The sequence below is a fragment of the Sander vitreus genome, chromosome 20, assembly GCF_031162955.1.
Source record: "Sander vitreus isolate 19-12246 chromosome 20, sanVit1, whole genome shotgun sequence".
Lineage (NCBI taxonomy): Eukaryota > Metazoa > Chordata > Actinopteri > Perciformes > Percidae > Sander > Sander vitreus.
Genome location: NC_135874.1, coordinates 23,454,520 through 23,708,665, shown reverse-complemented (window position 1 = coordinate 23,708,665; position 254,146 = coordinate 23,454,520). Strand labels below are relative to the sequence as shown.

The 254,146-nt window shown below is 40.4% G+C and overlaps 7 protein-coding genes across 10 annotated transcripts; 3 read left to right on the top strand and 4 right to left on the bottom strand.

The window, feature by feature from the left end:
* Nucleotides 1–5,337: 5,337 nt before the first annotated feature.
* Nucleotides 5,338–13,968, bottom strand: fosl2 (FOS like 2, AP-1 transcription factor subunit). Its single transcript, XM_078276829.1, has 4 exons — nucleotides 13,247–13,968; nucleotides 10,341–10,595; nucleotides 9,805–9,912; nucleotides 5,338–8,212 (listed from the first exon to the last, which is right to left on the bottom strand). Exons 1-4 carry the CDS (start codon nucleotides 13,373–13,375, stop codon nucleotides 7,634–7,636), a joined length of 1,071 nt encoding a protein of 356 aa, XP_078132955.1. The 5' UTR covers nucleotides 13,376–13,968; the 3' UTR covers nucleotides 5,338–7,633.
* Nucleotides 13,969–31,357: 17,389 nt separating this feature from the next.
* babam2 (BRISC and BRCA1 A complex member 2) lies at nucleotides 31,358–119,847 on the bottom strand. The gene is made up of 11 exons (XM_078278281.1): nucleotides 119,711–119,847; nucleotides 116,634–116,710; nucleotides 113,126–113,220; nucleotides 96,256–96,450; nucleotides 94,538–94,612; nucleotides 61,746–61,855; nucleotides 45,321–45,420; nucleotides 36,094–36,164; nucleotides 35,907–35,989; nucleotides 35,610–35,763; nucleotides 31,358–32,463 (listed from the first exon to the last, which is right to left on the bottom strand). The coding sequence occupies exons 1-11, from the start codon at nucleotides 119,845–119,847 to the stop codon at nucleotides 32,400–32,402; spliced, it is 1,161 nt and encodes a 386-aa protein (XP_078134407.1). The 3' UTR covers nucleotides 31,358–32,399.
* On the top strand, nucleotides 119,846–160,420 carry rbks (ribokinase). 3 transcript variants are annotated; one of them, XM_078278283.1, is made up of 9 exons: nucleotides 119,846–119,940; nucleotides 124,029–124,090; nucleotides 131,779–131,911; nucleotides 132,919–132,982; nucleotides 133,394–133,456; nucleotides 133,730–133,894; nucleotides 138,688–138,779; nucleotides 147,524–147,715; nucleotides 159,014–160,420. In XM_078278283.1, the coding sequence occupies exons 2-9, from the start codon at nucleotides 124,032–124,034 to the stop codon at nucleotides 159,185–159,187; spliced, it is 942 nt and encodes a 313-aa protein (XP_078134409.1). In that variant the 5' UTR covers nucleotides 119,846–119,940; nucleotides 124,029–124,031; the 3' UTR covers nucleotides 159,188–160,420. The 3 variants fall into 3 exon arrangements, with proteins under 3 accessions (XP_078134409.1, XP_078134408.1, XP_078134410.1); XM_078278282.1 differs by lacking the exon at nucleotides 119,846–119,940 and adding an exon at nucleotides 120,876–120,971; XM_078278284.1 differs by lacking the exons at nucleotides 119,846–119,940; nucleotides 124,029–124,090 and adding an exon at nucleotides 120,913–120,971.
* mrpl33 (mitochondrial ribosomal protein L33) lies at nucleotides 159,445–161,701 on the bottom strand. The gene is made up of 4 exons (XM_078278285.1): nucleotides 161,564–161,701; nucleotides 160,778–160,796; nucleotides 160,529–160,635; nucleotides 159,445–159,952 (listed from the first exon to the last, which is right to left on the bottom strand). Exons 1-4 carry the CDS (start codon nucleotides 161,583–161,585, stop codon nucleotides 159,903–159,905), a joined length of 198 nt encoding a protein of 65 aa, XP_078134411.1. The 5' UTR covers nucleotides 161,586–161,701; the 3' UTR covers nucleotides 159,445–159,902.
* A 20,065-nt stretch (nucleotides 161,702–181,766) lies between these two features.
* LOC144535174 (uncharacterized) lies at nucleotides 181,767–201,828 on the top strand. The gene is made up of 5 exons (XM_078277488.1): nucleotides 181,767–182,373; nucleotides 190,408–190,489; nucleotides 190,718–191,232; nucleotides 196,932–196,985; nucleotides 200,543–201,828. The coding sequence occupies exons 1-5, from the start codon at nucleotides 182,305–182,307 to the stop codon at nucleotides 200,666–200,668; spliced, it is 846 nt and encodes a 281-aa protein (XP_078133614.1). The 5' UTR covers nucleotides 181,767–182,304; the 3' UTR covers nucleotides 200,669–201,828.
* Nucleotides 201,829–202,529: 701 nt separating this feature from the next.
* Nucleotides 202,530–213,290, bottom strand: slc4a1ap (solute carrier family 4 member 1 adaptor protein). 2 transcript variants are annotated; one of them, XM_078277043.1, is made up of 14 exons: nucleotides 212,421–213,290; nucleotides 210,947–211,157; nucleotides 210,684–210,812; nucleotides 209,195–209,255; nucleotides 208,946–209,085; nucleotides 208,660–208,820; nucleotides 206,675–206,744; nucleotides 206,376–206,565; nucleotides 206,006–206,102; nucleotides 205,637–205,895; nucleotides 205,347–205,445; nucleotides 205,146–205,231; nucleotides 204,971–205,040; nucleotides 202,530–203,536 (listed from the first exon to the last, which is right to left on the bottom strand). In XM_078277043.1, the coding sequence occupies exons 1-14, from the start codon at nucleotides 213,267–213,269 to the stop codon at nucleotides 203,487–203,489; spliced, it is 2,472 nt and encodes an 823-aa protein (XP_078133169.1). In that variant the 5' UTR covers nucleotides 213,270–213,290; the 3' UTR covers nucleotides 202,530–203,486. The 2 variants fall into 2 exon arrangements, with proteins under 2 accessions (XP_078133169.1, XP_078133170.1); XM_078277044.1 differs by having other exon boundaries at nucleotides 213,174–213,284.
* A 179-nt stretch (nucleotides 213,291–213,469) lies between these two features.
* supt7l (SPT7 like, STAGA complex subunit gamma) lies at nucleotides 213,470–221,199 on the top strand. Its single transcript, XM_078277045.1, has 5 exons — nucleotides 213,470–213,579; nucleotides 214,326–214,809; nucleotides 215,055–215,379; nucleotides 216,511–216,748; nucleotides 219,434–221,199. The coding sequence occupies exons 2-5, from the start codon at nucleotides 214,379–214,381 to the stop codon at nucleotides 219,727–219,729; spliced, it is 1,290 nt and encodes a 429-aa protein (XP_078133171.1). The 5' UTR covers nucleotides 213,470–213,579; nucleotides 214,326–214,378; the 3' UTR covers nucleotides 219,730–221,199.
* Nucleotides 221,200–254,146: the final 32,947 nt, after the last annotated feature.

Below are 254,146 nucleotides of genomic sequence, written 5' to 3'. Positions count from 1 at the left end.
ATATGAAATGTATTAATGATTCTCTGTAATTGTGCACGTGGCAATAAAGAACTTCATTGTATCACTTAAATCATTGTATGAACTTTCTTGCGACATACTACACTATGACTTTTTTCGACATACAATACTATGGCTTTTTATCACTTTTTTCAATATACTATACTTTGGCTTTTTAATCACTTTTTTTCAACATACTATACTATGGCTTTTTTTTATCACTTTTTCTGACATACTATACTATGGCTTTGTATCATTTTTTTGACATTCTATACTATGTCTTTTTTATCACTTTTTTCGACAAACTGTACTATACAATTACTTTTTTCGACATTCTATGCTGTGGCTTTTTTATCACTTTTTTCAACATACTATACTATGGCATTTTTATCACTTTTTTCAACATACTATACTATGGCATTTTTATCACTTTTTTCCACATACTACTGTGACTTTTTTCGACATACTACAATATGGCTTTTTTCGACAAACTGTACTATACAATTACTTTTTTCAACATTCTATACTGTGGCTTTTTTCAAAATACTATACTATGGCTTTTTTTCAACATACTATACTATGGTTTTTTTATCACTTTTTTCGACATACTATACTATGACTTTTTTATGACTTTTTTGACATACTATACTATGGCTTTTTATCACTTTTTTTGACATACTATACTATGACTTTTTTTTCGATATACTATACTATGAATTTTTAATCACTTTTTTTATACATACTATATTATGACTTTTTTTCAACATACTACACTATGGCTTTTTTCGACATACTATACTATGGCTTTTTTTATGACTTTTTTCAACATACTATACTATGGCTTTTTTCATCACTTTTTTTGACATAGTATACTATGGCTTTTTTATGAAATGCTTTTTTATGAAATGTATTAATGATTCTCTGTAATTGTGCACGTGGCAATAAAGAACTTCATTGCATCACTTAAATCATTGTGATCTTGCGACATGCTATACTATGGCTTTTTTAGACATCCTATACTACGACTTTTTGTGACTTTGTTTTAGACATACAATGTTATGACAATTTTCGACGAACTATACTATGACTTTTTTATGATTTTTTTTAACATACTATACTATGGCTTTTTTTTATCACTTATTTCAACATACTATACTATGGCTTTTTTATCACTTTTTTTGTCATATTATACTATGACTTTTTTGACATACTATACCATGACTTTTTTTCGACATACTATACTATGTCTTTTTTCAACATACTATACTATGACTTTTTTTTGACATACTATACTATGGCATTTTTTTTGACATACTATACTATGGCTTTTTATCACTTTTTTCCACATACTACTGTGACTTTTTTCGACATACTACAATATGGCTTTTTTCGACAAACTGTACTATACAATTACTTTTTTCAACATTCTATACTGTGGCTTTTTTCAACATACTATACTATGGTTTTTTTTATCACTTTTTTCGACATACTATACTATGACTTTTTCGACATACTATACTATGACTTTTTTATGACTTTTTTGACATACTATACTATGACTTTTTTTTCAATATACTATACTATGAATTTTTAATCACTTTTTTATACATACCATATTATGACTTTTTTTCAACATACTACACTATGGCTTTTTTCGACATACTATACTATGGCTTTTTTCATCACTTTTTTTGACATAGTATACTATGGCTTTTTTATGAAATGCTTTTTTATGAAATGTATTAATGATTCTCTGTAATTGTGCACGTGGCAATAAAGAACTTCATTGCATCACTTAAATCATTGTGATCTTGCGACATGCTATACTATGGCTTTTTTAGACATCCTATACTACGACTTTTTGTGACTTTGTTTTAGACATACAATGTTATGACAATTTTCGACGAACTATACTATGACTTTTTTATGATTTTTTTTAACATACTATACTATGGCTTTTTTTTATCACTTATTTCAACATACTATACTATGGCTTTTTATCACTTATTTCAACATACTAAACTATGGCTTTTTTATCACTTTTTTTGTCATATTATACTATGACTTTTTTGACATACTATACCATGACTTTTTTTCGAAATACTATACTATGGCTTTTTTCAACATACTATACCATGACTTTTTTTTGACATACTATACTATGTCTTTTTATCACTTTCTTCGACATACTATACTATGGCTTTTTCCGACATTCTATACTATGGCTTTTTTCACTTCTTTTTGATATACTATACTATGACTTTTTCATGATTTTTACAACATACTATGACTTCACAACATAAGAGGTAAGGCTCTACAGAAGGTTATGAAATGTGATCAGCACAATCCCCAGGAGGGAGCTGCCATCGATGGAGGACCTACAGAAAGAAAGCCAACTATCAAAAGACACAAATCATAACAGCTTCATCATCTCTTCCACAAATATATTTTACTATTATTTTGGCTTTTACTTTTCATATTTCTGCATTTTCATAAATGTTTCTAACAGCTCTCTCTTATCTACTTATTCATACTTTCAGAAAGAAAATAAATTCTAACTGTACAATGTTCTACATCTTTTTTCATTATTGAACTTTTAAATACAAGAATTTAGTGTAGCGTTATCTTTTCACAAAACCTTTATATATTTCATATATGTTTTACATTAGTGGTGTCATTCAACTTTTCAATGAAATTCATACTAATTAAAAGCATTCCCACTTTCCCAACTCTTTTCACTACTTCACCTTTTTCTTACGAATTGAAGCCACCAATCCAGTTGAGCTTTAGCAACTTAGCTTTTCAGCATTCACACACATTTTGTGCAGGAAATGCATTTTCTAGTTTTTTCTGCTACTTTAAATTCAACTGGTTGTAGTTTTTTTTGTTTCCTGTATGTTAAACAGCTGTCCACTTAAAGAAACGACAGCATACTAAAACGAACCGTGACGCCTTTCAGAATAAAACAATCATACACGACATTAAATGGAAATACATTAACATTACTGCTAACATGGATATTACTACTATTGACACCGCTGAACATAAGAACCACCATGAATATAATTTCCACTTAAAGTGCTCATATTATGCTTTTTGACTTTTCCCCTTTCCTTTATGTGTTATATATCTTTTTTGTGCACGTTATAGGTTTACAAAGTGAAAAAGCCCAAAGGGACTTACCATCTCCAACAGAAAACACTGTTCACAAACTGCTCCAAACAGCTCTATTGTAGTCCAGCCTTTACTTCAGAGACAAACGTGCGTCACTTTGTAACACATTATAATGCTCACCTAGCTGCTAGCCCTCAAACTCTGCTTCTGACTGGCTAGTAGTCCTTACCTAGCTACTGCGCATGTGCGACTCCCAACAAAGCTGGAACAGAAGTGAGATGCCTCACTCTGTAGCTAAAACAGAGAGCTCAACACACAAGATGAAAAAAAGAACTGCAGCATTGTGCAGTACAACAAAAATATTGTGTTTTTTAAAAAGGAAACCCAGTAAACCTATTCAGGTACAACCTCTAAATACAATTATGAACCTGAAGATGAGCGTAATATGATCGCTTTAAAACCTACTGTTGTAGTTCTCTTCTTTGACCACTTGAAGGCAGCAAACACTCATGATTTTAAACACCATCCCATTCAAAAGCAACAATAGAAGAAAAAAAAATTGTTAAAAATACTGCATTTAACTGGATAAAATACCATGTGACTATAATTTAAAACAATGAATATACACCCAGTTGCCAGTGTATTAAGTACACTTTGTTAAAAATGATGCAGCCGAATATGACTCAATAAATCCTGCCTTGATGAACCATCATAAAAAAAGACCATTTATATTAATGAGGGTCAAATAACAGACACCTCTACTTCATTACTGTGAACTATGCACCCAAACTTCTTTTTCTCCTTCAACTTGTTTAGCTCCTGTCTTGCTGTAAATTAATAAATCATCTTTTTAAATCACTTCTTAAAACACCACAGTGTAGCTCTACTCAGTAGCCCACACCCAGCAAAAAGTGACTTTTGCTGGATGGCCTTCACACATCAATAGCTGAAATCCAACCATGGGCAATGGGCACTTTCCTAAAAATAAAAAAAATATTTTATATATATACACTTTTAAAGAAAGTAAAAAAAGAAAAGAAAAAAATAGGGTACTAAACAACAGTTGGTGGCATTAAAGAACGGCTTGTTTATTGCTAAAGCCATATGGTCAAAATGAAATGATTTAATAATAATGTATAACAATAACTAATTTCAGTAGTAAATTGCTGTTGAACCATCAGATGGGAAATGGACATTTACAATAACTTCAAATGCACCACGAGGCTGTAGTTTACCAGTTTCATTGAACGCACCGTCTGTGTTGTTTCTCCGACGGCAGCTGCAGATTGTTACATCCCGGTGTTGAATCCTCTACAGTAAAACACAGTCACACTTTACACCGTTTAGCGTTAGCTGTCAGCATTGTAACCGTGTTTAATCCAGCTACTAGCTAGCGGTAGGCTAACGTTAACTAGCGTCATGTGCAGCGGTGTTTGTGTTTCAGAGCATCAGAGAGAAGCGCAGACATATCAGTGGCACCAGATTTCGGTAGCCAGGGTTGGCAGGAAGAAGATTTTTACAAGTAAATGTTCCAATTAATAATCCAGGCAGAACATTCTCGTCTCCCTCCTTCATTTTACAGTCCAATGGTGGCTAGAATGGCTCCGGGTCAAACGTCAATATGGAATGGATTAATCTGCGTTATTCTTTTTTAACGCGTTATTTGTTCTCAGATTAATTAATCGAAATTAACGCGTTATTTTGACAGCCCTAATATATATATATAATGTGTGTTGGGTGTAGGCTATGTAGACACTGTCTATTACACGCTCAATGGTGTTTTAAGCCCCCAACGTCTCCTTCCAGGCAGTGTTGCGACCGTTGACTTCAAGGCACCTAACCATAACCATTGCTTAATCCGTTGCCTGGAAGGAGACGTTGGGGGCTTAAAACACAGATAAACCTATTACACCTTTCAGATAGTTGAATGATTGAACATGAAGCCTATACGGAACATATAAATAATCCTGGTAGTAGACAAACATTTACCATGTTCTGTCATTGCTTCGAGAGGTTCCAAAGAAGCAGTTTGGTTCTTGAATTCTGAAATAATAGTTGTTGTTTTGTCTTAGCTCTTTTTTGTCTTTCAATTTCATCAAGTAAGTCAAAAACAGTGTCTGTCTATCAATTGTTCGGATCATTCCAAAATAAGAAAAACAGGATGGTGCTATTTTGAACAGTAGACTGAATTACTGTAAGTGCATTCCCATGAAAGAAAAAGGACAATTGTAGGTTGAAAATTATTATTTTTTATTATTATTCATTTAAATTAACAAACACTGCTATATTATTTACATATTGCTGTTTTTTTTATTAATTTTGATTCATTTTAAACAGTTAAAGCATTTGGAAAAGAAGTAATAGTTGAAAACAGGCGACAGACAGTAGATGACATGTACAGAAGAAGATCTACAGTCAATGGCTTTCCTATGTGTGTCGAGGGGCTTCAGAATATTTCAACATACAGACATATCAGACTCGCCCACAATAATGTTTTTGGTTATCATTTCACCTCTTTGTGTTGTCAGACAGGATTAAAGATGTCCCGTTGCATCCACACGTTATCACAGCCAGTAATGTTAAACCCAACATCATTAAAAGATAAATAGCCGACATGTTCTTTCCAAAGTAGCAGCAGCTTGTATTGAATTGCAAAGTCCGTTTTCTGCATCCAGCACATCAAAAGTCTTCCAACCACAACTTTTATTCCCCTGATAACAAAAAGGGTTTGAGCAAAGATGACACCCCCTTTGACCCCTGACATTATTTTCATTAGGAATGTTTGAAGTAAACTAAAAAAGTCCCAAATATCGCTGTTGTCCTTCTCAGTGCACAGTATTGAAAACCCTTATCCCTTTAAGATACACACATGTAAAAATAGTTAAAAAGAAGTGCTTCATAGAACTTTAGAAATATTACATCTTCTCAAGGTGCCCCCTCTTTCATCTCAGGCCAGCTGTAAAAAAAAAAAAAAAGAGTCTTCTTATCCCTTCCTTATTGTCAAAAAGTGAACTGTCTGGCCCTCATTTAAAGCCAGCACAGCTTCCACTAAGTTTCTAAAGAGTACCTCGATGTTGGCATATGTTTATACACCCGTAAATCAGCACATCTGACTTAAATTTAAACATCATTTCGTTACTAAAAGTGACAGATTTACAAACACAGTATAAACAGGGTTGACATCATTGGCAGCTGGCGACAGTCTAGACCACAGTGGCTTTTTTCAAATTTGAGCAAAATCCCTCATTTTAGACAAAGACGGACGAATTACAGGATTGCATGTGTCAAACAAACCGTTTTGGCTTTTTGAAACCTGACCTGCAGTGTTGAAAAAGGTAAGACCTTTATTTAGAGAATGTAAGAAATGCACAAAGGAGGTCAGAATCCAGTGGAGGAGGGGTTTGTTCAAACTTTTATGTCGCCTGAGCGAAAACATAAACCTTTTTTGATGTGACACGATAAAAAAGCGATGAAGTTTATCATCCCTCCACATATTCTACCGCCTCTGCAACACTAGACTATACAACAGCCTGCAGTCGTGCAACGCTCTTCACGATGGGGTTCCACTACACATGAGAAATATCCCTGACATCAATGTAAATCACATACACTTTGTCATAAACAGGTTGTAAGTTCAGGTACAGAATCACTGAGGAAAAGCACATCAATACCACTGTAAAGTCAAGCCACTATGGCAAAATAGAAGGTATAGAGTATTGAGGAACTAGTCATAGATTGAAAGTTGGCTCGTATCCTTTGCAACACTGAGCAGTGCTTTGGTCACTATGTGGATGACCATTTTGCTTTTCTACAGGCAGATTAAGGAGAGGACAATGTCTCAACAAAAGACTGTAAAATGTAATCAGCACAGGCCATGAATGCAATGAAAGAGATGGAAATAGCATCAGAAATGTGTACACACTCTTATTAGCGATTCCTGAATCAAGGTCCAAGTTAGGAAAGGACAAATCTAAATGGAAAAAAAAGATGAGAGGAAGTCTTTGCTCATAGTCTCTTTCTCTCCTCAGAAAATCCAGCAGAAAGCTGACCTCGATTTATTGATTCGTCTTGGCGGAGTGCAAGTGTCGGCCACATGGCTTTTTAAAGATTTTCAAAAAAATATATTAAGAACACACACTCTAGTTGTAGTCACATCAACTCACAACTGCCAGATTTTGGCATGTTTTTCTTCTGAATTGTCTTCCCAGTAAACAAGTTGACGCGGGAGTTTAAGCGGGAGTTGAAATGGTGAAGGGATGACACTTTTTAGGACTTGTGCACACACACTCTTACAGATAATTATTTTTTTTTACACTGAAGCAGAACAAGAAGAAAAACGCGGCGTAGCCCTTGTGGGTCTCCCTGCGGAGGGGGAAACGGCTCACATGGTCAGCTTGGTCTGGACTTTTGAATGTGCTCTTAGGGTCTTTCAAAGACACTGGATGGGGGCTGCGCAGTTGATCCTCATGCTTGCCGTCAGCCACAGTGTTTGTTTCTCAGCTGTACCGAGCAGATCCCTCGCTCAGAGGGCCAGGAGGGTGGGCGAGTTGAGGGAGTCTGAGGACTGGTCCCCGCTGCTGCTGCTGCGCCGGTGAGCCTTGGAACAGGACTCGGATGAGGGCGAGGGGCTCTCGGGCTCCAGCATGCTCGGGTAGGTGAATATGAGGCTTGGCGCGTTGGGCGTGGCGGCCGGGGTGGACGCCCCCACCACCGGTGTGTTCAGGCTGTCTCCATCTGTGCAGTACATCCCCCCACTGACAATGCCACCACCCAGGCAGATGGGCTTGATGACGGAGCGCTGGGGCTTGCCCACATCCTCGTTGTCCTCCGGCTCTTGCTTCACTACCACGTGGTTCATCTGAGCCCGGGTGCCCATGTTGGAGCGTATGGTCAGGGAGAGAGGGGCGCACTGCTGCTGCTGCTGCTGCTGGTGGTGCTGCTGGTGCTGCTGGTGCCCTGATGACTGGTGGCGCTCGTCGATGGGGAGCTTGCACACAGGATTGTGGGCAACCAGCATGAATTCCAGCTTGTCTTTCTCCTTTTGCAGGCTCTCGATCTCCTTCTGCAAGTCTGCTTTCTCCTCCTCCAGCTTTTCAGTCTCCTGGTAAGAGAACAGGACATATGGTTGAGCACTTAAGCTAAAGTACCAGCAGGTTCATTTCTATTTAAGTTTTTTTTTAGAAATAGGGGACAGAGAGATGGGGAACAACATGCAACAGCCAGACGTGAACCAGCAACGTTATAGTTCATGGTGAGCATCAGAACCCTTAGACCCTAAGCAGGATAGTTTGAACTTATACTGCAACAGCCTTTTCATGAATATTCACTGACAAAATGCCAAGAAATTGAGAACATTGCTGCAAAAAATGTGATGTTGTAATGGCATAATTTCAAGTTTCTGCAACAATCCGGTAGTCAGACTGTATGATATTCCTCCAAAGCGCCAATGGAGGGCACTGTTAGTTTGCTACAGTTTTACTCACCACAGCATGTAGCACAAGCAATAATTCGTCATGAGCCATTTAGACTTACAACTTGTAATCTCGAGGCCTTCTGCTTGAATTTGACTTTCCAATAATGATGTGCATTGTTTGTGTCTTGGAGATATAAGATCTTTATCAAAAGTGTGTCATAATGTGTCACATAAAAGACAAAGATTACTTAAAAGCCACCCATCAGTTCTCAACTTCAGGCAGATAAAGATAAGCGGATATGCTGCCTGAGAACTTTGACTCATGGGCAAAAGGTATGAGGAAGTTGTCCACAAGGAGCCAGGGGAGTTGCCCAGCGAGACACTTAAATAAATTATATCAGTTTATCAAAGACTGTAAATGCTGATTCTGTTCTCTGGAAAGCGACACTTCCTTATTTGGAATTTTTAAAATCAACTGTGTAAAGACGGAAAGGCGTTTTTGTTTTTTTTTTCCCCCAGAAGCAATGGCTGTGGTGGGTGTGTGTCTGCATATGTGTGTGTGTGTGTGTGTGTGTGTGTGTGTGTGTGTGTGTGTGTGTGTGTGTGTGTGTGTGTGTGAACGCAGCATGTCTCTATGTGGGTTTGTGAGACAAGCAATTGGCCCCTTTTACAAAGTGTCCTTCATTCACGGAGACAGCTGCCTACAGCAAATTCCATTCCTGTTTTTTTTTTTTTTTAAAGGGCTGACAAGCTCAACCTCACTGTAATTCAGCTAATTAGTCCATTTAGATGCTGTTACTGTCTGCCAGGCAGGGCTCTGAGACAGCCCTACCTCTGTCTACAGCTGCCCGAGACAAAAAGCTTTTCATCGCCTGTCATCTCTTCACGCAGACCTTGCACTCAGAGACACAGCGATTGTCAAACCAGTAACACAAGGTTGTAAATTTAGGTGTGGAGTTCAATCACTCATCAAAAATCTGGACTCCTGCCAGACTTCTGAACAAATGTGACTTTTTTCCCCGTGCATGTATTCTCTGTGTGAAAATCATTTCTTTTGTTGCTTTCTTTTTGCCATTTTATTATTTTTGCATCACCTATAAGCATGGCAAATGTTTCCCCCAAACAGTAAGCATGGTTGTTTATTAGCTAGAGGTGGTGGCCACATAAGAGGAACAAGATGTTCCAACACTTAAACTAATTTGGGGTTGCTTTGTGTGAATAAAGTGGAACCCATTAACAGATTTTGATCTTGTGGCTCCAGTTTTCAGGTTTCAACTCACCCCTTGCAGCATGTCGGTGAGCTCTCGCCTGCGGTTGCGGCATTTGGCGGCAGCTAACTTATTTCTCTCACGCCTCACCCTCCTTTTCTCCTCTTCCTCTGGGGTGAGCTAAGAGCAAGTAAAGAAGGAACACGGCAGGTAAAACATGCTGTTTGACAGGCACACCCACACACACACACACACACACACACACACACACACACACACACACACACACACACAATCAATATGAAGCGAAGAGCAAGAGTATAAACAAGAGCTAAGTACTACTGGCTGGCTGTGAGGAGAATAATGATGCAACCATGTATAATTTACTAGCCTAAGAAAATAAACTGAATTTGCTTTTTCAAACATGTTTATTTAATCATTTCTAATGAACATATTAAGGTGTTTTGCTTTTTTTTCAGAACGAACACACATTCAAATTGCTTTGTATAAGACCTTCTGAAGCAAAATCTAGCTTTATAAAAAAAAAAAAAACATTTTTTTGTTGCAGTCTCTCTGTTACCCTCACATTGTCATCACATTTCCCTCACCTGTTCATCTCTCTTGCGCCGGCCCCTTGCGTCCCCGATGGAGCGAATGACCCCGGGCCGAGCCAGCGTGTTGTGCCCCAACATCCCAGAACCGTTGGGCAGGTGATGGCCGTACGGATGGGAACGTGAGTAAGGGTTGGACATGGAGGTGATGACAGTGGGCTGCACCATCCACTGTAGGTCTTGGCTGGTCGTGATTGCATTGATGGTGGGGATGAAGGCACTGTTGGAGCCGGGCATGTCAACCCTATACTTCTGGAAAGAGAAGGAATGAGAGAGCTATGACAAGAGGAGATGCATGATCACATTTTAAGAAATATTTCCAGAAAAGTGGGGTGGCATCTACTTGTAGAGGAGCATACTGGTATGGGTCAATGTATGCAACTTCATCCTATAAGCATCTTAGTTTCTATCCATTAGCCCTGCCTCATTTCGCTGCAATCGCAGAAACACACACCACCACCCACCATTATCAAATTCACACAATTTTCACATTACAAGCGTATAGTAATGATTCAATCCACACAAAACACTGTGTATGTAACCCCTGGAGTGGAACAGTGACACATGCTGTGAATCATGTGGGAAAGCCCAAGGTGTCCAGTGCTTCTCACTTAACTACAATAACCATGAGACAAAACACTGCACTGGGGGAATGTTACACATGGACTGGCAGGAGGGTAAATATACATATTACTTTTGACTGGATAGATACATAATTAAATGGGTCATATGGTGGCGTAGACCTTCTTCTATTATCCAGAAGAGGAACTGTTCCAGAAGGATTTTTTCTTTTGAAATCTGATGTGACAACAATTGAATTATTTAAATGATGGAATCAACCATTACTTCAACAAAAGGATACTATACTATAGCCTACTACGTTTCCGATCTAAAGAAAGAGTATGACTTCAAGCTACTCAACCTTTGGCACTAACCCCTCCAATTATGGATCAAGTCCTCCTATACGATTTTAAATGTAGAACTATCTAGAATCTACATGTATGTGTGAACTGACTGTCATAATCATCACCCGTATGAGAACCTGTGTAAGATCACTATTACTTTATGTCTTTAGACTCCACAAACGGGCTGCCTGCCTCTGTGCGTAAATTACGCACGTCCACATATTCCCGTTATTCCCGACTTTCCGTCGGATATCCCGGCAATCTATTGGAACTTTGTTTATCTGGTGAGTCATTGTGTATGGGATTTGTTAAGCACATGAGGAACGCAGTCAGTTCCAGTAAGGGGGGAAACAGCCAGTTGTAACAAGCCAGACAGTTGACCAGAATTATGTGAGCGGATTTCTATTGGCGAAATGGGCTTCAAAATAAGAGCATTACAATTCCCATAAAAAAGAAGAAATTTATAAGAACACATTATTCAGTAAAGGTATTAAACTTAATACAGAAAAGCCAAAGTTTAACTGAACTTCTGGTCTGATAAGAATGTTGGTCTAATAAAAACAGAATAGAAAATCCTTGTTTTGATATGCCTCAAAAAACCTAACAAAGAGGTAATGTTCCTGCCCGCTGTAATGGGAAACAGCCAGTGTGTGTGATTACAGGGAACAGAAGCAATGATACATACGGGCCAGAAGTCGTTTACCGTAATGTTGCGTGAGCCTGACGAAGCTTTTCCACAGAAGTGCACTATACGCAAGACTTGGCTCTCGAGTAAACAACATGCCTCTTCCCGGATTTATATCCTATTATTTGCGAATATATAGGCACGGCGTCCTCATGACGTACCACTGGCACATCTACAGGGCATATCTCACTGAGAAGGAATGAAATCATAACCTCTGATGAAATCAAGAAGATGGATTACAGGGATTGGCCTTTTTAATCAGTCTCTCAGAATGCAGGGTTTTCATTTTGGGTCAGTGCGCGCTTCTCGCTGGAAGGAATCTGCCATGTGCAGTGCGAGACCATCAAAAGAAAATCAGACTACAATCTGATCCATGATTATGTCATTTCTCATAGCGAAATGTCTGCCACAAAATACCAACTTTGACTGAACTTAAAAACACATTTCGCAACAGCACGTCTTTTGTGAACTTTAAAATTCCTTAACTGACGGCCATGGCATATATAGCCCTTGTGTTAATGCCCAAGCAGTACGCCTGTTGCATTATACGCTTTATCGCTACTCAGTGTAGCGCAATGGGTAAATAACTCAGTGTCTATGGCATGTATGTGTTCTAAAGGGAATGCCGTCCTAATACGCGCAAAATGCAGTATCTACTGGGGTGCTACATACACAAGGAACCCACAAATAATACAGTTTTATGCACGGATAGGAGCGATGAGACCGCTATAGAGAGAGGTAGTAGAAAGAGGTAGAAATTGACATCTGGAAATCACAGGCAAATTCAAATTAAATTCAAAGTGTCCCCTATCTCCTGCCAATCTGTACGATGAGAAGTTTTGTTTTACTATGAGGAACAACTGAAGAAGAAAAAAAAAACATTTTTTTTTTTTTTTTTTATGTATGTGCAAAATTACCACGTAGCCTATTTTCCATTTAATATGCGCACCAGCCAGTGCGCAACTTTGATATTTGATCAAAAGTAGTCTACATCCTCCGATGGTGTTTACACTGTATATCTTAGCACATAATTCAAATGGAATGAGTCCAAAATACTTGTGACTAGATAGAGAGACTCTTAAATCTGTTGAGTCACCGATGCAATCTGTGTCATCGGGTTCAACCGTTTTTTTTTCTCAAGCGACCTGGAGAATGTATTTTAAAATCTATTAACGGGTGGAAGCGCGGTACAGTGACAAAAAAAAGGAATCTATGTGACATACAAACTGTATTCAGGTGTTGCACACTTGACATCGAATTAAAGCTATTACTTATAGGCAATGTCGCGGAAGCCCGGTGTTCCCTTGTGTTACCTGGTAGCTTGAGGTAGAGATCGGACTTCCGATCGTGCTGCTGCCGCTTGTGAAGGACTCTGGCTGGGCCGGAGAGGTGCTGCTGCCGCGGGACGAGGTGTCGTAGTTCCCGGAGTAGTCCTGGTACATGGTCCAGGAAACAGGGAAGATTTCAGTAGACTTTTTGAGGTCTGAACCCCCCTTTTTTTTTTAATCCTCGCAGCAAAAAGGCACCAACAGAAAAAAATCCTCCTCTGACTCGAGACGTTGTTAATTTGGGATATCCAGAGAAGAGTTGGCACAGACTAAGTGCAAATACGCTCCTCTAAACTAACCTAAAACATCTTACAGATATTGCCAGGTAGAATAAATATGTTTTTGTGTGCTTCCTGCTTGCAAAGGCTATTTCTTATTGTGCTTTAATTATTCTTGAGCCGCAGGTAGACCTATACTACACTATTGTAGATCCTCTCAGGTGCGCAAACTTCAACCTAAAGTCAGTAGCGCAACCTCAGCAGTCAAATCCAGTTGAGACAAGTGAACCTGTAGATACAGAGTGACTCACGCAGGTTAACATTCGCTTTCAAGCCTATTGCCTGGCTAATCTTCTGAATATTTTCCGTCGCCTTGCCTACTACACACTCTATCGGCGCTCTCTGCTGTTCACGGAACAGTTCGAACTTTTTTTCTTTTCCTTTTCGCTACACTTCCTAGAGATGACTCACTTCAATGGCACTATGAAGAACTGCAACGGCTTTTCAACACCAACGAAGGAGCTCACGTCACAGCCTGGGCGTTGCGACTGTATCCAGGGAGGGGTCGTGTCTGGATAAGGCCGTGAAGTGGAAAAGATCCGCTGTGTCTACCCTTCGCCCAGCGGACACTGGACACATAACAGATAAGCAGGGATACAATAAAAGTAGCTAAAATATATCTGGAGGGATTGATTCTTTGATACGAGCGTCAGTGGCTGCTGTGGAGTTCACTGTTTGTCTGACTTGCTTCGGTCCATTGACGCATGTTTCCTAAAATGGACAGTTGCGTCAGAGAGCGCGTGTGGGTTTCCTTGGTAAAGGAAGCGTCAGACACTGGAGGGATTCCCTCCCCTCGCGCACTGCACTCCGGACTCGGAGCTCTCAGCGCGCGGGTCCCGGTCCGGTTAGTTATCAGCGCAGGAAAACGAAGATATTGAGGCTTAAAACGTCTAGGCTATAGATTAAGAGCGTATGGACGCACGTTGGTTTAAACTCGCGCGACACACGTGCGCTCACATAGTAGAGCTGAGTTTAGAGCATTCAAAGCAGCACTTGGAAGTTTCCTGTGCCGACATTGATTCGATATCTGCATCTGTGATCAGCCTAGCGTGCCTAACATGTATTGACATCAGAGAAGGCCACGAGTGTGTACCATGCCCGTTATGTCTACTGTTTGAAGACACGCGAGCTCAACATTCACCGGCTCTCATCTGCTTCTGTTCCTGTTAATAAAGACCACTCAAAATGATTGGACATGCAGCGTTTCTGCACAAATGAGTCTTTGTCTTATTTGGCGGCGGCGACGCATTGTGCGTGATTTGGAGAGCGTAAATTGGCAAATGGGTGGCACAAACACACAGCATGATCCCATGCAGTTGGTCAAATGAATGTGGCCCACTGGTTAGCGCACGGCTGCTTCAAAGGAATCTCAGTGAAATGTGGGCTAATTGTAACTCGGACGCACCTCATAAACAAGGGCACAGCGCCTAGAATATGACACGCTACAAGATCTGAAATGGCGTATTAAGTATAATCCAATCTGCTATGGTTCCTATTTTAATCTGTATCACCATAACTGGTTATGCTGAGCTCTGTTAAAGCTGTTTGCCGCGCATATCTTTGCCAGAAAGTCGCTCCCATCAAAAAAAGTTCCAGACGCAGTGTTCACTCGGGGAAGTTGTGTAGAGGAAAACTAATCGGCAGGGGTTTTCTGAGGGGACCAGTCGCAGCGGAGGGACTGGGTTTACGTGCTTGCTCATAACGTGAACACGTCAATTATAGCCTAGGCCTACTGGTACTCCAATCCTCCAATATGTCAGCCTTTCCAAAGTAAGTGGGTGTCATTTTCGCTGCATTACTTGTTGACCTATGCAGTGATCTGTAACTCCCTGTGTGGAGAGGCTTCTCTGAAGTCACCAGAGCTCTGCTGCGCCCCGAGCTTTTGGTTTCCTGAAACGGCGACAGAAAGCACGCAGATGTTCAATAAATCTTTATTTGAATGATATGAATTAATGATGAATGTTTATCATCTGCCAGCGACACAGCTTTTGAACTGTAACGGTGTTGCTAAGCGACAGAGTTTCTGCAAAATTGCTCGGGGGGGAAATCTAATCTGCCATATTCCCTATAATTAATGCTGTAATATAATTTGAGATGCACCCATCGGCGTTAATTTGGGCAAAGCAAGGTATGGCACTGTGACAGGTTCTGTTCTCATATGAGTCCAATTTTGATCTTTAAGTAGAGCCTACATAATGAGATATCACGCAGAAATTGGAACAAACAGTGTTATGTGATGCCTGTCAGTCAGACGTTATTGCTCCAATTTGTCATTAGTTTTACGGATGTTGCTGCTAAATGACAGATTTAGGGACTTATTAAAAACCCGAGTGCCTAAGCAAGCACTGCAGTGCAGAGTCAGGTGGGCTCATCGGTCTGTGTGCGCACTGAGCTCAGCTGATCCGCAGGTCTTGCGCCACCGATGCGTCGGTGTCCCTGCATCCCACATCATAAGGAATCAGCTCCCTATATACAGTAGAACATCTCATCCAGCATGCAGTCCACACAGGAATTATCAGTGGTAAAATGTAACTGAGTAGGCTACATTTACTCAAGTACTGTAGCCTACTTAAATACATATTTGAGGTGTACTTTTACTCTACTACATTTCACAGAGAAAGTACATTTTCCTGGTGCTACTTAGATACTTTTACATAAGTTACATTTCCAGTGCAGGACTTTTACTTGTAACAGAGTATTTTTACAGTGTGGTATTATTAATACTTTTACTATGTAGGCTTAAAGGATCTGAAGACTTCTTCCACCACTGGGAATTATGTAACAGACTGTAAGCAAGAGGCTTACATACTTACATACTTAAATAAATGCAACATATGCACAAAACGTTCTTGACATTTAAAAAATAAAATAATAACATAAAATAACAATAAATAATAATCATGCTATTCAAAATGCCAAACCCATTATATCATAAGAAAGGGCACTTTTTCAGTTGTTGCCGCTGCTAAACGTCTGTTATACCTCACTTTACCCTTTGTAAACTCAGAGAGAGGAGTTTTATTGTTTAATAGCTTTGCCTGCTCTATGTAATTTATTTTTATAGGCGTACATATCACACATTGTCCTTGGGCTACTATAGTGGTGGGAAATCTTAAAGTACTTTACTTAAGTACAATTTTGAGACACTTGTACTGTAGGCTACTTGAGTATTTCCATTTTATGCTACTTTATAATTTTACTCCACTACATTTCTAAAGTAATTATGATACCTTTTAGTCCACTACAACTATAGTTGCCTGCTAGTTACTTTGCAGATAAAAGATCACAGAATATATTTCTATTTAGAGGGTCTGCAAGCATAATAAATAATGGAGAGACGTACTTGGCAAATAACTATTCAAAAATTCAATCTATGTTTAAATTAATTCTGTTATTGCAGTGGAATAAGCTAAAGGCTGTTCATGTAGCACTTTACTCCTGCAGGGTGCCATTGCTTTTTATGTTGTGTAACCATGGTCAATAAAAAGTCCAAATCTACACCAAATCCACCAGCCACACTGTTAAAATACACATTTAGGCATCTGCATTGAATAATATACATTAAATAATACAATGTAGCCATTGTGCTGCATGAGTACTTTCATGTTTACTTTATATAAAGTACATTTTGCTGATGATACACTGAAATAGCATTCGGAATACAGGGCTTTTACATGTAATGGATCATTTTTATATTGAGGCATTGCTTTACATACTGCATTATCATCATTAAGATTTTGTGTGTAACTTGGTCTCAAACACCTTTCACGTAGTCATTTGTTGTTATTAGTTCCTTCCGATTAAATTTAGGCACGATTCAGGTACATTCTCTGATAGTGAGAACAGCCATTCTCCACTTTAATTTTTGTGAAGGATGAAATAGATTCAAATGAACCCGTAAACCTACTCAAAAGTGCCTTCATAGCATTTAGAGTAGTATTGAATGTATTGCTAAATAATTAGCAGGAAAACAGCTCAGCAGAACAAAGAGGAGGAGACTTTCTTAGTCAGCAAATTCAGAATTCACAATAATTTTGTTTGGTGTTACACTTTTTTTTCTGGCTTTTTTTAAAATCTTTTTTGCCCTTGCCTTCCTTTGCTCTGAAGAAGAGCTTGATGCTCGAAATGTCAGTTGGTGGTTAATTAGATGTTCATGGAAGCTTTATCTAGTATGCAGACTATTTTCCCGTCTTTTACATGTTCAACACACCTAGTACTTATCGTCTGGACGTGCGTGCTTTTGTAAGTCTTTTTCCCTTTGTTTTCTTCCCTTTAGCGTCACTCACCTGTCATGCTGTTAATACCTTAACCTGGATAATAGCTCAACATGATCAGCATGGCTAATCTCACAGCTCAGGTGCTGCTATACAGGACACACACAGGCACCAAAGTGCTGACTAGGGGCATAGAGAGTGGGTTAATGAACAATCAGTGTGACTGACAGTGGGATTCATTGTGGTGCTTGTGGCCTGCTAACACAGTTAATACTGTATTATGACGCAATGCAGCAAAGAAGCAGCAGTGCGTAAATTGACGACTTGATACAGATCTGCCAGTGAGCAACACTTGCCCTGTTCTATTTCTCACACTGTTGACAATGAAATCAAATCTATTGAGACTATCCCATACGACTTGGTTTGCTCTGACAATGCAGTGGCAAACATGCTCTCTTTTGTCAGTATCTTGCCCAAGTTGAACTCTTTAAATAGAAATCTAATCAGTAGTTTCATCAGGATGCACACTGTGCAAGAACATGGCTTTACAAAAAAACTGGATGCCAGACTGGCAGACAGCTCCTGTGAATTAAAGTAACCATCCTTCAGTGATTTTATTTACTGGTTGCCTTGGTGACACATGTAAAGCAGTCAAACACAACAACGTGTGGGATTGTGGAGAGAAGAATATGAATTCATTGGCTGTGTATCCTCCAATAAGGCCAATCACATTCAGGTATGCAAGAAGCGCTGCAGCTGCTCGACAGCATCTTCCTCTTATACATATCTGGACAAGCACATACAATTATCTCAAGTCTACATCCTTTGGTGTGGTTTCAGCTTGAATACCAGATCCCATATGCAAAAGCAATTCATTAAATATGCAAGCATTCAGTGAAAATTTCAACTGGAAGTGGATGAACATTAAAAATGTTAGCAGACTAATATTCTGTATATTGTTGGCATTTAGTGACAGTAATTAAAGAGGCACTCCACCAATTTTAGACACAGAGAACAATTTACTTGTCATGGAAAGTAATACTCAGCCTATGAAAACAGTTGAAAATGTCTTCTGTGGCTCTGAAGGGTGATTCTAAAGAAAAAGGAACCCTGATGGTGTCATTAGGGTTATCTTAGCTTGGGCTTGGAGTCAAATTTATAACTGGAACTGGGCTTGTGGAGTGTAAAAGATGTGGGTGCTTGCCATGCAGTGATGGTCAAACAAAAAAACACTACTGAACTGCATTGTGGGAATTGTTATTGAACATATCACCTTTAAAAGTATAATATGCAACATTTCCGCATTCAAATGTCTAAAAACTTACATTATCCCAAATGTTTCCAAGAATGTTCAAACCCAGAGAAATCTGTAATCTTATTCAAGGTATTCAAGGTCAAGGTCCGTTACATTCGGTCGCCATTTAATGGTGTCATACTGTATAACCTTTGACCTTTTCCCCCTCTAGTTACTCTAGTGCTGCATTCTGTGGTGTCGGTAATAATCGTAAAAATTACTTTCCGACTGGGAAACGTCACGTGAACGACATCAAGTCAGAACAACTCGGAAAGTCGCCAAATATTTTGCTCCACGACTTGCTGAGTTAAAGTCATATTACGCAGAAACATGGCAGAAATAAATACTGGAAACAGCTTTTGTTAACTGATGAATGTCAGTCCAGTATTCACGCGCTTTTAGCTCTGTTTTTGGTCTCTACCTCTATTGCTAATTCTCCACTATGTTCACCAGTTACTCGCTAACTGTTGTGTCTGCTGTTTGACACTGAGCAGGTAGTGTACAGTGGGTTATTAGAGCATTTTCACTGAAAACAGCTGCCTGCTGCCCAAAAAGACCAAAACCGTAAAGTTGCGGACTGGATAGCTAAACAATGAGCATCCCACTGCTTCCAGTCTTTATGCTAAGCTAAGCTAACCAGCTGCTGGCTGAAGCCTTCAATTTACTGGACAGATATGAGTGTTATCAATCTTCTCATAGTCCTCTAGGCACAATAGTGAATATGCATATTTGAACTGAACTATTTGAAAAATGCAGAACTGCTTCTATAATCATTGAAGTACCTTTAATGGGCAGCCCCCTCACTCTGACGTCTCTCCATTTGTGCATGTATAAGGTCCTGTTTGTGCATGTGTGTGTATTTTGGGCCTGTGTGTTATGTCTAACACCAACAGAGTGTAAAAATGTAATTTCCCCTTGAGGGATTAATAAAGGATGTCTTCTTCTTCTTCTTCTTCTTCTTCTTCTTCTTCTTCTTCTTCTTCTTCTTCTTCTTCTTCTTCTTCTGGAGGCTGATTGATTGATTTTCCAGATATCAACCTAAGGGATTTATGCTATTATGCTAAGAGGTTTCACTTTTATAAATATCAGTCACTATGTTTCAAAGAAAAAGTGTGAGTTGTGAGAACTACTTACTTTCCTACAGGGCTGAAGTGTGGTTTAGGTGCAACATGAAACCTGCCTACACATTAACACTGCTGGATGTGGAACTGAATCTCCTTTCACAGTAAAGAAATGCATTTCAGCCATTTCTTTTTTCTGAGACAAATTAGATCCTGACAAATCCTTTACTAGTATTGTTTGCTGGACCTCAGACGAGCAGCGCCGGAATCGCAGTGAGGTGGGAATTAGGGGGTGGGAGCATCTTATTAAATGCCATCACGTAGCAACCAAATATTTTCATGCTTGTTTGCTGCTGCGGTTGGGAAATAAACCAAGTGACCTCATCTGACTTCGGATACAACTTGTTTTCATGTCATTGTGCAGGTACTAGCAGGCAAACCAGGTAGCTCTGTTTAATCAAGTGACCACAGGAAAATAGCCAAGTGGAGGCACACATAATTACCTGTACTGAGCATACAGTACCTTCCAATCAACACACTTGAACGCACTCTTGACAGTAACTTCACAAGCATTAAGGTATCAGTTCCTGATACAATGGAAGGAAGTGCGTCACAGACGCTGTACCTCGAGACAAAGAAGAATGGAACGCTGCTCAGGCAAAAACAGCAGAGAGAGAAAGAGAAGGGGAAATGTTGGAGCATGTGGTGGAAGAAGTGAACAAATAACAAGGTCTGAGAGAAGAGTGGTCGGGGGACTTCTGAGTCCGGTCAAAGCAGCCACCTGCAGCTCTCAAACAAAAAGGACCACGGCATTCCTTCCACTTTTACTGGACTGCTTATTTTCAGCGGAAGAAAACTAAACTGCCCCCCCCTCCTCCTCCCCACCCGATACTCGAAAACCAAGGAAATGAAAATGTTGGCTGCCTGACAAAAATAGGCTTCATATCTGCGTATTATTCTGTTTTGGTCCTTCTGCGTGTTGTTTTCCTGGTCATTGGCACAAAACAGCCAAATCAAATAGCGTTTCTGAGTGACGCACCTCAGTGCAGCCACAGTGCACACACAATGGGCAAGTTTATCTCACTCCGTCAACAAGGTTGTCAGTGTAATTTATGAGTATGCTGGTCTGAGTGCGGGCTGAGGGCTGTGCAGCTTGGAATGTTAATGGGTTTTGGTTGAGGAACTGAGTTGTCTGGCTGTTGTTTGACCTCAGCTGAAAAACTGCCATCTACCTTTCTACAGCTGATGTAGAAAGATGTATTATGTGATGTTGCGGTTTTTTTTTAGTCTTGGAGCATCCTTGGTGCTTCATTGCTGTTGTGTTTTCTGCACTACCCTTCCCCCAAAACTAAGTAATGCGTTGTTATCAACTGGTATTGCTAACAATGGCTAACCTGGCTGGAGCTAACACCATGATGAAAATCAGTGTGATGTCCCAGGTCCAGTTTCCGAGTTCCGAGGTAAATTGAATACACTATATTACTGTAAAGGCAGAAAGAAAGTCACCTTTCTGGGAAAAAGACGTTGATTTACAGTGCCCATATTATGAAAAAATCACTGTTTTCTGGGATTTGGGGTGTTATTTTGTGTCTCTGGTGCTTCCACACGCATACAAACTTTGAAAAAAAAAACATCTGTGCTGTTCTGAGTGAGATACGGTTTCTGAATGTGTCCTGCCTTCAGTCTCCGGGTGAGCTGTTCAAAATCTGCACGGCTTTCTACTAGAGATGCACCGATAGACCGGCCGGTGACCGGAATGGCCGGTTTTCACGTGCTCGGTCATGAACGGCGACTGGCAGGTCCGTCTGATATATGCCTATTTCATGCCGGTCAATGTTACAATTAACTGACAACATAAGTTATACAAGTTACAGTTCTCAAGGACGCACGCACACACGGACGCGACAGCACAGTCTCTTTTTCCTTTCTCTCAACTTTTCCGCCGTGTGTTGTGCGTACCCTCTCGCAGTGTGAAGCGCGTGTCCGCGCTATTCTCGCACATGTAGGGAACCTCGTGAATTAACCTGCAACATGTCAGCTGTTTGGAAATTCTTCAGCGTGTGTGAAGAAGATAACAAGTTTGCAATATGCAACACCTGCAAGGAAAAAGTAGGGCGTGGAGGGACGACACCAAAATCAATATTTTTTAGTTGGATATTGGATGTGAAAAGAAGGAAATGGTTCTAACATTGCACTTTAGATGTGTGTGAATTTCCCATGTTCCAATGTTAGCGCTAGCATGCTAGCTCGTTCTCAATGGCAAAACACTGCTACAACACACACAAATTCACCCTAATCTACAAAATAAATTGTATTGAACTACTTACATGTCCCTGTGTAACACGCCCTCGTTTAGAAGAAGTCTCCCGCCTAATCCTGCCTTGTACAGGCCGAAATTGGAGAAACAGCTAGCTAGCTCATATAATCCTTAGCTAGCTACTGCGCATGTGCGACTGCCAACAAAAACGTTACAGAAGTTGAGAGGTCTCACTCTGTAGCTAAAACAGATACCAGAACACACAGGGTGAAAAGAGGAGCTGCAGCAATGTGCAGTACAACAAAAAGATGGTGTTTTTTGAAAATTAAACCATGTAAACCTATTCTGATACAATCTCAAATGACAATTATGAACCTGAAAATGAGCATAATATGGCCACTTTAAGATACAATTTTATTCATATTGCTACTCAGTCTCTTAAAGCTGCAGTGGGTAGAAACAAAAAAAGTCAGAGAGCCAAAATTTGAAGAAGAGTGAGACCTCTTCCTGCAGGTCTCCCCTCTTTTTATCCTTCTTATATTTGAATGTGTGACATGCACCAACAACACCATGACAAATTCCTTGTATGTGCAAAAACGTACTTGGCAATAAAGCCCTTTCTGATTCTGATTCAATGCATGTGCAGAACAGCCAATAGGAATGCTCTATCTTCTGAAATGACCTGTGATTGACCAAAATCTCCTGTGACGGCTAGATTTTCTAAAGCCTAAAAACAGAGCCGAGAGGAGGTGCAAAAGTCTAGTTTTCTCTCAGACCATTTGAATTACAATATGCTGAAAGATTATTATGAAAGTTTTGCCCAATTTAATCAAGCAGTGCTGTATTGGAAAACTTCACTTCACGCCATGTTAAAGCTTAGGGAAGATTAGCACTGTTGGCTCGTCTTTACATGCAATCTTGCATTTTTTGCTTGTGTTAACATACAGACGTCTTTGTGTTCTGCTTTGTGTGTGCCAATTTCTCGCTCAGTTCCTCCTATGCCACTCTGAGGCTTATCGTACCCGTAGAATAATACGCAGTTTAGCTCGATTATCTGGGTCCTCAAGTGGAAAATATATTGTGGAATCAGATGAGAGGATATCAGTGTTGTTACAGATTTCAGATTGGTCCCACTGCTGCCTCTGTGATGTCTTACTACTGTCATCGGTCTGATACCTTAATTACAATTTGAACTAGACGGATAGAAATATGGCAACTTTTAATACAATTTCAACCATTATCTTCTATCAAGTTTATCCATTCTGCGCACCCAGATAGCTCAGTTGGTAGAGCGGGCGCACATATATATAGAGGTTTAGTCCTTGACGCAGCGGTGCGGGGTTCGACGCCGACCTGCGGCCCTTTGCTACATGTCATTACCCCTCTCGCTCCCCTTTCATGTCTTCATCTGTCCTGTCAAATAAAGGCCTAAAATGTCCAAAAAGAAAGGTTTATCCATTCTTGCAGCTTACTTTTTTTTGGCTTCTTTTAAAAAAAAAATGTTTTCTTATTATTTTAATTTATATGACTTAACAGACATTGCCTTTATTCAAAACAAGGTAATCTACTACTAAACACTACTGAACACATAGGTGTAAACTAACATTACAGGGGGAGGGGGGGGGGGGGGAATAAAATACCCACTGTGCTCCTTGGTAATTTAACTCATTGGCATTTTAACCGTGGTAACATTACAGGCTGTGGTCTGTAATAGACATGGACATTGGTGACTGAAGAGAATACTAGTCCCTACATGTAGCTGACAACACAACAGGCCATTTGATAATCATACCTGACAACGACACTTGTAGAAAAGCTAAAGGATAAGCTAAATTATTACAATCCATCCTCTGGGGACCATGAATGTCTGTAGAGATTATTAGTGGCAATCCATTCAACATACCTATAGCCACGCTGCTTGTGTGTCGACCAACACACATTCATGAGGTCTCAAGATATTGCATAAGAGGTGGTCCAAGATTTTTCCCATGTAGACTCGATACCTTTCGAGGTATTAAAACAAAGTTTTTATAAATGTATGACAGAAATCAATTTGTGTAACCATGTTTGGAAACAAGGTGGAATTGTTTTCTTCAGTCTTTGTGAATCAGTATTTGGGCTAATACGGCACACATCATCATAGCTGAAAAGAAAATGATAAAGCTTCCTCAGAGTATCTAAAAATAACCTGCGGGGAAGTATAATTAAAATATTATAATATATTATAATTGGTCAAAAACATTGGACACTTTCCTTTCCTTGGACAGGGATTGGCTCACGTAAAAGGCGTCAGGGGTCTGCGGCGATGTCGGCAACCCCAACCCGTCTTGAAACACTGACGGTCACACAGACCTCTGTAGTGAATTTTCAGCCATAATACCGCAAAAGGCCAAAATAGCCAATTTGGCTCTCTTTCTCTTCATTCTTCTCCTCCTCAGCAACTGCTCATTAATGTTACGGCTGCCATTTTCACAAACATTTTGAAATAAAAGCAAAAATGTGCAACAGCGTGCTGCGTCTGATGTCATTGTTATTGTTCTTTTGCGCATGCGGGTCAGTTTGAAACCGCAAACAGTTCACACTGGAATCTGATATAGGCCACATTTTAAAAGGTAATGTGAACAGCCAAACAAAAAAAATCGGATCTGAGCAAAAAAAAATCAGAATGAAGGATTAAGACTTGCGGTGTGAACGTAGAGTCTGTGACATTACCAATGTGTTTCTGAAGTTTTTTTTTTAAGCTTGCTGCCATGTTGTCAGACATTTCGAGCCAAAAAAAAGACAAATTTGGGTGGCAGGGTGGAGCCTGAGTTGAGCTGAAGATGGACGAGTAAGCGGCAATCACCCCTGACCGACTGTGATACATGGAGACACCTGTCAATCAAGAACAACACATTGAAACATACCTCTCTTTAAGCCTCATTATCTTCGTAATGAAACAAAATGGCACAAATACATATTAAAACAAATAAAGGTATCAATTGAGACTCTGACGTGTCATTGATTAAACAGAAATGTGGAGTTGCAGGGAGGAATGTGAAGGATGGAGGAGAGGTGGGGTGGATGGGTCTTGCGGTTGATCTTCTTCCTGGGGTCGACTACTCTGGTGCGTCCATTCCTTCCGGCTCGATGGAGGCTTAATGTGAGTGTGGAAAAGTGGAAAATTTAATTAGGCTGCCAAGGGGGGTTTGTGTCACTTGGCATGAGCCATCCCACCCCCACCCACTACCACCATCAGCCCCCTCTTTCCCCTCTTCCACTCTCACTAACCCTTTGCTCTTATCTCATTTGCTGCAACAACCCCGGCGTTTGTGCCCCTTTTATTTTATATTTTTACCCATGGTCCTTCGGGACATGACCCACTGGTCCAAAGGAATAGAGAGAGGTCAACAGTTTACAGCTGCACCGAGGTTGTGAAGCGGGTGAGACCTGAAGCTGCCACTGAGCACTGATGTGTGCATACACTAACAGTGTGGCTGTTGCGTGGAGAGAGGGACAAACAGACCGATTGCCATTTTTATCTTGCTGCTTGTGTGACATAATAACACAAGGCTCCTGACACACTATTTTAGATTGTTGCTCACATGTAGGCTTTTAAATAACTGTTTATATCTGATCATAGTGGTAAACCCACAGCTGAAACTGACATGATGTGACATCAGTGCAGAAAAGATGTGAGCACATAGTTACAAGAGGACAAGATGTGGTTTTGTATCTGCTATTCTCTTACTTGTTTCAAGCACATTTGCGTGTAACTCAAGGCTCATATCCCAAATTCCAAAGATGGACATTTGGCTTTATTCTCTTTTTATTGTGCCTTGTTTGCTGGCTCAGTAAAGATGCCGAAGACCATAATTATAACAATTATCTAAGGCATGGCCAGTTTTACCTGTTAGATGGCCCATAGGCAAATATTTTCTGTTGGAGTCCCATCTCCACCTTCCAGTCTCTGTGCACTGTGTGTACACTGTCACTTTCAAATTTACATTAAGTACAATGCAGCAGTACTCCTAAAATGGAATAATACTACCTGACCCCAGTGTTTTACAGTCGCTCTCTGTTTTAGCTACAGAGACATTTCACTGCTGTACCATCTTTGTTGGGAGTTGCACATGTGCAGTAGCTAAGTAAGGACTACTAGCCAGTCAGAAGCAGAGTATGAGGGAGTGCCATGCTAGCAGCTAGGCGAGCATTATAACGTGTGTTACAAGGTGACCACGTTTGTCTCTGAAGTAAAGGCTGGACTACAATAGAGCTGTTTGGAGCAGTTTGTGAACAGTGTTTTCTGTTGAAGATGGTAAGTCCCTTTGGGGTGGACTTTGGGCTTTTTCACTTTGTAAACCTATAACGTGCACAAAAAGATATATAACACAATAAAGGAAAGGGGAAAACGCCAAAAAGCATAATATGAGCACTTTAAAGTTTGATTGGAATGAAGTATTTAATTAAATACATATACATATTGTAGCTCATGTCAATGACGTAATCTGAATGGAACATTTGCTGCTGTTTCCAGTCCCGCAAATTCAAAAACACAAGATCTGGTATTTAAATTTGACTGCAGACACTTTTCAGCTGCAGTGTGAAGTCTCTAGTACTGTGGAAGAAGATTATATTTAGCAGCACAGAAAGTGTCCCTTTGTCAAAATGTAATTAGAAGTAGCTTCTAAGGAGAACACAACACTTTTACCTTTAATTTCATGCAGACCATGTGCAGAAATAACATTCAAACTGGAAGTTAACATGATAACATGCTAAACTGACACCCGAGCAGTTCTTCATCACGTGGCTGCATCACATTCGCTCAGGCTCAAAAGAAAAGTTTCCCGCAACTCGTCAACTTCCAATGCATGGATATTTTTTTTTTTCGGAAGGAGTGGGGGGGGGGTGTACAGGGAAGCAGAAGTGGGCGGGGGGGATGAAGGAGTCTTGTCACATTACATGTACCTGTCTGTGCGCGTCTTCACTTGCAGCTGTCATCTCACCTGACAGGTCTATCAGTGTCCACGGCTGATCAGGACGCGTCCCTCAGCCTGACAGGCTGAACCGACAGCGCAGCAATCCAGACTGACAGCTCCTCAGGTAGCTGGTGGAGGGAAGGATGGGAAGGAGGAAAAGAGGAAGGAATCTGGGGGCGAGAGGCAAGACAAAGGCTGCTGAAGAGTAAAAGAACACACACACAACAAGGGGAGTAAATTAAAGTCAGTAAACACCCTGAAATAATCCACCCAGCGTGACTGATCTTAATGCCGCTTTCCTGAATTTCATGAAACCACCTGATAATGAAGTGATTCTGAGATAACGCTTTGTAACTCAACGATTGTTGCCAAACATTACCTTTAAAAGCTCCATTAAAGCCCAGAATCCTCTTTCTCGTGGAGAAACACAGGGTGCCAGTTTGAGTATTTTTAAGCAAATTGAGTCTCATATTCGACGACAATCAAGCACATTGAACCAAGGCCAAACTGCTCGCTTAACGCAGCGGAACCAAGAGCTGTATTCCAGAGAAAAAACACCTGCGGGATGTGCTTTAGTTTAACCCATGAAAGGTTTAAATCGAGTGTCTATGATCAGACCTAGGGGGAAATGAGGAGGGAGTCCCCCCTCCGCTCTTTCCCCTCTTTGACAAAAACCTTAAGTCTTTATCTTGTCAAAAGCCATCGAAAACAAGCCCATCCAGAACGCCTCAACAACATGAAGACGAGACAAAACAGGAAAAAACCTACGAGATCCAGAGCGAAGACTCATTTGATCAGCTTAGCTATGCTCTCCTGGCTTCCCATGTACGAGGAGTAATTAGCAATTAACATCAGGGTTTAACTAGATCCAGTTATTATCTGTAAGCAAGAGGGGGGAGAAAAATATCTGCCGCTTTGACTTGGGAGTGCATTAGAATTCCCGTGCTACTCGAGTTTGATAAAAAAAGAAGAGTGAGGGACCAAAGCAGTAATTCTCTCATTTTCACGACATCTTTGGGCCATTTTTTTTTTTTTTTTTTTAAATTCCCAGATCAAACAGGCTATAACAAAAGGCCCCAAATCCCCCCTCCTCCTCCTGCTCTCTCTTTCCAAAATTAGTTAAGCCTCTCAGCTTCATCATCCTCAACATGGCTTGCATCAACAACCCTACGCTGCACAGCCTCTGAAATCCACCCCTCACACACTCCTCTTCAAAACCCTCCCTCCAAACACGCTGAAGATGAGGGGGTGTGTGTGTGTGTGTGTGTGTGGGGGGGGGTGAAAATTCCTCATATGTCACTCTGAATTTGTACTTACAGACAAAACACAAAGTACCCCACAGTCACTACAGTTTGTGATTTCACCCCCTCCTTCCTCTTTCACTTGGCCAACTGCTCGTCTTTTGTCTTTTCCAGGGGGATATGTTAAGCCAAAAGGCTGCTGTACTAAAAAAATAAAGATGGGAAAAAAAAGAATCAGGCGAGGCTGACAGATTGGGTGATTCGGACACGGTGACAGGAGAGGAAAGTAAACAATCTGGAATAAGGCTGCTGTCCGACTTCATCTCTCACCGACATATTCAGGCCTTTTGGTTGCTCCTCGTTTCCTTCCGATTACCTCATCCTCGCTACTGCCCTGGCTGTTTACCATCTCGGTTCACAAGGTGATGATTCAGGATTTTCAATCACTTTCACACACTTTCGGTTGTCATCTTTCCATATTCACCGTCTGTGCCAGTACTTTGCCGCAGCAATTATGTCGCTCTTTCATGTTCTTTCCTACTCTGCAAAAGTTTTCGCCGACTAGCCCAACTTCTGAGGTGAAGTGGGGTGAGTGATGCCAAGAGCTAACTCTGGGTTATTGCCCAGGAAGGTGCTCGTTTCTAAAGCTTTAAGTGATCCTGTTTCACACACTTGTCAGTTCTCCAGGCTGGCAGGTCCTTGCTGCCTTCGAGCTAGCTGCTTATAGGGTTGTCACCAGAGCAGTTAATGTTAATCTAGTGCTAATATTCATGTTTGCCAGCTCCCTTGAGCTAAGGACACCTGTTTCTGGAGCAGACAGGCCTCTGTTAGCATCAAGGCTGTTAGAATCCATTGTATACTCATTACTTTGTGAGCTTGGGTCAGGTTAGCTGTCCTGCCATCAGCAAGGTTAGGGTGGAGATGAAGTTCTTCCCACCTCAAGCTACACAGTGGAGTAAAAAAAATGGTTAAAACAAAGCTGAACCACCACTCAATCGCTCATTCATCCTCCAAGGGAGAATGACCGTTGCATCTTCAATCACTCCTGAAATCGAGTCCCAGTCCTGCAAAGCGTGAACCCAGCCGGACCACAAAAAAAAAAAAAAAAAAACACTCATCAATTTAATCATCCCCCGTCCACAGATTCCAAGCTAATTATTCCAGCCTTTAATTATTCCATCCGACTGCCGTTGAGATCTCTTAAAGACGGCTGGATTAGTGGATTTGGGAGTATTAGCTTGGAGGGTTGGCAGACCTCTGCACTGTGATTCAGGGGGCTGAGAAACACATCTTCAAAAGGTACCTTGAGCAGCACCTTCACAGGATCATTACACTGGATAAATCCTTGTTAAGTTGCTTAAAAGCGTGTAAAGGTGAGCCATGTTTAGGCGCAGACACATTTTAGGGAGGAGGCTAACTGAATGTGACTTAAGCATTGAAACAGTGACACAGTTTAAGACACTTTGGAAGGAATTGTTTACAAGGTACTTAAAGGGATTATGTCAACTTGGGTCAACATCAAGGCCTGAGGAAAACTTCAGGAGTGAATACTTTACCAGATTGACAATCTAAATAAGCACACTTTACACACTGCTATGTCATGGTCTGTATTCAAAGGAATCATTTTAGATACACTTTTTAAATATAATGATTAAATCACTCTTGTTATTTCAACTAATGTACACCTTTGATTCAGATTTGGCAGGCTAAGGTTCACACACTTGGCTAAATCCACACTGATGTTCACCACTATTGAAAATCATTTGCAACATTTGGAGTGCATGCATCGTGACGTCTCGAGTTGACTGTCAAGTTAAACTATTCTTTGCTCATGCTCGTTAAAGATGCTATCCATCAGCCTGCTACTCCTCCTTTGAACTCCCTCCCTCTTGAGTCCAAAATGAGAGCAGCTCGTCCCGCGGCTGATAACAGAGATGTTTTGAAAGCAGGTCGGGAAAGGTTAGAGCAAGAAACATGGAGTGGGGCAGTGAAAAAGACAAAAAGAATCTTGCTTTTTAATTATTTTATTAGGAGCCTTGATGCTATTAAATGCCCCAGATACATTCACCCTATATTTCTCAATTAGACTTGACAGTTGCTGCATTACCAACAATAAATATAGCAATGGGCTTCGCCTTAGGCCAGGAAGGACCCCTAACTATGACCCTCATATTTAATGATGAAAACAAGCAAGTGCACACTCTGCCTTGCTCAAGCACATGCATGTGCACATCCATGCATGTGCGCCCCACACACACACACACACACACACACACACACACACACACACACACACACACACACACACACACCCTCTGAGTTCCTTATTACACAAGCACATTAGAGGCGTGTAAAACAGCATCTCTAGGGTTTACACTTGCATTACAGATACTAAGGTGTACACATAAAAGTACACCGTTACACATTTGAAGGGCAGTGAGTCATTTTAAATTTTACGAATAAGGCAGCACAAAAAAATTAAGATCATGTGTTGCCTTAAAAATGTATTTCACACAGCAGCGTCTTTGCCTTTAATTCAAAAATATATTTCAGTTTCTGTTTTTGGGATGTCCCCAGAGAATGAAGCTTGATTTGAAGCAGACATTGATGTTTGCATCGATGTTGTCCAAGTTGTTAACATGGGAATCTTTAAAATCCATCCCATGTGATGACAAACAGAGATCACACTTGTGGTTTGAGATGAGATCAAAACAACGGCCGCTAGCAAAGATGTGTTCAATGATAATTTTCCAGACCAACAATGCAGACCAATTACAAAACAATGACACGCTGTCAGGTGGAAAGAGACTTCTTTACTGGATAGAAATTTTGACATTCAGTTAATTTACAGTACTGTCAACCTGCCAGTAAAAGACTTGACCGGGCTTTAAATGGGCAAATGGATCATACAGACAATTAAAAGGCAAAACTAGTTGCAGATCATTTTAATATCGACCGTTGAGCCAAAATTTACGATTGTGAGCGACAAAAGACAAACAGTAAACAAAGGTCTTTTGCATTGTCCCTACAGCTCTTTGTGATTTACATATAGTTAATAGTTTACATATTGCTTGCATATCAACAAATATCTCTCACGGCACGGAAGCGTTGTGAACCCAACCCTCTGTGGTTTGACTGCTGTAAAGCCAGGAGTCGTCGGCTTGATAAAATTAACAATACTAGGTATTGGTAGGTTGGGCAGGCAGATTGTACGGTTTCTGTCAAAGTTCAGAGTTCCTCTTCAAAATAAAGGCCCTTTACTGTGAGCTGGCTAACAATCACAAACTTTTTAGCCTGATCCCACAAAAGTGTGTGACATGAGCACAATGTTCATGTGTCTGCTATTTTCACATAATCCTTTCGCGGTGGACAAACTGAATCGTCACATCCCTTGCTTGTATCTACACCATACATTCTGGGTTTTAAAGTCTGTGCTCATTTCAAAAATTGTGTGGGAGTTTTGCTTTTTTTTTTTTTTTGTTTATAGCATGTTGCCGTGTCTGGACATCTTCTTCTAAACTTCTACAACAAAAGTGGCTTCTCACTAAAACTAAAACAAAGAAGTGAACGGACTGAGAGGCAACCATATCAAAATCAAACAACGTGGAATTTACCGAGCCTGTAGTAGAGCACATTTCACAAATGTAAGTCTGTGCATACTCATATACAGGTACACAATGGCAGACACAAAAACACACATGCACGCACGCACGCACACACACACACACACACACACACACACACACACACACACACACACACACACACACACACACACACACACACACACACTCCCACGGGCAACTCTCCAGGCATGTCATTAAGCTAGAGAGTACTAGAGTTTCCCGTTGGCAAAGGCTCCCTCTTGGAACTGAGGGATGAAGCTCTTGAAGTACGCCCTGGGTGAGAGAGAGAGAGAGAGAGAGAGAGAGAGAGAGAGAGAGAGAGAGAGAGAGAGAGAGAGTGTGTGTGTGGAGGTGAAAGAGAGGGGGGTGAGGACGGGAGAGAGCGAGAGAGAGAGAGAGAGAGTACAGCTTATAAAACATCAAAATGTGACAATGATTATGTTTCAACTGCTTCAAAGCATCTAACAAATTCACTGGGTCAGTCCCAGAGCCAGCATGCAACACGGTGCAGATGAAAGGCAGAATGTGTTTACTTGTTAAATTACAACTGTGCATGAGATATCTACTCTCTATGTGTTAACGCTCTTGAGGGAAACACAGGAACACAAAAAAATCAAACGGCGTAAAAAAAACCCAGTAGTCCACAAGGTATTTAGCCACAGGTGGTGCGTTCAGGTTGGAATTCAAGCAAATAGCTCAACACTTTTGGAAATAAGCTTAGACTCTTTCTTGCAGAGAGTTAGATCACTCTCATATCTGTTGGTTCAATAGGTTAGTTAGCTTAGCATCAATACTGGCTGTAGTGGGAATCAGCTAGCCTGTTCTGTCCAAAGGTTACAAAATCTGCATCAGTTGTGGATCAGTTGTGGTTTTACGAGGAATTGTGTATGACTATTTCTTGGCCAGGCCAGTAAGATCCTGAAAAAGCGCAAGCTAGCGGTCTGCCTCCAAAATCAATTGGTAGAAAACTGAGGCCGACTGGACCAAATGGTCAGCTCTCTTTAGTTCAATAGTTGCAATATCAAGCCAAAAAAAGCTATCAAAGGCTTTTCAAGCCTTATATATTTGTTTACCTCTGTTGTTGAAATAGGATCATCCTATGTATAGTCTCGTGTTGTCAGACCTTCCTACACAGCGCTGCAGAGGAAGGTCTGGCTAGTCCACACAGCATTTCGGGATGGGAGAAAAACGTGCTCTGGTTAATTGGTATTTCTTTAAACCAATCACAATTGTCTTGGGCGGTGCTAAGCATCGGACGAAGCCACGGTGCCTCTGCCAAATAGCCTTGGGAAGGAACTTGTTTTGGCGGAACGTGTACATTCAAAAGTTGTTTTAGTCGTGCAACAGAAAACTCCGATTGGACAGATAGTCTAGCTAGCTGTCTGGATTTACCCTGCAGAGATCTGAGGAGCAGTTAACCACAGTCCTCAGAAATCCACCAGAGTTTAAATTTACAACACAAAGAAAGCAGAAGGTACTGGACATCCGGCCGAAAAGAGTGACATCCGGCGGAATTTCTGGCGGCACCGGAGCAATCCCGGAAGTGTAATGTCGTGGATATAGACTATGCTATGTATAAAACGATGAGTAATATATGTTTCTTATAACTGTAGAGGAATAGATAGTTTGCTAGTTGGGTAACCAAACAACTAGCTTTGCTAGCCGTCTGATTGCCCTGTAAATAAATCCCTGTACAATTAGCTAAATTAGCTAATCGAGGGGGCTAATTTCTCTGTTCAGAGACAAGTGTTTGAAATTATTTTGAGTTCTGACACAGAGACAAGCGTTTTGAAAGGGTTACTTTAATTTATTTGGAAAGCTTGAGAAGGCATGCGCTGCTTGCCTCGATACACACTGTTTTGCTGAAAACACGTTTCCTGAATCTCTCCAGCGTTGTTTGTGTGTGCAAAGTTAGCATGGCCCATAGTCAAAATGCTACCAAATACAAGAATAAGACCCAGGTTGAAAAATACTGAAATTTTCCTTTAAACAATACTTGCTGAGCCAAAGCTCTCGTGATTGAATCCAGAAGCTAACAGTTAGTAATCCAAATAGGTTTGCAGATCTTTTTGTGTGGAGACATTAAAGGTGCTCTAAGCGATGTCACGCGTTTTTTAGGCTGCAACATTTTTTTGTCACATACAGCAAACCTCTCCCCACTATCCGCTAGCTGCCTGTCCCCTGAACGCACTGTAAAAAACGGCGGTCTCTGTAGACAGCCCAGGCTCCACAAACGGCAACAAAAACAAGCTGCGCCAACCTGCACCACCAAACATAACATAACAAACAAACAGTGTTCGGGATGAGGAGGAGAGGGCGAGCTAGTCTCCGTTTTGTTTGACAATACTTTGAACGTCAACAAGAAGTGACGTCACCCAACATTGGTTAGAGCACCTTTAAGATGTATTAAAGTGGCCATATTATGGTCATTTTCAGGTTCATAATTGTAATTTGAGATTGTACCAGAATAGGTTTACATGGTTTAATTTTCAAAAAACACCATATTTTTGTTGTACTGCCCATTGCTGCAGCTCCTCTTTTCACCCTGTGTTCAGGTCTCTGTTTTAGCTACAGAGTGAGACCTCTCAACTTCTGTAACATCTTTGTTGTCAGTCGGACATGGGCAGTAGCTAGGTAAGGATTACATGAGCTAGCTAGCTGTTTCTCCAACTTCAGCCTGTACAAGGCAGGATTAGCCCGGAGACTTCTTCTAAACGAGGGTGCACTTCCAACTTTGCGTGGAATACCTGCAGAACAGGGACATGTAAGTAGTTCTATACAATTTATTTTGTAGATTAGGGTGAATTTGTGTGTGTTGTAGTAGTGTTTTGCCATTGAGAACGAGCTAGCATGCTAGCGCCAGCATGCTAACGGTTAGCCCCCTAGGCCCCTCGTTTCGGCTAGTGACGTAGAAAGCCCTGCAGATTTTGAACAGCTCAGCCGGAGACTGAAGGCAGGACACATTCAGAAACCCGTACCCCTCAAAACAGCATGGACGTTTTTTTTTTCAAAGTTTTTATGCGTGTGGAAGCACCAGAAACACAAAATAACACCCCAAATCCCAGAAAAAGTGATTTTTTTCATAATATGGGCACTTTAAGATAAACAAATGAGTAAAGAAAAAACTACATAGATAACCAGAGTAAAACTGATTATGTATTGTATTATTATTAACCTTTGACACTTCTCCGGCTGCAGCTGACGCCTGTAGATTTACTCTTACAGGGTCATAACCAGTTTATGTTTATTGAAGGCGGAAACAAATCTGTGAATATCAAGAAATGGCCTGTGTGTAGTGGTTTCTAGACAAAATGGTCTTATTGTATTATATCTAATGACTTCCATCATGATAAATGACTTTGTATGACTTGCCAGAAACTGGGCTTTCTAATGGATCTAATGAGGCAGGATCTACTCACTTCGCCCTCTTTGCCATCTCATTGCCGTCCCAGCGAGGGCTGTAGGGGTACGACACCTGCACCTGAGAATAGAGCTGGCCGCTGTTGGTGAAGTGGTACACAGACTGGAAGGTGAGGGTGGGCTGGTCCCTCGGGAAGTACAGCGGAAGATCCACTACGAGGAGCCGAGGGACACAGTGAGAGGAATGTGTTAGTAGAACGAGAAAAAGAGGATCATAAGGTGACTGCATCAGATGTGATCCAGGCGGATCAGAAACAGACCTCAGTATAAATGTGTGTGTTTTGTGATGATCCTACCATGTACTAGAAAGCAAAAGTCCTTCCACATTAGCAGGAGTGTGAGTTTTGTGAATCCCTCAGCATCATACTCCACTACGCCCCTGCAAAACACACATGCTCATTTACACCAAAAAAAAGACAAAACAGTGACAAATGAATGGCCGCTGATATCAGTGGAGGATGTGGTCCTCTCTAGTTGACTCACATTCCAAAGTGGCTGAGGAAGGCAGCGATGTACTCTCTCCTCTTGTGATAGCCTTGGATGACATACTGCACCTAAAGAGAACAAGTAAAAGGTTTAGTACACACAATGGAATTGGCAAAACAGCATTTGAATCAATCAATATAGATAACCCTCCGGAAAAAACCACAACAAAGAAACAAAATCTAAATGGTATTTGTGGCATTTATCTGACTCAACAGTAAAAGGGTATCTGCTGCACACAGAACATTTATATTTACATTTTACATATAAGATTAATAAAGAACAAAAACAAGAGATGCATATCTTTTGGACCGTCGAGACGCAGGGAATAGGCTGCAAATGAGCTACATCATATAAAGCAAAGTAGTTGTTTAAGGTTGTGACTTCTAAATAGGTTGTTCCAGTGGTGCCACAAGCCAAATAATTGTAAAAAGACTCCAGAATTATGATACTATTGTGAATTCAAATCTAAAGCGTGGCACACCAAGAAATGAGATTGCAACATATATCAATATGTGACAAAGGTCTGTGCTGTGAGTTCACTATACCTATATAATATACATAATATTAAATAGGACAAGCATTGCAGCTTGTAGGTGAAAAGGTAACAGATGACGCTCTTTATCAGACCACACCCATCTTCGCACCTGACCTTCATTACACCTGTTAAGTTTTGTGACTGCATCTTGCACAGTTGTGACGCTATTGCAGGGACAAAATTTGTCTGCAGACGTCTGTCTGCAGACAGTCACCAGGCAAATCACTCAAAACACACACACAGGTTTGTGGCACTATCTTTGTGGGGACCCGTCATTGATATAATGCATTCCATAGCCCCTTACCCTAACCTTAACCACCACACCTAAATGCCTAACCTTAACCCTTACCGTCACACTAACCATAACCTAATTCTAATCCTAATCCTAAAACCAAGTCTTAACCCTCAAACAGCCCTTTAAATTTGTGAGGTCCAGCATTTTGGTCCCACAAAGCTGTCGGGACCCCACAAGTATACTGGACTCCCGGTTTTTGGACCCCACGAATATAGTTAAACAAGCCACACACACACACACACACACACACACACACACACACACACACACACACACACACACACACACACACACACACACACAGAGTCACAGCTGGTAAACATCAACAGAAGGTGAGATCACATGAACTGGGGACGTTATTATTACATGATTATAAGTCTTAGACCTCTGGCCTAGAAGGATACCTTGCAGCAACAGAATGTATGTATACCCTGTTTAATGAACAGTATATTGTTTTGAATTTCATCAACTGCATTCCCCCCCCCTTCTCAGCACATGTCCTGTACACATGGTTTTAGGGTCTGTCTGGCCCTGAATTGAACCTTTACAGGCAGAAGTACCTCTCAGTCTGTGTACAGCGGACCTACCCAGAATGTAAACAATGACTTGGCCTGTAGAGAGATTAAGAGAGGTGGACTTTTTAATGGTTGCTTTCACTTTAAAACCAGACGGCTCGGAGCACAAAAGTGGCATTACATGCAATCTTTGTGCAGGCGAATTTAAATGTCACAGTACAAAGTACAACGTCTTTAGCTTACCACTTGACAGCCAAATAAGCTGGTGTTAAAAGCTCTACCATAGAGTTTGTCAAATGTAACAAGAAAAGACTGTCTCCTCAAGGTACTGTGTTCATTTTAATACTTTTTTTTTTCTTATATAATTCTTGATCAAATAGAGTAACGATTGAACTTAATACAGTTTGGGAGAGGAAAGGTGTACTGTGCAGGGTGTTTACATAAAACAAACGTTGGTAAGACCGGGGAGGACTTCAAAGAAACTTAAAACTTACAAATTGTATTATTAATAACATTATAGTCATTTTTCAGTGTCCTTTAAAAATTTTAACATTACTCATGTATTCGATATCTCAACGATGTCTGGCCGTTAAGTGCTTTACATATTTGACCCACTTAGTCTAGAGTTTAATGAAAACATTTTTCTGAAGACGAAGAGAGAAGGTTATCCTCTCCATAACATAGATGTCATTTACTATATCTATCCACTCCTGTATTGTGGGGGCTTCAGGAAGCACAATGCCTTGTCAGTGCTTTTTTACCAGCGGTTGTCAAAATACCAAACAAACACTCATCAGACCGTCTCGCAAGGAAATCAGCATTTCCTAAAAAATAATGTGGGAACCTGCACGGATAAATCCATGTTAAGTATGCTTTTCAATGTTTTGTGAAGCCTGGTCCAGTGGGATCTTATGACCGGGCACTCCCAAAATATATGCCAGTGGTTGGCCTACTGAAGCCCAACCATTCCATTTTTTATTCATCTCACATGCATGTTTAGGAACCTTGTGCATCACATTAGAAAATGAGAAAAAACGCTGCAGTGCTCGTTTCAAGGTAGGTTGTCTGTGTAGTGCACTGAGTGTCAAGCAACAGGGTCCAAAATTAGCACCATCTACCTGCCAAATGCTGGTAAAATATAATATAATATATATAAGTGGCTGGTAGATTTGCTTCACTCACCAGCTGAAAAACTATGGTAATATATTGAGTGGCTGGTAAAATTTGTAATATAAATAAATTTGGCTGGTGGACAAAAAGAGTTAATTTTGGACCCAGCGATGGTATTTTAGACATACTCAACACAGAAAGGCCACAGCTGGCCTTCTTGCTTAGAGGCGACAGGTTTTCCCAAATCTAGAGCAGCATATACAAAAAACACCAGTGAATGAGTGAGTTGGAATTTAAACCAAAATACAATCAATCACATGATTTATCCAACACATGAACAAAAGAACAGGTTCTCCACTTGTGAGCACATAAACAACATCTCTTTAGCGTGTGTCGACAGGTGTGACTAGATTCTATCTTTAAGTCCAAAGAGGAACAGCTCAGGGCTTGCTTGACTTGACTGAGCATCCTGGGCAGGTGAGAAAGCCTGCAGTCAGCAGTCAGCAGCCAGCCATGAAGGTGACCTGCTCCATTCACCTAGCAAGACGAAGGTTATATATCACTCCACCTGGGCAATGCTGGCGAAGCTCAGATTACTCAACAACACAGAAAAAAACTGCGGCAGAATTCCCTCAGTCTATAATTTAGACATGCACACTATTTCATCAAAGGGGCATGAAGAAAATCAGCAATGTTAAATCCATTTCACCACACCAGTGGGAATATTGTTAAGTTATACATAGAGTTCTGTTCCGATAGCCGATTACATTTTGAATCCAGTTCCCTGTTGGTGAAATATCTGGATTCACTGAGCTCCGAGGCTAAGTCTCCTATCAAACATTTTTTTTCTCTCCACATTCTTAGTAGCAAAGAGTAATGTACAATACATTCAGGTAGCAGGCCTGCACTGACCCTTACTATGGCACGTTAAATGACAGACATCATCAGTGTCAGATTATACTGTATTAGCTTCAGCTAATAAACGTTAATTCAGTAACAGCTATATGATACTTTTGGCTGTCTTTTGGTTAATGCGCCCTGCAAGCTGGTGTCTGCATTACGCCAAAGACTGTTTGTAAGGGGAAAGAAACAGTACTCTGTCACACTGGACGGCAGTAGATAATGTTTTTGTAGTTCAAGAAGATCTAGCGTGGCGAGCCTTCTCTGGAGAACGTTTTGAGCTGATCAACTCACATCAATTTCAGGAGAATTTCAAAGCTAAACTCTTATGAAAATGACATCAACATTTTAGGATTATCAACTTAAAATTCATAAATCAGGATCTCCAAACATATTTTTGGTAGCCACTAATAACTACTAATAATAATAACTAATAGCAAATGTTGAACAGTGAACCTATATAGATTCAATAAGGGATTCCAAAGGGTTTGGATTTGATAAGCAGGTTTCTGCACTGGTTTTGGATGAACTAAAACTTGATCAAGCCCCCACCCTAAGTTAAACATCAATTTGCACTGTATTTGACTTCAACTGGATTAAACGGTTTGCATCAGAGTTAAGGGTGAGACTCACAGGTAAACTCACCATACGATATTATAATGATTCCCATGATAGATTCTATCATGAGCGTGTGTGATATATGAGCTAGGGTTTTCCATAGTGTATCATATGCTACCAGAGGAATAATGAACTTCTGGAAAGAAGAGCAGTTTCAGTGTTCACATATCTGCAAGAAGAGATAAACTTCGACTCAAGTTGCTATTCTCTGGACTTGTGACTCGACTTTGACTTGCGCACTGATGACTTGGACTTGAGGAGTTAGGAAAATCGGACTTGAGCATTCATGAAATAGGACACAGAAGTTGGATGATGTTTCTGACTACTTTTATGTGTAATAGATCAGTAAAATATATATAAGATATTGATATATATTTAGTAACAGTAACAGTTTCATGCAGGGGCAGGGCGTGAGTCCTCCACCTGCGACTGTGGTTCATAATGCGCGCCTTCCCCTACTACATGTTCATATTTAAAAGATGCAGAGGGATGCGCCCGCTTGGACTTGGACTCGAACACTGGGGACTCGAGACTCGATAGCTGGTGACTCAACACTGGCTCCAGCAGTGCAAGAATAATGTGATAAGGTAAGGTGATATTAGTGCCAGTGCATCTATAATGCATAATAAAAGTCTGTATTGCGATATATTGCTGTTACTGATTATTTGTCCCAGCCCTAAAATCTACAGTCAAAAACATGTAGTGAAATTGTGAGGTTCATTTCAGGACAGGATACATCATAAATAAAGCTAAAGATGCTGCATGGTTGTGATTACTCATCAGTATACTGTATGAATGACTGCATTTTGTGAAAGAGGAAAGTAGTAATCTCTGATACACAGTTGTGTGTGTGTGATGGGTCTCATATCTGCAAGAGCTCTTAAACACAGACTGCCATTGTGACTCACCCTCCTGTTCAATTATGTTTACATGGGACAGTGGAGGCGGAAATTGAGCTTTCTTAAAAGCTGCAAGGCCACATACTCAATAAGCTGTGTGTCTAGTTACACTGTGTATGTGTGTGTGTGTGTGTGTGTGTGTGTGTGTGTGTAGGTGAGTGTGTGTGTATGCGTGTGTGTTTTGGTGTGTGTGTGTGTATGCGTGTGTGTTGTGGTGTGTGTGTGTGTGTGTTTTTCAAGGGAACTGTGGCTCACTGAACTTTCACACCCATACTGAGAAGGGATTTCCTGCCCCCACTGTCACGGTGACTTGTATCCATGTCTTTCTATTGGCTGCCTCGAGGTTTGAGTGATGCAAGACAGGTGATCTTGCTCTGCAGGTATTCAAACCTGCTTGCACCCATGACTCCCTCGCCCGCTCATCCATTTGTTGTGTTTGTGCATTTGTCTGTGGGGAGTGTGACGCAATTGAGCCGGAAGTGCTTCCTGTTGTGTGATTAAGAAATCTCTTCTCTCTCTGTCACATAAACATTTACACCACCCCCAGCTTTTATGTTATAAAGAGTGACTGAACTGATAACTGACTATATGATACTGATCAAATCCATGTGGGCATCAAAAATTCAAATACCATAGAAAAATCTAACAGGAAAAAAAGACTTACTAAAAGAAAATCTTTGGGATCTGAGAAAAACAGATCTCAGACCTTGCTGACTTGACATGTATGAATAATAAAATGCAGTGTTTATTATGATGATGAAAGGAGTAAGCAGACACAGTATAATTCAAATTGACTTGGCCACAGTAGAAACGTCACATGGAACACTACTACCACTGTTTACAGTATACGGCACATATCAGACCTCCAGCTGTTTATTACCAGCCCCAACTGCGTTATATTGCTTCCATGCTGAATTAGAATGCTTCTCAAAGGGACACGATCACAGTGGAGCTCATTGGGAAGCTATAACAGTAACAAAGCAAGGCAATATAAAGTAAGTCTCTAAACCGCAGCATTCCGGAGATAATCCAAAAATAGTAAATAGAGTACTTTGATGTCATTCATGGCCTCGCCGATAGTTAAAGGCAACCAGATCAACTGATAAACAAAACATCCAATGTGTGGGGCGTTTGAGGAAGGGAGACAAAGCGAGAACGGAAAGAAACGGAAATGATTTACAGAGGCGCTGGATTATTTTACACAATATTATCATATGTGCTAACATGATATCACTATTTTATTTTTTAATATCACAGTTATCGTCAATGCCGGTATATCGCCACACCCCTAATTTCAACATATCACAGGTTCTACAAGATCTTGTGGACTCGCAAAAGCAGTTGAAGAGTAAAAACATCAATTTACCACACTCGATCAGAGGCAAACACCACTGAGACCTTTAAATCAAGACTGAAAACCAATCTTTTTTCACTTGCTTACAGTTGAATAATTCAACCCTGAATGTAACACCTGCACTTTCCTAAGTATTGTTTCTTTTGTTTTAATGTGTTACAATCTATTTATTTGTAAGGTGTACTATGCACTTGTAAAGTGTGCTGTGACACTAAATAAGCGTACTTACTTAATTGCAGTGTTATTGTTCTGGTATACAAGTGAGATGCCACCACAGTATATGTATATGGGGCCTGTTTACTTAGTGATCACAGTGGCAGAAACAACCTGTTGTTCACTCTTGAGCTGTTGCTGTATACTAAAGGGTCCAATGGCCAGACAATGACTACGATTGTTTTGACTGACTGTGCTTCTCCTCCTACTGTCTACTTTGCATGTGTAAAAATGTAATGTAATGAGAATGCCAGCAATGGGAACACATACTGTGTGTACCAGCTATAAATTTAAATGTAAACGTTGGGATTGGATTGATCATTAGCTTGATAACACATCTGGATACAGACATAAGTTGTGAACTGGTCCCTTTAAAAAACACGTAAGGGAAGAGCAATAACCTAGAACACACACAATAAAACGAAACCCGAACATTTGTAAAAGTAGCTGAAGCAGACACTTGACACATTTAATTATACTGCTTTCATTATTAATTCCTCTCCGCTTCTCTCTCATAGGCCAATTTCCTACCTGACTATCACTACCAGGTCAAAAAACACTGCCGGCTAAGGATGATTTCATTGATTGAAAGCAACTAATTCCTTGTCTTGTGAGTTGATCACATCTGTATATACATAGGTGGTGACTGAAAACCCATCAGGGCCTATTAGCTTCTGGAACTGATTTTCATGAGTAATCTTTTTAATGATGCGATGCCAGGTGCTGCCACAACCCTAGTCACAGTCCCAGCTGTGTGCACAGTATGTGGCAATAAAGTTACAATACAAACACAGCATCTGGAATATGTGGGAGTAAATGACTGATGGTTTTAAGAGAACAAAACGACTGCACAGCCTGTCCTCACATAAGAATGATGTCTCTTTTCTTTGCCATTCTTGGGCCTCAGTCGATAAATCTTACAAACAATAACGGATATACAGAAGCCACATACTGCTTTGTGTTTCTGCTTACACTTTCAGCATCTACCTTCCTCTGATGAATCTACTTATAATATCTGCTTACTCTGGCAAAATCTAGGTTACTTCTTTTGACTGGAAGTGACTCCAAAGAATGACCAATGCCACTTCTGCCACACAACTGAGCCACATTTCCGCTATTGAACATGAGACATTGCTAATTACTACTTCATGCTGTCAAAGGGTCCATTTTTCTTTTAGTCCCTGTATGCTTGACCACCAAAAGGCCACAACAAATGATAAATAACATTTTGAGATCCAAGAACAAGGTACAAAAATAAAATTTCTTTTATGATGACCATTAACAACCTGATCAATATAGACCAAGAGGATTGCTACACTCAGATAAGAGTGTAAAAGTCTGTTTTAATGGTAATAGTAGTAATATTCTACAGTCAACACTACACCTAGCACTGTCTATTAGATGTATCTATGTTGAAGCCCAATTAAAACTGATTAGGATGACCAGAAAGCTGTCAAACTAGCGTCACTAAGATTAGCCATTGCCCTCTTTTCTGTGGAAGTTGCTTCAATAGCTCAAATATCATAAAGGCTGTCACTATCCAAAAAACCCACAAATGAGAAATATCAACCATATATAGTTTGAATGAATATGAACACAACCCACATAGCCTAATGAGAAACTACGTTATGGAATTGATGTTGTCTTGCCCATTCCGAGTGGCTCAGTAGGACCTCTGAATTCAGTCTAGTTATCAGGCTATGAAGAGGTGAATCCAGATTTGTTGTTGTGGTAACGTTACTGTTAAAAGGCTACAACCGTGTCTTTCCTCACACATTTTCCACCTACACTGTTGAATACAAAAAGCTTCCACACATTACTTCTCACTTTCAGATGGTTTTGCGTCATGATAATTCATTCACAGCTTGAATGTGAATGGGCATGAAATTGATCAGAGTCATAGCATTTTATGAATCTCCCCCACTGGAGTGCAAAGCCAGCTGTGACAACACCATGAAAATTTTTTAATTTGGACAGATCACTGCTAAGGCTAACACACTTAGGCTGTTTAGTCTATGTATTGTACATTTTAACAACAGCAGTTGGCCAGCATGCAGCACATAGTGCTGGTTAAACTTTGCATACTGCAATAAATCATTGGCTCTGAATTAAATCAATAAGAAGGATGTGTGTTAGAGGCAGTATACTTTATTAGAAATGTGTACTTGCTCTTTCAAGTAGTATTGGTGACATTATGAGCATGATTCCTCCTTCCTTGTGGAACACTGTCTTTATCTGCTATTGATAAAGCTGCCTTTCACATGTTGTTGACTAAAACACCCAGAGACATGGAGGTCAGTCAGGGACACAGGTGTTCCAGTCACCCTGAGTATGCTTTTCAGAGACCAGGAAGGTATCTGTGTGCAGTGTGTGTGTGTTTGTTGGTAGCGGGGGATGGGCATTTCTCCTGAGGGAAATGACATCACATCGTGTCTACACTACATATCTACCTGTCAACCTGCGGAGGCCAAGGAGTGCTCAGACATCCTATGGAGGTTGGCCAGTACGCCCACAGACACACGTGCATGAATGCCCATACACACATTAAAACACACACACACACACACACACACACACACACACACACACACACACACACACACACACACACACACACACACACACACAGTAACAAGTGTGAAATAATGCAGACCCCAAAACTAACAGACATTAGTTTTTAAAGACATTATTTCTTTGTGATGGACACATCGACATACACACAACACACAAAGCACACCTAAACATGCTGTATAAAAGTAAAATAAGTTTAACCAAACGCTGTTACCTTGTTGTTGAGTATCTGGCACACTTGAGGGACATAGTCAATTAGGCATCCGCCACTGGGGAATGCTGGGATTTGAAGTGCTAAGGAATCTCCCAGAGCACTGATTGAATAAAAAAAGACAACAGTTAGTCGGTAAATGTATGCACATATTTAGGTTACACTCAACATAAAGTTACTACCATGTTCTCTGTGCCACCACAACAATCTTTAGGACAATTCAAGATGTTGTGTGACCACCTGCCTTTATGGAAATGTGTGTAAAACAAAACAAATACTGAGCACATCAGTTGGCTGCCATCTACTGAAGTTGTGGAATAAAAAATAAATAAAGGAGTGACTCATGCCTGTGGCATCCTCCTTATTCTCCTTGACTTGTTCAGTTATTCTTTTGACATCCTCCTGATTCAATCCTGCCGCACAGCTCCATTAGTGATTAGTGCATGCTTGTTTAATCAGGAAATCTGCTGCTGCAGCTCCAGCTCCCTAATGACTAACCAACCGAAATAGTCACTCCCTCATTTTTTTTCTGATCTGGGGCAAAAACAGAGGGAATACCCTCAGGACAGGTTAAAGGTCTTAAGGAACTGCATATTGGCTTTTAATGCTCATTTAAAGACACATAGAGGAGGATGTCTTCCGCTGCTTTCTATTTTTTTCCATTCTTTATTATAATAAAGGACATTCGGAGGGCATTTAGAAATGCTGTTATGTTAATTTAAAATCAATGCGGTAGTGGATGCTTGAAGTTGACCAGGTTAAGCATGTATGATAAATGTAAATAGCCTACATCATGCTACATTATGTCAAATGTCAAAGATCACATATGTTGAGATGCGGCCCTAGGGCTTGTTCATTAGGTGATCAGAAAGGCTATAATGGTAATAATGTATCTCAGGGTAAAACACCACTACAGTGAATCACAGACCAAGACCCCACCGATTCCATCACATCATGCCAGAGCCAAGTCCAAGCCACGCCTTAACTCTTTGAGATGTGACTTGCAAGCCAAAAAACTAGTTTATCTGGTTTATCAATGCTTGGTATGAAAACACCGAACACTTCTTTTTTTGTAAATGGAAACAGGGCATTTAATGTCCAGCTGCAAGTAATCATCAATAATCAGTAATATGTCAAACAGTTCAGTGAGAACACTCAAATTGGAGGTGCAACTACAAAAAAAGTGTTTTTGAACGTCACATCACAATAAAACCAGGATCAGTGCTGATACTGAAAAAGACATTTCTGGGAAAACTATTAAAATTAGGCAGCATAGTGCAGGAGGGATCGGACCGAAAACAGCTCCAAAAGTCAAAAAATGAGTATTACTATTACATTACTGACTATAACTACAGTAGAAGCTCTTGTCAGTACAACAAAATTTGGGGTTTTCATTAGTTGTCAGTTCTAATCATCACAATTAAAAGAAATAAACACTTGAAATATATCAGTCTGTGTGGAATGAATGTATACATTATACAAGTTTCACTCTTTGAATGGAATTACTGAAATAAATCAACTTTTTCATGATATTCTAATTATATGACCAGCACCTGTATATCATTAAGCTTAAGGAGCATTTATACAAACCCTTTTATAAGATATTCAAACCCTCTGATGACTTATTTAAAACAGGGGAGGTGGCAAAAATTGTGTTACTATTATTTCTAATAATTAGTATCGTTGTCAAATACAAAAACATAAACAAATGAAAAGGAGCGCTTTAAAAAACTAAAAGCAGGAACCAGCATATATTTAAATTTGTGAGTTAGAATCATTTTCACGGCTGCAGGGAGGAAAACAGGCGGTACGCTGGAAACTATTCTGCTACTCATTTATATGTATGGAAAAGTACATTTTGTGAGTTAAGGATAATTTCTTTAATATGCATTTAGAGTTTTCTCCATTTAATTCTGGTGCCAGCAGCTGCAACTGAAGGTGTGCATTAGGTTATGGAGACGTTATATGTTATATGGTTATAAATGATTCATGACAGTTTGGTAGAGCCCCAAAAAGCACTACATTCACTAGAGAATTTTGCTGGTGTATGAATATTTTTTTTTAACAAGATTAAAGGCAGCGACTAAGACCAAAGTTCTGAGAATTGCACAATGTTGAAAATGGGAGAGAAAGGTTGTGGGAGTAGTGAGGTAAGGTGGAGCACAGCATCATGCGCTCCACCTGTCATAACCAAAACCACAAATGTTTATGGGAAAATTATGTCTCAACAGAGGTCAGGAAAGGTCCCCAACGACTGAAGTCATAGTCTTCACGTAGAACTGTATTTAGGATAAATGATGAAGTCGTTCTCGTGCTCTGTGTGGAAAACAGCTGGTTTCTTCTCAGCTGCTCATTCCTCACATACAGTTTTTACTGATAGCTAAAGATAAAAATCACACCCATCCACAAAGATTCATATGTTATAAATCTTTTACTTTAGATCAAGTTTTGTCTTTTTGCAAAATGATCCTCAACTGAATATTAATAAGGTCTTATTCACAGAGAAGCCATGCAAATTCTCATGAATCCATTTCCATTGTCAAAATCCTTTTCTCTAGAACTCCAAAGCCACCATTTACAGTAGACTTTGTGCACATAATTAACATTAGCCTGTGCATATTGCCGTGCACGAACAAATCGATTGAAAATGGCTTACAGCGACGAGGAGAGAAGCCTTTGAAAATGAAAAGCTAAATGATGCCCATCTATCCTCCCACTGATCTAAGAATAGCTCCATATCATTCAGATGGAAATGCGGACAGAGGCACAAAATAGATGTGTTCGTCACTCATGTGTGTCAATGGCAGGCATGTGAACAAATGTGATGCATTTTGAATTTCAATGGTTTTGCCTCTTGAACACTCTGACCTCTCCACCAACCTCTTGTGCTAGTATCAACAAAAGGTCTTCCAACATCCAAAACTTGACTATTTGAACAGTTGTTCCCTTAGACATCGGGCCATGTTCCATATACAGTATAGACCAACTTAACACCCATTTCTATCCATCCATTTACCTGTTGGTGGATTCAACCCCAAAAAAGACCATGCTTTTATTTCACACAAAATGAAGACTTAAATACATAAATAAGTTAACTCAAATATTTTAAGTAACTTACGTAAGTACTCAAGTAAGCTACAACTACTACAACTGCGACCCACACTAGAAACAGTGTGGCAAGAGAGTGCAATTAGGGCTTAAAAATCAATATTTAAAAAAGCAATGTCAGTTACAACTATTTAAGGCTAATTCAGGCTACTAAAAACATTGTTACAGCAGAACAGGTAAACAGATCTGATAAAAAAAAGAACAGAGCAATAAAACAGCTGCAGAGCTAGAAGAAAAGTTGCTTTTGTCCCTGGCCAGTACTTTACAGTACACTACAGTCCACTATTTGTGTGTTCAATTTAATTAAAACAAAGTTGGATACATTCGGTCTCATCATTTTCAGCCTGTTGTGAAGCAGCTAGCTTCTCCCCAAGCAGCTCAAGCTGCTACAAGCAGCAAAGAGTCTGAAAAGGCCGATACAGTCAACAGACGGGCGAGGGTCACATGAGCGTCAGGGCAGGTATCAATAGGCTACTTGTGTGGTAAAGTTACATGTTGCAGCAAAGGAAGTGGGAAATGGTACTTGGCAATAAAATTCCTAGTCTGGAAGCTTTCTGTCTTTCCCACTCGCGAGTCAGGACCCACTCTGGATGGATCCAACCCACCAGTTGGAAATCCCTATTCTAAAACACGGTTGAAAGTAAAGCTTTCAGCCTCCACCTTCAACAGACACAACAACTTCAACTGAAAAATGCTGACTGAAGAGTACATGTGTGTAAATAGTAAAGGCATGCCCCAGTGATATGATGATCGATATAATGGTATTTTACTTCAACAAAGTTGGGGGACTTACACAAAACAAAGATTCAAAATAAATGCAGCTGAGGACAAGATATTCTAACGTTTAGTCCCTAATATGAGTCAAGCTCAAAGGAAATGCTAGATCCTACATTTCCCATAATGCAACTGATGGCATCTTAGAAACTCCATGCCTTGTAAATGCCCACGTCTTTGAAACTCAACACATCCGGTTTGCAGTGTTGTGGAGTAACGGAATACATGTACCGGCATTACGTATTCAGAACACAAATTATGAGTAACTGTATTCCGTGTACTCCTACATATAAATGCAAATATATATTCATATCTTAAGATAACAATAGGTTAACATTTTCCTGAAATGGTATGTTATCAATATTATTATGCCAATGTTATCAGACTTTGTGTATGAGCTCTGTATTGCTTTAAACTGAACTTCCTGTGGGTGGGCTCAGAATCTAGACATAATGGTGTTTTACTTTCCAAGAGGCACCCTGAAGAGACCCCGCTTCTGTCTCTCCTGGTGATATCGCTCTCAACACTACCCACACACACTGGAGTCATCTTGCAGACATGCTGCCTAACACAACCCTTCCTAGCAATGCAACCAACTGTATGACATATTTACAGTAGACAGTGGTACATGCACACATGTAAACACACACACAAACACACACATACAGTGACAGGGCTTCCTGTGACTTCATCAACCAAAGAGATTATCCTCCGTGACTCAGGTGGATGGTGACGAAGCTCAGTTTGTTTATTTGTGTGTGTTATTGTGTGTGTGTTTGCAAGGGTGTGTATGACAGTGCAGTGACAGCGTGAGAGCAGTTAAAGGCTCAATTGGAAAGAGGGCAGACATGATTCATTACCAAAGTGAAAGATAAAGCCAACAAGAACGGTCTGGAGATGTAAATGTAGTTTCAAAGGAGCAACATTTCCATTTTGATTGCCTTCTTCATTTCCTAAAGCCTGGAGGGTTCTCAGAGGCCCACATATGACTCTGCTTGTTGACTGTTTGGACTAAATAACGTTCTGTTCTTCCTCTGTGGCTGGACAAGGCGCCCTTGGCCTGTGGCAACAGGAGTCCGTAACCTTATTGTTATGAGGTGAACATCCTGGCATAACAGTGCTGACTTTTTCTCAGATTCTCTATCCATCATCCATTTGGATAAAACCAGATTAATAAAGAGTCCCAGGCTGCAACCTTTACACTATCTCACTAGTATATGATAAGGTTGGGCAGGGCAACAGAGCAAAATGTTCTTACTGCCCACTATCACCCCTTCAACTGGCGGTAGTTGATCCATTTGGCAGCGGGGTGCTCCACATGACCCTCTGCAGGTTGTGACTACACTACTACTATTGTATATGACTGGATTACTAACCTTACCAAAACATATTTATCGGATGTATTTGAAAAGCTACAAGTGATGACTGTGCCGGCACAGGAAAGGCCATCAGTGAATTAAGCTCATCGTGCCATATCTACTGCAAATTGTTAAGGGTTAATTTTTCATCACATCTGACGTCTTGACTTCTGGTGAAGCAGAAATGTAAATGATCAAAATTTATTGTTATCAAGAGGACTCTACAATCTGTAGTCCCTAGACAGTCACTGCAGTCACCACATGGGAGAACCATAATGCTTTGACATTTCATTTCATTTGTGGTTTTCTCTTTGCTTTTCTCACTGGTTTGAAGTAGGCAGGGCTAAATTGAGAAAAGGTAATGTCCTTAACGTGCATGCACTAATCACAATCTTGCAACATCTGAATAAGAACCTGATGACAGGTGTGGGCTATTTGTTCATGTTGCTGAGCAGCTGTCAATTCAGGCATTTCAGACAGTGATTAACTCTTAATAAAGAATAGCCTGAAAACTGATTTTGATTGTTACTTATTTAGTCATGAATATTTCTTTGTTACTAAGAAAAAGGTACAATTTCAAAACATGTGTTTAAGGGTTTCTCACAAACACACAAATCTAATGAAAATTATAAAATTGAGAGCAGAAAATGTGCTATAAAGTCTGTATTATTTCTGTATTGCACACTAATGGATATGTTTACGTGACTTTTCATAATTTGTTTTCCTTCTTTCCTTTCCATTCTCTTTAATATGTACTGTATGTCAGCCTTTAGATGTCTAGTATAACGTATTTATCATTAACAGTCACTTGATTATGCATACTGTATACTAACCACTGGGGATTGAAGATGGTCTACATATTGAGGAGATCATACTTCAAATAACAGCAGCATCACTTTACACAAACTTACAGAAAAACACAATGACAAAGTGTTCAAGGAGACAAGGAGGAGGAAAAAGTGGCTTTGAGCTGCTGATATCTTAGACTGTTGAGTTGGTTTGCCGGGTAAGTGGATAATTTATTTTATGAGACTGACAGTTTCAGACTGTGACAAGACGTTCACAAAACCTTGAAAAATATCTGATCGAAATGCAAAGAATTTCAAAGGCTATAAAACACCTCTACAGATCCTGGAGAAGGGACACACACAAACTGTACACCCACACAGGCACACGCGCACACACACACACATCAGCAGGCAGGCAAGCATGCATGTGTACACACACACACACACACACACACACACACGCACGCACGCACGCACCTACAGGCACCTACAGGCAAATGCAGATACACAAACATTAGTGCACTGCAGCCTAAAACTGTCTCTCTGTGTTGATTTTTCTGGGCTCCTAAATCTGGTTTGGGGGCAGAGACGGTGCCCACTCGATTCTTTTATGCCATGCAGCAGGTTTTCTGGGGGAAGGAGAGATGTATCCAACTCATCTCATGGGCACAGTACAATCAGGGAAACGAGAAGTAAAAGAGAGGATGAAAAGAGCGACGAGCCTGTTTACAAAATAGTCGGAGGAGACCATTAAAAAAGTGGCAAATGTTAAAGGTTAAAAGGTGTGTGGTTATTGATAATGGTTAGAGCCACATTTATTGCGAATTACTGAAATTCTCTGATGCAAGCTGCAATGACATCTGAATGCAATGAATCTCATTTAATTACTCATTCAAATTGTTCACTACTACAGATAAGAATTCAGTAAGCCATGCTAATGAGCATTTTATTGCTGCAGCGCAACCAACAACAAAAGATTTTAGAGATGTCCCAAGCCGACCCTAAGAATCGTTATCGGGGGCGTACTGGGCAATACATAATGAATTGAAGTTAGCAAAAAGAAAGCTGATCAAAATCCAATCCTTTCTTTACTGTATTCTGCAGTTCTGTCCACTGCCAGCATTTCACTGCATATTAGAGTGAAAAATACAGTGTCTGAATGTGAAAGGTTATTTGATTGCATCAGTGACGGACTCCGTTCTGACACCTGGGTTGGCAAAACTTGCTAAACTCCGACAGAAATGAATCCGTTATCTATCCTTTCCCTTTCTCATTAACAAAGATCAGTGTACAAAACATTCAGCTAGCAGCTTCTCGTTTTTCAGCCAGTGCAGACTGTTGATTTTAGCGGTGAAAATGACAAACGTGAGTTGATGGCAGGCCAAAACAAAACCCGTCTGTTGTGGGGTTCGTGTGCTCTTTGCAAGCCGATGTCTGTACTCAAACAAAGATTGTTTATGTGGTGCTTGTATGTGAAAGGGGTCACTAGTGGTGACAAACCTACAGAATATGTGGAGTTCTTCCTTGCTCTACTAAGTGTTTTTCCGGCTGTTTTTGTTGCGGTTTTGGTTCAGCCACACCGCTCTCATCAGTATCCTTTTTAGCCATAACAGGCAGCCCTTCACAGCAAAAAAATCTTACAAAAATCACTGTACACTAACTGCCCAGCACCAAACAGAATACACCGAGAGTAGCTGGTGAACATGGTGAAGCATTCAGCAGCTAGAGAGACAGATATTTTCCTCAGGAGTAGGTGAATAAAAAAAAATAAATAAAAAAAACCAGTAGAGTGAATATTGGACTTGCATTCATCGGGTAGATGTAAACACAACTCTAAATGAATCCTAATGTGGCTCCGTATGTGCTGGACGTTAAAATAAGCAACTATGTTCACCATATTAACCTAAAAGGTCATAATGTCTTTGTGGTGATCACAGCTTGTTTCCGCATAACCCCCCCCGCCAAAAAAAAAAAGAAGCTTTTATGACAGTCACCAATTATTATGTCATTTGGAGAATGCTGCTTCCATGTACTGTACAGCTCAGTGAAATGATGAAAAAGGAAGAAAAACAGCGTTGCCCAAAGCCACAGAAGGATAATATATGTTAGTTCTGCAGAAATAGTTTGATGCCTTGTGTGAGATTGATGGAAACGTTTGAGCTGCATCTTCTGAAAGTCTCTGCCCAACCTGATAGCTAGCTATTCATATGATTAATTGAATTTGGTATATAAATCCAAGCCAACACACTCCCAACCCACTTGATTCTAGTAACCATAACCCTTGTGTTGTCCTTCGGGTCCCCCCGGTGACCCTTGCGTACTATGTGAGAGACCCGTGCTGTGATCGAACGCGTTTCCCACCCGCCGCATCATCGTCATCGTGCTCCGGGGTCCCAGAGACCTGCGCTGTGCTCGAAGGCGTTGAGACCCGTGCAACACTCAAACACGTTTCCCCACTCGCCTCATCATCGTCCTACGGGGTCCCAGAGAGCCGTGCTGCACTCGGAACGCCTTGAGACCCATGCTACACTCGAACGCGTTTGGACAGGCTAATACAAAATGTAAACAAACTAAACAAGTCTCCGTGACACAAAGGACAATACAAGGGTTAATACTGCCCTGTCTCATAACTGTTCTGTTTCGCTGGCATACTAGAATCCCTTATTTGTGTGGTCTGATCAGCACAACCTCTACTGTAACACTAGTTGTTAAAGAAATAATTTGGCTTGACAACAAATTCTGCCTCCTCCAAAGCTAACATTTTTACATTCTCTAAATGTCTAAATCTATTTAACACTTAACAGCTAGTTTCAATGAGTAAGGAGGGAAAACCATAGGAGCTACACAGCGTAACACCATGCCTATCACAGTATATTTTCTTCCAAGCGGCACATATAACATTATATAACAAATGAACATTGAATCATAAGCAGGTGAATCTGTAAGCCTACAGAATAACTGATTTGACTTCTCATGATTAATAATTTATACATAAAAAGATTGTGATACAGTCAAAGAGAGGGAGAACCAATGTAACAGACTACGTACATGGTTCATTATTGGTAAAAATGTGGGTGTCTGTCGGGGTATTTCAACATCTTTTTTTCCCCTCATTGCCGCTCTGTAAGGCAGAAAACATTACAGCGATGGTCTGTTGAAGACAAGAAAAGAAGTAACAGAGAGCAAGAAAGAGGAGAGGAAGAGGGAATAGAAATAGAGGTATAACACTGTAGCTCAGGGGGCTTACGAGTTTGCGTTCAGAGCCCTTAGATCCGAGCCCCTGCTGACGGAGAGTAACAGTGAGATATCAAACAACTCAGGAGTGATGAAAGAGAAGAGTAGAGAGGTGGAGGAAAGAGAAAAGGAGAGTGAGGGAAAAGCTCTCTTCTCCGGTGTGTTGTTTTTTTCCTTCCTCGCTGCGTTTCAGTCGAGCGAAGGACGACCTCGCTGGGTAGAGCACAGCTCTTCTCTCTCTTTTAAGTCCCACTCATTCTCCCGGTTCCCTTTGAGGATCAGCCAGAGGGATCAGCAGAGGAGAGAGAGTGATAGAAAAATGGAGAAAGATGGAGAGAAAAGAGACAGGCGGCAGACATGAGAAACACAGGAGAGTGTGTGTGTGTGTGTGTGTGTGTGTGTGTGTGTGTGTGTGTGTGTGTGTGTGTTGAGGGGGAAGAAATACGACAGAGGAGACAAGAGTTAAAAACTACAAAAAGTGAATTTAAAAAAAATAAAATGAGAGACAGAACAGCAGCGAAGGACGAGGGAGCAAGGGATGGAAGAACGGAGGATGAATAAACAAACAAAAGAACAACTGATAAAATGATATGATGATGGAAAGACAGGTGCACGGAGAAATTGCAGACAGAAAGAACCCCAGGACATTTTGTCACTGCATAGATTGATATGACAGCCTGTACCAACACACGAAATACAGTGGTGCCAAAACAAAGCTGAAATGATGTCTGTGGTTGTTCACAGCTGGATTCACCATTTCATATAATGACAAGTGATTTAAACAAGGAAACATAATGTGTTTGTCACCGTGGTTACCGCTGACTGCAGTCCTTCATCAAAAACGTGTCTACAAAACAAAACAATGGTCATTTAACACAAAAACAAAAGCGGAATATTTAGGCCCTGATCAGACGAGTTTTAGCAGCCTGGGGCGGCTTTTTGCAATTGTTTCCAATGAGAGTGAAGCGTTTTGCCTGCTGCTTTTGCGTTTATTTTATTTTTTATTTTATTGGTTTATTTGATAAGGACCATGCATATTTATGAACATTGTTGTATAAAAACACCATGTAAATATGCCACAATTGGTAAAAATAATAATTTTCATCTGCAGTCCCTAGGCAGGTGACATAGGACTAACATAGAGACAGCCAGCAGTCATACAGCACTCATTCACTGTAAATTAAAAAGGTACACATAATGGTGACCTATACATTGATGACAAAGACATTATTCATCCACCTCTACACTGCATTCAGTTTAACAGTGAAAGTGTATGGGTGATGAAATGTGTAACAGTTAAAAGTGAGTGCATCTCTGGTTTTCTATGAGCCACTGTTTTAAGTGTGTTTTAAAAGGTGTTGAATGTAGGACACTCTCTTATTTATTCCAGAGTTTACCTCCTATTACTGACAATACCTTTTGTCCAGAAGTGGTGCGAGAGTGAAGCGTTTTGCTCGCTGCTTTTGCGTTGCTGAGCGCCTTGCATTTTCTTGCCGGAGCAAAACTGTTCGGGAATGGACAGGCACTTAAAAGAAGATTGGATGAACCACCTGTCTATCACGTCCGCCATTGTTATTTTGAATAAACAGTCAGACGGTCACACCCACCTAAACCACGCCTGAAGCTGCCGGTGGCTCCTCATAGGACGCTGATGGGTGGTTCGGACACAAACGCATTACTTGAAGCCTGACTAGATGGATTTTAGTATGATATTTGATATATAGCGAGAATCCTGCTGTGCAAGGTAACTAAAAGCCTTGAGTTGAAAAAATGTCAACTTAAGAGCGTAAAAAACACCCAACGTCATTTAACTCCACAGCAAAATAACGGTTGGCTGAGGACGGGTGATTTGATGGTTGCCTAGCAACAATAAAAACCCTGCAACAGATCGAAACGGGGCGTTTTTAACAAGAAAGGCAGTGCAGTGTGCCTCGCGTTTTGCAAACACTCTCTGATTGCGGCCTTAGTCTTCTGTGTACGTGTACATAGGATGCATTCAGGCCCATTTTTAGGTGTAGGTCACCAGCGTTTTGGCATTACTCAGAGATCAATACACAACCACCATAGTTACGCACATAAGACTAATAAAAAAGACTTGAAGCCAAAAAATATGCTTCTGGGTCGCAGTTACACGCATATGGTGCGAGGGAAAAGTGAGCCTTAGCGTGGCCTGTAGACAGCACTACTGGTTAAAATAAAAGCTTTTGTTTGGCACTGTAAACATATATAACAGCTGCTCTTCTGTTTTCAGACATCAATTTTTTTATTGTTTTTTATATTTTTACAACATACAGAACAGACAAACACAATTGAACAAGAACAAAAACCCTCTCCCCCTAACCCCCCCCACCCCCCCCACCCCTCTGCAGTCTTGAGGAAAACCCACAAAAAAAAAAAAATAGATACAAATAAAAATCACACCGTGCCTAGTCGCTCTCCTGTAATTCTTGTGATGTTTAGGTCATTAGGACTGATACTTGTGCGGCTGCGTTTTTCCATAGGTCTGCAGTTGATGATTTGGCTTTGTTAATCCTTGCTGTAGAGAGCTCAAGCATAACTATGTCCAGAAAATACTCCAACCACCGTTTTATACAAAGCGAATGGGGGGGAGCCAGCGTTGAGCTATCATTTTCTTGGTTGCAGTTGAGCCGGCTAGCCAAATTTTCTTCTCCCCCAAGCAGGTGTAATTTAGAGTCGTCATTAAGTAACAAAACAATCGGGTCAGTAGGAATTCGACATCCTATCACATCAGATATTATTGATGTTATTTTATTCCAGAACTCGTGCACCTGTTCACACTCCCAGACCATGTGCAGGAAAGTTCAGGTTGTTTGTTTATTCAGGTTGACAGAACGTGCAATAGGGAGTGGGAATGACTTTAGAGACGTATCTCTTCTGAGGAGTCCAATATGTCCTATGACATATGTTGAAGTGGATATACTGGTGATTTGGGTTCTTGGAGCAGTGGAAAATGTTGTCCCAAACTGTCTCCCAATTAATTACGTTCCCCTCAGGGCTCAGCTCTCGCTCCCATCTTCTGTTGTATTTCTAAAGTAGCTGCTCAACGAGTGTTTGCTATAGTATTAATCTGCAGCTGCTGTTACCACGGTCAGTAACCATTGTTGCCACCAAATCAACCAGGACAGAAATTCTAACGTTAAGGATGGAAGGGTTAAAAACTGGGAAGAAGTGAATTAAAACAAACTGTACATAGACAAAACAGCAGTATAGGGGATTAAGGGAGGGAGGAAAGGAACAATAGATGTCTGTACACAGGAGGATGACTGCATAGATAAAGGAATGACAGGATGATTGCAGACATACAGTAAAGAACCTCAGAACAGTTTGACACTGAATAGATGTAGCTGATATGACAGCCTGTACCAACACTGAAATCCAGGGGTGCCAAAACCAAAGCTGAGCCAATTTCTGTAGCTGTCAGGCAGCTGCTACATTCACAATTTCATAAACTGAGAACTGATTTAAACAATTTCCGAAGCTGTTTTGATGTGAATTTCATTCTGGCAATATATGATATTGTGAACATTTGCGGTAGATCGGTTAATGCAGAAGCTCCTGAATGTCACTGTCTATCAAATGCTTGGTAGGAAAACAGAGAATGTGCAGGAACACTGCAACAAATGAGTTTCTCTCTTCACTGGAGCCAATGCAGTGACAATGGGCAGCCAAACACAAACCAAACACTAACAAGGGTCAGTAAGGACATGGACACACATACAGCAAAAGGCTGGCTCGCACACATCTGCATGCTAAATTAAGTAGCATCCACAACAAATACAATACCAATGCGCTCATGCACAAACTCGCACACACATGCAATCGTTTGTCTTCAAACAACAGTGAAGAAGACATACATTTTCGCCTTGGGTCATGAATTAACACACTCCCACACAGCTGACAAAAAGGTGCGCAAAAGCATGTAGCAAAGCACATTCATACACAGCCTTGATATGCATATGTGCAAAAATTTAAAGACAAAGAGGCAACATTAAGCAGGAGAAGAGGGGTTGTAAATGAGAACTTGGCTCTGCCTGCATTTTGAGCGGTTTCTTAGAGGGTTTGTTTTATAGCCTCTTCTCCATCTAACCCCCCTGCCTCTCCGCCGGCAACCACCCCTCTCCATCCCTTGCGCTGTAGCTTCCCCACTTCCTGCTCTCCACTCTACTGCCTTTAGCCTCCTTCTGTCTGTTCTCCTCACGCAACTGGCAGACGAGGAGAGCCTCTACTGTAACACCACTGCAACAGCTTCAGTCTGGTTTGGAACTGTGATAAGGTCAGTCTCCCTCACAAACACACACGCAAAGCTCCATCAGAAAACATGCAGACATATGCAATGAACACACACATCTAAACCCTGAAGTATTTTGCAATTTAAACACCATAACAGTGGTGTAATTATGGTATTTTGTTGCAGTTGCTGCATGGGGATAAGTTCCTGTCACATTTCATTTTTACATATTGGAAAGGAGAAGTGTCTGTGTGTGTGTGCATGTAGCTGCTTTAGCGATTATGCTGGAGACTGAGAGATAAGTGGATATACACGGTAAATGAGAGAGAGATAATGTGCAAAAATGGCAGGAGACAGAAGAGGGGAGGAAGGATTTGATTATTGTAAAAATCAAAACAACCGGAGAGAAGGACAAAACAGAGGATCCACAGAGGAGCATGGACGATGAGGATGAAATAGGAACATGGTGAGACAGGAGGACGAGAGAGAGAAAGAAAGAAAGAGAGAGAGAGCGAGAAAGAGTGGTGGTGGTGGTGGTGGGGGGGGGGAGCAGAGGTCTCCTAACCTGGTGCGACGGGGCGTGTGCTTGTAAATAAACATCAGCCTGAGATTATTCCGAGCACGAAAGCCCAGACCGTGGGGCCCTGAGGTCAGAGTGGGTCCATACCTGGCTCTCTCTCTCACACACACACACACACACACACACACACACACACACACACACACACACACACACACACACACATCTGAATCCTCCACACCTACAGAGACTTTGTGTCGAGAGCAAAGCATATTCAAATACTGGTGTGTATGCACAAACGCATAAAAAGAAGACGCATACATTTGGGATATAAAAACCCACAAGCATGCATGCATTCAAACACACACACACCCAAATGTAAACTGACAAATGCACACAAACGCACACACTAAATCAGCAAGAAAAAAAATTGATTTGAACAAAGAGAATATGCACAATGCTGAAGTGCCCACTCACACAGCAGTGCCCAGACTCACATTAAAGATTCCACACAAGCCTGTGTATATGCACACACACATACACACACACACACTCTGTACCGTGAACACCCTAGATGTCTGCAAACATCCAGTCAACACTAGCTCAGACACTGTGTGTCATCCATCTCATTTTTTGTTCCCTTGTTGTTTTTGAGGAACCGACTGATGAGTCCAGACAATGGGATTATTCACAATGACATAATATGTTGCTACATTCACAGCACACTCACACTTATCCGTCAACTACTTCTTGCATCCTCGAAACGGAAGCAGAGCGAGTGGGACCACATCTCCTTTTGCTGACCTTCTATGCCGCTCCCTGGGATTCAAAAGGTATTTTGTTTTTATTGGTGAGTTACTACAACACACTTGGAGTCTTTTCCATTGTCCCCCAATACTGTAGGAATTGGTCTGATCTAAAGACAATTACCATACGAGTCTATAACATCAAACTCTCATTTATTATTTATAGAGAATAAATGCTGATAATCTCTGTTTACATTATGGGTGTAAGAAAAAAAATCGATACACTTGAGTATCGCAATATTTTATTTAGCAATACTATATAGATTTTTAAAAACGCAATATCGATTTCAAAAAAAAATTTAGTTTACGTGCAAAGATATTCATGTAAGACAGTGGTTCACGTTTATGTTGTGTTTAAACCCCCTACCGCTAGACGGCTATGCTGAGACGCACCACTAGTGTCCAGTACCTAACAGTACCTGACTTTTTGCTAGAAGCTAACAACGTAGCTATGGCTGAACTTTAGCCTACTTGGGCATATACAAATTTGCTTAATAAACCTGTGAACCACAATCCCAAACTGGCAGTTTGATTTTCTGTGTACTGAATTGTTAACCTAAAGTAAACTTCTTTGACTTTTATTCACATCATAGTTTTTCTAAAATTATACTTTAAAAAAAAATCCCAATATATCGCCTTACGCACAGTATCGAAATATACTGCCATATATTGAATCGTGACCCATGTATCGCGATACGTATCGTAGCGCCAGATTCTTGCCAATACACAGTCCTAGTTTACATGAGGGTAAATCCAGTTGATTCACACTCATTGTTTAACTTTAAGGATCTTTGGGCCCCAACTTTTTAAAGTGCCCATCTTATGAAAAAAAAATCACTTTTTCTGGGATTTGGGGTGTTATTTTGTGTCTCTGGTGCTTCCACATGCATACAAACTTTGAAAAAAAAACATCCATGCTGTTTTGAGTGAGATACGGTTTCTGAATGTGTCCTGCCTTCAGTCTCCGGGTGAGCTGTTCAAAATCGGCAGGGCATTCTACGTCACTAGCCGAAACGAGGTGGCTAACCGTAGCATGCTAGCGCTAGCATGCTAGCTCGTTCTGAAGGGCAAAACACAAGTAAGAACTACTTACATCACATGTCCCTGTTCTGCAGGTATTCCACGCAAAGTTGGAAGTGTGCCCTCATTTAGAAGAAGTCTCCCGGCTAATCCTGCCTTGCACTACTGAAGTTGTAGAAACAAACAGCTAGCTAGATGATGTGATCCTTACCCAGCTACTGCGCATGTGCGCCTCCCAACCAAGATGGGATAGAAGTGTGATGCCTCACTCTGTAGCTAAAACAGAGAGCTCAACACACAGGATGAAAAGAAGAACTGCAGCAATGTGCAGTACAACAAAAATATGGTGTTTTTTGAAAATTAAACCATGTAAACCTATTCTGGTACAACCTCTAAATACAATTATGAACCTGAAAATGAGCATAAGATGGCCACTTTAAATTTGCCGTCCTGCTGTTGTGGTGTCACAGATTGCATACACAAATCACTATCTCCATCAAAACATACATTTTACTGAATTAACTCATAAAGGAACAACAGAAAACATATTTATTGATGTGATGTGCCTTACTGTTCAATGCTGGGGGACAAGAAGAGTTTTGGGAAGACTTGGGTAGCCTCAGCATCCTCAAAGCTCACTGAGAGAAGGGCCACGTCCTCTCCAGGGTCCAACGCTGTGTCCTGAGAAAGACAAAGCCAGGTCAGTAATGTTATTCAGTTAAACCACTATCCACAGGCAAAACATCATTGAATTGAAGCTGGGACTCAGTCACATAGACATAGCTGTGGTATCTATGAAAATAACCAGTTTGTAGGATGTCGACATGTTTAAAAGGTCAATCGGTATAGAAAGCGTTTTTATGTTTGGAAAGTTTTTGACGTCTGTCACTCCTCTGTCTCACACATTTTTTTTCCAACTCCAAGTCTTTTTTTTTTTTTATCTTTCTCTGGCGTTAAATACAGCATAATCTCAACAGACAGCTGTTTACATGTTGTCAAATCATTAACCATTTGTAGTCATTGATCAAGCCCCCTATGTGCTTGCTGATTTCACTCTTGGCAGATTCCCCAGATCGCTATATTGGAGGGAATCAATCATTGAATCAATAAATAAATAATGCCGATTTCTTCCTGTGGAGCCTAAATAGCGTGATATGAGCCTGTTGAAGACAGTTTAGCGACCACTGTCCCCTTACCTCCTTGCGCCCTGCAGCTGACAAACAGCTGGTTCTAAGGACAGAGACGGCCGGACGAAAGCCAGAGACAATGTGGATTGAACGGACAGAATGCCACTCACGTCTTGCTTTTGGCAAAGATGTACCCGTACAAAAAAAAGCAACACTTGAAGTCGGGGCAACAAAGCCTGCCATCATAGAGAAGGGTGAGATGGAATAATTTAATTGGGAACTCATGGTCCTTACTTATGGACAGTATCTCCTTGAAAGCATTTATAGTGTTGGCACTAACTAAAACCCTAAAAGAGAAGATTTCCTGCGTACTTTTTCAACTTCCTAAATCTGGTTAATGACTTGATTGTCAACTTTTGAAAGGTACACAAATTGTTGGAGTTAGCCGGCCCATTTCCATAATTGGTGTGTGTGTGTGTGTGTGTGTGTGTGGGGGGAGAGTTTGAAGCATACTGATTCTTTTAGGTTCTAGATTTTGTTCAAAGTTTCCAGGCAGCCACCTGTCCATAAAATAAGCTATGTTGCAGTACTTTTTTGTTTTGCTGTAGCAGTTGGAGAATCAATATGAGTTCTTAAAAAGTTATGTATAACCTTTGGAATTTCTAAAAGTTAAACCCTAATATTAGATTTGATAAGAGATCTGAAATGATTCAGATTAAATACTGGTTTGATTTAAACCCCAACCTGGGGATCATACACGTCTGTGTACACAACAAGTGTGCGAGTCCCAAAATATTGAAGGAGATGAGGAGGAGAAGAGGAAAGACACCAGAAGAAACATCTGTCTTGTTTCTCGCCACATTAGCTTCAACAGCTGCGGCTGAGCTGATGACTGGGAGCACCAATCAAATCATGTGTGAGATAGATGCAGAGGCCACCCGGAGCTGCTCGCTACAAACCTCGTCTTGTCTCTCCAAGGTTCTAATTTCTCATTGTGCGATGTTTTTCCTAGAGCATGGCTAATTCTCAGGCAATGTCATTAGTACAATTCCACATCAAGTACCATTCTGGGCTCTCTCTCCAGACAGGGGATCGGCAGCGTTAATCAAATGTCTTACAGATGGTTTGAACTCATCCATTTGTTATAATCGCTGCCCGCCGCGGTGAGAGGAAATCTAACCACCATACATGATGGACAGAGGCACAGTGCAACCAGTTTGCAGCAGGGCAGCCTCAAATGTGATCAGGCTTATTAACTAATTACACACACTCTGCTGATCACAAAACTAAACTGACCATCGGTTGGAGAAAAACACGGCTGAGTGGGCGGAAAAAGATATTCCTTCACTGAACATTTTCTCTCCAAGTGGAGTGGAATTAATTTCTCTGCATGTAATCTAATGTTTTTGAACCACTACATTTAATGAAAGAAAAAACTAACTATTACAAAACAATAAAAAAAAATCAATGTAAAATCAATGTACTGTAACATGGAATACAAATATAAGGGTCAGTAATGAGCAGATCTTGAATCCACAGTACATTTATACTGTAGCACATGCAGATATCAACAGTCACAACAAAGGCTGCCTTGTCGTGGCAGATACATTAGGGGGTAAAGACATAAAGACTAGAAGGGAGGCAGTGAAAGACAGCAGGGTGTGCGGCAACCAAAAGCGTTGCCTGATGGAATCAGCTCACATCAATATAGTGTGCATCAGTAAACAAGAACTGCTCTCTGTCTCACAGCAGCGCTCGCGGCTTCTGCCGCTGACGATACAGGACAGATAGGAACAGGCATGGAGTTGTGGGGCTGGAGTGGGCGTGGGGTTTGGGAAAAGATTGTTTTGCTCCAGTTTGTAGCTGTCAAGTCCCGTTCTCATCTTTAAAGGTGATTTAATGGATGCTTCCTTTGGACTGGGACAGAGTAAACAGACAGATGAGAACCAACAGGAAGATGGGAGGGCCAGAAGAAGAACATAGGGCAGCTCTGTATGAGCTGCAGCGGACCATCCCTCGATTTGGTCGGACTAAGGGCGCCGTTGTAGGGAGAGCCTTTTTTTGTTGAATGATTCAGACTCATCTCGTCCCAGCAGACAGCGAAGAGCTGTCACAAGTCATGTTGCATCAGTGAAACAAACAAAAATTAAAAGGCAGACCCTTTAACTTTTAGCTATTGCCATTCTAAATGAATGAACCTGAAGCTATGTAGATAGAAACAGTTTGTTTTGTTTTTTGTTTAAGTACAACTGTACATGAAACTTTACATGATTATTTCACAACCTCACTTTTATGTAAAACCGGGAAGTAACACACATGACATACATGGCTGTCAGCCAGGTTTGACCACCAGTCATTTCTTCCAACATATGAGCCTAAAATTAAATATCATTTAAATAGGAGTCTTCAGCCACACTCGGCTCTGTGAGGCTGTACTTACAGTAGACATAATACAGCCACACAGTGGTGCTTTGAGCTAAATCCTAACATCAGCATACTAAGATAATGATGTTTACCATCAGGGTGTTCACAATTTAGCATTTAACTGTTAACCAACAATGGTCAAATAATGCAGTTATCAGTTAAACAGTTAAAAACAGTATTTAATATCAATTTAAAAAAGTAATTAGGAAAGGTTTGTTGCATGATAAAAGATAGGATATAGGATAGGATATACTGCATGCTAGTAAACTTGCTAATGCAAAAGTAAGCTCTTTTTTCTAAGAATTCTGTGGCTCTCATGACTGACTGAATGGCGCTCACAATGGCACAGCTATGTGACACATGCTACAATATTGCCGAGGACTGGCAGGTTAAATTGGCCTTCCTACACAGAGAGTATAGCCTCTTTCCGACCAAGTACAGTAGTTACAGGAACGTAGTTATAGGAACAGTCCACTTCTAAACAGTTCTACTAACTACTCTCCCCCAAAACTGTTTTTTTCCATTTGCATTCGCACTGGCGAAGTGGCCATAGGAACTGGTAGGAGGGGTAAGGGAGTGATGCAAGCACGGCAACGGTCTTTATAGTGTCGTCACTTGACTTTAGCGCCACATACAACAACAAACCAGCATGGAGGAGGCCATCGGAATGTTCGTGCCTTGCCGGGATCCTCCTAACGAAGTTCGAATGGCTAGGCTGGAGTACTTAACAGAGAAACACAGAAGACGAAAGCTCCAGCGTAATATGATCCTAATTAATATGATGGAAGAAGATGGAAGAGCAGAGCACAACAGGCAAACAAAACAACGGGTAAGTTTAACTAGTATTAACAATTAGCTGGTTGAATGTGTGATGTTGGTCTTATAAGTTAGCATACGTAGGCCAGTCCTTCCAGAAAAATTTGGCTTTTTTTTTGTGATTGTTTTATTAAAAATGCGATGGACTATGCGGGATATTTATGCAATTTTAAGCGATGAAATTGCGGGAACTTGCAAAAACTGCGGTTTCATCATGGCTTCATCGCGGGGTTTGCAGCTGTTCGATGATGTTCACGTCCTGTAATTACGTCACTTCATAATGTTCCCATGGTAACAGGGGAAAATGGCTGCTCTTGTGTGAAGTAAATGCAACATTTTTCAACTTTCTGCTAAGATATATGGGACTTTTTTGCAACGAAAATGCGGGGATTATGAAATCATTTCTGGAGGGACTGATTCAAAAGCACAAAAGTTAAACCTGACGGTGGCGCAAGAGGAAAAGTCAGGGGATCGCCAAAGCTTCTTCCTCTGCGGACCATGAATGCCTGCACAATATTTTACGGCAATCCATCCAATGGCTGTTGAGATATTTCAGTCTGGACCAAATCTGTGGACCGACCAACTGACAAATGCAGTCATTACAATTGTGGAAATGTGAGTGAGTCAGTGAGATAACTTTGACTAAACTGTGGGTGATAAAACAGTTCAGTGTTTCAATAGAGAGACAATTTTTTTCCTTCTTTTAAATACATTTCTAAATATTGTAGCTTTTCTCACTGAGAGCGATACAAAAATGTTTGTCTCTGAAACTCTTGAACTGCTCAAATGTCATGATGGCAATCTGGAGAAGAAAAGTTTTCATGCTTTTTAAGTGGCATGTTTAAAGTAAATTTAAGTGTAGAGGGGCAATACAAATGCTTTACTTGACAGCTGGTTTGGGTTATGACACAGTGTGCTGAAGTAGTGTCCTTGCAGTGCGGTTGTAATTTACAGGCATTTAAAAAACTCTCTCATGTTGTCCTTCTCCCAAAACTTTGCAGATCTATACAGGAAGTTGTGAAAAGATAGCCTGATGAGAACAAATGTTGACCTTTTACCGCGTGCCTTGAAACCATTATTTAAAGTGAAACAGAAGAGCTTCCCTCTGTAATAAAATATAAGCCCCCAAATGACCCTTAATGTTTCTGTGCACACATATACACATCTTAAGCCCTTTTAACCAAATACACTTGAGGGCAACTGCTGCTTGCTTATGTAAAGAGTTAGTAGAAAAAGAACATTACGAAAGCTTTTGCTCCACAGGCTACACGCAGGACCTTAATGAAGAGACGTCTTCATTGGTAAGTAATGAGCACTGAAATGGCCTTGGTCAGAGGACTGCAAGACAAGGAGGGGTCCTGCAGGGGTGGTGGTTGGACATTGAAGCAGTATTTACTACATGCCCCTGAGGAATGTGACTCAACTGCTCAAGGACTGAATTTAGGAAAGCAGGTGAAGAATGTGCACAAGTGTGCATGGACATCAAGGTCACAGGGTGCCTCCGAGTCAAACCCTTTCACGTGGCCACCACGTCTTCCATCCTCCTTACTTATTCAGACACATCGGTACATGAACATGCACGCACACACAGACAAACGCACAGACCCGTTTCCTTGTGTCCGTCCCTTGGTCTCCTGATGCCCCGGCCTCTGGCATCTCCTTTGTGTCGCATGTGACAAGTTGGAGATGTGACAGCTGTCCTTAGCCAGACCAAGTCTGGCCAAAGTCACAACCACACACAAACACACTCATCTGCAAACACTACACAGGGGGCTCTACTGCAGGGCTAGTACGGAGGAGGTAAGGGCACTTTGTCCGCTTTCTTCGCCCAACTTTAAATGTCATGCCCAACGTAATGGGGCGACTTGACTGACAGCATGGTTGTTGTGCAAAGACGTGTCCAGCTTCCAGGCGAGACGCTTTGAGTGCCCCTGTACATATGCTGGACACACAATAAGTACTAGGCAGCGGCTTCAATTTAGGTAGGACAATGTGAGCAACTCTGGTTGATCAAGGCTAACTAAGGCTGCTTTCACACTTAAATGTTTGGTTCCGTTAAAACACACCCTGGTGCATTTGTTAATACGGTTCATTTAGGCTGATGTAAAAGTTGCCAATTAAACAACCGGACGGAGACTGATTGAAAATAAGGGTCTCGGTCCACTTCCAAGTGGGCTCTGGTGTGGTTTGTTTGTGGTGTGAAAGCAAAAGGCCCACCCACAGGAATTATGATAATAAATATGATTTCCACAAGAATTCAAAAGCTAAACTGCTAATAAATCTATCTGCGGATTGTGAACGGTTTAGGAAGCCATCTGTATAAGCGATGCATATATTCGTGTAAATAGTTTTGTAACCATAGTAACATGTATGCGCGTCGCCACATGAATGTGTTTTTTTTTTTACCCTGATTAATCAAACTGTCAAAATCTGTTCAAATTATGGTTCGCTTGTACAGTAGAGACTTCTTTGTTTCAAATGTTTCACTTTGCATGACATTGCTACAATTCTCCCAAAAAAATACATCTCAATGCCCTGTAAGACATGTTGACAATCTCCACATTGCAGCACAGAATGTGTCTTCTATGTTCAATGTCAACAGCCTTGAACAGAGCAGAAACAAAAAGCATTGACCAGTACAGCATGTTAAGTATTACTTAAATCCTACAACAGAATATAGTGAATGAATGTCTGAGATACTGAATTATGTGTTTGTGCCAGCCTTTTCATAAGTTTGACAGACTTACGCCATCACGCCCTGAGGGCGGGAAAGCACAAGGTTAAGGTGGCAGCTGCCAAAACGTCTCATTGCATGACATGAAATGTTCTGATTGAGAAAGAGAGTTGAGGATATTGTTCCTAATGATGTGGTGGTGCTGCCGTTAGTGGGGACGGGATGAGCAGAGATGTGACGTACTCCAGGGGCCATGACGACCCTGCTCCCTCCACCTCAAAATACAGAACATGCAAGCGCAAGCACAAGTCACCACAAACCAATTCGCACGCATGTCCAAGAGGACCTAATGTCCTCTTCTGAAATATCTGACCTATCGCAAGTCCCTCTTTTTCTCGAACTCTCCATTCCAAAAACCTCTTAGCTCATGTTTAAATGTTTAGATGATTAACCAGGCAACTCTATGTCACCAAATAGTTGTATCTTGTGCAAGGGCTTTATTTTGTCATGAGGCCAATAAAGGAAAGATTACAAAGCACACGTGCTTCCCCTGGAACCATGTTGGTAGAGTAGACGTTGGCATAGGACCCAAACACACCTAAGCTTTGTGCATGGGGTGTGTATGCAAACACAACAGCACACCTCTTTCTGTGGAGCATATAAGTCTTTTAGAATGATGGGTGTGGCAATAAATGATAATCTATCCAAAATGTTCCCAAGTTAATTGGTTAGTGAATGCAGCCATACTGTCTGTAGTGTTAAACACATCATAGAATAAAACTTAGTTCTATAATGTTATCTTCCTAATTCAGATTTAGGCCATGGGCGATAAAGTGTTGAGTGGTTCACATTTGTAGTTTTCACTCTTTGAGGTCCCATATTGTAAATAGTGAGATTGCATTGGCTTTTTTGATTATAAAGCAGGTTGAGGTGCAGATATAAATACTGTGAAAATCTCAAAACGCTCAATCCACAGAGAAATGCACACAGCCCGTATTCACAAACTGTTCCTTCAAACGAGCCGCCAGGACTTCCGTACAGTTGTGATGTTACAACTATACCATGTATAGGTAGGTAGAAAGGGCCGCTACAGTGCCGTTACAGTCATTCCTTGACTGCATTGATGGTGCAAAGATGCCCGAAGACGCAGATTCGGAAGACCCCAGAAACGCTGACCAATCGGAGCAGACAGGGTTTTTGGGGAGGGGGGCTTAAACAGACAGGTGCTCAACTGTTTCAGACAGAAGGTGCCTACAGGTAAATTCAGACAGAAAGTATGAGAAAAATGTGGTTTTTGAACATTAAAGCATGTACACACGTTGAAGTAGAAACCCAAAACACAAGTGAAAAGAATGCAGAGGTTCCTCCAAATTAACAATAATGTAGTTAGTAACGGTAATTAAGAAAATAATGGTTTACAATGTAAAATATTAACTTTGATGCAGAAACCGTGGCTGCAATTCCCCAACACTAATGACAGTTTCAGTTATAGGGCTACGCTTTCTAAGTATTGACTTTATTGAAAGATCCCACTTTACCATGGCTTTTCAATAAACCACTCTAATCCAGTAATAAAAGAAGCTGTAACAACTGAAAACAAGTCACAAGTGCAGTGTGTTGCAATGTACTTAACCAGTGGCGTCTCCACCCGAAAACCCACACACATAGCATCCACTGCTTGGAAATGAGATTCAATGATTGCACGTATTACTGAGTCATAACCAGGGGTGAGATATAGGTTAATGCAACCAGCTGGGCCAACAGTACAGTCAATATGAGTAATCTGTGGTGACAGAAAATGCTTAGAATAAAATAGGACATCCATTCAACACCCTAATGCAATAATGCCATACACTCTATAAGTTTGAAAACACTAAAGGTGATCTACAAATGCCATTTTCTTAATTTCAGTGCTCTACTTCTATTGTTAAAATATTCCACCTTTTCAGGAGCCTTGTTTGTGACAATAACTGGCAGATGACCAATAGATGTTCCACACTGAGACACTTAAGCAAGCTGATAATTATTTCACTGAAACACAAGTCATATGTGTGACTGTGGCCAAGTGTCACTGATGGTGTGTCACTAATAGCATGTCACTGCAATGATCTGGTCTTTGCTGTACTGTCTGTGCAAATAGCATGTGTGTGATGCTAGGGCTGCAAGCCACAAGGATGACTCAAGTATGTGTGTTTGCATGCATGTGGATAACTGCATGACTGTGTGTTTCAAAAATTGAATAAATGCATGTAGTATGTTCATACTGATGACACAAGCACCTTCTGACTTCTAGACCTCTTGGTGACAGTATTACGTGTAACAGCTTAAATCTCAAATTTAGAAAGGGGCTCAATTGCACAGTGAAGCTGACTTTGGAGATTTGATATAAAAAAAACAATGCTAGCACTCTAGCATTTAACTTTAAGCTGAAGAGGCTAGACTTTTAGCAGAGGGCCTAACACTAGTTCGGTTATTGTGGCATTTTCTGGGGCTGACTATTGCAATTGCATTAATCTTGCTTCACTGACAGTGTTGCAGGGTGTTTTTGTCCCACTGCACTGTTAATGAGACTAATTCGGTCATTTGAACCACTGCAGCCCCTTACCCCTATTTGGGACCAATGGGACGTTGGGCCTAAATAACCGTGAAATGAAGACATTTACTGAAATTAAAAATGATTTTGCTTATGACAAAACAGATTTTGCATGAGGATCTGTCTCAGCACAAACCAAACAACATAAAGAAATACTATATTTGACATGCATTTGAAGCACACACTGTCAGTCCATGCTATATGAGAAGAGAAGGATATTGTATTTTAGCTTGGAAATGTTCTTCCTTATAAACATTTTTTTTATTATTATTATTTCTCACCTCTCATTTTATTTTTATTTTTTAAATGTGTTGATTTTTATTTAAACGTTACTGTCTCCAGGGAAGTACAAATCAGAAAACAGAGTGACTGAAAGAGGATGGGATAATGGACAACAACTTAGAGTTTAGACAAGAGTGCAGAAAAAAAAACACAAAAATGGCCAAAAGGACAAAAACATTTTTTGTATATATACACACATGATCTAATAAGACATACATAAAATAATTAGGCAAAACACATATAGGTTGTTAATCTACTTTATCACATTACATCTGTCCACCCCTTATGTTTCATGTTCTAAGAAGCCAATTCTCCACCTTTAAACATGACTGAGCCTCTGACATGGAAGATTACTGAGAGAGAAGGTGACTTTCACGAGCATGTTTAAAGCGTAACTCTCACCAAAATGCAACCTGAACCTTTTTGTTGATGTAACCGAGTCAAACTTTAGTTTAAAAGCATATTTAGGACGGAAGCGTCACTTTTAAGATCTACCGTATTCTCGTTTTTTCGGTCAAATGGCCTTTTGAATGGCAGTAATAGGAGCACTTTTATGCTAGCCTCAAAATAGCTATTTTTAAAACACTAAGACGGCTCGACACAACATGAAACTTTGCTCGAAGTATGACCAGGGGCTCTACACATGAACGCAAGCATTGACAACATTGTTTGTGTTTTGTTTGGACTGGGAAAATGGCGGATAGCGTAAACAACTGCTAACGCAACTGCTTTGCTCAAAACCTTTTTTAGTAAACTCCGTGTACACAAACAATGTTGTCAATGCTTTCGTTAAGGTGTAGAGCCCCTGGCGATACTCAACCAAAGTTTCATGTTGTGTCGAGCCTTCTTAGTGTTTTAAAAATAGCTATTTTGAGGCTAGCATAAAAGTGCTCCTAGCACTCCCATTCAAAAGGCCATTTGACCGAAAAACGAGAATACGGTAAATCTTAAAAGTGACGCTTCCGTCCTAAATATGCTTTTAAACTAAAGTTTGACTCGGTTACATTTACAAAAAGACCCTAGGTTGCATTTTGGCGAGAGTTACGCTTTAAGGCTTGGAATTAAGCATGGAATGACTACAAAATAAAAACCTCAGTAGACAAAACATTTCATTAAAACTCGTGTGTGACAAATATGTCAAAATCTAAGCTTTGTCTAGGAAGCGATTAGCAAACTCTGAGTAGCAAACTCAGATGTATATGTATTTTTTTTTAAAATCACGCATGGAAATGTATATAAAAAAATTTTTGCATTGAGATGCATCGATAATCGGTTTAGAATCGAATCGTTGGCGTCTGAATCGGAGTCAAATCGTGAGGTGCCAAGAGATTCCCACCCCTAGTACGTACACAAACAAAATACACTAAAACACTAAAAACAACTCAAACAGCAAATCCCTCAAAGTCAACCACAATCGTAAACACATCAGGCAAACATTTACAGCCAGATGTGGCTGCCTCCAAGTCAATCAACATCCTCTTAAAAGCGACCAATAAGACCAGCTCAATAAGTTTCATGGATTTCTGTAACTTGTTCCAGGTAGAGGGAGCAGCAAACTTAACTAACACCTTTTCCCCCAGTTCAGTTCCAATCTTTGGAACAGCACACAACATAGTTTTAATATAATATTGCAAGGCTCTTACATTTATTTGACTTATTTAGTTTAAGAAATAATATAAATGCATCTCTTTTTAACGTTAAAAACACAGTATGCACAAGAAAAAGGGGCAAACCGATTTAACGAAGAGATAACTAAATATTTTTGAAATATGGAATGTATTTAGCACGTTAAAAAGGGACAGATAGATAATGTGCTTTCCTAATCCCTTTTCAAACGGCATGTAGCCTGCTAATTATTTTGAGGCTTTGAAATTAGGGTTGGGGTCTGATAGCATTGTATCCAATCTTAACCCTGTACTGAATCTGCTCATTAAATCTGAATCAATTGTAATCCCTTATTGAATGTATTTATGTATTTATGTTTAGCGTTCAGCTTTCGAAAGGGATTACTGAGAAGACCGTCTGAGTGGCAGCCTTATTCACATACACAACATGCAGCTAAAATCGAAAAATGAGAGAACTTCATCTAATTATCACATTTAGCAGTGTGCCAAAAGTTAGTTGAGCATTCCTAGGACTCCTGACTGACTCTTGAAGACGTTCACTCTGTTGGTGTTGTGGGAACTACAAAAAAAACCGCTGCTCTACAGTGGTGGTACAGAGTGATACTTTAACTTTATAAAAATCTTTGGTTGAGAACAGACACTGGCTTGCCGCACATAAACCCAACAACAGCAAACTTTTGTTTTGGCCTGTCATCAAGTTGTGCACGAAATTAGCGTTAATTAGTTTTATCCTGCAAAAGCAATGGTCAGCACTGGCTAAAAATGAGAAGCTGTAAACTGAATATTTTTTTTCTTTGCTCATAAGAAAAAGCAAAAGTTTCAATAACAGGTTTGTTAGCTTCAGAGCTTAGCTGCTAATCTTTTTCCAACCTTGGTGTCATACATGTGCACCCACAAAAAATGTCACATTCACACACTGTACTTGTCTTTCACATTTCAGCAGAATGACCGCACTGTAGAGCACTGGGATGCATGACGAATGTAAAGTTTTACTCCAATTATTTGAGAATACAATTAATGTGGTTAGTTTGTTTTCAGATTCTGCTACTTTGAAACTATTAGCTATGGTGCTTTAATTTAAGCTTTTGTACATTGCTTTGGAGAAATAAAAAAGAAGACGGAGAAGAAACACTTTCAACACAAAGATTCTTCGTTATTGTGGGGCTTTTTCAAGTCACTGGGATGCCAAGGGTAAGCAAAGGCCAAGGCGAATGAGCACAGACAGGAAACATATAAGGACACAATTTCACCCTGAAGCCACCAATGTTTTAATAAAAAGCCTACAGAAGGCAGTATAAGGCGTACAGAAGGACGAGGAATTGAGAGTTAAATGAAAGCTGAATATGATCAGGGTTGAAGTCAGAACAATAAACAAAGGATTAGGAAGAAGAACATTTGGAGGTGTTGCAGAAAGAAAAATAAAACATATAGATAGTGTACAACTTGATTTAGAGCGAGGGCGGAAAGTAGGCCAGATAGAAGTAATTCCATGGAGGCGTGGAGAAGTGTGGGGGGGGACGGAGGAAGAAGAGGAGGGGGGGGGGGAATGTTCTCCTGAGACTGTAATGCTGGAAACCTCTGATGCTCAGCTGGGGGTACAAGCAGGTGGGTGGGAATCTTCGTATGGAGACGCAGTGTGGGTGGGTAATGGGGGGGGGTCGGGGTGGGTGATTGTGGATTGCAGATTCGCCGAGGGAGACGGGAGGCGAGCGTGACCTTTGGTATCAGGGAGTCATACTGGGGTCACTGGAGCATTTGGGAGTGGATTTGAGCTCACTGCTCTCTCACCACCCCTCTTAAGGCTGTGATTTCTTTTTAATCCACATACTCCACATACGATGCTGAGGTGCTACCCTTCATCTATTTTAATAATCTTTTGCCATTTACCTCCACACTTCAAAAAAGGAGGTGACAGAAACATCCTATGTTCCTATCCTATCCAGTGGAGCAAAAGAGGAATTGTTTATTTCTTATACTGCACTGTCAGCTTTATTCTCGTCTTTTATCTGGTGGTATTTTTGAACAGATGACAGACATATTTCTGAGAATTTCTCCAACGTGGGTGTGACATAGATTTTATGATAAAATCTAAAGGAAAAGGATTTTGGAAAAGTTTGCCTGATTAAACTAAGCCTTATAGCGATGGCTATATTGTGGGTAAAGAGAAGTACTTCCACTCTTGTTATGGGTAACAAAAGTACAAAGTCACATGTTCCTGCAGGGCCCGTGGTGGATGAGATGGTAAAGAAATAGGGTCCTGTCTGTTTTTTTATTTTTTGTATTTCATTTTTATTTATTTTGTTATCGTTTTAACGGCTCTTTAATGTTTTATGTAACGCACTTTGAATTGCCCTGTTGCTGAAATGTGCTATACAAATAAAGCTGCCTTGCCTTCTGAAGCACGTGACATTTCACCATTTCCTGATATAAAAGATGCATGCTTTATTTATAAGTACTCATGGGGATGTAAAGAACATCAGCAAAAAGGGGGGTGGGCTTTTTTCATAGGCAGGCAGAAATGGAGCCGCTTTGTAAATAAAAGTCTGTATCGGTCGAAATTAAGGAGCAAAAAATGCAATGCTTCCTGAATATACTGCATGTTTTTACATTATGCACATACAAAAAAAGCATACAAAACAACTAAACAAACAACAAATTAAAAAAATCAAATAAAAACACCGTCAAACAGTGTCATCACCGTTTAGATGAGAAACACTGAGTAAATATGTTCCCTGATTGCATGTTCGCCATGACATCATGAGGCAAGCGATGACTCAGTTACAGTGGAAATATGTTTATCATATGCAAACAATTATCAATTCACCAGCGTCAGAGGCATTCTGTGGCATTAGTCACTGCATACGGTCCCATATCTAGTTATGATATGATGAATAGGCCGAATGTGTGTCATCATCAATGGGATGTGAGTGCATTAAGGTGTCTTTGATAAATTCTCACCTGTGATGACGATTACTAGCCCTAGTATGGCAGCGCTGTATCAAAGCAAATTGAAATGGGAAACCGAAAAAAAAAAAACATGAAGGAGACGGTGCGAAGAGAGGAGCTGTCATAAAGCAAGGAGAAAGTGAAAGCAACAAAAGGTCAAGGAGCTCGCGTTTTTCTGTTGTTGCAAACCACCTTATTGTGCGGCAAGGGTCTGGTGCCACTAGTCATGTGTCACAACAAGTAATGAGAGAAGAATGCCTGACTCTTCCACCTCGGGGCACGACCTTTCTGACAACCCGTCTGTCAATGCAGCACCAGGGTTGTTGCCGCAAGTGATGGGTCAGTGGATGGGAATGCACTGACGGAGGTGAGGATGTACGACACATGAAGCAATTTCCATCTGTATCCGAACAAAGAACCAACCCCTCTGACCTTTTTCACGCCATGTGGTCCTGAAGTAGGGCTTTCAGCTAGTCTTCTTTATTAGACTTCTGCTCAGGTTGAAATTTGGGTGTAGCGGTGCTGAAAATGATGTGACATCCACAGACACTACGTACTATGCTAACAAGAATGACAAAGTCTCGTCTCTGCAAATTTCCAATATGTGACACCAATCATTCACCTCCATTGAAGCATACAGGACTGACACGTTTATGAATGTGCGTTTGGTATTGTTGTGAGCTCCGGACTGCTCAAGCAGATTTGAGGGCCAAAAGTAAAAAGGTGTAACAGATAACGTTAGCCAAATATGGCTCATTTCCGTCTGCGTGTGCTATCAGGACGTTCCAGTAAAGGCTGAAACATGCTGCTGTTGGTTTTGTTTACATGTGCTGCATCCTTGCATGTGTGTTTGAGGACAAACAAAACGAGTACTTACTCGTGAAAAACTGCATGAGCTGCCCTGCCCTGGTAGGTGCAACAAAACAGGAGAGTGAGGGAGACGTGTATCAAGAACAGCCTGCTCAAGCCCACACAGTCTTCACACTTCTTATTGATATTGCATAAATGATATACTGCTGTATTTCAGCATTATGTATCCTGTCCTGTTTAGTGTTCGAATTCATTTTGTATACGTTTTAAATATGACCTACCAAGGTGGCGCTTGCAAAATAGCTTCAAGTTAACTCTGGTTCAATACGTCAAATGGTAACATTTATGTTTACTATTGTATGATGTCCTTTACAATTTTAAATAAATAGATAACAAAACATATAAATCGTAACCTAGTTGTATTGCCTTTAAATATGGACGTAGGCACCTTTTCAGTTGAGTTTAACAGTAATGGTTATGTCATAACCCAAAGGTCGAGTTCAAATATTTACATTTGGCTCTCTGGGTGGTTCAGGGTGTGGGCATGACTAACCACAAATTGATATTTACTAGAGAATGGATGAAGTACTTTCTGATTTCCATGGGCTTTCTATTTTTAGGATTTAGACGAAGGTTATCTCCAGCTGTCTACATGTACAGTCATACCTATTCCAGACGATTTGCTGTAGTCAAACTGTGCAGTAATTTATAATTACATCACACTCTTAGTGTTTAGCTTTCACATTTGTACATAATTCCGGTAAGATCAGTATGGTTAACTAGTACAGTGTGGTTTTCTGCATGCTATTAGAGAACAGTAACACAAGAGCAGGGCTGAAACAATTCCTTATTTAGACTTTTGTCTGACATTTCCTACAGTCCACATTTCTTTTTTTTTAACCAGATTTCCAGAGAATTGGAACTTCCAGAGAACTAAACTCTTCTTTCATAATGTTTTGTTAGGCCCAGGCCCATTGTAAACCCTACACACTGAACTCCCATATCATTTAAAGGTCATGACACACCAGGGCGATGCCAGGCCGTCATTGAGCGTCTGTCGGACTAGTTTTTGCTGTGTGTCCCACACCGCTGGAGCCAACGGGCTAGAGGCAGTTGAGAAAAGGAATCAGAAAGGAATCAGTCTGATTGGCTGTTCAGCTTAAGCGATTCAGTGAACAAGAAGAAAAACTGAAGTGAGGAAAGTAAGCAAACGACTAAAGTCAAGAGTGCGCGCGCACACACACACACACAGAAGGCTCGTCTCATTTTTCATCATCATCTCATCTGATCATCCATTCCAATCAAAACTAGCCAAAAATGAATATTCCTTCTAAAAAAAAATCACAGAGGTTCGAACTATTGGAATATCTATTTTTGCACATTATGTCCATAAAAGGGCAAACCTACAAGGGGATACATAACTACTTGTGTAGGTATATTTATTTCAACATAAACATGTCTTTGAAAAGATCTACATACCTACACCTTACAAAACATACAAATAATGTCTTCTGTCTCTGCATCGTGGTTGGTGCTGAGAACTGAGCCCCCTGGCAATCTCGCTAGCTAGCTAACTAACTAACTAGCTAAGTGAGAAAAATGTAAGAACTTAATGTTTCATTTACACACTCTTGTCAAAGTGTAGGAAAGCGCATTTATATCGCCAGATGACTGACAACTTTGTTCAGCTCATTTTCTGTAACCAGTGTAGCATGGAAGCACAGTGGAATTAGCCAGCCAGCTATCCCCTAGTTAGCTTGTTACAGTGGCCTCTTGGTCACTCCCAGTCACAGGGGGTGCATCCCAGGTTCTTAAATTGCATTCCCGGCTCCTCCACTTGCCTCCCTTCCTAGCGTCTTAGTCTGTCCCGCTGAGGAAGCACGGGAGAGACGCGAGGAAATCATGCGAGGATAGGGAGACGTGGAAATGTGTTTTTAGAGGGATGAGACGTCCTTTCCTCTGAAGCGTCACGTAAATTCGTCAGCTGTATGTTAGCAACTGCTTTCAGCCGGGAAGCCTGCTCTCGTGTATCCTCGGGCATAGCTCCTCGGAGATCCATCCTCTATGCTCGATCCTCGGGGCAGGAATAAGAGCTTTAGGACGGCCATCACGAAGGAGGGCCAGAACAACTTCCAAGCCGAGGAGCTAGGAACGAGGAGCTATCAAATAAGGGAAGTGAGATCCAGCCAGGAAGAGCTCTTCGCTGGGAGCTTGTCATCAGCTTGGCTCAGCTTGTTGTCTTCCGGTGCCCGCTCTTGTCCTGGCGGGGAATGAGGCTAAGGGGCCGTAGACCCCGCGCTGGCTGAACCACAGCCCGCTGTGACCAGCTAACTAGCGTTGGAATTACTGTCTGGGAAAAGGGTGCCGCACTTGTTAAATCACGTTACCTGGGCCCCATAAAATGCAAGGCTCATATTTCATATATGGTTTAATACAACCTAGTGTTTCTTACTCATTTTCTGAATATAACTCTTTATAGCATTGGTAGTGTTTGCAAATGGATGACACCAAGTCATCAAAATGATGCCTTCATTCCTCATAGAATAAAGAACCAGAAGCAGTGCTTCCTGACATGCACCTGCATCTGCAAATCTCTTGCTCCATCAGGTACATTCCTGAATTCACTGACTTTTAATCTCAATTAATTAATCTGACTAGTTAACAAACATGTTGTCAGCATGGCATGAAACATCAGAAAGGAGAGGTTGCAGAAGGAGGGGGAAAAAACCCCCCACAATTTTAGGGCATTTCAATTTGTCTAATAACGACAGTTGTGCATGCAGTTTTGAAGGTCACATATCCATCTTGCACATGATAAATGTCAGTTGAGACAGGGATCTGCTTTTGAGTGACGCAATTAAGTGGGTCCCTGAAATCTGTACAGAGGAACACAAAAACTATGGATTTTGCTTTGAGGATGGAAAGCTCAGTCCCAAACTGTAAAGAAATACAAATATTACACAATCACGCACTGAAATATTTTATTCCCTAACTCACTAATATAAATACTTTTTCAAGTTTGCTGTTGAAGAGGAAGCCTTACATTCGCAGCTGCAATTTGAATCAAATGCTTTCACTACAACAGGTGCTTTTGAGGGATGCCTCAGAGATCAGTAACATGCACCAATGATTAAACACATTATGTGCTTACACGCTAGTACACAGGTGTTCTTTGATTTCAGTGTTATGGCTCCATATGACTGTGCTGTACTTCTTCGTGACAGTCTGAAACATGAGTGAGATGAAAGCATATCACTACTAACAGGAGCAACTTCATCCAGACTCCCTTTAACTTTGTGTGACATTTTCTCAGAAGACTAAAAGCTGTGGAGTACCAGATGTTAAACCACCTGGCAGTAATCACAGCAGGGCTCTCAAATCCATAAAGCTTGTGAACAAGCCAAATCAAATAGAAAGTTCTGGACCTCCTATAAGGAGGCCCAATTACTTACAATTACAGACTTCAATCAATAAATCACAGGTACATTTAGTCTCAATATCTAATCATGGCTGGCCCACTTAAGATTGTGGGTACTTCAAGGTGAACTTGTTCTTGTCCACGTTTATAAGACGGAACAAATCAGCAAAGACCTTGTTCATAAGGACACATTTTGTTGGAATTCTTGAACTCACCTTGATGTCAATGGAGTAGGGCTGGGCAATATATCAATATTATATCGATATATGTAACTAGATATCATCTAAGATTTTGGATATCGTTATATCTTAATATGGCATAAGTGTTCTCTTTTCCTGGTTTTAAAGGCAGCATTACAGTAAAGTGTAAAGTCCAGTACAGTAAAGTCATTTTCTGAACTTACCAGACTGTTTTAGCTGTTCCATTATTTGCCTTTAACCACTGAGTCAATATATCCACATTACTGATGATTATTTATCAAAAATCTCATTGGTAAACTATTTTGTAAAAGCACCAATTCTTAACCCTACAATATCGTCGCAATTTCGACATTGATGTATTTGGTCAAGAATATTGTGATATCTGATTTTCTCCATATCGCCCAGCTCTACAATGGAGCATCTTTTTTAGCTCATAAATTGTGTGAAACTACTGACTGGGGAATTGGTAAGATGCTTAAATTATGTACTTGCCTAATGACACAAGACTGTGTTAAAAGTTACTCTTCTTAATTTTGTATGGACTATTGTTAACAATTAGCTGCTTGGCTAACCCGGTTACAATTACGTTTTTCAAATGTCAATGTTAATTAATATGCACGGTCCCTTTTACATAAACAAACAGAGATCCACATACTTTTTGAAAGAATTTACATGAAACTTTAAAGTTATAACCCTTAAGATTTCAGTCCTGGTTGAGAGTGTGGTTTAGTGTTAATATATAATATACATACAACAGAGGAGCAACTTGTGCATCTGGTCACTGTTTGAACCTCAGCAACAAATACATTACATTTCCTGGCACTGCTTTACAGTTAAAGCCACTCTACGCGAGTTGTTATAGTAGTAACAATTTTATTATTACATTGTCATATCAAAAACAGGGTTTTAATTCATGACAATCTTCATAACTGTAACTTTGAATTCCCAATGGATGGATAATGTTTTACAAATTAGCCTAAATAAGAGAGGACCCTGTGTTCTCACTGTGAAATCAAGGCAAGAACTAATGTAATGCTTACGTTAGATAATAACCCACAACCCACTTACCCACTGTATCCTTCTCTTTTGCAACCACATTCAACCTCTTGCAACAGAGGAGTTTCAGTTTGCTGCGCCAGCAAACTCAGGAGAGGGGTGTCCATTTCCTGTCATCAGTTTGGACTGAAAGCCATCAAAGAGCAGATGTTACCCATATTTGGTATCATTTGATAATGTTACTGATTGGAAACAAGCCATTGGAAATATACATACTAATGACATGATCAGTAATCATGTCATTGAGTAATCTCAAAATTGTTATGTGGTTATAACAAAGATAAGCTATAATCTTGAGTATAAAAATCTATATTTTAACACTTTGTACTCTTTCCCTTTTCTATTTCTATTTGAGAGCTGTTACGGCCTGACATTTAAATTCATATTCAAGAGCATACCAAGCTATAATACATCCACCATTTAAAAGCCACATAATTGTTTATCTGCGTGGAAGCATTGGCTGGCCTTTTCAGATTTCAGTGGTACACTGCATTAGTGAAGCCCAAACTGGCAATTACTTGACGATGTCTTTTGGGCAACTTGCTTTCCTACTAAATGCCATGTCTCAGTGCTATACAGATGCGCCATCACTCAGCAACATGACTTTCAAACAGCACTATAAAACCAAAATGAATACATCTTGATATGCTTTGGTTTACCCGGAATTTATTCAAAAACAAAGCTGAAGATTAGCTTTGCATTTTCAGCACTGGAAATAGTAAATGTAAATTTCTAATTAGCTATGAAAACATACAGTATGTACATTTCAAAGAGAGTTTTTGCCTTATGCAGGGAGCATCCCGTCTCTGGCAAAAGTGGTCTTGGTCCTCTTACACCACAAGTAAGAGGACAGTACATCTTCTCAATTACTGTATCATAAATATCTAAAAATGGATGTATGTGGACATTTATATTGTCATATTATAATAAAAATGTTTAACCCTGCCCATTTCTATAAATTCTCAATTACTGCAGTTAACCATATACTTGTGAGTTTAACTTTTGCACAAACATCAAAAACGAAACTCTTTTTTAGCATCCCAAACTGCTATAGCAGAACAGTAAACATATGTTAAACCTTAATGAGACCTCAGGGACTAAATGCAATAGATTAATAGAATAAACTAATTCTTTGCGTCATTAGGTAACTACTACCGGTATAATGAAGTACAGATACACTCAAAAAAATGATTCAAGCCCTTCTTAGAGGTGACACATTTAAATTGTTGCTTTATTTAAATATATCTATTTAAGATCATATGTATACACATTTAAGTGGTTTAACTAAAAATGTATTAATAGCTCCACCTAAGAGATTGATTTACGTTAGATCGCCAAAAAAAAGTGTCATACGGGACCGCCCTTTGCGCATGTGCGAGACAGCGCGCTCTTTCAGTTTCCGCCCATCTCTTCATCCTCCAGCTGCAACGCGAAGGTAACGTTTGGAGGACGCTGCAAAATAAAAGGGGGAAATCCACTACTTGGTAAGTGTTTGTTTTCTGTAGTAGATTAGAAAGTACCTGTCAAATAACGTTAATTCCGTATTACTGACCGGAATGTGTGCAACAGTTAAGCAAGCCGAATTTCACTCTTCAAAGTTGAAGGGAGTTGGTGGCTAGGTAGTGCTAATTTTAGACTTTTAATGTTACCGTTTATTGACACATAGCGTTAGAGGCCACACATTGACTGCTTTGGTTAACTTAGCTATTTGTTGCTCTTCGTCGCCGCAATATTGGACCGGGCAAAACTGGCCTGTAGACAAAAGTAAAAGAAGAGTGTGTGTGTGTGTGTGTGTGTGCCCATTTCACCTCTCCATCATAATTTCTTGACTCTACCTCCTCTGTGCCATTCATCTCTACTTATTTGATTTCATGACTCTCGAAATGGATTTAAATTGATCTAAAAACAGCTCAACACGCTGTATTTTACGTGGATTGTCAGTGGCCAGAACTTTTTTTTTTTTTATGTTGCAAGTGACATTTACGTGAAGTTCTTTTTAAATGAATTCCTTGCTGGTTATAATCACTCAGAATGTTATGTGATTTTTTTTCTCTTTCTTTTGCTAGTCTTAACAGTGGTCCACAATACTTGTTTCTGTTACCAGCTATGATAACACACCAACCACCAAGGCTCTTCAGTTTAAATGAACAGTAGTGGGGAATGTTGTATTTGCCATAGCCTATTGGTTGTAGATGCCAATTGCAGATTTTTTTCTTTCCCTTTATGCAATGGTAGTTCAAGGCAAGCAACTACAATATACTTATCCAATACAGAGTTTTTGCAGTGCATTCTATCTAGCTATAGCAGGAGTGTCAAACTCAACTTCACTAAGGGCAACACTGGAAAATGAGAATTGCATTAAGGGCCAACATGTATAGTTTATTGACATGCTTTTATTTCATCGAAAGTCAAATTGTTTTCACTGTATTATTGCATGTCTCATATAGCTTTCTTAATTACAGTTTGGTCGACATTAAGCCCTAAAAAGTCAGCAAAAAAGTTCCTTAGCCATCATAGAGTTCAGCAAATTCAGCAAAAATATTGATTACATTTTTTACAGCAACCTGTTTCACACCCTGAGTATGAAAACTCTGCTTCTGTGGGACTTTCTGAGCGCGTCAAAGTCGGCAAATCTGCCAAATTCTACTTTGAGTGTCCCGTAAATTAGTTTGAAAAACAGTTCTGTCTTTTTGGTTTGGTGCCCATCTAGGCGGGCCAAAATTGATTGTGAACCTGAATTGATATGCAGGGCCGGACCAAAACTTGCATGGGGCAGGAGTTGGCCCACGGCCCTTGAGTTTGACACGTGTAAGCTATAGTGTCTTTGTTGTTGAGATTTGGGATAGCTGGGCATTCATTTTGTACCAGTATACTGTTATTTCAAGTTCATATACTTGTGTTTTATCTAGTAAAAAAGTTAATATGTTGATATTTTTTGTTTAAAGATGCCCTCCAGACATTATTAGTATTAAGACTCATACAAATCTGCTTGGAACAATAATTTCTGTCTTGGTTTTTTTTACGCAGAAAAAGTATTCCTTTCACATGTAAATCCTTAAAAGGGGAATTTACTCCTACCTCATTAGAATTTCCAGAATCTATGAATTTGCACATTTATTAAGTTTTCCATGTCCAGGAACATGCACATGTTATTGCGTGCATGTGTTACATACATGCAGTACTGCACACCCATGTTCAGTGTATGTGCACTCTACAGCTTCAAGTTTCTACATCACATTAATATTAATTGAATATTGGATCAGACTTGAATTCCAAATTAGTTGTGATATCACAAATCATGCCAGTAGGCCTGCCCTATCAAACTGGATTTTCACTGAGCTTGGAGAAAGTTCCCACTTTCAGCAGATGAGTGTGAAAACAGCCTTTTATGTCTCAAACTCTGCACATACATGTTTGAGATTCACTGTGTAGAATAATGTAGATTAGTTGGCACTTCAGTGATCCCCACAGTGGAAGTTCACATGATCGCAGCTATGTTTGGTGAGCTGTGGTAATATGTGAATGTCCCCTGTGGAGATCAATAAAGTTAATTCTATTTTACATCATTCAACACAGAGAAGCTCAAACATCCAACAGGAGGAACAAGAAGAAAAACTAATTTTTGAGTGGAGGGGCTCTAAGTAAAATATGTTCAAATCTTAATGTATTTCAAGAAAAAAAGTGTCAACCAGGTTTTTTTCATGTGTATGTTAATGGGAGATCAAATTAAAAATGAATGTATATATTTCATTTCCTTTCCAATAATTATGTACGTTTGAGTTGGAAATCCATTTCATTTAGCTAATGTAATCATTTCATTTCAGCTAAATATGATAACAATTTGTTAGGCTAACTCAATGACATACTGTTACTGTATCTATTTGATAAAAATAATTTAGGCTCACCAGTAGAGGCTGTGCAAAAAGAAAAGGATGAGACAGAAGAGGCAGAGATGTGGCAACGAGCAGAACACTCTAGGCATTATGGGAGTAACCTGCAATTATTTTATAGCTCTTAAGATTCCTGAGCTCTTAGTCAGTGTTTACCGTGCAAGGGCACGGCAAGGCCACAAATTACAACCACTTGCTTTGGCACCAAATGCGCAACAGTCACGCACAGGCCCGAGCTTTCTCTCAAAGTAGCAGACATGCCGAGACTAGAAAGACAAAAAGGTAATGGACGGAAGGTGACCGTTAGATTTTTTTTTTTCTTCCTTTGGTCATGTGTTTCCAAGTTGGCAACGGTCTTTTTAGACTGCCCAATCCAGCAACAGCTAATTCTATTTAATTCACTCAACAGGGTGACAACAGCTCTTTTAACCTGATGTGAAGCTATGTGGTAAAACCCACAACCAGCAGGTCAGTCCCACAGAAGAATAAGACAGCAGACACAAGTGCCATTGAATTCCCTACTCTGGTCATGACACAGCAAATGACACAATGGATAGTTCGGACAGCATGGTCAGTTGTATTAGCGACTGAGGGCCATTTTAATCATATTGTGTGTGTGTGTGTGTGTGTGTGTGTGTGTGTGTGTGTGTGTGTTAGTGTGTGTGCGTGCTTGCGTGTGTGTGTGGGTGTGTGTGGGTGTGTGTGTGTAGTGACCACAGGATTGTTTTCCAGCTCTGTGCAGAGAATTGTGAAAGACTCATCATGTGACGCAGTGGGCTATCTTCAGCCACGACTTCTCCAAAAGCTCAACTGCCTCGCAGTGGAGCACGTAAGCTGGACAGAAAACCACAACAACAAAAGCCTCATGAGCGGTTGAGAAAGGAGTGACAATTATGTGGCAACCGGAAAGGTAAGGTAGCCGCAGCTGCTGCAAAGGTTACCGTACCAGATTTTTGGCTTATCTCTTGAAAAGCTGTGGTAGCCACCATGTCCTAAAGAAAATAGAAGAAAAAATGAAAATTTGGACAAACGCACAACCAATGCCAGCCTGGAATACCCCAAAAAGTGCTCCGTGACCAGTGGTGATTCAGTGGTGTAGGCCGCTTTGTTGAGTGTGAAAGTGTTTTTAACCATTTCACACATAGTGGTCACTACAGTGGACAGCTATTCAAACATCATTTCCCTGCATATGCATGGCTTTTGATGGTTTAATTGCACATCAGCATGCTCATCATTCCAAACACTGCTACCCACTGGCCAGGTGCTGTAAGTGCCACACAAATTTCATCCAAAGATGGCCGAAAGAAATCCAAGATGGCCGACAGACAGACACATGCTGAGCAGCTCAGGAAAATCCTGCAAATCCTTCTATAGTAGGAGACCCTTGCAAGTAAAACAAAAAATGTTTTAACATCAAGTAACAACTAAAGAGTAATACAGTTGTGAACTTTATAGTATAGTATTGATTGTCTGCTGGGAGGAAATTATGATTATATATCGGTCCACTAAATTGGACGTAATGCATTGCCAGCTATGTTTCAGCTACAATTCATTGTTGATTTCATTTGTTTGCATGAAAATACTTAACCTGCAGTATTTGTTTTGGCAGAAAATAAATCAATGTATGTTACTGGAAGGTAACTTGTAGTGTCTGTGTCACCACTAGAGTATGGTCTGGCTTCGACGCTTATCTATTCTGGGATATGGGGAAAAAAACTCTCTGGCTTGTTTGTATTTTTTTAATGACAAATGTCCTGTGTGGCACAAAGACTTGGATGCAGTGATGGTGCCCTTGCAAAAAAAGATAGTGGAGATAGCGGAAGGGGTCAGCCTTTATCCCAGCAATGTAATAAAGTAATAGTGTTTCTATAAACCCAGTTAAAGCTGGATGACAAACATCAACATCACAGTTCAACTGCAAAAGCCGGGGATTACTGCTCAAATAACGGGTTCTATCATTTGCTGTAAATCAGCTTTACTCAATCAGATTACTCGGCCATGACTGACTGCCGTTAACATTCTTGATCTATTTTAAAACTGTACTTTGAGAAACATATCGGCCAATAAAGGAATACATAGAGGTGAAGAGTGGGAGGGTACAATCTATTGATTAGAATAAACAACACCTACTTAATGAGCCCCCTGAATTAATCAAAATCTGACCTCATGCTGTGGTGATGCTTCCTGTTTGATCCCCTCATAAACCATTTTAACACAAAAAAAAACTCTTAAACTACAGGGTTTTGCAGAGAAAACCCTATAGCCTGCAGACAAAATTATGCAGAGAAAAACACAGAGTAAAGAGAAGAGGTCTGAGTATTGCTGCATGTCCTTGAGCAATTTAGCAATGTCAACAACATGGGTGTTGTTTCTATATCAAAATTTCTATTTCAATTTTGGGGACTGTGATGCAGCTCATCCTGTCAGTCTGTGAAGCTAACGTTAGCAGAGCCGTCTACACCATCTTCAGTCGGATATCAAACATGGTCAGATGTGACTTACCAGCAGTCATTATTACCATGATTCACTAACTATGCAGCTGTTATCAGTACATATATCACTCAGTCACTTCTGAATGTCATAATAATACTTGAATATTACTGATTGATGTCACCTATTGGGATATCATCATAAATGTGAGGTTGATTGGTGATTTCGTCTGTTGAAAACTAGGCAAGTGTGCATAGAAGTTGACATATCCCTGACTTATTATTATTTATTTATTTTTTAAACCCTGGGAGGACCTCAACAATAGGCAACTGCATTACTTCATCTGATTAAATTCTTGCAGAAACAAGATCATGTTGTAATAATGCTTGATAAAAACTGGTTTTGTTTAGCAAACACAAATAGAACACAATATAACATAAATGCAGGACTGTAGTTACATTCATAGAAAATAATCACAAATTAAATTGCAATCGTACTACTGATCAGAGAAATTGTTAATACATTTTTTTCCTCAAATCGTGCAGCTCTAGGTAGCTTACAGCAGTGGTATTGTAAGGACCCACATGGCCAACACTTTACTTTGAATAATATCTAATATAATCACAATCTTTACTTAAAGACAACCCAAAATGGAAGTGACAGTATGTGGATGTTCATTTTTACAATTGAACCATGATTTGAGAGTGGAGTATTTATTTAAAATGTCTTATTCATCAAAACATTTGTTTGGGACTAGAGATGGTCCGATACCATTTTTTGCTTCCCGATACCGATTCCGATACCTGAACTTGCGTATCGGCCGATACCGAGTACCGATCCGATACCAGTGTGTCATATATTTTATTATGTTTTAAGAACTATATACTATCCCTGTATGGATGTGATATGATTTCTATCTTTGTTGTCGGTCTGGCTCAGATTAAACTCTTTGTGAAACATGAATGCCACAGAACGTTCTTTTATTATCCAGTTTGACAGTCAGTTATAACGGAAAAAGAACATAAATAAACTACTTTAACGTATTTTTTCTTTAGGGCTTTATTACGTGGTATCGGATCGGTGTATAAACTCCAGTACTTCCCGATACCGATACCAGCGTTTCAGGCAGTATTGGAGCCTCTCTATTTGGGACTGCAATATCTCAGCTTAATTCAAGAGTTGATATCTGGATGAAATAATAAAAAAACAAAAGGAAATATAGAAATGAATCAAGTCAGTGACGCTGGCAACCCAAATGAAAAGACAGAAAAGAGAGCCCAAGGCTCTGCTTCACCCTGACCCTCCTCTGTCAGCTGCTGTCTGTAGAACTCCGAAGGTTAAAGTGTGTGTGTGTGTGTGTGTGTGTGTGTGTGTGTGTGTGTGTGTGTGTGTGTGTGTGTGCGTGTGGAGGGGGGGATGGGGCGAGGATGCACGACCAAAAATAATTAGAGTAAAAATAATTAGATGTAAGGGCTCTTGTTGAAGCATGCACAGCTTGTACAGACAAAACCAGGATACAGGAATGCCCAGGGCTGAATGCAAACCTCCTTCAGGTCAGTTTTGAAGGAAGCTAAATTGACCTGGGGCAGTGGGATACTGGTTGCTGGGCATTGGAGAGGCTTGGTATAAAAAAAAAAAATTTAAAAAAAAAAGGTTAAAAAATGCAAGTGCTTACAGTCTAAATTCTAAAACATCAGGAATTAGACCCAGTGGCTGGGAGGAACAGCGGGGCAATCAGGAGCCGTTAATAATAAATAAATCAATAAAAACTGTACACGTGGGGTTGATAAGGATTTATATTGACAAGACAGAAGATTTCTGTCGAATGTTGTATAATTTATTTAGTTAGATGCTCTGTTTGCAGGTCATACAATTTTGTTCATTTTTCAGGTTTTGAATCTACTATTTGGGAATCTTTATGCTTAACGGAAATAGTTTTATATATCATTATCTCACACAACGCTACATGCCATAGCAATTATCAGTGAGTTCGCAAAGACTCAGGTCAATTGAAACATGCTATTAGATCAATGACAGCTGCTTGAGTGTGCACGCACGCACACGCACACACACGCACACACACACACACACACACACACACACACACACACACACACACACACACACACACACACACACACACACACACACACAGCAGTTGCTTTGGAGCTGGTGACATGGGCCAGTGCTTGTGGGGGAAACAAAGCTCAAGTGAAGCGAGAGCAGAGGGCTCAGTCACGAATGTGGCATCACTTCATGCTGATCAGTGTGGACATTTAGAGGCAACGTACTGTATACGTACTCTACCGAGCGAGGACGGACAGACAGACAGACAGCCTGGTGACATGCAAAAGGGACATCTTCTAATGAAAAGGTCACATCTGTAATTAGAATATTTTGTTGCTGTTCTCTAGGCCTGTCACAATAACACATTTTGCTGGACAATAAATTGTCCTAGAAACGATTGTCCTAGAAACGATTGCGATAAACGATAATATTGTCGTTCTGAGACCATTTTCATCTAATATAATGATAATGATGTAATAATGCAGGTACACCTTTTCCAAATATCAAAAATGTGTCTTTGATCTCCTTTAGTATGTCGTCTTTCATGCTGTTCTACAGTTGTGGAATTGCCATTTGTGACACGTATGTTCTCCCAGGCAATTTGTACTGGCTGTCAAATGTTTGCAGCATTCGTTGAGTGTTTGTGCGATAGACTACAGACTCTGTACTACATTTAAAAATTATTTAACACTAAATATTAAATTTAAATAATATATAATTAATAAATTATATCTACGTATATCTATGTGGCTATCATGCCACATGGCGAGTAAATGTTTGCATCAAAACAGTTCTGTTTTTCAGTCTTTGGCGAAGGTGCAGCTACTTTCTTCTGCTCCTCTGCTGTCTGCAGGTCGGAGCTTCGCAGGGGCGGGCCGACGCCCACACACACACACCCCCACACACACACACAAACAAACACTGGCGCACACACAAAAACTGGCGCACACACCAGACACCAGCCACCACATCACTCTGTTTACTGATAGCTATCGTTTACCTCAGGCTAATTAATTAGCTAGTAAGTGGCGATTTTTGGCAGCCAATCTTCCAAAAGAAAGCACAATGAAATTAAATAACGGATCATTAACTGTTGACCGACGAGCAGGTAACGGAGTCTCAGTTCACCGTCTGGGAGCCTCTGACACACTTTCTGCACTCCGTGTCCGCGGACAGCTGTAGGCTCGTACCGGTTAATGTTCTGTGCGTTGCCGGACACGTGCAGCCACTTTCCTGAAACCGCTTGCGAGACTGACAAGTCCACAGCGGCGTGTTTGTCCGAGCCCGTCTCTACCGCCTCCACCTGCAAGTTGTCATCTGTGTGCTTTGGAATGAAAGGGAGAAAACGGGATGCCGAGTAACACGGCGGATATCGCTCATATACTTTTTTGCGGGAAACCCTACTCCAATAACTAGCGTTTTCTCTGTCTCTCTCTCTCTCTCCGCCAGGAGTCCCGCCTCCCCACACAAAGACCATGCAACTGACAAGAGGGTTCACTCCTCGTTACGCTAAGGAACCGAGAGTGGTCATCCAGTCTCTTTGGTAGAGAGAGAGACAAGGAAAACAAGCATGCAAATGGAAATTATCGCGGCCGGAAAAATTATCGAGCTCATTTTTTTTTTTTTATCGTGCGATTAATTGATTTATTGACTATCGCGACAGGCCTACTGTTCTCTGCGTTAAGGTAAATCCTGGAGTAGCATGAAGCAAGACAAAAAAAATGTATGGTAGAATTAGTGGTGTGTAGCAACTTTTCTGCCATAGAAAATCTAGGTCTGAGAGTGTAATATGTTTCCTTTATCTCTTATAACCTTCCAGAATGTAGACACATAACATAACAATAGCATAAGTAGACCATAAAAAATGAGACCCATTGTACTGCAACTACCAACTACGTTAAAAGACCCAAGCAATGTGAACAAATATCCTTTTTCAGTGGGAGGTCAAAGGCCAATGCTGAATGAGAAGGTATGAGTAAAATCAACTTCAAACGGGTGACAACCCAGAGGTCAAGGTACAATGAAAATATGAGACACTAAAACAGTGCCCAAGAGGACCACATGCCCTTTAAATGGGAAGAAAACTGCCAACATCCATCTGTGTGCATTTCACTATCTTCCCTTCATCTCCGCTCTCAGTGTCCTTCCCACTCTTTCATTTTGACTATGACGGGCTGCCCCCTTTTAAAAAAATAAAAATAAAAATAAAAAATAAAATAAACTTCCATTCCTCCCCTCTCCCCGAGGCTGGGCAGTGAATGCAGGAAGGTAAACATGTCCACTGTGGTGAGCTCAGACCACGCGGATGCTTTGCTCCAGGTAACAGTCGTCCTCCACAGCTCTGCGCCCACCAGCGACATCTCGGCATTCACTAGCAGCGCAGAGTAGCCTATGTCTGAACAAATTTCTGCTTCAGTGCCAAACCTTCCCTCCTCAAGCAAGGACATCCATGGATTTGATGAGGAGGTTAATTCAAATCAGGGTCAACAGTCTGAACTCTACCTACAGTACCTGGCTGATGGCTCATATTGTGTCTGAAAAGCATCACCTTTCTGATTTTGTGTGTTGACTCTTTTGTAAAGAAATACCTGCTATTAAATAGGTTATAACTCATTTTGAGGACTTAGTGTGCATTCAGAACGAAAACAGCCCTGTGTTAAAATAATGCAAGAGGCTGCTAGCATGGGATGGTAAAATACATGATCGAGGAAGTTAACAGATCTATGACTGAATGCTTGTAAGACATCAAACCACGATGCTTTGGAGGCGGAAACTTCCGATCACTAAAAATCATCGATGGCTTCCTTCAATCCAAATAAACTATATACAGCCTAATGTGTTTCGCGAGGTTGATAATTACTGTCAGACCTGTGCCTGGACGCATAGGGCGAAGAGTAGAGAAAGTCCAGAGAAAACGAAAGAAAATGTACAAAGTTGGGGATCATTTCAAGTTGAAACAAACTGAAAACTCAGTTTTAAAACTGAACTAGCTTACCACAGTAGCACAACGTCAATGCTTCATCATCTCAGCAGAAAGCATCCAGTCTAACGTTACGCACCCAGTCCATAGAGCGGATTAAAGCACAAGTATTTATCCAATTACTGGATGAACTGATGGAAGAATACTCAACTACTAAAATAATCAATGCAGTATTTATAATACTATGAGACATGACACGGTGACAATAGCTTTATCTTTCTTTTTTATCTTTCAGTAGAAAACCAGATTCATGTAATCCACAAAGAACATGCACTTTCAGATATTTGACTGGCCAAAACAGCAAGTTGTCACATTACACTGCGTTGCACATGCACAGCATTTATACACAAGATTCCATGTGTAATTTAACACACTTGTGGTTGCAATTCTCCTTTACAGTGAATATATAGGGTATATTTGTCTGCTCAGTCAGAAAATACTGTAGGAGTGGATTCATTGCACTTCAACTGCTCTACAACAGTATGGAATTACATGCAGTGCATAAATGTGCGATGCACATAAAGAATTGACTTCAGACGGCATTCTCACTGAGAGAACTAATTGCATGACAACTGTCAAACTTAAATTCAGGTCATCGCTTTGGCGTACAGTACATTTGTGTTCTTAGAGTCCAGCCTATAAGCCGCATAATCCCGTTCCTCTGTAATGCGTAGGAGGACAAGGTGTGGGCTGATGTTCATTACTTTCCTCTCTGTGAGTCGATACTTAGTCTTCAAGTCTCCCATGGTGATACTATGTATACCCAAGCTGCCAGCTACAGCATAATACTGTGAGATTGTGTGTGCGCGTGTGCATGTATGATATGATTAGGGTGACAGAAATGTACATCCATATCCAAGACTTTGTTTCTAATAAAATCACTAAATATTACAGAGTTCTTCTCTAACAACATTGTGTCAATGGCTACACTGCTACCATCACCCACTGGTTAAAAGGTGTCAGTGTGTCTACCGGCTTTTGGAAAGCATTTGCATTGAAACGTCCAGCAAGTGACAGCATGCTTGTTTGAAAAAAAATGACACCAATAGAGCTCCCCCCCCTCGGGGCTGAGTTTAGAAACGTCCCTGCCTCAAGACACAGGTAAAAAAAAAAAAAAATAAATAAATGCTATCACGATCAGCAAGGCGGCTGTGAAATATAACTTCGACACTGGATGAGTCCACTCAAAGCCTGCAGAGAGAGACGAGCCTCGGTGCTCCAAGTCTGAGAAAACATGGGGACACAGGCTGATGTGAGGCTGATGATGGTTGCTGTTTCCCTTATGTTTACCATCATTTCCCTTCACAAACAGAGGCCAGGCTGGAAAAGGCCAGAGAGCCAGAGCCTCCAGCATGCAGGCAGTCGGAGATTGGGGGAGGACGACAGAGAGTGAAAAGAGAACTAGAGAGAGTGAGAGAGGGGTAAAGGGAGAGTAAATGAGAGAGAGAGAGAGAGAGAGAGAGAGAGAGAGAAAAGAGAGAGAGAGAGAGAGAGAGAGAGAGAGAGAGAGAGAGAGAGAGAGAGAGAGAGAGAGAGAGAGAGCAAGAGAGAGAGAGAGAGAGTGTATTTGGGCTAAGCTGCCTCCAGACACCACGCGGCTCAGAGCAGATCGAGAGTGACGGCTTGCTGATTAGTCAACTCACAGCCCCCAAGACCGGAGTCTGCACACACGCATACGCATACGCATACACACACACACACACACACACACACACACACACACACACACACACACACACACACACACAGCAGTTCATTTAAATAAACCCTGCTATTATCATTGCCCACATAAAAAAGACACATATGGACACACATACAATGTAAACAAATTAAATGCATAAGCACAGAATGTAAACAAAAGAACACTGATACATCTAAAGGAAGCTCATGTCGACAAAATAGGCTAATAAGTCTGCAGCACTGTCGGCAGGTCTGCAAAGTGTATGTGTGTACATACAGTGATGTAAAGTAGGTGTGTACCTTGATTGCAGGTCAAAATGTGTAAGAGGTATGGTGGTTGATTACCTTAAGGAGATAGACGGGGATGTTGCTGAAGTCCACAGGGAGTTTGAGGAGGAAACGGGCTGAAAACTCCCCCGTCTGGAGAACCATAAACAGAGGTAAAGAACTTTACAAACTGTACATAAAAAAATGAAGCATTTAAACATCTGAAACAAGAAAATGTACAGTCTGCAGATAGAATCATTATCAAAAACCAAAGTGCTGGGTATTAATAGCTTGATACTTTTTAGTTTTATTAAAGAATTAAGGTTATTTTGGGGATGTTATTTGGCCTTTTTGAATTGAATCAACCCAAACTTAAAATTTAAAATGTTAAAAAAGAACTATGGCTTAATAAATTGTAGTCAAAAGTTAAAGAAAAGTTACAACTACTTGCACACCTTTCGATACACAATGCCAATTCTTTACTTGTAGGCCTGTGGTCAGTGATCTTGTACAGTGGTGTGATGATCACTTTCTGGGATAAACATTTCTAAAACCAAAGATATGATTATTGACTTCAGAAAAACGTCCACCTTCTCAGACCACCTTCTAGTTGCTGCCTCAAAACACCACACGTTTGCTTCATCCGTTAGCACCAACCTAATCAGCTACAGTTTGCAAAACTTTGCCCCTTATCATCCGTTTAGTAAAAGCCATGATGTAGTTGAAATGGGCAGATCATACGTAAAATTCAGTCTGCAAACTTTATTTTTCAGGAGCCATTTTTGCCATAAAGGTGCCCTGCCACACATATTTCATTACTTTGTGGTAATGTCTGAAGTTCTACCATGGACTCTGTAACAGTTTTTTGTGGAATAAATGCCTTGGTTACCTTGTTTCAAACCATTTTAGCATGGTATAGAAAGCCTGCAGGAAGACTCAGCTCGATTTGTGCCAGTTCTCATTAATATTCAACGAGCTAAGCTGCTTGACTCTGATTGGCTAAACGCTAGCCACTGAGAGCCCGGCTATCAGCATCCTTTACCCAGTGCAACTGGTTGAGCTCATGAATAGTAATGAGCTCAGGCAACACCACGTCAGACTGACCAGCTTTTGTAATTGGCCTGATTTCTCTGCTTATTTCTTTTCAGTGGCTAGAGCTGACAGAGGAGGCAGCAGTTCTTTTTCACATTCACCACATAACACAAAACACATATGGACCTAACATATTTCAAAAAATGCAAGTAAAAATGGTTTTGTTTGGCAGGGCACCTTTAAATTGGACAGTTGATCGTGTGGAGGGAGACAGGAAATGACACTGCCGTTATATGGCATGTGCCATGTGCATTCCACTATTGAGTCACCCCTCAGTGAACTTTCTAAAATATGAGACACTGTCGTAATGTTTTTGTTTTTTTAAAGCTGCTAATTAATTAAAACACTTTACCTGACCCAAATGTGACATTAAGCAGAAAAGAAATAACGTTAGCCAGGCCATTTCCATGGTTAATAATCGCTCTCATTAGGTTCATGGTTTATTAGCAAAGTGCACTTTATGTCAACATATTTGTGTTCAAATTAGTGTTTAATTTTTTTAATAGTGGCATAGGGGAATATGGAAAAGTAAAACCTTGCTCATTGCATTCCATCTTATCTCAACCTTCAACAATCAACAATCAAACAAGTATTTATGTTCTTAACTCAAGACTGACCAAGCTTTATGAATAACATGTGAACAGTGTTTCCACAGTAAAACTGTCCTTTGGTTTTGTAAACTGTTCAAATCATCAGTGGCCTACCCAGCTGTTCTTGCGACCGGCGTAAATCTCCATGTTGCGGCCATAGTTGGGATCCTCCAGCAGACTATCATACTCAAAGAGAAGCCTGGAGCTTTCACGCAGCCGCTGGCATTGGTAGTGATGGTACTGCTGGATAAGCTCCTTCACCAGCTGGAGCAAACATTCGGGGTCCCCAGCATCCCACTGGACCAAGTGCTGAGAAAGACACCAGAGAAGAGGCATAAGGACAGACATAAAACATGCAATACTTTTTTTTTTTTTTTTCTTTTTTTTTTTTTTTAACATGTTCACAACATGTTAGAATGTAAATTATAATACACCATTATTATAACAACGATAAGCGAATGGAATGAATGAAATTAGCAGCCTTATTTGGCATCTACTCCTTTTAAAGTTGTGGTAGATTTGGTAAGAAACCCTCTAAACTGAATTTAGGCACACATAGAGATTGCAATATGGCATTAACAAGATTTCAATGTAATCTAATAGTAACATCCTGATAAAACACACAAGTCGAAGGGAACATTTGTCATGTTGTGGATGGCTAACAATTGTATTGGCCATGGACTAATTTGTTTCCAGTATTCAAGAAAAGGTACACAGCACTCAAACATGTAGTCTGAATTCAATGGCATACATGTGGCTAGATGACAACTTCTAAAGCGCTGATCCATTTGAACAACTCATTAAGATTCTGAATGACACTTGAGACAACATTGAGAACGGTTGGGAATTAATAATTAGCAGTAGTATAGTGGGTAGAACATGTGCTATAGTAGCAGTAGGGATAGCTGGGAAGACCATGGTAGAGGACTTTTTTTTTTTTTTTTCGTATTTTATCTGTTTTTTATTTTTTAATCTGTTTTCATGTAAATTTGTTTTAAATTTTTTAATCTGTTTTCATGCAAAGCACTTTGAATTGCCCTGTTGCTGAAATGTGCTATACAAATAAAGCTGCCTTGCCTTGCCTTGGAAGAAAAATAAAAAAGTCACAGTAATAGCCTGATCCTGACAAGCGGTAATTCCCATTACCAGATCAGAAGGAAAGGGTTGGGCTAAAGGATGTCCCGTTTCCACAGAGATCACATTTATTTGTAAAAGCACCACGCCTGTTCTTCCATTACCTATAGATCTTTGATAAGGGTGCAGTTTTTAGCACGAGGATATCACACTCAGACAATTTATTTACATAATTTGAATATGGTGCAATGATGGGCAAATAGCAAAGCTCCAAATGTTTGAGCTTATTATTTTGTGTATCTTGAATGTCTAAATGGTCCAGGGTGCCCACAGACATTCCCTCCCACCAATCCCCATTTCAACAATCACCAACAGCACTCGACCGACTGACTGAGGCCAGAAAGCAATATGCAGATTTACAGAACAAAACTACGACCATATGTAACCACCTGTCACAAATGAGTAAGTAGAATCAACCAAACATGACCCTCTACCGGGCTAATTGTACCAAACAGAAGTTTCTCCCCTCTTCAGGGGAACCTGTCCGTTGATGCGTGAGGAACAAAATGCTTATAATTATTGCTAACATCACTGTGCAAAAACAAATTGCAGGAAAAATGTCAGGTCTAATAAAAACAAATGCCTGTGCTCTTGGGAATGAATGCTGTGAAAGCTTTATAATGGAGAAGTACAGCACGCAAATCAAAACCAAAGCAAAAACAAACCTAACTGGCTAAATGAGCTCACTGCACTGTTTGGACTGACCGCGCTTGTTAATGTAAAGAGATTTATGCTGCCTAAAGGAAAGGGTACTTGTCAAAACTAGTTTTTAAACAATCACTACCTTTTCACATTGACGTGATTTGATAAACGTCATTTTAGAGAAAGGTAAGATTGAATGTGCCTATTTTCTCCCCTGATAAATTCATTGTGAAGAGGATGAAGATGATGGCGGCAATATTTGAGATTAAAAAAAAAAAGGTAGTAAGTGGCTTACAGTAGGTTATGGAGCATGACGTAGGTCTCTGGAGCCCTTGAGTTCTGAACAAAGTGATAGTGAAAGTGATACCTTTCTCAACTCATTCTGAAAGTGAAATACTGCTTGCAGATTTAAACTGTGCAACCTGATGACATAACTTCAATGCCAAAGTAAATGTTTAACTACAGTTCATCTTTTTTATCTGCCTTGCTTCAGCACTCAAGCCAATTAAATACAGGTCAACCTAAACGATGAGCAAATCGGAATTAAGAGCCATGTACTGAGTGGGAGGGAGGATTAATAGACGCTGGAAATACTGTAACCTTTAATATCGATTAAATGAAGGTGTCAAGTCAAAGTCTTTGACTTGCATTAGCTTGTTTCCCTGGCTTTTTGTTCGCCTGTCTGCCAGTCTGTCTGGCAGCCCATATCAACCCAATGGAGAAAGCTTCCATTGTTTTAGAGCAACCCAGACTCAATTCGCCAATGGTGGTGGTGGTGGTGGTGGTGGTGTGTGTGTGTGGGGGGGGGGGGCTAAACAGAGACAGTGACCTCATCGTCCTGATCCACCAGTGGTTACCAGCAATGCCGGGATTCCCGAAATGAAGGGGCGATGCAAACAAGGATGGGCATTGTCCAAAAGAGGCAGCCAGTGCTCCGGGGCAGGAGCGAGCCGAAACTGAGGAGAGACTGAGGAAGTGCTGTGTCAGGACTGTGACACAGAATATCAGTGAAACTCAACTGAGGAGGAGGAGAGGCAGAGAGGAGAGATCAGAAGTAAAAAAAATAAATAAAAAAAAAGAAGCTGTTGAGCTCAGGCAAGTAGGCCAAGGCCAATGCTAACAGGCTTGAAACTAAGAGTTTCTGTTACACTGGTCGGTAATAATGACACAGTAAATAAAACCTACCTTTTATAATAAAATATGTGAGGAAAGCTGCAGTACAACTTTATTATTGTTTAAATGATGCACATACCTGAGACATTGATTTGTTTTTCCAAATACAACTTTTGTTCAGAAAAAGCAGGAACAAGAAATGTTCCCTTGTGTTTAGACAGAAGTGTAGAAGAAACACTCCCTCGGAAATTACAGTTAAGGTTTCCTCATGCTCAGTAGTTAACCTCAGCTGCTCCAGAGCTATTCACTGGCCAATGACAGAGGAGATGAGCTTGTATCTGGTGACTACAGGGTGAAGCAGGGTGTTGCTGAACGAGAGCTAGGTTGACTTCTCTCAGTATAAATAAAGACTATTATTTAATGTTAATATATACAGTATTTATAAGACTAAGCCGACAGCCATGCTAGCTGCTGCTGGGGACTTTAAATAAGTGTACCGAATTCTATTGCAATCCCAGTAGGATTCAAACTCTGGTAACCTTAATGTAATGCAAAAATGTAATGGCATTCCACCCTACAGTTGTCATTAAATATATCTCAGCCTGGACCAAAGTGGTGGACTGACGAAATGACAGACAAACCTCAATCAAGGTTGCCATCCCTACTGTGGCAAAAACACTTATGGCCGATTACAAGACACTGCACTGGCTCGTCTTGTATTGTACTGAATGTTCTGACTAACAAGGTAGCAGTTGAATGTTGCAGCAAAGCATTGGTCGAACGTAGAGGGAGAGAGAGTGAAAAGCACTGAGCCAAAAAGCAATGTCCTTGTGTTGCAATGTGTGTGTGTGTGTGTGTGTGTGTGTGTGTGTGTGCTTGTCTGTACAGACTCTTCACAGAATTGATTTTATACGCTCTGCTGAAGGCTGTGTGTGCCATTACAAATCTACGTGTTATTTCTCATGAATAGGATAAGCCCTGCGGAAAATGTACAGATTTGAGACATAAAAACAAAAGATGCAATAGTCGCAATCTAGGCTATTTGAGAACTGAGATTTATCATTTGATGAAATGAACTGAAAAAAAAAAAATCATCTGCATGCCCTCTAGATCGCTCTGTATGAAAGGAACATCTTTCTTAGGGCTTTATCCACAGGGGGCCGTCAACAGTAGCCACTGGTTCAATCTGGACCATATAATCCAATTATTTTGACACAACACACTGGTTAAACCTGTGTCAAATGATTAAGCCTAAACTTGGCTTATGATAAAAACCTGTCACCTCTAATACATAAATCACTACTATATACTTTCCTTCTTTGAAAAGAGCACATATCTGTAAGGGAAGCAACGTATAATCGTATTACCTTAAGATATAAGGATTTGATTCAATATCAATGTTAAAAACTGCATATTAAAAATATATTGGATTACCATTACCATTTAGCATTTTGGGTATTCATGACACAGCGTGTCCAAGCCTGTTGTTAAAAACACAGTGAAATAGCACAGTTGATAGACACAAATATTATAGATCACTATGCCTTTCAATAGAAAATACATGTTCTTTCTGCCTATTGGTTAATTTACTCAAATTACACCTTTTCTAATTAGACAGCAGCATTGGCAGTTCACCGTTGAGCTTGAAAACATTAAAGTTGAAGCAAAATTAAGAAAATTAAAGTACCTCACAAAGAAGCATGCAATGTGTAGTCAAATGAATCAGCAAGAAATATTTTTAACAGTTTTTAAATGATGCAAAAGGGTAAAATCAGCCTACTAGGCCTCATGAGTTTCAAAGAACTTCTAATTAGGACTAAGAGTCTACAGCCGTGCTAGGGGTCTGTGAGGCTGCACTTAGTCACAGCGATGCTTTGAGCTAAATGCTAACATCAGCATGCTAAAATTCTCATTCCTCCATGGTAGCGACTTGTCAATCAAAAGGTAGCCTAAAGCATAGGCTGCTTTATCGTCTATTTTACTTCAAATAGGACCATGATTTACATCATGCTGTATTGATCAAAACTTGAAATTGAGACCATAAACTCATTATTAAAATGACAATTAAACTTAGTAGAGTCGCACCCTGCTGGCCATTTAAAAAAATGAAGGTTTAAGGATCTTCCGAAATTGGCTCAAAGGTTGCCGTTTGGCCATAAAGTATTGGACAAATGAAAATGTTGAGCTGATGACGACACTAGATTAAAAGCCACAGGATCACCAAAGTCATTAGAATGTATCCTTAAGGGAACTTGACTATCTGTAGCAAATTTCACAGTTTCACTCAAAACCACATTCATTCTGTGGGGAGCATCAATGGAACACACATTTCATGGCAATCCATCCATCCATCCAATAGTTGACAGAACAATTCACTCAGAACCAAAAATGTCTACCTGCTGGTGGCCCGGTAGTAAAGTCAGTGGATCACAACGATAATGAGAACGTATCCTTTTTGGGATTTATTTCAGTTGGAAACAATGTAGTGGAGCGACTGACTGACTGGCAGCCCTAGAGCCATGCCACTAGTTTGGCTAAAAACAACCTACCATGTTTGAATAAAAATAAAACTGCTCTATTTAAATGTGTGACTTAGTGCATCAAACAAATAGACATTTCAACATTTGTCTCAAAGCAGTGATTCCATTAAGCTACAATTCAAGTGAGTCTAAAGTATTGTAAATATGTTGAGGATAAGGGAAGAACTCAACAGAAACAGTGTTTTCCTTAAAGAACAAAATGTACACCTAAATTGGGCATCTTCACACTGAAAAGACCCAAGTTGACAGAATTATGTCTTCCTGTGCCATCCGTCTGTACCATCTCCGATCCAATATTTATCTTAGGCCAATGAGAGAGGGACTGGCATCTGAAAATGCAAGATAATTATATAGGCCAAGAGAAGATATTTGTTTTTACGTCTTAAATGTGATTTTTATAGATGCTGGCAACCTGATCCAATAAATCGCTGTAGACTTGAAAGTGTGAGGCATTAAAAAACTCCCAAGTATTAAATTAATCTCTGTTAGTCTTTAATTCAAGTGTGGGCTCACACCCTGTTTCGCCCTCGGAGAGTGCCAAGTCTAAGATCATGCTAAATTGCTCTTGTCATGTGTTTAAGACACTTGGCAATCTCAGCCCAGTGTTTTTTTTTATTACTGTGATCTGTGCAGTTTATGTCCAACACAGTACAACTTGATGACAGAAATAGTACTTTTCTGACTACTTTTATTGTGATTCAGTAACTGCTTTAGGCCAGTACCAATCCCCTCTGAGGGCTGAGACTATGGTCCCATCTTTGTCTTGGCACATATGTAGGGCTGGGTATTGTTCCAAAAGTTTCGATACCGGTACTGATATCAATACCATGACTCAGATACCGGTTCCTAAACGATACTTTTTTCGATACCAATTTTATACAACAAAAAAAAGAAATTACAACATTACGGCACAAATATTTAGCTTTTACTACGAGAGCCCCGTCTCTGTGCGTAACATAGAGTTTATCCTGCCTGCCTCTACAAACATGTAACGTTAGACAGCCAATCACAAGCATTATTAGATCTTTGTAGAAGCATGCTCATTGGCTCACTGACGGTGATGAGATTTACTCCTTAGGTATTGAAATTGGGTATTGAATGACTAGGCACTTTTTGATACTCGATACTTTAAACGCAATTCGGTCGGTGCCTAAAAAGTATTGAAATCTGTACCCAGCCCTACACATATGCCTCTTGTTTTCCCATCCATCAGTTGGTGTTTAGGAATTGCCAAACTCTTTTCTACCAGCCATCTCTGGTAGCAAACAATAGCCTGCCTACGAAAAGCATTCCCAGACCTGTCAGTGAGCCATGCCAATAATAAACTCTAATAAAAGCTGGAATGCATTATTCTCTAAAGCGGGAAGGAAGCAGGAGCAACAGTTGGTACACTATGCCCAGGTTGCCATAATCCTGCTTTTTGTGCCGTCTGAGGTCCATTGTTAGAACAGTAACAGGGGACGAGCTGGAGCAGCAGATAGGAAGCGTGCACCAATGCTTGGAATTCAGGATTACCAGGGGATAACGTGAAGTTGGAAATGTTTCCTTTTTCTAGACGGACTAGTGCTTAGATTGGCTTTACACTCCATTTTCATAGTGGGAGTTGTCCTGATATCTAAATTACAAACAAAGTCTCATTGTCTGAAGTCATAACTTCTTTAAGGAGTCTTGTTGTTTTTTTTTAAAGGTGGAAAAATAAACAATTTTTACTGTGAATACATACAACAACATCTCATCTAAGAGAGCAGGACAAACGACAGGCCAATTAGACTGACTAAAGGATAAGGCTGGTTATTCGTTATTTTCTAAATCGTAAACAAATCATTGGACCAAAACCAACAATGTGTTTTCCTTCTCACAATACTTTCCAACTTCACTACCCTATCTATGGCACTCAGCCCTCAGCTCATTGGCTCCTTCTTAAGATATAAATATTTAAAAACGGCTCACATATACAGTATATAGTTTAATTTTTTCAAAAAGGCTAAATAATTTTCTTAGACAGATAGGCACTGCAGCTTTTAGCAAAAGTTACTCAAACAGGATTAAATAGAGCATTTGTTGGGGACTATTTTCAGTGGCGGATTAATACACATTTGTGGTTGTAAAAAGTGGCAATGCTTATAAAGGAGCATGTCACCCAATTCAACAGTAACTCATTGATGTGCTTTTAATAGTTTTAGTAGTCGTTAGTGGGATCAAATCATTGTTGATTTTGGTCTGTTCATGGAATTTATTGACAATTACATTACAGTTAACTTCTACATACCACATTTTACAAGACATCCAGTCAATACTGTTGAAATTGTGTGTACTGTAGAAAACTCTCCACTAAATTAAGGGGGGGGGGGGGGACAGTGGTACACTTGTTGAGTTGATTACATTCAAAATTACCTCTTTTACCAACCAAGACTAACGTAAATTAGTATGGGCTTTTCAGACAATATGTCTTGTGTTCCTTCTGCCCTGCAAAAGTATAACACAATAAAAAACATGTTTGCACATATTTAGTAAATATGCATGTGTACACTAGAATAGCCTAATTCTCAAAGTGGATGTAGTTTAATAAATTGAGGGACCACTGGATTGTCATTAGGACTATAAATAGCAACATGTATCATTACTATTCAAGCCTGGGTAAAGTGGACAGATAAGTGGATAGGTATACCCATATGCTGAACCAACCAGCAGAAGCCATTTCTTTCCATTACTGAAAATGTGTTCATATTTGCCTGTTAAGCTGAACCTACAACTTGTTCAGTTAATTTACCAAATGCAACAAGCCCAGGTGGGGGAACAGAGCCAAATAACAACAAATCCACACAATGCAAAAGAGACCAAAACCTGGAATTTCCAGTTTAACTAGACAGAGCCTGCCTCTGTATCACACAGCAAAGTACTGCAAGAAGGATAAGTGGAAACATGTTGATGTTGTATCTAGAGAGGCCATCGAGGCTAACCCCAGGTCTTGGGCACATGCACACGCAGACTTAGAAAGATGCAAAAGACTGGGGAACTCCCAAAATGTTTAGTGCCTGCACGCATCACCGGACAAGTCTAGACCAGACAAATGATACATTGCACACAAAGAAGGGGCCAGAGGGGCAGACAAACAGTAGTATTAGGTGAGTAAAAACAAAGGTGCAACTAGAGATAACTGTTCGTATGTGCTGCATACTTACTCCTATCTCACAGTAGAAAATGAACAATGTATTTCATGCTCTTTGGCCTTTATGTTACATAAACTTAGCACAAAAAGTAAGGAAATTTGTGTTTGGTAGATTATTTCTCTGTGGTAACAATGCTTTTTGGCAATAAATCCTAAACTAAATCCTGTTTAGTTCCCTTTCAAATGGTGCCCCATTTGTAAGGAACATGCATTTGTGGGTTGAGCAGCAGCGCTGAGTATGTGGGTTGCGCCCATGAAACATTTGCCAAATCTTCCCTGCCAATGCCAAACAGCTTATTCTGCCATTGACTCGTTTGGTGTTTGGTGTATTGGATGATTCTGCCTACGGCAGTTGGATCGTAGGGTCAAATTGTGGAGAAGACGTGAGAACGCTATGCTGATTGCTGCACCGATAGAGTAACACCTTTTGGCGGCATCTCCCTCACTGGAAAAACGAGGCTTGTCATCATTGGAGGCAATCTCAATGCAGAGAGACATAGAGATGAGATTCTGCAACAAGTGGCAATCCCATATCTCCACAGTCTGGAAACTCTATCCTCCATGATGACAACGCTCTCCCCACAGGGCGGGGTTTATTAGAGACTACCGGAGGATGGAATGGCCTGCCAGCAGGCCTGACCTCAACCCCATTGAACACTTGTGGGATCAGCTTGTGACCAACACAACCACGTTGGCTGACTTGCGACAAATGCTGGTTGAAGAATGGGATGCCATCCCACAGCAGTGTGTGACCAGGCTGGTGACCAGCATGAGGAGGTGGTGTCAGGCTGTTGTGGCTGTGTATGGTTCTTCCACACGCTACTGAGGCTCCCATTTGTGAAATGAATAAATTGTTCAATTGCCAATATGTCTTGTTTCTTCAAACTTCAATCATCCAAACCACCAAACTAGTCAATGGCAGAATAAGCTGTTTGGCATTGGCAGAGAAGATTTGGCAAATTTTTCATCGGCGCAACTCACATACTCAGTGCTGCTGCTCATCCCACAAATGCATGTTCCTTACAAATGGGGCACCAATTGAAAGGGAACTAAACAGGCTTTCACACGGTATAAGATTTATTGCCAAAAAGCATTGTTACCACAGAGGAATAATCTACCAAACACGAATGTCCTTACTTTTTGTGCTAAGTTTAGAAGTCTGTATCAATGAAGTATGATAAGCAATAATGTACTGTACAGAGATTGGGAGGCAACCGGCTGACAGCCGGCTGGCTTCTGGCTTGGAGGGGAACATTTAGATGGCTGCATCTGTAAAAGGCTACATAGTGCAGAAGAAGTGAGAAGTACAGAGTCTGGTAATTGACATCTAGAGTTTCACTTTAAATTCCTTGCATGTATTAAAAAAAAATAAACTAGAATTTCAATTTGTGGTTGTATGCCTCTGCCAACCTGTCAATTTGCAGTTTACATCCATGTCTGTCCAGACTCATATAATATATGTAAGGAAGACTTTAAAGGAATTCATGAAACATGGATGCTTCACACTAGGACTGTTGGAATGAATTCCGAAAGTCGAATATACTTCGAATAGTAAAAAAATCAATACTATTCGAATGCTGAAATTTTTTGTAAATAGGTTGGCTAACGTTAGCTAATCTCCCTCTTCTCATGTCATGTCTGATGAACAATAAGTTATGGGAGTGAGAAACACAAGGCATTGTGAGCTTACGTTACGTACCGTATAACGTTAGTACAGGGGGGAGTAACAGGTTTTAATCATCGGCTGGAAATCGGAAGAAGGATGGGACATAGTTTTAACATGACTTTAAAATCGACATCCACCAAGCAATCCAATAGTTAGCTCATTCTGGTTTTCTAACTGCGTCGCGAGTTCTAAGAGCTTAGCTGGTAGCTTCATGGAGACAGCTAAAGTTTATGTTAGCTGCCCTACAGCTGTCAGAGTTAGCTTTGACTAAATATATTACCTTCTAACAGCTGTCTTCTCAGTAACGTGACAATCTGCAAGAAACAGGTTGCTTTTAAATCACTAAAATAGTAGTGGCAGCACCGTTTGGCTTAGTTATCAATGCTGTTAGCATCGTGGCTAACACTATTGTTACTTAGTTTATGACAAATCGTTTCGGCTGTGCTTTCTAACATGATGTCTTTGTGCTAACCGAGCAACGTTAGCCTTTGCAACAGAGACTCTCCATTACACTTGTTAGATAATGTTTCATTACAGAGTTCTCTGTTGATTTGTGTTTGTCGCTGTATGCTCGTGGTGGAAAATAACGTAAACAAAGAGCGGCGTGCCAGAAATGCAATGCGCCATGACGTAGATCCCCTTCAAGGCCAGGCTGATGTTGGTAGTCCCTCTAGTGGACAGAACGTGTAACAACAACCACATGCTTGTAGTGGCACTGACAATGCATAAGCCTGAGTGGTGTAGTACATATTTATAACAGGCTGCATATGGGCATTAAATATTCGAATATTATTTTAATATTTAAAAAAATAAATTAAATTTGAATGGTATTATAGAGGAAGACTCTACTTCACACACATCTTCAACTCCGCACCACAGAAGATCTATACAATCACCATTGCTTCAAGGTTAGTGTCACCAATTAAGTATCCGACCAAATGTCTCCCCTTTTTTTCCTTATTAGTTACGGCGTTGAATACTGGCCAGACAAGTGTTTATGCATTTGATATTGCATATAAAAAATAAACTCTAAAGTCATCATTTACTGTAGTATTGCTCTCCACCTTCCCTCCCTCCTTTCCTGCCTCTGTCATTTCCTCTTCTCTGGTTATTTTTCCCAGCAACTCGTGGGTAGACCTACTCTGTTGTATTCCTGTCACTGTGTTTGGTGAACACGTCTTTCCAAAGTCCTCTCCAACCATTATGTATAAAGCCTTGATCACAATTAGCCTATAATACTTACTGGAATAGGGTGTGTTGTCACTGATAAGCCACAACTGAAACGGTCTTAAAATGGATTTTCTGTGAAACTTTAACAGTTTTTTATTTTTATTTCCCCAGATAGTTAGGTTAAGTAAAGCAATTATTAATTATTTAAACAATGAAATGGTGAGACCTTATAGGATTCAAAGAATAAGATTAAAACAATACACAAATTAGCAGACTACATATATCCCACAGGGACATGCAGCGGTGGAGTGTCCATGCGGGTGCGGGTCTCTAAATTGGAGACAATAATTGCATATACCAACATCAGACTAATGGATCCTATATTTGATGAGCTATAAACAGTATGTTTTAAATAAAGTGCTTGTCAAATTGCCAAACAGCATCTGAAACCCCATCCCCAATATCTTTTGAGGATGTAATTGGGGTATACGTTTTCTGTTCCAGTGCGATCTCCATGGTGCCCCAGTGAACTGGCAGTTAAGACCATTTCAACCGTGCAGATGTACAGAACACAGTCAGCCAATAGAAACACGGATGCACTGTGTTTGTAGATGGAGAAGTTAATTATTCTGACAGGTTGTATTACCATGTTAAGTTCTACATTTGACCAAACATCATACTATGATCCCTCTTATCTATCTACAACCATGTCAAAGCCATGACATTACATCCTACAAGTGCAGCGTGCAGTGTGTTTCAACAGGCAACTGAGTTGTACACATACAGTACATGTACTGTAGTCCATACTACCCTGTACTAAGGCTAGACTAGGTCGGTCCAACAACATTCATTTCGTTCCCATGGTAAAATCAACATTGCATGTTCTATACTATTTAAAACTTTACAGTGTCTACATGTTCACCACAGTTAAGTAATCTCTTATAAGCCACCTTTTAACTACAGAATGGAATCAATTAAACATTTAGCTTAGACAGCTATAAATGTGTCAGAGTGGTTAGGTAATGATTACAGTTAGGAAGGCAATAACTACTCAATTTAAGATTTATTTCCATGTTAAAAGGAACAATGGCTCCCTCTCTGCCCAAAATAAACCAATTAGACCAGCAGATGACTTTCCACAGCCCTTACAGCATAAGATTAATAAAGCTATTGTGAGAGTTAACATGACTGACCAGTTAAAAACAAGCCTCACAGTATGTGTATCAAAGCACTCTGAGGTGGGGAACTGCCCTGGTGGCCAATTAGCCACAATCTGGATGCCATTTAGCCTACATTTGCACTTGCCAGTGAACCCTTGCACCTTAGCAACAATGAGGTGAACCTCAATACATTTGTGGCAGACTTTGCTCATATTCCATGGCTCATGGAACTGTTTTGCTATAAAAGGTTTATTTGGAGGGACATGTGGCCTCTCATCATCCAGCTCGGGTATTCGAGTCTCTTTCATCCCTCATGCATTGTGGTTTAAGTGTCGAAAGGACTTTTCTTAATAATCATTAAGGTTTGAAGATAATTCATTATTGTTGCTGTAGTATTTCATGTTGGAGTGACTACACCTTTTTGAAAGGCGGCCTGCAGGCGGTTCAGCAGTGTGTAAGGAAGAATTTTTGTGAAGTCAACTCCCCCCACCCGAGTCAGCTAACGCAAGACTGTTTACTGACAAACAGACTCATCACTCTTTGGAACAGCAGAAAACAAGCCGTCATTGTTCACTAAAGTATCAACATTATAAAGAGTGGCATATCACTACCGAAAAAACATCTTTGGCAGAGCTGTATTAGGATTTTTTCTTTTACAGTATATAATTAAAGTGTAAAAAAAAAAACTAAAACACACACACACACACACACACACACACACACACACACACACATATATTACACATTTATGCATCTTTCCTATTGCACTATAAAATATGGCATACATACATACATTTAACTAAACTGAGAAAACAAAACAAAGTGTTAAATGGTGGATGGACGTGACAGTAAGACTGTGAGATTTTCCTATGAGTCAGAGTCCCCCTCATAGTAGCGATTCCTCTTGATTATATCCTCAGACTGACACTGCCTTGCTATTCACCTTTACCAGGTAACAAACGGTTTCATCTTGTAGCTTGGCTAACTCACAAAAAAAAATTTGATGCAGCTTATATAAATCTAAATATGAAAAGCTGCAAACAGCTTTGAGTCTGGCCTTGATTTTGGGCCGAGGGAGGTTGTAGTGACGGGATACTTTATGTTCAAACCCCTAGTTCAGTGTCTAATTAGCTGAAAGTCAAAACCTTTTCAGAAACAAGATTTCCAATATGCGGGGTTGACCGTGGATGTATCATGTGCATGTTTTAGTCCAACAGCAATGCATTTCTCTGTCTAAACAAAAACATGAATAACTAACCCATATAAGACAGGTTGACAGCAGGGGAAAACACAAGGCTAAACAGAGAAGCTAATGATACCCTTGGCCGGCTGTAAACAAGAGCACTGGGTTGCTGAGACATCAAGAATTCAACCAGCCATTGACAGAGGACCTAAAATTAGCCTAATGTTTACCCCCCACTGGATAGGGCTAGAAACATATTGCTTGTGAGAGCCAAACGTGAAGTGTACTTCCAATGGATTTTATCTATTTATATTTATTTATAAATGTTATTTATTTATTTAATATTTTACTTGTCATTAATCAGCAGTATGTGATCATTTTGTTTAACTATATAGGTCAGATGTTTACATGTTGTACAAGTCATCATAAAGACACCTGGTCCATTTGTCCTAAAATGATTCTTTCTAAATTCACACTGCCAGTGCAGATGGTAAACATGGGGGGGAAATTAAGGAATTGCTGGGAATTCAGCGTTTTAAAGAGTTAGAGGGGGTTGTACTTACTGAAAATGTACAGGAAAAAAGAGTGAGTAGGAGAGGAGGATCTCAGGCAGAGAGACAGATGAAGGAGGATTATGAAAGCATGAACAGCAAAACACAGCAAGAATATAAGTGAGGAAAATAAACATGCAGTGGGCTGCCAAGCACTGGCTAAGCAGAGGTACTTCCCCTTATGTGCACAGCTGGAATTGTGAGACGGTGAGCAATACTCCCCTCTCTTCTCCCAGACTCTGACACAAGCAGGGAAATTTAGCTTCTCCGTGCTAGGCCGCTTCTAAAGCAGCACTGGATGACTGCATGGTCACTTACCAACAAGAGGAAGTACTCAATAGACTGCAGATCGCCATCAAGGCCTAATAATCTCACTAGTCAACACTGTACTGAGACAATGACAGCCAATACACATTCATTCCCAAGTCAACATTGTACAACGTACATTTTTTAATTGATTTAGAACTAAAAGGATGTACATTTTCTTTAGAAAAAAACTGAATGTTTGGCCTGATACCGGTCCTACACGAAAGGTCTAGCGTATCCCTAGAAATGATGTCCACATTGAATGATTGTGCACCCCATGATACACGTTAAATGCCAACATACAGCACCAATACAGGAAGTTGGGTGCCCTATGTGATGAAGCAGAAAGTAAGGGTATGGACGTTAGGGAGGTGGATTTGTACCACATCTGACTTTCCGAGGTCAGCGGTGCATGGAGCATAAAACCGTTTTTTTTTTTTTTAAATCACTCAGCATTTCAGCTTCTGAGACAGATTTCCATGTCTGGGAGACAGAAATGTATATTTCCCATAGATAGAGGCTTACACCTCGACGCAGCGGCCGCGGGTTCGACTCCAAGCTGCGGCCCTTTGCTGCATGTCTTTCCCCCTCTCTCTCCCCTTTCAAGTCTAAGCTGTCCTGTGCAAGTAAAGGCCTAAAATGCCAAAGAAAATAAATCTTAAAAAAAAAAAAGTATAAAGTCTTGAGAGGAACCAGAGTGACTGACAAGGAAGGGCATACAAAAATAAATGAGAGGTTTTGTACCAATGTTTTCTTTGACTTTGCTAGAAATATGTTATTCCTTCCTGGTGTGTTGACGTTACTTATTGGCCTAAAAAGCGTTTCACACAGACCAAAAACCAGTTAAAATCCACTGTGATAATTTAAAGCTATAGTGCGTAGTTTCTGTCTCCCCCATGAGGAATTCTAAGTAATGACAACAACACTGTCGGCGCGTCCACATGATACAAGCCTTCCGTTATCGGAAATCCTCCATGCAGTTGCTAGTAGCCAAGGAGGACACGGCGGATTAAAAAAACATGATGGACTCTTCAGAAGAGGTAATTATCTTCACTCAAGCTTCTGCGCGGGAAGGTCGCCGGACGCCACAATCTTCTAAACGCAGCCATACTGAGACATACAGAGTGTTTTGTAGAGCTGATAGTCTTAATCCGCTTTGTAGCAACTCATTTGGCAATGGCTTGAATGTAACGGACGTTCATTAATATCAAAAAGTTGTGCACTGAAGCTTTAATTTGTAAAACAGATTTTAGAATACCTATGTAAAGTAACCAATTTGCCTAATGACCAGAAAATATTTCCAGAGTATTCCTTTCTACCTCTGAAAAAGAAATTGCAGGATCTGACCATTGAAATGATTGTTTAGGACTGAATATTAAGTGTGGTTAAAACATGCATACAGATTATCTGGAAGTGATGGTCATGTTGTAACCACTTTTGGTGGTGCAGCAGCTTGTATTACTGTTCAAACATTACAACCACACCCCATTTGAAACTAGACAGTGCTGATGCAATCAGTCCTTGAAAACCAGTTCTCATACATACAATTATTTACAAAGTCTTCATACTTTTATCTATAGATGATGTGCATTAATCTCACCACCACATTGCAAACAAGTTCTTTGAAAACAAACTTTAAGGGAAAGATGTTAATGTTTAAAAGTTATAATTATACAAACTATGATGAAACAAATGCCTTGAATTTCCCCTACAGGTACACTTCCTGAAAGCCTAGCATTATCATGAACCTCATAATCTGTTTAATCAACTGTTGTTGAAGTCAATCATCCCATGTGCTGGGTAATCTATACTGTCTTTATTACAGGGTAGTTTGACATACATGTTCTGCACAAACTGCTACAGTCCATTAACATGTTTAGGCTAGCTTGCTCGTGAATCATGGCTTGACAGAGACAAATCCGATTTGCAGATAACAACTAAGTCAAAACAGAGTTTAGGGCATAATGAAACAACTGCAAATTATTGCAAGATTTCCAGCTATCTGTACACCCACGGTGGCTAGTTTGCTTTTACAACTCCCTGCTTTAACTTCCTCTGGCTGCTGGGATCAGTGAAGTTATGAGCAGCAAATTGATGCATCTGTCTGACACTTAGGACCACATAGGAGAACCATGTGACGAATGAATGAAAAGATCTGGCTTTGACAAGTGGAAAAGAATAAAAACATAGCATGTGGTACATTGGTTTTCTTGTGAAACAGATTAATGAAATAAATGATATTTTCACTACAAAGTAAACCACATTTTGAATGCAAAAAAAAAAAAAGAAATGAAAATTAGCATTTTAAAGTCTTGCAAGTAATGATTGTCACACAAGTGTAGATACTCACTGGTAGTTCTGAGGGTGCAGGGAGAAACTCGGCATCTTCTCCAAAAATAAAATCTGGCGGCAATTCTGGATACTGTGCATTGAATATGATATCCCCTGTGAGAAAATAAGCAAAAGGGATTACCTGATTGATTACTAATTGTGTCAACATGAATGCACTTGCTTGCATTTCTATGTGTAACGCATCAAGGGATCAACCTAATTTTCATGTCATATGAGCATATTTGCACTCTCTCTGCAAAAAGAAACTCCATCTTACCATGTCATGCTGTGTCTAACTGAGCGCTGCAATGTTTCTTTCTTTTAACAAGTGAAAGAGGTGGAATTTTCTTAATATTATTGTGAAAATCTTCCTTATTCTGCCTTATTCAAGATGTGGAGAGCAGATTTTTGAACACTGCTGAAACAAGGTAAACCGCAGTGGGAACACTTTGACATGATCTTAACCTGGCCAGTCTTGAATCTGACTCTGACATGTAATAGCTTGTTTTGTTTTCAGTAGCAGCCTTAACAACCGCATTAAGGTGCATTTGAGCTCTGGGGTCTTTTATTTAAGTACCTACAGGAATAAGCAAACTTAACATTTATCATTAAAGCCATTCAAATCATGCCAAACATCTCAGTCTTGTAAAGAAAATTGCATATAGGTACTTTAAATATAGCGCACATTAAGCGGTGCTAAAATCCTATAATAATAACACTATAATTAAGAAATGCATAATGCATTTAGAGAAAAGAAAAAAAAAAGAAAACTACAGACTGGAAATGGCCTTCGCTGAGGCAAGGACAAGACCGTGATAATATGATCACATAACACTTTGCTTGTGCTGGTTCACAATGTTCAGATATCATGTTACACAATTCTATTTGTGTGCTGCAAGACTGTTCTGTTCTGCTTTTTTTATGCAGTTCCAGCGGCAGTAAAAGGAGACAAAAGTACACATATGGAAATATTTTTCCAGTGGAGGAGAGTCAAACAAGGAGAGGAGAGGAGAGGATGTGCTGTAAATCTGTTACAAACCACTGGCAGTCTGTCAGAGATGCACTGGCATGGTTCCAGAGGGAAATGGAGGTCTTGGAAAAGCAACCTTTACAGGTCACATAGGCCTTTATATATTGCTTTGTTCATACAGCCGGAGACAGCAATGAAAAGTGTAGTCTAGTCACTGCGTAACGTGCCTTCTCAAAGTCTTCTATTTCAGCCAGACATTTTACTGAGGTCATAAGGGCGTAATGTGTACAACTACAAAGGCCACAGATTGTTGTTTAGCAGTACCAGCCACAGTGGTGAAGTGGAAGGGGGCTGGTCTTGCATTAATAGTGCTTAGCTCTTTGCAGAGTCTGCCATGTGTTTGCAAGCTATCAGTAGATAGATTCTTGATTTAACAAACATTATTGCTGAGGCCAAAGCACAGGAAAGTACAACAGCTGCAGAGTTGTTGCATGCCATGCCAGAGACCTGTTTTTGTCAGGTTTCAAGACTTCTTCCTAAACTATGACAGGTATACAGCAGATTATATCACTTTAAGGGAAAAGACGATTCGATTACATGGCTCTATCACAATATAAAACCCCAATTCCACATGGAAGTACTTTTTTTTTTTGCATATTCTTAAACTGCACACTTACACATTCCTCGAGTCTAGCTACAAAATCTTGACATTGGTCACAATCATCTCTGTCTGGACAGATTTTTAGCAATTTTTGCAAAATAAGCAAAGCTTACTTCCCCCTTGACAGACATGGGTTTTTCCCCCGAAGCAGTGCCACATTTGCACCAAACTTTATAAACAGCCAAATGAAACTTCACACACATACTCTTGATGAATTTGGCATTTCATAATGACATGGTTACTGGTGATTATAATCACATAACAACATTTAGTGGCGTTGCCCATTGGGCACTTCAGGACGCATGCTGATAAGGGATAGTCTGTGATGTGGGGACTTGATTCATAAGCGAGAGACCCTTCCAGTAAAAGTTCAGTGGCACCAACAACAGCGTGTTTACCGGTATCATTTCACTGATTGAGCATCACCAGAATCACAAAAATATTCATATTGTTTTTGTACTTGAAGGATTCCTGTGGGTGCTTTTGGTCTTACTTCTTGCATCGAAACTGCAATTACAAAACATTCCTATGGTGCTGCTTAGCTAACTATGCTTTCTTCTTAAGGCTGGAATCCAACCTGGAATGTTGCGATGTAATGTGGCATGCGATGTAACCACACGGGCTCTCCATGCACTTAATTGTGCATTTTATTAAAGTGATACAGAATGTTGACATGGTGTTCTTATTGGCATCCATCTTTCTAGTCTCAAAAGCTCTTGTCAGTATATTCCCAGTCTTCATTTAGCCTCTGTGCATAGTTCTGGTTATTTAAAAAGACATTTTAAATGTAAAAGTGTCCTGAATATGGGTTTTGAATATGTTGATTTCATTTATCCACTGGTGTTGGTGGCTTCAGCAGCTGGTGTTAACCTGAAACCGCCTGTCATCTTTAAACCAGCCTACTCTGAGACAGAAGTGGACCTCTCAAAACTAATCAAGGTTGGATTGAAATGTTTTATCTGTAATCAAATTAATTCAGCACTGCTGTTTCTTTTTTCAAAGTGCAGGCCCATTGCTCTAGATAATGAATCAATTAACCAGAGCACAGTGAAAAACCTGCTAATTGAAATGCTGTCAGCCCTTACATTTTGTCATTACACACAACAAACAAATGGACGTAGAAAATGAATCAAAATGGACTACATTGTTCAATCAGCGACTGTTCCTTAATTTGTTTAATGTAAATCAATCTGGGAACGTATTGAAGACTAACAAGCCTGATTTTAAGACTGTGAAGAGCCTTGAGCGTGATTTATGGTGCTGCTGAGCGCCACGCAGAGATTTCGCCGTTGGTGTCTGCCGGCATGTGTGTGTGCGTGGAGAGTGTGTGGTAGAGCGAGGGAGAGAGTGACAGCGATTAGCTTCGTAGCAAGTTGTGACTCTGGAGTCATAGTGAGCGAAACAAAGCGTCTCCCCTGTGCTTCCTGACCACGGTGGGAAATCTGTAGCAGGAAAAGTTAACCCTCTCCTTGATTTCATGTTGTTTATGGAGAAGGAGAACCAGGAAATGAGTCGGGGGAAATCCAACGCTACCAAGCCACGGCCGAGCGACGTGTAGTTACATTTTTCGAGAGGTGCACGTCAGGCTACGGCGTAGGGGCCGGCGTAGGGTCGGTGTCTCCACGTACCTACGTAGCCATGCCGTAGATTTAAAGCAGAAGCATATCACGCTTTAGCTGACCCCTCGTTCTACTTCTACTACTTTGTGAGCTAAAAAGGCAAGGCAATGTTTGCTAACAGTTTCTCTCCCAAAACTATTCTTTCATAAGCCAACAATAACAACAACTCATCAACGCAAGACTCAACAAATATATGTGGCTATTCAACCAACGTCAGAGACTAAACTGTTTGCATTAGTTTGAAAATGGCAAATAGGAGAAGGACTGATTTACTTACATTTCAGGGTTTCTCCAGCATAGGGGATGTGAAGTTTGAACCGATCACAGCAGGGACCAGGGGTCAGAGATGTACACCTGAACATGGGAGTTAATGAAAACAACAAAAGACATAATCAATCTAATAGTCTGAGAACACGTAACAGTAAGCATCAGCAAGGTTTATCATTAATTACACCACATCATATTTCCAACGTGACATCATGACTACGCGTAAACATACACGCCACTTTTGTTATCTGTATGCATTTTGAGCTATCCGCGTGTATAAACGTAAACAAACACACCACTTTCTAAAGCCACGTGGCGTTTTATCGCGAGTCTACGTGTTATCACGAGGCTACGGTTGGTTTTAACGTCACACGCGGGGGAAAAGAAAAAACGGTTGGGATTAGCAAAAGAAAAACGTGGTAAGGAACCAACACACGCGGGACGCGATCCCCGCTCTCTTGTGTGAAAGTCCTGTGTTTTACCCGTCCTCCACCCCAGCCAACCTCCTTACGCGGATTTTCGCCCTTTCATACTACTCGCTATGGCCTCAATTCACACGCAAACGCCAAGGTAATGTAAGTCAATGGAGGACAAACGGCATTGATAAACACGCTGAAAAGCGAGTGTGCGTCTTCATAACACGCTTATAACGCCATACCAATTGGCGTGTCATACATACGCCACTTCGTGAGAACAGTCTGATATTTCTGACTGTAATGTTGCAAACGTAACATTGTGTACTTTATAGCGCCAAATCACACTACTTTCTTTTTATGCCGAATCCTTTCTACACTTCTGTCACTTTAAGGCCTGTTGACTAACATAAAAAGATTTCAGTCGTTTTAGCACGGACCTAACCCTGTATTCTGTACTTTGTCCAATACATTTTCAAATGATTTAATGAGGGTTTGACATGTTTGACATCAGACTGGGGGGGACGTGAATCTTCACTGGTCTCACGATTCGATTACGATTGTCCCGTCAGCGATTGGAATCGATATCCCGATGCAACACGATGCGTCGTATATACACATCGCTACACATGATTTTTCATCAACAAATTCCAGCAGTCAGACAGATATGAACTCCCCTTTTAATTGTATCTGCTCCTAAAAAAAGACACTTCCCGAATGTAGAGGTGTGTTAACACAGTAGACGAAAAGGCAGAAACAAAAAAAGCAGCGACCAGAAGATCAACAAGTGACATCATTAGGAAACAATCGATTATGGTCCGTCACTGCAGAAACCGTTGAGGACCGCATCGCGATGCATCGATGCGTCAATTCATTTCAACGCCCCTACATCAGACTGCCACATTTCCGCTTTAATTGGCATCACTTTGTCTTATCCAATAAGACATAAAAACAGGTCACTGTTGTACAAACACGAGAGCAAGATCTTGACTGACATTTTAAAAGGATTTAGATTACGCCCATTTTTTCTCTCACTTAACATGCATGCACCTTGTGAGGGTTACATAAGGGTGTTTTTTTTTTTTTGGGGAATCGTGAAATCATGAATACATAAATGAAGGTGTACTGCTGAGGTGTTTGGTGAGGTGTTTTTTTTTTTTTTTTATGAAACGTTAAAAAATTCAGAAAATCTGATAAATCCAACTATACAAAAGCAATTAATGGTAACTTGCCATTAAAGCCACCATGTGGCTGAATTTAAAATTCTCCACCTTTAGCACCAAGCAGTGGTGGTATCAAACAAATATGTAAATGATGCATAGACTGCACCATTTTTTCACTGGGATTGTCTAATTTTCCGACAAACAACATATAATACCGTTCGATTTCTCTTACTAGTTTGTCATCAAAGGCAACCAAACCACCATTGTTAAAACCAAGCTTGAGCCCCTGTAGTTTAAAAGGCAAGGCTAATCATTCACATAGCACGTTTGATTACAAAGGCCAATATCCATTGCAGGCTCAACACAACAGCTACAACAGGAAAGAATTGTAGCAAAGCTTTCATTACATGTTCAGACATCACAATGTGTGATGGATCAAAAGACAATATCTGTGATGTTGTGGTAGAAAGTAGCTATTAGAAAATATCTACATTTTTTAACAAAAAAGTCCAAGGTACAAGACTATGACTGCAAGCAAGCTGATAATAGTTTTGTTTTAAATTGTACTTTTCAATTTCATTTTAGTGCGTTTGCCAGTTTTAGTTTAGTTTTTCAGAAAAGTTTAGTTGTACTGCTCCTAACTAGGGCTGCACAATTAATCGCAATTTTATCGAAATCCCAATATGGACTAGTGCAATATCCAAATCGCAGGGGGGGGGGGGGCAATATTTGTTAAAGGCAAAATATGTGTCAAACTGTTCCGAATGAATTATTGTGGTGCTGCAGAGACGTCCGAGCCTACAGTTTCCTATCCTACAGACTAAAGAAAAAAATCTTTGTGGGGCGACCTCCAGCTCACCCAGTAGAGCGTGCGCCCCATGTAGGCTGAGTTCTTTGCAGCAGCCCAGGTTCGAGTCCGACCTGCGGCCCTTTGCTGCGTGTCATCCCCCATCTCCTGTCTATCCACTGTCACTATTGCATAAAGGGAAAAGCCCCCAAAAAATGATCTTACAAAAGAAAAAAGAAAAAATGATAATTGCCTCCAATATCGTGAATCAAATCGAAATCGCAGTATCAGTCAAAAATAATCACAATTAGTAGAGGTGTTGAAATTAATCAAATAATCGATGCATCGAATCGTGGACGTGGTCGACGCTGCATCGATAATCGACCGGGCCATAATCGATTATTTCTGTTTACATTTTAATGTATGCCTAACAACCTTTCTGTTTACATATTCTGTTATGTTTTGCACATTCAGGAAGTGCCATGGGCTCAGCGCTGTAATTGTATGTATGCAATTTATTTAGTGTTAGAGCACTGCAGAATGTTTTGTTTTTGAAGCTTCAAAAGCTATGAATTAAATATCCTATACGGCTTTAATAGAAACATGTATTTGACGCATCGTGATATCGAATCAAAGACATGATAATCGTAATCGAAAGATCAGTGAAGATTCACACCTCTAGCAATTAGATGTTTTCCTCATATCGTGCAGCCCTACTCCTTACCCAGTTTTGAGGTCTGTGACACGGAGACAGTTTGTGGAGTCGAGTCCTACACGGCCGTCCCGCACAACGCTGCACAGCATGGGCCGCAACTCAGGTGAGATCCGATGCAGTGCAACCTCGGGGGACATGTTGTTCATTTTATCCACTCTGAGGAGTCTGTGGAGATACAGCAACAATTTACTCAAATGATTTAACGTTAATCAAAACAGCATTTTACAACAACAAAAAAGGTATGTATTTGTCCCTATGATTTGTACTAAAGACTCAAAGAACATGAGCTACGTTACATCATGTACATTATGTGACATTTCCTGGTGCGTTTGTATGAACGTTAGAATCAGTTTCATGTTCTAAAGTGTTAGCTTTCTGTGCCCAAGTTATTCGGTGAAAATATGTTTAAACTAGAAGAATACGCAGGCTGACAACGTATGTTTATCCACCTCAATATTCCTGAAAGTTTAAGGTTATGATTGAACCATTTAAGGGCCATGAGGTGGGGATACAAATGTAACGTTATAACACTAACGTTACTTGGCCCTGTCCCCCCTCTCCATCACTATAAACTGTAGGCTGGCCACATTGCATTGGAAATACACAATGTAGTACTAAACTGGTGTACATTTTGGTTGGCGTTAACTGTTACATTCAGTAGTTCGTGGGGAATTAGTCTGTACGCCACATTTTATGTCAGACTGTACTGTAACGTTAGCTAAATGCTCGTAAACTTTTGGTATCGTTAGCCAATGTTAGCTTACCACAGAATGGAGCGTCACATTACCAAAATTTGAACAACTAGTTCACTCGAAAAATAATCTGTTCATTATTGTCCATTTAAAATACAGCATGCGGTGTGTGTTAGAGTACCTGAAATAGCTGGAAGTCAAATAATTTAAGCATTAACGCCAATGTTTATTTCGTACTCTCCAAATTTCCGGTATGTTTTTTGGGTCCTTTTGATAGCCCAGCACATAGCCGTCTATAATAATGCCTGTTGACACAATTATAGTTTTCACTCCCTAAGCCACATTGTTGGTTATATATATATATATATATATATAACTTCTAAAGGATGTTTCGTTTGACATAGTTATACCTTAACAATTTTAAACACAAGTAAATGTTTGCGCTGATTTAGTGACAACATAGGTCTGGCTATAGCTATAACGTTAGGCAGCTGTCATAATGCACTTTGGCCGTCACTTGTCTGTTGTGGGTGGGTGAGTTGAGTTGTCCACTCTGCAAGAACATATTTGAATGCAAGGTAATTATTGTGTTGCGTTTATCAACAACAGTTTGGCTCCACACACTGTATTTGGCATAAGCGTTCGTCTAATTAAACTGGGCCATAGTCTCTTTTTGGCGATTTATTCCACGGTGTTCCTTTTTTTCAGAGTTGGGAAGAATGGTTGGCTACACCCATAACGTAACTTCATCGCTTTAATGTTAAAGTTCCCATTTAGTGATAGTGTGACGTTTATTGAAACCTATACGTTACTTGCAGGCTTGATATGCAAAGCATACGGTACAGTAAGCCAGTACTATTGTCGTTGCTTACACATCATTAGTTTATGCAGTACGACTAAAATTGGAATAGGCTACAGGTAAATACATGCAATTTATTCATATGAATTCTTTTTTTATTTATAATACTTTAGTACGCACACACTTAACGTAAGTACATATTGTGAGGAAATGCTAGGTCAATTAGGCTACTTTTATTACTTAAGTGCGTGTGCATCATCGTAAAAGTTTATATATCATATGTAAATGCATGATTTGTTTTCCTGTAATCCTGTAATGCTATTGTTAAAATTCCCTTCCTTGATTTATCCAAAATAAATCTTATTGCATTCACATCCCATTGAATTGTATGTGTATGACTACCTTAATCCTGCTAAATGAGAAAACATATGTTCTTGTATTTATCATAGCACATAAAAAAAAAATAAAATAAAATAAAAAAAAACTCACAGACTGCTAATCATTCAAGGTGTCATGTGAAATGACAACTGGAATGTGTTTGTTGTGTACAAATAAAACAAATCTAACTTTAACTCTAACTAACTATGAAAGATGAGTAAAAGTAGGTCTGTCACAATTACACGATAAATTGTCCCAGAAATTATCGCGATAAATGATAATATTGTCGTTCTGAGACCATTTTCATCTAATATAATGATAATGGCATAATAATGCAGGTACACCTTTTCAAAGATCAATAAACTTTTTATTTCTAAAGAATATTTAACACTGGAACTGGAAGACATTTTAAATATCCACAATGAATGAACAAAAGAACCAAAAACAATAAATAAAGTGGACTCTCAGTCTCTGTTAACAAAAAATGCACTGGAATAAAAACCAAACACAACCAAAAACAATAAATAAAATGGAAATTTTTCCGGCCGAGATAATTCCTGTTTAAAAATTATCGAGCTCATTTTTATTTATCTTGCGATTAATTGATTTATTGCCTATTGCGACAGGCCTAAGTAAAAGCATGGGAATTATATCAGTACGTGCAGCAAGACCAGTGTTGTTTCCCAATAAGGGCATTAGGGCTGATTCACATATGGGAAATTCCACCTTCATGGGGATGATTTAGAATAAATGAAAATACTTAAGACAAAATAAGTATCGGAAACAGCAACAGTAAAATATACACTACCGGTCAAAAGTTTGGGGTCACATAGAAATTTCCATTTCACTCCATTATAGACAGAATACCAGTTGAGATCAGTTGCATTGTGTTTTTTAACCAGGGCAGCAGTTTTCAGACTAGATTATGTGCTTATATAATTGCAAAAGGGTTCTCCAATGTTTTCTCAGTTAGTTTTTTTTAAATGATATCAGATTAGTAAACAGAATGTGCCTTTGGAACATTGGATGAATAGTTGCTGATAATGGGCAATGTAGATATTGCATTAAAGATCAGCCACCCACTCAGATCAGCTGGTTTTCTGTCTATAATGGAGTGGAATGGAAATTTGTTAGTGACCCCAAACTTTTGACCGGTAGTGTATAGTTGGTTATCATCCAACCTTTTCTGGTGTACAGTAATTCATTCAGTGGTATGAGGGGTTGTCTTATCAGTTCAATGCCCTGCTACAGTTGTCTTTTGAGTATTCTTAAATGGTTAGGAAAATATGATACTGTGAATAAAAACAACAACTTTGCAAACAGTGCTAAGACGGGGGTGGAGTGAGATTAAAAACGAGTATTTTTGTGATTATAGCCATTATCTAAACTTCTAAAAAACATTTTTGAGACATACATGGTCATATCATTGTAATAACAATCATTATCTGGTTAAGTCTTGACTCCCCAACCAGACAGGCAAAATATGCAATCTTACAATTTTTTTTTTTAAATGGGTTCAACAACACTTAGCTGTTGGGATTTTGCTTATGGCTCAGTCTAAATTGTTTAACCCACTGTGTGCAGCTTTGATTGGCATTCAGACTAAATTGTTTTAAACACATGACTGCAGTCTTTTGGGAGCATGCTTTGATCAGTTAATGTCCAAAAATGTGAGTGTCGGCTCTTAAATCGTCCATTCATATGTATTAAGATGTGTAAGACACTTATTCAGGTTGGTCGGCTACTGTATGATAATTTGGCCTCAGATTCAACAACAGTGGGGTCATTTTCAGAGGGTTCCTTGCTGTTTCAAGTGGTTGGACATTGCAGAGCTCATAATATTCTCCTGCAGTGGAGACGTGGTTCTATGCTAGCTTTTAATGCCTGTCGAGGGAAGACAATATGCTGCGAGATGTGGGAGAGAGAATTGAGCCATCCAGCAGCCAGCGGCCAGGCTTTCCAAGTCTTCCACTGCCTAGGCAGAGATTTGAAGAGATTAGCACACTAGCATTAGCTCTGATACAAGCCAAGGATTGAATTAATTATAGACTTTGCTGGGCTGCGGTGCATTCACGTGGCGTAGCATTGAAATACCCCCACCCCCTCCACCCCCAATAAGATTGGAACCTGTCCAACTCTGCCAGAGATGAATGCTCTATTTTTACCTTCTTTTTTTTGTTTCAGTCGAGTTTATGCTAATGTGGGAGATAAATAATATCAAGTGATTTTTGTTTCGAGGCTGGTGGGAAACTAGTTTACATATTTTGCCTGATATGCCCCCAAGGAGTCCGCCGTGCTTCAGATTTTGTCCTTGTTTTGCCGGAAAGCCTGGACGAATGTCGAGAAATTTATGAATCTCCAAAATCATCAACACGTAAATTTAAATGAAGAAGCTTTGAGAAATGTCATGTCCAGAAATGAGTGTTGTAGAAATAACACAAATGTGTGTCTTAATCAGATCATGACTGAAGAGGCTTTTGATGTGATGGTGGTTGGCTCCTGTATGACTGACTTGGTGAGGTGAGTCCATTTAGCCCTTACTTACTTGTCTACTAAATCACTGTTAGTTGGTGAAACAAGTCTGTGTGCTTCCTCAGATGACCACAAATCCATCTTATATTTTATGAGAAGGCTATGTACAAAATCTCGAGCTAAATCTGGGTTCAGGAAACTCCTCTGCTTCCTCAGGTGGGCCCAACAGGAAGCAGCACATTTTCATGATTAGGACATTTATTTCAGAGTCAGAACCCATGTGGCTTTGATAGATAGGGGTTCCAGCACTGATTTGTTTCATATATTTAAATGTTAGCTTTTAATATTTCAAAGATACATGATCACATAAGTTTGAAATGTCTAATTATTTACTTATATACCAATCTCTAAAAAGGTTGAAACACTTATGTTATAGCATTGGGACCAGTATATCAAAAACATGTATGGTTGTTCATCTGCCTTTTAACCCAGTGTTTCCCAACTTGGGGGTCAGGACCCCCCAAAAGGGGTCTTAAGATGAATATGACACTGTTTTACACAATTCTGACTCTAATAATTTGTAACCAACTCATGGAGCTAATGTTAGCTTAAGTAGCTATCTAGCTTCAGCTGAGAAGGTCTGCCGGCGACAGTTGTCATTTCAGACTGCAAAATTGACACTTGTGGCTAGAAATGAGCAGCCTGCCTTTGTGTACCTCTGTCTGCAATCTAGGACCCATTGTTTAAAACAATTCTGACAAATTTAAAAAGAAAAATCTGCTGCTAATCAATGGAGACTGCATTGTGTCTTGTTTCGAAAACTCGAACAGTAAGTTAGCTTAGCAACTGGTGAATTGTCTTTGCTCAACACATGTTTCCCTTTATTATTATTAACCACCACGACCACCATTTTCCTTCAGGGATTTTATTTTGACATGAAAGCATGTGGGAAATATGGCATAAGGGCTGAAGGGTATTTTCCATCATGGCTTAAAATGGACTGCACAGTCCTGTCTACATAAGAATAGAGGAAGTGGTCTAAACTTAGATAATGCCGCTGGCTGCCTTTTCATCGGCCAAAATGTGGTCTAAGAGTGTGGGGTCCGACAGCTTTTAGGCCAAATAGTGAGCAGATTTCTGGTTCAATAGGGAGACATCTGGCCATCTTTCTTCTAAAACATTTTCTGCCAGAAGAATAGAACATTCAGCCGCTGTTTAAGATATTAAACATGATGCACTGTTCTACCAGGTTAATACTGTACAAACACCAAATCATTAACCCTCAAGTTGTCCTCAGGTCAAACTTGACCAGTTTTCAAAGTTTCTATTTCAGAAATATGGGTTCCGTTCAACCACATTGCCCAAAAATAACATTTAAAAAAAATAATGAAATGCTTTCAAAACAGTATCCTGACAAAACTTTGACATATACCAGTCTGTGATAACCATCAACATACTGTACGTTCCTCTTATGGTAACTATTAGTCAAAATAATTCCAAATTTCTGCTTTTTTAACTAGAAATAAGGTATGATTTCATACAAATGAGGTTAATTGACCATTAATTCCAAAAGTAAGTGTAAAACTAGAGGTAATAAGTTGGAATGAAGTAGCCGTAACACAGAATTGGGTGATCATTTATACTATATAAACAGACAAAACAGAGCGGGGGTGCATGGTCGACGGGAAGACAACACAAAGGTTAATCAAATCATTGGCAGTTGATGTAGGTGTAACTCCCCCAAGGTAAATCTGATTCTGGTTCACAAGACTCAAAGAGTGCAGATGATCTGGTATAATTACTGCTTACTAAAACATCAGTGTTGCATCATCTTCATACGTGGTGAGATTGGTTGAGCCAAGTTGGATCCATTCCCACAAATCATTAGTCATCAGCTCCAGCACAATGGGTTAGTTGAAAATAATTTGTCATCCTCATTTGCCATAACCTTTGTGAGGAATGACACAATCCCAAAAGATGGCATAACGTAAACACAGCATAATGTCATGTCTTCATGGGCTCCAGCCACCGAAATGTCTTCTTGTCAGCGCAAAGAAGCGTGTTGTTTGTGCTTATGGGACAGTTTTATCAATCAGCTTGTATTATATACATAAATATATATTTTTATGTGAAACCCAGGGAAAGTAACTGTCACCTGGCTGCCAGCAAGTGGAGATCTACTGTAAATAAAAAACCACAATATGTGCCTTTGGGAGAAAAGTTTCATGGCATTTTAGCGAGTGCACACTCCAATTCAAGTTGTCACATTTTCATTGTCACTCACAAGTTCCAACTTATCAAAAACATATGCCTTCTCCTACTGTTTTTTTTTTTTTGGGGCAAGTATTTATTTTGTTGCTCATTAGCAATTCAACCAGTGACTTTGTGCTTTGAAGGGCAGGCAATTAAGACCCTAATAAGCTAACGGGAAATGGCCTGTTTTTTTAAGTGTGTGTGTGTGTGTGTGTGTGTGTGTGTGTGTGTGTGTGTGTTGGTGTGGGTGTGGATGTGGAGTTGGGGCTTTTTGGATGGGGGGTCAGAATGCGGATAGGGGAGGGTAGTTGGAATACTCTCAGCCCTTCAAAGTGATATGCATGGCTTTGAAGTTAGAAATCCAGTTGTCTTGAACAGCCAGTGTTTGGGTGGCAGTACAATTGACTGACAGACAGAGGAGACACACACGCACACACACACACACACACACGCACGCACACACACACACGCACGCACGCATGCACGCACGCACGCACGCACACACACACACACACACACACACATACACACACACACACACACACACATTACACTCTGAGTGTACTGTTTCTCTCCGTTTCTGCTTGCCATACAAACACACGAGTGTAACACAGATCTCTATGGTGTTTTGTTATAAATGTCAGGCTGTAGAGCATACTATGCTCCTTTTTTTTTACAGAATGTTGTTTGGTAGTAAAAGGTTATGCTGGATGTCTATCTGAGGTGCACAAAGAGGAGGAGCAGCAGAGCTTCTCAGGCTTTTAACCCATTGTCAAAGCCATACAGTGCCCCCTACTGCCTCAGTTTACTGAGTGGAGACACTTATCACCTGCTCAGTGAAATATAAGTTTCCCTAAATTATAGAGCAGATCCACAATATATCACAGGATTGTTTCTACCAAAGCATAGTAAACATGTCTAGATCTAATGATTTTATTAGTGAAGTCCAGAATCACAAATTTGGGTAAGTGTGGTTAGTGACGATTCGTGAATTAGTCGGCAAGTCGATTGGCAGAAAAGTAATCTGCAACCATTATGATAACTGACTAATCGTTTAATAATTTTAAAGCAAATATCTACTGATTCGTAATTCTCACCCAACCCTTCCTTGCGCATTTTCTTTTTTTAACTCTGTGGACACACAGTGTTAACAGCTGTTTTCTCCTTAAGTTTGAAAAAAGCTACTAAAAGTTTTAACTCATTTTTCAAATATTCTCCATTGTTTTATATGTATTATGCAGTGGAATTGTTCTATACCATACGCTGTGTTAAAGATCTGCCTGCTGACCTTTTATGTAAATGTGAAAAAAATGCAACAAAGCTGTGATGTTTCCATAAACGCGACCATTTCAGACACAGAATAGGTTGATAAGTGGCTTATTATATCCACAGTTATAGGCCATTTCTCACCACGGACTGAAGAAAAACAAATGGTCTGACCACACAAAAATAAACGCCCACGTCCTACTTCAACACTGCACCTCTTGTTAGCAAAGCAGCTTACCGTGTCCATGTAAAGTATGCTGTCTCTTCCTAACCTGTCCCTTCACCTTGTCCTGATGTACTGAAGCTTCCACTAAAGGCACCTTTGTGGACAAGGGAAATTAAACAAGATGAGAACCAAAATGTCTCCTCTCAGTGGTGCATAGGCTTGAAAAGCTTCTTGTCTGAGGCACAACATGAGCTGAAGGTTACCACGCTTTTTTTGTAATTTTGATTAATACAAGCAAAAGCTTGAGCTCCGTGTATCTTATTTTGCAAATGGTAAGTTCACGGTGGAGGTTGGGTTTAGAACGGGAAATACATAGCTCTAGTTCAAACTTTGGAAAACAGCATTTCAATTTGTTTTTGTCCAAGTCTACTTCCCCCTGTTGCTCACCAACAGCTGAGGAATTGTTTAATAGAGACAGAGGAGAGGGAAATGAGAGCCAGCCTCAAAGCAAACACTTCACGTCACTGCACACCTGCTTTGGCCTTTTGGTTCCATGGGAGAAAACGCACTGAGGTTGCACTTTAGCACGTAACTGCCCTGTTTGTTTGGCGCACTCACCACAGACAACAATAGCCAAGTGTCTCTCTGGGCATGAAGAGGCGTGGGTGGGTTTATTTAAGAATTTGGAAATCTGTTTATCTTACCTGTCAGTAATCCGGCTTTAGGTGGCTGTCACCCAAATGCTATGTTGAATCTTTTTTTTCTACAAAGATAGTGTTTATTATTTATCAGAATGTTAAGATCAAATATGAAACATATCTGTTTCCTGGGAACTTTTATGAAACAGGAAGGCAAAAAATTGGTGTGACGCATTATTATGGAACCCACGCAACTTCTAGGCAAGACCCGCCCTTCAATAGCATTCACACGCTACTATTGGCCAGGTGTCCATGCTTACGCAAGGTAACGGAACCTGATTTGTTCAGGTCCTATCCCCTGACCAGTCGTTTATCCTAACCTTAACTACTCGAGGTCAATGCCTAACCCCAACCAATCGGGCTGCTTCGTAGGGCGGGACTTACCTAGAAGTTGCGTGGGATCCAAATAACGCGTTAGTGACCTGTGTACGATGGACACAGATGCTTCTTCTTACAGGACAATCCTTTCAGCATCCACACCTGACAAAAAGCCTTCCTGTCAGTCAGTTTACTAGTATCATGCACTCCACCAAAGAAAGAAGTAAAGACAAGCAGATGAACTAGAATAAACTACAAGATTAAGTAGAACTATCCACCACAAATGGTTGTCATCATCTTCTTCAGCCAAACAACTTAAGAAGTTTGTCATTAAGAGGACAATCCTAACAGAAAATAGTCACATGTGCTCTGTGAAGTATTCAGTAGGCTACTACTGTAGGTTTCAATTCTAAAAAAACATCATAAAAAGAAAGAATTGTTTGACATTTTAGGTAATACGCTTAGTTGCTGTCTTGCTTATCGTTGTATGAGAAGATGTATGCATTGTCTAGTGTTAAACTAGAGCCACAATTAGCTTATCTAAGCATAGTGTTTTCACAATTCTGTTTGTTTATGCATTAAACAAACAGGATGTCTTTTGGTAATTGCTAAGAGGTGTTGGTAGGCCAGGCTAGCTGTTTCCCTGTTTCCAGTCTTAGCTCAGCTCAGGCTTTACTGTCTCCGGGCTCAAGCTTCATATTTAGCTTAGCGTACAGAAATATTCCAAGCAACACTGGCATATTTAAGATCCGACCCTCTACTCAAACATTTGTTTAAATGTCCACCAAAAGTGGTCCCTCAAATGTAAGATAGGAGACATAGAAGTTTTATATGTAACAATGACCAACATAGCCCAGTGATTTCAGGGAGGACAAACACCAACTAATAAAACGGTACATAGCCCAAAGGTACATTCTAGGAAATTTGTTTATTTGCTTTCCTTCAAAGAGTTTGTTGAGAAGATCAACACCAATCTCATATGTGTACGCTAAAGTAGAAACCACCGTCAGCAGCCAGTTAGCTTAGCTTAGCACAAATATGGTTATTTGTCAAACCATTTCTTGTCCAGTCTTCCTGGAGTTTGATCAAAATAGAATATGTTAATCAGTGAGCTTTAAAGGTGCTGGCTTTGTTACTTTTGGACAGGGCCAGGCTAGCTGTTTGCAGTCTTTTTGCTAAGCTAACCGGCTACTGGCGGTAGTCATTTTTACCATAAAGATATGACAGTGGGATCAAACGCTCTTTTTTTCTTTATGATAGACATGCATTGAGATCGAGAGGCCACATTGCCTATCAATTTATTAATTACATGGAAGTAGTTAGTTACCATTATAAAAGATGTTCTCCCAACAAACCATAGCCTCTTTAAATAAATGTGTAGTTTGGAGTCCATGTGAAGGCGCTACTTTTTTCACCAAGAGTCACAGAGCTGTAACACAGATGTTAACAAAGGAAAGTAATAAAATGTATTAAACCTGCATCAGTAGCATATTCCAATGTATTATGAATATTATAAGTATAAGTGTGTGTGTGTGTCTGTGTGTCTGTGTGTCTGTGTGCGTGTGTGTCTGTGTGTCTGTGTGTCTGTGTGTGTGTGTGTCTGTGTGTGTGTGTGTGTGTGTGTGTGTGTGTGTGTGTGTGTATTTACATGTGTTCAACCTTTGTTCCGTATCCTTCTCACCACATTTTAGTCTCACTGACCCTACATCCTGTTATAGCTTTGGGCATTTTAGTGTTTTCACACGCCGGTGCAAAAACAGCAGCATTTATAGCAACCTCCAGTGTTTGCCACCAGCGTCTCAGTTACTGGAAATCCTGGGATTGAGTGAGCTTACTGTAATAGCACACCTGCCACAAACACAAACACACACACACACACAAGTATAAAAAAGAGCAACAACAGGGTGAAAAACAAGTTTATGACAACATTTTGCTATCCGCAAACCCTTTGGCCCTGGGCAGTGCGGGCCCGGGGCCAGACCACAGCATCCTGACGTACAATATGAAGCTGTCTGTTGTCTCTCCCCCATGTTACTCACCACCCACTCTGACTCCGTGATTGGAGGAATCAGGGAACAGACAGCTCCTCCTGAGGGCACCCACCTGTGGCATATCAAACTTGAGGGGATGGGTAGGACTTTACCCAACCCTGATGAGTCAGGCATTACTGGTGTGGACAGTGTCAAGTTGAGACATCTATGGGTTTTACTGGTTGCATCATTTGTAAATGTGAAGACACTTGCATGGGCATATCTGACTAAATGTCTCGGTTAAATATCTAATGCTTTTTAGAGCGATGAGGCAATTGCAAACTCCATGTTCTGTCTGTGTTTTATTACAGCTATTGTGTTTAAGTATGGAAACTAGTGGTGGTGGTTGGGGGGGGGGTTCTTATGCTCCATTCATTCCTGCAATGATTGCAAGACCAGAAGATATAACCCCAGGACTACCCAGAAACCTCATTTTTGTGTGTTTTTTTAATATTTTCCAGTGATAAATACATAGCTTTACCAGGAAAAGATTCAGCGCTGTAGGGTTATCTTCACATTTTGACATCTTCCCTTACTCCTTGGTTTCAACAAAGAACTCGCAGTGCCAGAGTTTTTTTTTCAAAGTTTGATGGAGCATTTTAAAACTTTTGAGGTGGAAGAAGCAAAGCAGAACATTTCGTTAAGGAGGGGACTCTTTTGTAAATGTTCTTATTTTTTTATTTTATATTGTCTCTTTATTCTTTTGCACTGTGTTTATTGTAATGCACCAAATCATTACCAAGTCAAATTCCTTGTATATTATATATATATATAGGAATCAGAAATGGCTTATATATATATATATATATATATATATATATATATATATATATATATATATATATATATATATATATATATATATATATATATATATATATATATATATATAAGCCATTTCTGATTCCTAATAGATTTTCATCCTCCAAATCTAGTGAGGTTATTTTGAATGTGAATGTGTACTCCTTAAAATCGTGCTCATTTCCTTGTTTTTTTTCCCCTCAGCCAGGCACCAAGGCTACCCAAAGCCGGGGAAACCATCCATGGTCACAAGTTCTTCATTGGCTTTGGAGGGAAAGGGGCCAACCAGTGCATACAGGCTGCAAGACTAGGGGCCAAAACCGCTATGGTCTGCAAGGTATGACACTCAAAATCCCATTTGCATACGCTGCAGTTGTGCTGTAGAGTCTGTTCACAGTGTCAGTTTTGATCCTAGCATGATCAAGTTCTTTTGCTTGCCCAATGTTTGGCTCATCTACATCTTACTCAGGACAAATAATCAGCTACCATAATCCACCAACTAGTTAACAACTCCGAAAAAATCTTATGGCTTCGTTCACAGTTAAGTCATTTCACCGCATCAACTCTCCATGCCTCATTTTCTCTTGATCAATACTATACCGCATGCATACGCCCACCCACGCTTGCATGGCTTCAAACAAGCCTATTCCCATACCATACAACCCAGAGTCTCCAATCAGTAAGCTCAGTGTGGCCTTTCAACCTGAGCACTAAAGCACCGAAGCGCCACCTCTGTCAGAACAAAGAGGCCCGATCGATACCAACCCAGTGCGGGAGGAGCTCTCCGGGCATGGGGAGAACCCAAAAATAGACATCCGGGCTTGTCAAAAACATCCAAGACAAAAGGCCGCTCTTCACAGAGAATGGGGCCAAGCAGCCAATACCAGCCCAACCCATTATCCAAGGCAGCTAGAAGTGCCCGAATTTTGGCACGTTTTTTTGGAAAGCGTGGGTTCGAAGTAGGCGCCTCGGGGCAAGGTGGGGACCCCTTCTACAACCCAAAGTAGCTACAGATGTGGACATCCCTATGCGATTCAGGGAAAGACGGGAAGGAGGGAAGGAAAACGAAAGCGAGGTGGGCATGAAGAGGCGTGAAGGCGGGGTTAACGTGTCTTCAAGGCTTGGCGCAGCTGGCCGTGTGTTTGCGCGTGTGTGTTTGTTGACTTTGTGTGTTCGTTTTTGCACATTTTCGGCGGCGGCACCATGCCAGTATGCTGGCAGGGCACACGAAAATCCAACCCAACTGAGGTTTGAGTATACCACTTTTCAAAAGTTGCCGCTAACCAAGTCTGACCCCGCTGACACTCTCTTTGTTGTAATCGTTTTGCCTTCAATCTTTTCTAGGTTGGTAAAGACTTCTTTGGAGACAATTACATTCAGAATTTCAAGGACCATGGTGTACACACAGGTACAGTTTTTTTGCATTACATTTTTTTGCATTACTGTACATGCCATATTGGTTGCCATTTCCATGTTGTAATGTCAAAAAGTTCACATTTGGAGCAATCCTTCTTGTCATTTATTTTTAGTTACGCAAGGCTTTTGGATATACTGGAAGGTTTCTCTATTGGTATGGCCAGTGGTTATTAAACCACTTGGATTGTTAAAAAGTTGCTTTTTAAAAGTTGGGCTTAGTGCAGATATCAGACTCCAGATGTTTGTGGGCTGTCTCTTTTTAGCCAAATAAATTGAGCCAAATGCGTTCTAAGCAATCAGTAGTGGTTACTATGGTGACATTTGGGGTTTTTCAGAGAAGTGTTTGATGAAAGACATGCTTTCAAACTCTGTTTTGCACCTTTCGCATTCCATTCTGTCTCAGACTTCGTAGGGCAGACCTCTGACGCAGCCACAGGAACTGCCTCCATCATTGTCAACAATGCAGGTAAATGCTTTTGCCACAAGCCAGCACCCTGCTCTGATCAACAAGCTTTGAGTTGTAGAAATGGGCTCATACATGCACAACCAAAATTGCATGTGTGCTACACACTCTTTCTCTGAAAAAAATGTGAAAAAATATAATGTACAGTGAGTCACCACAGTTTCTTACATCACAATCCCCAATTTAGCCCTATTTATGGACTAGAGAGTTTTCATGGATTCTCAAAGTCATCGTACAGCGGCTGTTGTATCCTTACACAGCTCTTTTGGTGTCCAGGTGAGAATGCCATTGTGATCGTGGCTGGTGCCAACATGCTGCTGCGCAGTGAGGACCTGCAGAAAGCTCTTCCAGCCATCAGTCATGCAAAAGTTCTGGTGTGCCAGCTGGAGGTCAGCCCGCAGACATCCTTGCAGGCACTACGCATGGCTCAGGAGAACAAAGGTCAGTCAGTGTCAGTATACTGTACAGTATGTGATGCTGTGTCCACAGCACATCCGAAGTCAGAGAGAAAATTATGTATTCTTAAAAGGTATTGAAGATGAGAGTTTGAAAAAGTATAATAATGTCACTCTTATATAATACAGAACAGGGGGTTGCATTTGCATTCTATTAACTGTGTCTATTTTTCACCAACTGTGGTAACCATGGTCTCTCAATGCTCACTTACTCCTTTGTTTGACCATAGAAGTTACAGGTTTTTTTCAACTGATCATAATTGCATCTTCTTTATCTGTTAAACAAACCCTAAAGAGCATCATCAAATATTGTTGTTGTTTTTTTACATTTGGATCACATTCTACCTTAAAGTAATACGCCAACCAAGTCTTTCTTTTGAAACACTCACCCCATGTTGGCTTGATAGGGACTATAAAATGTTGGCTCCTAAGTGAGAATGAGGGCTGTGGTCAATGTGTATGCATGGTGTTACAATGGATCCTAGTAGTGACAAAGGAAGAAATTGTGTCCAAGAAAGTATCAAAATGTCCATTGAAACTTCTCAAACCACAGAATAATACAGTAGAGCGCGAGAGGATCTGTCTAAATCAGTCATGTGCATGTTCTGTTTGTATTTCCACATTTACACTGACTCGTATCACTGTATCAAGTGAATTGCAAGAAGTGGATGAATGTCATTTTTGTTTGACGAATCCCTGCTGCTCACATTCTACAGCTGTCCACACAACAGGATACTTGTTGTCCTGCATAAACAAAACCTTTTTTTTTTTAGACTCACCTCCCTCTGTCCCCTTCCTCCCTCCACCTTTTTGGTGATAACCAGGTTACTGAGCTCATCATCTTCAACAGCATCCTATTATTAGCAGGCCTCCGCGTCATTCGCGACGTCTGGAGAGCCTCTCGCCCCTGTCATCAGGGCCTGTCGCTGGTAATCGCTCGCTGCAGGCTGCCAGAACGAAAGAGTCGCAGCCATAACCGTGTTGCAGATGGGACACCCAGATGGCCTCGCCGAGCGCCACCCTCTTTCCCAGAGCCCCCACCCCTCGCCGTGTCTGCCGTACCATGGGATTAGGCTCTGCATGTGGCACCAGGAGAGAGGCAAGGCGAGCGAAGACGCTTGGCAAAGATGCTACCTCGATGCCGCCGCACCAGAGCTCTGCGCAAATAGAGAGTTCTCTTGAGAGAATGGGTGTTAATGGGTTTGGCAGCGAGGATTTAATACCGCGGGGGTGAAGCGCCGCTCAAATTACGCAAATGTCACCATCAAGCCACACGTACTGTGGATGCCAGTTCTCAGAAACACTTAGCCTAACAAGAAGAGCATGTCCTGCGTGTGTGTAATTCTTTAAGAGCTATACATATGTATATGCATACTTTATTGCCATCTACCATTTAATATTGAGAAGGTAATGGAATTAAAATGAAATTGTAAGAACTGAGGAAATAGTAGGAGTTGTGTAGTTTGACTCTTCCGTCTTCCTCCCCCTCTTCCTTGTTTGAGCAAGAAGCCGCTTTTATATTTCACACCAGATGCAATTAGAGCCTCTTAAAGCCCTTTCACATACTCACTGATGACTCATTTATTTTGTGTGTGTGTGCATGCATGTAAGAGTGTGTGAGGGATCTCATTCTTGCCCTGTTTTCCCTCTGCCCTTGTTTTTCATCCACCTTTCATCTTAAATCAACCACAGCAACAAACTGCTGTATTTCTGTACTTTCTGAACTGTTCTGGCTGCTCTTCCAGCACATGTGCGACCAGACTTTGAACCTCTGCACAAAAAAGCCCAGAGTCATGACACACACACACACACATTCTCCTGCCAGACGTGACTCAGTATGCACACATCCCAGGATTACCACATCTGTCTCAGCAGCTGTGAGTACGTGTGCGTGTGTGTGTGTGTGTGTGCGTGTGTGCGTGCGTGCGTGCGTGCGTGCGTGCGTGCGTGTGTGTGTGTGTGTGTGTGTGCTGGAGTGGTTTGTGTGGTTTGACTAACACCTGGAGAGCAAAACAAAGCAACCTGAGACTGACACACCGGGTTAATGTGACGTCCACAGTAGCAGCTCCTTGCATCAGAGAGGCAAAGTCCTTCATGCATTACTGTATTAGGGATTTCACACAAGCTGCTCCTGCGTGCATATTGATAGGCTTCCATCCTCAGCAGTCTCATTGTACTGTATGTATACTTCATGAGCATCGGGCCTATGCCTTTGACATCAGAGCCAAAGTAACACGCTTGACGCACACACTGTGATAGCGCCACAGATGGCAAATAAGGGAGCAGATAGTGGAAGACAGCATTGTACCAGTTCTGTCCCTGGCTTCAAATAATATGAGTATTAACAATAGTCCAGCAGCATGAGTGTGCCTTTTACATGATTCAGTGATACTTTATTTGTCATGTTTACATGGCATACAGTATGTGGTTAGTGCTTCACTAACTGACTGATGGTTGTCTGTTAATGCAACCAAAGTACTCCTATGACAATTATTCCAATTAGTAGCACCGTCAGGCTTCCATATGCAGCACGTCCCACTGTTGTGCTTAATTTGCATCACATGTTTGATATGCACGAGCTTCTGAAGAACATTGGAAAAATGTGACGAGGGACGGGAGGAAAAACAAGATTCCTCTTCTGATAGGAACAGAGGGAGTGAGTTGTAAAAAGCAGGGAGGAATATTTATAATAGTGTAAATATACGGACGCAATAATCGGGATTTTTTTTTTTTTTTTTCAGTGTACAGTACAGCTGTGCAAAGGAGAACAAAATGGTCACAGAAAAGAAACATCCTTCAGGCACTCTTAGGCAGACCAAGGAGAAAAGAGCTTAAAAGGGTTCTTCACAAGATTGAATTTCAAATAAATTCCAACGATATAGACTCTGAAGCTGAGCTAATCATCTACTTCTCGTATCAAAAGATCCCAGGAAAAATCCAAAACCTACTAACAAGGGCCATAGAGCTCCATTGTTGTCCAAAAACTATTAAAAACACATCAACGAGCCACACTGTTGCACTGGGTGACACGTTCCTTCATTGTCATGAACACTCGCACTGCAGTTCATTTTGAGTCAATCCCACATACAGTACAACGTCCTGCTGCTGAAAAGTTGAGCATCAAATAAATGCAACTTACCTAGCTAGTAAAGGAATTTGCTGAAGCTTAAAATGAAATGAAACTATATTTGAGGTTGACAAATCAGTCTCACCTCCGGGTCTATTCTGGAGTGCATCACACAGTCCTCATCAGCAGATTGAGTCTCAATTGCCATGGAACTCTAAATGTTCAAAATGTTATGAATCTGAGCACCTCAAGGATGTTTTATGTGTGTTGTTATAAAGCTGTACTGTACATTGTTTACATACTGAATACAAATTCAGAAAAGGTCACAAAAAGGTTTGTGATTATTTCCTTAAAAAGATTTACGTCTTCAGTAGGAACCAATGGGTGTGGAACTGCTGACAACAGGCGAAGGGGGATACAGAGATCCCTCCTTTTACGCCAAACTGAGGCATCACAATTCAGAGATCTCGCACTTGTCTTGGAAACCAAAGTGATGGAAACCGAGGTGCAATTCGGTTGACAGAGAGAGAGAGAGAGAGAGAGAGAGAAAGAGGACTCAGAAAGAGCCTTGTGTCACGTTTTGGTGACATGGCCTTGGCTCATGTGGGTATACATACAGTATACTGTATGAGTGTGAAAGAGAGAGAAACGTTATTTCCACTTTTTCTAGCGAGAAGCCCAGCATCCACCTCAAAGCGCCAGGTGGCCAAAGCCCTGCACAAACCCACGCAGCTGCTCTCTTATGTGCCCACGCAAACACACACACACACACACATAGCAACTGGGCACACACTTTTGCACAACAGACTTTGATGTCACCAACACTGAACATATATTTCACTCACAAACACACACACACACACACACACACACACACACACACACACACACACGCACACGCACGCACACACACACTTGCATGAAGCTTTATTTTGTACACAGAGATATCAGAATTAATCACTTCGTCAAGCTGGGCTTATCCTCACACATACACAGAAATCATGGTATTAGATGCATTAATGCTCTCTGCTCATGAATATGCATAAGACAGTGATGTGCAACACGTATAGAGGATTACTTCTGACAAACACTCTTGCTCTCTCTCTCGCTCTCACCCTCTCTTGTGCTCCTGAACACACAGAGAAAGGGTCACAACTAGTCTCACCCACACACAGACACACATACATACTATAAAGGGTTTTAAGCGTCATGTTGACACACACACACACACACACACACACACACACTATACTATAACTGCAGGGGTTCCAGCGCCCCACAAAAAGCTGCAGGATGTGAGGCCGTTTCCACCAGCGTTTTCTTTTCTTTTTTCTCCAGTGTTCTTTTCCAGGGAATGCTAATTTAATCGTTTAAAAGGTGCCTTTTTATAGAAGTTTATCCACTTGAGCTTTGCCTGCTAGAGCAATTCCCGCTGGTAGCCCACTAGCCTTTGTTCCCATTGAAAGTTTAATTAAGGTAATGTCAGACCTTGACAGTGAAGCTTAGCAAATGGAAAAGAAACATCACACAATTGTAAAATGTGTCGGTGAGGGACACTATCACAATTTTATCCCTTTAACTGGGAATAACTGGGAACAATGCTATTTATTTAAACCCATGTAATGATTGCATGCTATCCTGAGTGACTTATAGATTATAATGTGTAACACTGTGGTCAATAATATGGCTCATTGCCTGTTTTTTTGTTACAGTGAAGACAATATTCAACCCAGCGCCGGCCATTCCTGACTTGGATAAAGATTTCTACAGAGCCTCTGATGTGTTTTGCTGTAATGAGTCTGAGGTGATGAATCTCTCACACAGACACACACACACCTCACGGTATTTATCACAGCAGCATTTAGGCTTCCACACACAATAACTCTGCCTTCTCACACATCTATACACTCACATAACAAGTGGAGAGGAAACTGAGACCAGTCCTACACAGCAAAATCGTGGTTATTGAATTGACCAGCTTTCTGTTCTTGCACCGCACACGTGCAGTTTACAGTGATATCTGTGGTAGATTTACTATCAAAATTCATAGTCAGAAGATGGATTCTCAATTTCACACAGAGGTAAACAAAATCAGGCTTTGCATTTTAAGCTAGCTGAAATGTCCCTATCTGGTTTAATCAGTGTAGCTAGCTAGGTAATTAAGCTAACATTAGCTCCGTGAGTTGCTTGAAAATTCTGTCACCGGCTGACTTAATGATTCCAGCTGACCCAGTAGTAGTTAGCTAGTTAGCCAGACATGCTAACTTTTGCAGCTTACAATAGAGCGGAACACACTGTTTATTCCACTCCTTGAACTTTGCGCTGGTAATTTTGGTTTTGGAAAGGCTAGAAAAAAAGACACAACCTTCATCTTAGCGAATGGTCAATTAACAGGGTTTCTGCAGGGTCTTAAATCAATCAACAATCAAAAAGCGCTACATCTGTAGTCGTCCGAATTTCAGGGGGTAACTTGTTCCAGAGTCTCGGGGCAGCGACTGCAAAAGTCTGATCACCCCACCGTTTGTACTTTGACCTTGGGACTTCTAAAACCAGCTGATTTGAGGACCGCAAGGACCGGTTGTGCTCACGCAGGATTAAGATCTCGGACAGATACTCCGGGGCCAGGCCGTTTAAGGCCTTGAAAACAAACAATAAAATCTTAAAATCGATTCTAAAACGCACAGGGAGCCAATGTAGAGAACGGGAGTGATGTGTGCGCGTCTAGATGTATTTGTTAAAAAGCGAGCAGCAGCATTTTGTACAAGTCGAAGTCATGAGATGGAGGTCTGGTTCAGACCAACATAGAGAGCATTACAATAATCCAAATCTAAAAAACCTAATCCAAATTAAAAAAAGTAAGAAGACTTGACCCAATGGTGCTATTAAAAGCCTCCTTCACTATCCTGGCAGGAACAATGTCTAAAGGACAGTTGGTCGGTTTCATGTGTTGCACTACCTCAGTTAGCAATGTCAGAGAAACTGGCTTAAATTCCCCAAACACAGCAGAGTGCACAGGAGCAGCAGGTACACATTGAACACATTGAAATTAGCACTGGCGATTTGCCTGACACGTGCAACTTTGTCAATAAAATAACAAAGAAAATTCTCACATGTACTGTATGAAACATTTGTCGGAGCAGAGGTGCATGGATTCACAACAGAGTTTATCACATTGAATAGCACTCTAGGTTCATGGCAACTGCTAGCTATGACAGATGAGAGATGCTGCATCTTCTCCACCTTCACAGCCTTCTGGTATGCTGCTAGACTGTCCCTTAATAAACCCAGAGATACATGCAAATTGTCCTTCTTCCACCTTCGTTCAGTGTTTCTGCAGTGTTGCCTAAGGGCCCTTGTGATGTCATTTAGCCAAGGGTCTGCCTTAGGTTTAATAGTTTTAGCCCGAACAGGGGCAATAGAGTCTAAAATGTCAGTGCATGTGGAGTGGAACACAGAGAGAATGTTATCTGGGGAAGAGGGAGATACCAGACCATTTTTTGCATAAAACTGTGAGCCCACAAACGCAGAAGCAAACTCTCCAGCTGTAGAGGAGGTGATGCAGCATCGCCTAGAAGCTGAGGATATAGGCCTACTAGCAGGTGGCGGAACACTGATCTCAAACCTGATGGGGAAGTGATCTGAAATACCAGTTTCTGTTATTTCACTGAGTGAAACTGAAAGCCCATATGACATGATGAGATCCAGGGTGCGGCCAAGATGATGTGTCGGCCCTTCCACACATTGATTAAGGCCAAATGAGTTCAAAAGAGTTTTAAAATCATGAGCAAGTGGGTTTGAGGGGCAACACACATGGATATTTAAGTCCCCACAAACCAGGAGCTTGTCATATTTAGGAACAACATCAGTTAAAAACTCTGAAAACTCGCTCATAAAATCCTTGTTGAGTTTTGGTGGGCGATAAATAACTGCACACAACACAGGAGAATCCAGATCAACCACAAACAGCTGAAGCTCAAAACTATTATAACAGGATGCAGGTAATAGTCTGCATCTGTACTCATCTTTGAAGAGAGTGTCAGGTCGAGGTGGTGGGCTGCACCTCTGGGCGAGTTGAGGAAAGAACAGCTGGGGGGGAGGAGCTCTGAGAAGGCGCTGTCGTCACCTGGTTTCAGCCAGGTTTCCGTCAACAACAGAAAGTCCAGCGCTTTTGTCGTAAAGCAGTCATTCAATATAAAAGTCTTATTCGTGAGTGATCTAGTGTTGATCAGCGCCATGCAAATTCAAAATTTTAGGCCTTAAAAAGTCTTAAATTCGCTGTAGTAGCAGAAGTATTGTGTTTTATTGTCTTAAATAATTTTAAAAAGGTCTTTATTTTCCTACGTCCAAGTAACGCTATCTGCAATGCACATTGAAATGTTTTGTTTTTTTTAATTCCGTGGTGTTGTAGTTCTTTCTATCGCTCGTCCAAATATAATTTGCTGTATATGTACGGATTATTATTACTCTGTGTCGATTTAATTCAATTTGAATACACTTATTTACTTTGCGTATACTTTTGTGACTCTCTATTTTGTTTTACTTTTATGTTTATAGGTCTTAAATTCCATTCATAAAGGTCTTAAAAAGTCTTAAATTTGACTTGGTAAAACCTGCAGAAACCCTGATTAAGTCATGATTGGTAAAATCAACTCAAGCTGCTGTTTGAATGTGTCAACACTTGTTAAACCAACCCGTTAAACAGTAACTTTGGAAGTGCAGCCCTGAGTCAGGTAGGTTGAAATATTTCTTCTCATATTCTCTGTGAAAGGAAAAGATCAGAGGTTTGAGATGTTGTGAGCGCCCACACACACACACACACACACACACACACACACACACACACACACCTTTTCACAATGATTCAACTGTGTCTCCTGGGTCATGACCCCTGCCAGCACATCAATAACCCCACTGTAGCCTTCAGCCATACATGTAAACCCCTCTGGTACGAAGAGGGAAATCAGTACCTCTCCAGCCTTTTACAGTAGAAACTAGTATCATGGCACCTCGCGTCTCGACTGTCAGGTGATGACAGATGAGTTTCAGGGGGCAGGGTTAGATGGGAATCGTAGTAAAAACAACAAGGCAGATGTGCTCTTTGGCTGAGTCAGCCACCCCCTTGGGGATAAAGTGGATGTGAGTTTGTCTTGAAGTCTCTATTGGATGTGGTGATGCAGCGCGGAGAGAAGCTGTAGCCAGGTGTGGGGACATGAAAGGGAGAGTTGGCGAAAGCGCAACATTTTTTTGGGTCAGATCATGGAGGTATATATATATATATATATATATATATATATATATATATATATGAGGCATGCAGGGGTGGAAAGGGCACTAAATTATCCATTATTATCCATTATCAGGGACAGGTAAAGGTGAATTAAGATTTGTTTTTATTTGCTTCACATACAGTATCTTGACCAGCAGTCAACAGGCACTTTTAGATATAATGCAGTGCAAAAAGGAAAAGAGGACAATACTTAACATGGTACTTTTTTATGTTAAACAACTCTTTTAAGCAGCATTCATCATTGATTAAAAGTTTAAAGCTCCAAAACTCAGTAAATAGTTACTTACAATAACTGTTGCTACTGTACCGGAGTAGCTTGATGTTATTAGACTTGCAATAAAAAAAATCAGCTGCTTCTTATGCACAGGTAGGCACAATACTCAATACACAAAAAGAACTCAAAAAAGTCCCAAAAGACACTGCTTTGTTAAAGTTAAAAAAAAAACTCTTCATTATCAGGGCTACAAACAAGATTATTTCATCATTTCAACACCATCAGTTTTACTTACTTTATTATGTTTATTTTCTTCTTTCTTCCATGTACATGTTGTATATTGTTTAAAGAAAATCAATATAGATCTTATATTTATATAAGTACATATGTTACTATGATATTTGACTCAGTGTCCATCCATTGAGTTGTGACTGTTGTAATAGGAGAGCCGGATGTTGCTGCACAAATGATCACACGCATGATTGAAACAGCTGCTGAAAGTATTGGCTTGTCTCAGGAGGTCGAGTGAGTTGGATAACTGTTGGTCTTGTTTTTTAATCATGTAGCCAAGATATAGTATTAGAAAAGTAATTTCATATTTGTACTTTAACAAAGCAGTGTGCCTTGATTTTTTTGGAAAGAATTCCTCTGATTACTGTATATAGTTATTTTTGAAATATGGTTATATACCATGTTATTGGATGTTTTGTTGTTGCGTTGAGTTTTGAGCTGTTGAGCTGTGTAACTTTTTTACATTTATATTTTAATAGAATTTCACATTGTTTGTACTGGTGATTCAGCCAGGAGAGTGTCCTGTCCATCCAAGGACTGTAAATGCTTTAACTGCCGAAAAATTGTTTTACCCTGCCCACATTCCTACTCAAACAATTCATGGTATAAGGCTTACAAAGATCCAATTATTCAAATGTATAATCATTGTATTTAAAGAAAATATAGCAATGTAAACGGCTTTCATCAAGACAAACTGATGCAGGAGCCAACTAATTAGACACAATATACCAATATAATAAATATACCAATATAAAATGAACAGGAAGGAGAATTACACATTTGTCATCAGTAAGAGATATGTAATCATTTTTCTTTTTAAACTTCAGTTTTAAATGTAAACACTGTGGAAAGCAAAAGTGAAAAAAACTCGCTCTCAAAACTATAACTGTACAGTATAAAATGACTGTAATGACAGCACATTAATTCCACCTGGCCTTTGGTAATATGCCTAAACATATACATTCTTGTCAAGAGCTCCATACAGCATATGCTTTGTGCAGTGTATGTGTGTTAGTCTGTTAGAGATAAACACACACACTCACACACACACACACACGCACACACACAGCCAGCGAGAGAGCCATAATTCAACTTTCTCATATTCTTGTACACAGAGGGAGGTAGATTGATTCCCTGCCCTGGTGGGAAGCTGATGACTAACAAAACGGCTCTTTTTTCTCTCTTGGCATCCGACAAAACCGGGGTGGCTGCGGGCTCTAAAAGCACCGATACACTCTGTGGTTTATTTTTGAACTGTCCAAGGTCATTGTTCCTTTTGACAGAACATAAAAGCAGAGGGGATCAGATCCTCAGACCCTTATTCAACGCTAGTGTGAACCGTGCGGGGTTATAGCTGGCACACATTCTGTACAGGTGTGTGTGTGTGTGTTTGTGTGTGGTCTCACTGTACTATGCTCAAGCTGAAGGTTGGGGGGTGGGGAGAGGGGGGGCTTAAGGATGACAAAGTGCAGGCCCTCTTTGATCCACAGCCCACATTCTACGCTGAAGTGCTATATAGGGAGAGGAATAGTGTTTGATGTCCACCGGAGGACCTCACGCGCCTCAATGGTTCCGCATCCACAGACCTGAAAGATCTCACACTCACTTTCATAGAAGCATGATCGTAGCATTTAAAAAAAACAAGAAATGTGATGTTGTGATAAATTGTCTTGTATGTTTTCATGCTGCTAGTATTTATAGAGCACAGGGATTTTAGACTTGTAATTACTGCAGCAAATTAAAGGGGAAGTCCACCATAAAATGAATTCCACATTGTGTTTGATTTTTTTTTCAAGTCCATGAGGATCACTAATCAAATTCCATTTTCTTTCCACACGTGGTTTTGTGGACAAATGTATAAAAAAAAAATATGTTTTCCTCTTGGTTGAAAAATGATCACTACTGCACAGCTATTGATATCATGTGTTAGTATAATCTCTTTTTTTTTAATTAGTGTGATACAGTGCTAAACTATTTATGCAATAGACTTAACAGAGAAGACAAGTGAGCAAAAGGAAAACATCAGGATGCATTCAATGTCCGTGCAAGTTTACAATAAAATGTTTTGGAGACAAAACAAAAGAACAGAAAAACACAACATTTAGTGTGTAGGGTTAAGAGGGGAGAGAAAACTGGGCACCCGGATAGCTATGTTGGTGGAGCGGGCGCCCATATGTGGAGGTTTACTCCTCGACGCAGCGGGCCCGGGTTCGACTCTGACCTGCGGCCCTTTGCTGCATGTCATCCCCCCTCTCTCTCTCCCCTTTCATGTCTTCAGCTGTCCTGTCAAAGAAAGCCTTAAAAATGCCCCAAAAATAATTTTAAAAAGAAAAAAGAGGGGAGAGAAAACGTAAATAGGAAATGCAATACATTACAGTATATTTCTATTTCTTTGGCTCCAATTTCACAACAGAGATTCAATTTGCCGGACTCTTATCACAAAAATGATATACTGGAATTTCGCTCTCAAAATCTCAAAACTCACACGCTCAAAATAAAACATCTAAACAATTTGAGCAATACCTCACAAAATTGTTCTCAGATAATTATGTCAAACAGTAACTTATCCTGCAGTGGTCATTTCCTCATAATTATACAAATTCTAATAAGAAAAAAAAAAAATGCATTCATGCAAATGTCAGTATTCAAAATGATGTAGACTAAGAATGACATCTCCGATCTTTAAATTGAATATTATTTGAAATATATGAACGATGGAGTCCTACTGCAGTAATCCCTACATTCGCACAACACAAAATGCTGACTGTCAGCGTACTTCACTGTATCAGTTCACTTTTTTTTGTTCTGTATCAACCACAAAGTTGGTTTCTACTAAAGACACCAAAACCTTCAATATTGAAATCACTTTTAATTCTTACTGTGTTCATCCAAAATGCAATACGGTAATGCCTAGGAGCATATAATATTAACAATGTGCACTATATACTGGAGCATTTTGACAGTAATCTGAAGGAAAGGAAGTGCTTTTCATTTTTCTTTTTTTCCCCACTAGTTGAAATGCATGGCAGCGGTCATAAAGTAGCAATTATGTTGCAATGTGGCTCGCCAGAGAAATGAAGATAAATGCCTGCAGACACTGTTATAGACACTGAAACTAATATGAAGTGTCTGTCTATTGAGGAATGTCATGTTGTGTTTTAAGGACAGCATGTTGTTCAAAGAAAAATAATTCAGCAAGTGGATTCAACACATTGAAGCTTGTGAAAACTGAGCCATAGCAATTGTTAAATACCAGGCCCTTAGACAGGGGGGGGGGTTCAGGTGGTTCGAAAGCCCCCCACACACACAGCCAAAAAGTTCGTTTTTTTTCTTTCTTTTTGTTAATTAGTTTTTTGTTGTTGTAATCAACAATTGTCTTTTAAAATAACGACGGCCAATAATCCCCCTCAATAGAAAATGACCTAAGCCAAACTGAAGCCCTAATCTTCTTAAAACTTCTGTTAATGTGTTAACTGGCACGCAACATGTAACAATCTAACGTCTAATGTATCAACAATCCAATATAAAAAAAAATTGGCATGGATAATCTGACAAGGAATGGTGTCACATAAATTGTATGTCACGTAACTTTCTCTCAGAATGTTCTCTAAAGCTGAGTTTCCTTGAAGTTCCTCAAACATCAGCTGCAGAAACATCAGCTGGAGAGTCCTGCTGCGTCACTGTTTAGTCATTTCGGAGCCAGATGAACCAGCGTAGTCAGAGACTCAACTCTTTGAAAATGTTTGGCCCGCAGACTGCTGACGGATCTAGCAAATCCCTAACCGACTGAATGTGTTTTTTATGAGTCTGTCTGACCACAACAGTCATTGTGCGATCAAGAGCTGACTCATCACAGAACCGTTAATAGAAAACAGTGAACTAAAGCGAGCGAGCAAAAGACTTGTGATATACTAATTAGTGATCCTTGGACATAGTACATGGTTGTGATGCACTTTGGTGTGTCTTTTTTTAATTTTTTTAGGTTCTTTTTATTGGTATTTAACAGACGTTACACAACAAAAACAGATCCCTCTTGTGGTTACAAAAAAGAAAAAAATATTTTAAACCATTAAACAAATAGACAAACATTATACACTACACCTTATCCAAAATATAAAAGGAAAATAAAAATAAAAAAGGAGCTACACCTAAAGACATCATTATGTCACAGATAGAGAAGACCGAACTAAACCAGAGGTGTAACCTATTTTCTAAGATTGGTCATCCCAGTCTTTTATATACTTCAAGTTATCAAAATAACGTAAAAAAGGAACCCATACCTCATAAAACTTGGACTTTCTTCCCTGCAGAGTGTATTTTATTTTGTCCAATTTTAAGTGAAACAATACATCTCTCAGCCATCTAACATGACAAGGAGGTCTAGACCCCTTCCAGTTTCTTGGTGTGTCTTTTAAAGAGGCAAAACAAGCTTTTAGTTTTGTATTTTTTTTAGGGGAAGATTTCAATGCATTGCTTTGACTTCTTGCATGTTACACACACTCGTTGTTACAGAGTGTTTGCCTTAAAGAATTTCCATGATGCTTCCACAAGTGCTGGTTTTGCCTTATCTTTCATTTTAATTCCTAACCTCTGATTAATGTACAGTAGCTCCCTGAACTAGAGAAGAAAAATCTCTTAGAAATAGTGTCCCATCATCATCATGCTAAGTGAGATGATATGATTATGATATATATGATTATATGATTATACAGTACGTGTGCAGTGGTTTACCTCTGCTCCTCTGGTCTCTTTACAGGCTGAGCTGCTGACTGGTTCCTCGGTGACTGGTGTGGAGGAAGCACATGGGGCCGGTCAGGAGCTGCTAAAGAGAGGCTGTGGGTCAGTCATCATCACTTTGGGACCCCAAGGGTGTGTGGTTCTCAAGGCACAGGAGCCTGCATCAAAGAAACATGTTCAAACTGCTGCAGTCACAACAGTGGACACTACGGTAATCACGATGCATATACAGTATATAATTTTTTTTTTTTTAAATATGTATATATATATATATATATATATAGGATTCTCGTTCCACTTTTTTCTCTTTTTTTCACTTCTGGCATCTTTTGGGCTAAAATTCTAAAAAAAATTACCAGAATAAATAAATGTATGTATATATATATATATATATATATATAGTGAAAAATCTCATACAACATATTCATTACAGTGAAAATATCAAATCACATTTCAGAGAAGCTTGAACCACAGAACGCTACGTTAGCAGCATGGCTCTAGAGAGGAACTATCACACTTTTTTTTGAAGGCCTGACAATGTTAATCAGCATGTTAGTATTGTCACTGTGAGCATGTTAGCATGCTGATGTTAGCATTTTCGCTCCAGTCACCATGGTACAGCCTCACAGAGCTGTGGCTGTAGACTGCAGCCACAGCTCTGTGGCTGCAGTCGCAGTTAAAAAAATAAAAAAATATATATATATATATATATATATATATTTTTATTTTTTTTTTTTTATTATATTATTAGTTTATATATTATATATACTTTTTAAATAGATAATTATTAATGGTAATTACTAAATTATTTCCTTCAAGTGATCCTTTTAAAGAATAAGTTTGACTATTTAAACATGGTCCACATGTATTTATCAGTATTCCGTTTTTAATGGAAAGTTATGCAAACCAGCCCACTCCTCACTGGAAGGAATATCTTTACAACTGGTCTTTTCAGCAATAACAGAGGAACATATTATTGGTCATTACCTCCATAACAACAGATTGCCACGCAGAACTTTTATCTCCCCATTCATCATAGTCAAATGAGCTCCTGGTACTCTGAGATCTGTGTATTGCTCAAGTGGAACGGTGACCACCGGCAGTTTCCTCTCCTTAAAGGACACCTCTAGTCTTTTAAAAGAGGCCAGCGTCGTGTGACTCATTTCACACCGGCCTCTGTGGCTTGTTTTCGTCACAGAAGCCTCGGCTACATGTTTGCGTTTCCTGTCTCTGAGGGTTCTGTGGGGCCTGTGTTCTCCCAACCGAATACGTCATCGCACAGAGGTGTTAATCACCTCTTTGTGGTTGCCAGGTTTGATTAGAGCCTTTTAATTGTTTGTGTAATGGATTCTTTTTACTGAATAGTTCCCCTAGGGACTTTTATATTGTTATAATTTCCAAATTCTGTTCATCATGAATCATTGTGAAAAGAACTGGAGTATAACACTTACAAGCATGCAATTTTACATGAAACCCACATCACAGAGTGAAAGTCAGAAAAAAAGCAAAGGAGTGAGTGAGTGAGTGAGTGAGTGTGGGTGTAGGGCTGAATAATCAAATAATCGATTAGTTGTCAACTTTAAAATTAATCACCATGTATATTGAATAATGTATTAATCGTTCCGAGTTATTTCTAAATGTTATTTCACAAATGTGAATATGTACTACTTTCTTTGCTCCCATCTCTGAGTTGTGGACAAAACAAGACATTTGAGGATGTCATCTTGGGCGTTTGGGAAACACTGATCCACATTTTTCACAATTTTCTGACATTTTATAGACCGAACAACTAATCGATTAATCGAGAGAATAATCGACAGATTCATTGATAATGACAATAACCGTCAGTTGTGGCCCTAATGCGAAAGGAACTGCAGCTGAGCTAAACAGCTGCATCTCCTTTTTTTTTTAAATCCCAGGTCACTTTGGCATTTGAAGAATAACCCTCCTCCTCGGGTCAAATTTGACCCATTTTCAAAAAGTTTGTATATCACAAATTTGGGTTTATTTCAACGAAATTGTAAATAAAAAACAACGTGGATGGTTCCATACAACTATGTGAAGTAAGTTATCAGTTCACTACTTTAATTGAATGTGGGTGTGAATTTGAAGAAGAAAAAAAAAAATGATAAAAGAAAGTTGAAAAAAAAGTCAAAAATAGCGACAAAAGTGTCGAAAAAGACGACCAAAGCGTTGACCAAAAAGTTTACATTTTAAATTTTGACCCAGAAATTTACTAAAAAGTTGTTGGTCGACGGGAAGACAACACAAGGAATAAAGGGCTTGACCTCCTCCGTGCCCCCACATTTCAAAGCAGACACCCATAACTACCCTTATTCACCATCTTCAATCTCCCCACTTCCCAGTAGCCCCCAGGAGGAACTTACCCACCACCCCTATCCTCCCCCTTCCTCTCCCATGACTCACCTCTTGGGCTTGCATCAGTCAGCAGAAAGCTGTGGTCGGGCCTGCTGCATGTCCCCCCCCCACCCCCCTTCTCGCGCGTGCACACACACACACTCTCTCACCCCACCGCTTCTGTTCTTTGATGGGCCCATAAATTCTGTGGTGTTTAACTCTTTTGGACATTATAATCCCTCTTCCAGTAAAGCCCTTTCTTTTTTTTCTTCTTTTTACTGGAGAGAAAAAAAACAGAAGAAAAAAACAGGTTGTTATCAAGATCATTATTCACTTCTTTGAGCTTGTTCTGGTAACACAGGCCTCTTCAGTTATGGTTACCGCTCCTGTTATTACTACTTTGATTGTGTTTTCACTAGCAGTGGTGACAGCAATGTTTTTGAAAGATTGGCTCCAGACCTGTCATCACTGGGCTTATATATTTTTTTTTCTTGCTCTCCAGTTTGACTAGTATCGGACTGCGAACTGAGGCCGCATTCTAGGCTGCGATTCTTCGATATCAACACAGTGAGTCACTTGCGGTTTCTCACTATTTTAGCTAGGCTACTGTTCAGCTGGGCGCCGCGGGTGGCATGACCCCGCTGATAGGAAGAAACGCAAATCCAGCTTTCTGCCATCTACCTTTCTTATTTGGATGCATTTCGGCACTTTGTTTCCCAGATGGAAAATGTGTCTTTGACCGATCTAGCTTGGTTAATGATGTGCCAATATGGCTGCTAAATCATTAACCACTGTAACTATTTCATCATCTGCTCCTCCCACAGCTGTCTGAATAACACATTGTACGTGACACGAGCAATTATGGGGCAGAGTCATGGTCATTAGTCTAGATGAATAACAAAGTAAATCCACTCATCTACTGTGGGTCTCCCCCATCCCTCCCCCTTTATCCATTTGTCTCCCTTTTGTCTTAAATTGAGTACAGGCTTCCCTCGCTGAGATCAGAGCTTTGGCTTTCTTTGTGGACAGTTAGATGAGGCTATAGCGCGCACACACACACACACACACACACACACAAACACACACAGCTAGCGCATTTTAGCCCAAGCAGGACTTGGGTGGCCTTGGTTTCCACTGCTCCGGGAGGTCCACTGTGTAGGGCGAAAGGTAGACAGTGCTGTCTAAACCAGACATTACAGCTGTATGGTGGGTCTGGACTGTCAAATTATTCCCAGTCTTCTCATATGACTGGAGACATGTAAGGACCATTTGCATGATTCCTTCCTGGAAGCCAAAGGTAAGGGAATACCTCCTGAGCATTGCATTCCTCGACTCTGCAAACTGTAGGTCAGCATGACACAATGAAAAAAAAACTGCCACATCACCATGTTTTAATGGGCTGCACATGCTACGGCAGCTGCTGTTAGGCCCGGTCCTCTGCCAGTGCAGTCACGTCGATCAGTGTTATACACAAAATGGTGAAAGAGGACTTGGACAAAGCACTGCGGATGGTTCGAAGATGCAAGAGCCCTAATTGGTCTAATTAAATGTGTTTTTGATCTCTGTACTTCAGACGAGTCGTCTGGTCGCAAGTCTTACTGGAAGCTTCCATACGTGGAAGCCGCTGTGAGTCATCACTGCCCCTTTAAGTTGGTCTTTGCTCTCCCCTGGGTGCCTTTCATTGACAAAGGCTGTAGGCTTCAGGAGTTAATGGCACATGGGAGTCAAGATCGCAGGAGGCCTCTGGGTGAGAAATACAGTCACAGGTTCTGGAGGCTGGAAAGGTTCAGCGGGCGCAGCAGACTCATAACATGAAAGACATGCATTGTGGAGCCCGTTCTGAGATCGGCTTTTTCGATTAGTTCTGTTTTTGTTTTGTTTTTGTCTGTCTTTGGTGCTTAGCGCTCATTGCTGTGGTGTTTCTGCACTGCACTTTACAAAGATCACTTGTCAATCAAAGTGTGTGGTCGATCCGGTTGGCTTTGTCCCTGAAATTTTCTGTTGACGGACTTCTGAGTTTCTGCATGCGCTCTTTTGTTTGTCTGTACAGCCATGGAGGTTAATGCTGCTTGTGTTAGCTATTCAGTTCTTCTTCTATTTATTCAAAACACACACCACTAAAGCTGCTGTCAGAAGCATAACAAGGTCACTTCCCCTGTTTTTTTTTTAGTGAAAGCCTACCAGATAACCGCAAATAGAAAGCTTTCAGTGGCTATAGTTTTGTCACTGACTCATGCTAACCAAGCACCAACCTCCAGTGCTTAAAACAACTGCCAAACAACTGCAGTTCCCCGAATGGCCATTTGAGGCTGCCTCCAAAAGTGAGTCAATCCCCATTAGTCTATATCCACAAAGGTTCCACTTCCGGGATTGCTCCGGTGCCGCCGGAAATTACGCCAGATGTCCTTCTTTTCGGCCAGATGTCCGTTACCTTCCGCTTTCTTTGTGTTTATTTGATTTGTGACGATTCTCTGCGAGCAATCAGTAGTCTGCTGGTTTTCACATCACCTTTTGGTATCGCCTCAGCTCGCTTGGAACCTCGACAGAGGTGATACTAAAAAAAGTACCAGTTGGGAGGTACCAGAGACTTTTTTTCGTAATGGAAAACCAAAAAAGGCGAGTAGAGTCGAGCTTAGTCGAGCAGGTACCATGTAGTGGAAAAACGCCATTAGTTTTATAAGGCTTACCTTACAATTTGATTTGTGTATGATTTCTGAGGACTATGATTAACTGCTCCTCAGATCTCTGCAGGGTAAATCCAGACAGCTAGCTAGACTATCTGTCCAATCTGAGTTTTCTGTTGCACGACTAAAACTACTTTTAAATGTACACATGAACAAACAAGTTCCTTCCTGAGGTTATTTTGCAGCGGCATCGGGGCTCCGTCCGGCGCTTAGGGCCGCCCATGACGATTGTGATTGGTTTAAAGAAATGCCAATAAACCAGAGAACGTTTTTCTCCCATCCCGGAATGCTGTGTGGATTTGCCAGACCCTGCTCCGCAGCGCTGTGGAGGAAGGTCTGGCAATGCGAGACTAGACCGTAGACCCCCATGTTAAAATGCCCAACGTTACAGCAGAATTAGACATGTTTACAGCCTGGTATAAAATAGCCCACTTAGAGCTTATTTTTGGCTCTTTAGAAACCTATGGGTGACATCACAGAGACTACGTCCATATTTTATATAGCCTAGTCTTTGATTCTAACAAAATTCAATTTGAATCTGTCCTAAATGAGAAAAAAAATACGCTTTCGATCGATTGAATTAAACTGAACCAAAACTATAAAAGTTCCAGCGACATTTTCTGAAGTAGTTTAATTCACACAAAGCAGAAAGTTCACTGTCTCTGTGATGGCATGCTTTTATTGCAGTGACACACAAACACATCAAACTGCAGAGAACTTCCTAAATCATACTTTAATTAGGTAAGCTTCTCGCAGACAAATCTGCCATCCTAATTTCTAACTTCAGTCTGAGTACCAGAGGAGAACGGGCAGAGGAATGGCACAGAGGTCAAGACGCGGCGGACACAGTCGACCAGTAAGACCATCATTGCTCATCCGCGGCAAGTGCTTGTGTCACTTGATTGACAGGCCTCCAGATCTAACCTTCACCAAACTGTGTCGAGGGCAGCGGTGGCGGGGCTGAAGGGGGTAGCACTTGTCAGCCTTGTTGAGCTTCATTCACTAGATCCAGTAGCATCACATGCCAGTCTCAGCGGAGGAGACATTAGTAAGACTGTGAAAGGTTGGAGGGTGGCCAGTAACAGTCAAGTGACCTCAAGTTTAGATTTGGAACAGTGAAGTCTTGTTTCGTAAGTACTTCTTTAGATGTGGATTTGCTCACTTAAAGGACAAATCTGGCGCAAAATGAACCTAGGGGTTAATAACACATGTGTACCGAGTCGACCGTTCTCTGGGATATGTTTTCATGCTAATCGAATGTGACCAGTTTTAGCGCAATAACGCTAGTAGTCGGGGCCATAGACAGTATATAAACTGGACCAACAGATCCCGTTGCTCTGGACTGAGACCAGTGAAGGATATTAGAAGCACTTTTCCTGGCTGAGCGTTACTGCGCAGCCTCCAACTGAGCTCGAAGACGTAGATGTGACGTTAGCAAGCTGTTTGAAAGTTGCAAGTCTTCTGGTAGCTGTGCCAAGAAAAATCTCAATCATTCCCAATCTTGCAGAGACGGAGAGCGTAGGTATATGTAAGGAGATAACATGGACACAGGCTAATTACTGCTAACTAAAATGCTAGTTAACATTAGTAATTAAACTTAAACAACTAATGTGAGTCCAAACTGCCTGCGAGCTTCTCCTGTACTATACGGTAATTCCTCTACTATGCGATAGTAAGTTGTGTGGTTATGACACAATCGTTAGCCTATTTTTACCAAAACGTCTACTACGGAGCCATAACGTGAGATATAAGGTAATGGAGCCTTTTATACATTGTCGTGTTTCTTTAGAAATAAACAATATTGCCCGTTGTATTGCTGACAAATAGAGTCTTTAAACGCTTCAGATGTAAAGTTATTCGCTGTCAAAGTGGCGCCAAAATGAATGACAGTCAATGGAATGCTAACGGGAGGTGATGGCTTGGTAGCATCAAAATGGCACCATAGGAGCTAAGCGTTCCGGGGAGAGGCTTACCCCCTTGGTCGGGGCACGTATACATGCGGGCGCCATCTTGGGAAAACAGTCACGACCAGTCGAACGACGAACGTCGTGCTTGAGCTATGTTACTGGTTACTGGTTGCACGGCGTTCGTTGTTCGCCTGGTCGTGACTGTTTTCCCAAGATGGCGACCGCATGTATACGTGAACGGTACTGTCTTTATAAACTATATTTTTAATAAACTGTCTGTGTTATTAACCCCTAGGTTCATTTTGCGTCGGATTTGTCCTTTAATGACATAGGAAGTCATATAAAAAAAATCTGGATGTGTATGTAAAAGTAACCTTACTGATTAACAAGTTCACCTCGACGTAGAAGACGATAATGTCAGTGTTGCGTTGGCCAGCAAGTAACCAGAATTTGAGGCATTGTAGGTTAAACACATATACACTAAAAGCATATGCAACTTTTTGGAGTATGAGTGATACCCAATAATCAATAGTACATGTTTTATTTGTAATAGGAAAACACTAATTCATGTGCACAGATTACAATTTTCTTTTACCTGGAATACCTGCCGGGCTCTTGGCTGGGAGGGATTTTGAGAACATTTGCAGAAATCTATACACTTTTCCAGCACCCTTTCAACCAGACCACATATTAGACCTCTCAAAGCTACACTTTTTATTGCCTCTTCTTGCAGCATCTTTGAGCAGGACGTGGACAGAATAATTGCATCATATATACTTACATTTATTTGAAAGTGACGGTACTTTTTTTTATTTATTTTTTTTAACCTTTATTTTTTCAAGGAAGGTTCACTGAGAGGAAGCCTCTCTGTTGCAGGAATGCCCTGATCACATTCACACAGTTACACGTTCTTACCTGGAAAGCTGCCCAGTACAACCACAGTCTGATCTGCTAGCCACTGAGCAGCTCCACTGGAGTGGTTTGGGGTTACGGGCCTTGCTCAAGGGCACCTCAGTGGTGGTAATGAGGGAGGGACAAGCGCTCTTTTTCACTTTACCCACCCAGATTTGATCCTGTCGGTCTGGAGATTGAACCGACGACCTCCTGGTCACAAGCTTCTCTAACCTCTCTTACCTTTAGGCCACCACTTAGTAATAAAAAGTTATTAATAAATACCTCATTATATAAATTAAATTAAATATTAAAATAATGTATCTACCTAAATGTTATTTGAATTCCCCTCTTAAAAAATGTACAGAAAGTAATTTCACTTTGGACAGCTTCAACATCTTTTTTTCAGCTTTCAAGTGCTCACTGCCTTGGATCATATGAGAAAATGTAGCTTAATAAAACAAAAGTCTGATCAATTCCATTTAGGCTAAATCAGTTATCATTGGTAGCTCACGTTTGAGTTAGAATTTTTCATTTAAATTTTGGTACAACTTTCACCAGTCCAATTTAAGCAACTTCTTCTTCTTTTTGCTTGAATTTATACATCAGACCGATTGTTTTGTTTTTTTATACTGGATGCTTGAATATTCTGAAAAAATCGGAGTTGGTGATCTCCTCCAAAAGAAATGTCATTTGTATAAAATTCTAATATTGTCTAAATATAAATAATGTCTCACCCTGAAGAGAATACAATTTTGAGCTTAATATGTTATTCTATTTTTAAGATGAGATTTGTCAACTGTCAGCAAAACAAATATGGACTATTAGCAAGTTTAGCCCTTAAAGGTGCAGTAGGTAAGCCTTATAAAACTAATGGCGTTTTTCCACTACATGGTACCTGCTCGACTAAGCTCGACTCTACTCGCCTTTTTTGGTTTTCCATTACGAAAAAAAGTCTGTGGTACCTGCCAACTGGTACTTTTTTTAGTATCACCTCCGTCGAGGTTCCAAGCGAGCTGAGGCGATACCAAAAGGTGATGTGAAAACCAGCAGACTACTGATTGTTCATAGAGAATCGTCACTAATCACTGCGTCATCATTGCTAGCGACAGACTGGGGTGTCCTGAACAAACCCGCCATTTTTAAATAGTTTAGCCAGCGGTGGTTTTTTTGCTGCCTCCAGCTTCTTTTGAAACAAAAGTTGTCTTCTGGCTGTGGCAAACAGCCACGTGCCGAGAATCAAAAACAACACACCTTCGACGGTCTGTGTGTGCGTCGCGTTAGTTTCCTGCGGCGTCGCTATGACGACCAGCCACACTCGCCTCACACATGAGGCGGTACAATGGAAAAAGGAGAACGGGGCACCGCAGCCTGGCCGAGCTGAGTCGAGCAGGTACCATGTAGTGTAAAATCCGGCTCCTCTGGCTCCACCTACAGCCTGTAGTGTGATTTGCAAAAATCCACCGCTCCCTGTTCAGATGCACCAATCAGGGCCAGGGGGGGGTGTCTAACTGCGTGTCAATCACTGCTCATGCACACGCATTCATTCTCCCTTGTGGGGGGAGGGGCTTAGGAGACCGTTTTGGGCTTTAGTGGAAAGGGTGGAGGGACTGAGAAGTTGTCGATGTTCAAATTCTTCTAAGTCCTGGATTTTCGCAATCCTACCTACAGCACCTTTAATACCAGTATTAGCTTTCAGAAAACTGTTTCAGTCCCACCCTATTGGAGTCTGACTAGACAAAGGTGGTTGTTTTGGCAGAGATTTGGTTGTGGATTACTTGAGTGGCAACAGGTGATTCAGAACAGGTGAATAAAAGAAAAATAATGCAAAAATTATGTATGGCCATAAATACAAGGACCGAAATGTTTTATTTTCTATTACGTAATCTGTTTGTTAAAAGCGGCCCTGTGCTCCGTTGGTCATCAGTTCCCAAGCATCAACCCCCACTCAAAAAGTGGTATCATCGTTTCAACCGCAGCGTGTGATCTGGGAGACGGGCCAGAGGCAAACCAGTGGGACTGCTTTACCAAAGCCTTATTTCCAAATGCTGGCCTGTATTATGGCCCAGCCCAGCTACCAGACAGGAGACATAAACATACCATGGCTTTAAACATGGAAATCCACCAGGCCTGTGAAATGTTTCAGCTCTGATCTCACTCTTTCCAGCATCTCTCCAGGAGTCACACCAGTGGCGTGCGGTGGGGGTGGGGTGCAATAATGGCCTTCAAATGTCAAATCAGAACATCTTTTTTTCTTCCTACATTGCTTGTCTCTATCATCTGGTTGAACAAAGGCTGCCTTAAATGAAACCAGTTTAGGTGCTTGTAATAAAAAAAAAAACTGTTGTCTGGGCCGTGCCCTCCAGCTGCCCTGGCTGCTATGGACCCCGTTTGTTTCCTAGTGCCTTGATGATCACAGGGCATGGCCCTCTCTGCCAGGCCGGGGTCAGTGCTAACAATGTCACTGAATCATCCCAGCACAACCGACAACCTTATCCCTGACAAAAGGGTTACTTTGAGGTTGGAGGGTGAGGGGAGGGTTACAGAGGTGCCGCAAAGAGAGAGTGCAATGAACTCTTTTGAGAGCCGCAGTGATGAGTAATGGAGCAGGCTTGTGAGAACCAGCGTTGGGGGGGGGAATTTGCGGTTAAACATGAGCGTGTCGTCACATTCCATTGGGCCTTTTCCCATCAGCGAGCCCCCTCCAGGGCGTGGACGGCACATTCCATCTCTATCAATAGATGAGGGAAAATGGATGGTTTATGTGTTAAAACAGATAGCCAAAACCAGAGCTGTTGGCAGTTATGGTGAAGTCACTGACACGTGATTAAAGCAGCAATGTGCAATTCAGCTGAATTTTGAAAAGCAACCAGTAAACCCAGTGGATTTTGTTTGTTTGTTTCAGTTGTGAAAGTAGTTTCGGAATAAAATACAAACAATGGTTAATTTGCTTGTTAGCAACAATTTGGGGAATTATACAGTATGTCATAGGTAGCTGTCCTTTTATCATAAATCCAACAGATAATAATGCACTTAACACGTTCGGTCTTTCCTTTGTACTTCGGTGAAAAATATTTGGTGCGCTTTTCTAAATATTTAAGGATGCCTTGCAACAATCATTATGCATTTAAGATTCATCATGAGATAAATTAGACATGTATACATAATGTGTCATTCTGCTGGCATTATGAGGTGTATGTGAGTATATGATGTGACTAATGCCTGTAATACAGATGTTTCTCTGAAAGAGCTGACCGAGACACACTTTTACGCAAGGTAACAATTCAGTAACTCATTTAAAAGTAGTGGAAACTTTAGGCAGCAACACAAGACTTGAAAAATAAAAAAACAGCTAACAAATGCCATAGCACCCCCTACTGTTGACTGTTGTATGAATTGAAAAATGTACCTTCCCATCTTTGTATATTTACCTAGCGTTTCTATACTCTTCTCAATACAGTATGGGACATTTTAAAACGGTAAAGCGTCATATTTTTTAATCCTATTTTTTAAATGAATTCACTGTTTGTCGTATTGCTCCTCACATTGCAGCCTATTCAGATTGGATGATTCTGCTGAGCAGAGCACAGCTGTAGAATCACACAGTGGAACGGTTTGAACCACAGGTGGAGTTTAATAAAGCATTCTTGTATTATTGTTTCTTCCCAGGGTGCTGGAGACAGCTTTATTGGAGCACTGGCATTTTACATGGCTCATTATCCCACAATGCCTCTGGAGGAGATGGCCCGCAGAGCCAATCAGGTAGCAGGAGTGAGTGTGCAGGCTGTTGGCACGCAGACGTCTTACCCCTTCAAAAAGGACCTACCAGCTGAAATGTTCTGAGAGCAGCAAATCGACAAGTAGATGCCAGTATTAATGGACCGAGGCTGGAACGGTCTTATTGACCTGTGGACACAACTGTCACATGACATGAGCAGCTTTTGAGAAATCCGAGACTTAACAATGTTATGAAACTACTGATAACGATTTAACCAATGTTCTTTCAATACAAAGCTGTTCATGACTTCAATTTGACCGTCAATATAACATGTATTTGAATAGTGCCTATGTGATGACACATCTACTTGCAGACAATCTCAATCATTTAAACCAGTTTAATAATTGACAAACATCTTAACGCTTAGCTTGTACTGCACATAATTGACTTACATTTAATTAGCCCAAATAGATACCTTTTCACAAATGGTTTCATTACATGTACCGGGTTTATTTATGAAGTTGCAAAACACTTGACTTGCCAAATCAAAGACACTGTATAGCCCAATGAATAACATCTCTTTTACGTGAGTCGTAGTGTCTTGTTAAAAATGTTGTCATAACTTTCTTGATGCTCAGCCGTGGGTTTGCATCCTGCTGAACTGGTGCAGTGGGGAGAGTAGAGGCATTTGGACAGATCCCAGAAGAAATCCTCTGACATGTTAGCCAGCCAAACGTACGAAATGTTGACTGACGAAACACCTTATATAATCCACGACAATAAAAATAGTCAGTTTAAACCGAGCAGGTTTAATGTTGTCCATATATTTGTGCTGTATTGTTAAATTGATTTGATCTTCCTCTTCTCAAAGAATAGGACATGCTTGTTCACTGCAAAGACAGAAAGCAGATTTTGAATAAAAGTGACAGGGTCTGGACGACATAAAAACAATGCAAAGACTTATTATTATTATTATTATTATTATTATTATTATGGAGAATGGGTAGCCATTAGGGCTGCACGAAAGGAGGAAAATATCTAACCCTGATTATTTTTGACTGGTATTGATCATTTTTGTATCATTATTCTCATTGTCATTGAAAAATATTGAAATTAAATTGATTATAGTGTGATTTGAGTGAAGATCTGTACCAAAAAAACAAAAACAAAAAAAGTATTTAGTCTGTAGGATACAGTTTGTAGGCTGGGACGTCTCTGAGGCACCACACTACTTCATTCAGAATGGTTGGACATATTTTGCCTTCAACAAATACTGTATTGCCCCCTCCTCCCCCCCTTGTAATTTGGATATTGCACTAGTCCATATTGCTATTTCAATAAAATATTATTAATGTGCAGGCTTAGTTTGTCCCTTTATTTCTCCAGCATGGGCTAATGCTTAATAAAGGGTTGTAGTGTATATGTTACACAAGCAGAGCATAAACAACTGGTTATGCATATCTTACCAAATGGATCATGTTTGCGCAGCACCAGTTTGTCTCTGAGACGGTTCCTCTTCGTGTTGAAGAAGTAGCCTGTCCCTGCAGCGCTCATCATCTGCACCAAGATGGTCCTGATAGAAAACAAAATAACTTTAGTGAACTACACAGTGACTGCATTTCTGCAAGTACAGCGTATTCTGGTATTTTCTTGCTTAGGCTATCCTGGGACCAATGATACAGCTAAACCTTAACGTTAATAATTCTTACACTTACTTTGATTTTGCCTTGGCCACTGAGAGAAACAAAAAAAGAGCAGAGGGTGTATTAAAAATCAGGCAGATTTTTTTCAATTAATTTATTGAGAGCATTTGCAGTTACAAACAACATACAACTAGACAAATATTATGTATGAATGCATTCACCTAACGTTAACGTGAAAGGGTAAATTGGCTAGCCGCTAAATCAAGTTAACCGTTAATATATAACGTTAGCTATATAACGTTACAATCACAGATGCTTGCATGGCTTCTTATATTGAATGGGGATACTGTTGATGTGTAACTAGCTCTGCATGGCTTACTGAGAAAGCTTATTTGTTGCTCTAGTTGTCTGTATGGTGTCTTGTTGACTTCTGTCTGTATAGTTTAACCTGTACTAATGTCTTGCTGTTTCCTGTTGCTCTGGTCTAAAGTCATCTGGCCAAAGGACTAGCTACAGTTGAAAATTAGCCGGCTGGCTAACACTGGCACATTTACAGAAATGTTAATTAATGTGTGTTGCCCTTTATAAAATAAAAGAATAAGACTAAAAGCTGAGCGTGACAACGTTTAAAACTCACAACACTTCACGTTGACAGCGCCACACAAAACAGTTAAACACAACCAAGTAGAGGCAAAGTTATAGACAATGTCACGTTAGATAATGTTGACAACACGGAGAGCTAACAGCTAACGTTAGCAAACTGACTGGTTACTTTAGCTAGCTAGCTACGTTTGAGACAGCCAGGCATAGATATGCACGCGACTCTATCACAATAAATACATATGTTAAAATACTCACAATTTGCAGTGGTAAGAAACATTTTGTAGACTTTAAACCTCTAAGAAGACAGAATTATAACATAAGTATTTGCAAAGGTAAGTCACATTGGGAAGTCTGTACGTCCGGTTTAATAAGCACTTCCGGGTCCCCTTAAAGGAGTAGCTACAGTATATGCGTTCAGCTGGCTGGGCAGCATTATGTGCGCTGCAATCACAAACAATACATCCATAGTCACGAAACCAGTCTATGCACAAACCCTACTATATCAATTCATAACCTTTTCAGCTATATAGGCTTGTTTTTTCTGCCTGCTGCACCAAACAAGCCCTTTTCCGTATGTACAGTAAATCCAGCTATTCTCACGTGTTACTGAAACGTTGGTTGTAAAAGTAGGTAGACTTCAGCTATGTGCACACAATCACTTTTAGAGAACTGTCACATCCAAAGAACAAGTAAGGGTCTCAGTGGAATGCACTGTGAACTTGAGGTGTCTTGAAATTAAGGTGAAGTAGTCATGAAACCTTGGAAATGAAGTTGTGTCTTTTCCCTATAGCGCCAAGACATCATCAGTCAGAATCAGAATCAGCTTTATTGGCCAGGTTTGCGTAAACAAACCAGGAATTAGACTCCGGTTAGTCTTTGCTCTCAAAGTACAACACTGACTTAACATATAAAGAATAAAAACAGAATGACAGTAAGAAATATTAAAAAAAAATACTGTTAAGTATACAGTATAACACTACAATATAATTTAATGTACAAATTTACAAAAAATATACAATAACAAATTGAAAAGAGGGAAGGAATAGTGCAATATCAGTCTGAGATTTAAGATTGTCCAAGTCCATGAAATAGGTCTTCCACGTCAGAATATTATGTGTTAAACTGTAGCCAAACAGGCAACGTTGTGTATCGTCTGCCTTTCTAACAGAGTTTCACACTCATCTGTATGTACATTTAACATAGTCACAGTAGATGTAAGATGAATTGAATATTGTACATTTGTGCATTTAAAGGGGACTGGAACAGGTCTATGCAATCTAATTATCTCAAAAGAATGAGTGCAGCACATATTCAATGTCTGCTTGCTCATTGCTTCTGGTCATTTGCAGGTTGTGTGTGTTTCAACATTAAAGGTACTGCTACTAAAGGTCTGAGCTGAGAGAATAAAAAAAGACTAATATGATGATTGAGAGTGGAGGAGGAGGGTTTTTTTCTGTCTTGTATACAGCCAGTTGGAGTGTCTCCATTTTTATCCTACCAATGTCTAAACAAACAATCTGTCTCTTTACCACAAAGAAGCACTGAGTTCTTTCAGTACATGTTTCTTGTTCTTTTGCAGTTAGACATTGGCTGTTGCCATGAGAGCAAATGAGCATCTGGTAATGTTGTAGGACCAAATACAGTTGTGGTAATTTTCCAGTAATATTTGCGAGAACATGACCTCATTGTCTCCAGTGGTAGTGCCATGCTTCAGTCTGTATTATATCTCTATTTTAATTAGTTGTTGTTATATTCTTTGGTCAGTATTATCATTGTAAGGCCCAATTTCATACCTGATTTTACAGATTCGTCGTTATTTTCCACCAGTCTTTTATTTATTCACTTTTAGTGTATGTCATACAGCCCATCTGTCTGTATGTCATCAACACTCAGGAAGAACAATTCCTGAGACAATCGGAGTAAGTATAATGGCTTATTTTCCTTCACAGCCTATCTTTAAAAAAAAAAAAAAAAAGGAGATCCAGTGAGTATGCGACACAAGGTCCCACTAGTGCATAGATTAAATGATAACAACAAACTTAAGTGAACATGTACTAATGAGCCCAAATGGAGCTACATTGGTAAACCCAGTGGGGGAAAGCCATGCATTGAAGCGGAAGTGAATATGGATGTTATTGGACAGGCCAAGAAGCGCTGTAACCAGGCAGGGAGCAGCTGTCAGGATGTGAGTGGAGGAGCTTGCGTCACTAAGGGATAATTCTGAGAAGGAGGCTGAGACCACTGGCTCCAGCTTCAGCTCTCCTCCTCCTCCTCCACCACCCCACCCACTCAGCTCTCTCCACAGCCACTCCGGACGTTAGCTACTCTTTCCTTCTCCCACTTCATCGCACTTATACTCTTCAAACTCATATGCTCTTTTTCTTTATTTACAACCTATTAATTTCCAGCTTCTGTATCACTTATGTGTTCAATTCTATTTTAGACACTTGAGCTCAGGTTCTAATCCAAAGCGGTTTACAGTGAGTCAACAGGTATATTTCAGTGTCTAGTCAGTGTTGAGATGTGGCAGTTTATTATCAAGAAAACAATTGAGGCAGAAAATTAAAATCAAATTTGAGCGGTAACTAATTTACAAGTTAAGATCGAAAAGCTTGCAAGGACAGATGTGTAAGTGCAGAACGAGTTTTGAGAGTGAGCAAGGCCAGAACTGTGAACGCAATAGATGTTTTGAAGTAAACACACGTTTGTGTAGTACTGTTTAGCTGTAATTTGAGATAGTTTCTGACCTGGCTAACATTTTTTTGATGCTTCTAAACGAACCAAGCACTGCTCCAACTTGCATGTGTTGCTCACTGCTCTGATTGGTTGTAGGCCATGTTTCATTTCTCTGATTGGTTGAAGGTCGCGTTACATTGCTCTGATTGGTTGTAGGGGATGTTACGTTGCAACCCAGAGAGTTTTTCTTCTCCTATCCTGGAATGTATGTGTGGTGTGGCCATACCTGACTCTGCAGTGCTGTGGAGATAGAGCTGGCAATGCAAGACTATTCAGACACAAAAACATTGGAAAATAGGGTCCAGGTTGAACATACAGAAATTTCCCTTTAAGATAATCAATACTTTGGGGTGTTAAGCCATGTAACTACATGAAAAAAATGGCAAAATCTTAAAACTCTTCACCATACAATGTGGCATTGATGCATTTGCTTAATTGAGTGAAGTCTAATTGAATCAACAACCAAAGCACAGCTGACTGCATCATGTTTCCTAATGTGGATTTACATGGCTGATTATTATTGGTTATTGATATTTTTAAGCATGCATGTGCACAGCTCCACGAAACACCTGCATATACACAGGCACACACAAAGACACAGACAAACTCCTCCAAAACACGCCTCAACTCGCATATTATTAGTTGTCACAACAACGGTTTGCTTTTCTTTTGACCTAACAACCCCATCGCAGTAGGTGACACGATGACTCACAGACACCACCACAGTGGTTCACAACTCCCCAGCTTGCGTCAGCACGGTGCCCTATTATAATATTATATAAATGATGGGAAAAAAATAACAAAAGGTGATTTCATAGAGTGGTTTTATCCCTTCATTTCACCAAGTCCGTATCTTTCTGTAACAAATCTGGTTTGACCTATAAAGTAAGGGAGGAATACCCCACCTACAAACATCAGAGAAACAATCGTAATATTCGTACAGTGGTGTTCAGACATTATCGTTACTATATACACAGTGGGTGCACATACATGTAATGGGGAAATCTAATCTTATTTTATGCTTTGAGACAAACAAAATGCAGCCAAAAAAATACAAGCAAAGCTAAAAGACTAAACAACCCTCACAGTGCAACCTTCATTGCATGCCACAGAAATAAAAGCCACATCTTTGGTGTTCTTAGCTCCACGCCTAACAAGTTGAGCTATGCCGGCCTGCTTTTGAGAATTTCTTAAACAATTGTTTTTTTTTACAGAGTAAAGGCGAGACAGAACGCACATTGGACCAATTTTGGATGCTCAGTCAGGTGTGACCAGCTCCCAGTTAGACGGTGAAAGGGGAAATAGCTCAAATTATAGAGCATGCGCTCTACATATGAGTAGCAGCAGGCAGCTGCAGACATATTGTTCGTTTTTTATTTCAAAGTTAGTGGAATTTATATGCCTACATTCTCCGTAATGTTTCTTTCTGCAGAGCAAAATACTTTATCTCAAACTTTGTATCAGCATCCAAAAATGACATGTTAATGCTTCAAAGTTACAACACTGCAGCAGTAAGTCTTTTTTGGAGTGTGCTCAACTTGGCAGCAAAAAAGCTTCCAAAGTATCTTTGAATCATGGTGGAGCTTTCAACCACAAAGGGACTTGATCCCTCAAGCTTCTGATCTGATAAAGTCAGATGCCTTTTACCATCTCCAACTTTGCATCATTACCTGAAACTTAAACTCCAGATGCTGACACATGTTTTTGTTAAAGTGTTCATATTTTACAATTGTATTCTTTTCCTTTATTTATATATATCTTTTTTTGTGTATTTAATAGGTTTACAAAGTGAAAAAGCCCAAAGTCCACCCCAAAGGGAGTTCTCCATCTCCCACAGAAAACACTGTTCACAAACTGCTCCAAACAGCTCTATTGTAGTCCAGCCTTTACTTCATTTTGCGTCACTTTTACTCCTGTCTAGGTTGTACAGCTGAGCCAAAGCCAGGGTTTGTTTTGGATCACACTAGCGTACTTGTCAGGGCCCAGCCCTACTCAGCTCCTGACTGGCTAGTAGTCCTTACCTACGTACAGCGCATGTGCGACTCCCAACAAAGATGGAACAGAAGTGTGATGTCTCACTCTGTAGCTAAAACGGAGAGCTCAACACACAGGGTAAAAAGAGGAGCTGCAGCAATGTGCAGTACGACACAAATAAGGACAACCAGCCAGTCAGAAGCAGGGTATGAGGACGTGCCATGCTAGCACATTGGCAAGCATTATAACGTGTGTTACAAAGTGACACATGTTTGTCATGGAAGTAAAGGCTGGACTACAATAGAGCTGTTTGGAGCAGTTTGTGAACAGTGTTTTCTGTTGGAGATGGTAAGTCCCTTTGGGGGGGACTTTGGGCTTTTTCACTTTTTAAACCTATAACATGCACCAAAAAGATATATTACACAATAAAGGTAAGGGAAAAAGCCAAAAAGCATAATATGAGCACTTTAAATTCACACCTCTGGCCAGTTAGGGGAATTGAACCCATGGCCATGGCATTATTAGCACCAGGCTCTAACCATCTGAACTAACAGGCCAGGTTTTGATGCTTTTTAAAACAAAATGGTTCCAGATTTAAACGGGGACAGAACATATAGTAGGGCATGTACCATAAGGCTCAGTCCTAACCGCAACGGCCAGGGTTCAAGTCCAGCCCTGGGACTTTTGTTGCATGTCTTCCCCTCTCGCTCCTCTTTCCTCTCTGTTTCTGTCTGAATAAAAAGAATAAAATGCTTTAAAAAAATAAAAAAATATATATATATATATATATATTTTCAACTTGTTTTGATGTTAGATTTTCAAGATTGCATGCATCATGGATGGATTGTATATTTCCTGTTACAGAAAGTCCACTTGTATTTGTGTTAGAGGGTAAAAGCCACAGTTGATTATAATTACACATTTAATGCTCAGGATCTCAGTCAGTCAATTTAGCAGCTCTCACGACGATGAAATCAAGATGTGGATCTATATAGTTGTAGGTGGTTGATTTTGTGGACTTTTAGATTGTGTCATTATGCTTTTACACCCACATCCTTACTTACATTGCAACAATGAACCAAAATACATTCTCACTTACCCAAAAAACCATCTTGGGTACTGTCAGCGTGTCCTCACATTCTGTTTCTAATTCATTATCAGTGAGGCTGTTCCAGAAAATGCTGCTTGATCACATCACACTCTGGTCTCTGCTCTCTCTGGTACTTGTCTCTGTCTGTATATCTTAATCCAGCTGTCCAAGATCATTGGGAATTCTCTCCCAGGGTGGATCCTGTCTTTTAGCGTGACCCAGATTTGACTGTTCGTGTTCGGCTTGCAATGAGGAGATCTAATTTCTTGTTTACACTGCGCCACAAATCTAATTTTTGTTTTGTTCTTGTGCAAATCCAGTAAAGAGCATTTGCATTTTAACGTGCTGTCTTAACAAAATTCTCTGTGGCATTTATAGGGTGTTTTTATTATCATCATTTGCAACCAGAATCATATGCAATGCTTGTTTAAAGGAGATACAGACCAAAACAATAATAGCAGAATGGTCTGCATTTTAATTTTCTTTCCACTTGCGTAAATGGGAATGATTGTGTCAGTCATGATGTCACACACTGATGCATGCATCAGGTCGCTATGGATACATCAATCTTGTCATAGTGAAGCCATCAGATTGAATTTCCACATAAGCAACGGGTCTGTGAGGGTGAGTTTATGGTCTGAGAAGTTGTATCCAGTCAATACGAAATAAATAACTTAATTCACTGTTAATAATAATATTATTAATGATAATGATGTGTATGAAATAAGCCACACGTTCAAGTGTTGTCAGTGTTTTCTCTAAAAAGGCTAGAATTCTAATAGAGCACCATTTCACCCTGAATACAAATCTTCAGAATATTGCATAAACCTCTGAACATTTTCCCAAAGTGTGCGACAAATTTTCCTTTTCAAACCTAAACTGTCAGTTCCTGCTCGTCTATATTCAGCTCAGTCCTATATTTAGGCTTGATGAGTCTACAATCGGCTGCTTCTTTACATAGTCATACTGATGACCACAGCGTTGTTAGGAGTAATGTTATAAAACAGGCAGCCAGTGTGTCCTCCTCCCATCTGTTCTCTCTCCTCTGTCTCTATCTCTGTGTTCCATGACGCAAAGCCTGAGTGGGAGTGGACAAACCTTCTGCTCCCTGAGAGGACTGAGTGGGCCGCCGCCATCCGCTCTGTGCGCACCAGAGATGGAGGCAGAGAGGAAGGTAAATGGTAGGGAGGGGGGAACATTTGAACAACAGGGAGTGGAAGCATGAGAGAAGGTGATTGATACAGAAAAGTCAATAATGGGGATCAATGGGGAACAGGAAAGAAGAGAGTGAGTGATCGTACAGATTGTAGGATGGGTTAATTGGAGGGAGATGTGGATGAGTGAGAAAATGCAGAGAGAAAAAGAAGGGGTGGGGAGAAGGAAGTGAGAGGCTAATAATGGTGTGATAACGATAGGAAGAGCGGAAGCAAGCGGAAGGCCGACAAACGAAAGGATCGGTCGAAAAGAAAAATATGAGGAATTAGAATGATTGGAAATGATTCTGAGAACAAATGATTTTCAAATCAATCGATCAAGAATCAACTTGGTGCCACAGCTGGGGTGTCCAGCCAATGGTATCATTAACATGCACATCATAACACAATGCAAATGTTGCCAGTACTCAAAACAGTCTCTTAAATGATGAGCTGAATAAAAACCATAGCATTTCTCTCATCCAGTCTTTTTTTATATTTTGTCTGAAAATGATATGACTTAGTTATTACACTTAATATTTATATTATGTTATTTAATGTTATATTATATTAAGTACTCAATTAACTTAATAGTATCATACTGGAATTGTATGGTACAAGATAGAGGGTGTAAAGCACTCTGAGATACATTTTTGGCTGTAAAAATAAAATGTACGTGACTCAAGCTAATTATCATGAGACCTGTGGGTATTGGCAATATTATTTTTCATGAAGTAACCCTAATACAAGTAAACATGGTCAGCTATGCTTTACATTTAAAGGGATAGTCAGAGTTTTTTCTTCACTTTACACTGAGCAGTGAGCTTACAGGATCAGTTGCTAGTTAGCATATTAGCTTTGGGTAAATGTAGGAAAATACTGTCTCATCTTTGTGCTCGCTAGCCTTAGGCTACTATAACAATTTTTCCTAAGGTTTTCATCAGTTCAAGCTAAAAAGAAAAAAAAACAAATTCATAATGTGGACTTTCTGTTTCTAACCTCAAGGCTATGAACATAGGTTAAGCTAAGCTGTAACAAACAAAGTACCAACAAGTCCTCCAAACCATATGATAGGTTGGTTATTCCTGCCCTCTAATACGACCCATAGGAGCGTTTCAGAAAGTAGCGCCCCTAGCGAGGACAGGAAATACAACCCAGAGAAGTGTTTTCCGTTCTCATACCAAAACGTAACGGCTGCGGTTCTAAACACATCATTAACTGTGTGCAGCGATTGCAGTTTGGTTAGGTTTAGGCAACAATACTTAGTTAAGTTTAGACGTAATTATGTACGTGACACAGAACGTGACGTAGTTCTGTTTGCTCCGTAACGCGCCGTTTACTTGTAATTTATAAACGGCACAGGGACACTAGCCTGGCTCCGCCCTCCTAAGTGCTTCCGCTCAATTTTTATTTTCCTTCAGTACACCGTCTGGGTTTGCGGTATATTCTTGGGTTTTCTCCGGTCAAATCTTCACCGGTCCAATCAGCGAACAGAAGGAGTGGCTGAGAACGATGACGTTGAGAGTGTGCGCTAGTTTGAGTTGTAGTTCTGTAATGGCGGCGGAGAAAGATGCGAGCGAAGCCATTCGGTCCGTTGTGGCAACGCTGCCGAATATCCAGAAATTAAAGCCTGAGCTAGAACAATCTTTGCTGAGTTTTGTTGGTGGCCATGATGTTGTGGCCCTCCTCCCCACATGGTTTCCACAAGTTTGATTTTCCAGCTCGCTCCATTAGTGGTGAAGGAGTTGGCTAAGGCTAATGCTAGCAATGCTAAGCCGACGTCACGACCAAATGTTAGCGATTGGTTATGGCAGATCCAGAGTGGCTCTGGGCAGATCCAATAGTTTTAAACTTCAACAGAGCACCCGCTTTCAGGAAGTTAACACTTGTCAAGAGTCTGGTAGGACGAGGCTACAGGGACAACACGTCCTGTTTTGAAAAAAAAATGTAAAGTTGGCGTGCTGTAAAACCACGAGTTGAACAGTGAGTTGAAAGATGCTCCACAGAGCGAGGGGAACCGCATTATGTGTGTACAAATTGCATCAACACTGATAGAGCTGATCTCTTCCTACATATTGTAACTATAGCACCTCACTCCCACCTGCAATTGATCCCAGCAAGCTAGCTGGAACAGAAACACAAGAGGTGTGGTGAAGAGGCAGTATGATGCAAAACACTTTGAATAAAACTCTTCTGTCATTGGCTTTTGTAACTCTAAAAAGAGACTTATGACAGTGGTCACTTGGTCATAGCAAGCAGTGTAGCCTACAGGGTGCAAATGAGTCTTGAAAGATGAGTGAAGTTATATCTATATATTAATTGAAGCCATATCATATTTTATATATGTAGCTAATAATCAAAAACCATGCTATCTTACACAAGTTGTATCATTTTGTGTGAAGATACAGTAGGACTACCACTTAGTACAGCTGCATTATTGCTATAAAATGAGATTGTTTTACATAGGTGATCTCAATGGTGTCATTTTCTAATCTACATTTGCATTTTTATGGTAATTTCAAAGTGGCAAGTGAAACAATAATGGCCCTCATAGTGACCTCTATCTATTTCCTGATTCCTCCCTCTCCTCCTGCCTTCTGTCGCCTATCTTTAGCAACTCGATTCCCCTTGTGGTCCATCGGTGGCTATTTTATAATTTGGCTAAATCCAGCTTTGAGGTAACAAGTGACACCTTCTGTTTCCATGCTTCCGGTCGCTAGGCAACCTCAGCAATTATGCCACTGCCAAGAGAGGGAAGGGAGGAAGTAGCACCCAGAGGCCCCCTGCCTCTGTTAATCTTGGCCTCGGTTGGTCAGGCTTCGTCCTCCATCTAAGTGCAGTGCTTCCATACCAAGCCAGTGACGAGGGCCGATGTAGCATGCTGTGTCTCCTACTGCTCTCATTAAATCAGCTCTCTTTCCTGTGTTATAGAAAGATGCATTTGGCTGGTAAGGACATCTATCAGTAACTCAGTGATTGCACCAAGACCCTCTGCTGCCCTCTGTTGTTCTTTACAGTTTAATCATGAATAACTGAGTTGTTGAAGGATTATTGTTTTAATAAAACGATTCTTTATTTTTCTTTAGCACTCTTCAAAACCCATTACATAGTGCTTTACACAAGGCAGTAAATGAATCCAATTATAATCAGAAAATCAAATGGAGGACGTAAAGGCGACAAAAGACATTAACTGGACCACAGTCAAATAGGGGAAATTAATTCCAGTGATTTCAAATGAAAGAAAATAAAGAGTCAATTCAAGTTGAAATTTAAACTTGACTCAGGGAGCCATAGGCCAAAAGCTCAGTCCCCTCCAGTTGTAAGACCTTTGCCCGAGGATTATAAGCTATAGGAACAGGCTAATGTGGGACTAAAAGGTCAGGAATATAGCAAGAACCAGGCCACAAAGAGCCTTAAATCAATAAGATCCTTAAATAAATCCTAATACATACTGAGAGAAAATGTATGGAATGTTGTGGTCACAACTCTTAGTTCAGGTGAGAAGCTGTACAGTACTATTGCAGATGCCCCTGTATATATAGAAAATTATTAAGAACTGAATCTATTACACACAATCCTCCATCTTTGCTTTAAAGGTGCAAGACTTATAAAACTAATTTTCTGTCATATTTGCTGAAACTGAACCTATGTTCGAGTAGAACTACATGAAGCAGGTAATATAAAAAAAAAAACATCTGGCTCCTCTGGCACCACCTACAACCTGTAGTGAAATTTGCAAAAATCCACCGCTCCCTGTTCAGATGCACCAATCAGGGCCAGGGGGGGTGTCTAACTGTGTGTCAATCACTGCTCATGCACACGCATTCATTCTCCCTTGTGGGGGGAGGGGCTTAGGAGACCATTTTGGGCTTCAGCAGAAGGGGGGGAGGGACTGAGAAGTTGTTGATGTTCAAATTTTTTGGCTAAGTCCTGGATCTTCACAATCCTACCTACAGCACCTTTAACCCCTTTAAGTGGCACACTGGTTGGCCAGTGATTACAATCTTTTATGTTGTGCAGCCAAACGTTTTACAAACCCAGAACAGATTCTTAGATCCCAAAGTTTCCGAAGACATCAAATATGACTGAATTTTGGAGCATTTGGAGCATGAAAAGTATTTCCATTTGATGGAATGGTGCAGCCATAAGAAAAACGTGGAGTATTGGGTTAAATATTTTGCAGCATAAAGCTTCAGTGAACTAAATATGATACTGTCAGCAGTGGTAAAAAAAAGAAAGAAAAGTATGCAGATTCTTTACTCAAGTAAGCAAAACCAGTATAAATATATTTTACTATAAGTTAAAAAAGGTCCTTTTGAAATTTGACTTCAGTAAAAGTATAGAAGTATTATCAGCAAAATGTAGGCTACTTAAAGTATCAAAAGTAAAAGTACTCCTATGCAAACAGAACAGAATATTTTACTATTGTATGTGTCATATTATTGGCAGTGGTTGAAGAAGTACTCCCAAAAGTATTAACAGCAAAATGTACCTAAAGTACGTGTAAAAAGTAGAATGATCATTATGCAACAGAATGGCTCCTGCCAGTGTTATAATATTATATTAGTATAATATTGTTATTGATGCATAAAAATGTCAGCAGCATTTTAACGTTGTAGCTGGTCAGGAAGGAGCTAAAACATGTTACAACTTTATAGAGGCACATCATATTTCATAAATCATGTGTTTTCATGTAAAATCTCAATCTGCAAACTTACAGCTGTCAGACACTTGTAATGGAGTAAAAGGTACATTTCCCTCTGAAATGTAGTGGAGTAGTAAAGAGTTGAGAATGAAATGAGAATCAGCAAAGTAAAATACTTGAGTAAATGTACTTAGTTACATTCTAAAAGCCTTACTGCTAATGAATGAAATAAAAAGGTGGTTTAGTTTACAGTCTATGGAAATCATGTTTTTTTAAGCCAAGATTAATTAATATCTCGCACTGAATTAATTCATTTTTTTCTTTGTTATTTTCCCTTTTGCCCATTGCAAATCTACAGTACATTATGTAATTTATCATAGAGAAAATAATATTCTATAATTGTACTTTCAGTGGCCAAGCTTTTGACAAAATAAGTTCTACCAGCAATCAAAAATCAACTGCACTCTTTCAGGTCATCATGACCTGGTGGTGGATACGGATACACACACCCACACACCCACACACACACACACACACACACACACACACACACACACACACACACACACACACACACACACACACACACACACGCACACAATGATCCACTGTGTTGACGTAATCAGACAGCAATTTCACAATAATTGAACTTTTGAAACCGACTGCTGGACATAAATCAAGGCCGTGTTCCTGTAGATGAAATGCTGTATGTTCCATTCAGAGATTCGCTACACTTTGTTCCACAAGAATGAACATGACTGGAACAATACTCAAATAGAAACATGCTGCATAGGAAAATGTGAATGACTGTAAAGGCCAGCATGGTGAGGCTCACATGTTATGGAAAAGGATGCACATCTATATTTAATCAAATAAACATATTTTCTTCCTCTGTGATGTCATGTGTAAAGGTCAACATGGTTTAGGTCACAAGACCAAATTGTGGTCAAAAAAGCTATCTTTAGCAACAGTGTCTGTCACATGTTCAACCTGCGATCATTTCTCTTTATTCCCCTCTATAGTCATCAAAAATTAAGTCAGTCATTAAGTGTCAAAAATCATTACCTCATGTCTTCATAATGCTACCTCCGTGCATTTTGTCATTCCTGCAACCCACTTTGTTACTGCATAAAGGGATATTTCACTCTGGAAACACATGTGTTGCCTTTCTTCATTATTCATCATTATTTATGACATCTGTGAGTCTGTCTGGGGTCAGCACACAACATGGTGCTGCTTCTTGATATGACATATGTTGTGTTTTAACATATTATTCGAAGTAGTCAATATCATATGTTGTTGTTTTCAAATATCAGAATTGTGTGTTATGCCAAAACAGAAACATAGATTTGTTTGACAGAGTAGCTATCTTTCAAATGTCTCAAGGATATTTATATGCATTTCCTCATGCAGATTATACAGTATTTTGTGTGTATATTGATGGAAATTGATGGACCCTTTGCTGTATTTTGCCATTAAGATCCCCCAAATGTAAGCTATTTAAAGCAGATATAATCAACATTTTCACTGGGCATGCAAGCAGAATGTCTCTAGGGATAACAATGTTGACTCTCTAAAAAAACTAGCTGGAAAGTGGAAGTCAGCCATTTAAACTAAACTTAACTCCAATAGGTAAACCCTTACCCTAACTGTACTAAATAGGGAAAAATAGATTTGGTGGCAATTGTAGCTAAGACTTTTTTACACCAGTCTGAATATCCTTTATATATTAAAGGTGAACCCCACCTAAATTAAGAATTCCAATATGTTATTTCAGTGGCCTAGGAAAGTAATTATCAATTGCAGTAATACTAGGCTACGTTCAGACTACAGGCAAAAGTGGCCCAAATCAGATTTTTGAGGGTCAAGTGAACCAGGTCAGACTTCTTCAGAAGTAGTGTGAACACTCAAAACTTTCCCAGATTTTTCAAATCAGATTTAGACTACTTCCATATGTGGTCCTGAATCAGACCCAGGTCAGATTTTTTTCAATGCGGCCGCAGTGTGAACAACCAAGGCGGATTTGATCTAAATCAACATTTGTCACTGTGAAACTATTCAGAACGCAGTCCCACTACTCCTGGCTTCGTCTCTGCATCCACACAGACCTCTGTGGTGAATTTGCAGCCATAACCTCGCAAAAGGCCAAAATAGCCAATTTGGCTCTCTTTCTCTTCATTCTTCTCCTCAGCAGCTGCTCATTAATGTTACGGCTGCCATACACAAACATTTTGAAATAAAAGAGAAAATGCTTACTTCCTCCATAACCTCCCTAACTTTAGTGCAACAGCGTGCTGCGTCTGATGTCATTGTTATTGTTCTTTTGCGCATGCGGGTCAGTTCGAAACCGCAAACAGTTCACACTGGAATCTGATATAGGCCACATTTTAAAAGGTAATGTGAACAGCCAAACCAAAAATCGGATCTGAGCTAAAGATCCGAATTAAGCATTTCGCCAGGAGTGGTGGGACTTGCGGTGTGAACATAGCCTTATACTTGTTACATGTTTTATATTTATACCTGGATGAGCTTTATTCTATTGTGGTGTTCTCAGTTCTGAAAAGGAACCCATATACTCACAAAATTCCCCTGGGCTTTTCTCATCTTTCCCAATTCAATGTCCATAGAGCAGTTACACACTTGATGACATCCCAAATTTGAGTTTTAGCACTCTAGGTGTTGGATTCGGGAGAGAGATGTTCATGTTTACTGATATTTATGGACTGTCTTAGACCATAGGAATAACAACTAGGAATTCTGAAAATGGACGTACAGTAAAGTAAAGTTGACATCCGCTAGTATTGTTGCACATGCAATGAACAATACAGCACAATTATTGAACATTTATCGTCATGCTATAAGAAATGCAGTCACGTTTTGTGGGATAAGATAGGAAACATACTGGTTTACATGTGGTTTGTGTGAACTGTAGTTCAAAATATCCAAATTGATAAAAGGTGCTCATTTGATTGACTTCCATTCTTGATATGAACAGCTATACTCCACACACATACTTCAAATGTGAATATACATCCGCAGTGGAGAGATTGCAATTTTAAACCATTTATTCCTTCATTTAGCTGGGGAATTTTTTTTAATCTTGTGTCTAAATGTGACCGTCATTCTTCCTGGAAGGGTGTGTTACCACGGGCCAAGTGCACTGTTGTGTAAACAATACCTGTGAAGCAAAGGGAGAGAGAGCCAGAGAGTGAGACAAGCATTGCGTAAGTAAGCCTGTGCTTTGTGTTTTATAAAAACAGTGGAGAGAAAATAGCAGCCTGGGAGACTAAAAGTAACCTTCCACCACAGATGGCCCCCACGCTTTCCGCCAGTGGGTCAGTGGGTGAGGGAAGAGTGGAGGGAAGTGGGGGGCGAGAAGAGAGGCTATGGCCATGCGCCATTATCCAGGGGAGAGTGTGGGCGACACGGGCAGCAGGAAAGAGAAAGACAAGGACTTCCAAGGCCAAGTGGGCCGAGGTTTGCAGTATACACTGCTACAAAAAGACATGATGACGCGCAGAGGTCAGCCGACTGATTTGTCATCAGCTATTTCAGCATTGTTAAACAACTGACGAGGGAGAGGGAAAAATGTTGACATCACTGGTGCATGCTCACAATGCTTCTTGCCCCCGCATTCTTCCGATTGTGCAATCATCAAGGCAGAGAAATCAAACACTGTTTTTTTTTTACTTAGGGTTGTACCATATTTGGTAACCAGGACAAGACCGGGTCAAAGTGGCTGAATACTTGTGTCATAGCATCACCTTTAGGTGGTCACTGGTCCTGCTTCTGGTCAATCACCCAAGTCCTCCTCTCCTCTCCTCTCCTCTCCTCTCCTCTCCTCTCCTCTCCTCTTCTCTCCTCTCCTCTGATCTGTGAATGTGGACCTGTCTTCTCTGAATCATAGTACAGTATCCACTCAAACCTTATACTGTAAATAATGCTGCTCCAGGCAACCCGTAACCCGTGTTTCCACAACCTTCTACCCGTGAAAGTGCCCTCGAACGGCAGTCAAACCTGTAACTCACTACCTGTGAACTCGTACAAGATCGTTGTACTCCCAGTTACAGTTTTTGACATCACACACACATAAACAACAATAGTGACCCCTGTTGATGCTGTACAGACGCCGGTGATTAACGGTGAGAAATAGAAATAAATAGACAACGTAAAGTAATTCCGCACATTGTAATCAAAACAATACACATACGATTGTGTACTACTACAGGTTATGTTTATTAAATGAAGCCCAAAATATGTTGCTGACTACAAATGGCTAGTATCAGCTAGCGCTAGCTAACGTCAACCTTAGGTAGCAGCTACCTAACGCTAGCTAACGCTAGCTAGAAGGGTTTGTCGTGATTTTGCCTGGAACACTACCAAGTCGTGAGTCGTGACTTGAAGTCGTAACTTACGGGCTAAAAATTGTGTCTGGAATGCAGCATAAATCTCTCTTACCAGTGTTGTAGTGCTCGAGACATCTAAAAGAAAACACACGGCAGTGGGTAAATTCTGCAATGTAACGCTAACCGACACAGTTGGGATTAAAGAACAGTAAACTAAGTTTAAGTGATGCTGGCGAAGCTAGCCAGCAAAAGTTATCAATCCGTCTCTGTACCAAAACTCTTCAGGAATTTCCCAGTGATTTAGCGACTAGTAATAGCCACAAATGTTAGCTAGTTGTGTATATACTGTGTGTTTCAGTTGTTTGGTCTGGTCTTGGTCTGACTCAGTCTCGCCCTAGCCTGGTCCTACCAGACTCTGGTACATTTCATTTGTACAGAGAGTCTGGCCACTCTCCATTGACAAGTGTTAACTTCCTTGAAGACGTGTACTCTGTTGAAGTTTAAAACTATTGGGTCTGCCCAGAGCCACTTTGGATCTGCCATAACCAATCGCTAACGTTTGGTCGGGATGTCGGCTTAGCATCGCTAGCATTCGCCTTAGCCACTCCTTCAACACTAACGGAGTGAGCTGGAAAATCTAACTTTTCCCGAACCCCATGGGGAGGAGGGCCTTGTGGCATCATGGCCACCAACAAAAATCAGCAAAGATTGTTCTTGCTCGGGCTTTAACTTCTGGATATTCAGCAGATATTCGCATCTTACTCCGCCGCCATTACAGAACTACAACTCAAACTAGTGAACACCCTCAACGTCATCGTTCTCAGCCACTCCTTCTGTTCGCTGATTGGATCGGTAAAGATTTGACCGGAGAAAACCCAAGAATATACCACAAACCCAGACGGACTACTGAGGGAAAATGAAAATTGAGCAGAAGTGCGTAGGAGGGCGAAGCCAGGCTAGTCTCGCACTGCCTTGGTCTTGGTGTTGTCTCGGTCTCGTTACACTCTGGTCTTGGAAATGATTTGGTCTCGGTTTAGGTGGTCTTGACTAAAACACTGTTACATACAATGGAATTACTAAGACAGCAATGTACGGTAAATGACTCAACCTCGATTGAGGAAGAGAGAAACATTTCTGACTTTTTCTTCTGACTTTTGACAGGAAATGATTGCACCACCCTGTAATGCAACGCGAGGATTTAACAAATGGTGTACTTTTGTGTTAAGTGTTTGTGGTATCTGAAGATTTACAACTTTGACTTAAGGTTTGCTATATAAGGGAATTCCTATGATACTTTACCGTACTGTTGCTGAAACATTTGGAAACTGTTAACATTAGAAGGGGATCCCTAAGACAGAAGATATTTTGTAGGAGCTATACCATGTATAAGGCCTTAAATGGTCAGTTTCCTACTCTAAGCATATACTCATACCCCCACTTTAGGTTACATAAATGCACTGTTAAATACCATGTTTTAACAATTTCTGAAGATTAGGTCGGTCGTCTCTCCAGATGTCCATGGAGTCTGTAAATTGATGCTGAAATCTTTGATGTAATAAACCTTTTTATGATCAAGATCAGTGTCAGCGAAGTTCCTCTTTCACACATTTGAAACGCAGCACTGCAACTAAAGATACCACATGTTACAGAAGAATGAAGAAACACCTCTCACACCCCTACTCCCTACTAACATGTCTTACTTGCACGTAGAAACTGCTCAACCTAAACTCTCCATGTTCTGTGCAGTATCAGTGAGCTGCCAGCAGAGCGCAAACCAGACTGCTGCTTACACTGTAGCTGCCTTTGCTGTGGCTGGCACTGGAAACATGAAGCAATTTCCAGTGAATAATCTACAGATAATCACTGTATAAAAACAAACTTCTACATTACATTTACGATCAGTCAGCCACTCAACACATTCTAACTCCCCCAGTACAACAGTGGTGTGTTGGATATGGGGTGATTAACACTAACATGCTGCATATTTTAAAATAAATGTGTTCAGTCAAATAACCATAAAATGAATGACAGCAAAATAGGGGCTGCTTATTCGCGAGGAGGAACATGTCAAATCTGGGGCTCCCAAGGGGGGGGAGTCACAGCAATTTGTTTTAATCTGGCCCTGACATAAACTAAATTTTTGAATATGGTTTTAATTAAATTCAAAAGATATCCATTGATCAGAGAGACATTGAAAGAATTATGCATTTTGAGTGAAAGTGAGATTTTGAGAACACAAACAACTTAAAAGGTGTGTCTCAATGCTGTTTATGTGGGACATAGTTTACTTAATTTTTTTTTTAAATCATGGAGTATTTTAGAATAGAATACGTTTTATTGTCATTGGACATCAGCTGTCCAACGAAATTTTTCCGCAACTCACCCTCAGTGGTACACAAATAAAATGACAGTACCCTTATAAAGGCAAAAGACACAGAATAAAAACGATAGAGTAAGTCTGGATGTGCGGGCCTTCATATCGCCCCAGAGGGCAGCAGGGTGTGAAAAGGTGATTTTCAAAAGAATAAACCATAATGCAGTGTTTACTTCTGGATGACGGTCATCCAAAGTGCAGAGGTAATATTAGTAACAGTAACTTTAACTACACCATCCACCTCCACCATACCCACACAATGCCGTTTAAAGGATTTCTGACTCAATCTAGGATCTTTTCTTTGACGTAATCCATTTATTCCTTGCCTCTACAAGAACACAAATGCTGCCCTCTTGTGGCCAAAAAGTCAACACACAAACCCATAAAATGAGTCGAGCAGCCTGTCTCTTAAATAATTTGACAAGGACTACATGTGATCATAGCTATTATGTACTTTTTCTTTTGTCATGATTTTGTATACTTTATATTTATTAGAAACACCTACACATGTTACACAGGATTTGGGTATTGTTGCTATATTCAGCGGCAAATCGGATTTGCGTTGAGCTTGTTCTGGAGCCAAGCCACAGGTTCCTTGGAAAGTTAACCAGGTCATTGACCAGAGGTGTTAAGTGAGAAAGCCTCTCACACGTAAACAAGGGAGCCAGAAGATTTTAAAGGCGTAGCATTCTGTCTGTGTGTTAAACAGCAGCAGGGAGATGAGCATTGGAAAAAAAACAAGCTAAACCCAAAATTACTAGCTATAATTAATCTAACAGATTCATTTTACATTTACAACTGCAGGTTTTTGGAATAGACACAACAATTGCTGGGTATGGTAGCATGAGCAGTGATAGCCATGGTTGAACAGACAACGAAAAAAGAGACACTTGCAGAAACTCAAAATGCTGTCAACAGAAAATCCAAGGTACGGTAAAAACATTACAGAAGTGAGAACACTTTCATCTAAAGAAAAAGTTCCAGTTATGTGCCAAATATGTTAAATTATTAAAAATGCTTCCAATTTGTTGTTGTTTTACCAACAACAACAAATAAACAGAGATAACAAATGCAGCTACAGTGCACATGCATGCAAAGACATTCAAGCAACATATGCACACATGCATCAACATCTTAGAGTGGTTGCAAAGAATGACATCATTGAAACTGGATGCTCCACTTACACCAATTATACCTGACATGCTCTCCCTTCACATCTCACTCTGTCTCTCTGGTTTCATGAGAGGGTCTGGTTGTTGGCAGCCACTGGAATGGCCAGAACACCACATGATGTTATGTCACAGGTCCCACAATGTACACACATGATAACATTTTTCCCCAATGACCCCCACAATGTCTTTAGTTTTATAGATAAGAATGAAACCTTGGGTGATAACAATCATCTTTGTATTCAGTCTTTGGAATAATGTAGGCTGTCTTTGATTGCAAGATAATTGTGAAAATCTACACAAAAATGAAATGTACTTCTGACAGGCAAGATCTGTCCAATAATTTGGACGTACATGTTTTATGTTCAGTTTATATCACAAGCTCATAATGAAGTGGTGGAAAGTAACCAAGAGCAAATATAAGGTACTTGTACTTTACTTGAGTATGCAAACTGATAGTGGGAAATATTGTCATTTTGTCTCCACAGTTGATTGGACAGCTACAGTTAGGAATTAGGATTTTACATACAAAACTTATGATGACCTTATAAAATGAGATGCATTGATTAAACGCACCATTAGTATATAAAATATTTCATTTATATAATAAAACATTTGCTCCACCTCAACCAAATCCAAAAGTAAAACACTACTTACACACATATACATTCCCTGCATTGAAGACTTTTGATACATTAAGTAGGCCTACATTTATTATTAATAATAATTGATCAAAAGCAAGGGTTGGCTAATTGCACATATTTGTCTGCTGAAGACTGATTTATATTTATTGCATTTAAATGATTATCCTGAAATGAGGAGAAAATAAACAGACGATAATGTGGCTTTAACTCTCAGCCCTCCTCCTCAAGAGAAAATATGACATCACTCAGCAGTACAGCCAATCAGAGGGCAATACGCTCAAGCTGGAAGAGCACCCAGCGTTCGTGCAGCTGGTGTGCATTTGGTTGTGTGTATGTGTGTGAGTGAGTGAGTGTGCGTGTGTGCGTGTCTGAATGCCAACAAGTTGATATTATTTTTAATTTTCCAAACATCTTTGAATTAAGCTCCGGAAGTAAGCCGGGGCTACGGTGAGTGAGGCATATTTCAAAACCGCCTGAGGAAAAGAAAAATACTTTCCACAACAACGGAGACACTCATGAACCTGAAAATAACAAGTTTGCTACGTACAGCCTTTGAAAACAAGCCACATCTAACGTTACGCAGTTTAACGAATTTCGGTGTATTATTTCTTTCGACACGAGCTAACTTGAAGCTAGTGTGCACTGCAACTGCTCACGCTGTTGTTTTTTTGTGTTTGGCAGTTTGCAGTCTAGTGGTAGTCCCGTGTGCCTTCTTTTAGATGTGTACAGTCGCTCATGTCTGAGTTAATGAAGTTGTAGTAACCGTCACAGCAACAGTAATAAAACGTAATAGCAAGGAATAAGCCATAAGCTACTCAGAAGAAAATGCTAAAGACGCTGACGAAGAAGCTAAGAAGACATTCACTCAATGAGATACATCCTTTCCAACTGAAGGTAAGTTGACAGAGTAACGTAATACTATGGGAATACTGTTAATGTAACATTTTTTTAAGTTCACATGCTGTAGTTGTCAGTACATACCGCACAGTACAGTAACGTTACAGCTCAAATGAAAGAAATACGATTGTTTGTGAAAAGCGTGGCTTTACTTTTGTCTTGAGACTTGTTCATTTAGACATATTGAGCTCAGCCTGCAACCTTGCTTGAACGTGGTAGTTGAGCCCTTTCCCTTTCTCTTTCTCTTTCTCACACACACACACACACACACACACACACACACACACACACACACACACACACACACACACACAGTCACATAAACTATGAGACAGACAACTGACTGTACAGCTTCTCTGTGGAAATTGCCACCCTGTGTGTTCCCATATTTAAGCAAGTGTTGTTTGGAGGTATTTTCTGCTTCTAAGCACCTCAACCTATTTATTACAATGTTAGAAGTAATTTACTCTTTATTGCTTACATGACCAAGCCAGATGTTTACAAGAAGAAACCGGAGATCCACACTGCTACACAAACACATAAGCGAACGTGGCATGTCAACTAACTCTCCCACTCACAGATCATTGACTCATAAATTGTAGTACGGCTGTTTGACATTTGAGAAAGTAAGTCACCCCAGATCACTCATTTTCCAGACTTCTTTAAAAGAGAATAATCTGTTGAAGTGTCACATTCATACCTGTGAAACTAGTCTAGGTTCTTCATCTACAAATAGAGAGGCTATAGTTTCCAGGTGGAAATAGCTGTGTGTGTGGTGGGCAAGGGGATTGCAATGGAAGCCTATTCAAATGTATACAAAGACTAGTAAAAAGAAACATTTGAGAAAAAAAAATCCTTTTCGTTGTGGGCTATAATTGTCCCGACATCTACATCTTTACCCTCCAATTTTCCACTGCAGAATCCATGTAAGTGCTTCGCAACTGTTACTGCGCCATTTGCATAATGCCTCTTTTTGGTGAGTAGAGGGTTGAATTGTATCCTGCATGGGTCACTAACTTACTCCATCCACAACAATATTGTGCGTCAACCAACCATATAGTCGCATGGCAGCCATTTTGTGCCAAAGTGGCCCCCGTTCAAAGGGTTGGCTGAGGATAGAGGGGAAAGTGTGCCATCCCTGTTGTCTACTCTTGTTTGTGTTTGTTGCTCTGCTCAGTGACAAGGTTCTTTTTGTTAAAAATGGTTAGTGTGCTGGTAAAAGGGAATTGTGAGTAGTGACTAGGCCTGTTACTTGCTTACATCCTAGCCCGAGGCACAACATTTCTTCAAGCTCAGCCTCGTATCTTTTAAACTAATACTCCGACTATTTACAAGGAATTCCAACTGGAAACAATAACGATTGTTAAATCAAAGTATGAAAACACAAACAAAAGTGACTCGTATATGATTTTCTTTTTTGCCAGTTGACTTTCTTTGTAAGTAGCCAGTGTGCCAGTTTTACAACTAGTAAGACACCTGGTTTGGAAGGCCCCAGAACTTGAATCCACACAGGTTAGGCCTTATGGATTGGAAAAGAGTCAGCCAGCATCAACCAGCAAATCACCTTTGAACGAAGGAAATGTAAAGGATTATTACGGTGTATTACAACTAGGGTCTTATTTCTGTAGCTGTGGCCTTCATTCTAATCTTTAACTATAATATTGTACTCACCAAGTGAATTACTGAGATCTGAGAGCACGGCAACATCACTAAAATGAACTCAGAAAGTCTAAGCTGGGAGCTCTAAGCTTTTTACTGGCGGAATAGTACTCCTCATGGTGAGTAAAGGCATCTGGGGTGTGTCCCTTTTTAAAATGAATCATCAGCGTTGTCATGTGTTTAAAAGGCTCAAATAAGCAAACAATTAAAGGTGTAGTTTTTCATGTGTTTGGTTATTTGCAGGTTTGCTGGTCTTGTGAATGTTAGCAAACTAAAGTGTTTGCCCTGAGGAAACATTCTGCCATTAATGTGGCAGGTGTAAACCCTGTTGTAGTCTATGATTTCATTATGGCTCAATATTGACATCCATTGTTTTGAAGATTTCAAAGATTAATAAAGTGACATTCGGATTCTGATGGATTTAGTTTGAGGATTTGTTGTAGCAACATTATTGTTTAATACTGTCAAGTTACTGGGAGTGTAACGGTACACAGAAGTCACATAGAGAAGTCATAGACAGTACAGTGAAAGTATCAAAGACAGACAAAATCCTCTTGCTGGGGGACATTTTGCCCACTGGCAACTTTGGTATTCTATTTTCATTATGAAAATAAGGCACATTTTTGTATTACACTGTACGAACACTGAAAAAAAACTTCCCCAAAAAGCAGTAGGTCACATTAGCGTCTGTTATGCTATGAAATTGAAAATATGGTTTGCCTTTTCCTTGTCCCGGTGATCAGCACATCTGTGTGAAGCTTTAGTATGTTCAATGTGTTTCCATTCACATACCGTACAACGGTGGACCAACGGCCACATACCGTTATGTTTTATACACAACTCCCTCTCCGTTGCTGTTGTAGCTAGTATGATTGACTCGCACACCAATCAGCTTGTTGTGCTAACCTCAGCAAATGTTGCTAAAAGCGTATCGGTTTGCACCGATCCAACTTTTTCAGTCCCGATACCTATCGATTCCTGGGTTTTGGGTATTGGCTGATACGGAGTACCAATCCAATACCAGCGTTTAATTAATAAGCTATATGCCTCACTGTGTGGAAGTGACTGGGGTCATTCTTTTATGTGTAAGGCAACATTGGGCTTGACTGAAACATTGCTTTCCTTACTTCGTTAAACAAAATTGAACAAATATGTAGATATTGTTGCAGAGTCTCAATAGTTACAGGTTGGCTTCTCTCAGTTACAACCGTGAAGTGCTCATCTGTTAGAATGAACACCCTATGTTCCTCCAAAACTTGATGTAAATAATTAAGTCTGAGGCCGTTGAAGAATTTGCTGCACTTTGTTGTGTGTGTGGTTCTGAAAGGTAAACAATACAATGTAGCTATTACAACAGCTCACTAATAATACTTGCAATAGCATTCATTCAGTAGCTGCAGATCTTTTGATAGCTTAGGCTACAGCTTGCCTACAACACACAAGCTACAAACTAACATGAAAGTGAAAGTATTCTAGTCACAGTGGGCAAAGTAATATAACCTAGGAATTCATACCATTCAGGAAAACTGTATTGTAAAAACTGAGATTGTTGGTACCATTTGCAGCGAAAAAAGACACATTTTCCACCGCTAGTCATTTACACTGTAATTACAGAATCATAACAATAAAAACAATGTATCCGGTAAATAAACATTTCAACTTGCATTCCCCTGGACGCACACATGGGAATGTAAACGGTGGATCAACTGTGAAACGGAGTTTGATTTAGTATCGCCTCGATATCAGTATCGGATTGGTGCATCCCTAACGGCGAAAAGTTTCCAGGTGGAACTTGCACTTGTGAAATTTGGCTCTGCATTACGTGCATCAATCTACAGGTTACTATTCTGCGTGTGGCTGCGTGCTCTGGAGACCTTGACCCCGGACCGTGACGTTCCGCACAAATACACAAACCGTTATAGCTATTCAAGTCTGAGCCCTACTCAGATAATGTTTGAGTTTGAAGTCTGCTGCAGTGCTTACTGGGCGATCGAGGGCTGATTGACCATTTCAGGAAATTAGGCTAGCCAGTTTTTGTCCCTTAGGCCTTGTTACAGTACCTATCCTAGCAGCTTCCACTAATCAAGACTAGTCATACTACACAATGAGGAAGATCCACTAGAGTGTGAGGGAAAGAGAATCAACCATGTCTGACCCTGTGTAGCGTGTTTTCATGAGAGGGGGAATGGAGTGTGACAGTGTCCATGTCAGTGTGGAAGGACAGTGCAAAGCGGATGTGTGTGTGTGTGTGTGTGTGTGTGTGTGTGTGTGTGTGTGTGTGTGTGTATGTATGTGTACTTGGTGGTGTGTGTACACTGTGACATTGCCATTGATCCAGCTTAGCAAGCTGCTCAGCGATGCAAGGGACTGACAAGGATTTCATTCAACTGTTCTTGACACATAAACACACAACTCTTTGTCTGTCTTTGCATGTATGCACAAAAACAGTTTTTTATGCTTTATTCTTGCAGTCTCACTTTGCTTATGTGCCTAAGCTCTGAATCATATCAAGTAATCTGCAATTACTTGCCTTAATAGACACTGGTGTAAGACTTTCATATAGATAGAAAATATGAGGCTGTGCATTTTTTCCTCAGAAACAAATATTTATGTATTTTTGCAATCTTGATGTTGCACTTCTTGCAATTTTTTAAATTAAATTAACCTGCCAAATTATAAGAACTGACATGCCATTTCCATTTTCCCTGACACTTTCTACACATGTATGAGTTATTTTGAGAAAGTTGTGCACAGCAAATCATACCACAGTTGATATGCTTTAATGCAGGCAGAGATGTGCAAATATGTTAAGGACTGAACTGTGTATTGCATTGCATCATTGATAATCATATCAACTTCAAAGATCATAAACACGTTGGTCAGGTCTCAGACCTCTACATGGATTTCTTCCGTACTGCAAAACTTTTGTGGAGAAAAAAAGATGGAAAGAGCTTGAGGGTGCTTGTCATGCAGGCCCATGTTGCTCTCAGGGCTAATAGCAGTCCAAATCCTCACCTCAAACACAATATGAACACTTGTCATGCAAGAAGTAGTGGAGCTAAATTTAGTAGTTGGACAAGATGATGAAAAACACCAGCAGTGATTGACTTGAAGATATTTGAATGATGTAGCCTAATCACAGTTTAAAAATGTTTTTTTTTTTTAAAGCTATTACAGAGATACTTCTAGTACACTAATGTGGAAGCAGCACAGAGGCTCATTTAGCTTTAAAATGTCATTTTCACACTTGTTTTCAGCCTAACTGGTCTCCAGCTCCACGGTTTGTTTGTCATTGTGAATGTGATGCTAATGACTAATAAGCGTGTGGGGACGGGTGTGACTGGGGTTTGTCCTGATTGAACATTGGTTTGGGATGTGATTGTGCGCTTCATGTTAACGTGTGCGTTTTCCTTTTGCATACAGTTCCTTATCTCGTAGCATACATATGTTGCAATACTGTACAGTACTGTTCGTCTTGTGCGGTGCTAGCTTACAACAGTTGAGTGTTTGGGAAAAAAACTTCTGGAAAGGCAGTATCAATGCTTAGCAGCGGGAATTGTAATACGAGGCAGCCTATCCAGGTTGGAGTGGTGCAATCCAGGCTTAACCAAAGTATTACACAGGAGCTGGAAAAAAGAAGGAACAACTGGAAGCACCAAGAAACAGAAGTAGAACACATTTTATTTTTTATAAATGAGTTTGTCCTATAAAGTGCATTGTCATCAATGCATCAAGCACTTTTACCTCCAGATGCTAATCCAAACTACTCTTGTTTCATTTGTGATGATAAAATGCCGACTACAACTAAACTATTGTGCGTCAGTGTAGCTGCTTATTTACTTTTCATTAATCGCGTATGTTGTGTTATTTTAAAAACAGCATATTTTGGAGCTGGGATGATAGTGCTACAGTAGAGTTTAATGGTGAAATTCCTTTTCTTCTGGGAAATCACTGTCATCCGGTCCAACCATAAACTAAACGTCAGTTAAGCAGAGTCTAGTATTTGTTGTAACTAGCTCTATGCCAACACAATAACCCTATCAGATGTGGTTAACTGAAAAACACATGCAAGTTTTTTTGCTCACTCTGCACAAATCCTGCCATTTGTAAGAACAGTTACATTCTGATCTCAGATAACTGTGAGAAATCACATGTTATGACCTCTCCCAAGTTTCCACTGCATAGGAAACCCATGCTTGACTGATGGTCAAAAACAGTATTGGGAGTGAAACATTCAAATACTTGTATTGTACTTTGCGTTACACTCCCAGGCAAGATTTGCATAGTTCAATGTTTTATGGTTACTTGACACTGACCTGCTTTGCAAAAATAGTGATTTCTCAGATTGCGCTAGTTTTTTAAAGCAGCAATTAGTGTTACAGTGATAATCTGTGCTTTTGTGACAGAGACTGAAACACATAAAAAAGTATTGTACAAGTGAGCTACACATGTGCTACATTTTTGTTGCTCTCTGATCCATCAACAACCTCTGAGACTTTCCCTAAGGGGGAAGAAAGGCCAAATCATTACTGTCAGCTTATATTTGCATCTAGTTGCACATACAATGATTGCTCTGTGGAGAAACTTCAGAATCCTTAGGTTACTTACTCTGTAGCTTTAAAAGGTAAAATATGTAGGGAAAATGAGTCATTCTAATCATCGATTCAATTCATTTTGATGATCTCACTGAATTGAATGTCTCAGACTAAACTCATTTCTCTTCTGAATAAAATTCCGTAAGACGAGAAGTTTATGAACCACCACCGTCACTTCATTCTTAGTATCCTGCAGCAGTAAGTTTTAATAGGATTTCAGCTGTTTCATGGATGCTGCCCAACAATAATTCACAGGAGTGTACAGTGTAGCTGAAACCCTGAGCCAGCCACTTGCCAAAATACATTTCCTTCCCACAGTTATTCCTCAGTGTAATTTTCCTACAGAGTTTATGATGTGATGCTAGCATCTAGACTCCTCGAGAGCCAAGGTTTTTTTTTGTCTCGTACACTGGCTCTGTAACTGTTCACTTAGAATCTGTCCCACAGCTCGTGTACCATTTAAAAAGCAAGAAGGCTACACTCAGGACTGATCCAAATATATTTAACAGCAGTGTCAACACCGTGATCTTACCATGAAACATTGGTCTACATTTATATCCTTAATCTGCTATTTGATACCTTGACATTTAGCATTCAGTACTATGCTGGACCATCAGACTGTATGGGGTGACTACTTGCAATGTTTTACCATTTCTTATGTTTTTTTTTTTTGGTATCTATTATTTTGATGTGAGAAATCATGCCATGTCATGTCTAGTTACAAATCATAAAAAAGTAGACACATCTGAGCTACAGTAGAGTTAGTGATGATAGGAAATGTTTTTAACATTTTTAATACACAGTAATGTGACAGGTGGCATTTTGATTTCACTAAAATACACAGTGAACAGTCTGAAATTATACACACTTAACATGAATTGAATATTGTCTTCCCTCATTGGGCTCTAAGGCCCTGGCTCCTTTCTCCGCTTTCCCTCTTTCAGAAAGAAAGAATGTGTGTGTGTATGTGTGTGTGTGTGTGTGTGTGTGTGTGTGTGTGTGTGGAGAGTAGAAGGGAGGACACTTTATGTTTGTGTGGATGTATGTGTGTAAGCGTACACGCGCACAAGCGCAGATGGCAGCTGCTCAGCGAGGCCTCGGAGTGGTAATTACTGAGTGTGAGGCACGTTACTTAACTCATAGAGTTGCAGTCTGCAGGGTATCTGTATTGTTTGTATTGTTGCTTCTTGTGTAGACAAGGAATTGATTTTAAAGGGACAATACTGGTTCAGGTTGTGTGAAAAGAAAGTAGCCTGAATTTAACTTGGACAGAACCGTAACTCAACTTTTGTGACATAAAGCATCTATACCGTATGTAGTGCAACTGTAGAAATTACCACACAACAATTGGATTAAGAACATTTTCGACAGAAATGCAGACCATGTTTTTGTTTTATTTGGAAGCCCATTACAGTATATGTTTGTGTCTGTGTTGCTGGTAAGTGGTCTGTTTTTGTGGCCAACAAAGATTGCTAAAAATTGCAAAATGACTCCAAAGGTCGAACTCCAAATTAGGATTTGGTCTTATTTAAATCATTGTAATGCTTAAGGTTTTGCTCTTTAATTATTTTTGACGTTGTTAGTTAGATACCTACATTTAAAACCCTCGATAGTTGATCTGCGTGGGGCAAATTCTGATTTAAAAAAAAAGGGAAAAGATGGACATTTTTGGAATGTTCTTTACAAACTATCTAAACAATCTACAAACGGTTTGGTTTTTGAGGTGTTACCATATGGCTTATTTGACCTACAGTATAACTTCAATCCTATTTTCCAGATTTCGTACCATGGCAGTGGAGAGGGAGGGGAGAGTGATGATTCAGAGGGGGAGAACCAGGAGCTTGCACAGATTGACAGAGGTAAGTGCCCTCTGCCAACCAAATCTTTTTTTTACTTAAAAAAAAAAGAGAAAACAATAGAGTATAGTTACAGAGGGTAAAAAGAGCTAAGAGATCACTTACTGATTCACGCATTATAATAAGATGTTCCAAGTCAACAGATAATATGGCATTATAGAGCATCTGCATTCTATTGCAACCATCTCTCCACCTTCTCCTTTGACATTTTGTGTTTATCTACTCCTCTAGAGAGGCGGAGAAATTGTGCCCTCACACCCTTGGCGACCAGCCAGCAGCACAACCAGGGTCCCCTCTCTCCAGCCCGGTTACGACGCCTTCGCCTCCTTTTAGATGCTAATCTGGATCGCCACTCTTCAGAGGAAGAGCTGGAGCGAATCAGCTGCGGCGACAACAGGAAGTGGGTGTCTGCGTGTCCCCAGCGCCACAGTGATCACCACAGCAGCGCCTCCAGTGATGAGGAGGTGCGGGACCTCTGTGGCTGCGGGTCACCGGCTGCTTCTGCCAGGCCCCTGGTTGAGCCGAGTGCTTGCCTGGCTGCCTCCCCCAGCCCTGTACTCTTCAGCTCCAGTCCACCACGTAGCCTCAAGCCACCCCCCCTGCGCTTTCAGCTGCAGGTGGTGCAGCCAGTGGCGCGGCCCATCATTTTGACCCACTTTGACCAGTCAGCACCTTATAGAAAATATCGGCACAGTTACGGCGGGGAGCCGGGGAGGCCCAGTCTGGATCTGGAGAAAATGCAACAGGTTAGTAGTCCAAGCTATAGTTAGATACTTCATGACTTTGTTTTTTCTTTTACTAGCACCAACCTCTGCCCAAAATCTCAACTTTGTAAGATATCTTAAAACGTAGTTGGCAGATTTCTGTGATCTATGCTGAGAACTTTTAAACTATTATAGTCCGCACTATTGCGAAGGGTCCAAGCAAAATCATCACTAAGTTGTTTGTTCCATCCAACTCTTTAGACCAGGGGTATAATGAACAATGCAGTGGGTTGGGGCTGTTAGCTTGGCTTAAAACACAGTCTACAGTCAAATTATTACATAATATATTATTAACATATTAATAGGTCAAATGTAAAAGTTAAACTCCTATATAAATAGATATTTGAATAATGACATATTTTTACCAAAATGATATATTTAAAGAATCAAAACTGTAAGTACTCAATGCTCACTATATATTTTCATCTGTTACACATTATTATACATTACCCAACAAGGTGGTATGGTTTAGCTAGATTCATTTTCTGCTCCCAAGTACTTGAAAGCACTCACAGGATGCCATTCATATCTAAAAATCCATTTCACTTTCTTAGCAATACAATTCATACACATTGTTTTTGACTAAATACCTCTATCAATATTGCGCCAGTATTGTAGCGTTCACTATTGGTATCTTTTACAAAATAATCATTAGTAATGTGGATATAATTAGTAAGTGGGTAAAAGCAAATAATAGAAGACCTAGAACAGTCTGGTAAGTTCAGAAAATTACGGCACTTTGTGTTTCGAACCAGGAAAAGACAACACTTATGTGTTATCGGAAATCTAAGAGGATGTCTAGTGTTATATCACAATATTGATACATTTATCAATGTATTGCCCATCACTAATTTGATATTTAAATTGCCACTGTAGCTATATGTGTATTCCACTGAAAATGTGAAAAGTACCAAACAGCAGATGAGCCTTACACTACCCAGCCCCCCCCCCCACTCCCTGTGAACAACTAAAACTGTGATTTGAGAACAGGCTGAGGATTTGGTCCAGAAATACAATGATGTATCACTAATACTACTAACCAGCTACGCTACACACACATGGCCACACAAATGTGCACGCTTGCGCGAGCAAACAAAGTCCATAGGCGGACGCGCGCCACCACGGTGGTCTGGCTGGAGAGGGATGAAGGAGAGGGAGGCACGGATGGCAGATGTCCGCCCTCGTTTCTCACAAAGGCTGGCAAGCGAGGGGAAATGATGAAGGGGTGGAGGCAGAAGGAGAGGATTAAATACACAACAGAAAAACGACAGCCACTAATGAGTCATGGAGAAGCTGGTCCACTAATCATTAAAATCCAATAGACTTGTTGGCCCACACCGTGGATGGGAAAGGGTGTGTGTGTGTTTGCAGAGATAGAAACTGCAGGTTTCAGGGGTCCATATGTCCATTGGGTTTTTAGAGGGAAAGAACAGATGATGAGAGACAGCGGGCAGCAATAAGATGGGTGAGGAGAAAAGAAGAGTGTGTGTGTGTGTGCGTGTGTGTGTGTGGTACGCCACGGTCTATCATCCTGCCTGTCTGCATGTGTGCATCCTGCTGTCTGGGTTTCTTGCTGTATCAGTGTGTGTGTGTCTGTTGCCACACTGTGAGTATGTCTGTATGTGTGAGAGTGTGTGCACACTCAGTCAAGTGGAATGGGAGGTGGTGCAGGGAATACAATAGGGGGCCTACAGAGGTAGCTAGCAGAAGCAGCTCCAGTCTCCCATTAACCCTTTAGCTGGACGACTTCCAGTCAAGTCTTCCTCAACTTCTACACTGTCACCATGTAGTTTCTTTCACATATGCTGTTCAGGAGTTTAAACCTAAGAAAGAAAGCTGACCGAGCTGGTTCCTTAGAAAAAGCAATTTAAAGGTGCCAAAACAAAGGGGAATTCTGTGTTATATGTCTGGAAGGTAGAGGGGAAGTACACAGCTGCTATCTAGGATGGATTGTCAAACATAAAATAACAATTTAGACCACAGACTTCTATTAGTTTTATTATTTACTTTTGGAACCTCATATGAGAAGCATTTTGTTATACTGTATATGAATTAGTGAAGAGGATTGATGAAAACATTGGGGGAATTGTATTTGTTACATAACGTCTCCATGTGCTAACTAACAAGGAGATTAATCATTTTCAGATTTAACTGTTACCTATCTTATTGGGAGAATGTTGAAACAATGTCAAAGTCCAATTGTGGTTCCCTAATTCTTTGGACACTACTTATCCAGGACTACCTAAGGCCAGTGATTGGCAAGTGAGGCTACCTGGCCCCGGGGTGACCAACATTAGCTTGAGCCTTACGCCGCCTTCAAACTGGCAATTGAAATCAGCTCCGTGATACGCAATGCGCCCCCAGTGGACGTCGTACTACACCGCTGAAAGCGTCGGAAGCGAGTAGAACACGGTTAAAATGCTGACTGTTAAACGGTGTAGTGTGACTGTATTTCACTGTAGAGGATTCCAACAGCGGGACGTACAACAGTCTGCCGCTAATGCTGTGAGCTAAAAGACACAAGCTGTAGCTGCAAGTAAACTGGTACACCTTGTGGTGCATTCAAAGTTATTGTAAAATACCCTTTTCTCATCTGTTTTTGTCTTTTAACAGCAATTTACTGGTGAAAGAAGTAATTATATTCAAAAGTCATTGTTATTGCATTTTTACTAATCATTTAAATTCCCCCCTTTTTTGTGCTGATCCGAAAATTGATCCGATCCGTGAGTTTTGTGATCTGTTGCACCTCGATTTGAGAGGGATGGGGAATTATATTATTGTTTCATTATTAAAATGTGTGGTATAGTTACATAAGAAATTAATTGCTCCAAATATAGGCAGTTTAAAACATGGCAACCGTATTATCAATTTCTATGTCACATTCTCATTAGGGGCTGAGCCCTACTTAAGGTCTGATCCTAGAATCGTCCCTGGTCTTGTTAAAATACAACTACAGTTGTGTAACAGTGCATTTACAAGTGCATGTTGATGTGTTGATGTTTCAGTGAAAAGCTTAAACATATGAGACGATGTATATATTAAGATATAAACACATATTTATATTATAGCTTTCCCTGAGGATTAACCCAGATAAAGCAAGCCAAAGCAACGCTATTTGCTTAACAGGTTTCATACACGACACGGTAATTAAAATTATTTACATAAGTCATTGAAATTGAAATAACACCAGAATAAATTATATAAATTATATTATGTCCAAACGTCACACAGACAAAATCTTTTAAATCAACCCCCTCCCCCCTAAAACAATCCTAAAGATAAATTAGGCTACTCTTTTTATTTTTCATGAATAACCACGTGCGTGCGTGCATTTTTGTGTGTGTGGTTTAAGGCTCTGACACACTAACCCGACGGCCGACCGTTGGCAGAAAAGTCCCCGAGTTGGCTCAAAAAGTGCCTCGGAACACACCGAAGCGACGCCGACTTGAGCGTATGTTCTGCGCGTGCGCGAGACGTAATACGTCTCCATAACAGCAGGCGGCGCTAATCTGTATTGTCACCCAAAAAATTTAAACCGGCAGCTGATTGGACGAACGCGCCACGTGGGTCTGGCTTCTCCGGAATTTCAAAGCCGACCATAATGGCGGCTCGTTCGGAATACAATCTCATATTTTAGTAAATAGAAATAGAAAATAGTTCGCCGAAACGTGTTTCTGAAAACATTTTAAGCGAGAAATAGTCTGTCAGATCGACAAAGGTCAGTTTAAAGTGCCCATATTATGAAAAAAACACTTTTTCTGGGATTTGGGGTGTTCTTTTGTGTCTCTGGTGCTTCCACACGCATACAAACTTTGAAAAAAAAATCCATCCATGCTGTTTTGAGTGAGATACGGTTTCTGAATGTGTCCTGCCTTCAGTCTGTTCAAAGAGCTGTTCAAAATCGGCACGGCTTGTGATGTCACAAGCCGAAACGAGCTGGCTAGCCGCAACCGTTAGCTCGTAGCATTAGCGTTAGCATGCTAACGCTAGCATGCTACCTCATTCTCAATTGCAAAGCACTGCTACAACACACACCAGTTCACCATAATCTACAAAAGAACTACTTCCATGTGCGCCCTCATTTAGAAGTCTCCCAGCTAATCCTGCCTTGTAACTGACCGAAGGTGGAGAAACAGCCTTTCTTTTACTGTCTATGGCGCTAGCTAGCTGACATGATCTACATCTGAGCTACTGCGCATGTGCAGTCAAAGATAGTACAGAAGAAGAAGAAGAAAAGAGGTCTCACTCTGTAGCTAAAACAGAGACCAGCTGAAAAGAGGATCTGCAGCAGTGAGAGAGAGCTGAGCAGTACAACAAAAATATGGTGTTTTTTGAAAATTAAACCATGTAAACCTATTCTGGTACAACCTTAAAATACAATTATGAACCTGAAAATGAGCATAATATGGGCACTTTAAAAGATTTTCGTCAGATTTTGAGAGACTCTAGTCACACTCATCCCGCTCGTCATTTCCGAGTTAGCACTCCACCAATCAGTTGGGTCATTGAGTCCGACTGCCCGCCTTCTGATTCAACAAGTCAAATCCCAAATGAAGGATGACGGCTCCTCCGACTGACGACGGCACGGAACACACGAACAGACTCGAGTCACCGACCTCGCCAGACTGTTTGACGGCCGATAATCGGGTTGGTGTGTCAGCGCCTTTAGGCGGAGGGTGGTGTGGGGTGGGCAGGATGATTTTGCTGCAGTCAGAGTGATGGATGTGTAGGACGAAAAGAGAGAAGGTCAAAAATGATCACAAAATGATCTACCATTATCATTTTAATATTGGGTGAGATAATGTAGGCTCATTGAAGGTTTGTAGTAAATTAGCGAAAACATTAACACAGATTTATGGTCTTAAAGTGCTCATATTTTTTATGATTGAACAAAACAGTCACCAGTCAATACAAATATATCTTTCAATTCAATGCTCAATTAAATACAAAGTACAAATTTCCATTTTTTTTTTAAATTCCTGTTCAAGCAGCTTGCACCCACATGGACTGTAATCCCATTGATAAAAAAGTTAAGTAAAAGAGCTGGCAGGAGGTGAGCATGAGGGCAAGTGCACACCAGCTCTCTCCTACATCACAACAGCAAGAGTCTTGTGTTTCCATTCTTTCCTGTGCTCCCTTCCCCCTTAGAATCTACCTCCCCTACTCAAGACAATTCGATGATTGTGTGGTCCCTCCACCCCCACTGTTTTTTTTTTTTTTTTTTTTTTGAGAATAGTGGAGCTGCGTGGACATGGAGGGGAGTTGGAGACAGGATATTGCATAAGCGTCATCCACCCACTCTTTAGTTTAGTGAGACAGCTGGATTTGCCTCACTTACTTGATCATCCTCAATGTTAACTGACAGCCAATACACACAGCATACAGTTCAAATCATGCTGTTTTATTGTAAAGATTACTGTTCAAATAATGTAGTAGTATGCTTGATGAAATCAACATTCACATGCACTTAAACCTAGCGTAACTTTATTCAGGCAGCTGTACTAATGTTAACATTTTTTGGGTTCACAGTAAAACAGTTTATTGAATTGTACAAAGTGTGCAGGTTTTACAACGTTTTGGGATTGTCATGGATGTACATAAAAGATGCTGCTAACGTTTGTTTTTAGTTGAGAACTGTATGCTCTTCCATGGCTGTCATAGTGCATTCTTGTTCTCCACAGAAAATGCTGCTGAAAAAGAACTGTGGAGGGAAAACACGGACTATAAAGATTCGAGTGAGTGCCATTTTTATTCAACTTAGTTTCCACACACACACACACACACACACACACACACACACACACACACACACACACACACACACACACACACACACACACACACACACACACACACTTGCACACACAGCTTTTCCTTTTATGCAGACCCATAATTGGCAATCCAGATCAAGGTGTCCATTACAGCAGTGATGAGGTTGCGAGGTTGCTCAGCCCCCGTGAACAGCCCGGCCTGTCTTGTCGCCAGCACCTTGATGTCCATCCAACTGCATACTGGGACAGCATCTGGCAACAGCGTTTGTTCCCATGCCCTGCATGCAACAGAGCAATGCCTGAGACGTCTGAAAATCTGATAGCACTGTCAGGATCCTTTTGCAAACAGCACCCAGCTAAAAAGCTGTTTACTGCAGTGATACCTAAGACAAAGACAGACGAGAAAAATGTGCTCTTTTTTTGTTTGATCTCTTGATCTCAACAACCTTTAATATCTGAGCTTTCCACTTATCCCATTAGTGGTCTTAGAAGTGCACATTTACTCACCTAAATAGCTTTGTAAACACAAAGGTATTTTCCCAAGATTGTGTCCCGAATGATCTTTCTGTAAAGTGGTTTTCCAAAACACAACCTCCAATAATCATCCCCGAACTGAGCACTGTAGCTGTCTGTGGGTTGATTTTGTTTGTAGTGGGTTAAGGGAAGCATGTTGGAGAGTCGACTGGAACAAGCCTGGGCATCTTGGCACAGAGCAGGGTACTCCAGAAGGATGCGCAGTGTGGTGAGAAAAGTGACGTTATTATCACGTTGTGTGGGTTAGTGTCAATGGAACCTTATCACACTTGTTTATGTACACATACACCAACTGTAACATCATCTAGGGTTGCTCTAATCCTCCATATTGAAGTATGGATGAGCAGTACAAAATGTTAAAACTGATCTTTGACAGTGTTTAAGGAAGAACAAATGAGTGTCGCTGAGAGATGGAGCTGAGGAGGAGGAAGAGGAGGTGGAGTGTTGTCGGTTCCCTTGTGGTGTATTTCCAGGGATGAAGTCATTTTCCATTTATAGCCTAGCCGGCTGCTATCTGCTTAGCTCCACTGACACATAGAGATATTGCTCATTATCCTCCGTTCTCGCTGGTGTAGTTGGTAGTGTTGTTTTCTCTGTCAGTGACGTCTGTGGGCTTTGGGTATGTTACACAGGGAGTCTTTGGATTGATGAGCCATTTGGAGGCTTGCGTTGACTCTTTCTACCCTTTGTGCAACTGTGCACAGTGATCGACCCCATCTCTATCTTTTCGCCGCTGTTTTCTTTCACCTACCTCTGTCTACCTCTCGTTCCCTCTTTTATCTGTCAACCCTGGGCTTCCTGGCCAGGATCCAGAAGAGACACTGGATCTGGATGGGGCCCCCAGCTTTGAGACTGGATTCAAGCATGGGAGTAGTTACAGGAGTTGAGGAGGTCGATGGTTCGTGGTTGTGTGTGTGTTTTAAGAGACAGGGTTCATGTAGAAGCATTAGGAAAACACAGCTTTAGCGGCCTTCCCTCTCTAGGGGTTGGAGGTGAATAGGAGAGTGGGGTGATGAGAGCTTCCCAGGCTGCAGCAGGCAAGAATGATGGCGTCCGATTTCAGCCACCGTAAAGAATGGGCAGAGAGGAAGGCGAAGATTGATTGAGGTGAGGGAAATGGTGCAGAGAGTGGAGGGGAAAACTAAACTGAAGGGAAATGGGCTGCATATCCCTTTGATTTTTTGATTGAGGTAAACTACATGGCTTGGATGTGATGTAAAGGAATTTTTGGTCTTAGCATTAGGGCAAACAGATGTTTAAAGAACAGTGTGACATTTTGGGAAATACGCTCTTTTGCTTTCTCGCAGAGAGTTGGATGAGAAGATTAATACAACTCTCTACAGCAGTCGGTTAGCTTAGCCAAAGATTCACCGAGCAGACATATTTTGTTCACGGTGGAAATTAAGAGAGGCTGCCAAACTCCTTACCAAAGCTTCCTGGCACAGCCTATTCACACTGACCCTCCTCGCCTCAAATATATAAAATACCATAGGGCACTTCTGAAATATTCTAGAAAACCATCAATGTTAACATCTGTTGTTATACACAAATATGTATTGGATCAGACTATGTATGGACAGATATACAATTTTAAAGGACTCTTATTTAGATCAGGAGCAACATGATCAGGATGATCAGGGCATCCCTTCTTTAGCCCTTTGACTTTCTCACTTCTATCACCTCACACAAGGCTTTAGTTCAGGAACAAAACAAGATCAGCTCCAGGGCAAGTGAGATATTGCTGGTGTTTTAACTCAGCTTTTAGGCTGCTGCTTTTGATGTCTGTACAGAAAGAGGGCCTTGTACATTTAGGGCCTCTGTTTGACCCATCTGGGCCCTAAATGTCCGTCATACTGCAGATGTGGCCACAGGACAACTCTGTGGGTATTGCTAACGTGGATAGGGAGCCATCCTGACATCCACACACACGCACGCACGCACGCACGCACACACACACACACACACACACACACACACACACACACACACACACACAGAGTTGGCTTGACTCTACCATATGGTGAACATCTTAATACAGTTCACATCTATCAAGTTTACTGTAACTTGTTCTTGGGCTACGTTTAGTTTTTCCACCTCTCTCTTTTGGCCTGTTTATATAAACATTGGTTGGTAAAACAGCTCTAAGTGGTATTGGGAATTGTTGCCGCGTTACTGTGGCTCAGTTGTCAATACTGAATCCCTTAAGATGTTGGCTGAAGTCCTAGCAACACCTGTAGCCTCACATGCACTGTCAATGGGGTTATTTCACATGCATTGTTGTCACTGGGTATTTTCCAGTATCAGTGGGCACTTTCTCAGCATCTGAATGGAATCAGTTACAGGGATGCATCTGTCTCAGTTATCAGAGAGGTGTTCGGTTGACAATAAGAATATACAGCTATCTGTATAAACACAAACACAGTGAAGTCTTTCCGTAGACTTTCCACAGCTTCTAATTACAGTGAATCTGTCTCAAGGTCCTAATCTTTCTCAGTCCACCTTCTCACAAACCCCCCCCTCCTTTCAGCAGGCTCTAGAGAAAGTGCTGCCTCACTGCCAAATCCAACAAAGTCATTTCCTGTCATTTCCTGTAGGGAGGAAAAAGACCAGGGCTAAATTTAGACAGAGGACTTGTAGAGCCACAAAAAGCAAGGTTCTGCTCGGAGGGGGATGGCTCAGTGAGTGGAAAAGCATTTATGTCACTGAACCTGCAGAGTGAATGAAAAAAAATGTGTGAAAATGTTCTAATAAGCTGCAGACATTTTCCCATCACTGCTGGTTTGGTTTTCAGTCACATTTTCTCAGTCTTATGACACAGCCACACATTTATGCTGCAAAAAGAAAAACAAATATCACTAAATATGAAATGACACACTGTAACTGACCGACAATACCATAACTAAAGTACAGCAGGTAATCCGTGCCATTTCCAAACATCTTCTTCCGACATGTCTGTTTCTCACCATGACGTCTCTCTCTGTCCTCAGAATCTGACAGGCAGCCGTCCTCCACCCAGGTACACCTACGATCCCTCCATCTTTGCCTTCCGCTCCTTGAGTACAGTGCCCCCCTGCAGCCCCCTGACACCGTCTGAGGATCCTCCCTGCTCATAAGGAAATCCATCCACCGCCAGATAATCCTCTCCCCCCCGCTCTCTTCATTCCCAGCAGGCTGCTTTTTTTGTGGCTTCTGAATTGAGACCAAGGAGTGACTGTCAATGGAACTGACCGCTAGAAAGACGTTTGTTCGCTCAAACTATTGCACACTCAGGTAATCCTACCCTGTAACACGTCACGTCACTTTGATCGTCGTTCGCCACATGTTCGCCACATGAAATCAACAGGAACATTTTGGGATTAAAATGGCCTAAACACAACATTTCTAAGGATATTTCAGGTATTGCATATGTGAAGCTGTCTCTGAAAAGATCCTGTGATTGGAGGAAGATCAAGAAACAAACATGGACTGTGGACCAGAGGTGGTACAAAGGGACAAGGCCAACCGTTTTGACACCTGAATTTAGTTCTGGGTTGGATCAATATTCAAGGGAAATAATGCATGTAAGACAATCGAATGATTCCAAGGTTTCTTCCTTTGATGTGATGACTGGACATCTTGTAAGGTTCTTTGTAACTTTATATAGTAAACATGGCGAGGTGAGTCATCTGATATCTTGTTATTGAGATAATTCTAGACAGTTGTCACATTCGTCCGTCTTAAAAATACTACTTCTTTGGATGTGTTTTTGAATATGCAGGTCGTGACAAGCTATAACAAACATGTATGACATGTATGTAGTATAATTGTCAACCTTTGACGATGTACGTTTCTTCATGAATTTGTCACTTTTAGTCCAGGTCAGAGTTAAGTACTTGTATCCTCTTTCCTTGCATGGATTCCACTGTTGTTGCAGAAAGAGAGGTATGTGGAAATAAGGAAGTATGAGCATAGTTTGCTGCACATTTTGCAAATGTAATTGGAGCCTACTTGTAGTGTGCCATGTTTATCCAATATTGTACCTCATTACTTTCTAGGTAGAAGAGGACCACTGGTATATTTAAGACATCCCAGTGTTTTCTAAATATCTCTTAATGCCTTGAAATCACATTCCTGTTGTATTGAATGAAACTTGAGGTAGTTCCAGAAATGAGCTGATCAATTGATTTAACACGTCACCACTGTAACTAAGATTCCGCCGAAGTGAATGTAACATTGTGACATGTTTTCGTCCATTGTTGCACAAAATGAATCAATAAATGCCCTGTGGCCTCTTGTTTAGGACCCTTTTTTGGATCAATATGCAATACATATTGTGATAAATGGAAAACCTCAACAACTGAGTGGACAAATAATGACTGATGTGTTACACAGCACTCTCCATCCCCAATCATCAAAATCCCTTTCTTTGCCAAGAAGCACTGAAGCCGTTGTTGGCTCATGGTTGCCCCTACACCCTTGGAGCTCAGTTTTTTGTTTACATACCATGCATTTATTCATGTAACTAGCCCTTTACTGAAGTGACTGGCTATACTGTAAATCCCTTTCAACACTATACTCTGAATTCAGCCTGTAGAACCGCTGCACATTATTCAATTATTAATTTCTTGTGTTTTATCATTGGAACATCATCTGTAGTGTGTATGAGAAGGATCTGCCAGGTGGAGCGACAGAGGACACCAGTCCTCATGAGTTTAGGGCAGGGAAGAAGGCTTTCCATCCGTGATTAGTAGGTCACAGCAAAGATTTACAGCCAACACCACAGGCCTCTTTGTGCCAGATCATACCCTGAGAAACTCTTTCGGTAAAGCAGCTTGTAAGAGAGAGGAAAAGAGTCTGACATCAAAACTGGGTTGTGTGTGAAGAAGGCCCCAGAAGTGTACACCGGAGAGGACGGATGGCTGGAAAATTTAGGAGAGAGTGAGTATAAGCGGGTATAATAGGGTGAATGTGAAGTGTGTAAAAAGAACTCATCGGTTATGTACAGACAATTTTATTTTACATTTATATAACAAAATACAGTTTACTGTGTGTTTTGAGAAGAAATGACAGAAAAGAGGGTGGAGAATATGGCAGTAAACCAACAGAACAGCACTGAGTGGGATTTCACAGAGCGAGGAATCCTGCTCTAGGCAAACACACCAACAGCTGACTCACTCAAAGACAATCTTTCTCTTAAATAGACAAATTCTCTTGTTAAAAAGAGAACTTTGAGAAGGTTGGGCTGTGTGTGTGTGTGTGTCGGTGTAGACACAGACACACACTCCCATTAGCTTGAGTCATTATCATCTTGTGTTTCATCCAGTAAGCCATCCAAGTGTCCAGATGGTCAGAAAAGCTGCTCCAACGCTCTCCCTCTTTCTCCCTCCCTACTACACACTTTGGGTTATGCCAGCGATCGACTGAAGCCAAATAGGGGAGGGATACAGATTGGATGTCAGGTGGATTTAAATGCAAGAGGAGCAGCCAAAGACCAGAAAGCTGAATTCAGATCAGTTACTGCTCCTGCTCTGTCCCTTTCCATTTTCTGCTTGGATGATATAGAATTCAAATAAAAAGGACACAATTCAAGTGCTACCCATCTCTATTATTGTCATGGGTGAAAGGTGCCAGCGGGCTGACTGCCCAGTGTCTGCTCCCCAAGCTTGCCAGCTTAATGTGAATTGAAATGGCGTGCTTTTTGTTTATGGCAGTCGGAGTGCAAATATCCCCACAAGATAATGAAAGGTGCAGCATTATTGTTCCTCTGCAAGCCCCTAGTCTGTTACAGGCTGCCATGTCTTTTCTAAGATGAACCACACACAGGGACTGGGATGGGTAGAGGGGGTTAATGGTCAGAGCTAAGGAGACTGGAGGCTTCGTGTTGCAGGTATTATCTGCAGTATAAAAGCTGGTGGAGTGGAGACACAAGAGCTTGCTCTCTTATGTTTTCCCTCAGTAGCCGTACTTATCGTTTAGGTGCGTACGGCCGTCTCCAGACTGACCTATGAGTGGAGAAAAAGCTAGATTTAGCATCAAAAGGATTCACATTTACATACCAATACATGTTGTATTACATGTTCAAAGAAAGAAAGAAAATGCTTGAGGTGCCCCTTGAGAACAAATTCCTCCTATTGACCAGTAAAGTACAGCTCCCTAACTGCTGACTTGTATGCAACCATCAAATAATCACAATCCTAAAATGACGTAGCGCAATTAGTTCTGACCCGGATTCCAAGCTCAGTTTGGCAGCCGTTTCCATTTTTATCTGATTCAAGCTTATCTTATCTTATCATTTTTAGGTGACTTTGATCTGCATTCCTTTGCAAACGATGAAAATGCTGCAATTTCAGCTGTACCAATGGACCATAAAAGCCTGTTTACTTCATCTCACCGTGTTCTTTAAAAATGTCACCCCTTCATTCCTGTGCTCAGTAGGCCAGGAACTTACAAGCTGTTAGTGTCTTGTGTTTGTCAAGTTACCGACATAGAAGCCCGCATCTCCATTGTGAAAGTATGAGAATGGAACTGGTACCTACTTTTTTTCATATCTGAAATCCAGATATTGCTTCTTCTTACCAGGTTTTAAAACTCATTCAGGCAAAAAGTCTAAAGATTTAGACAAAGAACTTCTATCTACTTATCAGAACAAAGAGCAATAAAGACGTTATGGTTACGCTAGTATGGCTCAACGGATCCCTTTAAATGTGAATAAACGACATATTGCTCTTCATAACCACTGAAAACTGTCAAAAAAAATCAAACCCAAAGTCCAATTATTATGGACGCTATCTGACATTAAGCGTTTCTGCTTCAGATTTTCAGCAGGGCAGCGGAGCGGCTGTGGGTTGACTCTCCACGGTTCTCATGGGTTTTTATAAGTCCTAACGTGAAAAAGCTTAACGTGGTTTAATGTACCTAAACCACGATCAGTGATCACCAAATTTCTCTCTCATATTGCTCCTCATAACCACTGAAAACTGTCAAAAAAATCTAACCCAAAGTCCAATTATTATGGACCCTATCTGACATTAAGCGTTTCTGCTTCATTAGATTTAGATCATTCCTGTATTTTTTTTTTTGACGACGCAGTTAAGGCGGCAGGCGCCCGTTGCTTAGGCGGACGCCTTAACTGCAAAGTGAAACCCTGAAATCCTGACATCCGAAGCGTCTCACGCACGTGATGTCCCTCCCATTTCGCTATCTCCACTATCGGAGCTTAGCACCGCCCAGGACGGCTGTGATTGGTTTAAAGAAATGCAGACAAGCCAGAGTGCTTTTTACCGCAGAGCTAACACAGTTCTTCGGAGATAGGTCTGGCAATGCGAGACTGAGGTTAAACTGCTTGCTAAATAAGATTGACGTTGACCGAAGGACATGAATTGGTCAAATCAGTCTTGGAGTCTAGTGCAAATAGTCAGACCAGTCAGGTGGTTTACCTGTAGGAGGCACCCAGACACAGTAATCAGGGTCGTCCTCTGGATACGGTCCTGAGAGCTGCCTTGGTGGCTGTGGAGACAAATCATGAGGAAATTCAATTTACGTCACACTTTTCTGTATGATAGACAGTGTGTGAGTGTGTGTGTGTGTGTGTGTGTGTGTGTGTCTGCATACTTTGCTGGGGCCCATCACTTTCTTCTTCACATTCTTTCTGGGGCTGGGCTCTGCTGCTGGCTCTCTGTCGCCTGCTTCTTTGGACTCTATGGAGATGTAAGTATAGTACATTAGCAATGGTGCATTGATACCACTGACACGCGATAACCAATATTAGAGAGAGCACAGGCTAATACGGAAACAATACAACACAGTAGCCACCTGTACTCGATGGGGCCACAGCCTTGCTGCTGCTGCGCTGGCGAACCTGCTCCTCTGCGTCAGCAGACTCCTCACCTCTCCTCTGTTCGTGGCCTTGCTCTAATATCAAGTCAGACAATCAAAACATATAAAGTGTGATAATTAGGATACACACTGATCTACAAGTTTTGAACAAATTAACATTCCATTTATAAAGTTGCATAGATTCCACTTTGCTAGATATTTCATAATTTTTCTATGATAATGTCTACTTTAAAAAAAACCTTCCTCCAGTTCTCATGACTTTTTACCTTCAGGCTCTTGGGACCGTGCTTGTTGCTGCCTTGGCTGCCCTGAAGGGGTCCTCTCTTGATACATGGATGCACTGGACTCTTCAGAGTCAACATCTGTAATCTCAGTAGCCTCAGTAATAGTCGCAGACTCTTGACCGTCGTCGTCCTCATTTTTCTCTGCCTCGTCTTCTTCCTCTTCCTCCTCTTCTCCACTGGGTGGGAGTTCTCTCATGTTGAAGAGCTCTGCGGGCAGGGTGGGGCGCTTCAGAGGCAACTTCTACAGGAGAGAAGAAAACAGCAATAGAAGAAAAACAGGCTGAGCAAAAGACACACAAAAAGGGAATGAAAGAGTCAGATGATTAGACTTGCATGAAAAACAACACCTACCCCAATAGTACCAGTCTTCAGTTTGAATTTGCTTCCTCCCTTCATGGCTCCAAACAGAGGTAATGTCTTTTTAGGCTTCTCTGGCTCTGAGCTACCACTATCACACCACACACACACACACACACACACACACACACACATCAAAATATATAGTAAGTATTGAAATAAGACCTAATATGTATTGGAATAAAAGACTTTTCCATAAATTTCAGCACAGTTAACTCCAGAGAATGTCTCAAAGAAGCTATAAAACTAATTCCGGTACTTAACATAATCTGTGTGGATGTGCTGATATTTCAGGGTTTTGAGTATTTGCTTAAAACAGAATTCTCAGCAGTAGGACACATCGAATGCAGTAACTGGGTCTAACCTCGGCAGCAGTGAGGGCATCTGGGCGGGCCGTGTGAGCTCGACCAGTTTGCGGAGCCTCTGAGCATCTTTGCGCAAGTCGGCAACGTGCACGTGCAGCTTCCTGCGCTCCACAGCGTCCATCACTGCCTCACTTTGCACTGCAGTCATGAAGGCATCCAGGGGGTCCTCAGTGGAAGAGCCGGAGGAGTCTAATAGGAGGGGGTGAAACATGGAATAACACAAGAAGAACCGGAGTCCATAGGTATGGTTGTGGCATCGGTCTACAGAACAGTGAACACGCAGACAATCCTGACTCACCTCCCCTACCACCATTGAGCTTTTTCTGGGTCTCTGCCAGCTCTTTTTCCACCTCTGCCAGTTTGGCCACCTACATGACATCAAATACATACATGTTACTACAGAAACATGCAGTATGCTTAGCATTACAGAATAGAGTTGTTTCCAAAGTCAAATAAATTTCTCTGTTATTTATGGTACAAAGTGCAGCTCCCCTAACCCTACAGAGAGCACCTGCATTTATACATGTATTAACATTTTTTTTGACAAAGAGGAGACACAGGCGCCTTGTGTGGTTTATAAGGTTTGAGGTTTTATAGGGTAGAAATACTGCAGCAAGAAAAAACAGAGGGCAGTACGGTATTTTTTGATATTTGCTACTTGAAGTGAACAAACAGCAGATGGCAGTTTTAGCCATGCCAGTGGTGTGGCTCTGTAGACGGCAACGTCATCAGTTTGTCAGTGGTCAGTCACCACTTCGGTCTAAGACTGAAACACGGCCACAATTATTGGATGGAATACTATAAACTTTACCACAAATATCTATTTGCAACAGCTACCCATAGTTTCTATATATCTATTTTGTCACATGAATGTAGCTCTTAGTCTGTTGAACGATGGTGTTTGTGTATACTTGATTGTATTGTGTGAATCGGTGTTCTTTATATACGTTTAAAATTACTGATGAATACAAATTGTGTATATTACACTGACACAATTACTTCCTGTAATATGCTGCCGGGAAAATGCCACTTTTCAAGCCCTTGAGGGGTTTTTAAGCAATTCTCCTTCACGTTTCCTTGCAAATTATATATCAACTATATATTATTTTATACATGTAAATAAATAATGGAAAAAAAAGTCCCCACAGGATGAATTCTTCTGACTGTGGTGATCCCCTGACGTCGCCTCTGGCGCCACCATGTGGTTCACTTTTGTGGTTTGGAGCAGTGGTGTAGTCTACGTGATGCGCAGGTATACCCACTAAGAAAGCTCCAGGATTTCCATATACCCACTTAAAAATGCCCAATGACACGCAACAACATACTTTCCATTATATTTTTGACATATTTAGAATTGTCATCTGTGTTTTTCTTCTTCACATAGGCTAAATAAAGGGATTTCTACTGTAAATTGGTGCATAAAAGTGTGTCAGAACACAGGAAATCAAGTATTTGATGCTCAAAACTTCCCTGGGGGAGGACCCCTGGGGGAGGATCTTCCCCCCCCCCCAAAAAAAGGCACATTCTGGCCCATACATATACAGTACAGTATACCCACTCCAATACATTAGACTACACCACTGGTATACGGTACTGTATGTATATATATATATATATATATATATATATATATATATATATATATATATATAGGCCAGAATCTGCCTTTGGGGAAGGGGGGCATATCATAGTGGGGGGTCTGGGTGTCCTCCCCCAGGGAAGTTATGAGCGTCAACTTCATTTTCTGCATTTGGAAACACTTTAATGCACCAATTTATGGTGGAAGTACCTTTATCAAAATTTCCCTGGGGGAGCACACCCAGACCCCACCCCCTCAAAGTCCCATTCTGGCCCGTACATATACAGTAGGCCTATAGTATACCCATTACAATACATTAGACTACACCACTGGTTTTGAGTGAAATGTGTATTGTAGACATTGAATGAATTGTCATGAAAGCTAGTACAGACATTCATATCCTCCCTAAGGATGAATTGTAATAACTTTGGCGATCCTTTTACATTTGTCATTAACTCCATCACCAGGTCGGCAATTGGAACTTGTCCATTTTAGTGCCAATATGCAAATGTTTAGCATGCTAACATGCTAAACCAAGATGGTGGTAAACATGATATACTGTATATTATACCACATCAGCAACATGCTGATGTGAGCATTTAGCTCAAAGCTAATGCATAAGGCAATAGTGAATATTATGAGGTGATGATTAAAGATGTACAGTGTCTGTCATGTGTATAAACAGCAGCAGATATTTTTTTTACCAATGATTCATAGGTCTCAGGCCGCTCTTCAACCTTTTTCGCCTTTTTCATTCGTTCCTGCCTCTTTTTCTCCACAGTGCCGGTTCGATCCAGGAAGGTGTCATCATCACTGTCGTAGAAGTCCTCATCTTCCCAGTTCTTCTTCTTGCGCTTGCGGGACACTAGAAATGAAGATGTTAAACAGGGAGAACTATTACTGCAATCTTCCTGACGACAAGCCATAACTGCTCCAGGTGGTCGTTCATAATTCTACTTTCAGACATTCCCGCTGGAGCTGTGTTCACACCTGCTTCCTGGCGGAGCAGCCCTCTGGCTTCCAGCATCCGACAGGCCTCCAGGCAGCACTGGACGGCTGCGTCTTTCTTCTTCCCTGTGTGGGTCACCTCGGCAACCAGCTGCCGGCCCAGGGCATCGTCCACCGGAAGCCTGAGAGAAGCATCACCATGAACTGTGCGACTCTATACACACTTGACGACAAGGGAAACATTGTTTTGAAACTTCACAAATCATGAATCGGGGGTTTCACGTCACTCACTTTATTCTGCAAAGCCAGGTGCCGTGGCTTTGGGCTTCGTACTCAAACTCCAGCTCCTCTCCTAAAATAAAGGACGCCAAAGTTGAAGTCAAGGAATACAAGAACTAGAAAAACAGAAGAAGCAGACGTGCAAATTAAAAGGTCCCATGGCATGAAAATGTCACTTTATGAGGTTTTTTAACATTAATATGAGTTCCCCCAGCCTGCCTATGTTCCCCCAGTGGCTAGAAATGGCGATAGGTGTAAACCGAGCCCTGGGTATCCTGCTCTGCCTTTGAGAAAATGAAAGCTCAGATGGGCCAATCTGGAATCTTCCCTTTATGACGTCATAAGGAGCAAGGTTACCTCCCCTTTCTCTGCTTTGCCCGCCCAGAGAATTTGGCCCAGCCATGAGAGAGAGAGAGATATCATGGCTTTCAAATGAGCAAAATGGCAGTTGGTCAAGGCCACACCCCCACCCTCCACCTCAATAGCTACAGACACAGAAATGACACGTCCTAAGTAAAGCTCATTGTGGGACTGGCTCTAGTGGCTGTAATTCTGCACCAAGGCTGAATTTCGGGAAAGAGACTTCAGATACAGTATTAGGGGACCACTAAGGTCTATATAACAGAGACTTCAGATACAGTATTAGGGGACCACTAAGGTCTATATAACAGAGACTTCAGATACAGTATTAGGGGACCACTAAGGTCTATATAAAAGAGACTTCAGATACAGTATTAGGGGACCACTAAGATCTATATAAAAGAGACTTCAGATACAGTATTAGGAGACCACTAAGGTCTATATAAAAGAGACTTCAGATACAGTATTAGGGGGACCACTAAGATCTATATAAAAGAGACTTCAGATACAGTATTAGGGGACCACTAAGATCTATATAAAGAGACTTCAGATACAGTATTAGGAGACCACTAAGGTCTATATAAAGAGACTTCAGATACAGTATTAGGGGACCACTAAGGTCTATATAAAGAGACTTCAGATACAGTATTAGGGGGACCACTAAGGTCTATATAAAAGAGACTTCAGATACAGTATTAGGGGACCACTAAGGTCTATATAACAGAGACTTCAGATACAGTATTAGGGGACCACTAAGGTCTATATAACAGAGACTTCAGATACAGTATTAGGGGACCACTAAGGTCTATATAAAAGAGACTTCAGATACAGTATTAGGGGACCACTAAGGTCTATATAAAAGAGACTTCAGATACAGTATTAGGGGACCACTAAGGTCTATATAAAAGAGACTTCAGATACAGTATTAGGGGACCACTAAGGTCTATATAAAAGAGACTTCAGATACAGTATTAGGGGACCACTAAGGTCTATATAAAAGAGACTTCAGATACAGTATTAGGGGACCACTAAGGTCTATATAAAAGAGACTTCAGATACAGTATTAGGGGACCACTAAGGTCTATATAAAAGCATCCAAAGAGCACCACGTCATGGGACCTTTAACACAAAGTCTTTTCACCTTCTCTGTCGTAGAAGCCCTGCAAGGCCTTCTTCGGGTCTTTCAGGTAGGCAGCTTCCTGGTCCTCGTGGAACTCGGTTGAAAAAGGGTTCTCCTCATTCTCGTCTTCCTCTGGGACAGCCTCATCAGCTGCAGGGTGGATTCATGGAGACAGATGGAATGAAAGAAGAGAACAAAAGGATTAACACGCTTCTTTAGTTATAGCAACACAGATGACACGTAACACACTGCAGCATAATCCTACAACCAGCAGAAAAGCTCACCCATTCCCCATGAACAGCCCGAGTCTTCCTTTGACAGTTTGCTCTGGCCCTTGTTGTCTTTGTTCTTCTCCTCCTCCTCCTCATCATCATCATCAGCATCAGAGCCGTCTCCCATCATCCTCCTCTCCAGCTCTGCCATGTGTTTCCGGGATTTCTCCCTCAGCTCTGTCACTGTTAGCTCAGACTCCTCTTCCTCATCAAACTCTGGACCCTGTAAAAGGAGGAAAGGGGAAGAGTACGCCACCGATTTAGCATTGCGCTTCTTTAACACGGTCAGACTCACGAAAGGGCAGTTTAAAAATAAATAAATAAATGCAGCAGAACCAGAGATATTGTCTATTTTATTTCACCCATTCTTCTTCCTTCACAAAACCTGCCCCCTACATTACCCACAATGCAACTTACCACCGAGAGTTCAGTCAGAGATTCGGGTGTGTTATGCTAGCAGTGGCCTCTAGCTGAGATGAGGAGTGGGCTACAACGATGACTGCATTACAGTACAACACTGGTTTATAAAACACGCAACAGTACAAAATGCTCCTCAAAATGGTCAATGCCAAACTGCTTGATACATGACTTCAATTATTAGTATAGTAATAGTGGTCGTCAGAAATTCACCAGAAATAGTTTTCTGATGAATCAACCCGTCATTACTAAACTGCTCTTTCATGTTTATTTTTCTGCTAAGCACAAGTGCACAGAAAACGTCAGTTTTGAGAAACTTTCCTGCTGCAGCTTCTCACTTCCGTGCATAATGGCCGAGTGACGTCAGATGCCAAAATCTTAAAAGATATTCAATTTCAAATATAAATGAGAGCCAAGCAGCACTTCATTTTTGAGAAGCTGGAACACGCACATGTTTAGCGTTTTTACTTGACAAATGATTCATAAACAATACAAATAGTTTTGGGAGTCATCTTCTGCCTACTGACATCAGTTTTTCAACTAGCCCAATCTTTCAGCACTACGTAAGGCATGGATGAAGAAATCTTGTTTTGCGAGTCCCTTTCAATGAGTAGAATATATAGTATGGATCCATCGGATGGGACTGTGAGCTTCCCGTTTTGAAAAATAGATTTAACATGGTTTTTGAAGGCTTTGAACGGTTGCCTCTTCGGACTGTTTGAGGTTTTGTAAGAAGCTAGAGCAGAGTGGGAAGATTGCAATATTAGTGTTATAAATGATAAGAATGGTCTGGGCTAAATAATAATTATTCAATCTGAGCTTTTATTTGTATTGTCTTATTCTTAGTTATTTAGTTCTTGCATAGTTTTTGTGTATGTAGTAAAAAATAAATAATAGCACACTGTCCTAAATATAATTAGTGAATGTTATTATCAACCTGAGGGTTAGAAAATTGGATAACCGGCCTGGACTGTACTCAAAGTCTAGAGTGATCCATCACAAAGCGGTCTATGTTCATGTCAGTATATTAACTGATGGTATAAAGAGAAGGTCCACATTCAGGATTTACCTGCAGGATAAAAAGCCTTGTGCTCCCGCCAAACTTTAAGACGTGTCCCACACGGAGCCTGATGTAGGTCTTGGGCGGAATCTTGTTCTTGTTCACCACAGTGCCGTGTGTGCTGCCCAGGTCATGGACGTAAAAGCCTCTCTCCTCTCCGACGGACTCCCCCCCTCCAGCCTGTCTGCGGTACTGAATTATCGCATGGTACCTGGAGATAGAGGGATGCTCCAAAGAGACGTCACACACAGGTAAACGTCCAACCACGAAGTAACTTTTCTGCGCGAGGGGTACCGTGTCCACTATGGTGCCGTTTTTAAGGATTTCCAGAGCATAGGGGATATCTGAAGCTACGCCACCCCAGGGCGGCTCTGTATATGGGATAGGGGGGAATTTACCAGCGGGGGGGCATTTAGCAGGAAGCACCCTGGGTTTAGCCAAAGCTTCTGGCTTGGTTTTGACAGGAGCCACATTGTTGTCTTTACCGCCTTTCTTGTCCTCTTCTTGGCCTTTTTCGGTGGGGTTTTTCCCGTTTACAAGACCAGAAGAATCCTCACTAGTAACGTTAGTGTCTACAACTTCAGCTTCGTTACGTTCTTTGACATGTTTTGTCTCGGCTGCTGTTGTTGTTGGTTTGGACGGAGCAGCGACGTTACCGCGTTTACTGGTGAGAGAAGGCGCTGCAAAAAGAGCTGGTTTTTTAAAAGTGTCCTTTGTTTCTGGTTCAGTTTTGTGTAATGCTTTCTTTTCCGGTTCTCTTACATTTTCTGCGGCCGAGCACTCGTCCGTTTCCATTGCAGAGGTAATTTGCTCCTCCGTATTTTTCACACTTGCGTCTGTCGGCGGGGGCGCAGCCATGTTTATTTGGTGCAACTGTGAATTTCGCACGGGTTTTCCAAGCCTCTATAAATTCGCTAATACATGACACAATCCAAAGAAAAAAGAGATTGAAAAATAATTTCAAACACGACCACACGGCATTCTAATGGAATGTATCATGGTTATGCCAGTCAAAATAAATGGTTTGTTGCGGAACTAAACATCTCGTTCAGCTGTTCACCCGAGTTTCTTTTGCAACAAGGACGAAAAGGCTTAACGTTGGTTCCTGTGCAACTTCCTTCAAAGATACAAGGACCATTAACATACGTTTCATCCATCCCTGTGTAACGTGAGTTGTTGTTGTTATTTTTAACTTATATATCAGTTAACTAGCTAGACATGCGTGCTAGGTAGCTGGCTGACTAGCTTAGTCGTTGCTCCTCCATGAATAAGTTGTTTGTTCTCTCTCTTAGTTTACGCGAATCAATGCAATAGTTCTTTTACCATTACAATTGAATTAACTTTACCTGCGTTATTCCAAATGTTTTTTGTATACGTGCAGTTTAGTGTCCCAAATTCCCCATACAATGTCCTTAATTATGAACCTGAAGGTGTTTGGGTTATGGTTATGGTTAGGGTTAGGGCAACCTGTCTCAAATAAGACCTTCGTCATTTGGGACACTCAGTTTTTGGAAAATAATTTGGGACACAGTAAACTGCACGTATACCCCAGTGCGAACCCATAATAATCTTTTTATTTATTTATTTTTTATGTGTTAGCGATTGGTCAGATGTATGCCGAAATAATCAGAAGACAAGTGACGTTAGGCTACAGGGCAATACATTTCGCAGCTATTGACTAATATTTGCCGTGATCTTCCATTGGCACTTATAGTTTAGCTGTATCAGCAAAAACGTCACATTTTTAAACTATTTTGAGAAGCCAAACCGCTGTAAACGGATTTAGGTGAATTCAAGGTGGTGTCAAAAAATCCGAATCAGTGCTATCTATTTGATCTGATGTTGTTTAATACCCACTTCATCCTCAATTGTGACGGTGTCTCCAACTGTCCTCTCCTCCTTTCCAATTTCCAGATTCAATCCGAGTTTGAATCGGGCTTGTGTCTTTCCGGCTTTCATCACTCATCATGATGCGTTACTGGGGTGAGATCCCCGGGCCTGCAGGGGCTCCTCCCAGTCGCAGCTCCTTTGACTTGCTCCAGCGTGAGTTTCGCTCGGTGGAGATGCAGGACCCTCCCCTGCACCAGCCCTCGGCCCAGCGGCCGCGGCCCACCACAATGTTGGACATCCCCTCAGAGCCCTGCAGCCTCACCATCCACACAGTGCAGCTGTGTCAGCATGCCCGCCGCCTCCGTGGCCTCTTGTCAACGGCTCAAGCTCAGGGTCAGAGCTCAGCGTCTTCGGAGGGTGGCAGCAGGCTGGAGGAGGCGGATACCAACCTGCCCCTGCGTCCTCCCACCCCACCTGTCATGCCAGATGACTTGCTACCTGTGGACAGCAAAGCCCCGCGGCAGCCCTTCGTGCTCCGCCACAGTGACCCTGAAAGTGACTTCTATAAGTAAGTTAATCTGACTGTGTGGCTGAGCCAAGATGCGGCACTCCTGTCTTTGTGATTTAAATACGTTCCATGAAGCATCTAAATTGTAGGCTCAAAAGTCACGCAAACTTTAGATCTTATAACTTTTTTTTTTACATCCAGTATTACTCAACATTTCACAGATATAATCTCAGACATTTTATCAACCAGTCATCCTTTATCTCCTTTCATCTCTTCTGATCTCTTCTGGTTCTTTCCATCATAAGGGGTAAAGGCGAGCCTGTCACAGAGCTGAGTTGGCCCTCCTGCAGGCCACTCCTCTATCAGTCAGTGGCCACCATCTTGGCCCACGCTGGCTTTGAGTCGGCCCAGGAGAGCGTGCTGGAGACCCTGACCGACCTGGTCCATGAGCATTACCTGCGCCTCTCGCGCTTGCTGCGGGTGGCGGTGGACCGGGAGGCTCGGCTTGGAGCAAGTCCCTTTCCAGACGTGGTAGAGCAAGTGTTCCATGAGGTGGGCATTGGCAGCGTGCTGGCCCTGCAGCGCTTCTGGCAAGTGCGGATCAAGGACTATCACAGCTACATGCTGCAGGTGAGTTTGGGAATGGGTCATAACTGTTTGTAGGGTTGTGCTATTTGACAATCTACACTCTAAGACAATAAAAAATTGTCAACCATCCATGATTTTGGCATAGATTTTTTTTTTAATCTATAGTTCATAGTTTTAAGGCAATGGATTTTTTGTAAAGGATTTTTGCATGAATGTGATGAAGTACCTTTATGTGTGGTATTTAATTCACTGTCATTCCTGCCTGTTTATATTATTCACAGTTTCTCATTTGAGCTTCCAGAAAATGCTGTGTATCATATGTCAGTAAATATAGATAGCATGACATAAAGCGACCCTACATATACCATGATAAAGGATTTTATCCATATTGCCCACTTGCTTGATTCTTTTTTTTTAAATGTTTTTTTTTTAAGTTTAATAATCAATTAATTGTTATCAAGCAAAACGTCAACCATTCTCTAGTTCCAGCGTCTCCAATATGAGGATGTGCTACTTTTCTCAGTTATTTTGTATCATTGTAAATTGAATGTTTCGGGATTTTGGACTTTAGCTTGCACATAACAAGACAATTTGAAGACAGGGTTTTCGACAGCGTTTTATAGTGGGGATGCCCCATCTCAGCTAAATTAAAGAGTGCCTCCACTAAAAAGATGTCACCGTATAGACTCTGGAAAACAATGGTTTGATTACGGGCATTTCCCCACTATATTCTGACATTTTGTAGGCTAAACAATAAATTCGAAAACTAGTCAGCAAATTAAAATACAATGAAAACAATCTAATTTGGCACAGTGCTGAAAAGAATGTTGTTCACCACAACAATGCTGAATCTTCTCAGAAAGCATGAAGAGCTTGGTACGAGTGAGAACAAAGGGCCGTATGGCACCTTGTGTGCAAGCTGCTTGGAAGTGAAACGGAAAGCAAACTGGGAGATTCACTGTCTTCATTGCCAACATGACTTCTAAAGAAACACGACTGATGAGCTTTGTAGAGAGCAGAAAGTAGAGCAGATCCTTTTGTGTCTGTGATTAACTTTGGCAAATCCCTGAATATTGTTTTCACAATGCGTTGGATTATGGGCATTTCATATTGATGAGTTGAATCAAAAATACTAGATCATCAAGGCTCAGATCCTACATTTCTTCTCTCCAGGTGAGTAAAGATCTGTCGGAGGAATATGAACGACTGGTGAACCCAGATAAGGCTCTGGAGGACTCGAAACCCCCGAGGATCAAGGAGGAGCCCATGAGTGACATCTCTTTCCCTGTTAGCGAGGAGCCTGAGGCCGACCTGGCCTCTGGGGACCAAGCGCTGCCCATGGGAGTCCTCGGGACCCACGCTGAGAGGCTGGCTTCAGGCCTGGATGGTGACCATTCTCCCCACACCTCTGGTGAGACCAGTATTCCGTTCAAATGTTTACTCTGCATTCATCTATACATTTTCTACAGAGGGAATAGAAGTGTACAGACTCTAGATTAAACCTTCCTTGTTTGATTTACTTGTCTTCATACTAGATGTAGGCCACACAATACACCAGTGCTGGCCAATCTGCATCGGTAACCTATATTTTTTCCCTCAGTGATATCTGCTCACAATGGTCTTCTGGCTGTGCCGAAATTTAGTCTCCAAACCAAAGGTGGCCGCGCCTTCGCAGTGGCCTAGGATCCTTCTAGGGCTGCACAATATATCGTTTTTTTTATCGTCATCGCAATATTAACTGGCGCATTATACATATCGCGATAGACGCTCAGAGATTTTCTTCTGTTAGTTGAAAGAAAATATCAGCAGGAAATAACACTTTATAAAGAAACTGTCATTCTTTTTTAGTGGTGCTGTATATATTCAATTTGTTCAATAAAAGTACAGTGTTTGATGAAGTTTTCTTCTAAATTTATCAGTAATGGACAAATCGGATATGCCAAGTAACAAACATAAGGGATTATTATTTCTATTAGTAGATAGAATCTTATTGATTTCCTGCCAGAACCGCTGCACTTTTCGACAATACCACAAACAATGTGTAAGACTACCAGTTTCTATTTTACACTTGGGGCACAGTGGAGATGAATTAGAGTGGAATTGATGGCGTTGAGGGAGATATATGGGCCCTGTGTAGGAGCTTCAGTTGCATGGCTCTCACTCGGTTACAAACACTCAGCGTTTTTGCACTCCTCCAAGCATCACTCCAACCATCATCTGTTATATTAACATTAAATTCTTTTTCCCATAAGCTCTTCAGAAAATAGGTGTTTGTGGTGTTATATCCCTTATGGAAATTATAGAATAAACTGATAGATTTACCGGATTGGATCAGGTGGTTTATTAACCATGAATCATTAAACAGGTTCTGCTGTAGTAGAGTGACACTACAATTGGTAACAAAAAAAATTCACTTACTGTATGAACATGATTCCTTAGTGGCAGTTAAAGTGCTCATATTATGCTTTTTGGCTTTTCCCCTTTCCTTTATTGTGTTATATATCGTTTTTGTGCACGTTACAGGTTTACAAAGTGAAAAAGTCCAAAGTCCACCCCAAAGGGACTTACCATCTCCAACAGAAAACACTGTTCACAAACTGCTCCAAACAGCTCTATTGTAGTCCAGCCTTTACTTCCGTGACGAACGTGCGTCACTTTGTAACACACGTTATAATGCTCGCCTAGCTGCTAGCATGGCACTTCCTCATACTCTGCTTCTGACTGGCTAGTAGTCCTTACCTAGCTACTGTGCATGTGCGACTCCCAACAAAGATGGAACAGAAGTGCGATGCCTCACTCTGTAGCTAAAACAGATAGCTCAACACACAGGGTGAAAAGAGGAGCTGCAGCAATGTGCAGTACGACATAAAATATGGTGTTTTTGGAAAATTAAACCACCACATAACTCTATTCTGATATAACCTCTAAATACAATTATGAACCTGAAAATGAGCATAATATGAGCACTTTAAAACATGCTAGATACATGTTTTTGTTTACAGTCATAAGCTTGTTTCTGGCTAAACCTCTTGAAGCAGAGATTTATGCTTATATTTATTTGATGTTGGAGCAATTTTGTTCTTCCTCTCAGTCTATGCGGCATGTATTAGATCTCTTACTGTGAATGTGAAAGATTTGATCTCCTCCAAAGAATTGACACCTTAAAGCTAAGACAGTTATCACCACATTCATTTTGAGGTATAACTGCCACACTATTGCTTCAAAGTCTGTCTGACACTGGATCCGCTTTTTCCAGGAAATCTGCTAGATTGATTTATACCTCGAGAGAGACATTCTTTTTTGCTTTGCACGTTAAACAGAGCTTCCGCTTTGACTTTTGTAAGTGCATCGGCCTTGACTGACTCATTTGATCATAACGCACCGTTGTTGATATCCAAGTCTTCTTTGCTTTTATCTTTCCCCATATTCTAAACACATACCAATATTATTATATATACATATATTCTTTGAAGAAAGAAGGAACAGGGTTTATGGGAATATGGCTGGAATTTTGAGAATCACACAATTTACATTACACGTCATTTAGCTGACGCTTTCATCCAAAGCGACTGACAGTTGCTATATATGTCAGAGGTTGCACGCCTCTGGAGCAACTAGTGGTTAAGGGTCTTGCTCAGGGACACATTGGTTGATGTATCGCAGTGGGATTCAAACCCAGGTCTCCCACACCAAAGGCATGTGTTATATCCACTGCGCCATCACCACCCACACAATGATACAGGTAGCACCATTCACACTGGGGGCAACTATGTACTTTAATTCAGGTTAGTCTTTTTTGTTTTATTACTTTATTGCAGTACTTTTCAAGTGCAAAAAGCATTACATTCTTTATCGTACCCACCATTTCCCCCCCCATATTAACATTCAATAGAAACACCATGGGGGAACAGGGGGAACACATCACACACCAGGGAAGAGAAGGAAAAAAAAAAAGAAGAAGGAAAAAATCGAAATAATAAAAAACACAGAAAGACAGAAAACCCTAATCCTAACCCTAAGACTTTTAAGGCAGTGTATTTGATCAATTTCCTGGTGGAAGATCACGTTTCCTAAATTGGTTCTCCTCTCTTTTAAGGTGGGGGCGGAGCCAACAACTCCCCACTGTGGCCACAGGTGAAAATGGAGCCGCAGGATGGCGAGGAGGGCCAGGGTGCCGGCCATCACCACCACCATCACCACGGTGTCTTGGGTGGAGATGTGTTCGAGGAGGGGGGGCCCATGTCCACCATGAGCGAGTCAGGAGGAGCCATGGCGCCATCTCCCGGAGGCGCGGCGTCAGACGCCAGCTACGCTTCACATTCTCCCGACTCCTTGATGAGTACCTCGCCCGTCTTCAACCAAAGACCCAAGAAACGGGTGAAGAAGATGTAGGGGCAGTATTTGTGGATGCAATAAGCTCTTGAGATGTGGACTCACCAGCAATTCTTCCACATTCGGTATCCTGCAATGGAATGAAGTGAAACACACCACTTGTACGGCGTAGGACTCATCTGCAGCTGTATAGCACTGCAGCACTGCATTAACTGACTGAGACATTAATGTCATGAACAAACTAAAAAAATGTTGTTTATTTGTATGAGTATGTATGTATAGTTTCACTCCAAATAGTTCAAGATGTTGCCATTGAATATGTAATGGGGTTTGTTGTCAAATCTTCATCTTTTGAAGTATCAGTTTTGTTTGAGTTATTGAGTGGTTTTCAGAAAATATAGGGTTACAATTAGCCTAATGAATAGAAGAACAGGAAAGCCAAGTTGTCGAAAACAAATAATTAAGCTCAACAGCTTATTAATTCAGCAGAAAGGTTTGTTTTCCCAAGCTATTAAGTCTCTTTCTCCTCACATACCAATTACTGCCTGTGCCATTCATTACGATTAAAAGATGCTCCACCAAAAAGGAAAATATTTTTCCCCCTCCCCTCATGAACATGCTGTTGCATATTATGATGTATTTTCAACTCCTCATTTCCCTTTTGCAGTACACTTTACATGTAGCCCAATGCTGCGGAACGATCCACTTGGAGACACACACACACACCTGTCAACCTGAAGCCACTCTGCTAAATTAGCATCTGTTTCAGTAATGAGGCAAAGCTGTTAGTGCAACACCAGAGGCAATTATGGCGTGGTTCTCTGCATCATGAAGGCGACATCAATCCAGTCTTAATGGCAAATTAATTACGGCACTCATAATTCTGCAGCAGGCCTGTTTGAATACTTGTGATTTTCTTTTGTGTGGGCCTCTTTCATTTTTACAGTTAGGCAGGTAATTGTCTATGCATATGGTAAGTGCAGATTGGGTCACGTATTGATATTTAATTAGCTACATTGGTAGTTGATTTATGGATGAAACAGATTTACCTCCTTATTTGTGGTGCTGTGTGACCCAGGTGGGAATTTGGAGCAGCTGGAAAACAAAATCACTATTCCACTTTTCTGATTAAAAAGGCTCCCTTTGTCGATGCTAATAACTGTAAGCAATGTCACCTGGATCTTCTAGGAGTCCGAAATTATTATATGCTCTGGAATTCTGCCACAGCTGCCACCAATGCCACAGTTGCAATAGAAAGAATTCTGAAAAGCTAAACTGGATTGCTGGCATATTTGCGTAAGAAGAAGGTGAAGGAGTGAGAATAGTTGGAAAAGTGGGAATGGTTTTAGTTTGAATTTCATTGAAATGTTGAATAATACCAATAATGTATCAAACAAAAGTGGAACATTTTAAGTTTTTTTTTGAAAAGCAGTCGCTACACTGAATTGCTGGTTAAAATGTGTAAGAAGGTGAAGTTGTGGTGAAAACTGGAAATGGTTCTAATTAATGTCTTAAAGAAGCCAAATAATACCAATATTGTATGAAAGTTTTTGCAAAAGCTGATGCTAAACTGAATTGCCGGCTTTAATTTGGATGAATATAATCAATTCATCAACAAAATATGTCGAAAAAAAGTCATAGTATAGTATGTTGAACATTGTCATAGTATGTCTAAAAAAGTCTTAACAAAGTCACAGTATAGTATGTCAAAGAAAATCTGCAGTGCCTATTTGCTTGTGAAAAAGTGATAAAAAAGTCATAGTACAAAAATTGTCGATAAAAGTGATAGAAAAGTCATAGTATATTTAGTATGTCGAAAATTGTCGTGGTATAGTATATCCATCTAAAAGTCATGAATTACAGCCGCAAGCGGCAATTCGTGGTTTAAGGTTGTAGTTTTAGTAGTGTCTAGTCTTAACGACTATTCCAATCGTTTTACATAATACAGGCACCATTCACACACTGTGGCCTAGGCTGCCATATAAGGTGCCACCTGCTTATCACATAAACATTCACACACCGATGGAGCAGCATCTGGAGCCCCAAGGATACTTCGACATTGGATTGCAGGGCCCAGGATTGAACCAGCAACTTTCGATTGGTAGGCAACTGCTCTACCACCTGAGCAACAGCTGCCCCGAGGAAGCAGCCCAATCACTAACAGTCACAGAAGCAAGTAGCATTTAACAGATGCCCACAGCCAGTCAAAGCAGCAAGCAGCGTTGAGCTGGTTTCTAGCTGAGCACAGCTGAGCAAAACCACTTCAGATGGTTCACTCATCCACCGTGCCACCAAATAAAGTATAAAACATTCAAAGTGTAGTATGTCGGAAAAAAAACATTCAAAAGTCATATTATAGTATGTCGAAAACAGTCATTAAAAAGTCATCGTATAGTATGTTGAAAAAAGTTAGTTATATTTAGTTAGTTATAGTATGTCTAAAAAAAACATTAAAAGTCATAGTATAGTATGTCGAAAAAAGTAATGAAAAAGAAATAGTATAGTATAACGAAAAAAATCATTAAAAAAAGTCATGTTATGTCGAAAAAAGTGATAAAAAAATCATGGTATAGTATGTTGAAAAAAGTAATGAATGGTCATGGTATAGTATGTCGAAAAAAGTCATAAAAAAGTCATAAAAAAGTCATAAAAAAGTCATAAAAAAAGTAATAGTATAGTATGTCGAGAAAGGTCATTAAAAAAGATAGTAGGGTGCTTGTGTAGCTCACCTGGTAGAGCGCACGCCCACATACACAGTCATAGTATAGTATATCAAAAAAAGTCATTAAAACTCATAAAATATAGTATATCGAAAAATAAAGTCATAGTATAGCATGTCGAAAATTGTCATAGTATATAGTATGTCGAAAACAAGCCATTAAACTATCATAGTATAGTATGTCGAAGAAAGTGATAAAAAAAGTAAGAGTATAGTATGTCGAAAATTGTCATAGTATAGTATGTATAAAAAAAGTCAAAAAAAGTCATAGTATAGTCCGTCAAAAATAGTCATAGTCTAGTCGTAGTATAGTAGGTTGAAAAACGTGTTAAAAAGTGATAGTATAGTATGTTGAAAAAGTGATAAAAAGTGATAGTATAGTATATCGAAAAAAAAGTCTTAGTATAGTATGTCGAAAAAAGTCATATAGTATGTCAAAATCTATCACAGTATAGTATGTCTAAAAAAATGATAAAGTTATAGTAAAGTACGTTGAAAAAAGTGACAAAAAAGTATATATAGTATAGTATCTAAAAAAAAGTCATATAAAATGTATAGTATAGTATATCAAAAAAGTCATAGTATAGTATCTAAAAAAAGTCATATAAAATTTATAGTATAGTATATCAAAAAAAGTCATAGTAAAGTATATCGAAAAAAGTGATACAAAAGTCACAGTATAGTATGTAAAGTAGAAAAAAATTAAGTCATACTATTGTATGTTGAAAAAAGCCAAAAGTAATAGTAGTCAAGTATTTGCAGCAGTATTTCCTAGTATGTCAAGGAAAGTCATCAAAAAAGTCATAGTATAGCATGTCAAAAATTGTCATAGTATATAGTATGTTGAAAAAAGTGATATAAAAGTGATTACAAGTCAAGGCCACACCCCCACCCTCCACCTTGCCCCCCCCCCTCTCTCCTCCTTAATAGCTACAGACACAGAAATGACACGTCCTAAGGAAAGCTCATTGTGGGACTGGCTCTAGTGGCTGTAATTCTGCACCAAGGCTGAATTTCGGGAAAGAGACTTCAGATACAGTATTAGGGGACCACTAAGGTCTATATAAAAGAGACTTCAGATACAGTATTAGGGGACCACTAAGGCCTATATAAAAGAGACTTCAGATACAGTATTAGGGGACCACTAAGGTCTATATAAAAGAGACTTCAGATACAGTATTAGGGGGACCACTAAGGTCTATATAAAAGAGACTTCAGATACAGTATTAGGGGACCACTAAGGTCTATATAAAAGAGACTTCAGATACAGTATTAGGGGACCACTAAGATCTATATAAAAGCATCCAAAGAGCACCATGTCATGGGACCTTTAAGCTTAAAAATCACTGCTCTAACTCAATGATGCACTGTATTTTTTTAGGCTCATCATTTGTTTTTTAAGTAAAAATCTTGATCTGAAAAATAACTAGTAACCCTAGCTGTCAAATGAATGATGTGGAGTAAAAAGTAAAACATTTCCCTCTGAATTGTATTGGAGTAGAAGTATAAATTAACAGAATAGAAACACAAATACCTCAATATTGCACTTCAGTACTGCAAGTAAATGTACTTAGTTCCTTTTCACCACTGACAACTATTTCTTTATTCTACAGGGAACATTTATTGTTCAAAATAATATATCAACAGTAGACCCTTTCACGACTGTATCTTCTTTTTAACAGCTGTGGCCATGTATCTATTTGATGCTAAACAGGCTTAAAATCACTTCAGCACAAATTGATCATGTATTATCAATACAAATTGTAAACTCTTAGAAAGTAAATCTACAGCTGTGATCAGTGAGATTAAATAGGTTAAACACAGCCTTGTTATATTTGTGCAGCGGCAATGTGACCCCTCAGTTTGTCGACAGCTGCTGAGTAGCTTTGCGCTGGGGAGAAAAGGTGTAATTACAAAAATGTCAAAGTGTTTTTTGAGCAGGGGTCTCTGAGATGGGCCAGAGAAATGATGAATTACCTTCCTATGTGCAAAGTCATTCTTTTGGCATGAAATTTAATCTCTCCAGCCCAGTTTTGAGTTTGTGAACAGAATGAAGAATACGTTTAATTTGTACACAATGAGCACGGGTGGTCCTTCAGGGCGCTCATTTGTTTGTTTTTGAAGAAATCACATGAAGAGTGGAATTGAGACACTCAGTCTAAAGTAATGTCATCATAGGGTATCTCACAATCCTATTTATTGTAACCACGTAAGAGACACTGTGGAGACAAATATGAATTATGAAACAAGGTGATCATATCAACAAAAAGATGAATTGCCAGACATATAGTATGTGACAGGTACAAAGGGTCCCATGCTACACATGCCACTGTTACAGCCATTTCACTGCACCCCAGAGATGAGAGAATTGGTTGTACGGCGTCAGAGTCTCAGTCTGAATCAGAAAAATTGATATTTTCTCTTGGGTGATGTGACTAAAAATGTAAAATGAAGCAAACATTGATGTGGCCTCGTCAGCTTGGAATCCATCCACCCTCTGTTTTTTTTTCTTTTTTCTTTTGGAGTTACATATTAAACCTACAAGAGTCCATCAAAAATTGTGAGTCAACTATAGAACATGCTGCAGCTAATTTAGCATTCGATTAGTTGACTACCTATGTAGTATCTGAAGAGCCTATAAGGTTAAAGTTTGTATAAAGCTCAAATGTGCTGAGACATAATGAGCACTGTGTTAGTGAAGTAAGTTTAATGATTTTCCTCTCACTGGAGTGATGTGTTGAAGAGGATGTTTTATGTGATTCTGTGATTGGGGTCTGAGTGGGATCAATGATTTTATGTGTAGTGTTGGAGCCCCCCAAAGAGACTCTGACCTCAAAAGGACTCAGACCTTTACTTGCCAACTCACATCTATTTACTTTATCTAACATGTTACCTAAACGTACCCTTTATAAGCCATGTTCTTGCTGCAGCAAGACAGAGTACATATTGGCTTTGTTACTCTCCGGGTTCTGCAGGATCCGTCATGATGCTGAAATCCTTGATGTAATAAACCTTTTATAATCAAGAACAGTGTCAACAAAGTTCCTTTTCCACACATCGGCAACGCAGTGCTGCAACTAAATATACAACACCTATACAACTAACATTATGAGGCAAATTTAATTGTGGATTAACTGTGGTCAAAACAATTATACTTAACCCTCCTGTTGTCCTCGGGTCAAATTTGATCAGAATTTTGGGTTTCTTTCAACCGACTTTAAAAAAAATAAATAACCTGGATAGTTCCATACAACTCTCTTCACAGGTTCACTACTTTCATTGAAATTTGAGGGTTCAATTTGATAGCATTTGAAAAAAATAAATGATAAAAGAACGTTGAAAGAAGTGACAAAAATGTCGGAAAGAGCTTCAAAAACGAGGGGAAAAAAAATACAAAAATGTCAAAATAGCGCAGAAAAAACTTGACAAGAACATCGGAAAAAGTGACAAAAATACTTTTGGAATAAATAAATTTGGACCCTGAAAAACTAAAAGTTGCATGGTTGACTGGAAGACAACACAAGGGTAAAAATAACTTTAATAACTTTATTTACTTTATAATGTTACCATACAGTTTAGCCACCATGCACTAGCATGAGCCACTTGTCACCGTAGCACATTGTAGTACGCTGGATCGATATTGAAATATCATATCATTAAATCAGGTCTCTGTATTGCTGTGTTGCATGTGGCATGTCATCAGTGAAAAAAGAAAAAATGATTTATTACTGTTACTAGAGGGCAACTAGAGGGTCGAAGGTTATATTATTTCATTTCTGTGAACGTACAGTTATATTATTTTATTTTGGTTTATTTTGAAAATATTTTATTCTGTAGTATTCTATTCTATTTTTTTTAATATGTGTTAGCTGCTTTTTGGAGCTGGGCACAAAAATGTTTTCGCTACATGTTGCTGTGTGTATGATTGTGTATGTCACAAATACAACCTGATTTCATTTTAAACTTTGACTTGAGTAATATTTCTTTAAAGTAACAGTGTGTTTACTAGCAATTTCTAGCAAAGACAGCAAATCAATTGTACTTGAAACAATATTGTTTTTTTGAAATGATACATTTCTCTGATAGGGTAGTCGGACTTCTTTTGCGGCAATACAATAATCTTCCAACGGAGGGCAATATAGTGCCACTCACAAACCTGGACTGTGACCTCTTCTTCAGATGCAGGATTTAGAATTCTCCCAATTAACACAGAGACCTGGGCACTCCCAAGCGTTATGGTATCAGAATGTTGCAGAGTAGTGAAGTCGCGACATTAGTAAATGATGACATTTCCTTAACAAGAGGCAGTAATTAGCTTGCATGCTCGTTTATGCTCATGCTTCCCTGGATGTCTGGATTGGGATATATCTAAGAAACCAAGCCTGTAATGTCATACCAAGCCAATGAGCACAGTGCACAGCTTCTCATCAAGCTAAAAAACATTTCTTCTGGCTTGTCACTTTTCAGGATTTTCCCCACTGTGATGTCCGTTTTTGATATTAATATGCATTTTGTCTTACTGAAAGGTGCACCTTAAAATCAGTTCTCAATCCTAATTGCTTGTCAGTCGCGGCTGCCAGTTGTTGAGTTCATCTGCCTTTGCAGCACGAGGGCTATAGGGTAACCAATTAGGAGATTCTAAATGCATATAGCTGGCAGCAAATGTACAGAAATAGCACCACCATTTTCTCATTCCATTCCACCACAGTTGATATGGCCGCGAGTAATGTATTCACATCAGGCGCTGAAAGCACTTTAGATTATGGTATCGATATCATAAAGAAGCCTTCACTCCCCCCCTCTCCCCACTAAGTACAAGCTCTTAGTGTTCGTATTAATTAAATTGGTTCAAACTTAAGTGTTCACAACATGCCTGAAATTGTCTTTGCAGGGGTAACGGGGCCTTTCCATTTAATCTACTTTCTTTTTTTTTTTTGCTTCTTGATCTCGATTTTTACATGCCAAATTAGCTATTATTAGTTCATGTTTGCAATGTACCAATGAATGTACAGACAGCTATCACTATAAATGTGATGACTCTCAAGGAAATTCTGGCGTTTTTAAGGCATGCATTTCTTTCTCTGATTTCTCAGCAGATTGCCACACAGTTTAAAAACCTCTGGTCTAGACATGAAACTAGCCATTAGCACAACACAAAGAATGCTGTAAAATAGCATTCATCATTGCTATTAATATGCCATAGTGTACGTATGTCAGTTTGACAGGCTGGATTGGGGACTTCTGTGTACTATACCTCTATCTGTGGTGGAATTTCCAGCTCACGAAATCATGCTATGTAAATTTGAGGTACCCAGGGTCTCTTCAGGTCAGTGTCCAACATAACCTCATAACCCAGAGAAGTTGTTCAACTTTGTTCCTCCATGGAAGACGAGAGACGTAGCAGCTGTGTGATAAGACAGTGCTGCTCAGCCTGCCAAGGCCATAGTAAAACTAAACACATAACAGATTTGGTCTGTGCTGAGATATAATATCTTTGTTTACTTTGAAGGCTCAGCTAAAGACATCGTGGTTAAAGTGTACTGCCTGCTTAATTCTCTCCTCAATTGGGAATTCATGAAATGCTCCTGTGTAAGTCATCAAATCTCCTGAACCTTCTTCACGTATGTGAAATGAGTTGTGCTGCTCCTGAGTTTTTCCTTACCACCCTCAAACCACAATTGTCCAGAAACTGTCCCAGAATAAAAGGGTCACTGGGTGGTTTCACATTCCGCCTCTTGGCTCGTTCTTGGAAAGTGGCTGTGTTTAGTCTGACACAATGTCATGACAGGAGCCCGCATCGGTTTGTCATACCGTGGTTGTGAGGCTGTGAAACTTTGATGACTCCTCAGTGTCAGCTTGTTGAGTATATGACACCATCCCATCCCGTCTGCTATCAGTTGGCACATTCTCTGGAACTGTCAAAGCACCTTTGAAATGCAAAACTGAGTGCAAGCAGCAACAAGTGACAGGAAGATGCTGCGGCTTGGAATGGAGTTGCTCGCTTTTTTTTTTCATTTAAGTAACACCATTCAATCATGATGGATATTTGTCAACGTTTCCTCCAAGACTGCTGAATTCCGATGTGCAGAGGAATGCCTGGCGTTTGTTTACTTGCTCTAGGTGATGTTGAAAAAGAGTTGAAATGGTGACCTAACCTTTCTGTAGAATTCCCTTAGAGCTCCATTCGAGGTAAACAATCAGGTTTACTTCCAATGAAAAGGGCAAAAAAGCCAGCACAAACCAAGATCCTTTAGATTTCGTTTTGAAAATGCAGCATGTTTGATATGCCAACTTAACGGTGTAACTCTTACCTCCTCACATTCCTGTGACTTATTGTTCCTCTTTCACTTCAACTTAGTTAGTCATTAAATTACTTTTTATATTTGAAGCTACAGTATATATTCCAGTCCAGCTTCACAGATTCTTTGGAACATGTATTATTTTCCTCTTTTCATGCATTTTTGCATTTTTTTGTTTAATTATTATCACACACACAAATATAAGAATGAAGCGAGCTCACGCTGAGATCTTGGTGCTGTTTTTAGTTCTCTTTGTCAGGTGAAATGAAGTACGTGGCAGCACTTTTTACAGTACATCTCTGTTTTTTTGTGAAGTTTAGCAGAGTTCTTTTTTTCACATCATTATTTCATGCAGTGCCCTCTTTGTTTTCACTTTCTAAACTTGAGCTTTTCCTCTGATCTCACTGATCTGACTGTTTCTTGACAGAAATAAGCTGCAAGAAATGGTCCAAAGCCTGTCTAGTTAACCTTGCTGTCTTTGTCTTTTGTCTCTTTTTACAGATGAATCACACTTCAGCAGTTTTACTTGTTTCGCTGTTGCCTCAGATTGCTGAGGCTGGGACAAACTTGTCCATTAGTTCCTACACTGTAGGACAAGTGCTTTTGAGGAAAACTTACTGAATAAATGTTGTCTGTTTGGTCTGTTTCCTACACTAATTGTCAAGCAGCGAAACAGCACGGCAGAACCTGACCGTGCTGCCACACAGAGTCGGCAGCACAGTCCTTCAGAGTAAAATGTCAGTAAATTAAGGGATATTTGGATTAGTAACTGTATTGTGATTACTGAATATCAAATTGTAATCGCTTACACTGGTAAAAAGTTACAAAGAAATGCATTTATGCCCAACACTATACAGCTACTGCCAGAGGCTAGCTAGTTTAGCTTAGCATAAATACAGGAAACAGCTAACCCACAACTTGTAAAACCATAACTTTCTTTATTTATTTTTTTTTAACTTATTTTGTGTTTTTGTATATTTCAAACAAACAAGATATATGTTAAATGTCCCGTATTGTAAAAAGTGAAATTTCCATATCTTTTTAATTATAAAACATGTTGAGATCCATCCATCCATCCATCTTCATCCGCTTATCCGGGGTCGGGTCGCGGGGGTAGCAGCTCCAGCAGGGGACCCCAAACTTCCCTTTCCCGGGCCACATTAACCAGCTCCGACTGGGGGATCCCGAGGCGTTCCCAGGCCAGGTTAGAGATATAATCCCTCCACCTAGTCCTGGGTCTCCCCCGAGGCCTCCTCCCAGCTGGACGTGCCTGGAACACCTCCCTAGGGACATGTTGAGATGTTATATTATAAACACTCTAAAATCAAAACAATCAACCCACAGAGAAAAGCACACAGCCCCTATTCAGAAACAATGTCTTTAAACTTGCGTACGTTGTGATGTCACAACTATACTATATATAGGTAGAAAGTGCTGCTACAGTGCAAAGACGCCGAAAGTGCAGATACGGAAGACCGGGAAACTGACACAATCAGAGCAGACTGGGTTTTTTTGGGAGGGGGACTTAAAGAGACAGGCACTAGAACAGAGCATCTCAGACAGAGGGTGAATACAGGTATATTCAGACAGAGAAAATAATGTGCTGAAAATAATGTGGTTTTTGAATATTAAAGCATGTAAATATGTTGTAGTTGAAACCCAAAAGTCTGAACCTGAAAATTAGCAGAATATGGGGCCTTTAATGAAGCTTTAACCCCAGCTAACCAGCTGTCCTTTCATATTTACCATACAGACATAAAGGTGATATTGATCTGCCCATCTAAGGCTTGACAAATTATCATATTTTACAAAATGCATTCTTTTCTGCTGCTATATGTGCACATTTGAAACAACTTTTTCCAGCAGTTTCCAGTCTTTTGTTTTAAGTGGGCAAACTAAAATGTAGTTCAAAAGAAACACATCACAGGTTTTAAGTAAGACAAGTACATGGAGTTGGGAGTGATAGGTTAGAAAAAGATAGGGAGAGTGAAGTTGACATTTATTATGTCTGTTCAGTTATCAGAGTCTCTAAAAAATGATGAGCAGCAGCAAGAAAAGAATAATCTTAGCTTAGAATTTTACTGCAGTGTCATGCAGGTTGGTCCTGACTGCAAAAGGCCCCAGAGACTTTCTCTTATCATCTGAGGTTATCTCATATCTGCTGCTTCATTGCCTGAGTGCCTATTTAACCCAAGACTATTCTTTATGTTCTCATATTACCTCAGTCAAGTCCAGCTTAGATGACTATGCCACATGATTTTGGGATTCTGTGACCTAAAACTACTTTTATCATGACTAAGGTGAAATATCACTTTGGACGTTGCTTGTATGTTGCATGTAAACCTGCATGCTTTTTATACAAAAAAATAAATCATAGTTACTTGAGCTCAATTAACTTCTGTCAGCTCCTTAAAATGCAGCTTATTGAAACCCTGTTACTCAGAAGTTCCTCTTTATGCTCTTTGGTTTGTGGCCTTCAAATGCCTTTGCTACACAAATGATTCAATTACTCCTCCTTTTAAATGTGCGAGCGGAGATAGCGTTGTGCTGCCAGAGAGCGAAGAGAGAATGAAATTAACCTCGGCTTACTCCCTATGCCCTCGACACTTGTATTATGATTTTCTATTAAAACCCTATCTTTTCTATAATGAATTCAGTCCTACAAGAGCAAAGTCCCCGCATTTGCACAAACTAATTTTTGTTTGTGTTCAGGTGAAGACTCAAATTAGAAACCTGCGTGTGACACTGAATGCCATGAAAGAGGTTTTTACACCAATCTTACAAGCCAATGACATAGCAATTACTTTTTTTTTTTTAAAGAAGGATAAAGAAACGTAGAAAATAACTTCTTGATGACATGGCTGTAGAAAATATATAATACATTAAATATTTGTGTCATTATATCTTCTGGTTTATTACAGAAATAATCATGATATTGGAATCAGAACTTTGAATAGAATTCCCCAAGTACATTTGAGTATATTGAGTAAATTTGTGACCCCATTTGGCCAATGATTGCATCCCTCTAAAGCTTTCTCTCAACTTTCTCTGTTTTTTTACTCCCAACAATTTGTTCCAATGAATTAAATGGACACTAAGGGTAAATGGGGGAACTGATAGAAAAACTGCGCTGGGCTTTGAAGCCAATTTGACATAGTGGCCAAACGATGGAATTACAACTTCCATGTCCGTCAGGTAATGCCGTGGGGTCCAAAAAGACTTTACCCAGACATAAAACGTTGAAAGACATCTGTAAATCAGCGGATACATTTCTTGAGCTTCACAACCCCTCAAAATGACTTGTCTGACTATCAGAATTCAATCCATTTGGTCTGATATCATTTGAAAAGTCGAGAAGAGCCGCACAATTACTTACTTGATTCCAATTCAAGTTAGTAGAGCGCTAAAACGGAAGTAGCCGGCTCGGTGCGTCTGCTATATGTGCTATCTGCAACATGTGCAACTCTCATCTGCATTAACCTGGAACGATTGTGGGGTGGCTGACCTAGAAAATAAAAAGAACAACATGATTTTAATAAATAATAACACCAAGATTGAATGTATGATGTATACATTTAGATATGTTTTTTATTGTTGTGAGGCTGATTTTAGTATTATCATTGGTGGTATTATTGTCACTATGACACAGTAACCTAAGCTCAACCCTGTCTCCTAGAGATAACAATTATGTATTACTACAATATTATTCCAATAGGCTGACTGCAAAAGACATGCCTTTCTTTTAATTAAGAGTTCTTAAAAAACAAGTTGGCAAGCAAGCAGAATTGAGTAAAAATAGAAAGCTATGAATTATGGAAACATGGCTGAAACATCCAGCTTCTGCTCCCCTAAGTGCTAGTAGTACAAATGCAAACTTGACCAAACCTAATGAAAACAAAGAAAAGACACCAAGCCTAATAATATTATCTCTCTAATTCCATCTTTGAAAAGGGGTACAATGGTTGGGGAACCACTATTTATAGACAATAATGTGCCACCAACTTTGAGACGACAGTTTGGGTAAGGTCCTTTCCTGTTTAAGTGTGACAATTCTCCTTAGCTTTTTCCAGTTTGGTGTGGAAGAACTTGAATGGTCAACACAAAGCCTTGACCTCAACCCCATCTAACACCTTTGCGATGAACTGGAATGTCAACTGCATGCCAGGCCTCATCTATTGATGTCCAAATGAAGCTTCATGAACAATTGGTTGTACTTGTTGACACAACTAGATGGCGCTCTTGGTTTAATAAAAGGCTCAATGAATGGCAATTTAGTTTGCTTTCAATCCTTTGAGATACAATTTATTGGGCTCAGAAAATAAAGAAAATGCTTCAAGAAGCTTAATTTGGACATTAGTATATATCGCCCAACGGCAATGTCCGACCTCACTTGTGGCTGCATGGGAGCAAATTCCTGTTGCCGGGTTTCTTGTGGAAAGCCTTCCTAGAAAAGTGGAGGCTGTTACAGTATACCTCATGTATATTATACCATATCATACATGCATACATTACATACATACATCAATCAAGGTGCCTGACGTGTGTGGATATTGTAATTGCAGTTATTAGTATATTATCATTAGAACTGCGGACAGAAGGTTGATTTCAGAGTACATAGCCTGAGGTAAAGTAAGAGGAGGTGACTATTGCCAGGTGGGTTAATGGTGCTTGCCAACATAATTACCCTGTCTGCACTGAAAAACTGAGAAAAACAGTTATCTACTTTAACCATGAAGAATTTCATGAGAGAGAGTCTTTGTGGCTCCACAATAGGTATAAACTGTACAAATGAATGGCTCATTAACATTCCAGCTGGAGTTTCTCAGGGATCCTTAAGAAGCCACTTTGTTTTTTATTTCTTTTGTGATCAATTTGTATTCAGATCTGATGCTGTTCCTTTGGCCACAATGAATCAGGGGTTGTTTCAATGCAGCTGCTCCGACGAGGAGAACTCGATAAACAAGATCAGATTGCACAGACGGGGGATGAGTTGAGAAATTGGGCTCAGAAAAAAGATAATGCTTCGCAAAGCTTTATTTGGGCATCACTATCAGTGAAGATCAATCAATCAATCAAGCTTTATTTGTCATTGAAAAAATCCAGTGTATTAAAACAACGAAATTCAGGGTGCCGCTCTAGATCAGTGCTTTTAAAAAGATAAATAATGAAATATGTAAAATATGTAGAGACCAGACAAACAGACAACCCCCCCCCCCCCCCCCCCTTCTCGTTCCCTACATACATTTCACTCTCTCTTTTTCTCTCTCCCACACACACTCACCCACCCACATATACAGCACATGTATCTTGGGATACAGACAGTTGACTGACCCCCTCCCATCCCTCCCAGACAATACACACCCTTCCTCACACATATTTGTAAAATAGCAAAATAGCAACAGGCTTCAGTATAAAAAAAGTTCACAGTTGCCAGGGGTAGTGTGTTGTTTTACAGGGTTATTGTTTGTTCAGTGAACGTATGGCCCAGGGGAAAAAGCTGTTTGTTAATCTGGCGGTGCGTGCTTTCATTGACCTATAGTGCCTGCCATAGGGAAGCAGGTTGAACAGGTGATGAGCAGGGTGGGCAGCGTCTTTGAGGATGGATTTAGTTCAGGGAGGGCAGAGGGCAGGCTATGGCCTTTTGGGCTGTGCCTATGACCCTCTGCAGAGCCTTCTTATCTGCCGCTGAACACCCCGCATACCATGCTGTAATGGAAAAAGTGAGTACACTTTCGATGATTGACCGGTAGAAGGACACCAGCAGCTTCTGTTCGAGATGCTTTTTCCTGAGAATTCTCAGGAAGCGTAATCGCTGCTGGGCCTTCTTTGTTATTTCTTTTGTGTTTGTGGACCAAGAGAGATCATCAGAAATGTGTACTCCCAATAATTTAAAAGATGAGACCCTTTCCACACAGACGCCGTTCAGGTGGAGTGGGGCGTGGGCTGTGCTGCGTCGTCTGAAGTCTATGATGATCTCCTTGGTTTTTATTGTGTTCAGCAGTAGGTTATTCAATGAGCACCAGGTTGACAGCTGCTGGACCTCATCTCTGTACTCTGTCTCATCTCCACCTGAAATGAGACCGACCACCGTGGTGTCATCTGCATATTTTATAATGAGGTTGGAGGGGTGAGAGGGGGAGCAGTCAGATGTGTAAAGTGTGTACAGGAATGGGCTCAACACACAGCCTTGGGGGGATCTAGTGCTGAGTGTAAGGGGGGAGGAGAGATGGTGGCCGAGTCTCACTTGTTGAGGTCTGTTTGAGAGGAAGTCTTTTATGCAAGCGCAGGTGGAGGGGGGGAGGTGTAAACCCAAGAGTTTTTTAATCAGAATGTCCGGGATTATTGTATTGAAGGCTGAGCTAAAGTCTATGAAGAGCAGTCTTACATAGCTACCTGGGTGTTCGAGTTGGCTCAGCGTTGAGTGGAGAGTGATGTCGATGGCATCCTCAGTGGAACGGTTTGCCCTACAGGCAAACTGGTGAGGGTCAAACGATGGTGGGAGGCAGGCTTTGATGTGCTGGGAAACCAGCCGTTCCAGGCATTTCATTACCACTGATGTGAGTGCGATGGGCCTAAAATCGTTCAGGCTTTTACGAGCTGATGTTTTCGGAACTGGGATGATGATGGCGGATTTCCAGCAGGATGGGACGATGGCTTGGGTCAGGGAGATGTTGAAAATCTCAGTGAGAATCCCTGTTAGTTGATCAGCACAGGCCCTGAGTACTTTCCCCGGTACTCCGTCGGGTCCAGCCGCCTTCCTCGGGTTCACTTCCCTCAGTACTCTCCTCACGTGATGTTCCTGGAGGGATAGCGAGATGTTGGTGAAGGCTGGGGGAGGCGCTGATTGTCCGTGGTCCTCAAACCGGGCAAAGAAGCTGTTTAATTCCTCTGCCATTGTAGCATCAGGGGAGATAGATGTGATGTGCTGAGCTGTACTGTACCCTGTCTCCTGACGTGAATGCTGTGTTGCGGTCCCTGATAAGGAGCCGCACTTCACTTGTCATCCAGGGTTTCTGGTTTGGGAAGACCCTGATCCTGATTTGTGATGGAGACATTTCCAGCACAGAATGTGATGTAGGATAGGACAGTCTCTGTATACTCCTCCACATCCAGGCTCTCAAATAGACTCCACTCACATCAATAAACGAGGCATGCACAGTGGTGACGTCACTGGCTGCCAATATAACTGGATGTCAGTAATTCTGCTGCAATGTGAGATGTGGATGCTCAGAGAGACAATGGCGTGTCTTCTGTAATGACAAGTGGAATTACGGGTATGTAATATAGGCCCAATGTCATCCAGTGGAGGCAATGGGAAACATGCATCACACTCTCTGTCGACATCTGTCACCTGGATTCCGTTGAAACCAGACATATGTAACTACACAGCATTAAGGGTTGGAGTAAGCTCCCACCAGCTCGCTATAGTTTAGATTGAATGGATGTGAGGCTTAGGCCATTTTTACACTGACAACCAACTGTGTAGCAGGGATGGATCATCAGTCAACTCTCCTCCCTCCTACAGAGCACCATCGCTCTCCTTCACTTTCTCCTCGGCTTGCTCTCTCCAAGAGGAAGGGATGTGCTTGGGATGCACAAGTGGAGAAGAAAAGAACTGGGAGCCAAAATAAATGCTGATCCTGTAGCCAAATCTTCTGCTGGATGGTAGATGGAGGAGACAGAAACAACACACACAAGGTGGAAAAGAAAAGCAGACAGTATCACATTAAATACCCAGAGAAAAGTGAGAAAACTGCTGCTTGCATAATATCTGCTTTTAACAAAAAGGAGCACTGAAAATGTGAGAAAGCTGGTGGGAAAACAAGGCAGACAAGGTGAGGTGATACCAGTCATTTTTAACAAAGCTAAGCCTTAACCCTTAAATTAAATACAGCTGTCAAACTCTCTAGTCTCACAAATATGCCGTTTACAATAACAGTAGGTTATAAATTTCCCTTGGCCTTGGAGTTAACACTTGGTGTACGGTGGGTAGTAAGCTAGTTAGCCAGGCATGCTAATGTTACACGCTTACATTAGAGCAGACAGACTGTTCCATTCCTTACATTTTTGCTCCACAACAAACCACAATCCAAACTGTTTAAATGCAGAGTATCACTCTTACTAAAGAGACCCTATACAATTTTTTTTTTAGCATTCCAAAGAGTTTCGGGATCATACATTTCCCATAATGCAACTAAATAGCATCTTTCATTGGACCCTCTCTGCCCTCATATGTCTTTCGATCCTCTAGGTTGTAATGCTTTCTCTTATACATTTGTAAACCTAAATCCAAGCTGAGATCACCCTGATGACTCAGACTTTTGAGAGCTCCTCTAGAGCCACAGCAGACTTTATATAACTGTTTTCACAGACTGACATACTCCACGTGACAAGTAAACTGACAAAACAATGAAATGAAAATTGGTTGTGTTCCTTTAAATGTGTGAGCACATATGAATCACCACACTTCCCCTACAGGCCATCTCTGGTTAGTATTTTCAAGCAGATTCATAGGGACAAGCTACATTACAGTAATTATGAAGTGAACCATTGAGCCAAAATTCTCTTTACAAGTAGGAGAACAATCATTCGCCTCATCAATATTCAGTCCACGGCGGGTATTAAAACCATGAATGAATGTAGTCATTGTGTAGAACCAGATAAAACACAGACAATATCAAGTTTATGATAATACACTAAAGGGTGAGAAGAAAAGTATGTTATTTTAAAAGCTCAGTTCCTCATGAAGTACTTTCCTTATCTAATCAGGCTGTCTGAGGCAGATGTCACATACTATATCTTACCGTAGAGGAAATTACAAGCTATTAAAGATCTGTAGATTTTGTTTGCTACATTGTTGTAGTATATACTGAATGTCAGGAGTTTATATTATTGGCCATTATGAACTCCAATCAAGTACCCATTTCCTGTTCTAAAAGAGGCATTTTAATGTATGTACTGTACTATAATTCAAGCTCGAAAAGATCACTGCTCAGCATGCACATTCATATTTATACTGACATTAAATATTCATTTTGTTCAAGGTGGGAAAATATTTTGAAACCCTAATGCATCAAAACTGTACAAAATTGCAGCCTACTTCTTTCCTCCTGACATTTGCAAAAAAATACTCACATCTTGGCATTTGGAAATGTGAATCTTAACTCCTCTCTTGGATCTTCTGTGGGAGAATCGCTCGGCAAATGCTTTTCTATCCTCTTTTGGCTCAGGCAGCCTGACATGAATGTCTGAGCGACTGAAGCAGCCAACACAGCATGCACACACAGAGTCTTCTGGAAAATGACATTCACTTCCACTGCTTGAGAAGACGAGAAATGATTAATGAGTTACAAACTTAATTTGTATGTAATATCCCGGTTGTCTTTAGAAAAATATTAGTGCCAGCAGAGACATTTTACTTTTCATTATCCTACATTAAATTCAAATTAATTGTGTTTTGTCCATACATAACCTATAAAGGAAAAAGTAAGATAAAACTCCAGTCAAATAAGCCACAAAAGTTTTTAAAAGTTAAAAAAACAAAAACCTTTGTACTTTAATGAAGCAGTATGCCTTGACTTCTGGGGGGAATTTACATTCCTTGTCTTTTGGACAGTCATGGATGTATAATTATAACTGGATAGAGCATTCAAGGCAGATCCGTGTTCATTCCTATGAGAGTTGCTCAGTGGTCCATGAAGCCATCATGAAGCCCGGATGACCGGCACTGTTTCCACACTGTGTGGCCCATAGAGCAGGCGCACTAGAGACTTCCACCGGCCAAGCCAGCTACTTACGGTTTAGCTTGAATAGGGATTACATGGTTTTAATCGTGCGGCTCTTGTAGACTTTCCATATATCAGATGATTTTTGCAGGGGGTTGTGACGCTAAAACGGAATTATCAACTGATTTACAGACGTCTCTTTCGCCATGTCTATGGGAAAAAGTCATTTTTGGCCAGAGGGCATCACATGATGGGCCTTCACCTGATTTTCTTCAAATCCCGGCGAACTTCCTGATGGCCTGGTGGACAGTACTAACTTTTAAAGCTGCATTATTATTGTAATATTTTGGTGACTTGGGGCAGCAGAAGCTGTAAACACAATATTGACATATCTTATAAAGTTGTTATAGTGAACAAATTGTATTCTTGAATGTAATATAAATCCAAATAATTAATCTAGTTTTTGTCCTTTCTTTTTTGGGCGGCCCGAGGGAAATATTTGGCCCTTGTATTCAACAGCTAGTTGCTAACTGTTTCTCTTAGCCGTTTGGCGCTGGGCAGGTAGTGTACAGTGGGTTTATCAGAGCTTGTTTCTGGAATTGAGGGAGATGAGAGCAGAATTTGCAGGCTGGAAAACCAAAAACAATACACTAAATGCTAAAGAAAAATTTGTACTGTAAAGCTGAGAGCAATGCCAGAGTTGGTGATCATTTTCGGTTGGCTTGTCATGAAAAAAAATAAGAAATCATTTGATCTATTGCTAATATAAACATATTGATGATTGCAGCTTTGACTTCAATAAGGCAATATGTTTCTTTTGGCATACATAATGAAGATGTACCCACAACTTTAAAATAAAAACTACTTTTTGTGCCAGTATGTTTTCCAGTGTGCTTAAGTTGAATCTTGGATACAAATGTGTGCATTTAAAATACAATCTCCGGTGGCACAAATCTCCATATTTATACCTCCCAGGAAATGCAGCTCTCATTTTCATTCTGTTTTCACAGTTGAGCTCAGTTCAATTTTGCCACTTTACTTTAAAAGCGTGGACCCTGAAGAATGTGCCATACAGCACAGGCAACATATTTAGCTTTCCTTCATCTTAGAGTTAAACATTATCATAGCTTCCGAATGGCATCAAGCAGACTCCTGACATCCAAACTGCGATGAAGGAATGCTTCAGAGAGCGGGAGGGCCATCCTCAAGCCATCATTACAGGCTACATTCTGTTTTACAAATGTAGAAAAGATGCTGAATGAGGGTTACATAATTAAACTACATTCAGCAGAATTGTTTCTCCTCCCTCAAGCTGTGTTGCTGCATCATTTAGCAGCTAGCACGCTGCACTGAGATTTGCTTTTCTAAACTGCTAAGTGCGTGCTCTGCAGCTAAAAACACTGACCCGGCATGAATCCCCTCAACGTCATTTTTTATGTGAGTGTCACATGCATTTAAAGCAGCGCTCTAAGCTCTACAAAATTTTCACTTAGTCCACACTGTTTTCAGGAGTCTCTCCTATGAGTAGCTGCTTCGATCCTGTTCCTTTTTGCTGCAACTTGTCAGGGACGGAGCTGTGACATACGGTGACGCAAGAGCAGCCAAACTTGGCATGAAAGTCAGTCTGAGATGTGTCTTATAGAAAGACGAGCATTAGATTCAGCTCTCTTCACTGGCATCTACACCTGCTCCAAATCCATCTTTGATATTTCAAGCAATCATTTGAACAAAAAACAAGAACCCACAGCCTCTGCCTCCCTGGTTTCATTTGCAGATTTTCACTGTGAAATCCTGTACTAGGGTAAAGTTTTTGCCTCTTTTTTTCTGTCTTGGCGGCAGAGTTAACTTTTTAACTTTTCTTTTAGCCTGTTGATATAGAAGATTACATTTGCTGACGCTAGGGTGCATCTAGATTTCTAGGCTAACACTGCCCCCAACAACCAAAACATTTTTAATTCATAACCCATCTGTATAAACGGGTAAAAAACCCATTTCAAAAGCAAAGGTAGTTTGCCACAAAGAAATCACAATGCAAAATGCACTACAGCTATTTTCTAAAGAGAAAAGCATGGAATTGAATTGAATTGAATTAATTCAATTTAAGTGGAATCGTGAAATAGCACAACATGACAATTTTAAAACAACTGAAAATCCTCTTAAGGTTTAGACAAATGTATGTCTATTGTGTGTCTATTGAGTCTTAGACGCCCACATTTTTCCTTTTTAAGTTGTCACTTACAGCTGACAGAGCTGTCCACAGAACTAGAGGCACAGAGGGTTTTAGTCACACATGGTGTATTGTGCAAGGTACTGCAGTCAGTGCGCATCCTCTCCAATACAGCATTTTCCAGCTAATGTATGCTTGTGTGTGTGCATGTGTACTGTATCTTCAAACATTTGTCAGTGTGCGTTCCACTGTGCTTGAAAAACCAGGCACTGACCACACTGAGGTTGCAGCCCTGAAAGAGACGGCCCCTCGCTCTCTTCAGGGACCGCAGTCACAGCTGGTGCGGCTCCATTGCCGTTCACACACCGATGATTATCCACTCGGGGGTCATTGTGCTTCACATCTCCCCCTGGCCCAGCAGTCCGTCACGGTCGCAGCTGGTCACACATGGGTGATTCAGGGCTCTGCAGTGTTGATAGGCATGCTGCTGCGGTGGAGGTGCTGACGAGGTGGTGCTTCACTTTGGCTTTAAATTGAAAATAAGTATAGGCATACAGTGTGTGATCGTGTCACGCAAGATGCAAGTGCATTTAGATGTATTATGAAAAATTTGAGGGTGAATATTAGTGATGTCCAAAAAAAGCTTCATGAAACTTTATTTGTATTTGTCGACCCAACTAAATGACTCTTTTGGTTTGAAGAAAAAAGGCTGAAGGAATGGCAGTTCAGCGTGCTTTCAACCCTTTGTTTACAGAGAGCGCCATCTATTGGGCTCAGAAAATAAAGAAAATCCTTTACAAAGCTTCATTTGGACATCACTAGTGAATATGTAATGTTTTAACGTTTTCACTAGTTGATTGCTCTTTAACAATACATCTGGTTGCCTAAAGGCTGTTGGCCAATATCCCAAATTAGTTGACTTTACTAGAAATTTGCGTGGAAACCCGTTGCCTTAAACCGTTTAAGTTTTTACACACGGTGAAACTTAACAGGTCGAGTTGTATTAACACAGAGCGGTAAGTTGATGCAGTAGACAAATGAAGTTTACATTTAGCGGTCACTACTAAAAATCAATAGTAAACAAATCATTTTGTCTAAAATAAGCATGTTAAGTTAAATATACAAAGAAACTAAATGAATATAAAACATTAGGTTACTTATATCACTACTAAAGAAATAATATGGTTTTGTTTTCCTTTATGATATAACTCTAAGAATAATGTATTCAATACATTTGTTAAAAAAAACAACAGTAAAGAAAACAATCATTATAAGTTGACTTTTTCCAATGTATTGTACTGCATGAATTGTACTTTCACTCATTAGACATAGTTACTGATTTCCGATCTGCGTACATACTCCTGAATTCTTTTTCACTGCCATCAGTGGTGCAACAATAAATGTAGATAAACACGAAGACTAAATCAACCATACAACACTTAAAAACCAAGATAACATGAATGCACACCCAAAACATAAACAGAACATTATTAAAACACACTTTAACTAGGACAGAAACCGTTTTTCAGAACATATTTCGTTTCCCATGAGTCTTTGCACCGCTTCAGCGCAGAACAGTTCATATGACCCCAGCCCTCCTTTACAAAAACTAAACATCCTCAGTTATCTCTGCTTAACATGATCAGCGCACTGTATACTTAGTTTGGGTATTACAAACCACTAATGTGATTTAGTAATAAATATGTTTTTTTTAGCAAAACATGAAATAATAAGTAGTGACCACTAAAAAGTTTAACTACAACTAAATCTGCGTTTACAGTAGGCTTCTCAGTGGCGCCAGTTATTACTGTATTGAGGTTTGTGGCTTTCAGATATAATCCAATACGTGCAAGAAGATGATTTTAGAATATTAGGTTACACTTTACTTGAAGGTATCTACATAAGTGTGACATGACACTGTCATGAACGTGTCATAGACATTATAAACAAGTCATAAACATTTGTGACATAACGCTTCTGTCATTAAGTGTCATTCGGTTTTTGTCATGACAATTTAGGGTTAGGGTTAGGGTTAGGGTTCATGTGTCATGACAGTGTCATGTCACTCTTATGTAGATACCTTCAAGTAAAGTGTTACCGATTATTAAGTCATGGAGGCATTCACATACAATTTAATAAATGCACAAAACTCCCTACACGCAGAGACCATGCCTCCTCTTCTGGCTCATTAACTACAAGGAAGGGGTTTCCAGTTTTTCAGCTGGGTGTGGTGGTGGCCACCTGCTTCTTCTATCTTAAGCACTACATTGATACTGGTATAATTGGATGGGTTCGATGACTCTCTGAAGGAATTCAAATGACCTGATGGGCCTTGATGGTTGATAGTCCATCTTTCTGCAGGCTGCTGAAGGATTATTGTTTCCACATAATGTTGGTTCATTTAAGAGCCACTATGTACGGCCTATGTCATTAGAAAGAGGTCAAATGAGGATAAAAGATAAAGAGGATTTACGTAAATAACCCAGGCCTGCTTATTCAAATGTAATAAACATGAATAGGTATACTATAAAGTAACTGTGACGGTTAATGCTTTAAGTTTTCCAGTTGCTTGATGCATCCATTCACAAATCACAACACAAATTACATACAAATAAGAATATATATAAAAAAATCCTTCACATATATGTTTTCCTTTTCCTTCTAACCCAATATGTAGAAATGTATTGGATTCTCTTTGTCATCACCAAAGCTTGGGGAGAAAAATATGGAAATTACCATGAAGTATTGTAATAACACCAAATTATCACGGCTGTTGGAAGCAGCACAGGCAGGGAGGACCCAAATGCATACTCAGAGGCAGGCAGATACAGTGAAGGTCCTTTTAATGGTAAAAAGACAGGAAACAGCAGGCAGATAACAAATAAATACAAAACAACGGAAACACTAAGCATAAGAACTAGACATTAGAATAAAAAACATCTGGAACGCTAGACACGGAAGAACTGAGATGAACCGGCACAAGGAGAAGGGAGCCCAAAGACTAAATACGCGAAAGAAGGGGGATGGACACAGGTGGAAATAATCAGGGCGGCGTAGGCAATCACACAGGCGGGAAACACGCAGGGCCAGGAAGTGAAATATTAAACATGAATAAATGAATGACATGAAACAAAGGAAAAACATAACCACAGGGCAGGGCAGAGCATCACAAATAAGAAAATAATTCACGTTTTTATATGTCACAAGGGCTTCTTATGTATGTATTGATGGGTCAAAGAAACACAGGACTTTCACCCAGGAGACTGGTGTTTGTGTCTCGTTTAAAAATGAAAGTAAACAGCTAGTCATTGTAATTATACAAAGTGAATTGAACAACGTCATGTTCTCCATCAGGTGGGTGATTATGTCATGAACGTACGCACGAAAGTGAACTAACATGACAAATGTACTGATTTGAATCCAAACCACAATCTTTTTCAAAATCAAACTAAGTAGTTTTGTGCCTAAACCTAACCAAACTAGGACCCTATGAGGATGGAAGCTCCTTTGGGTCGTATCTCCTACCACTGCTAGGGTATTAGGGTTAGGGTCGTATTAGAGTCTAGGAACAAACGACCCATGTGGTTGCATGGTTTCGAGGACTAGTTTTTGTAAAATATTTGACTGATAGCAAGTCAAAATGTGTTCCATGGCACATTGTTTAAATATTTTGCAGCTTTGGTGGATGCTTCCAGTAATAGTCTGTCAGTTGCTTGCTGGTTGGAAAGTAATGTAAAACATGAGAGTCAAGCCATCACACACACACACACACACACACACACACACACACACACACACACACACACACACACACACACACACACACAAACTATGAGAATGTGACATGTTTATATTAATAGCTGCAGTCTCATTGTTAGAGAGAGTTGCTGCTGCGAGAAATCAGCAAGCAAGTGAGGAAAATAACAAGGAAGTCGCTATTATGAAGAAATATCTAAAGTCACACATCTCAAACTTTCCGTTGTTTTTTTCTACCAACTTTGTTCAGTTGCTTAAGTAGAAATTATGATTTTCTGTTTCCTTATTCTAGAAATATGACAGAGGTTGTGACTAATCCCCAATAACAAGCATGAACAATACTTAAGAAAGTCAAGGGATTTTCATCAGTGACTAGAGGGGAATAATAACAGCTGGGTGTGTGGTTAGCTGGGATAATATAAAGCTAAATGAACTGGACTGTCAACATTGTTAAGTGAAAGTGATAAACCTGAAACCACAGGGCTGTTCCACAAAGCAATGTTATCAGTAAACACAAGCTTAAAGGACGGGTTTATTTTAAGGAAATGTGCTTCCAGGAGGCAGTTTTAAATAAATTGAAGCTGACTTCATTTAGCTTCTAGTCTATCCTCATCTGTGTTGCAGTTGTCTCACACAGCTGGAGAGTGGCATGTTGTCCACATTCCTTTTTATGATACAGTAAATGGATATCAAAGCTCCAATTTATCAGTGCTCTACTCCTCTTTCCTCCTTCGATGATGCGGCCTCTACATGGCATGCTGTCCTACTGTAATAGAGTGTAGGGGAGGATATCCTCTCCATAACTCAAAGTGGAAGAGCCAGTTGAGGTGGTTTGGGCATCTGGTAAGGATGCCCCCTGGGCGCCTCCCTAGAGAGGTTTTCCATGTACATCCAGCTAGGAGGAGGCCTCGGGGAAGACCCAGGACTAGGTGGAGGGATTATATCTTCACCCTGGCCTGGGTACGCCTCAGGATCCCCCAGTCGGAGCTGTTTAATGTGGCTCGAGAAAGGAAAGTTTGGGGTTCCCTACTGGAGCTGCTACCCCCGTGACCCAGCCCCAGATAAGCGGACGACAATGGATGTATGGATGGATGGATGTATGGATGGATGGATGGATGAACTCAAAGTGATGTCATCTCTGTGTTCAGGGTGAATGCAATAGCACTTAAAGGTTTCAAGGGCTGAGAAAGGTTTTATATATTATTCTGTATAGCCAGCAAAATAAGTCGGTAAATAAGTTGACTGTCACGTGTATTTACTCCTGTGCAAGTAGAAAAGTAATGTCAAATCACATGAAATTTTATTTGGAAATCATCAAATGACATACAGCTTCTAATAAGTACTTGTACATGTAAAAGTGTTCTTTTTTGTCAATTTTGATTTTGAACTGTATTTTACAAATGAAAGAGAACAAAATCTATTGGTCTGCTGAATTTGTGTCTATATATTGTCCTTGGATTTATCCAGATCCAGATGTGACAGCGTCCTCATTGTTTGCAGTAGAAGGTGATGCATTTCTCCCATTTTATGGGGACGATCACGTGTCAACATCAAGTTTTAGTCAACTTTATTTTGGTTTATATGGTGCTCAAATGATGCACATCTCCAAATTAAAGTTCAACTGATATTCACATTTAGTCATCCATGTCCTATCTATGTTTGACTGACATTAGCTGGCAGGCTGCCAGAGTGTTAGATGAGAGTAAACAGAGCGTTACACATTGTGTTGTTAGAGGTATTAACACCCGCCAGACACCTTAGGGGTAGGTAGGGACCTTGGGAACACCCAAGAGCATCTGTATCCTCCTTTTGTTTGTGCTGATGGGCCATTAACGCGTCATCAGTCTCCATCTCTACAGCGCTGCTTTCCACATCTATAGCAGCAAGGACACACACATGCACAGCTTCCACAAACAGCCAGGTAGCCTATCTGACAGCTTAAACCCACACAAAACTGATATGCTCTTAGCAGTTTAAATGTGCTATTTTCATCTGCTATCTTTTTTTTGTTGAAAAAATATTTTCTTGCTGCCACCCGATGCATTAATAGTCCGGTCATTTGTGTGTCAGTTCCGTACACACAAAGTCTATGATATTATTTTGAGCAACTCCCACACACAAAAAAAAAGGTTTTCATAAAAAAACATCTAATTTATTTGCTTCTATCTGATGCTCTTTTGTAGCCTGACGTCGTCATACTCAGATTCTAGTCAGAATGTGAGTCTGATACTGCTCCACTGGGCTGTGATTATGGGGCGTTTCAACCGAACCAGGAAAGAAAATGCCTCTACACTCAATTGGATAGACCTCCAACCAATCAGAGCAGCGGAGTACGTGACGTATGTTGAGCGTATGCTAAACTTTTGCCGAATCCCATAGGAAGGACGGCAAAAACATCTTTCCGATCGACAAATGCCTTGATCGCGGTTCTCTGTTTCTCTTTTAAAACTAATGCGCTGTCGATATCTTCTATAACAGATGGCGATGGCGGAATCTACACATGTTGTAAACAAATTCAACTCAAGTGCTCTTTGGTGACGTGGTTGATCACGTTATTGTTGATCATCTGTCCATCATCGTATAAAGCCCGCCCTGACAATTTGATTGGTCCAAACAGCTCTGGTTTGAGCATAGTTGCTCCACAACGGATCAAGTCCAGACCGAACTTCCCAACCTCAGATGTTGTGGGCGGGGCTAAGTTCGGCTGGTATCCAGGCTAGCTCTTTTGAGTTGTAAGCAGCAAATTACCTGCCGCTTAACAACAAAAGGCATCATACAAATGCTGAAAAACATTGTAATCAATTTCAGCATTTTCATTTTGCAAACTAAATGGTAAATATGATAACAAATGACAGTGAAAATGATTACATTATCACATTTTTTCTAACGAAAGAACGACAATAAGTCCCCTCAACATTTATGTTTGTCTCTCCATGTCTCCCGTACACAGCGCGTCTTTCAGAACAGTCAAAACACAACTTACCATCTTATCGATCACCAACCTACAAAAATAAAATGTTTATTTTTGTTCAAATAGATAAATATCTAATTCTGCACCAGCTGTAGCTTTAAAGACATTTTGTCAGACCAGAAACGGACCTTTTAACCATGTGCTCACATTCTTCCTGCATCTTAAACATCATATAAATACAATTAAAGGATAGAACAGCTGAGAACATTCTACATTTTATGAATGCTGTAGGCAAGAGGAGCCTTATTGAAAGACATTTATCCCACAGCATTTCTATTATGTGAAGGCTATTACAGTATGTCCCCTGTACACATCAAGTGCTATTTTCCAGACAGCAATGATTGAGTGCTTTCTTATCTCATATAATAGACAGAGGACGAAATGGAAACTATCTCACTAAAAAAATAATTAAACCCAATAAACACAAGTCTTAAACTTAATCAGTATGTTTTTAAATTGGTCAGCCACAGTCATTGTAGCCAGTGAAATCAGATTAAACAGCCTTAACTTAAAACAATTATGTGGTAATTGTAGAAATGCACAATAGTGAAAAAAACCAGTAAGAAATGAGAAAATAATTTTCAGTATTATTAAGTATTGTTTGTTTAAACTTTAAGCAAAGCTCTGTGTGTGCTGTTATTTTCTACAACCCCCATAGTGCCTTTGACCCTTTCTGTTTAAGGGTGGACTGCTCATAAAGATGAAGTATTGCTGCATGAACTTGAAAAAAGGGTGCTGCTGTCACTGTAAAATAGGACACATGCTATACAGAAAATTGTTGCAGTCCATACAACATATCTAGTATTCCTTATTATAAACCACAGCTACCATTCTGTCTTGGCTAATCCCACAGATAGGCTCCTCATTTGATGAAAGGCAAATGAGGTCTATCACAAACAAGGCAACGAATTGCGGCACAAAGCCACGGCTCGCTGCAACACAGACCCCTACTCTCTGAGGAAATATACCTCAGCAGCACTAAACCACAGCTAGGATTATGGATATCAGTTTTTCCTGTGAACCCCGCCGGATCTCTAATGGAGCATTTCCTTCGGGAGATGCATGCCTTTTGTGTCAACGGTTGATGAGTACTGTACAACAGCTGGAAATGTGCCTCGCACATAAAGGGGTGTCAGAGTTAATACGGTGTTGCATGCAAGCAGGTTGGTGCTATAGGGGATAAGCCATTCGAGAAGTGCGTGTTTTACTCTGCCTATTTATCCTAATGGGTTGAACCCTCAGGGGAGGGATCTACAGGGCTTCCCTGCAGCAGCTCCTGCCATGGGGAGGATGTGAGCCATGCCACCAATGTGGGGAGGATTTCAACACTTAGAACAGGATACAGGCAGTTAACACCAGGTCAGATGGCATGGTGTTGCTGCATGTACTACTGAGAGACACAGTTTGAAATGATGAGTTGCATGTCAATTATGCCCAGGGTATTATGGGGCAGAGCGGTGTATTCATAAGATCTGTGCAGCCAGATACCTTAGCAGATATGACAAGATACATCTGCATTCATGGGCTTATATTTACTGTATGTGTTTATATTCTCTGTATGTTTCTAAATCACGTTAATTGACGTGTCAGAGGTTCAGTATGACAACGCGTTCTTGTCCCACTACTGATGTTACCATAAAGTGAGATTTCCATGTCTTTTTTGTTATGAAGCAGGTTGAGGTGCTAAGTAAATACTGTAAAAGTTTCAAAATGCTTAAGGCACAGAGAAATGCACACAGCCTGTATTCAGACACTCTGTCTTTAAACGCGCCATCAGGACTTCCATATGGTTGTGATGTCACAAGTATACTATACAGTATATAACGGTGCAAAGACGCCGAGAGCGCATATGCGGAAGACCCTGAAACGCTGACCAATTGGGGCAGACTGTGATTGGAAAGTTTTCGAACATTAAAGCATGTAAATGTTATAGTAGAAACCCAAAATACAAGTATGAACCTGAAAATGTGCAAAATATGGGGCCTTTAGAGATGCTCTAGGCAACCTGGTGCTATGGCTCCACATGGCAGAGGTAACTGTCACTGATGATGTCAGTAAACTGCAAACAGCACAATAATGACGTACCAAGGCCAATCTACGATGCTTCATAGAGGACACAAAAAGGACAAGAGAGGCACAATATCTGTCAGTGGGTTTTCAGGACAGATCCTCTTCTTTTTGCTTTTTTTTTAATAGCATTTTATAGACAGAGAGAGAGAGAGAGAGAGAGAGAGAGAGAGAGAGAGGAGGATGACATGCAATAAAGGAAGCATAGGCATTGTGATTACATGGTACATGTCTTAGACCTGCAGGGCACCAGGATGCCCATTTGTATTGATTCTTAGGTTTTCATTTCACTTCTTGCGGGAAGGAGAGATTAAGTGACACACACACACACACACACACACACACACACACACACACACACACACACACACACACTCTCTCCTACAAAAGTTCCATTAAAATCACGTTTGATTAAACACTGCTTTATTTTCATACAGGGACCATGTACGAGAAAGGGCCACACACATTAGGTAATAATTGGGGATTTAAGAATTTAGTGGCACAAATTCATAGACAAATGTGCAGTTATTTATTTATTTACATACAACCAACAGACAAACAGTGAACCTCAGGCTTTTGGGACCCTGTGGGATCTAGGGTCCTGGGCAGTTGCCCACTTGGTAAGGTGCATTCAAGTGCATCAGAACTTCACCTGTCACAGATGCTGGGTGTGATCGAGGTGCAACAGACTTAGTGAGTGACAAACAGAATGCTTAATCTGCCAGAGAGCAGTCATGAGCTGTGTGTGGGGTAGTAAAGTCAAAAGAAAAACATATATCATGGCAAAGATCGTGTAAACTAAATCATTTCCTGCATTAAAAGCTGTTATTTAGCTTGCTGTTCAGTAGCTGTGTTGTAATTCTCAGATGCTATTGGTCATTGGTCACAGTGGGAGTTGTCATTACCACATGACAATAATGTAACAGACAAAAGCAATAAAAGTGGCAAATTGATCTCTGTGATGGATAGCTAAACTCAAGCTAATTTTGTATAATAACAAATAAATTAAAATAAATGAAGTGGCTATGCTTAAAATAACTAATTTGTGATGTAAAATACATAATAATTTGCTACAAATATAGGCTACAACATGCTTAATTACTAGTACTGTACGTTATGACCAGTTGAACAAAACTTGTATTTCTAACATTTATTTTGTCATGTGAAATGTGTGATGGCAGAGTATCCAAGTACAGAAGTTGAAATAGTTGCTGTCTTAACGTGGATATGCCAAGAAAGAATGAAATGAATCACCTTTGATTCAATTTTGAATTAAAGATTAAACCATCCAGGCCCTAAAACCTTGGAGTGAGCATATTTTAGAAAAACATCCACATACCAAACTATCACTCATGTCTAATTGAATACTTTTCTGCCACTGTCTGGGTAGAATGAGCAGGGGAACCGAGAATTGTCTGCTTTTTCATAATTATTTGTCAAGAAGCAATAGACTTGGATATCATTAAGATGATGTCTTTGTGTAATTACTCTTTCACCACAGCGCCAAGGATAAAAATGTTTGCTAAAATCAATGTGATTATGGTAATGAAAACACTCTTTGCCTGCAGCAGAAACAATGGACATGTTTCTCTTATTCCCCATACAGCAGACAAACACCATAACAGAAGGTCAATATAAATTCACAATACTTTAAATTGTGTTCTAGCAGCAAGAGTAACAGAACTGTTAAGAAGTCCATGCATCACATACAGCTAGAAAAATATGCCCTGTGGCTGGAAAACATATTAGATCACAAATAAAGAATGATAACTCACTTAATGGTCCATACTTCTACTGGGCGTTAACAGTGACTGCAGACTAGTGCATGTTTAAAACAGATGTTGTCTTGTTGATGACAGCCATATGGTTTACTGCCAGACGAAAGAAATTATTAAAAAGTTAATGTCATGCACATGTCTAAGTGGTGTGCTTTAATAACATTGAACCATGTTCACCTGAGAGGAAGGCTCACAGGGTTAACCTTGAGTTCTCATTTTAGTACTCATCTTTTTCTCCACACTTCGATTAAAGGGCAGTTTAATTTCTTTACTGACCTTGCTGTCCAGCAGTGATTTGGGGGCCAAAGGCAAACTCAGGCATGGGGTTGTCCTCATGCCTCATTTTCATTTTATTTCATCTGTCAGATAAGTATTGATCCATCAATTTATTTTTGCAATTATGCTTGAATCAAAAAAAAAAAGCCTACATAAAAATCCTCATTTGTTCACTCAGATCTACTTGATTACAGATATGTTCGTCCACTATATCAGGAGTATACTGAGGGAATTAATAAATAACTTATGTATTAAGAAATCTATGGAGCCCCAGACATGACATCCGGATAAAGAAAAAAATAAAATACTAATTTGTGGCCACAATACTGTATACTAATTTGTAAATTGGTATTACAAACATATACATGCAACGTTTTATAAAAGGTGACGTAAAAATGACTCAATGGTGTTTTAAGCCCCCAACGTCGACTTCAAGGCACCTAACCCTAACCCTAACCATTGCCTAATCCTAGTGCCCCCCTCCCCCCCCCCCCCCCGATGTTGGGGGCTTAAAACACCAAACACCGTAAAAATGGCAGCTTGCACAGATCTATTTTTGGAACCAGTATTCTTCTTATACTTCTTATTCTTTTTTATCCTCATTGTCAGAGGTATAAGTGACACCTTGTTTTTTTTTTTTTTACCAGAACTGACTCAGATCTATGACTGTCTGGAAATATGTCTCAGGTACAGATTGAAGTGTCTTCAAAGTGCTTACCAAATGATAGGGACTGATCTCTGAGACTGCGTGGATTTTCTCTATCTCCTTCATCGTCTAAATCCAATCGCCTCTTAACTTTTATATATCTTCTGCAGCCACACTGCTGCCTCTGTAGTGTCTGTTGCTTCCATTCTTGCTTTGAAAAAAATCTTTTCAGCTCTCTGTTGCCCGGTGCATCATGAGTCTGCAGTGGCAGCTTCCGGAAAATTGAAAGTGCCACCGTATTTTCCAGAGGATTTATTGAGAAAGTGTAAAATGCTGCCATGTTGTCCACTGCGGGGGTGAAAAATAGGAGAAGGAAACATCTTGGAAAAGATGAAGCAGTTATTAAAAATTGCTGATGTTGGCGGCAGTAGAGTAGGTTTAGGACAAGAAAAATGTGCCATGGACACACAGTCATGGAATGATTAGTTACTCCAGAATGTGGATTATATGCGTTATGGGAGCAGTCCCCTAGATACTGCGTCACATATGGCCTACTTAGGTTCTAGAACAGTTATGCATCTTGTGATCCCACTGATATAGCAGCACCAGCCACTGTTTCATGTATACTATGTGATAGCCTAAACAAGACTAAACATCCACCCTAGTGTAAACTGTAATGATCATCACAGATGTAATGTATGGATGATTGAAGTCTTTGCCGAGTTCTAAATCATAAATTTGTCCTAGGGGTGGTGCCACAGGAAAGATAACTGTGTTACCTAAATCAAAAAGGATTTATTACCCGTTAATTGGCTATTGTAAGATTGGCTCAACTTTAATCAAGTCCCTGCTCAAGGAAAACATTTAAATCCAAGCAGAAATAAGTTCTTCACAAGTGCACATGTAACACGGTTGTGTGAGGTCCTTTGTCACCAGTAAAACAAGGCGTTTCCACTGTTAAAAAAACTTTAGTTCCACAGGATGGTTTCTTCAATAATTTATTTAAAAATCAAACCGGTTACTTCTGCGCAGAAGTAAAAAAATGACTAAAAAACTTAAAAACACAACTCTCCTCTGGCAGGTCACATCAGGGATTCTCCTTCTTTATCCTCCTTTTTGCTTTTTTCTTCCCTGCACCTGTTTCGCGTCCACCTTTAACAAGTACATCATTAGATCCTGTGGCCAATCATGAGCTGTGTGTGTGTGTGCGTGTGTGTGTGTGTGTGTGTGTGTGTGTGTGTGTGTGTGTGTGTGTGTGTGCGTGCGTGTGTGTGTGTGTGCGTGCGTGTGCGTGTGTGTGTGTGTGGTCCAGGCAATCACAGCTGCTTCTCATAATCCTAATTCCCAGTCCAACAAACAATTAGAAAAACACAACAAATGCCAAAACCATGCAAATAACAACTGTTAAAACATGCAACATGTCTACTACTAAAACCAAATGAAAAATTATACACTGCTAAAACTCAAACTGGGCAATTAACCAAAACATGCAACTTTGGGAACAAAATGAAAAGCTGCCTACAGTCACATCCTGACACACATTCTAGAGTATGTATTAGAATGATAACCCCTTAAGATTAATCATCTCATCTCCAAAGGGGTTCTTAGTAGAACATGTCTGTAACATGAATGGCACAATTCTAATGTTTTCCTCCTAATAGTGGATGTAAGATAACATTATTCTCATTTACTTCTCAACCTAGAGATGTCCTGAATCTTCTTCTCACCTGTAGTAACACATGCCCATCAACGCAGACATTGTGTTCTACAGCTAATTTGGGTCAAAACATCTGTTCCTGTTATATTCTTGTTAATACAATGCATATATCTATATCTATATTATTCTTACTACTAGTATAATGTCACTGCTACTACATTGCACATATCTGTACATGTTATTCATACATTGTTCATTCATTCTTATAACACTGCAATATATTTATTGTCCTGCCTATGCACCACCTGTCTATACTTTGTATATCACATTGCACTTTTCTGCTTTTTTTGCACTTCTGGTTGGATGCAAACTGCATTTCGCTGTCTTTGTACTTGTACACTGCACAATGACAATAA

Coding starts and splice junctions, on each gene's coding strand:
- fosl2 (XM_078276829.1), bottom strand. CDS start 13,375: ATGTACCAGGACTACTCCGGGAACTACGACACCTCGTCCCGCGGCAGC. Junction 10,596..13,246: donor TCTCTACCTCAAGCTACCAG/GTAACACAAGGG, acceptor TTCTCTTTCCAG/AAGTATAGGGTTGACATGCC. Junction 9,913..10,340: donor GGCGCAAGAGAGATGAACAG/GTGAGGGAAATG, acceptor ACTTGCTCTTAG/CTCACCCCAGAGGAAGAGGA.
- slc4a1ap (XM_078277043.1), bottom strand. CDS start 213,269: ATGGCTGCGCCCCCGCCGACAGACGCAAGTGTGAAAAATACGGAGGAG. Junction 210,813..210,946: donor GGGCTGTTCATGGGGAATGG/GTGAGCTTTTCT, acceptor TCCACCCTGCAG/CTGATGAGGCTGTCCCAGAG. Junction 209,086..209,194: donor ACCTGGCTTTGCAGAATAAA/GTGAGTGACGTG, acceptor TGCTTCTCTCAG/GCTTCCGGTGGACGATGCCC.
- supt7l (XM_078277045.1), top strand. CDS start 214,379: ATGATGCGTTACTGGGGTGAGATCCCCGGGCCTGCAGGGGCTCCTCCC. Junction 215,380..216,510: donor ATCACAGCTACATGCTGCAG/GTGAGTTTGGGA, acceptor TCTTCTCTCCAG/GTGAGTAAAGATCTGTCGGA. Junction 216,749..219,433: donor CCATTCTCCCCACACCTCTG/GTGAGACCAGTA, acceptor CTCTCTTTTAAG/GTGGGGGCGGAGCCAACAAC.
- LOC144535174 (XM_078277488.1), top strand. CDS start 182,305: ATGCTAAAGACGCTGACGAAGAAGCTAAGAAGACATTCACTCAATGAG. Junction 182,374..190,407: donor TACATCCTTTCCAACTGAAG/GTAAGTTGACAG, acceptor CCTATTTTCCAG/ATTTCGTACCATGGCAGTGG. Junction 196,986..200,542: donor CACGGACTATAAAGATTCGA/GTGAGTGCCATT, acceptor CTCTGTCCTCAG/AATCTGACAGGCAGCCGTCC.
- babam2 (XM_078278281.1), bottom strand. CDS start 119,847: ATGAACAACATGTCCCCCGAGGTTGCACTGCATCGGATCTCACCTGAG. Junction 116,711..119,710: donor GTCACAGACCTCAAAACTGG/GTAAGGAGTAGG, acceptor TCCCATGTTCAG/GTGTACATCTCTGACCCCTG. Junction 32,464..35,609: donor GAGATGGCAAAGAGGGCGAA/GTGAGTAGATCC, acceptor TCTCTCACCCAG/GGCGTACTTCAAGAGCTTCA.
- rbks (XM_078278283.1), top strand. CDS start 124,032: ATGACTGAAGAGGCTTTTGATGTGATGGTGGTTGGCTCCTGTATGACT. Junction 124,091..131,778: donor TGTATGACTGACTTGGTGAG/GTGAGTCCATTT, acceptor TTTTCCCCTCAG/CCAGGCACCAAGGCTACCCA. Junction 133,895..138,687: donor CATGGCTCAGGAGAACAAAG/GTCAGTCAGTGT, acceptor TTTTTGTTACAG/TGAAGACAATATTCAACCCA.
- mrpl33 (XM_078278285.1), bottom strand. CDS start 161,585: ATGTTTCTTACCACTGCAAATT. Junction 159,953..160,528: donor GCGCAAACATGATCCATTTG/GTAAGATATGCA, acceptor CTGTCTTTGCAG/TGAACAAGCATGTCCTATTC.